This window comes from Chiloscyllium punctatum, chromosome 38 (genome assembly GCF_047496795.1).
Source record: "Chiloscyllium punctatum isolate Juve2018m chromosome 38, sChiPun1.3, whole genome shotgun sequence".
Lineage (NCBI taxonomy): Eukaryota > Metazoa > Chordata > Chondrichthyes > Orectolobiformes > Hemiscylliidae > Chiloscyllium > Chiloscyllium punctatum.
This window is the reverse complement of record NC_092776.1, coordinates 64,499,351-64,787,708: the sequence shown is the minus strand read 5'-3', so window position 1 is coordinate 64,787,708 and position 288,358 is coordinate 64,499,351. Positions and strand designations below refer to the sequence as shown.

The 288,358-nt window shown below is 41.4% G+C and overlaps 4 protein-coding genes across 23 annotated transcripts; 2 read left to right on the top strand and 2 right to left on the bottom strand.

Annotated features, from left to right (window-relative positions):
• Positions 1–94,563: 94,563 nt before the first annotated feature.
• LOC140463685 (uncharacterized) lies at positions 94,564–235,466 on the bottom strand. 17 transcript variants are annotated; one of them, XR_011954716.1, is made up of 6 exons: positions 196,965–197,376; positions 195,891–196,029; positions 190,079–190,296; positions 129,159–129,292; positions 113,290–114,962; positions 109,892–110,925 (listed from the first exon to the last, which is right to left on the bottom strand). XR_011954716.1 is itself a non-coding variant. In XM_072558037.1 (3 exons), exons 1-3 carry the CDS (start codon positions 196,988–196,990, stop codon positions 95,461–95,463), a joined length of 432 nt encoding a protein of 143 aa, XP_072414138.1. In that variant the 5' UTR covers positions 196,991–197,376; the 3' UTR covers positions 94,564–95,460. The 17 variants fall into 17 exon arrangements, 4 of the variants coding, with proteins under 4 accessions (XP_072414138.1, XP_072414139.1, XP_072414136.1 ...); XR_011954715.1 differs by lacking the exon at positions 129,159–129,292 and adding an exon at positions 128,951–129,104; XR_011954718.1 differs by lacking the exon at positions 129,159–129,292 and adding an exon at positions 128,951–129,104 and having other exon boundaries at positions 113,290–114,835.
• Positions 130,985–165,716, top strand: LOC140463684 (NACHT, LRR and PYD domains-containing protein 3-like). Its single transcript, XM_072558034.1, has 9 exons — positions 130,985–131,042; positions 140,724–141,173; positions 149,260–149,426; positions 149,703–149,874; positions 149,976–150,041; positions 151,094–152,834; positions 154,885–154,971; positions 164,381–164,542; positions 165,265–165,716. The coding sequence occupies exons 2-9, from the start codon at positions 140,741–140,743 to the stop codon at positions 165,350–165,352; spliced, it is 2,916 nt and encodes a 971-aa protein (XP_072414135.1). The 5' UTR covers positions 130,985–131,042; positions 140,724–140,740; the 3' UTR covers positions 165,353–165,716.
• A 12,082-nt stretch (positions 235,467–247,548) lies between the features above and the next one.
• Positions 247,549–253,812, bottom strand: LOC140463686 (uncharacterized). 3 transcript variants are annotated; one of them, XM_072558042.1, is made up of 3 exons: positions 253,670–253,809; positions 250,913–251,081; positions 247,549–250,834 (listed from the first exon to the last, which is right to left on the bottom strand). In XM_072558042.1, exon 3 carries the CDS (start codon positions 250,778–250,780, stop codon positions 249,827–249,829), a length of 954 nt encoding a protein of 317 aa, XP_072414143.1. In that variant the 5' UTR covers positions 250,781–250,834; positions 250,913–251,081; positions 253,670–253,809; the 3' UTR covers positions 247,549–249,826. The 3 variants fall into 3 exon arrangements, with proteins under 3 accessions (XP_072414143.1, XP_072414145.1, XP_072414144.1); XM_072558044.1 differs by having other exon boundaries at positions 247,549–251,081; positions 253,743–253,812; XM_072558043.1 differs by lacking the exon at positions 253,670–253,809 and adding an exon at positions 253,485–253,580 and having other exon boundaries at positions 247,549–251,081.
• A 5,656-nt stretch (positions 253,813–259,468) lies between these two features.
• On the top strand, positions 259,469–264,767 carry LOC140463683 (uncharacterized). Of its 2 annotated transcripts, none has more exons than XM_072558032.1 (2): positions 259,469–259,665; positions 262,936–264,767. In XM_072558032.1, the coding sequence occupies exon 2, from the start codon at positions 263,216–263,218 to the stop codon at positions 264,158–264,160; it is 945 nt and encodes a 314-aa protein (XP_072414133.1). In that variant the 5' UTR covers positions 259,469–259,665; positions 262,936–263,215; the 3' UTR covers positions 264,161–264,767. The 2 variants fall into 2 exon arrangements, with proteins under 2 accessions (XP_072414133.1, XP_072414132.1); XM_072558031.1 differs by having other exon boundaries at positions 259,469–259,738.
• Positions 264,768–288,358: the final 23,591 nt, after the last annotated feature.

Here is a 288,358-nt window from a genome sequence, read left to right as displayed (position 1 = left end):
TTTGTGACATTGAATGAATGAGTAGCTGTATTCATTGAATTGACAAATGTAGTTTGCTTCATGATCTAAACGTGTGCAATTTGTTTGATTGAATCAATATGTTAAGAGTAACTCTACTCATTGAATTATCATCTGCAGTCTGTTTCATTGAATGAACGAGTGCAGTAGGATTCACTAAATAAGTGAGTTAGGTTTGTTCGATTGAAACAAGGAATAAGGTTTGAATCATTGAATCAATTATTGTAGTTTGATTCAATGATTCTATGAATGCAGTTTGTTTCATTAAATTGATTGAATTAAATTCACTCGTTGAGTGAACGAGAGAAGGTCTGCTCAATGAATAGAAACATGCAGCGTCTTGCATGGAGTGAACGTATGCAGCTTGGTTCACAAAATAAGGGAGATAGATTTGTTTCATTGACCCAAGGAATAAGGTTTGATGCATTGAATCAATGATTTTAGTTTGATTTAATGATTCAATGAATGCAGTTTGTTTCATTGAATGAGAGCCGTTTGCTTGACACATTGACTGAATGAAATGAGCTCTTCTCATTGAATAGACAATTGCAGCCTCTTTCATTGAATGAACGCTTGCAGATTCGTTCACGAAATAAGCATGTTAAGCTTGTTTCATTGAAAGATTGAATAACGTTGGATTCACTGAATCAATCATTAAAGTTTGATTCAATGAATCAAGAATGCAGTTTGTTTCGTTAAATGAAAACGGTGAGCTTTACACATTGAATGTATGAGATTACCTCTACTCATTGAATTAAGACGGTCAATTTTGTTCATGTCGTGATAGTGCGCAGTTTGATAGAGACAGTGCGTGAAACTTGTGCCATTGAATGATCGAGAGTACTCATTGAACAGACAAGAGCAGCCTTTTTCATTAAATGAGCGTGTGCAGTTTGGTTCACTAAGTAAAGGAGATAGGTTTGTTCCATTGAAACAAGGAATAAGGATTGAATGATTGAATCATTGATTGTAGTTGAATTAAATGATTTAATTAATGCAGATTATTTCATTGCATGAAAGCGATAAGATTGACACATTGAATGCTCTACGCATTGAATGGACATCAGTTTGCTTGATGGAGTGAATGTGTGCAGTTTGATTGAGACAATGTGTGAAGCTTGTGACAGTGAATGAATGACTGGCTGTATTCATTGAATTGATCAATCCAGTTTGCTTCATGAAGTAAATATGAGCAATTTGTTTGATTGAATCAATGCTTAAAGAGTAACTCTACTCATTGAAATATCATGTGCAGTCTGTTTCATAGAATGAACGAGTGTAGTAGGATTCACTAAATAAGTGAGTTAGGTTTGTTCGATTGAAACAAGGAATAATGTTTGATTCATTGAATCAATCATTGCAGCTTGATTCATTGCTTCAATGAAAGCAGATTGTTTCATTAAATTGAATGAATTAAACTGACAAATTGAATGAATGAGGGAAAGCTCTGCTCATTGAATTAAGACGGGCAGTTTGGTTCATGTCGTGAACATGTGCAATTTGATAGAGACAATGCGTGAAAATTGTGCATTGAATGAATGTGAGTAGCTCTACTCATTGAATGTATGAGTGCAGCCTCTTTTATTGAATGAACGTATATGCAGTTTGGTTTACAAAATAAGGGAGATAGCTTTATTGCATTGAAACAAGGGATAAGGTTTGATTCATTGAATCACTGATTTTCGTTCGATTCAACGATTCAATGAATGCAGTTTGTTTCATTGAATGAAAGCGTTAAGCTTGACACATTGAATGAATGAAAGTTGCTCGACTTATTGAATAGACAAGAGCAGCCTCTTTCATTGAATGAACGCTTGCACTTTCATTCACGAAATAAGCGAGTTATGTTTGTTTCATTGAAACATTGAATAACATTTGATTGACTGAAACAATCATTAAAGTTTGATTCAATGAATCAAGAATGCAGTTTGTTTTTATTTAATTGAATGAATTAAATTGACACATTGAATTAATGAGAGAAGCTCTGCTCATTGAATTAAGACAATGCGTGAAAGTTTTGCCATTGAATGAATGAGAGTAGCTCTACTCAATGAATAGAAAAGTGCAGCCTCTTTCATTAAATGAACGTATTTGGTTCATTAAACAAGTGAGAAAGTTTTGTTCCATTGAAACAAGGAATACGGTTTGAATCATTGAATTATTGTTTGTAGATTGATTAAGTGATTCAACGAATGCAGATTGTTTCATTGAATGAAAGCGATAAGCTTGACACAATGAATGAATGAGAGTAGCTCTACTCATTGAATTGACAGTGCAGCCTTTTCATTGAAAGAACGTGTACAGTTTCATTCACTAAATCAGCGTGTTAAAGTTTGTTTCATTGAAACATTGAATAACGTTTGATGCATTGAAACGATCATTAAAGCTTGATTCAATGAATCAAGAATGCGAATTGTTTCATTGAATGAAAGCGTTATGCTTGAAACATCGAATGAATGATAGAAGCTCTACTCATTGAATGAACACCTACAAGTTTGGTTCATGGAGTGAATGTGTTCAATTTGATTGAGACATAAGTGAAGCTTTTGTGACATTGAATGCATGAGTAGCTGTATTCATTGAATTGACAAATGTAGTTTGCTTCATGAATTAAACGTTTGCAATTTGTTTGATTGAATCAATGTGTTAAGAGTAACTCTACTCATTGAATTATCATCTGCAGTCTGTTTCATTGAATGAACGAGTGCAGTAGGATTCACTAAATAAGTGAGTTAGGTTTGTTCGATTTAAACAAGGAATAAGGTTTGAATCATTGAATCAATTATTGTAGTTTGATTCAATGATTCAATTAATGCAGTTTGTTTCATTAAATTGATTGAATTAAATTCACTCATTGAGTGAACGAGAGAAGCTCTGCTCAATGAATAGAAACATGCAGCGTCTTGCATTGAGTGAACGTATGCAGCTTGGTTCACCAAATAAGGGAGATAGATTTGTTTCATTGACCCAAGGAATAAGGTTTGATGCATTGAATCAATGATTTTAGTTTGATTTAATGATTCAATGAATGCAGTTTGTTTCATTGAATGAGAGCCGTTTGCTTGACACATTGACTGAATGAAATGAGCTCTTCTCATTGAATAGACAATTGCAGCCTCTTTCATTGAATGAACGCTTGCAGATTCGTTCACGAAATAAGCATGTTCAGCTTGTTTCATTGAAAGATTGAATTACGTTGGATTCACTGAATCAATCATTAAAGTTTGATTCAATGAATCAAGAATGCAGTTTGTTTCGTTAAATGAAAACGGTGAGCTTTACACATTGAATGTATGAGATTACCTCTACTCATTGAATTTAGACGGTCAATTTGGTTCATGTCGTGATAGTACGCAGTTTGATAGAGACAGTGCGTGAAACTTGTGCCATTAAATGATCGAGAGTACTCATTGAACAGACAAGAGCAGCCTTTTTCATTAAATGAGCGTGTGCAGTTTGTTTCTTTAAGTAAAGGAGATAGGTTTGTTCCATTGAAACAAGGAATAAGGATTGAATGATTGAATCATTGATTGTAGTTGAATTAAATGATTTAATTAATGCAGATTATCTCATTGAATGAAAGCGATAAGATTGACACATTGAATGCTCTACGCATTGAATGGACATCAGTTTGCTTGATGGAGTGAATGTGTGCAGTTTGATTGAGACAATGTGTGAAGCTTGTGACAGTGAATGAATGACTGGCTGTATTCATTGAATTGACCAATCCAGTTTGCTTCATGAAGTAAATATGCGCAATTTGTTTGATTGAATCAATGCTTAAAGAGTAACTCTACTCATTGAAATATCATGTGCAGTCTGTTTCATAGAATGAACGAGTGTAGTAGGATTCACTAAATAAGTGAGTTAGGTTTGTTCGATTGAAACAAGGAATAATGTTTGATTCATTGAATCAATCATTGCAGCTTGATTCATTGCTTCAATGAAAGCAGATTGTTTCATTAAATTGAATGAATTAAACTGACAAATTGAATGAATGAGACAAAGCTCTGCTCATTGAATTAAGACGGGCAGTTTGGTTCATGTCGTGAACATGTGCAATTTGATAGAGACAATGCGTGAAAATTGTGCATTGAATGAATGAGAGTAGCTCTACTCATTGAATGTATGAGTGCAGCCTCTTTTATTGAATGAACTTATATGCAGTTTGGTTTACAAAATAAGGGAGATAGCTTTATTTCATTGAAACAAGGGATAAGGTTTGATTCATTGAATCACTGATTTTCGTTCGATTCAACGATTCAATGAATGCAGTTTGTTTCATTGAATGAAAGCGTTAAGCTTGACACATTGAATGAATGAAAGTTGCTCTACTTATTGAATAGACAAGAGCAGCCTCTTTCATTGAATGAACGCTTGCACTTTCATTCACGAAATAAGCGTGTTAAGTTTGTTTCATTGAAACATTGAATAACATTTGATTGACTGAAACAAGCATTAAAGTTTGATTCAATGAATCAAGAATGCAGTTTGTTTTTATTTAATTGAATGAATTAAATTGACACATTGAATTAATGAGAGAAGCTCTGCTCATTGAATTAAGACAATGCGTGAAAGTTTTGCCATTGAATGAATGAGAGTAGCTCTACTCAATGAATAGAAAAGTGCAGCCTCTTTCATTAAATGAACGTATTTGGTTCATTAAACAAGTGAGAAAGTTTTGTTCCATTGAAACAAGGAATAAGGTTTGAAACATTGAATTATTGATTGTAGATTGATTAAGTGATTCAACGAATGCAGATTGTTTCATTGAATGAAAGCGATAAGCTTGACACAATGAATGAATGAGAGTAGCTCTACTCATTGAATTGACAGTGCAGCCTCTTTCATTGAAAGAACGTGTACAGTTTCATTCACTAAATCAGCGTGTTAAAGTTTGTTTCATTGAAACATTGAATAACGTTTGATGCATTGAAACGATCATTAATGCTTGATTCAATGAATCAAGAATGCGAATTGTTTCATTGAATGAAAGCGTTATGCTTGAAACATTGAATGAATGATAGAAGCTCTACTCATTGAATGAACACCTACAAGTTTGGTTCATGGAGTGAATGTGCTCAATTTGATTGAGACATAAGTGAAGCTTTTGTGACATTGAATGAATGAGTAGCTGTATTCATTGAATTGACAAATGTAGTTTGCTTCATGATCTAAACGTGTGCAATTTGTTTGATTGAATCAATATGTTAAGAGTAACTCTACTCATTGAATTATCATCTGCAGTCTGTTTCATTGAATGAACGAGTGCAGTAGGATTCACTAAATAAGTGAGTTAGGTTTGTTGGATTGTTGCAAGGAATAAGGTTTGTATCATTGAATTATTGATTGTAGATTGATTAAGTGATTCAACGAATGCAGATTGTTTCATTGAATGAAAGCGATAAGCTTGACACAATGAATGAATTAGAGTAGCTCTACTCATTGAATTGACAGTGCAGCCTCTTTCATTGAAAGAACGTGTACAGTTTCATTCACTAAATCAGCGTGTTAAAGTTTGTTTCATTGAAACATTGAATGACGTTTGATGCATTGAAACAATCATTAAAGCCTGATTCAATGAATCAAGAATGCGAATTGTTTTATTGAATGAAAGCGTTATGCTTGAAACATTGAATGAATGATAGAAGCTCTACTCATTGAATGAAGACCTACAAGTTTGGTTCATGGAGTGAATGTGTTCAATTTGATTGAGACATGAGTGAAGCTTTTGTGACATTGAATGAATGAGTAGCTGTATTCATTGAATTGACAAATGTAGTTTGCTTCATGATCTAAACGTGTGCAATTTGTTTGATTGAATCAATCTGTTAAGAGTAACTCTACTCATTGAATTATCATCTGCAGTCTGTTTCATTGAATGAACGAGTGCAGTAGGATTCACTAAATAAGTGAGTTAGGTTTGTTCGATTGAAACAAGGAATAAGGTTTGAATCATTGAATCAATTATTGTAGTTTGATTCAATGATTCTATGAATGCAGTTTGTTTCATTAAATTGATTGAATTAAATTCACTCGTTGAGTGAACGACAGAAGGTCTGCTCAATGAATAGAAACATGCAGCGTCTTGCATGGAGTGAACGTATGCAGCTTGGTTCACAAAATAAGGGAGATAGATTTGTTTCATTGACCCAAGGAATAAGGTTTGATGCATTGAATCAATGATTTTAGTTTGATTTAATGATTCAATGAATGCAGTTTGTTTCATTGAATGAGAGCCGTTTGCTTGACACATTGACTGAATGAAATGAGCTCTTCTCATTGAATAGACAATTGCAGCCTCTTTCATTGAATGAACGCTTGCAGATTCGTTCACGAAATAAGCATGTTAAGCTTGTTTCATTGAAAGATTGAATAACGTTGGATTCACTGAATCAATCATTAAAGTTTGATTCAATGAATCAAGAATGCAGTTTGTTTCGTTAAATGAAAACGGTGAGCTTTACACATTGAATGGATGAGATTACCTCTACTCATTGAATTAAGACGGTCAATTTTGTTCATGTCGTGATAGTGCGCAGTTTGATAGAGACAGTGCGTGAAACTTGTGCCATTGAATGATCGAGAGTACTCATTGAACAGACAAGAGCAGCCTTTTTCATTAAATGAGCGTGTGCAGTTTGGTTCACTAAGTAAAGGAGATAGGTTTGTTCCATTGAAACAAGGAATAAGGATTGAATGATTGAATCATTGATTGTAGTTGAATTAAATGATTTAATTAATGCAGATTATTTCATTGCATGAAAGCGATAAGATTGACACATTGAATGCTCTACGCATTGAATGGACATCAGTTTGCTTGATGGAGTGAATGTGTGCAGTTTGATTGAGACAATGTGTGAAGCTTGTGACAGTGAATGAATGACTGGCTGTATTCATTGAATTGATCAATCCAGTTTGCTTCATGAAGTAAATATGAGCAATTTGTTTGATTGAATCAATGCTTAAAGAGTAACTCTACTCATTGAAATATCATGTGCAGTCTGTTTCATAGAATGAACGAGTGTAGTAGGATTCACTAAATAAGTGAGTTAGGTTTGTTCGATTGAAACAAGGAATAATGTTTGATTCATTGAATCAATCATTGCAGCTTGATTCATTGCTTCAATGAAAGCAGATTGTTTCATTAAATTGAATGAATTAAACTGACAAATTGAATGAATGAGAGAAAGCTCTGCTCATTGAATTAAGACGGGCAGTTTGGTTCATGTCGTGAACATGTGCAATTTGATAGAGACAATGCGTGAAAATTGTGCATTGAATGAATGTGAGTAGCTCTACTCATTGAATGTATGAGTGCAGCCTCTTTTATTGAATGAACGTATATGCAGTTTGGTTTACAAAATAAGGGAGATAGCTTTATTGCATTGAAACAAGGGATAAGGTTTGATTCATTGAATCACTGATTTTCGTTCGATTCAACGATTCAATGAATGCAGTTTGTTTCATTGAATGAAAGCGTTAAGCTTGACACATTGAATGAATGAAAGTTGCTCGACTTATTGAATAGACAAGAGCAGCCTCTTTCATTGAATGAACGCTTGCACTTTCATTCACGAAATAAGCGAGTTATGTTTGTTTCATTGAAACATTGAATAACATTTGATTGACTGAAACAATCATTAAAGTTTGATTCAATGAATCAAGAATGCAGTTTGTTTTTATTTAATTGAATGAATTAAATTGACACATTGAATTAATGAGAGAAGCTCTGCTCATTGAATTAAGACAATGCGTGAAAGTTTTGCCATTGAATGAATGAGAGTAGCTCTACTCAATGAATAGAAAAGTGCAGCCTCTTTCATTAAATGAACGTATTTGGTTCATTAAACAAGTGAGAAAGTTTTGTTCCATTGAAACAAGGAATACGGTTTGAATCATTGAATTATTGATTGTAGATTGATTAAGTGATTCAACGAATGCAGATTGTTTCATTGAATGAAAGCGATAAGCTTGACACAATGAATGAATGAGAGTAGCTCTACTCATTGAATTGACAGTGCGGCCTCTTTCATTGAAAGAACGTGTACAGTTTCATTCACTAAATCAGCGTGTTAAAGTTTGTTTCATTGAAACATTGAATAACGTTTGATGCATTGAAACAATCATTAAAGTTTGATTCAATGAATCAAGAATGCGAATTTTTTTATTGAATGAAAGCGTTATGCTTGAAAATCGAATGAATGATAGAAGCTCTACTCATTGAATGAACACCTACAAGTTTGGTTCATGGAGTGAATGTGTTCAATTTGATTGAGACATGAGTGAATCTTTTGTGACATTGAATGAATGAGTAGCTGTATTCATTGAATTGACAAATGTAGTTTGCTTCATGATCTAAACGTGTGCAATTTGTTTGATTGAATCAATATGTTAAGAGTAACTCTACTCATTGAATTATCATCTGCAGTCTGTTTCATTGAATGAACGAGTGCAGTAGGATTCACTAAATAAGTGAGTTAGGTTTGTTCGATTGAAACAAGGAATAAGGTTTGAATCATTGAATCAATTATTGTAGTTTGATTCAATGATTCCATTAATGCAGTTTGTTTCATTAAATTGATTGAATTAAATTCACTCAATGAGTGAACGAGAGAAGCTCTGCTCAATGAATAGAAACCTGCAGCGTCTTGCATTGAGTGAACGTATGCAGCTTGGTTCACAAAATAAGGGAGATAGATTTGTTTCATTGACCCAAGGAATAAGGTTTGATGCATTGAATCAATGATTTTAGTTTGATTTAATGATTCAATGAATGCAGTTTGTTTCATTGAATGAGAGCCGTTTGCTTGACACATTGACTGAATGAAATGAGCTCTTCTCATTGAATAGACAATTGCAGCCTCTTTCATTGAATGAACGCTTGCAGATTCGTTCACGAAATAAGCATGTTCAGCTTGTTTCATTGAAAGATTGAATAACGTTGGATTCACTGAATCAATCATTAAAGTTTGATTCAATGAATCAAGAATGCAGTTTGTTTCGTTAAATGAAAACGGTGAGCTTTACACATTGAATGTATGAGATTACCTCGACTCATTGAATTAAGACGGTCAATTTGGTTCATGTCGTGATAGTGCGCAGTTTGATAGAGACAGTGCGTGAAACTTGTGCCATTGAATGATCGAGAGTACTCATTGAACAGACAAGTGCAGCCTTTTTCATTAAATGAGCGTGTGCAGTTTGGTTCACTAAGTAAAGGAGATAGGTTTGTTCCATTGAAACAAGGAATAAGGATTGAATGATTGAATCATTGATTGTAGTTGAATTAAATGATTTAATTAATGCAGATTATTTCATTGCATGAAAGCGATAAGATTGACACATTGAATGCTCTACGCATTGAATGGACATGAGTTTGCTTGATGGAGTGAATGTGTGCAGTTTGATTGAGACAATGTGTGAAGCTTGTGACAGTGAATGAATGACTGGCTGTATTCATTGAATTGACCAATCTAGTTTGCTTCATGAAGTAAATATGCGCAATTTGTTTGATTGAATCAATGCTTAAAGAGTAACTCTACTCATTGAAATATCATGTGCAGTCTGTTTTATAGAATGAACGAGTGTAGTAGGATTCACTAAATAAGTGAGTTAGGTTTGTTCGATTGAAACAAGGAATAATGTTTGATTCATTGAATCAATCATTGCAGCTTGATTCATTGCTTCAATGAAAGCAGATTGTTTCATTAAATTGAATGAATTAAACTGACAAATTGAATGAATGAGTGAAAGCTCTGCTCATTGAATTAAGACGGGCAGTTTGGTTCATGTCGTGAACATGTGCAATTTGAGAGAGACAATGCGTGAAAATTGTGCATTGAATGAATGAGAGTAGCTCTACTCATTGAATGTATGAGTGCAGCCTCTTTTATTGAATGAACGTATATGCAGTTTGGTTTACGAAATAAGGGAGATAGCTTTATTTCATTGAAACAAGGGATAAGGTTTGATTCATTGAATCACTGATTTTCGTTCGATTCAACGATTCAATGAATGCAGTTTGTTTCATTGAATGAAAGCGTTAAGCTTGACACATTGAATGAATGAAAGTTGCTCTACTTATTGAATAGACAAGAGCAGCCTCTTTCATTGAATGAACGCTTGCACTTTCATTCACGAAATAAGCATGTTAAGTTTGTTTCATTGAAACATTGAATAACATTTGATTGACTGAAACAATCATTAAAGTTTGATTCAATGAATCAAGAATGCAGTTTGTTTTTATTTAATTGAATGAATTAAATTGACACATTGAATTAATGAGAGAAGCTCTGCTCATTGAATTAAGACAATGCGTGAAAGTTTTGCCATTGAATGAATGAGAGTAGCTCTACTCAATGAATAGAAAAGTGCAGCCTCTTGCATTAAATGAACGTATTTGGTTCATTTAAAAAGTGAGAAAGTTTTGTTCCATTGAAACAAGGAATAAGGTTTGAAACATTGAATTATTGATTGTAGATTGATTAAGTGATTCAACGAATGCAGATTGTTTCATTGAATGAAAGCGATAAGCTTGACACAATGAATGAATGAGAGTAGCTCTACTCATTGAATTGACAGTGCAGCCTCTTTCATTGAAAGAACGTGTACAGTTTCATTCACTAAATCAGCGTGTTAAAGTTTGTTTCATTGAAACATTGAATAACGTTTGATGCATTGAAACGATCATTAAAGCTTGATTCAATGAATCAAGAATGCGAATTGTTTCATTGAATGAAAGCGTTATGCTTGAAACATTGAATGAATGATAGAAGCTCTACTCATTGAATGAACACCTACAAGTTTGGTTCATGGAGTAAATGTGCTCAATTTGATTGAGACATGAGTGAAGCTTTTGTGACATTGAATGAATGAGTAGCTGTATTCATTGAATTGACAAATGTAGTTAGCTTCATGATCTAAACGTGTGCAATTTGTTTGATTGAATCAATATGTTAAGAGTAACTCTACTCATTGAATTATCATCTGCAGTCTGTTTCATTGAATGAACGAGTGCAGTAGGATTCACTAAATAAGTGAGTTAGGTTTGTTGGATTGTTGCAAGGAATAAGGTTTGTATCATTGAATTATTGATTGTAGATTGATTAAGTGATTCAACGAATGCAGATTGTTTCATTGAATGAAAGCGATAAGCTTGACACAATGAATGAATGAGAGTAGCTCTACTCATTGAATTGACAGTGCAGCCTCTTTCATTGAAAGAACGTGTACAGTTTCATTGACTAAATCAGCGTGTTAAAGTTTGTTTCATTGAAACATTGAATAACGTTTGATGCATTGAAACGATCATTAAAGCTTGATTCAATGAATCAAGAATGCGAATTGTTTCATTGAATGAAAGCGTTATGCTTGAAACATTGAATGAATGATAGAAGCTCTACTCATTGAATGAACACCTACAAGTTTGGTTCATGGAGTGAATGTGTTCAATTTGATTGAGACATGAGTGAAGCTTTTGTGACATTGAATGAATGAGTAGCTCTATTCATTGAATTGACAAATGTAGTTTGCTTCATGAATTAAACGTGTGCAATTTGTTTGATTGAATCAATGTGTTAAGAGTAACTCTACTCATTGAATTATCATCTGCAGTCTGTTTCATTGAATGAACGAGTGCAGTAGGATTCACTAAATAAGTGAGTTAGGTTTGTTCGATTGAAATAAGGAATAAGGTTTGAATCATTGAATCAATTATTGTAGTTTGATTCAATGATTCAATGAATGCAGTTTGTTTCATTAAATTGATTGAATTAAATTCACTCATTGAGTGAACGAGAGAAGCTCTGCTCAATGAATAGAAACATGCAGCGTCTTGCATTGAGTGAACGTATGCAGCTTGGTTCACAAAATAAGGGAGATAGATTTGTTTCATTGACCCAAGGAATAAGGTTTGATGCATTGAATCAATGATTTTAGTTTGATTTAATGATTCAATGAATGCAGTTTGTTTCATTGAATGAGAGCCTTATGCTTGACACATTGAGTGAATGAAATGAGCTCTTCTCATTGAATAGACCATTGCAGCCTCTTTCATTGAATGAACGCTTGCAGATTCGTTCACGAAATAAGCGTGTTAAGTTTGTTTCATTGAAAGATTGAATAACGTTGGATTCTCTGAATCAATCATTCAAGTTTGATTCAATGAATCAAGAATGCAGTTTGTTTCGTTAAATGAAAACGGTGAGCTTTACACATTGAATGTATGAGATTACCTCTACTCATTGAATTAAGACGGTCAATTTGGTTCATGTCGTGATAGTGCGCAGTTTGATAGAGACAGTGCGTTAAACTTGTGCCATTTAAAGATCGATATTACTCATTGAATACACAAGTGCAGCCTTTTTCATTAAATGAGCTTGTGCAGTTTGGTTCACTAAGTAAAGGAAATAGGTTTGTTCCATTTAAACAAGGAATAAGGATTGAATGATTGAATCATTGATTGTAGTTGAATTAAATGATTTAATTAATGCAGATTATTTCATTGAATGAAAGCGATAAGATTGACACATTGAATGCTCTACGCATTGAATGGACATCAGTTTGCTTGATGGAGTGAATGTGTGCAGTTTGATTGAGACAATGTGTGATGCTTGTGACAGTGAATGAATGACTGGCTGTATTCATTGAATTGACCAATCTAGTTTGCTTCATGAAGTAAATATGCGCAATTTGTTTGATTGAATCAATGCTTTAAGAGTAACTCTACTCATTGAAATATCATGTGCAGTCTGTTTCATAGAATGAACGAGTGTAGTAGGATTCACTAAATAAGTGAGTTAGGTTTGTTCGACTGAAACAAGGAATAATGTTTGATTCATTGAATCAATCATTGCAGCTTGATTCATTGCTTCAATGAAAGCAGATTGTTTCATTAAATTGAATGAATTAAACTGACAAATTGAATGAATGAGAGAAAGCTCTGCCCATTGAATTAAGACGGGCAGTTTGGTTCATGTCGTGAACATGTGCAATTTGATAGAGACAATGCGTGAAAATTGTGCATTGAATGAATGAGAGTAGCTCTACTCATTGAATGTATGAGTGCAGCCTCTTTTATTGAATGAACGTATATGCAGTTTGGTTGACAAAATAAGGGAGATAGCTTTATTTCATTGAAACAAGGGATAAGGTTTGATTCATTGAATCACTGATTTTCGTTCGATTCAACGATTCAATGAATGCAGTTTGTTTCATTGAATGAGAGCCTTATGCTTGACACATTGAGTGAATGAAATGAGCTCTTCTCATTGAATAGACAAGAGCAGCCTCTTTCATTGAATGAACGCTTGCACTTTCATTCACGAAATAAGCGTGTTAAGTTTGTTTCATTGAAACATTGAATAACATTTGATTGACTGAAACAATCATTAAAGTTTGATTCAATGAATCAAGAATGCAGTTTGTTTTTATTTAATTGAATGAATTAAATTGACACATTGAATTAATGAGAGAAGCTCTGCTCATTGAATTAAGACAATGCGTGAAAGTTTTGCCATTGAATGAATGAGAGTAGCTCTACTCAATGAATAGAAAAGTGCAGCCTCTTGCATTAAATGAACGTATTTGGTTCATTTTAAAAGTGAGAAAGTTTTGTTCTATTGAAACAAGGAATAAGGTTTGAAACATTGAATTATTGATTGTAGATTGATTAAGTGATTCAACGAATGCAGATTGTTTCATTGAATGAAAGCGATAAGCTTGACACAATGAATGAATGAGAGTAGCTCTACTCATTGAATTGACAGTGCAGCCTCTTTCATTGAAAGAACGTGTACAGTTTCATTCACTAAATCAGCGTGTTAAAGTTTGTTTCATTGAAACATTGAATAACGTTTGATGCATTGAAACGATCATTAAAGCTTGATTCAATGAATCAAGAATGCGAATTGTTTCATTGAATGAAAGCGTTATGCTTGAAACATTGAATGAATGATAGAAGCTCTACTCATTGAATGAACACCTACAAGTTTGGTTCATGGAGTGAATGTGCTCAATTTGATTGAGACATGAGTGAAGCTTTTGTGACATTGAATGAATGAGTAGCTGTATTCATTGAATTGACAAATGTAGTTTGCTTCATGATCTAAACGTGTGCAATTTGTTTGATTGAATCAATATGTTAAGAGTAACTCTACTCATTGAATTATCATCTGCAGTCTGTTTCATTGAATGAACGAGTGCAGTAGGATTCACTAAATAAGTGAGTTAGGTTTGTTGGATTGTTGCAAGGAATAAGGTTTGTATCATTGAATTATTGATTGTAGATTGATTAAGTGATTCAACGAATGCAGATTGTTTCATTGAATGAAAGCGATAAGCTTGACACAATGAATGAATGAGAGTAGCTCTACTCATTGAATTGACAGTGCAGCCTCTTTCATTGAAAGAACGTGTCCAGTTTCATTCACTAAATCAGCGTGTTAAAGTTTGTTTCATTGAAACATTGAATAACGTTTGATGCATTGAAACGATCATTAAAGCTTGATTCAATGAATCAAGAATGCGAATTGTTTCATTGAATGAAAGCGTTATGCTTGAAACATTGAATGAATGATAGAAGCTCTACTCATTGAATGAACACCTACAAGTTTGGTTCATGGAGTGAATGTGTTCAATTTGATTGAGACATGAGTGAAGCTTTTGTGACATTGAATGCATGAGTAGTTGTATTCATTGAATTGACAAATGTAGTTTGCTTCATGAATTAAACGTGTGCAATTTGTTTGATTGAATCAATCTGTTAAGAGTAACTCTACTCATTGAATTATCATCTGCAGTCTGTTTCATTGAATGAACGAGTGCAGTAGGATTCACTAAATAAGTGAGTTAGGTTTGTTCGATTGAAACAAGGAATAAGGTTTGAATCATTGAATCAATTATTGTAGTTTGATTCAATGATTCAATGAATGCAGTTTGTTTCATTAAATTGATTGAATTAAATTCACTCATTGAGTGAACGAGAGAAGCTCTGCTCAATGAATAGAAACATACAGCGTCTTGCATTGAGTGAACGTATGCAGCTTGGTTCACAAAATAAGTGAGATAGATTTGTTTCATTGACCCAAGGAATAAGGTTTGATGCATTGAATCAATGATTTTAGTTTGATTTAATGATTCAATGAATGCAGTTTGTTTCATTGAATGAGAGCCTTATGCTTGACACATTGAGTGAATGAAATGAGCTCTTCTCATTGAATAGACCATTGCAGCCTCTTTCATTGAATGAACGCTTGCAGATTCGTTCACGAAATAAGCGTGTTAAGTTTGTTTCATTGAAAGATTGAATAACGTTGGATTCTCTGAATCAATCATTCAAGTTTGATTCAATGAATCAAGAATGCAGTTTGTTTCGTTAAATGAAAACGGTGAGCTTTACACATTGAATGTATGAGATTACCTCTACTCATTGAATTAAGACGGTCAATTTGGTTCATGTCGTGATAGTGCGCAGTTTGATAGAGACAGTGCGTTAAACTTGTGCCATTTAAAGATCGATATTACTCATTGAATAGACAAGTGCAGCCTTTTTCATTAAATGAGCGTGTGCAGTTTGGTTCACTAAGTAAAGGAAATAGGTTTGTTCCATTTAAACAAGGAATAAGGATTGAATGATTGAATCATTGATTGTAGTTGAATTAAATGATTTAATTAATGCAGATTATTTCATTGAATGAAAGCGATAAGATTGACACATTGAATGCTCTACGCATTGAATGGACATCAGTTTGCTTGATGGAGTGAATGTGTGCAGTTTGATTGAGACAATGTGTGATGCTTGTGACAGTGAATGAATGACTGGCTGTATTCATTGAATTGACCAATCTAGTTTGCTTCATGAAGTAAATATGCGCAATTTGTTTGATTGAATCAATGCTTTAAGAGTAACTCTACTCATTGAAATATCATGTGCAGTCTGTTTCATAGAATGAACGAGTGTAGTAGGATTCACTAAATAAGTGAGTTAGGTTTGTTCGACTGAAACAAGGAATAATGTTTGATTCATTGAATCAATCATTGCAGCTTGATTCATTGCTTCAATGAAAGCAGATTGTTTCATTAAATTGAATGAATTAAACTGACAAATTGAATGAATGAGAGAAAGCTCTGCTCATTGAATTAAGACGGGCAGTTTGGTTCATGTCGTGAATATGTGCAATTTGATAGAGACAATGCGTGAAAATTGTGCATTGAATGAATGAGAGTAGCTCTACTCATTGAATGTATGAGTGCAGCCTCTTTTATTGAATGAACGTATATGCAGTTTGGTTGACAAAATAAGGGAGATAGCTTTATTTCATTGAAACAAGGGATAAGGTTTGATTCATTGAATCACTGATTTTCGTTCGATTCAACGATTCAATGAATGCAGTTTGTTTCATTGAATGAAAGCGTTAAGCTTGACACATTGAATGAATGAAAGTTGCTCTACTTATTGAATAGACAAGAGCAGCCTCTTTCATTGAATGAACGCTTGCACTTTCATTCACGAAATAAGCGTGTTAAGTTTGTTTCATTGAAACATTGAATAACATTTGATTGACTGAAACAATCATTAAAGTTTGATTCAATGAATCAAGAATGCAGTTTGTTTTTATTTAATTGAATGAATTAAATTGAAACATTGAATTAATGAGAGAAGCTCTGCTCATTGAATTAAGACAATGCGTGAAAGTTTTGCCATTGAATGAATGAGAGTAGCTCTACTCAATGAATAGAAAAGTGCAGCCTCTTTCATTAAATGAACGTATTTGGTTCATTAAAAAAGTGAGAAAGTTTTGTTCCATTGAAACAAGGAATAAGGTTTGAATCATTGAATTATTGATTGTAGATTGATTAAGTGATTCAACGAATGCAGATTGTTTCATTGAATGAAAGCGATAAGCTTGACACAATGAATGAATGAGAGTAGCTCTACTCATTGAATTGACAGTGCAGCCTCTTTCATTGAAAGAACGTGTACAGTTTCATTCACTAAATCAGCGTGTTAAAGTTTGTTTCATTGAAACATTGAATAACGTTTGATGCATTGAAACGATCATTAAAGCTTGATTCAATGAATCAAGAATGCGAATTGTTTCATTGAATGAAAGCGTTATGCTTGTAACATTGAATGAATGATAGAAGCTCTACTCATTGAATGAACACCTACAAGTTTGGTTCATGGAGTGAATCTGCTCAATTTGATTGAGACATGAGTGAAGCTTTTGTGATATTGAATGAATGAGTAGCTGTATTCATTGAATTGACAAATGTAGTTTGCTTCATGATCTAAACGTGTGCAATTTGTTTGATTGACTCAATATGTTAGGAGTAACTCTACTCATTGAATTATCATCTGCAGTCATCTGACTGCAGATTATCATCTGACATTGAATGAACGAGTGTAGTTGAATTCACTAAATAAGTGAGTTAGGTTTGTTCGATTGAAACAAGGAATAAGGTTTGAATCATTGAATTATTGATTGTAGATTGATTAAGTGATTCAACGAATGTTGATTGTTTCATTGAATGAAAGCGATAAGCTTGACACAATGAATGAATGAGAGAAAGCTCTGCTCATTGAATTAAGACGGGCAGTTTGGTTCATGTCGTGAACATGTGCAATTTGATAGAGACAATGCGTGAAAATTGTGCATTGAATGAATGAGAGTAGCTCTACTCATTGAATGTATGAGTGCAGCCTCTTTTATTGAATGAACGTATATGCAGTTTGGTTTACAAAATAAGGGAGATAGCTTTATTTCATGAAACAAGGGATAAGGTTTGATTCATTGAATCACTGATTTTCGTTCGATTCAACGATTCAATGAATGCAGTTTGTTTCATTGAATGAAAGCGTTAAGCTTGACACATTGAATGAATGAAAGTTGCTCTACTTATTGAACGCTTGCACTTTCATTCACGAAATAAGCGTGTTAAGTTTGTTTCATTGAAACATTGAATAACATTTGATTGACTGAAACAATCATTAAAGTTTGATTCAATGAATCAAGAATGCAGTTTGTTTTTATTTAATTGAATGAATTAAATTGACACATTGAATTAATGAGAGAAGCTCTGCTCATTGAATTAAGACAATGCGTGAAAGTTTTGCCATTAAATGAATGAGAGTAGCTGTACTCAATGAATAGAAAAGTGCAGCCTCTTTCATTAAATGAACGTATTTGGTTCATTTAAAAAGTGAGAAAGTTTTGTTCCATTGAAACAAGGAATAAGGTTTGAATCATTGAATTATTGATTGTAGATTGATTAAGTGATTCAACGAATGTTGATTGTTTCATTGAATGAAAGCGATAAGCTTGACACAATGAATGAATGAGAGTAGCTCTACTCATTGAATTGACAGTGCAGCCTTTTCATTGAAAGAACGTGTACAGTTTCATTCACTAAATCAGCGTGTTAAAGTTTGTTTCATTGAAACATTGAATAACGTTTGATGCATTGAAACGATCATTAAAGCTTGATTCAATCAATCAAGAATGCGAAGTGTTTCATTGAATGAAAGCGTTATGCTTGAAACATTGAATGAATGATAGAAGCTCTACTCATTGAATGAACACCTACAAGTTTGGTTCATGGAGTGAATGTGTTCAATTTGATTGAGACATGAGTGAAGCTTTTGTGACATTGAATGAATGAGTAGCTGTATTCATTGAATTGACAAATGTAGTTTGCTTCATGATCTAAACGTGTGCAATTTGTTTGATTGAATCAATATGTTAAGAGTAACTCTACTCATTGAATTATCATCTGCAGTCTGTTTCATTGAATGAACGAGTGCAGTAGGATTCACGAAATAAGTGAGTTAGGTTTGTTCGATTGAAACAAGGAATAAGGTTTGAATCATTGAATCAATTATTGTAGTTTGATTCAATGAATGCAGTTTGTTTCATGAAATTGAATGAATTAAATTCACTCATTGAATGAACGAGAGAAGCTCTGCTCAATGAATAGAAACATGCAGCGTCTTGCATTGAGTGAACGTATGCAGCTTGGTTCACAAAATAAGGGAGATAGATTTGTTTCATTGACCCAAGGAATAAGGTTTGATGCATTGAATCAATGATTTTAGTTTGATTTAATGATTCAATGAATGCAGTTTGTTTCATTGAATGAGAGCCTTATGCTTGACACATTGAGTGAATGAAATGAGCTCTTCTCATTGAATAGACAATTGCAGCCTCTTTCATTGAATGAACGAGTGTAGTAGGATTCACTAAATAAGTGAGTTAGGTTTGTTCCATTGAAACAAGGAATAATGTTTGATTCATTGAATCAATCATTGCAGCTTGATTCATTGCTTCAATGAAAGCAGATTGTTTCATTAAATTGAATGAATTAAACTGACAAATTGAATGAATGAGAGAAAGCTCTGCTCATTGAATTAAGACGGGCAGTTTGGTTCATGTCGTGAACATGTGCAATTTGATAGAGACAATGCGTGAAAATTGTGCATTGAATGAATGTGAGTAGCTCTACTCATTGAATGTATGAGTGCAGCCTCTTTTATTGAATGAACGTATATGCAGTTTGGTTTACAAAATAAGGGAGATAGCTTTATTTCATTGAAACAAGGGATAAGGTTTGATTCATTGAATCACTGATTTTCGTTCGATTCAACGATTCAATGAATGCAGTTTGTTTCATTGAATGAAAGCGTTAAGCTTGACACATTGAATGAATGAAAGTTGCTCTACTTATTGAATAGACAAGAGCAGCCTCTTTCATTGAATGAACGCTTGCACTTTCATTCACGAAATAAGCGTGTTAAGTTTGTTTCATTGAAACATTGAATAACATTTGATTGACTGAAACAATCATTAAAGTTTGATTCAATGAATCAAGAATGCAGTTTGTTTTTATTTAATTGAATGAATTAAATTGACACATTGAATTAATGAGAGAAGCTCTGCTCATTGAATTAAGACAATGCGTGAAAGTTTTGCCATTGAATGAATGAGAGTAGCTCTACTCAATGAATAGAAAAGTGCAGCCTCTTTCATTAAATGAACGTATTTGGTTCATTAAAAAGGTGAGAAAGTTTTGTTCCATTGAAACAAGGAATAATGTTTGAATCATTGAATTATTGATTGTAGATTGATTAAGTGATTCAACGAATGCAGATTGTTTCATTGAATGAAAGCGATAAGCTTGACACAATGAATGAATGAGAGTAGCTCTACTCATTGAATTGACAGTGCAGCCTTTTCATTCAAAGAACGTGTACAGTTTCATTCACTAAATCAGCGTGTTAAAGTTTGTTTCATTGAAACATTGAATAACGTTTGATGCATTGAAACGATCATTAAAGCTTGATTCAATGAATCAAGAATGCGAATTGTTTCATTGAATGAAAGCGTTATGCTTGAAACATTGAATGAATGATAGAAGCTCTACTCATTGAATGAACACCTACAAGTTTGGTTCATGGAGTGAATGTGTTCAATTTGATTGAGACATGAGACATGTCAATTTTGTGACATTGAATGCATGAGTAGCTGTATTCATTGAATTGACAAATGTAGTTTGCTTCATGAATTAAACGTGTGCAATTTGTTTGATTGAATCAATGTGTTAAGAGTAACTCTACTCATTGAATTATCATCTGCAGTCTTTTTCATTGAATGAACGAGTGCAGTAGGATTCACTAAATAAGTGAGTTAGGTTTGTTCGATTTAAACAAGGAATAAGGTTTGAATCATTGAATCAATTATTGTAGTTTGCTTCAATGATTCAATGAATGCAGTTTGTTTCATTAAATTGAATGAATTAAATTCACTCATTGAGTGAACGAGAGAAGCTCTGCTCAATGAATAGAAAGATGCAGCGTCTTGCATTGAGTGAACGTGTGCAGCTTGGTTCACAAAATAAGGGAGATAGATTTTTTTCATTGACCCAAGGAATAAGGTTTGATGCATGGAATCAATGATTTTAAATTGATTTAATGATTCAATGAATGCAGTTTGTTTCATTGAATGAGAGCCTTATGCTTGACACATTGACTGAATTGAATGAGCTCTTCTCATTGAATAGACATTTGCAGCCTCTTTCATTGAATGAACGCTTGCAGATTCGTTCACGAAATAAGCATGTTAAGCTTGTTTCATTGAAAGATTGAATAACGTTGGATTCACTGAATCAATCATTAAAGTTTGATTCAATGAATCAAGAATGCAGTTTGTTTCGTTAAATGAAAACGGTGAGCTTTACACATTGAATGTATGAGATTACCTCTACTCATTGAGTTAAGACGGTAAATTTGGTTCATGTCGTGATAGTGCGCAGTTTGATAGAGACAGTGCGTGAAACTTGTGCCATTGAATGATCGAGAGTACTCATTGAATAGACAAGTGCAGCCTTTTTCATTAAAAGAGCGTGTGCAGTTTGGTTCACTAAGTAAAGGAGATACGTTTGTTCCATTGAAACAAGGAATAAGGATTGAATGATTGAATCATTGATTGTAGTTGAATTAAATGATTTAATTAATGCAGATTATTTCCTTGAAAGAAAGCGATAAGATTGACACATTGAATGCTCTACGCATTGAATGGACATCAGTTTGCTTGATGGAGTGAATGTGTGCAGTTTGATTGAGACAATGCGTGAAGCTTGTGACAGTGAATGAATGACTGGCTGTATTCATTGAATTGACCAATCCAGTTTGCTTCATGAAGTAAATATGCGCAATTTGTTTGATTGAATCAATGCTTTAAGAGTAACTCTACTCATTGAAATATCATGTGCAGTCTGTTTCATAGAATGAACGAGTGTAGTTGAATTCACTAAATAAGTGAGTTAGGTTTGTTCGATTGTTGCAAGGAATAAGGTTTGAATCATTGAATTATTGATTGTAGATTGATTAAGTGATTCAACGAATGCAGATTGTTTCATTGAATGAAAGCGATAAGCTTGACACAATGAATGAATGAGAGTAGCTCTACTCATTGAATTGACAGTGCAGCGTATTATTTTTGAAAGAACGTGTACAGTTTCATTCACTAAATCAGCGTGTTAAAGTTTCTTTCATTGAAACATTGAATAACGTTTGATGCATTGAAACAATCATTAAAGCTTGATTCAATGAATCAAGAATGCGAATTGTTTTATTGAATGAAAGCGTTATGCTTGAAACATCGAATGAATGATAGAAGCTCTACTCATTGAATGAAGACCTACAAGTTTGGTTCATGGAGTGAATGTGTTCAATTTGATTGAGACATGAGTGAAGCTTTTGTGACATTGAATGAATGAGTAGCTGTATTCATTGAATTGACAAATATAATTTGCTTCATGATCTAAACGTGTGCAATTTGTTTGATTGAATCAATATGTTAAGAGTAACTCTACTCATTGAATAATCATCTGCAGTCTGTTTCATTGAATGAACGAGTGCAGTAGGATTCACTAAATAAGTGAGTTAGGTTTGTTCGATTGAAACAAGGAATAAGGTTTGAATCATTGAATCAATTATTGTTGTTTGATTCAATGATTCAATGAATGCAGTTTGTTTCATTAAATTGATTGAATTAAATTCACTCATTGAATGAACGAGAGAAGCTCTGCTCAATGAATAGAAACATGCAGCGTCTTGCATTGAGTGAACGTATGCAGCTTGGTTCACAAAATAAGGGAGATAGATTTGTTTCATTGACCCAAGGAATAAGGTTTGATGCATTGAATCAATGATTTTAGTTTGATTTAATGATTCAATGAATGCAGTTTGTTTCATTGAATGAGAGCCTTATGCTTGACACTTGACTGAATGAAATGAGCTCTTCTCATTGAATAGACAATTGCAGCCTCTTTCATTGAATGAACGCTTGCAGATTCGTTCTCGAAATAAGCATGTTAAGTTTGTTTCATTGAAAGATTGAATAACGTTGGATTCACTGAATCAATCATTAAAGTTTGATTCAATGAATCAAGAATGCAGTTTGTTTCGTTAAATGAAAACGGTGAGCTTTACACATTGAATGGATGAGATTACCTCTACTCATTGAATTAAGACGGTCAATTTGGTTCATGTCGTGATAGTGCGCAGTTTGATAGAGACAGTGCGTGAAACTTGTGCCATTGAATGATCGACAGTACTCATTGAATAGACAAGTGCAGCCTTTTACATTAAATTAGCGTGTGCAGTTTGGTTCACTAAGTAAAGGAGGTACGTTTGTTCCATTGAAACAAGGAATAAGGATTGAATGATTGAATCATTGATTGTAGTTGAATTAAATGATTTAATTAATGCAGATTTTTTCATTGAATGAAAGCGAGAAGATTGACACATTGAATGCTCTACGCATTGAATGGACATCAGTTTGCTTGATGGAGTGAATGTGTGCAGTTTGATTGAGACAATGTGTGAAGCTTGTGACAGTGAATGAATGACTGGCTGTATTCATTGAATTGACCAATGCAGTTTGCTTCATGAAGTAAATGTGCGCAATTTGTTTGATTGAATCAATGCTTTAAGAGTAACTCTACTCATTGAAATATCATGTGCAGTCTGTTTCATAGAATGAACGAGTGTAGTTGAATTCACTAAATAAGTGAGTTAGGTTTGTTGGATTGTTGCAAGGAATAAGGTTTGTATCATTGAATTATTGATTGTAGATTGATTAAGTGATTCAACGAATGCAGATTGTTTCATTGAATGAAAGCGATAAGCTTGACACAATGAATGAATGAGAGTAGCTCTACTCATTGAATTGACAGTGCAGCCTCTTTCATTGAAAGAACGTGTACAGTTTCATTCACTAAATCAGCGTGTTAAAGTTTCTTTCATTGAAACATTGAATAACGTTTGATGCATTGAAACGATCATTAAAGCTTGATTCAATGAATCAAGAATGCGAATTGTTTTATTGAATGAAAGCGTTATGCTTGAAACATCGAATGAATGATAGAAGCTCTACTCATTGAATGAAGACCTACAAGTTTGGTTCATGGAGTGAATGTGTTCAATTTGATTGAGACATGAGTGAAGCTTTTGTGACATTGAATGAATGACTAGCTGTATTCATTGAATTGACAAATGTAGTTTTCTTCATGATCTAAACGTGTGCAATTTGTTTGATTGAATCAATATGTTAAGAGTAACTCTACTCATTGAATTATCATCTGCAGTCTGTTTCATTGAATGAAAGAGTGCAGTAGGATTCACAAAATAAGTGAGTTAGGTTTGTTCGATTGAAACAAGGAATAAGGTTTGAATCATTGAATCAATTATTGTAGTTTGATTCATTGCTTCAATGAAAGCAGATTGTTTCATTAAATTGAATGAATTAAACTGACAAATTGAATGAATGTGAGAAAGCTCTGCTCATTGAATTAAGACGGGCAGTTTGGTTCATGTCGTGAACATGTGCAATTTGATAGAGACAATGCGTGAAAATTGTGCATTGAATGAATGAGAGTAGCTCTACTCATTGAATGTATGAGTGCAGCCTCTTTTATTGAATGAACGTATATGCAGTTTGGTTTACAAAATAAGGGAGATAGCTTTATTTCATTGAAACAAGGGATAAGGTTTGATTCATTGAATCACTGATTTCCGTTCGATTCAACGATTCAATGAATGCAGTTTGTTTCATTGAATGAAAGCGTTAAGCTTGACACATTGAATGAATGAAAGTTGCTCTACTTATTGAATAGACAAGAGCAGCCTCTTTCATTGAATGAACGCTTGCACTTTCATTCACGAAATAAGCGTGTTAAGTTTGTTTCATTGAAACATTGAATAACATTTGATTGACTGAAACAATCATTAAAGTTTGATTCAATGAATCAAGATTGCAGTTTGTTTTTATTTAATTGAATGAATTAAATTGACACATTGAATTAATGAGAGAAGCTCTGCTCATTGAATTAAGACAATGCGTGAAAGATTTGCCATTGAATGAATGAGAGTAGCTGTACTCAATGAATAGAAAAGTGCAGCCTCTTTCATTAAATGAACGTATTTGGTTCATTAAAAAAGTGAGGAAGTTTTGTTCCATTGAAACAAGGAATAAGGTTTGAATCATTGAATTATTGATTGTAGATTGATTAAGTGATTCAACGAATGCAGATTGTTTCATTGAATGAAAGCGATAAGCTTGACACAATGAATGAATGAGAGTAGCTCTACTCATTGAATTGACAGTGCAGCCCCTTTCATTGAAAGAACGTGTACAGTTTCATTCACTAAATCAGCGTGTTAAAGTTTGTTTCATTGAAACATTGAATAACGTTTGATGCATTGAAACGATCATTAAAGCTTGATTCAATGAATCAAGAATGCGAATTGTTTTATTGAATGAAAGCGTTATGCTTGAAACATTGAATGAATGATAGAAGCTCGACTCATTGAATGAATACCTACAATTTTGGTTCATGGAGTGAATGTGTTCAATTTGATTGAGATATGAGTGTAGCTTTTGTGACATTGAATGCATGAGTAGCTGTATTCATTGAATTGACAAATGTAGTTTGCTTCATGAATTAAACGTGTGCAATTTGTTTGATTGAATCAATGTGTTAAGAGTAACTCTACTCATTGAATTATCATCTGCAGTCTGTAGGATTCACTAAATAAGTGAGTTAGGTTTGTTCGATTGAAACAAGGAATAAGGTTTGAATCATTGAATCAATTATTGTAGTTTGATTCAATGATTCAATGAATGCAGTTTGTTTCATTAAATTGAATGAATTAAATTCACTCATTGAATGAACGAGGGAAGCTCTGCTCAATGAATAGAAACATGCAGCGTCTTGCATTGAGTGAACGTATGCAGCTTGGTTCACAAAATAAGGGAGATAGATTTGCTTCATTGACCCAAGGAATAAGGTTTGATGCATTGAATCAATGATTTTAGTTTGATTTAATGATTCAATGAATGCAGTTTGTTTCATTGAATGAAAGCCTTATGCTTGACAAATTGACTGAATGAAATTAGCTCTTCTCATTGAATAGACAATTGCAGCCTCTTTCATTGAATGAACGCTTGCAGATTCGTTCACGAAATAAGCGTGTTAAGATTGTTTCATTGAAAGATTGAATAACGTTGGATTCACTGAATCAATCATTAAAGTTTGATTCAATGAATCAAGAATGCAGTTTGTTTCGTTAAATGAAAACAGTGAGCTATACACATTGAATGTATGAGATTACCTCTACTCATTGAATTAAGACGGTCAATTTGGTTCATGTCGTGATAGTGCGCAGTTTGATAGAGACAGTGCGTGAAACTTGTGCCATTGAATGATCGAGAGTACTCATTGAATAGACAAGTGCAGCCTTTTTCATTAAATGAGCGTGTGCAGTTTGGTTCACTAAGTAAAGGAGATAGGTTTGTTCCATTGAAACAAGAGATTAAGGATTGAATGATTGAATCATTGATTGTAGTTGAATTAAATGATTTAATTAATGCAGATTATTTCATTGCATGAAAGCGATAAGATTGACACATTGAATGCTCTACGCATTGAATGGACATGAGTTTGCTTGATGGAGTGAATGTGTGCAGTTTGATTGAGACAATGTGTGAAGCTTGTGACAGTGAATGAATGACTGGCTGTATTCATTGAATTGACCAATCTAGTTTGCTTCATGAAGTAAATATGCGCAATTTGTTTGATTGAATCAATGCTTTAAGAGTAACTCTACTCATTGAAATATCATGTGCAGTCTGTTTCATAGAATGAACGAGTGTAGTTGAATTCACTAAATAAGTGAGTTAGGTTTGTTGGATTGTTGCAAGGAATAAGGTTTGAATCATTGAATTATTGATTGTAGATTGATTAAGTGATTCAACGAATGCAGATTAGATTACTTACAGTGTGGAAACAGGCCCTCCGGCCCAACAAGTCCACACCGCCCCGCCGAAGCGTAACCCACCCATATCCCTACATCTACATCTAGATCTACCCCTTACCTAACACTACGGGCAATTTAGCATGGCCAATTCACCTGACCTGCACATCTTTGGACTGTGGGAGGAAACCGGAGCACCCGGAGGAAACCCACGCAGACACGGGGAGAACGTGCAAACTCCACACAGTCAGTCGCCTGAGGCGGCTTTCATTGAATGAAAGCGATAAGCTTGACACAATGAATGAATGAGAGTAGCTCTACTCATTGAATTGACAGTGCAGCCTCTTTCATTGAAAGAACGTTTACAGTTTCATTCACTAAATCAGCGTGTTAAAGTTTCTTTCATTGAAACATTGAATAACGTTTGATGCATTGAAACGATCATTAAAGCTGGATTCAATGAATCAAGAATGCGAATTGTTTCATTGAATGAAAGCGTTATGCTTGAAACATTGAATGAATGATAGAAGCTCTACTCATTGAATGAACACCTACAAGTTTGGTTCATGGAGTGAATGTGTTCAATTTGATTGAGACATGAGACATGTCAATTTTGTGACATTGAATGCATGAGTAGCTGTATTCATTGAATTGACAAATGTAGTGTGCTTCATGAATTAAACGTGTGCAATTTGTTTGATTGAATCAATGTGTTAAGTTTAACTCTCCTCATTGAATTATCATCTGCAGTCTGTTTCATTGAATGAACGAGTGCAGTAGGATTCACCAAATAAGTGAGTTAGGTTTGTTCGATTGAAACAAGGAATAAGGTTTGAATCATTGAATCAATTATTGTAGTTTGATTCAATGATTCAATGAATGCAGTTTGTTTCATTAAATTGATTGAATTAAATTCACTCATTGAGTGAACGAGTGAAGCTCTGCTCAATGAATAGAAACATGCAGCGTCTTGCATTGAGTGAACGTATGCAGCTTGGTTCACAAAATAAGGGAGATAGATTTGTTTCATTGACGCAAGGAATAAGGTTTGATGCATTGAATCAATGATTTTAGTTTGATTTAATGATTCAATGAATGCAGTTTGTTTCATTGAATGAGAGCCTTATGCTTGACACATTGAGTGAATGAAATGAGCTCTTCTCATTGAATAGACAATTGCAGCCTCTTTCATTGAATGAACGCTTGCAGATTCGTTCACGAAATAAGCATGTTAAGCCTGTTTCATTGAAAGATTGAATAACGTTGGATTCACTGAATCAATCATTAAAGTTTGATTCAATGAATCAAGAATGCAGTTTGTTTCGTTAAATGAAAACGGTGAGCTTTACACATTGAATGGATGAGAATACCTCTACTCATTGAATTAAGACGGTCAATTTGGTTCATGTCGTGATAGTGCGCAGTTTGATAGAGACAGTGCGTGAAACTTGTGCCATTGAATGATCGAGAGTACTCATTGAACAGACAAGTGCAGCCTTTTTAATTAAATAAGCGTGTGCAGTTTGGTTCACTAAGTAAAGGAGATAGGTTTGTTCCATTGAAACAAGGAATAAGGATTGAATGATTGAATCATTGATTGTAGTTGAATTAAATGATTTAATTAATGCAGATTATTTCATTGCATGAAAGCGATAAGATTGACACATTTGAATGCTCTACGCATTGAATGGACATCAGTTTGCTTGATGGAGTGAATGTGTGCAGTTTGATTGAGACAATGTGTGAAGCTTGTGACAGTGAATGAATGACTGGCTGTATTCATTGAATTGACCAATCCAGTTTGCTTCATGAAAATAATATGCGCAATTTGTTTGATTGAATCAATGCTTAAAGAGTAACTCTACTCATTGAAATATCATGTGCAGTCTGTTTCATAGAATGAACGAGTGTAGTAGGATTCACTAAATAAGTGAGTCAGGTTTGTTCGATTGAAACAAGGAATAATGTTTGATTCATTGAATCAATCATTGCAGCTTGATTCATTGCTTCAATGAAAGCAGATTGTTTCATTAAATTGAATGAATTAAACTGACAAATTGAATGAATGAGAGAAAGCTCTGCTCATTGAATTAAGACGGGCAGTTTGGTTCATGTTGTGAACATGTGCAATTTGATAGAGACAATGCGTGAAAATTGTGCATTGAATGAATGTGAGTAGCTCTAATTATTGAATAGACAAGAGCAGCCTCTTTCATTGAATGAACGCTTGCACTTTCATTCACGAAATAAGCGTGTTAAGATTGTTTCATTGAAACATTGAATAACATTTGATTGACTGAAACAATCATTAAAGTTTGATTCAATGAATCAAGAATGCAGTTTGTTTTCATTTAATTGAATGAATTAAATTGACACATTGAATTAATGAGAGAAGCTCTGCTCATTGAATTAAGACAATGCGTGAAAGTTTTGCCATTGAATGAATGAGAGTAGCTCTACTCAATGAATAGAAAAGTGCAGCCACTTTCATTAAATGAACGTATTTGGTTCATTTAAAAAGTGAGAAAGTTTTGTTCCATTGAAACAAGGAATAAGGTTTGAATCATTGAATTATTGATTGTAGATTGATTAAGTGATTCAACGAATGCAGATTGTTTCATTGAATGAAAGCGATAAGCTTGACACAATGAATGAATGAGAGTAGCTCTACTCATTGAATTGACAGTGCAGCCTCTTTCATTGAAAGAACGTGTACAGTTTCATTGACTAAATCAGCGTGTTAAAGTTTGTTTCATTGAAACATTGAATAACGTTTGATGCATTGAAACGATCATTAAAGCTTGATTCAATGAATCAAGAATGCGAATTGTTTCATTGAATGAAAGCGTTATTTTTGAAACATTGAATGAATGATAGAAGCTCTACTCATCGAATGAACACCTACAAGTTTGGTTCATGGAGTGAATGTGTTCAATTTGATTGAGACATGAGTGAAGCTTTTGTGACATTGAATGCATGAGTAGCTGTATTCATTGAATTGACAAATGTAGTTTGCTTCATGAATTAAACGTGTGCAATTTGTTTGATGGAATCAATGTGTTAAGAGTAACTCTACTCATTGAATTATCATCTGCAGTCTGTTTCATTGAATGAACGAGTGCAGTCGGATTCACTAAATAAGTGAGTTAGGTTTGTTCGATTGAAACAAGGAATAAGGTTTGAATCATTGAATCAATTATTGTTGTTTGATTCAATGATTCAATGAATGCAGTTTGATTCATTAAATTGATTGAATTAAATTCACTCATTGAATGAACGAGAGAAGCTCTGCTCAATGAATAGAAACATGCTGCGTCTTGCATTGAGTGAACGTATGCAGCTTGGTTCACAAAATAAGGGAGATAGATTTGTTTCATTGAATAAGGTTTGATGCATTGAATCAATGATTTTAGTTTGATTTAATGATTCAATGAATGCAGTTTGTTTCATTGAATGAGAGCCTTATGCTTGACACATTGACTGAATTGAATGAGCTCTTCTCATTGAATAGACAATTGCAGCCTCTTTCATTGAATGAACGCTTGCAGATTCGTTCACGAAATAAGCGTGTTAAGTTTGTTTCATTGAAAGATTGAATAACGTTGGATTCACTGAATCAATCATTAAAGTTTGATTCAATGAATCAAGAATGCAGTTTGTTTCGTTAAATGAAAACGGTGAGCTTTACACATTGAATGTATGAGATTACCTCTACTCATTGAATTAAGACGGTCAATTTGGTTCATGTCGTGATAGTGCGCAGTTTGACAGTGCGTGAAACTTGTGCCATTGAATGATCGAGAGTACTCATTGAATAGACAAGTGCAGACTTTTTCATTAAATGAGCGTGTGCAGTTTGGTTCACTAAGTAAAGGAGATACGTTTGTTCCATTGAAACAAGGAATAAGGATTGAATGATTGAATCATTGATTGTAGTTGAATTAAATGATTTAATTAATGCAGATTATTTCGTTGAATGAAAGCGATAAGATTGACACATTTGAATGCTCTACGCATTGAATGGACATCAGTTTGCTTGATGGAGTTAATGTGTGCAGTTTGATTAGGACAAATTGTGAAGCTTGTGACAGTGAATGAATGACTGGCTGTATTCATTGAATTGACCAATGCAGTTTGCTTCATGAAGTAAATATGCGCAATTTGTTTGATTGAATCAATGCTTTAAGAGTAACTCTACTCATTGAAATATCATGTGCAGTCTGTTTCATAGAATGAACGAGTGTAGTTGAATTCACTAAATAAGTGAGTGAGGTTTGTTGGATTGTTGCAAGGAATAAGGTTTGAATCATTGAATTATTGATTGTAGATTGATTAAGTGATTCAACGAATGCAGATTGTTTCATTGAATGAAAGCGATAAGCTTGACACAATGAATGAATGAGAGTAGCTCTACTCATTGAATTGACAGTGCAGCCTCTTTCATTGAAAGAACGTGTCCAGTTTCATTCACTAAATCAGCGTGTTAAAGTTTGTTTCATTGAAACATTGAATAACGTTTGATGCATTGAAACAATCATTAAAGCTTGATTCAAAGAATCAAGAATGCGAATTGTTTCATTGAATGAAAGCGTTATGCTTGAAACATTGAATGATTGATTGAAGCTCTACTCATTGAATGAACACCTACAAGTTTGGTTCATGGAGTGAATGTGTTCAATTTGCTTGAGACATGAGTGAAGCTTTGTGACATTGAATGCATGAGTAGCTGTATTCATTGAATTGACAAATGTAGTTTGCTTCATGATCTAAACGTGTGCAATTTGTTTGATTGAATCAATGTGTTAAGAGTAACTCTACTCATTGAATTATCATCTGCGGTCTGTTTCATTGAATGAACGAGTGCAGTAGGATTCACTAAATAAGTGAGTTAGGTTTGTTCGATTGAATCAAGGAATAAGGTTTGAATCATTGAATCAATTATTGTAGTTTGATTCAATGATTCAATGAATGCAGTTTGTTTCATTAAATTGAATGAATTAAATTCACTCATTGAATGAACGAGGGAAGCTCTGCTCAATGAATAGAAACATGCAGCGTCTTGCATTGAGTGAACGTATGCAGCTTGGTTCACAAAATAAGGGAGATAGATTTGCTTCATTGACCCAAGGAATAAGGTTTGATGCATTGAATCAATGATTTTAGTTTGATTTAATGATTCAATGAATGCAGTTTGTTTCATTGAATGAAAGCCTTATGCTTGACAAATTGACTGAATGAAATTAGCTCTTCTCATTGAATAGACAATTGCAGCCTCTTTCATTGAATGAACGCTTGCAGATTCGTTCACGAAATAAGCGTGTTAAGTTTGTTTCATTGAAAGATTGAATAACGTTGGATTCACTGAATCAATCATTAAAGTTTGATTCAATGAATCAAGAATGCAGTTTGTTTCGTTAAATGAAAACAGTGAGCTATACACATTGAATGTATGAGATTACCTCTACTCATTGAATTAAGACGGTCAATTTGGTTCATGTCGTGATAGTGCGCAGTTTGATAGAGACAGTGCGTGAAACTTGTGCCATTGAATGATCGAGAGTACTCATTGAATAGACAAGTGCAGCCTTTTTCATTAAATGAGCGTGTGCTAAGTAAAGGTTCACTAAGTAAAGGAGATAGGTTTGTTCCATTGAAACAAGAGATTAAGGATTGAATGATTGAATCATTGATTGTAGTTGAATTAAATGATTTAATTAATGCAGATTATTTCATTGCATGAAAGCGATAAGATTGACACATTGAATGCTCTACGCATTGAATGGACATGAGTTTGCTTGATGGAGTGAATGTGTGCAGTTTGATTGAGACAATGTGTGAAGCTTGTGACAGTGAATGAATGACTGGCTGTATTCATTGAATTGACCAATCTAGTTTGCTTCATGAAGTAAATATGCGCAATTTGTTTGATTGAATCAATGCTTTAAGAGTAACTCTACTCATTGAAATATCATGTGCAGTCTGTTTCATAGAATGAACGAGTGTAGTTGAATTCACTAAATAAGTGAGTTAGGTTTGTTGGATTGTTGCAAGGAATAAGGTTTGAATCATTGAATTATTGATTGTAGATTGATTAAGTGATTCAACGAATGCAGATTAGATTACTTACAGTGTGGAAACAGGCCCTCCGGCCCAACAAGTCCACACCGCCCCGCCGAAGCGTAACCCACCCATATCCCTACATCTACATCTAGATCTACCCCTTACCTAACACTACGGGCAATTTAGCATGGCCAATTCACCTGACCTGCACATCTTTGGACTGTGGGAGGAAACCGGAGCACCCGGAGGAAACCCACGCAGACACGGGGAGAACGTGCAAACTCCACACAGTCAGTCGCCTGAGGCGGCTTTCATTGAATGAAAGCGATAAGCTTGACACAATGAATGAATGAGAGTAGCTCTACTCATTGAATTGACAGTGCAGCCTCTTTCATTGAAAGAACGTTTACAGTTTCATTCACTAAATCAGCGTGTTAAAGTTTCTTTCATTGAAACATTGAATAACGTTTGATGCATTGAAACGATCATTAAAGCTGGATTCAATGAATCAAGAATGCGAATTGTTTTATTGAATGAAAGCGTTATGCTTGAAACATCGAATGAATGATAGAAGCTCTACTCATTGAATCAAGACCGACAAGTTTGGTTCATGGAGTGAATGTGTTCAATTTGATTGAGACATGAGACATGTCAATTTTGTGACATTGAATGAATGAGTAGCTGTATTCATTGAATTGACAAATGTAGTTTTCTTCATGATCTAAACGTGTGCAATTTGTTTGATTGAATCAATATGTTAAGAGTAACTCTACTCATTGAATTATCATCTGCAGTCTGTTTCATTGAATGAACGAGTGCAGTAGGATTCACTAAATAAGTGAGTTAGGTTTGTTCGATTGAAACAAGGAATAAGGTTTGAATCATTGAATCAATTATTGTAGGTTGATTCAATGATTCAATGAATGCAGTTTGTTTCATTAAATTGAATGAATTAAATTCACTCATTGAATGAACGAGAGAAGCTCTGCTCAATGAATAGAAACATGCAGCGTCTTGCATTGAGTGAACGTATGCAGCTTGGTTCACAAAATAAGGGAGATAGATTTGTTTCATTGACCCAAAGAATAAGGTTTAATGCATTGAATCAATGATTTTAGTTTGATTTAATGATTCAATGAATGCAGTTTGTTTCATTGAATGAAAGCTTTATGCTTGACACATTGAGTGAATGAAATTAGATCTTCTCATTGAATAGACAATTGCAGCCTCTTTCATTGAATGAACGCTTGCAGATTCGTTCACGAAATAAGCGTGTTAAGTTTGTTTCATTGAAAGATTGAATAACGTTGGATTCACTGAATCAATCATTAAAGTTTGATTCAATGAATCAAGAATGCAGTTTGTTTCGTTAAATGAAAACGGTGAGCTTTACACATTGAATGTATGAGATTACCTCTACTCATTGAATTAAGACGGTCAATTTGGTTCATGTCGTGATAGTGCGCAGTTTGATAGAGACAGTGCGTGAAACTTGTGCCATTGAATGATCGAGAGTACTCATTGAATAGACAAGTGCAGCCTTTTTCATTAAATGAGCGTGTGCAGTTTGGTTCACTAAGTAAAGGAGATAGGTTTGTTCCATTGAAACAAGGAATAAGGATTGAATGATTGAATCATTGATTGTAGTTGAATTAAATGATTCAATTAATGCAGATTATTTCATTGAATGAAAGCAATAAGATTGACACATTGAATGCTCTACGCATTGAATGGACATCAGTTTGCTTGATGGATTGAATGTGTGCAGTTTGATTGAGACAATGTGTGAAGCTTGTGACAGTGAATGAATGACTGGCTGTATTCATTGAATTGACCAATCCAGTTTGCTTCATGAAGTAAATATGCGCAATTTGTTTGATTGAATCAATGCTTTAAGAGTAACTCTACTCATTGAAATATCATGTGCAGTCTGTTTCATAGAATGAACGAGTTTAGTAGGATTCACTAAATAAGTGAGTTAGGTTTGTTCGATTGAAACAAGGAATAAGGTTTGAATCATTGAATTATTGATTGTAGATTGATTAAGTGATTCAACGAATGCAGATTGTTTCATTGAATGAAAGCGATAAGCTTGACACAATGAATGAATGAGAGTAGCTCTACTTGTTGAATTGACAGTGCAGCCTCTTTCATTGAAAGAACGTGTACAGTTTCATTCACTAAATCAGCGTGTTAAAGTTTGTTTCATTGAAACATTGAATAACGTTTGATGCATTGAAACAATCATTAAAGCTTGATTCAATGAATCAAGAATGCGAATTGTTTTATTGAATGAAAGCGTTATGCTTGAAACATCGAATGAATGATAGAAGCTCTACTCATTGAATGAAGACCTACAAGTTTGGTTCATGGAGTGAATGTGTTCAATTTGATTGAGACATGAGTGAAGCTTTTGTGACATTGAATGCATGAGTAGCTGTATTCATTGAATTGACAAATGTAATTTGCTTCATGATCTAAATGTGTGCAATTTGTTTGATTGAATCAATGCGTTAAGAGTAACTCTACTCATTGAATTATCATCTGCAGTCTGTTTCATTGAATGAACGAGTGCAGTAGGATTCACTAAATAAGTGAGTTAGGTTTTTTCGATTGAAACAAGGAATAAGGTTTGAATCATTGAATCAATTATTGTAGTTTGATTCAATGATTCAATTAATGCAGTTTGTTTCATTAAATTGAATGAATTAAATTCACTCATTGAATGAACGAGAGAAGCTCTGCTCAATGAATAGAAACATGCAGCGTCTTGCATTGAGTGAACGTATGCAGCTTGGTTCACAAAATAAGGGAGATAGATTTGTTTCATTGACCCAAGGAATAAGGTTTGATGCATTGAATCAATGATTTTAGTTTGATTTAATGATTTAATGAATGCAGTTTGTTTCATTGAATGAAAGCCTTATGCTTGACACATTGAGTGAATGCAATTAGCTCTTCTCATTGAATAGACAATTGCAGCCTCTTTCATTGAATGAACGCTTGCAGATTCGTTCACGAAATAAGCGTGTTAAGTTTGTTTCATTGAAAGATTGAATAACGTTGGATTCACTGAATCAATCATTAAAGTTTGATTCAATGAATCAAGAATGCAGTTTGTTTCGTTAAATGAAAACGGTGAGCTTTACACATTGAATGTATGAGATTACCTCTACTCATTGAATTAAGACGGTCAATTTGGTTCATGTCGTGATAGTACGCAGTTTGATAGAGACAGTGCGTGAAACTTGTGCCATTGAATGATCGAGAGTACTCATTGAATAGACAAGTGCAGCCTTTTTCATTAAATGAGCGTGTGCAGTTTGGTTCACTAAGTAAAGGAGATAGGTTTGTTCCAATGAAACAAGGAATAAGGATTGAATGATTGAATCATTGATTGTAGTTGAATTAAATGATTCAATTAATGCAGATTATTTCATTGAATGAAAGCGATAAGATTGACACATTTGAATGCTCTACGCATTGAATGGACATCAGTTTGCTTGATGGATTGAATGTGTGCAGTTTGATTGAGACAATGTGTGAAGCTTGTGACAGTGAATGAATGACTGGCTGTATTCATTGAATTGACCAATGCAGTTTGCTTCATGAAGTAAATATGCGCAATTTGTTTGATTGAATCAATGCTTTAAGAGTAACTCTACTCATTGAAATATCATGTGCAGTCTGTTTCATAGAATGAACGAGTGTAGTTGAATTCACTAAATAAGTGAGTTAGGTTTGTTCGATTGTTGCAAGGAATAAGGTTTGAATCATTGAATTATTGATTGTAGATTGATTAAGTGATTCAACGAATGCAGATTGTTTCATTGAATGAAAGCGATAAGCTTGACACAATGAATGAATGAGAGTAGCTCTACTCATTGAATTGACAGTGCAGCCTCTTTCATTGAAAGAACGTGTACAGTTTCATTCACTAAATCAGCGTGTTAAAGTTTCTTTCATTGAAACATTGAATAACGTTTGATGCATTGAAACGATCATTAAAGCTTGATTCAATGAATCAAGAATGCGAATTGTTTTATTGAATGAAAGCGTTATGCTTGAAACATCGAATGAATGATAGAAGCTCTACTCATTGAATGAAGACCTACAAGTTTGGTTCATGGAGTGAATGTGTTCAATTTGATTGAGACATGAGTGAAGCTTTTGTGACATTGAATGAATGAGTAGCTGTATTCATTGAATTGACAAATGTAATTTGCTTCATGATCTAAACGTGTGCAATTTGTTTGATTGAATCAATGCGTTAAGAGTAACTCTACTCATTGAATTATCATCTGCAGTCTGTTTCATTGAATGAACGAGTGCAGTAGGATTCACTAAATAAGTGAGTTAGGTTTGTTCGATTGAAACAAGGAATAAGGTTTGAATCATTGAATCAATTATTGTAATTTGATTCAATGATTCAATGAATGCAGTTTGTTTCATTAAATTGAATGAATTAAATTCACTCATTGAATGAACGAGAGAAGCTCTGCTCAATGAATAGAAACATGCAGCGTCTTGCATTGAGTGAACGTATGCAGCTTGGTTCACAAAATAAGGGAGATAGATTTGTTTCATTGACCCAAGGAATAAGGTTTGATGCATTGAATCAATGATTTTAGTTTGATTTAATGATTCAATGAATGCAGTTTGTTTCATTGAATGAAAGCCTTATGCTTGACACATTGAGTGAATGCAATTAGCTCTTCTCATTGAATAGACAATTGCAGCCTCTTTCATTGAATGAACGCTTGCAGATTCGTTCACGAAATAAGCGTGTTAAGTTTGTTTCATTGAAAGATTGAATAACGTTGGATTCACTGAATCAATCATTAAAGTTTGATTCAATGAATCAAGAATGCAGTTTGTTTCGTTAAATGAAAACGGTGAGCTTTACACATTGAATGTATGAGATTACCTCTACTCATTGAATTAAGATGGTCAATTTGGTTCATGTCGTGATAGTGCGCAGTTTGATAGAGACAGTGCGTGAAACTTGTGCCATTGAATGATCGAGAGTACTCATTGAATAGACAAGTGCAGCCTTTTTCGTTAAATGAGCGTGTGCAGTTTGGTTCACTAAGTAAAGGAGATAGGTTTGTTCCATTGAAACAAGAGATTAAGGATTGAATGATTGAATCATTGATTGTAGTTGAATTAAATGATTCAATTAATGCAGATTATTTCATTGAATGAAAGCGATAAGATTGACACATTGAATGCTCTACGCATTGAATGGACATCAGTTTGCTTGATGGAGTGAATGTGTGCAGTTTGATTGAGACAATGTGTGAAGCTTGTGACAGTAAATGAATGACTGGCTGTATTCATTGAATTGACCAATGCAGTTTGCTTCATGAAGTAAATATGCGCAATTTGTTTGATTGAATCAATGCTTTAAGAGTAACTCTACTCATTGAAATATCATGTGCAGTCTGTTTCATAGAATGAACGAGTGTAGTTGAATTCACTGAATAAGTGAGTTAGGTTTGTTGGATTGAAACAAGGAATACGGTTTGAATCATTGAATTATTGATTGTAGATTGATTAAGTGATTCAACGAATGCAGATTGTTTCATTGAATGAAAGCGATAAGCTTGACGCAATGAATGAATGAGAGTAGCACGACTCATTGAATTGACAGTGCAGCCTCTTTCATTGAAAGAACGTGTACAGTTTCATTCACTAAATCAGCGTGTTAAAGTTTGTTTCATTGAAACATTGAATAACGTTTGATGCATTGAAACAATCATTAAAGCTTGATTCAATGAATCAAGAATGCGAATTGTTTCATTGAATGAAAGCGTTAAGCTTGTCCCATTGAATGAATGAGAGTAGCTCTACTTATTGAATAGACTAGAGCAGCCTCTTTCATTGACTGAACACGTGCAGTTTCATTCACGATTTCAGCGTGTTAAGTTTGTTTCATTGAAACATTGAATAACGTTTGATTCACTGAATCAATCATTAAACTTTGATTCATTGAATCAAGACTGCAGTTTGTTTCCATCAATGAAAACGGTGAGCTTGACAAAATGAATGTATGAGAGAAGCTCTTCTCATTGAATTAAGACGGGCAGTTTTGTTCACGTAGTGAACGTGTGCAGTTTGATAGAGACAATGCATGGAACTTGCGCCGTTGAATGATCGAGAGTACTCATTGAATAGACAAGTCCAGCCTTTTTCATTAAATGAACGTATGCAGTTTCGTTCACTAAATAAGGGAGATAGGTTTGATCCATTAAAACACGGACTAATATTTGAATATTGAATCATTGATTGTAGTTGGATTAAATGATTCAATGAATGCAGATTATTTCATTGAATGAAAGCGATAAGATTGACACATTGAATGCTCTACGCATTGAATGGACATCAGTTTGGTTGATGGGAGTGAAGGTGTTCAGTTTGATTGAGACAATGTGTGAAGCTTGTGACAGTGAATGAATGACTGGCTGTATTCATTGAATTGACCAATGCAGTTTGCTTCATGAAGTAAATATGCGCAATTTGTTTGATTGAATCAATGCGTTAACAGTAACTCTACTCATTGAAATATCATGTGCAGTCTGTTTCATAGAATGAACGAGTGTAGTAGGATTCACTAAATAAGTGAGTTAGGTTTGTTCGATTGAAACAAGGAATAATGTTTTATTCTTTGAATCAATCATTGCAGCTTGATTCATTGCTTCAATGAATGCTGATTGTTCCATTAAATTGAATGAATTAAACTGACAAATTGAATGAATGAGAGAAAGCTCTGCTCATTGAATTAAGACGGGCAGTTTGGTTCATGTCGTGAACATGTGCAATTTGATAGAGACAATGCGTGAAAATTGTGCATTGAATGAACGAAAGTAGCTCTACTCATTGAATGTATGAGTGCAGCCTCTTTTATTGAATGAACGTATATGCAGTTTGGTTTACAAAATAAGGGAGATAGCTTTATTTCATTGAAACAAGGGATAAGGTTTGATTCATTGAATCACTGATTTTCGTTCGATTCAACGATTCAATGAATGAAGTTTGTTTCATTGAATGAAAGCGTTAAGCTTGACACATTGAATGAATGAAAGTTACTCTACTAATTGAATAGACAAGAGCAGCCTCTTTCATTAAATGAACGTATTTGGTTCATTAAACAAGTGAGAAAGTTTTGTCCCATTGAAACAAGGAATACGGTTTGAATCATTGAATTATTGATTGTAGATTGATTAAGTGATTCAACGAATGCAGATTGTTTCATTGAATGAAAGCGATAAGCTTGACACAATGAATGAATGAGAGTAGCACGACTCATTGAATTGACAGTGCAGCCTCTTTCATTGAAAGAACGTGTACAGTTTCATTCACTAAATCAGCGTGTTAAAGTTTGTTTCATTGAAACATTGAATAACGTTTGATGCATTGAAACAATCATTAAAGCTTGATTCAATGAATCAAGAATGCGAATTGTTTCATTGAATGAAAGCGTTAAGCTTGACCCATTGAATGAATGAGAGTAGCTCTACTTATTGAATAGACTAGAGCAGCCTCTTTCATTGACTGAACACGTGCAGTTTCATTCACGATTTAAGCGTGTTAAGTTTGTTTCATTGAAACATTGAATAACGTTTGATTCACTGAATCAATCATTAAAGTTTGATTCATTGAATCAAGACTGCAGTTTGTTTCCATCAATGAAAACGGTGAGCTTGATAAAATGAATGTATGAGAGAAGCTCTTCTCATTGAATTAAGACGGGCAGTTTTGTTCACGTAGTGAACGTGTGCAGTTTGATAGAGACAATGCATGGAACTTGCGCCGTTGAATGATCGAGAGTACTCATTGAATAGACAAGTCCAGCCTTTTTCATTAAATGAACGTATGCAGTTTCGTTCACTAAATAAGGGAGATAGGTTTGATCCATTAAAACACGGACTAATATTTGAATATTGAATCATTGATTGTAGTTGGATTAAATGATTCAATGAATGCAGATTATTTCATTGAATGAAAGTGATAAGATTGACACATTGAATGCTCTACGCATTGAATGGACATCAGTTTGGTTGATGGGAGTGAATGTGTTCAGTTTGATTGAGACAATGTGTGAAGCTTGTGACAGTGAATGAATGACTGGCTGTATTCATTGAATTGACCAATGCAGTTTGCTTCATGAAGTAAATATGCGCAATTTGTTTGATTGAATCAATGCGTTAACAGTAACTCTACTCATTGAAATATCATGTGCAGTCTGTTTCATAGAATGAACGAGTGTAGTAGGATTCACTAAATAAGTGAGTTAGGTTTGTTCGATTGAAACAAGGAATAATGTTTGATTCATTGAATCAATCATTGCAGCTTGATTCATTGCTTCAATGAATGCTGATTATTCCATTAAATTGAATGAATTAAACTGACAAATTGAATGAATGAGAGAAAGCTCTGCTCATTGAATTAAGACGGGCAGTTTGGTTCATGTCGTGAACATGTGCAATTTGATAGAGACAATGCGTGAAAATTGTGCATTGAATGAACGAAAGTAGCTCTACTCATTGAATGTATGAGTGCAGCCTCTTTTATTGAATGAACGTATATGCAGTTTGGTTTACAAAATAAGGGAGATAGCTTTATTTCATTGAAACAAGGGATAAGGTTTGATTCATTGAATCACTGATTTTCGTTCGATTCAACGATTCAATGAATGAAGTTTGTTTCATTGAATGAAAGCGTTAAGCTTGACACATTGAATGAATGAAAGTTACTCTACTTATTGAATAGACAAGAGCAGCCTCTTTCATTGAATGAACGCTTGCACTTTCATTCACGAAATAAGCGTGTTAAGTTTGTTTCATTGAAACATTGAATAACGTTTGATTGACTGAACCCATCATTAAAGTTTGATTCCATGAATCAAGAATGCAGTTTGTTTTCATTTAATTGAATGAATTAAATTGACACATTGAATTAATGAGAGAAGCTCTGCTCATTGAATTAAGACAATGCGTGAAAGTTTTGCCATTGAATGAATGAGAGTAGCTCTACTCAATGAATAGAAAAGTGCAGCCTCTTTCATTAAATGAACGTATTTGGTTCATTAAACAAGTGAGAAAGTATTGTTCCATTGAAACAAGGAATAAGGTTTGAATCATTGAATTATTGATTGTAGATTGATTAAGTGATTCAACGAATGCAGATTGTTTCATTGAATGAAAGCGATAAGCTTGACACAATGAATGAATGAGAGTAGCTCTACTCATTGAATTGACAGTGCAGCCTCTTTCATTGAAAGAACGTGTACAGTTTCATTCACTAAATCAGCGTGTTAAAGTTTCTTTCATTGAGACATTGAATAACGTTTGATGCATTGAAACAATCATTAAAGCTTGATTCAATGAATCAAGAATGCGAATTGTTTCATTGAATGAAAGCGTTATGCTTGAAACATTGAATGAATGATAGAAGCTCTACTCATTGAATGAACACCTACAAGTTTGGTTCATGGAGTGAATGTGTTCAATTTGATTGAGACATGAGTGAAGCTTTTGTGACATTGAATGAATGAGTAGCTGTATTCATTGAATTGACAAATGTAGTTTGCTTCATGAACTAAACGTGTGCAATTTGTTTGATTGAATCAATGCGTTAAGAGTAACACTACTCATTGAATTATCATCTGCAGTCTGTTTCATTGAATGAACGAGTGCAGTAGGATTCACTAAATAAGTGAGTTAGGTTTGTTCGATTGAAACAAGGAATAAGGTTTGAATCATTGAATCAATTATTGTAATTTGATTCAATGATTCAATGAATGCAGTTTATTTCATTAAATTGAATGAATTAAATTCATTCATTGAATGAACGAGAGAAGCTCTGCTCAATGAATAGAATTATGCAGCGTCTTGCATTGAATGAACGTATGCAGCTTGGTTCACAAAATAAGGGAGATGGATTTGTTTCATTGACCCAAGGAATAAGGTTTGATGCATTGAATCAATGATTTTAGTTTGATTTAATGATTCAATGAATGCAGTTTGTTTCATTGAATGAAAGCCTTATGATTGACACATTGAGTGAATGAAATTAGCTCTTCTCATTGAATAGACAATTGCAGCCTCTTTCATTGAATGAACGCTTGCAGATTCGTTCACGAAATAACCGTGTTAAGTTTGTTTCATTGAAACATTGAATAACGTTTGATTCACTGAATCAATCATTCAAGTTTGATTCATTGAATCAAGAATGCAGTTTGTTTCCATCAATGAAAACGGTGAGGTTGACACAATGAATGTATGAGAGAAGCTCTTCTCATTGAATTAAGACGGGCAGTTTTTTTCACGTAGTGAACGTGTGCAGTTTGATAGAGACAACGTGTGCAGTTTGATAGAGACAATGCATGGAACTTGCGCCATTGAATGATCGAGAGTACTCATTGAATAGACAAGTCCAGCCTTTTTCATTAAATGAACGTATGCAGTTTCGTTCACTAAATCCATTAAAACAAGGACTAATATTTGAATATTGAATCATTGATTGTAGTTGGATTAAATGATTCAATGAATGCAGATTATTTCATTGAATGAAAGCGATAAGATTGACACATTGAATGCTCTACGCATTGAATGGACATCAGTTTGGTTGATGGGAGTGAATGTGTGCAGTTTGATTGAGACAATGTGTGAAGCTTGTGACAGTGAATGAATGACTGGCTGTATTCATTGAATTGACAAATGCAGTTTGCTTCATGAAGTAAATATGCGCAATTTGTTTGATTGAATCAATGCGTTAACAGTAACTCTACTCATTTAAATATCATGTGCAGTCTGTTTCATAGAATGAACGAGTGTAGTAGGATTCACTAAATAAGTGAGTTAGGTTTGTTCGATTGAAACAAGGAATAATGTTTGATTCATTGAATCAATCATTGCAGCTTGATTCATTGCTTCAATGAATGCAGATTGTTTCATTAAATTGAATGAATTAAACTGACAAATTGAATGAATGAGAGAAAGCCCTGCTTATTGAATTAAGACGGGCAGTTTGGTTCATGTCGTGAACATGTGCAATTTGATAGAGACAATGCGTGAAAATTGTGGATTGAATGAATGAGAGTGGCTCTACTCATTGAATGTATGAGTGCAGCCTCTTTTATTGAATGAACGTATATGCAGTTTGGTTTACAAAATAAGGGAGATAGCTTTATTTCATTGAAACAAGGGATAAGGTTTGATTCATTGATTCACTGATTTTCGTTCGATTCAACGATTCAATGAATGCAGTTTGTTGCATTGAATGAAAGCGTTAAGCTTGACACATTGAATGAATGAAAGTTGCTCTACTTATTGAATAGACAAGAGCAGCCTCTTTCATTGAATGAACGCTTGCACTTTCATTCACGAAATAAGCGTGTTAAGTTTGTTTCATTGAAACATTGAATAACGTTTGATTGACTGAAACAATCATTAAAGTTTGATTCCATGAATCAAGAATGCAGTTTGTTTTTATTTAATTGAATGAATTAAATTGACACATTGAATTAATGAGAGAAGCTCTGCTCATTGAATTAAGACAATGCGTGAAAGCTTTGCCATTGAATGAATGAGAGTAGCTCTACTCAATGAATAGAAAAGTGCAGCCTCTTTCATTAAATGAACGTATTTGGTTCATTAAACAAGTGAGAAAGTTTTGTTCCATTGAAACAAGGAATAAGGTTTGAATCATTGAATGTAGATTGATTAAGTGATTGAACGAATTCAGATTGTTTCATTGAATGAAAGCGATAAGCTTGACACAATGAATGAATGAGAGTAGCTCTACTCATTGAATCGACAGTGCAGCCTCTTTCATTGAAAGAACGTGTACAGTTTCATTCACTAAATCAGCGTGTTAAAGTTTGTTTCATTGAAACATTGAATAACGTTTGATGCATTGAAACAATCATTAAAGCTTGATTCAATGAATCAAGAATGCGAATTGTTTCATTGAATGAAAGCGTTAAGCTTGACCCATTGAATGAATGACAGTAGCTCTACTTATTGAATAGACTAGAGCAGCCTCTTTCATTGACTGAACATGTGCAGTTTCATTCACGATTTAAGCGTGTTAAGTTTGTTTCATTGAAACATTGCATAACGTTGGATTCACTGAATCAATCATTAAAGTTTGATTCAATGAATCAAGAATGCAGTTTGTTTCGTTGAATGAAAACGGTGAGCGTTACACATTGAATGTATGAGATGACCTCTACTCATTGTATTAAGACGGTCAGTTTGGTTCATGTCGTGATAGTGTGCAGCTGATAGAGACAGTGCGTGAAACTTGTGCCATTGAATGAATGAGAGTACTCATTGAATAGACAAGTGCAGCCTTTTTCATTAAATGAGCGTGTGCAGTTTGGTTCACTAAATAAAGGAGATAGGTTTGTTCCATTGAAACAAGGAATAAGGATTGAATGATTGAATCATTGATTGTAGTTGAATTAAATGATTCAATGAATGCAGATTATTTCATTGAATGAAAGCGACAACATTGACACATTGAATGCTCTACGCATTGAATGGACATCAGTTTGGTTGATGGAGTGAATGTGTGCAGTTTGATTGAGACAATGTGTGAAGCTTGTGACAGTGAATGAATGACTGGCTGTATTCATTGAATTGACAAATGCAGTTTGCTTCATGAAGTAAATATGCGCAATTTGTTTGATTGAATCAATGCTTCAAGAGTAACTCTACTCATTGAAATATCATGTGCAGTCTGTTTCATAGAATGAACGAGTGTAGTAGGATTCACTAAATAAGTGAGTTAGGTTTGTTCGATTGAAACAAGGAATAATGTTTGATTCATTGAATCAATCATTGCAGCTTGATTCATTGCTTCAATGAATGCAGATTGTTTCATTAAATTGAATGAATTAAACTGACAAATTGAATGAATGAGAGAAAGCTCTGCTCATTGAATTAAGACAGGCAGTTTGGTTCATGTCGTGAACATGTGCAATTTGATAGAGACAATGCGTGAAAATTGTGCATTGAATGAATGAGAGTAGCTCTACTCATTGAATGTATGAGTGCAGCCTCTTTTATTGAATGAACGTATATGCAGTTTGGTTTACAAAATAAGGGAGATAGCTTTATTTCATTGAAACAAGGGATAAGGTTTGATTCATTGAATCACTGATTTTCGTTCGATTCAACGATTCAATGAATGAAGTTTGTTTCATTGAATGAAAGCGTTAAGCTTGACACATTGAATGAATGAAAGTTGCTCTACTTATTGAATAGACAAGAGCAGCCTCTTTCATTGAATGAACGCTTGCACTTTCATTCACGAAATAAGCGTGTTAAGTTTGTTTCATTGAAACATTGAATAACGTTTGATTGACTGAAACAATCATTAAAGTTTGATTCCATGAATCAAGAATGCAGTTTGTTTTTATTTAATTGAATGAATTAAATTGACACATTGAATTAATGAGAGAAGCTCTGCTCATTGAATTAAGACAATGCGTGAAAATTTTGCCATTGAATGAATGAGTGTATCTCTACTCATGAATAGAAAAGTGCAGCCTCTTTCATTAAATGAACGTATGCCGTTTGGTTCACAAAATAAGGGAGATTGGTTTGTTCGATTGAAACAAGTTATAAGGTTTAATTCATTGAATAAATCATTGTAGTATGATTCAATGATTCAATGAATGCAGTTTGTATTAATTAAATTGAGTGTATTAAATTGACACATTGAATTCATGAGAGAAGCTCTACTCATTGAATAGACAAGTGCAGCCTCTTTAATAAAATGAAAGTATTTGGTTCATTAAACAAGTGAGAAAGTTTTGTTCCATTGAAACAAAGAATAAGGGTTGAACCATTGAATTATTGATTATAGATTGATTAAGTGATTCAACGAATGCAGATTGTTTCATTGAATGAAAGCGATAAGCTTGACACAATGAATGAATGAGAGTAGCTCTACTCATTGAATTAACAGTGCACCTCTTTCATTGAAAGAACGTGTACAGTTTCATTCACTAAATCAGCGTGTTGAAGTTTGTTTCATTGAAACATTGAATAACATTTGATGCATTGAAACAATCATTAAAGCTTGATTCAATGAATCAAGAATGCGAATTGTTTCATTGAATGAAAGCGTTATGCTTGAAACATTGAATGAATGATAGAAGCTCTACTCATTGAATGAACACCTGCAAGTTTGGTTCATGGAGTGAATGTGTTCAATTTGATTGAGACATGAGTGAAGCTTTTGTGACATTGAATGAATGAGTAGCTGTATTCATTGAATTGACAAATGTTGTTTGCTTCATGAACTAAACGTGTGCAGTTTGTTTGATTGAATCAATGTGTTAAAAGTAACTCTACTCATTGAATTATGTGCAGTCTGTTTCATTGAATGAACGAGTGCAGTAGGATTCACTAAATAAGTGAGTTAGGTTTGTTCGATTGAAACAAGGAATAAGGTTTGAATCATTGAATCAATTATAGTAGTTTGATTCAATGATTCAATGAATGCAGTTCGTTTCATTAAATTGACTGAATTAAATTCACTCATTGAATGAATGAGAGAAGCTCTGCTCAATGAATAGAATTATGCAGCGTCTTGCATTGAATGAACGTATGCAGCTTGGTTCACAAAATAAGTGAGATAGATTTGTTTCATTGACCCAAGAAATAAGGTTTGATGCATTGAATCGATGATTTTAGTTTGATTTAATGATTCAATGAATGCAGTTTGTTTCATTGAACGAAAGCCTTATGCTTGACGCATTGAGTGAATGAAATTAGCTCTTCTCATTGAATAGACAATTGCAGCCTCTTTCATTGAATGAACGCTTGCAGATTCGTTCACGAAATAAGCGTGTTAAGTTTGTTTCATTGAAACATTGAATAACGTTTGATTCACTGAATCAATCATTAAAGTTTGATTCATTGAATCAAGAATGCAGTTTGTTTCGTTCAATGAAAACGGTGAGCTTGACACAATGAATGTTTGAGAGAAGCTCTTCTCATTGAATTAAGACGGGAAGTTTTGTTCACGTAGTGAACGTGTGCAGTTTGATAGAGAGAATGCATGGAACTTGCGCCATTGAATGAACGAGAGTACTCATTGAATAGACAAGTGCAGCCTTTTTCATTAAATGAACGTATGCAGTTTGGTTCACCTAATAAGGGAGATAGGTTTGATCCATTAAAACAAGGAATAATGTTTGAATATTGAATCATTGATTGTAGTTTGATTAAATGATTGAATGAATGCTGATTGTTTCATTGAATTGAAGCGATATCCTTGACACATTGACGGGATGTGAGTCGCTCAACTCATTGAATTGACAGTGTAGCCTCTTTCATTGAAAGAACGTGTACAGTTTCTTTCACTGAATCAGCGTGTTAAGTTTGTTTCATTGAAACATTGAATAACGTTTGATTCATTGACACAATCATTAAAGCTTGATTCAATGAATCAAGAATGCGATTTGTTTCATTGAGTGAAAGCGTCCAGCTTGACACATTGAATGAATGAGAGTAGCTCTACTTATTGAATAGACTAGAGCAGCCTCTTTCATTGACTGAACACATGCAGTTTCATTCACGATTTTAGCGTGTTAAGTTTGTTTCATTGAAACATTGAATAACGTTGGATTCACTGGATCAATCATTAAAGTTTGATTCAATGAATCAAGAATGCAGTTTGTTTCGTTAAATGAAAACGGTGAGCTTTACACATTGAATGTATGAGATTACCTCTACTCATTGTATTAAGACGGTCAGTTTGGTTCATGTCGTGATCATGTGCAGTTTGATGGAGACAGTGTGTGAAACTTGTGCCATTGAATGAATGAGAGTACTCATTGAATAGACAAGTGCAGCCTTTTTCGTTAAATGAGCGTGTGCAGTTTGGTTCACTAAATAAAGTAGATAGGTTTTTTCCATTGAAACAATGAATAAGGTTTGAATGATTGAATAATCGATTGTAGTTTGATTAAATTATTCAATGAATGCAGATTGTTTCATTGAATGAAAGTGATAAGATTGACACATTGAATGAGAGATGCTCTACTCATTGAATGGACATCAGTTTGGTTGATGGAGTAAATGTGTGCAGTTTGATTGAGACAATGTGTGAAGCTTGTGACAGTGAATGAATGACTGGCTGTATTCATTGAATTGACAAATGCAGATTGCTTCATGAAGTAAATATGCGCAATTTGTTTGATTGAATCAATGCTTTAAGAGTAACTCTACTCATTGAAATATCATGTGCAGTCTGTTTCATAGAATGAACGAGTGTAGTAGGATTCACTAAATAAGTGAGTTAGGTTTGTTCGATTGAAACAAGGAATAATGTTTGATTCATTGAATCAATCATTGCAGCTTGATTCATTGCTTCAATGAATGCAGATTGTTTCATTAAATTGAATGAATTAAATTGACAAATTGAATGAATGAGAGAAAGCTCTGCTCATTGAATTGTGACGGGCAGTTTGTTTCTTGCCGTGAATGTGTGCAATTTGATAGAGACAATGCGTGAAAATTGTGCATTGAATGAATGAGAGTAGCTCTACTCATTGAATGTATGAGTGCAGCCTCTTTTATTGAATGAACGTATATGCAGTTTGGTTTACAAAATAAGGGAGATAGCTTTATTTCATTGAAACAAGGGATAAGGTTTGATTCATTGAATCACTGATTTTTGTTCGATTCAACGATTCAATGAATGCAGTTTGTTTCATTGAATGAAAGCGTTAAGCTTGACACATTGAATGAATGAAAGTTGCTCTACTTATTGAATAGACAAGAGCAGCCTCTTTTATTGAATGAACGCTTGCAGTTTCATTCACGAAATAAGCGTGTTAAGTTTGTTTCATTGAAACATTGAATAACGTTTGATTGACTGAAACAATCATTAAGTTTGATTCAATGAATCAAGAATGCAGTTTGTTTTTATTTAATTGAATGAATTATATTGACACATTGAATTAATGAGAGAAGCTCTGCTCATTGAATTAAGACAATGCGTGAAAGTTTTGCCATTGAATGAATGAGAGTAGCTCTACTCAATGAATAGAAAAGTGCAGCCTCTTTCATTAAATGAATGTATGCCGTTTGGTTCACAAAATAAGGGAGATTGGTTTGTTCGATTGAAACAAGGTATATGGTTTAATTCATTGAATAAATCCTTGTAGTATGATTCAATGATTCAATGAATGCAGTTTGTATTAATTAAATTGAGTGAATTAAATTGACACATTGAATTAATGAGAGAAGCTCTGCTAATTGAATTAAGACTATGCGTGAACATTTTGCCATTGAATGAATGAGAGACGCTCTACTCATTGAATAGACAAGTGCAGCTCTTTCTTTAAATGAACGTATGCTGTTTGGTTCATTAAACAAGTGAGAAAGTTTTGTTCCATTGAAAAAACGAATAAGGTTTGAATTATTGAATTATTGATTTCAGATTGATTAAGTGATTCAATGAATGCCGATTGTTTCATTGATTGAAAGCGATAAGCTTGACGCAATGAATGAATGAGAGTAACTCTACTCATTGAATTGGCAGTGCAGCCTCTTTCATTGAAAGAACGTGTACAATTTCATTCAATAAATCAGCGTGTTAAGTTTGTTTCATTGAAACATTGAATAACGTTTCATTGACTGAAACAATCATTAAAGTTCGATTCAATGAATCAAGAATGCAGTTTGCTTTTATTTAATTCAATGAATTAAATTGACACATTGAATTAATGAGAGAAGCTCTGCTCATTGAATTAAGACAATGCATGAAAGCTTTGCCTTTGAATGAATGAGAGTAGCTCTACTCAATGAATAGAAAAGTGCAGCCTCTGTCATTAAATGAACATATGCAGTTTGGTTCACAAAATATGGGAGATAGCTTTGTTTGATTGAAACAAGGTAAAAGGTTTAATTCATTGAATACATCATTGTAATATGATTCAATGAATGCAGTTTGTATTAATTAAATTGAATGAATTAAATTGACACATTGAATTAATGAGAGAAGCTCTGCTCATTGAATTAAGACAATGTGTGAAGGTTTTGCCATTGAATGAATGAGAGTAGTTCTACTCATTGAATAGACAAGTGCAGCCTTTTTCATTCAATGAACGTATGCAGTTTGTTTCACTAAATAAGGGAGATTGGTTTGCTCCATTGAAACAAGGAATAAGGTTTGAATCATTGAATCATTGAGTGTAGTTCGATTAAATGATTCAATGAACGCAGATTGTTTCATTAAATTGAATGAATTAAATTGACACATTGAATGAATGAGTGAAGCTCTGCTCATTGAATTAAACCAATGCATGAAACTTTTCCCATTGAATGAATGAGAGTAGCTCTACTCATTGAATAGACAAGTTCAGTCTACATCATTGAATGAACGTATGCAGTTTGGTTCACTAAATAAGGGAGATAGGTTTGTTCCATTGAAGCAAGGAATAAGGTTTGATTCATTGAATCAATGATTGTAGTTTGATTCAATGATACAATGAATATCGATTTTTTCATTGAATGAAAACGTTAAGCTTGACACATTGACTGAACGAGAGTCTCTATCCTCATTGATTTGACAAGTACATCCTCTTTCATTCAATGAACGTGTGCAGTTTCATTCACTAAATTAGCGTGTTAAGTTTGTTTCATTGAAACATTGAATAACGTTTGATTCACTCATTCAACCATTAAAGTTTGATTCAATGAATCAAAAATGCAGTTTGTTTCATTGAATGAAAGCATTAACCTCGACATATTGAATGAATGAGAGAAGCTCTACTCATTCAATTAATACGTGCAGTTTGGTTCATGAACTAAATGTGTGCAATTTGTTTGATTGAATCAATTCGTTAAGAGTACCTCTACTCATGGAATTATTATGTGCAGTCTGTTTCATTGAATGAACGATTGTAGTAGGATACACTAAGTAAGTGAGTTAGGTTTGTTCAATTGAAAGAAGGAATAAGGTTTGCTTCATTGTATCAATGATCGTAGTATGTTTCAATGACCAATGAATGCAGTTTGTTTTATTAAATTAAAATGGTGAGCTTGACACATTGAATGAATGAAAGAAGCTCTTCTCATTGAATTAAGACGGGCAGTTTGGTTCATGTAGTAAACCTGCGCAGTTTGATAGAGACATTGCGGGAAGCTCGTGCCATTGAATGAATGAGAGTAGCTCTACTCATCGAATTGACAAGTGAACACTCGTTCATTGAATGAACGAATGCAAATTGGTTCACTAAATAATGGGGATAGGGTTGTTCCATTGAAACAAGGAATAAGGGTTGATTCATTGAATCAATAATTGTAGTTTGATTCAATGATTTAATGAATGCAGTTTTTATTATTGAATGAAAGTGTTAAGCTTGACACATTGAATGAATGAGAGAAGCTCTCCTCATTGAATTAACACGTGCAGTTTGATTCATGGACTGAACGTGTGCAATTTGATTCTGACAATGTGTGAAGCTTGTGACATTGAATAAATGAGTAGCTGTATTCATTGAATTGACAAATGCAATTTGCTTCATGAAGCAAATGTGTAGATTCACTAAATAAGTGAGTTAGGTTTGTTCGATTGAAACAAGGAAATAGGTTTGCTTCTTTGCTTCATTGAATCAATGATTGTCGTTTGAATCAATGATTCAATGAATGCATTTCGCTTCATTGAATTGAATCAATTAAATTGACACTTTGAATCAATGAGAGAAGCTCTGTTCATTGAATTAAGATGGGCAGTTTGGTACTTGTCGTGAACATGTGCAGTTTGATAGAGACAATGCGTGAAATTGTGCCACTGAATGAATGAGAGTAAATCAACTCATTGAATAGACAAGTGCAGCCTCCATCATTGAATGAACATGTGCAGTTTGGTTCACTAAATAAGGGAGAAAGGTTTGTTTCAATGAAACAAGGAATAAGGCGTGATTTATAGCATCATCGATTGTAGTTTGAGTAAATGTTTCAATGAATGCAGATTGTTTCATTGAATGACGGGCAGTTTGGTACTTGTTGTGAACATGTGCAATTTGATAGAGACAATGCGTGAAATATGTGCCGTTGAATGAATGAGAGTAGCTCAACTCATTGAATAGACAAGTGCAGCCTCCATCATTGAATTAACGTATGCAGTTTGGTTCGCAAAATAAGAGAGATAGGTTTGTTTCATTGAAACAAGGAATAAGGTTTGATTCATTGAATGAATTATTTTAGTTGAATTCAATTATTCAATGAATTCAGTTTGTTTCATTAAATGAAAATGGTGAGCTTGACACATTGATTCAATGAGAGATGGTCTACTCATTGAATTAAGCCGGGCAGTTTGGTTCTTGGAGTAAACGTGTGCAGTTTGATAGAGACAATGCGTGATACTTGTGCCATTGAAAGAAAGAGAGTAACTGTATTCATTGAATTGACAAATGTAGTTTGCTTCATGAACTCAATGTGTGCAATTTGTTTGATTGAATCAATGCGTTACGAGTGCCTCTACTCTTTGAAATATAGTGTGCAGTCGTTTCATTGAATGAACGAGTGTAGTAGATTCTCTAAATGAGTGAGTTAGGTTTGTTCGATTGAAACAAGGAGAAAAGATTTGCTTCATTGAATCAATGATTGTAGTTTAATTCAATGATTTAAGGAATGCAGTTTGTTTCATTAAATGGAACGAATTTAATTGTCACATTGAATGAATGATACAAGCTCTACTCTTTGAATCAAGACGGGCAAGTTGGTTCATGGAGTGAACGTGTGCGGTTTGATGGAGTCAATGCGTGAAACTTGTGCCATTGAATGAATGAGAGTAGCTCTACTCATTGAATTGACAAGTGCAGCCTCTTTCATTGAATGAACGTATGCAGTTTGGTTCACTAAATAAGGGAGATAGGTTTGTTTCATTGAAACAAGGAAAAAGGTTTGACACTTTGAATCAATGATTTTAGTTTAATTCAATGATTCACTGAATGCAGTGTGTTTCATTGAATGAAAGCGTTATGCGTGACACAATGACTGAATGAGAGTCACTCTACTCATTGAATTGACAAGTGCAGCCGCTTGCACTCAATGAAGGTGTGCAGTTTCATTCACTAAATCAGCGTGTTAAGTTTTTTTCATTGAAACATTGAATAACATTTGATTCAGTGAATCAATCATTAAAGATTGAAACAACGAATCAATGATTGTAGTTTGGGTCAATGATTCAATAAAAGAAGTTTGTTTAATGAAATGAAAACGTTGAGCTTGACACATTGAATGAATGAGAGTAGCTCTACTCATTGAATAGACAAGTGCAGCCTCGATCATTGAATGAACATATGCAGTTTGGTTCACAAAATAAGGGAGATAGGTTTGTTACACTGACACAAGGAAAAAGGTTTGATTCATTGAATCAATGCTTTTAGTTTGATTCAATGATTCAATGATTCAATGAATGCAGTTTGATTCATTGAATAAAAGTGTTAAACTTGACACATTGAATGAATGAGAGTAGCTCTCCTCATTGAATGGACAAGTCCAGCCTCTTTCATTGAAAGAACGCTTGCAGTTTCATTCACGAAATAAGCGTGTTAAGTTTGTTTCATTGAAACATTGAATACCGTTTGATTCACTGATTCAATCATTAAAGTTTGATTCAATGAATCAAGAATGCAGTTTGTTTCATAAAATGAAAACGGTGAGCTTGACACATTGAATGATTGAGAGAAGCTCTTCTCATTGAATGACGACGGGCAGTTTGGTTCATGGAGTAAACGTGTGCAGTTTGAAAGAGACAATGCGTGAAACTTGTGCCATTGAATGAATGAGAGTAGCTCTACTCTTTGAATAAGACAAGTGCAGCCTCTTTCATTGAATGAGCGTATGCAGTTTGGCTCACAAAATAAGGGAGATAGGTTTGTTACACTGACACAAGGAATAAGGTTTGATTCATTGAATCAATGATTGTAGTTTGATTCAATGATACAATGAATATCGATTTTTTCATTGAATGAAAACGTTAAGCTTGACACATTGACTGAACGAGAGTCTCTATCCTCATTGATTTGTCAAGTACATCCTCTTTCATTCAATGAACGTGTGCAGTTTCATTCACTAAATTAGCGTGTTAAGTTTGTTTCATTGAAACATTGAATAACGTTTGATTCACTCATTCAACATTAAAGTTTGATTCAATGAATCAAAAATGCAGTTTGTTTCATTGAATGAAAGCGTTAACCTCGACATATTGAATGAATGAGAGAAGCTCTACTCATTCAATTAATACGTGCAGTTTGGTTCATGAACTAAATGTGTGCAATTTGTTTGATTGAATCAATTCGTTAAGAGTACCTCTACTCATGGAATTATTATGTGCAGTCTGTTTCATTGAATGAACGAGTGTAGTAGGATACACTAAGTAAGTGAGTTAGGTTTGTTCGATTGAAAGAAGGAATAAGGTTTGCTTCATTGTATCAATGATCGTAGTATGTTTCAATGACCAATGAATGCAGTTTGTTTCATTAAATTAAAACGGTGAGCTTGACACATTGAATGAATGAAAGAAGCTCTTCTCATTGAATTAAGACGGGCAGTTTGGTTCATGTAGTAAACCTGCGCAGTTTGATAGAGACATTGCGGGAAGCTTGTGCCATTGAATGAATGAGAATAGCTCTACTCATCGAATTGACAAGTGAACACTCGTTGATTGAATGAACGAATGCAAATTGGTTCACTAAATAATGGGGATAGGGTTGCTCCATTGAAAGAAGGAATAAGGATTGATTCATTGAATCAATGATTGTAGTTTGATTCAATGATTTAATGAATGCAGTTTGTATTATTGAATGAAAGCGTTATGCTTGACACATTGACTGAATGAGAGTCGCTCTCATCATTGAATTGACAAGTGCAGCCTCTTTCATTAAATGAACGTGTGCAGTTTCATTCACTAAATCAGCGTGTTATGTTTGTTTCATTGAAACATTGAATAAGTTTTGATTCACTGAAACAATCATTAAAGTTTGATTCAATGAATCAAGAATGCAGTTTGTTTCATTGAATGGAAGTGTTACGGTTGACACATTGAATGAATGAAAGGAGCTCTACTTGTTGAATTCAGACGGGCAGTTTGATTCATGAAGAGTACGTGTGCAGTTTGATAGAGACAATGCGTGAAACTTCCACTATTGAATGATTGAGAGTAGCTCTACTCATTGAATTGACAAGTGCAGCTTCCAACCGTATTGGATTACTTAGTAAGGGAGATAGGTTTGTTCGATTGTAACAAGGAATAAGGTTTGATTCAATGATGCAATGAATGATGTTTGTTTCATTGAATGAAACCATTAAGCTTGTCACATTGACTGGAAGAGGGTCGTTCACTCATTGAATTGACAACTGCAGCTTTTTTCATTGAAGGAACGTGTGTAGTTTCATTCACTAAATAAGCGTGTTAAGTTTGTTACATTGAAACATTGAACACCGTTTGATTCACTGATTCAATCATGAAAGTTGCATTCAATCAATCAAAAATGCAGTTTGGTTCATTGAAAGAAAGCGTTAACCATGACATATTGAATGAATGATAGAAGCTCTACTCGTTGAATGAACACCTGCAGTTTGGTTCATGGAGTGAATGTGTGCAGTTTGATTGAGACATGAGTGAAGCTTGTGACATTGAATGAATGAGTAGCTGTATTCATTGAATTGACAAATGTAGTTTGCTTCATGTACTAAATGTGAGTAATTTGTTTGATTGAATCAATGCGTTAAGAGTACCTCTACTCATTGAATTATCATGTGCAGTCTGTTTCCTTGAATGAACGAGTGTAGTAGGATTCACTAAATAAGTGAGTTAGGTTTGTTCGATTGAAACAAGGTTTGCTTCATTGAATCAATGATTCTAGTTTAATTCAATGATTCAATGAATGCAGTTTGTTTCATTAAATGAAAACGGTGAGTTTGACACGTTGAATGAATGAGAGAAGCTCTACTCGTTGAATTATGACGGGCAGTTTGGTTCATGTAGTGAACGTGTGCAGTTTGATAGAGAGAATGCGTGAAACTTGTGCCATTGAATGAATGAGAGTACTCATTGAATGGACAAATGCAGCCTTTTTCATTAAGTGAATGTATGGAGTTTGATTTAATAAAGACGGGAGATAGGTTTTTTTCATTCAAAGGAGGAATATATTTGAATCATTGAATCAATGATTTTAGTTTGATTCAATGATTCAATGAATGGAGTTTATTTCATTGAATAAAAGCGTTCTGCTTGACACATTGAATTGGATGAACGTGTTCAGTTTCATTCAAGAAATCAGCGTGTTAGGTTTATTTCATTGAAATATTGAATAACGTTTGATTCACTGAAACCATCATTAAACTTGATTCAATTAATCAAGAATGCGATTTGTTTCATTGAATGAAAGCACAAAGTTTGACACATTGAACGAATGATAAAAGCTCTACTCATTGAATGAACACCTGCAGTTTGGTTCATGGAGTGAATGTGTGCAGTTTGATTGAACCATGAGTGAAGCTTGTGACATTGAATGAATGAGTAGCTGTATTCATTGAATTGACAAATGCAGTTTGCTTCATGAACTAAATGTGTGCAATTTGTTTGATTGAATCAATGCGTTAAGAGTACCTGTACTCATTGAATTATCATGCGCAGTCTGTTTCATTGAATGAACGAGTGTAGTAGGATTCACTAAATAAGTGAGTTAGGTTTGTTCGATTGAAAGAGGGTTTGCTTCATTGAATCAATGATTGTAGTTTGTTTCAATGATTCAATGAATGCAGTTTGTTTCATTCAATGAAAACGGTGAGCTTGACACATTGAACAGAGCTTCTATCATCCATTCATCGAATTGACAAGTGCAGCCTCTTTCATTAAATGATAGATGGTCTACTCATTGAATTAAGCCGGGCAGTTTGGTTCATGGAGTAAACGTGTGCAGTTTGATAGAGACAATGCGTGATACTTGTGCCATTGAAAGAAAGAGAGTATTCATTGAATTCACAAATGCAGTTTGCTTCATGAACTCAATGTGTGCAATTTGTTTGATTGAATCAATGCGTTAAGAGTGCCTCTACTCTTTGAAATATTATTTGCAGTCCGTTTCATTGAATGAACGAGTGTAGTAGATTCTCTAAATGAGTGAGTTAGGTTTGTTCGATTGAAACAAGGAGTAAAGATTTGCGTCATTGAATCAATGATTGTAGTTTGATTCAATGATTCAATGAATGCAGTTTGTTTCATTAAATGGAACGAATTTAATTGTCACATTGAATGAATGATACAAGCTCTACTCATTGAATTAACACGTGCAGTTTGGTTCATGGAGTGAACGTGTGCAGTTTGATGGAGTCAATGCGTGAAACTTGTGCCATTGAATGAATGAGAGTAGCTCTACTCATTGAATTGACAAGTGCAGCCTCTTTCATTGAATGAACGTATGCAGTTTGGTTCACTAAATAAGGGAGATACGTTTGTTTCATTGAAACAAAGAATACGGTTTGATACTTTGAATGAATAATTTTAGTTTAATTCAATGATTCACTGAATGCAGTGTGTTTCATTGAATGAAAGCGTTATGCGTGACACATTGAATTGACAAGTGCAGCCGCTTGGACTCAATGAACGTGTGCAGTTTCATTCACTAAATCAGCGTGTTAAGTTTTTTTCATTGAAACATTGAATAACATTTGATTCAGTGAATCAATCATTAAAGATTGAATCAACGAATCAATGATTGTAGTTTGAGTCAACGATTCAACAAAAGCAGCTTGTTTCATTAAATGAAAACGTTGAGCTTGACACATTGAATGAATGAGAGAAGCTCTACTCATTGAATTAAGATGGGCAGTTCGGTTCATGTAGTAAACGTGTGCAGTTTGATAGAGACAATGCGTGAAAATTGTGCCATTGAATGAATGAGAGTAGCTCTACTCATTGAATAGACAAGTGCAGCCTCGATCATTGAATGAACGTATGCAGTTTGGTTCACAAAATGATTGAGATAGGTTTGTTTCATTGAAACAAGGAAAAAGGTTTGATTCATTGAATCAATGCTTTTAGTTTGATTCAATGATTCAATGAATGCAGTTTGATTCATTGAATGAAAGTGTTAAACTTGACACATTGAATGAATGAGAGTAGCTCTCCTCATTGAATGGACAAGTCCAGCCTCTTTCATTGAAAGAACGCTTGCAGTTTCATTCACGAAATAAGTGTGGTAAGTTTGTTTCATTGAAACATTGAATACCGTTTGATTCACTGATTCAATCATTAAAGTTTGATTCAATGAATCAAGAATGCAGTTTGTTTCATAAAATGAAAACGGTGAGCTTGACACATTGAATGATTGAGAGAAGCTCTTCTCATTGAATGACGACGGGCAGTTTGGTTCATAGAGTAAACGTGTGCAGTTTGAAAGAGACAATGCGTGAAACTTGTGCCATTGAATGAATGAGAGTAGCTCTACTCTTTGAATAAGACAAGTGCAGCCTCTTTCATTGAATGAGCGTATGCAGTTTGGCTCACAAAATAAGGGAGATAGGTTTGTTACACTGACACAAGGAAAAAGGTTTGATTCATTGAATCAATGATTTTAGTTTGATTCAATGATTCAATGAATGCAGTTTGTTTCATTGAATGAAAGCGTTAAACTTGATACATTGAATGAATGAGAGTAGCTCTACTCATTGAATAGACACATGTAGCCTCTTTCATTGAAAGAACGCTTGCAATTTCATTCACGAAATAAGCGTGTTAAGTTTGTTTCATTGAAACATTGAATACCGTTTGATTCACTGATTCAATCATTAAAGTTTGATTCAATGTATCAAGAATGCAGTTTTTTTCATTCAATGAAAGCTCGAGACATTGAATAAATAAGAGAAGCTCTACTCATTGAATTGACACATGCAGCCTGTTTCATTGAATAAATGTGAGCAGTTTGTTTCATAGAATCAATGTGTTAAACTCGTTGCATTGTAGGAAGAAGAGAACCAATACTCATTTGAAGCAATACGTGCAGATTCTTTCATTGAATGAATGATCAAAGCTTGACACATTGAATGAATGGCAGAACCTGTACTCATTTACATAACACATGCATTGCGTTTCATTGAATGGACGATTGCAGTTTGATTCACTAAATAAATGAGTGATGTTTGTGTCATTGAATCAACGTTTGTCTCTTTGAGTGAATGATTGAAGATCGATTCAATGATTTAATGAAAGCAGCTTGTTTCACTGAGTATTGATTCAATGAATCAAACCTTATTCCTTGTTTCAATCGAACAAACCTAACTCACTTATTTAGTGAATCCTACTACACTCGTTCATTCAATGAAACAGACTGCACATGATAATTCAATGAGTAGAGGTACTCAACGCATTGATTCAATCAAACAAATTGCACAGATTGAGTTCATGAAGCAAACTGCATTTGTGAATTAAATGAATACATCTACTCATTCATTCAATGTCACAAACTTCACATATTGTCTAAATCAAACTGCACACATTCACTCCATCAACAAAACTGCAGGTGTTAATTCAATGAGTAGAGCTTCTCTCATTCATTCAATGTGTCAAGCTTAACGCTTTCATTCAATGAAACAAACTGCATTCATTGAATCATTGAATCAAACTACAATTATTGATTCAATGAATCAACCCTTATTCCTTGTTTCAATGGAACAAACCTATGTGGCTTATTTAGTAAACCAAACTGCATACGTTCATTTAATGAAAGAGGCTGCACTTCTCTATTCAATGAGTAGAGCTATTCTCATTCATTCCATGGCACAAGTTTCACGCATTGTCTCGATCAAACTGCACACATTCACTCCATCAACAAAACTGCAGGTGTTAATTCAATGAGTAGAGCTTCTCTCATTCATTCAATGTGTCAAGCTTAACGCTTTCATTCAATGAAACAAACTGCATTCATTGAATCATTGAATCAAACTACAATTATTGATTCAATGAATCAACCCTTATTCCTTGTTTCAATGGAACAAACCTATGTGGCTTATTTAGTAAACCAAACTGCATACGTTCATTTAATGAAAGAGGCTGCACTTCTCTATTCAATGAGTAGAGCTACTCTCATTCATTCCATGGCACAAGTTTCACACATTGTCTCGATCAAACTGCACACATTCACTACATGAACCAAACTGCCCGTTTTAATTCAATGAGGAGAGCTTCTCGCATTCATTCAATGGGTCAATTTAATTCATTCAATAAAATGAAACAAACTGCATTTATTGAATCATTGAATCCAACTATAATCATTGATTCAATGACGCAAATCTTTACTCCTTGTTTCAATCGAACAAACCTAACTCACTTATTTAGTGAATCCCACTACACTCGTTCATTCAAGGAAACAGACTGCACATGATAATTCAATGAGTAAAGGTACTCTTAACGCATTCATTCAAGCAAACAAATTGTACACATTGAGTTCATGAACCAAACTGCATTTGTCAATTCAATGAATACATCTACTCTCATTTATTCAATGGCACAAGTATCTCTATCAAAGTGCACACGTTTACTCCATGAAACAAACTGCCCGTCTTAATTCAAAGAGTAGAGCTTCTCTCATTCAATCAATGTGTCAAGCTCACTGTTTTCATTTGATGAAACAAACTGCATTCATTGAATCATTGAATCAAACTACAATCATTGATTCAATGAAGCAAACCTTATTCCTTGTTTCAGTCAAATAAACGTAACTCACTTCTTTAGAGAATCCTACTACACTCGCTCATTCAATGAAAGAGGCTGCACTTGTCAATTCAATGAGTAGAGCTTCTCTCATTGAATGAATCAAACTGCAATCATTGTTTCAATGCAGCAAACCTTATTCCTAACAAACCTAACTCACTTATTTAGTGAATCCTCCTACACTCATTCATTCAGTGAAACAGACTGTGCATGATAATTCAATGAGTTGAGGTACTCTTAACGCATTGATTCATTCAAACAAATTGCACACATTTAGTTCATGAAGCAAACTTCATTTGTCAATTCAATGAATACAGCTACTCATTCATTCAATGGCACAAGTTTCACGCATTGTCTCTATCAATCTGCACACGTTTACTCCATGAACGTATTAATTCAATGAGTAGAGCTTCTCTCGTGCATTCAATGTGTCAAGCTCGCCGTTTTCATTTAATGAAACAAACTGTAGTCATTGAATCATTGAATCAAACTACAATCGTTGATTCAATGAAGCAAACCTTATTCCTTGTTTCAATCGAACAAACCTAACTCACTCCCTTAGTGAATCCAACAACAGTGATCATTCAATGAAAGAGGCTGCACTTGTCAATTCAATGAGTAGAGCCTCTCTCATTCATTCAATGTGTCAAGATCACCGTTTTCTTTTCATTAGACAAACTGCATTCATTGAATCAAACTACACTCATTGATACATTGAATCAAACCATATTCCTAACAAACCTCAATCACTTATTTACTGAATCCTATGACACTCGTCCATTCAATGAAACGGACTGCACATGATACTTCAATGAGTAGAGGTAGTCTTAATGCATTGATTCAATCAAACACATTGCACACATTTAGTTCATGAAGCAAACTCCATTTGTCAATTCAATGAGTAGAGCTACTCTCATTCGTTCAATGGCACAATTTTCACACATTTTCTCAATCAAACTGCACACATTCACTCCATGAACCAAACTGCACGTGTTAATTCAATGAGTAGAGCTTCTCTCATTCATTCAATGTGTCAAGCTCAACGTTTTCATTTAATGAAACAAACTGCTTTTGTTGAATCATTGACTTAAACTACAATCATTGATTCGTTGATTCAATCTTTAATGATTGATTCACTGAATCAAATGTTATTCAATGTTTCAATGAAAAAAACTTAACACGCTGATTTAGTGAATGAAACTGTACACGTTCATTGAGTGCATGCAGCTGCACTTGTCAATTCAATGAGTAGAGCGACTCTCATTCAGTCAATGTGTCACGCATAACGCTTTCATTCAATGAAACACACTGCATTCAGTGAATCATTGAATTAAACTAAAATTATTCATTCAAAGTATCAAACCGTATTCTTTGTTTCAATGAAACAAACCTATCTCCCTTATTTAGTGAACCAAACTGCATACGTTCATTCAATGAAAGAGGCTGCACTTGTCAATTCAATGAGTAGAGCTACTCTCATTCATTCAATGGCACAATTTTCACACATTTTCTCAATCAAACTGCACACATTCACTCCATGAACCAAACTGCACGTGTTAATTCAATGAGTAGAGCTTGTATCATTCATTCAATGTGACAATTAAATTCGTTCCATTTAATGAAACAAACTGCATTCATTGAATCATTGAATCAAACTACAATCATTGATTCAATGACGCAAATCTTTACTCCTTGTTTCAATCGAACAAACCTAACTCACTCATTTAGAGAATCTACTACACTCGTTCATTCAATGAAACGGACTGCACATTATATTTCAATGAATAGAGGCACTCTTAACGCATTGATTCAATCAAACAAATTGCACACATTGAGTTCATGAAGCAAACTACATTTGTGAATTCAATGAATATTCTCTTTCTTTCAATGGCACAAGTATCACGCATTGTCTCTATCAAACTGCACACGTTTACTCCATGAACCAAACTGCCCGGCTTAATTCAATGAGTAGACCATCTATCATTTAATGAAAGAGGCTGCACTTGTCAATTCGATGAACAGAGCTTCTATCATTCATTCAATGTGTCATGGTTAAAGCTTTCATTCAATGAAACAAACTGCATTTTTGATTGATTGAATGCAACTTTAATGATTGAATCAGTGAATCAAACGGTGTTCAATGTTTCAATGTAACAAACTTAACACACTTATTTAGTGAATGAAACTACACACGTTCCTTCAATGAAAAAAGCTGCAGTTGTCAATTCAATGAGTGAACGACTCTCTTCCAGTCAATGTGACAAGCTTAATGGTTTCATTCAATGAAACAAACATCATTCATTGCATCATTGAATCAAACCTTATTCCTTGTTACAATCGAACAAACATATCTCCCTTACTGAGTAATCCAATACGGTTGGAAGCTGCACTTGTCAATTCAATGAGTAGAGCTACTCTCAATCATTCAATGGTGGAAGTTTCACGCATTGTCTCTATCAAACTGCACACGTACTCTTCATGAATCAAACAGCCCGTCTGAATTCAACAAGTAGAGCTCCTTTCATTCATTCAATGTGTTAAGCTCACCGTTATAATTTAATGAAACAAACTGCATTCATTGGTCATTGAAACATACTACGATCATTGATACAATGAAGCAAAGCTTATTCCTTCTTTCAATCGAACAAACCTAACTCACTTACTTAGTGTATCCTACTACACTCGTTCATTCAATGAAACAGACTGCACATAATAATTCCATGAGTAGAGGTACTCTTAACGAACTGATTCAATCAAACAAATTGCACACATTTAGTTCATGAACCAAACTGCACGTGTTAATTGAATGAGTAGAGCGTCTCTCATTCATTCAATATGTTGAGGTTAACGCTTTCATTCAATGAAACAAACTGCATTTTGATTCATTGAATCAAACTTTAATGGTTGAATGAGTGAATCAAACGTTATTCAATGTTTCAATGAAACAAACTTAACACGCTAATTTAGTGAATGAAACTGCACACGTTCATTGAATGAAAGAGGATGTACTTGTCAAATCAATGAGGATAGAGACTCTCGTTCAGTCAATGTGTCAAGCTTAACGTTTTCATTCAATGAAAAAATCGATATTCATTGTATCATTGAATCAAACTACAATCATTGATTCAATGAATCAAACCTTATTCCTTGTTTCAATGGAACAAACGTATCTCCCTTATTTAGTGAACCAAACTGCATACGTTTATTCAATGAAGGAGACTGCACTTGTCTATTCAATAAGTAGAGCTACTCTCATTCATTCAAAGTTTCACGCATTGTCTTAATTCAATGAGCAGAGCTTCTCTCATTCATTCAATTTAATGAAACAATCTGCGTTCATTGAATCATTTAATCGAACTACAATCAATGATTCAATGATTCGAACCTTATTCCTTGTTTCAATGGAACAAACCAATCTCCCTTATTTAGTGAAACAAAACGTTCATTTAATGAAAAAGGCTGCACTTGTCTATTCAATTAGTACTCTCATTCATTCAATGGCACACGTTTCACGCATTGTCTCTATCAAACTGCACACGTTTGCTCCATGAACCAAACTGCCCGTCGTCATTCAATGATTAGAGCTTCTCTCAATCATTCAATGAGTCAAGCTCACCGTTTTCAAACTTTATTCATTGATTGAAGGAAACAAACTTAACGCATATATTTAGTGAATCAAACTGCACTCATTCATTCGGTGAAACACACTGCACATATTAGTTCAATGAGAAGAGTTTGTGTCATTCGTTCAATGCAACGAGTTTAATGCATTGATACAATGAAACAAATTGCACACATTCATTCAATGAAACATACTGCATGTGTTAATTCAATGAGTGGAGTTTTACGCATTTATTCGATCAAAAAAACTGCATTCATTCAATCTTTGAATCAAACTTCAATCATTGATTCAATGAATCAAATGTAATTCATTGATTCATTCAATTAAACTTTACTAATTCATTGAAAGAAAGAGACTGCATGTGCTAATCCAACCAGTTCAGCTTCTTTCAATCATTTAATATCGGGATTTCAGTGCATTGATTCAATTAATTAAACTGCAAACATTCATTCAAAGAAAGAGACTGCACATGTTACTTCAATGAGTTACTTCTTTCAATAATTCAACATCTCGAGCTGAACGCTTTTATTCAGTGAAACAAGCTACTTTCATTAAATCATTGAATCGAACTTCAATCATTCACTCAAAGAAACAAACGTTGATTCAATGACACACACATCTCTCATTTATATAGTGAACCAAACTGCAATTACTCATTCAATCAAACGAACACTCATGAGTTCAATGAGTTCAGCTTCTGCCATTCATTCAATGTGTTAAGCTTAGCTCATTCATTCAATGAAAGAACCTTCATGTATTCCTTCAAATGCATATAGTTTCCCTTTTCCATGCAATGCAACGAGTTTAACACTTGATTCAATGAACCAAATTGCACACATTCATTCAATGAAACAGACTGCATGTGTTAATTCAATAAATAATAGAAGCTCTACTCATTGAATTAATGAGTCTCGAGCTTTACGCTTTCATTAAATGAAACAAGATGCTTTAATTCAATCATTGAATTGAACTTCAGTCATCGATTCAATGAATCAAACGCTATTCATTGATTGAAGGAAACAAACTTAACACATTTATTTAGTGAATCAAACGACACTCATTCATTCAATGAAACACACTGCACATGTTAATTCAATGAGTAGAGCTTGTGTCATTCAGTCAATGCAACGAGTTTAACGCATTGATTCAATGAATCAAATTACACACATTCATTCAATGAAACACACTGCATGTGTTTATTCAATGTCAAGAGCTTTACGCCTTCATTCAATGAAACAAACTGCATTCATTCAATCTTTGAATCAAACTTCATTCATTGATTCAAAGAATCAAATGTCATTCATTGATTCAATGAATCAAACTTAACTAATTCATTGAATGAAACAGATGCACATGCTACTTTCAGTACAGCTTCTTTCATTTATTCAATGTCACGCCTTTAACGCATTGATTCAATCAATCAAACTGCACATATTCATTGAAAGAAAGAGACTGCACATGTCAATTCAATGAGTAGAGCTTCTCTCATTTATTCAATGTCTCGAGTTTAACGCTTTCATTCAGTGAAACAAACTGCATTCATTCAATCTTTGAATCGAACTTCCAGCATTGATTCAACGAATCAAACGTCTTTCATTGATTCAATGAATCAAACTTAACTCATTTATTCAGTGAATCAAGCTGCTTTCATTAAATCATTGAATCGAACTTCAATCATTCACTCAAATAAACAACCGTTGATTCAATCACACAGCATCACTCATTTATGTAGTGAGCCAAACTGCAATCACTCAGTCAATGAAACGCAATGCATGAGTTCAATGAGTACAGCTTCTGCCAGTACAATGTGTCAAGCTTAGCTCATTCATTCAATGAAAGAATCTGCACGCATTCCTTCAAATGCATATAGTTTCTCTTTCTCGTGCAATGCAACGAGTTTAACATATTGATACAACGATACAAATTGCACACATTCATTCAATGAAACGGACTGCATGTGTTAATTCAATGAGTAGTGTGTCTGTCTTTTATTCAATGTCTCGAGCTTTCATTCAATGAAACATGATGCTTTCACAATATCATTGATTTAAACTGCAATCATCGATTCAATGAATCAAACTCTATTCATTGATTGAAGGAAACAATTTAACGCATATATGTAGTGATTCCAACTGCACTTATTCATTCAATGAAATACACTGCACATATTAATTCAATGAGTAGAGCTTGTGTCATTCGTTCAATGCAACGAGTTTAACGCATTGATACAATGAAACAGACTGCATGTGTTAATTCAATGAGTAGAGCTTCTATTATTTATTGAATGTCTCGAGCTTTACGCTTTCATTCAATGAAACAAGATGCTTTCATTCAATCATTGAATTGAACTTCAGTCATCGATTCAATGAATCAAACGGTATTCATTGATTGAAGGAAACAAACTTACCTCATTTATTTAGTGAATCAAATGGCACTCATTCATTCGATGAAACACACTGCACATGTTAATTCAATAAGTAGAGGTTGTGTCATTCGTTCAATGCAACGGGTTTAACGCATTGATTCAATGAAAAAAATGGCACACATTCATTCAATGAAACACACTGCATGCGTTTATTCAATGTCAAGAGCTTTAAGCCTTCATTCAATGAAACAAACTGCATTCACTCAATCTTTGAATCAAACTTCATTCATTGATTCAAAGAATCAAAAGTCACTCATTGATTCAAAGAATCAAACTTAACTAATTCATTCAATGAAACAGACTGCATGTGCTAATCCAATCAGTACAGCTTCTTTCATTCATTCAATGTCACGACTTTAACGCATTGATTCAATCAATTAAACTGCACACATTCATTGAAAGAAAGAGACTGCACGTGTCAATTTAATGAGTAGAGCTTCTCTGATTTATTCAATGACACGAGCTGAATGCTTTTACTCAGTGAAACAAGCTGCTTTCATTAAATCATTGAATCGAACTTCAATCATTCACTCAAAGAAACAAACGTTGTTTCAATGACACAAACATCAATCATTTATTTAGTGAATGAAACTGCAATCGTTCATTCAATGAAATGCAATGAGTAAGGGTACAGCTGCTGCCATTCATTCAATGTGTCAAGCTTTGATCATTCATTCAATGAAAGAATCTGCACGTATTCTTTCAAATAGGTTCTCTTTTTCCTACAATGCAACGAGTTTAACACATTGATTCTATGAAACATATTGCTCACATTTATTCAATGAAACAGACTGCATGTGTTAATTCAATGAGTAGAGCTTCTATTGTTTATTCAATGTCTCGAGCTTTCATTGAATGAAACAAGATGCTTTCCTTCAATCATTGATTTAAACTCCACTCATCGAATCAATGAATCAAGCTCTATTCATTGATTGAAGGAAACAAACTTAACGCATTTAGTGAATCAAACTGCTCTCATTCATTTGATGAAACACACTGCACTTGTTAATTCAATGAGTAGAGCTTCTCTCATTTATTCAATGTCTCGAGTTTACCGCTTTCATTCAGTGAAACAAACTGCATTCATTCAATCTTTGAATCGAACTTCTAACATGGATGCAACGAATCAAATGTAATTCAATAAATCAGACTTAACTCATTTATTCAGTGAAACAACCTGCACTCATTCATTGAATGGAACACACTGCACGTGCTAATCAATGCATTGATTCAAGTAATTAAACTGCAAACATTCATTGAAAGAAAGAGACAGCATGTGTCAATTCAATGAGTAGAGCTTCTCTCAATTATTCAATATCTCGAGCTTAACACTTTTATTCAGTGAAACAAGTTGCTTTCATTAAATCATTGAATCGAACTTCAATCATTCACTGAAAGAAACAAACGTTGATTCAATGACACAAACATCACTCATTTATATAGTGAACCAAACTTCAATCACTCATTCAATGAAACGCAATGCATTGTTAAGTAAATGTGTCTGCCAATGTGTCAAGATTCTGCCAACGTGTCAAGATTAGCTCATTCATTCAAAGAAAGAACCTTCACGTGTTCCTACAAATGCATATAGTTTCTTTTTTTCGTGCAATGCAACGTGTTTAACACATTGATTCAACGAAACAAGTTGCATACATTCATTCAATGAAACAGACTACATGTGTTAATTCAATGAGTAGAGCTTCTATTATTTACTCAATGTCTCGAGCTTTTAGCTTTCATTCAATGAAACAAGATGCTTTCATTCAATCATTGAATTGAACTTCAGTCATCGATTGAAAACAAAGTAAAACCTCATACTACTAAGGATAACTTGGCAAGTTGCATCCAAAATTGTCTTAGTGGCAGAACACACAAGGTAGGGATAGGAGGCTGATTGTGTGACTAGAGACGTGTTACTGGATTAGTGGTGCTGGAAGAGCACAGCAGTTCAGGCAGCATCCAACAAGCAGCGAAATCGACGTGTCGGGCAAAACCCCTTCATCAGGAATAAAGGCAGTGAGCCTGAAGCGTGGAGAGATAAGCTAGAGGAGGGTGGGGGTGGGGAGAAAGTAGCATAGAGTACAATGGGTGAGTCGGGGAGGAGATGAAGGTGATAAGCAAATGTGGCTGTGGTACCGAGTTTGTTTCACAACATGGTTGAAGAGCTTCAGAGCAGAGGAAATGACCTGGGAGTTGCAGTGGGAGAGGGACTCCCTGAGATTCTTGTAGAGAGAGGAGGAAAACTTTGATTTCGCTGCTCGTTGGATGCTGCCTGAACTGCTGTGCTCTTCAAGCACCACTAATCCCATATTTGGTTTTCAGCACCTGCAGTCTTGTTTTTACCTTGTTGATTTTAACCCTACTGCGAATCCTCTTGCAAGGATGTCTGCCTTGAAGAAGTTTTCCTCCTCTCTCTACAAGAATTCCAGGGAGTCCCTCTCCCACTGCAACTCCCAGGTCATTTCCTCTGCTCTGAAGCTCTTCAACCATGTTGTGAAACAAACTCGGTACCACAGCCACATTTGCTTATCACCTTCATCTCCTCCCCGACTCACCCATTGTACTCTATGCTACTTTCCCCCCAACCCCACCCTCCTCTAGCTTATCTCTCCACGCTTCAGGCTCACTGCCTTTATTCCTGATGAAGGGCTTTTGCCCGAAACGTCGATTTCGCTGCTCGTTGGATGTTGCCTGAACTGCTGTGCTCTTCCAGCACCACTAATCCAGTATTTGGTTTTCAGCATCTGCAGTCATTGTTTTTACCTTGTTGTTTTTAACCCTACTGCGAATAATCTTGCAAGGATGCCTGCCTTGAAGAAGTTTTCCTCCTCTCTCTACAAGAATCTCAAGGAGTCCCTCTCCCACTGCAACTCCCAGGTCATTTCCTCTGCTCTGAAGCTCTTCAACCATGTTGTGAAACAAACTCGGTACCACAGCCACATTTGCTTATCACCTTCATCTCCTCCCCCACTCACCCATTGTACTCTATGCTACTTTCTCCCCACCCCCACCCTCCTCTAGCTTATCTCTCCACGCTTCAGGCTCACTGCCTTTATTCCTGATGAAGGGGTTTTGTCCGAAACGTCGATTTCGCTGCTCGTTGGATGCTGCCTGAACTGCTGTGCTCTTCCAGCACCACTAATCCAGTATTTGGTTTTCAGCATCTGCAATCATTGTTTTTACCTTGTTGATTTTAACCCTACTGCGAATCCTCTTGCAAGGATGCCTGCCTTGAAGAAGTTTTCCTCCTCTCTCTACAAGAATCTCAGGGAGTCCCTCTCCCACTGCAACTCCCAGGTCATTTCCTCTGCTCTGAAGCTCTTCAACCATGTTGTGAAACAAACTCGGTACCACAGCCACATTTGCTTATCACCTTCATCGCCTCCCCCACTCACCCATTGTACTCTATGCTACTTTCTCCCCACCCCCACCCTCCTCTAGCTTATCTCTCCACGCTTCAGGCTCACTGCCTTTATTCCTGATGAAGGGCTTTTGCCCGAAACGATGATTTCGCTGCTCGTTGGATTCTGCCTGAACTGCTGTGCACTTCCAGCATCTGCAGTCGTTGTTTTTACCCTGACTAGAGACATGTGCCTAGTGGTGTACCACAGGAATCAGTATTTTGTGCCTTACTATTTATGGTAATCATAAATTATGTGGATGCGAATGTGGAGGAGGGCAGCAAGGAGAGTATGGTAAGTCAGTTTATGTTTGAACAATGACAGGGCAGGTGGTTGGCAGTGATGTTGCAGGAAGTGAAAGATGGAATAGTCAGATGGGCAGATCAATACCAGGTGGAATTTAGCCCTGACATATATGAGGTGATGATGCATTTTAAAGAAGGAATTAGACAGGAGAGTGCTTAATGAATGTTTGCACTCTAGGAAGGTCAGAGGCTGCTTCTCCACAGATCACTGAAGGTGACTGAAGATGGCAATTGTCTCTTTAAGAAGGCAAAAGGGCCTTTATTCATCGACATATACATTATAAGGGTTATATAGTATTTTAGTTCGGCCAAAATGGATTAGAGTGTGTAGTTGTGGGTGCCACATTACAAGAAGGATGTGATTGCACTGAAGGGGATGCAGAGGAAATTTACCAGGCTGTTCCCTGGGACAGAATATATCTGCTATGAAGAGAAGCTGAATAAGCTTGGGTTGTTTACTTTGGAGCACAGAATAATGAGTGGGTACGTATTTCACGCATATATAAAATTATGAGTGGCATAGACAAGGTAAATAGCCGTTCTTTTTCGTCAAAGGGCTGAGAACAAAGGGGCACATATTTAAAGTGAAGTGTTTGAGATTTAGCGAGGATTTGAAGACGTTTTTCACCCAGAGTGTGTTCGAGTTTGCAATTAGCCCCTGAGAGGGTACTTGTTATGGGTGATTCAAAACCGTTAAAATGTTGTTGGATAAGCACTTAAAGTGTCACAACATTGACGGCCATAGGCCTCATGTTGGAAAGTAGGACTGATGTAGATTGTACCATATTTCTGACAGTACAGATTCTATGCTTCTCTGATTGCATAATCAATCATTGAGCAGCTTAAGAAAGGAATTGATGGGTTTCTGAAGAATATTTTAACAAGGTTTTGGAGAGTGAACTGCAAAAGCTTCTAAAAGTATACCAATAGGAAAGACAAAAGAAAACAGTCTGAAACCAGAGAATGGAGCACAGGGAAATTACAGAATTATGAAACAACTACTTCAGTTGTATCTTCACAGAGGAAAGCAAAACAAAAGAAAAAAATCATCTCAACAATAAAAAAAATTAAGTCTGGTGAGAAAAAGGGAATAGAATGAAATTAGTAAACAGATTTGGAGAAATTATTGGGAGTGAAAGTGATAGGCATAGTTAAAACCAAAATAGATTTATGAAATGGCAATCATATTTGTGATATCGACTGGGAGATACAGTATGGAGAACCAATTGATGCAATGCATTTTGGGTTTTGATAAAGTCCCACACCTACTGCGCAAAATCAAGTCGAATGGGATTGAAGCTAATATTTGAATGGTTTTTGAATGGTAGAGCTGATGGAAAGTAGTTCGTAGGAAGGAAGCAGTACTTTTATTTTGGAGTGGCAGGCATGTCACAGGGATTGTGCTTGGGCCCCAGCTACTCACAGTGCATATCAAACATTTGTTAGAGGGAATCAAATGCAATATTTCCAAGTCTGCTCACAGCACTAAATGATGTTGGATTGTGAGTGGGTGAGGGGTATGTAAAAAATCTCCAAGAAGATTGAGACATATGGTGTGAATGAGCTTACACATGACAGATGAAGATCAGTATGGATAGATACGATGTTGTACATTTTGGTGGGTAAAAAAAAGGCAGCCTCCCATTCAAAAAAAGGATTAGTTGAAAAATGTTAATCTATAAAGTGATTCATGCTCCTTTTCTTGTTTCCCTCTGTGCAGATCTCCAAGTTCTGAAGCCAGAAGTCAATGCTAGGAATGGCATTGGCTCACTGACCAGTGTACAAAGACCCAACCAAGTGGGTCACTGTAACATGGAAAAGGATCTAGATCTCCCTGCACTCCAGTCAACAGGAACAGAAAGTGGTTAGGAAGATAAATAATGGTGTTGACTTTCATCTCAAGGTGTTTTGTGTACAGGAGTAAGGGTGTCTTATTGCAGCTGTACAGGACCTTGTTGAGATCTCATTTCGAACATTGTGCAGTATTGTATGAAGGTTTGGTCTCCTTACCTAACAAAGGACAAACCTGACATTGAGGATGTACATCGATTGATGATCAGACTGATCTCTAGGATAACAGGCTTTTTGTGGGAGCCATGCTTGCATCAATTGGGCCTGTATGCCATGAGGTTCAGGAAAATGAGTAGAGATCTCTGACAGGGTGAGACAGATTGGAAGCAGAGGTGATTACTCCCTGGCTAAAATGTCTGAAACACTGGATCACTGTATTAGGTACAGGCAGGCTTATCTGCATTGAGCTCAGAATAAATGCCTGCATTCAGAGTCAGGACAACTTGGGGGTATTTTCTCTACTGCATAAGTCGATCCCCTGTGGCCATTCCCCTCAAAATTAAGTATACTGTTTTGGGTACTCTTGGGGTGGACGACTTACCAGGGGAAAGCAGTGGGGCACAGAGCTCTGGCACATAGTCTGTCCCTGTTGTACAGAAGGGAAGGGGAAAGAGGAGCAGAGCAGTAGACATTGGGGACTCCATAGTTAGGGGACAGATAGGATGTTCTGTGGCGACGGGAGAGACGCACAGTTGGTGTGTTGCCTCCCAGGTGCCAGGGTTCGTGATGTCTCTGATTGTGTTTTGGGGATCTTTAAGGGGGAGGGGACCCTCTCGTGGTCCACGACATAGAGGAAGAAAGATGGGGATTTAAGGCAGAAATTCAGGGAGCTATGATGGAAGCTTAGAGCTAGGGCGAGCAGAGTTGTCTCTGATTTGTTGCCCGTGCCACGTGCAAGTGAGGCGAGGAAGAGGAAGAGAGAGGAGTTGAACACGTGGCTACAGGGATGTGCAGGAGGGAGGGTTTAGGATTCTTGGATAATTGGGTCTATTTCTGGGGTAGGTGGGACCTCTACAAGCAGGATTGTCTTCATTTGAACCAGAGGGGTACCAATATCCTGGGGGAGAAATTCGCTAAGGCTATTGGGATGGATTTAAACTAATCCAGCAGGGGGATGAGAACCAAAATTGTAGTTCGAGTATAGAAAAGGTTGACAGTAGGGAGTCAAAAATCAAGTTTCAGGGATGCTAGATGGCATCAGCAAGCAAGAAGGTGGTTTACTTCAACACCAGGAGCATCCAAAATAAGGTGGGTGAACTTGCAGCATGGATTGGTACCTGGGACGTCAATGTCGTGACCATTTCGGAGACATGGATAGAGCAGGGACAGGAATGGTTGTTGCATGTTCTAGGATTTAGATGTTCCAGTAAGAACAGAGAAGTTGATAAAAGAGAGGGAGGTGTAGCATTGTTAGACAAGGACAGTTATAGTTGCAGAAAGGATGTTTGGGGACTCGTCAACTGAGGCTGATGTTAGAAAAAGGACAGGAAAGATCACTCTGTTGGGAGTTTGCTATAGGTTTCTGAATAGTTCCAGAGATGTAGAGGAAAGGATAGCAAAGATGATTCTTGATAGGAGTGAGAGAGACAGGGTAGTTGTCATGGGGGACTTCAACTTTCCAAATATTGACTGGGAACACTATAGTACGAGTGTGCAGGAGGGCTTCCTGGCCAAGAAGGGGTGAAGCCATATTAGATTTGGTACTGGGTAATGAGGCCAGACAAGTGGAAGTAGGTGAGCACTTTGGTGATAGTGATCACAATTATGTTATGCTTACTTTAGTGACAGAAAGGGATAGGTGTATACCACTGGGCAAGAGTTACAGCTTGTTCTCCCTCAGGCAGGGAGAAAGCACGGGAGTCGTGGATTATGAAGGAAGTGGACTCTCTGGTCAGGGGGAAGTGACGACGACCAGAGAGGCAGCTGGGAAGGAAAGCAGTGAGTATAAATACTCACCCTTCGACGCTAACGGTCATTTTGAGTGCGAGCAGCAGCTAAGGTAGGACTGTTTGTTTTAAAAGTACTTACCGGAAGCGGGCAGCGGTGTTTTTTTTCACTCTCTCTTCACAGAAAGAGCGGGAGCAGCAGGGGGAAGTGACGACGACCAGAGAGGCAGCCGAGACCCGGAAGCAGGTAGAGCGTAAGCTTACCTGGGTAGGTTTGTTTCCCCTTTAAAAGCGCGCAGCTGGAGTTGGATGAACTTCGGATCATTCGGGAGGCAGAGGGGGTCATAGATCGGAGCTATAGGGAAGTAGTAACTCCAAAGATGGCAGATAGATGGGTGACAGTGAGGGGGACTGGGAGGAAGCAGCCAGTGCAGGGACCCCCTGCGGCCGTTCCCCTCAAGAACAAGTATACCGTTTTGGATACTTGTGGGGGGGACGACTTACCAGGGGTAAGTGACGGGGCTCAGGCCTCTGGCACGAAGCCTGTCCCCGCTACTCAGAAGGGAAGGGTGGAGAAGAGCAGAGCAATAATAATTGGGGACTCGATAGTTCGGGGCACAGATAGGCGGTTTTGTGGGAACGAGAGAGACTCACGTTTGGTATGTTGCCTCCCAGGTGCAAGGGTACGTGATGTCTCTGATCGTGTTTTCCGGGTCCTTAAGGGGGAGGGGGAGCAGCCTGAAGTCGTGGTCCATATTGGCACCAATGACATAGGTAGGAGGAGTGCTGAGGATGTTAGACAGGCTTTTAGGGAGCTAGGTTGGAAGCTCAGAGTTAGAACGAACAGAGTTGTTGTCTCTGGTTTGTTACCCATGCCACGTGATAGAGAGTTGAGGAATAGGGAGAGAGAACAGTTAAATGCGTGGCTACAAGGATGGTGCAGGAGGGAGGGATTTCGGTACTTGGATAACTGGGGTTCTTTCTGGGGAAGGTGGGACCTCTATAAACAGGATGGTCTGCACCTGAACCTGAGGGGCACCAGTATCCTTGGGGGGAGGTTTGCTAGTGCTCTTGGGGGGGGTTTAAACTAACTCTGCAGGGGCATGGGAACCCAGACTGTAGCTTTAGGGTGCAGGACCTGGAGTGTAGGGAGGTTAGGAATATGGCATCAATCTTAAAGGAGGGTGCCTGTAAACAGAAGAGTGGCTTGAAGTGTGTATACTTTAATGCCAGAAGTATACGAAATAAGGTAGGTGAACTTGCAGCGTGGGTTGGTACCTGGGACTTCAATGTTGTGGCTATTATGGAGACATGGCTAGATCAGGGACAGGATTGGCTGTTGCAGGTTCCAGGGTTTAAATGTTTTAGTAGGGTTAGAGGTGGGGGTAAAAGAGGGGGGGGGGGTGTGGCTTTGCTTGTCAAAGATAGTATTACAGCGGTGGAAAGGAAGATGGACGAAGATTTGCCATCTGAGGTAGTTTGGGTTGAGGTTAGGAATAGGAGAGGTGAGGTCACCCTGTTAGGAGTCTTTTACAGGCCTCCTAATAGTCCTAGAATCGTTGAAGAAAGGATTGCGAAGATGATTCAGGAGAAGAGTGACAGTAATAGGGTGGTTATTATGGGGAACTTTAACTTTCCTGATATTGATTGGGAAAGCTATAGCTCAAGTTCGTTAGATGGGTCAGTGTTTGTCCAATGTGTGCAGGAAAGTTTCCTGACACAATATGTAGATAAGCCAACAAGAGGTGAGGCCATACTGGATTTGGTTCTGGGTAACGAACCAGGTCAGGTATTAGAACTAGAGGTAGGTGAGCACTTTGGGGACAGTGACCACAATTCGGTGATTTTTACTCTAGTGATGGAGAGGGATAAGTGTGTACTACAGGGCAAGAGTTATAGCTGGGGGCAGGGAAATTATGATGCGGTGAGGCATGACTTAGGATGTGTGGATTGGAAAAGTAGATTCCAAGGCAAGAGCGTAATTGATATGTGGAACTTGTTCAAGGAGCAACTATTGAGTGTCCTTGATAAGTACGTACCTATCAGGCAGGGAGGAAAGGGTCGTGTGAGGGAGCCGTGGTTTAATAAGGAGTTGGAATCCCTTGTTAAATGGAAGAGGGCGGCCTTTGTAAAGATGAGGCGTGAAGGTTCAATAGGGGCGATTGAGAGTTATAAGTTGGCCCGGAAGGACCTGAAGAGAGAGCTAAGAGCAGCAAGGAGGGGACATGAAAGGTCCTTAGTTGGTAGGATTAGGGAAAACCCTAAGGCTTTCTATAGGTATGTTAGGAATAAAAGAATGACTAGGGTAGGAATAGGTCCAATCAAGGATAGTAATGGGAAGTTGTGTGTGGAGGCTGAAGAGATTGGGGAGGCACTGAATGAATACTTTTCGTCAGTATTCACTCAGGAACAGGACATTGTTGTCGATATGAATACTGAGGCATGAATAAGTAGAATGGATGGCTTTGAGATATGTAGAGAAGAGATGTTGGAAATTCTGCAAGGGTGAAAATAGATAAGTCCCCTGGGCCAGATGGCATTTATCCTAGGATTCTCTGGGAAGCTAGGGAGGAGATTGCAGAGCCATTGGCCTTGATTTTTGTGTCCTCTTTGTCTACAGGAGTAGTGCCGGAGGACTGGAGGCTAGCAAACGTGGTTCCCTTGTTCAAGAAGGGGAGTAGGGATAATCCTAGTAACTATAGGCCAGTGAGTCTCACTTCTGTTGTGGGCAAAGTCTTAGAGAGAATTGTAAGGGATAGGATTTATGCACATCTGGATAAGAATAATGTGATCAAGGATAGTCAGCATGGTTTTGTGAAGGGCAGGTCGTGCCTCACAAACCTTATTGAATTCTTTGAGAAGGTGACTGAGGAGGTAGATGAGGGGAAAGTGGTAGATGTGGTATATATGGATTTTAGTAAGGTGTTTGATAAGGTCCCCCATGTTAGGCTACTGCAGAAAATACAGAGATATGGCATTGAGGGTGAGTTGGAGGTTTGGATTAGGAATTGGCTGGCTGGAAGAAGACAGAGGGTAGTAGTTGATGGCAAAGGTTCATCTTGGAGTGCCGTCACTAGCGGTGTTCCGCAAGGATCTGTTTTGGGACCATTGCTGTTTGTCATTTTTATAAATGACCTGGAGGAAGGGTTAGAAGGTTGGGTGAGCAAGTTTGCGGATGATACGAAAGTCGGAGGAGTTGTAGACAGTGAGGAAGGATGTGCCAGGTTACAGCGGGATATAGAGAAGCTGCAGAGCTGGGCAGAAAGGTGGCAAATGGAGTTCAATGTAGCTAAGTGTGAGGTGATTCACTTTGGTAAGAGTAACAAAAAGATGGGGTACTGGGCTAATGGTCGGATACTTGGTAGTGTGGAAGAGCAGAGGGATCTTGGTGTCCACGTACACAGATCTCTGAAAGTTGCCACCCAGGTAAATAGTGCAGTGAAGAAGGCATATGGTGTACTGGCTTTTATTGGTAGAGGAATTGAGTTCCGGAGTCCTGAGGTCATGCTGCAGTTGTATAAGACTCTGGTGCAGCCGCATCTGGAATATTGTGTGCAGTTTTGGTCGCCATACTATAGGAAGGATGTGGAGGCACTGGAACGGGTGCAGAGGAAGTTTACCAGGATGTTGCCTGGTGTGGTAGGAAGATCCTATGAGGAAAGGCTGAGGCACTTGGGGTTGTTTTCATTGGAGAAAAGAAGGTTTAGGGGTGACTTGATAGAGGTGTACAAGATGATTAGGGGGTTAGATAGGGTTGACAGTGAGAACCTTTTTCCACGTATGGAGTCAGCTATTACAAGGGGGCATAGCTTTAAATTAAGGGGGGGTAGATATAGGACTGATGTTAGGGGTAGGTTCTTCACTCAGCGAGTCGTAAGTTCATGGAATGCCCTGCCAGTAGCAGTGGTGGACTCTCCCTCTTTATGGGTATTTAAGCGGGCATTGGATGTAGGTTAGGTGGGCTTTGATCGGCGCAACATTGAGGGCCGAAGGGCCTGTACTGCGCTGTATTCTTCTATGTTCTATGTTCTAAGAAGGCTTATGTTAGGATGAGATGTGAAGGCTCAGTTAAGGTGCTTGAGGTTACAAGGTAGCCAGGAAGACCTAAAAAGAGAGCTCAGAAGAGCCAGGAGGAGGCATGAGAAGTTGTTGGCGGATTGGATCAGGGTCAATCCTAAGTCTTTCTATGCGTATTTTAGGAATAAAAGAATGACGAGAGTAAGATTAGGACCAATCAAGGATAGTAGTGTGAAGTTGTGTGTGGAGTCCGAGGAGATAGGGGAGCACTAAATGAATATTTTTTGACAATATTCACTGTAGAAAACGACAATGTTGTCGAAGAGAATACTGAGATACAGGCTACTAGACTAGGTGGGATTGAGGTTCACAAGGAAGAGGAATACAGAATCATGCAGAGTATGAAAACAGATAAATCCCCTGGGCTGGATAGGAAGTTTCCTTTCGGGAAGCCAGGGAGGAGATCGCTGAGTCTTTGGCATTGACCTTTGAATCGTCATTGTCTGCAAGAATACTGCCAGAAGACTGGAGGATAGAAAATGTGGTTCCCCTGTTCAAGAAGGGGAGTAGAGGTAATTATAGACCAGTGAGCCTTACTTCAGTTGTTGGTAAACGGTTATAAGAGATAGAATTTATAATCATCTAGAAAAGAATAATTTGATTAGGGAAAGTCAGCACGGTATTGTGAAGGGTAGGTCATGCCTCACAAACCTTATTGAGTTCTTTGAGAAGGTGACCAAACAGGTAGATCAGAGCAAACCGGTTGATGTGTATATGGGTTTCAGCAAGGCATTCAATAAGATTCCCCATAGTAGGCTATTGAACAAAATGGGAGGAATGGGATTGTGGGAGATATAGCAGTTTAGATCAGTAATTGGCTTGCTAAAAAAAGACAGAGGTTGGTGGTTGATGGGAAATGTTCATCCTGGAGTCCAGTTACTAGTGGTGCACTGCAAGGGTCAGTGTTGGGTCCACTGTTGTTCGTCATTTTTATAAACGACCTGGATGAGGGCGTAGAAGGGTGAGTTAGTAAATTTGCAGACGACACTAAGGTTGGTGGAGTTGTGGACAGTGATGAAGGATGTTGTAGGTTACAGAGAGTCATAGATAAGCTGCAGAGCTGGGCTGAAAGGTGGCAAATTAAGTTTATTGCAGACAAGTGTGAGGTGATTCACTTTGGTTGGAGTAACTGGAATGCAAAGTACTGGGCTAATGGTAATATTCTTGGTAGTGTAGATGAGCAGAGAGATCTCGGTGTCCATGTACAAAGATCCTTGAAAGTTGCCACCCAGATTGACAGGGTTGTTAAGAAGGCATACAGTGTTTTACCTTTTATTAATAGAGGGATCGAGTTCTGGAACCATGAGGTTATGCTGCAGCTGTACAAAACTCTGGTGCGGCCGCACTTGGAGTATTGTGTACAGTCTGGTCACCACATTATAAGAAGGATGTGGAAGTTTTGGAAAGAGTGCAGAGGAGATTTAATAGGATATTGCCTGGTATGGAGGGAAGGTCTTATGAGGAACGGCTAAGGGACTTGGGGCTGTTTTCATTAGAGAGAAGAAGGTGACTTAATAGAGACATATGAGATAATCAGAGGGTTAGGTAGGGTGGACAGGGAGAGCCTTTTTCCATGTATGGTGACGGCGAGCACAAGGGGCATAGCTTTAAATTGAGGGGTGATAGATATGGGATAGATGTCAGAGGTAGTTTCTTTACTCAGAGAGTATTAAGGGTGTGGAATGTTTTGCCTGCAACGGTAGTAGATTCGCCAACTTTAAGTACATTTAAATCGTCATTGGACAAGCACATAGACATACTTGGTACAGTGTAGGTTAGATGGGCTTCAGATTGGTATGACAGGTCGGCACATCATCGAGGGCCGAAGGCCCTGCACTGTGCTGTAACATTCTATGTATCTACGTAATCCAGTGACATTTCCACAACAGCACCTTCTCCACATGGAGACCTGCTGGAAACCATAATGAGTAGGATATTTATATGCTGCTTGATAGCTCTGTCAAAGAGAATTTCCACCAGTTTCATTTTTGTGATGAGACTGAGGATGTGGCAATTGGTCACGTAATTATTCTCCTCTTGGGGGACTGGGCATAGTTGAGCAACTTTCTATATTGCAAGGAAGATGTCAGAGTTGGAGCTGGAATGAAACAGCTTTCCCAGGAACATGGCTTGTTTTGTAGCATAAATCTTCAGCACTATTGCAGGAATGGAGTCAGGGCCCATTGCCCATACTGTGTTCAGCTATTCTTTGCCGTCAGATTGAATTGGCTGAAGACTGGCGTTTGTGATTGTGTTAAAGGTTTAGATGGAAAGGAATTTCTTAAGTGTGTACAAGACAATATTTCTGATTCAGTATGTGGATGTACCTACTAGAGAACGTGCAAAACTTGACCTACTCTTGGGAAATAAGGCAGGGCAGGTGACTGAGGTGTCAGTGGGGGAGCACTTTGGGGCCAGTGACCATAATTCTATTCGTTTTAAAATAGTGATGGAAAAGGATAGACCAGATCTAAAAGTTGAAGTTCTAAATTGGAGGAAGGCCAATTTTAACGGTATTAGGCAAGAACTTTCAAAAGCTGATTGGAGGCAGATGTTCGCAGCTAAAGGGATGGCTGGAAAATGGGAAGCATCAGAAATGAGTAACAAGAATGCAGAGAAAGTATATTCCTGTCAGGGTGAAAGGGAAGGCTGGATGACTAAAGAAATTGAGGGTTTGGTTATGAAAAAGATGGAAGCATATGGTATAGACAGGATAGATCGAGTAAATCCTTAGTAGAGTATAAAGAAAGTAGGAGTATACTTAAGAGGGAAATCAGGAGGGCAAAATGGGGACATGAGATAGCTTTGGCAAATAGAATTAAGGAGAATCCAAATGGGTTTTACAAATATATTAAGGACAAAAGGGTAACTAGGGAGAGAATAGGACCCCTCAAGGCGGCCTTTGTGTGGAGCCACAGAAAATGGGGGAGATACTAAATGAATATTTTGCATCAGTATTTACTGTGGCAAAGGATATGCAAGATATAGACTGTAGGGAAATAGATGGTGACATCTTGCAAAATGTTCAGATTACGGAGGAGGAAGTGCTGGATGTCTTGAAACGGTTAAAGATGGATAAATCCCCAGGACCTGATCAGGTGTACCCGAGAACTCTGTGGGAAGCTAGAGAAGTGATTGCTGGGCCTCTTGCTGAGATATTTGTATCATCAATAGTCACAGGTGAGGTGCTGGAAGATTGGAGGTTGGCAAACGTGGTGCCACTGTTTAAAGACAAGGCAGGGAACTATAGACCAGTGAGCCTGGTGGTGGGCAAGTTGTTGGAGGGAATCCTGAGGGACAGGATGTACATGTATTTGGAAAGTCAAGGACTGATTCGGGATAGTCAACTTGTTTGTGTTTTTTGATGAAGTAACAAAGAAGATTGATGAGGGCAGAGCAGTTGACGTGATCTATGTGGACTATAGTAAGGCGTTCGACAAGGTTCCCCATGGGAGACTGATTAGCAAGGTTATTTCTCATGGAATACAGGGAGAACTAGCCATTTGGATACAGAGCTGGCTCAAAGGTAGAAGGTGGTGGTGGAGGGTTGCTTTTCAGACTGGAGGCCTGGACTGGAGTGCCACAAGGATCGGTGCTAGGCCCTCTACTTTTTGTCATTTACATAAATGATTTGTATGCGAGCATAAGAGGTACAGTTAGTAAGTTTACAGATGACACCAAAATTGGAGGTGTAGTGGACAGCGAAGAGGGTTACCTCAAATTACAACAGGATCTTGACCAGATGGGCCAATGGGCTGAGAAGTGGCAGATGGAGTTTAATTCAGATAAATGCGAGGTGCTGCATTTTGGGAAAGCAGATCTTAGCAGGACTTATACACTTAATCGTAAGTTCTTGGGGAGTGTTGCTGAACAAAGAGACCTTGGAGTGCAGGTTCATAGCTCCTTGAAAGTGGAGTCGCAGATAGATAGAATAGTGAAGAAGGGGTTTGGTATGCTTTCCTTTATTGGTCAGAGTGTTGAGTACAGGAGTTGGGAGGTCATGTTGCAGCTGTACAGGACACTGGTTAGGCCACTGTTCGAATATTGCATGCAATTCTGGTCTCCTTCCTATCGGAAAGGTGTTGTGAAACTTGAAAGGGTTCAGAAAAGATTTACAAGGATGTTGCTAGGGTTGGAGGATCTGAGCTACAGGGAGAGGCTGAACAGGCTGGGTCTGTTTTCCCTGGAGCATCGGAGGCTGAGGGGTGACCTTATAGATGTTTACAAAATTATGAGGGGCATGAATAGGATAAATAGGCAAAGCCTATTCTGGAATGGGGGAGTCCAGAACTAGAGTGCATAGGTTTAGGGTGAGAGGAGAAAGATATAAAGACCTAAGGGGCAACTTTTTCACGCAGAAGGTGGTATGTGTATAGAATGAGCTGCCAGAGGATGTGGTGGAGGCTGGTACAATTGCAACATTTAAGAGGCATTTGGATTGGTATATGAATAGGAAGGGTTTGGAGGGATATGGGCCAAATGCTGGCAGGTGGGACTAGATTGGGTTGGGATATCTGGTCGGCATGGACAGGTTGGACCGAAGGGTCTGTTTCCATGCTGTATATCGTGATGACTCTGTATGTTCATTGCAAAGAGGTGGAACTTCGATTCAACACTGTCGACTGAGAATGGTGCAGATATTATATCTTTTACCCTGATTTGTAAGGCTGTTCCATTATCTAGGATGAGAATATTTGTGAATTTCTCTCCTCTGGTGAGTCATTCACTAGTTCATCACCATTTATGACAGGATGTTGTTATGAAGATTTGGGTGTACTGTACATTTAAGAGAGCAAAAGCTATCGGTGACACAATGTAATATCTGCTTCAGTTACTTGGATATCTGTTTGCCTGGAAATAACAAAAAAAAAGCGAATTTTTTCAATCAGTTTAAATTACTCCCTGAAAGTATCAAATTCTAATCAAGTTTGAATTGAGTATATTGTCTGCAGAGGAGAAAGTGAGGACTGCAGATGCTGGAGATCAGAGATGAAAATGTGTTGCTGGAAAAGCGCAGCAGGTCAGGCAGCATCCAAGGAACAGGAGAATCGATGTTTCGGGCATCAGCCCTTCTTCAGGAATGAGGAAAGTGTGTCCAGCAGGCTAAGATAAAAGGTAGGGAGGAGGGACTTGGGGGAGGGGCGTTGGAAATGCGATAGGTGGAGGGAGGTCAAGGTGAGGGTGATAGGCCGGAGTGGGGTGGGTGCAGAGAGGTCAGGAAGAAGATTGCAGGTTAGGAAGGCGGTGCTGAGTTCAAGGGATTTGACTGAGACAAGGTGGTGGGAGGGGAAATGAGGAAACTGGAGAGATCTTGAGTTCATCCCTTGTGGTTGGAGGGTTCCCAGGCAGAAGATAAGGCACTCTTCCTCCAACCGTCGTGTTGCCATGGTCTGGCGATGGAGGAGTCCAAGGACCTGCATGTCCTTGGTGGAGTGGGAGGGGAAGTTGAAGTGTTGGGCTACGGGGTGGTTGGGTTAGTTGGTCCGGGTGTCCCAGAGGTGTTCTCTGAAACGTTCTGCAAGTAGGCGGCCTGTCTCCCCAATATAGAGGAGGCCACATCGGGTGCAGCGGATGCAATAGATGATGTGTGTGGAGGTGCAGGTGAATTTGTGGCGGATATGGAAGTGTCCCTTAGGGCCTTGGAGGGAGGTAAGGGGGGAGGTGTGGGCGCAAGTTTTGCATTTCTTGCGGTTGCAGGGAAAGGTGCCGGGAGTGGAGGTTGGGTTGGTGGGGGGTGTGGACCTGATGAGGGAGTCACAGAGGGAGTGGTCTTTTCGAAACACTGATAGGGGAGGGGAGCGAAATATGTCCCCCTGGGTTGCCGCCGCCGCAGCCATTTCTGCCCCCAGTGACATCACTAACCTGCACGATGACAGCGCCGCATGTGTCTCTGCCCCCACGCCGATCTGCGTCACCACGCTTAACTCCACCCCCACGCCGATCTCTCTCACCATGCCTAACCCCGCCCCCACGCCGATCTCCGTCACCACGTCTAACCCCGCCCCCACGTCGATCGCGTCACGTCTAACCCCGCCCCCACACTGTTCTTTGTCACCACGCCCAACTCCGCCCCCCACGCCGATCTCCGTCCCCGCCCCCACGCCAACCCTGCCCCCACTCCCAGCTCCAGCCCCATACCAGGTCCTAGCTCCCAGCCCTGCCGTGTTTTCACCATCCCTCCAGAACTACCCCTCTCTGAGGATGAAAGATCAGTCCTCAGCAGAGGCCTCACCTTCATTCCCCTACGCTCTCGGATTAACGAGTTCAACATATGGCGTGACATTGAACAATTCTTCTGCCGCTTTTGCCTCCCTGCCTACTTCTCCAACCAAGATTCTCGCCCACCCTCTGACGACCCTTTCTCCCGCCTCCAACGCACCCCATCCACCTGTGCTGGCCTCTTACCCGCCCTCAATCTCTTCATAGCCAACTGTCACCGCGACATTAACCACCTCAACTTCTCCATCCCTCTCACCCACTCCAACCTCTCACTCTCAGAACGTGCAACCCTCCACTCCCTCCGTTCCAACCCCAACCTCACCACCAAACCAGCAGACAAGGGAGGTGCAGTAGTAGTTTGGCGCACCGACCTTTACACCACTGAGGCTAAACGCCAGCTCGCAGACACCTCCTCCTACTGCCCCCTTGACCATGACCCCACCTCCCACCACCAAACCATCATCTCCCAGACCATCCAGAACCTCATCACCTCAGGGGATCTCCCGTCCGCCGCCTCCAACCTCACAGTCCCACAACCCCACACCGCCTGTTTCAACCCCCTGCCCAAAATCCATAAACCTGACTACCCCGGCCAACCCATTGTCTCAGCCTGCTCCTGCCCCACCGATCTCATCTCTGCATACCTCAACACGGTCCTGTCCCCCTTAGTCCAAGAACTCCCCACCTACATTCGGGACACCACCCACGCCCTCCACCTCCTCCATGATTTTTGCTTCCCCGGTCCCCAACGCCTTATCTTCACCACGGACATCCAGTCCCTGTACACCTCCATCCCCCATCATGAAGGACTTAAAGCCCTCCGCTTCTTCCTTTCCCGCCGTACCAACCAGTACCCTTCCACCGACACCCTCCTTCGACTGACTGAACTGGTTCTCATCCTGAACAACTTCTCTTTCCAATCCTCCCACTTCCTCCAAACCAAAGAGTAGCAATGGGCACCTGTATGGGCCCCAGCTATGCCTGCCTCTTCGTAGGATATATGGAACAGTCCATCTTCCGCAGCTACACTGGCGCCACCCCCCACCTTTTCCTCTGCTACATCGATGATTGTATCGGCGCTGCCTCGTGCTCCCATGAGGAGGTTGAACAGTTCATCCACTTTACCAATACTTTCCACCCCGACCTCAAATTCACCTGGACCGTCTCAGACTCCTCCCTCCCCTTCCTAGACCTTTCCATTTCTATCCTCGGGCGACCGAATCGACACGGACATTTACTATAAACCGACCGACTCCCACAGCTACATAGACTACATCTCCTCCTACCCTGCCACCTGTAAAAACGCCATCCCATATTCCCAATTCCTTTGTCTCCGCCGCATCTGCTCCCAGGAGGACCAGTTCCAAAACTGTACCACCCAGATGGCCTCCTTCTTCAAGGACCGCAATTTCCCCCCAGACGTAGTCGACGATGCCACCGCATCTCTTCCACTTCCCGCTCCTCCGCCCTTGAGCCCCGCCCCTCCAACCGCCACCACGATAGAACCCTACTGGTAGAACCTACCACCCCACCAACCTCCATGTCCAACGTATCATCCGCCGTCATTTCTGCCACCTCCAAACGGACACCACCACCAGGGACATATTTCCGTCCCCTCCCCTATCAGCATTTCGAAAAGACTACTCCCTCTGTGACTCCCTTGTCAGGTCCACACCCCCCACCAACCCAACCTCCACTCCTGGCACCTTCCCCTGCAACCGCAAGAAATGCAAAACTTGCCCCCACACCTCCCCCCTTACTTCCCTCCAAGGCCCCAAGGGACACTTCCATATCCACCACAAATTCACCTGCACCTCCACACACATCATCTATTGCATCCGCTGCACCTGATGTGGCCTCCTCTATATTGGGGAGACAGGCCGCCTACTTGCAGAACGTTTCAGAGAACACCTCTGGGACACCCGGACCAACCAACCCAACCACCCCGTAGCCCAACACTTCAACTCCCCCTCCCACTTCACCAAGGACATGCAGGTCCTTGGACTCCTCCATCGCCAGACCATGGTTGGAGGAAGAGCGCCTCATCTTCTGCCTGGGAACCCTCCAACCACAAGGGATGAACTTAGATTTCTCCACTTTCCTCATTTCCCCTCCCACCACCTTGTCTCAGTGAAATCCCTCGAACTCAGCACCGCCTTCCTAACCTGCAATCTTCTTCCTGATCTCTCCACACCCACCTCACTCCGGCCTATCACCCTCACCTTGACCTCCCTCCACCTATCGCATTCCCAATGCCCCTCCCCCAAGTCCCTCCTCCCTACCTTTTATCTTAGCCTTCTGGACGCACTTTCCTCATTCCTGAAGAAGGGCTGATGCCCGAAACGTCGATTCTCCTGTTCCTTAGATGCTGCCTGACCTGCTGCGCTTTTCCAGCAACACATTTTCAGCTATTATTACTGCAGAACCAAAAAAGTTGTGTATCTAATTTCCTGATATATAACATGGCTAAAATTTGTATTGCAGATTTGACTTTGATATTTGACTCCCATCAATGTTTCATTCTTCTTGCTGTTTCTAAGCTCCACCTTCTCAAATTCAGTGATATCTGAGTGACTCGGGTTCTGGGGAGATTAATGGGGGATTCAGGTGAGATGTTTGGTGAGGCCTATCTTGACAGTAAGATCATCTCACCACAACTTATCTATTCTTCACAAGTATTGTAACACTATCATTTGATCTCCCATTATACTGGTGGAGTGTAGACAGTGTATGAACTTTCAACAACGCTATGCATTCTTGTAAAAGCTGACACGGCTTTTACCTGGATCAAAACCTTAAAGTAATCTGGAAAACAGCTGCTGCCACTGTGTAGGATTTTAGTGAGATCACATCTGGAGTAGTGTGTACAAATTTAGTCCCCTCACTGAAAAAGGATTTTGTTGTATTGAAAGATGGCACCCTAAACTGATCCTTGCAATGAAGGTGTTAATCTATAATGAAAGAAGGATCTGTTTTATCCAATACCCATTGGAGTTTACGTGTGAGGGAGCAGAGGGAACACAGTGACCCTTATCCTGGCAGAGCAGGGAAGGTTATTGAAGTTTGTTCTGTATTGCTGGACATTTCTTCCGACTGCAGATACTGCACTGAGCTGGGTGGTGAGCTCAGACCATGCTCGGAGGGTCTGGTGGCGTGGCCTCCTCTGGGAAGTGAATGGTACCCCTCTATCCACCTGGACCTCTGTTCCCCTGTTGAAAGATTGTGGTGAAATTGCCCCTTACCTGCCCTGTTCAGGGTAAACTGTGCAAGGCAGCTCCAAGCTGAGAAAGCTCAACTGCCCATTGGTCTTTTAAAGATCACAGAATATTCTGACAATGACCTGTCCCACCAGCCATGATGAATTGGAGATCGGGTTGGCATTGACGGGGGAATTCATGGGATGGGTTAGGCGAATGAGGCGATTTGATATGACAGCACCATAAAACCAGCTCAATCTCGTGGAGAGAGACCGTCCATTAAACCCATTGAAAATGTCACCGTGCCAGATTATTTTGATTCCACCCAATGATTTGAAAACTCTGTTGACCCTCTCCCAGTTAGAAAGCTTCAGAATAAATGCTCATCCAAAACTTGGCACAGTCTAAACTTACACCTAAATGCTATTCACCCATCATTCCTGGAAATACTGGCTCATACTTTCGAAATTCCTTCATTTCACACTCTGAAACCTGTGAACACATCCTTCCTTGACATTGTCTCTCAACCTCCCTCATTTGTTTATAACCCAATCCCCTCGTATGTGTTGGTATTTAAGCTGATTCCCTGTCATTGCTCTCTGGCAATGGTTTTTAACCCACAGCACAATGCAAATACAATAGACAATAGGTGCAGGAGTAGTCCATTCTTCCCTTCGAGCCTGCACCACCATTCATTATGATCATGGCTGATCAGCCTTAATCAGTATCCTGTTCCTGCCTTATCTCCATAACCCTTGATTGCACTATCGTTGAGAGCTCTATCAAACTCTTTCTTAAACGAATCCAGAGACTTGGGCCTCCACTGCTTTCTGGGGTAGAGCATTCCACACACCCACCACTCTCTGGGTGAAGAAGTTTCTCCTCCTCTCTGTCCTAAATAGTCTACCCTGTATTTTTAAGCTGTGTCCTCTGGTTCGGGACTCAGCGGAAACATGCTTCCTGCCTCCAGAGTGTCCAATCCTTTAATAATCTTATACGTCCCAATCTCAGTATTCTAAACGCAAGGGTATACAAGCCCAGTCACTCCAATCTTTCAACATAAGATAGTCCCGCCATTCCAGGAATTGACCTCGTGAACCTACGCTGCATTGCCTCAATAGCCAGAATGTCTTTCCACAAATTTGGAGACCAGAACTGCACACAATATTCCAGGTGCGGTCTCACCAGGGCCCTGTACAGCTGCAGAAGAACCTCTTTGCTTCTATACTCAATCCCTCTTGTTATGAAGGCCAGCATGCTATCAGATTTCTTCACTACCTGCTGTACCTGCATGCTTGCCTTCATTGACTGGTGAAAGTGAGGACTGCAGATGCTGGAGATCAGAGCTGAAAATGTGTTGCTGGAAAAGTGCAGCAGGTCAGGCAGCATCAAAGGAGCAGGAGAATTGACATTTCGGGCCTTTCCTGAAAAAGTGCTCATGCCCAAAACGTCGATTCTCCTACTCCTGACCTGCTGCGCTTTTCCAGCAACACATTTTCAGCTCTTCATTGACTGGTGTACAAGATCATCCAGATCTCTTTGTACTGCCCTTTAACCTAACTTGACACCATTTAGGTAGTAATCTTCCTTCCTGTTCTTGCCACCAAAGTGGATAACCATACATTTATCCACATTAAACTGCATCTGCCATGCATCTGTCCACTGACCTAAACTGTCCAGGTCATCCTGTAAACTCCTAACATCCTCCTTACATTTCACCCTGCCACCCAGCTTTGTATCATCAGCAAATTTGCTAATGTTACTATTAATACCATCTTCTATATCATTGTAAAAAGCTGCAGTCCCAGCTCTGATCCCTGCAATACCCCACTGGTCACCGCCTGCCATTCCGAAAGGGAGCCATTTATCACTACTCTTCGTTTCTTGTCAGCCAATCAATTTTCAATCCAGGTCAGTACTTTGCACCCTAATTTTGCTCACTAACCTCCTATGTGGGACTTTATCAAAAGCTCTCTGTAAGTCCAGGTATACTACATCCACTGGATCTCCCTTGTCCATCTTCAGAGTTACATCCTCAAAAAATTCCCGAAAGTTAGTCAAGCATGATTTCCCCTTCATAAATCCATGATGACTCTGACCTATCCTGTTACTGCTATCCAGATGTGTTGCAATTTCATCCTTTATAATTCACTCCAGCATCTTTCCCACCACTGAGGTCAGACTAACTGGTCTATAATTTCCTGCTTTCTCTCTCGCTCCTTTCTCAAAAAGTGATACAACATTTGCCACCCTCCAAACTGCAGGAACTGATCCTGAATCTATTGAACTCTGGAAAATAATCACCAACGCATCCACGATTTCTCGAGCCACCTCCTTCAGTACCCTGGGATGTAGACCATCAGGAGACGGGGACTTATCAGCCTTCAGACCTAACAGTCTCTCCAAAACCGATTCCTGGCAAATATAAATTCCCTTCAGTTCAGGTCCTTTAGCCACTGTTACCTCTGGGAGATTACTTGTGTCTTCTCCACATTCAACAACCAAATAAATGAACAAATCAACAGCACACCCATGGCTCACCCATCTCTTGACTCATAGCAGAAGTGGTAATGCAAAGATTAGAACAAACAGTCTTACTTCAAATTCAACCCAAACTCTGGGTCAGATATGTGGATGACACCTTTGTAATCATTAAAAACACAGAAATAGAGAACACACACCGGATCATCAATGCCACACTCACAGGAATCCGATTCACTAGAGAGGAAGAAAAGGACAACCAACTCCCATTCCTAGACGTGATGGTACAGAGAACACCTAACGGAGAATTCACCACAAAGGCATACAGGAAAGTCACACACACAGACCAAGTCCTGAACTATGAAAGCAACCACCCTAACACACACAAACGAAGAACACCTATACAATGTATTCGCCAAAATTTGCGCAATTTCATCAACAGATGCCTAAGGGAAAGACAACAGAACGAGGACATGCCGCAACCCAAAGGACTAGCCACATTACCATACATCAGGAGCATTTCCGAACTGACAGCCAGACTACTGCGACCACTAGGACTCATAACAGCACACAAACCAACAGCCACTCTCAGACAACAATTCACCAGAACGAAGGACCCAATACCCAGCATGAGCAAATCCAGTGTAGTGTACAACATCCCATGCAAGGACTGCACAAAACACTACATAGGACAAACAGGAAGACAGCTAACGATCCGCATCCATGAACACCAACTAGCCACAAAACGACACGACCAGCTATCCTTAGTAGCCACACACGCAGATAACAAGCAACATGAATTCGACTGGGACAACACTACTATCATAGGACAAGCCAAACAGAGAACAGCCAGGGAATTCCTAGAGGCATGGCACTCATCCACAGATTCAATCAATAAGCACATCGACTTGAACCCAATATACCGACCACTGCAACGGACAGCTGGAACTGACAACCGGAAGCGGCAGATTCAAACCACTACAAATGCCGGAGGAAAGATCACAGAAGCACTTCAGAGGAGGCTCCCAAGCACTGAGAACGTCACCTAGACAGGGGACGAAACATCTGCAACACAAATTCCCAGCTCAGCAAACAGAACCACAACAATGAGCACCCGAGCTACAAATCTTCTCACAAACTTTGAAGGTTTTTAACTTCTCTTTCCCCTTCATGTGTTTCATTGTTTACCCTGTGATAAGCAATCTTTATTATCTTCACCGCGATATACTTCTTCCTTACCACGTGGAGATTTCTCTTTTCCCAATTTTCTGTCCTTCATGGACTGAAATTGACTCTGAAAGCCAAACTTTGATTTATGAACCAATTCATAACCATTAGCCAATTCAGCTGCTGCTCTTGCCATTTTAACTCTGGCTCTTCACGAGTTGTCACTACCCCAGAAAGTGAAGTTCTGAACTCCTCCAACCTTACTGTCTATCTGAAAGCATCATACGTTTGATCTATTTTTAATGCTCTGAAGTACCTCGAAAAATTGCTTGTTTGATTCTTTTAAACTCAACGCATGTTTGACCAGGATCCCTCCTGAGAATGCTGAAACATTGTCAGTAGATTTCTGGCATAAGCACTTAAGATGGCTTTCTTCACCTCCTCATATTTCCTAGATGCCTCCTCTGATGGTAATGCAACTATCTCATGAGCCCTACCTTCCAGCTTTGCTTGGATAATCAAAATTCACTTCAGTTGTTCATTCACTTTCTCAAATGAGATGAAAAAGGCATCCACATTCTTCTCTTCAAATTTATGCAATGCTTGGATATATTTAAACAGATCTTCACGAGGCTTTTGGCTACCATGGGTTTGCTCATCCTCACGACCCTCCTCACTAACCCTACCTACTACCTTCACCATCATCCTTTTAAGCTGATTTTCCAGTCTAAATGACAACTTCTGAAGTTTAAACTCTCTCTCTTTCTCCCTTTTCTCTGCTTGGGCGTTCCTCTCTTCTTTTTGTTCTGCCAAAGCAATTCCTTCCTTTTCCTTTTTCTCTGTTTGGGCAATCCATTCTTTTTCACTGGCCTCTGCTTTTAACTGTGATTCAAACTGTTTCAGTTCCATTTCATGCTCAAGCTGTTTCATCTGCATTGAATTCTAGCAATGTCCAAAGATTATGATTGCATTTCCAGCAAATTTAAATACAGAGCCATAGCTACAGTTACCTTTCATTTCCTCACAGATGAAGGCAATCTTAATGCCAGCTTGTTTGCCGAGTCCAACAGCTTTGTTTTGCTCACCTTTGGTAAAGCCCCCAGTCATTTCTTCCGTCCCTAGAAAAACCTTAGTGACTGAAAGAGCCATCACCACATCATGCACTGTTTAAATCAATCAAATTCAACACCCTGAATGAAAGACACGAACATGTACCATTTGCCACTTTGAGTCCAAAAACCCTGAACCCAAATTAGAATTATGGAATCAAACCCAACAAGAGCTCCCAGTCTGTTAAGGACAAGGCCAGGTGCCCTCAAAATATTTTAAGAAGGCAGCTAGACTATAACTTTTTTTCCTTTAACTGCAGATGTGAGGTGGATATTCCAGGTGCGATACAGCTCATCAAACCACTCGGCTTTAAGCAAAACAGAATTTTTTAAACACTACAATTGCAACACAAACAAAGGAAAATGGAACTTAGAATAACTTAACTATTGGAAAACTCAACAGACCTGATAGAGCAAATTATCGAAGGAACTGCTCCAATGCAGTAAGCATCCCAAAAACACTGCTTGGTAAAAAGATAAATTGAAACATATTCTTACAGGGAGGAGCGAACAACATCCAACAAGATTTCTGGATAAAAACTCAGTCAAGAATCATTTACTGAAGCTTGCAATGTTCCTGGGATTCTAGCATCTTCTGACTGCCACAGCTAAGTGAAACTAGAGAAACCTGAACTGGAAGAATTGGCCACTCCCACATCTTTATTAAACTAGGCTCTTCCTAGAGCTCTTGGTAGTTCTGCCTATGCAGCCTCTTTTAAAAAAACCGCAGGGAAAATATAACCTTGTTAAACTGACAGTATTGTCACAAGTGTGTCCCACTATGCAACCTGTGCCCTATAGACTTGGGTTAGCAAAAGTCCATCAGTGTCTGATTTACAATTCATATTGGCCTACCATGAAATGCTGCTTGAGGAAGACAGCTCCAAGCTGCTGCAAATTTATCTGACGAAATGTTTCCAAGTTTAAAATTTAGGACTCAGAGATTGCTGGGCCTCTCACTGAAATATTTATCTCATTGATAGCCAAAGTGAGTTACCAGAAGATTTAGGATTGGCTTATGTGGTGGCATTATTTAAGAAAGGTGGTAAGGAAAAGCCAAGGAATTATGGGCCGGAGTGCCTGACATTAGTGGTGAGTAAGTTGTTGAAAGTTAAAAATCACACAACACCAGGTTATAGTCCAACAGGTTTAATTGGAAGCACACTAGTTTTTGGAGCGCTGCTCCTTCGTCAGGTGGTTGTGGAGGACACAATTGTAAGGCACAGAATTTATAGCAAAAGTTTAGTGTGATGTAACTGAAATTATACATTGAAAATTACCTTGATTGTCTGTTGAGTCTTTCACCTATTCGAATACCATGATAGTTTCACTTCTTTCATGTGTAAATGACAAAACCTTTTTTTAAAAGTTGCATTCTCAGGTTGACTGTAACAATGGTGTTAGCTAGACAATATGTTGAAGGTGTTAGCCCCCTGTGTTCTCTGCCCATGCCATGATGTTTAGATTGATTCGAAACTAAAATGTGAGATAACAGAGTTTTACATGAATTCATGCAGTTTTTGAGCAAAGTACAATGTAACTTTGCAAGTACAAATTCACCCCACATGTGTATATGTGTGCATGTGGGTTGTTATGTGTGTGTGTTTGTGTGTGTCTGCCTGTCTGTCTGGGTTGAGGGGTTGTGAGTGTGGGAGAGAGTGTGTGTCTGGGGTTGGAGGTTGTGAGCATCTGTTAAAGAAAGTGTATATGTGTGTGCGTGATTGTAGAGTGGTCTAAGTCTTTGAGAGGATGCCTGTCCAAGTGTGGGAGTGTGTGTGTCTGTAAGGGGGTGTGTGAGTGTCTGTGTGCGTGTCTGTGTATATGTGTGTATAGGAGTGCCTATGTGTGTATGTGTGTGTGTATATCGTGCAATGGCGGTCACCTGTAATGTGACATGAACCCAAGGTTGAGGCCCTCCCTATGGGTATGGAACTTAGCTATCAGCCTCAGCTCGGCCACCTTTCGCTGCTGCCTGTCCCGAAGTCCACCTTGGAGGATGGTCGAATGTCCTGGACCACTGAAGTGTTCCCCAATTGGGAGGGAACCCTCCTGTCTGTTGATTGTTGTGCGGTGCCCATTCATCTGTTGCCGTAGCCTTTGCTTGGTTTCCCCAATGTACCATGCCTCAGGGCATCCTCACCTGCAACGTATAAGATAGACAATGTTGGCTGAGTCACATGAGTACCTGCCACGTACACGGTGGGAGGTGTCCCCACGTGTAATGGTGGTATCTATGTCCACACGCTGACAAGTCTTGCAGCACCTACCGTGACGGGGTTGTATAGAGTTGTCCTGAAAGCCAGGAAGCTTGCTACAAACAATGATCTGTTTGAGGTTTGGCCGTTGTTTAAAGGCAAGCAGTGAAGGTGGGGAGAAGGTCTTGGCGAGGTGCTCATCCTCATTGATAATGTGTTGCAGGTCACGAAGAACAGGCCGTAGTTTTTCAGCTCCTGGGAAGTACTGAACAATGAAGGATACCCTGTTGGTTGCAGCACATGCCTGTCTCCTGAGAAGGTCATTATGGTTCCTTGCTGTGGCACTTTGGAACTGGCAGTTGAGGAGTTGAGCATCGTACCCCGTTCTTATGAGGGCATCCCTGAGTACTTCCAGGCTGTTGGAGGGGATTCAGACAGACCGGAATTACATACATTTTGAAAGGCACAGGCTGATTAGGGATAGTAAGCATGGTGATGTGCATGGCAAATTGTGTCTCATTAACATGATCAACTGTTTTGAAGAAGTGACAAAGATTATTGATGATAGAACAATGTACGCTGTCAATGTGGATTTCAGCAAAACATTGAACAAGGTTCCACATGGTAGACTGGTTAGTAAGTGAGAACACATGGGATCCAGGGCTGCCGATAAATTGGATATAAAGTTGTCTTGAGGCCAGGAGTAAGAGGGTGGTGGTAGAAGATTGCTTTTCAGACTGGAGGTGAGTGGCCAGTGGTGTGCTGCAAGGATTGGTGCTGGGTCCACAGTTTTTCATCATTTATATGAATGATTTGAATATAAATGTATGAAGTAAGTTTGCAGATGACACTAAAATTAGTGGTACAGTGGACAGTGAAGAAGATTATCTCACAGTTCAACAGGAGCTTGACCAGATGGACAAGGGGTGAGGAGTGGCACATGGAGTTGAATTTAGATAAATGTGAGGGGTTGCATTTTGATAAGGCTAATCAAGGCAAGACTTATCCAGTTAGTGGTAGGGCTTCGGGGACGACTGCAGAACAAAGGGACCTGTGGATGCAGATGCATAGTTCCTTGAAAATGGAGTTGCAATTGGACAAAGTGGAGAACAAAGCATTTGGTATGCTTGTCTTCACTATGTATTGAAGTTGGGACCCAATGCTGTGGCTGTACAAGACATTGGTTATGCCAGTTTTAGAATACAGCATTCAATTTTGGTGTCTTTGCTGTTGGAAAGATGGTGTTACACCTGAATGGGTTCAGAAAAGATTTATAAGGTTGTTACCAGGGTTAGAGGGTTTGAGTTACAGGGGGAGATTGAATAAGATTGGACTATTTTCCGTGGTGCATTGGAGGCTGAGGGGTGACCTTACAGAGGTTTATAAAATCATGAGGGCAATACATACGGTAAATCGCCAAGGTCTTTCTGTCAGGGTAGGGGCATCCAAGAGAAGAAGGCATTGCTTTAGAGAGCGATCACAAGATCTAAAATTAATCTAAAGGGCAGCTTTTCCATGTGAAGGGTGGTGCCTGTTTGGAACCACCTACCAGAGGAAGAGGTGGACACGGTACAATTACACCATTTGAAAGGCATCTGGATGGGTATATTCATAGGAGGGGTTTAGAGGGGTATGGGACAAATGCCGACAGGTGTGACTAGATCAGTTTAGGATATCTGGTTGTCAGGGACAAGTTGGACTGAAAGGTCTGTTTCTGCACTTCATAGCTGTATGACTCAATCTAGTGATCTTTGTCTGCATGACAACTACATCCCTCCTCAAGAAAAGGGACTACAATTATACATATTATTTCAAGTGTAGTGTGATGAATGCCTTGTGCAGTTACATCAACACTTCCCTAATTTTATACGATATTCCTTTAGCAATAAGTGCCAAATTTGCATTTGCCCTCCTTAGAAACTATTGTATTTGTGTCTGGGTTTTCTGTGATTAACACACAAGGACACTCAGACCCTTCTGCTGCAAAGCACTCTGGAGTTGCTCCCCATTTACAGTCAATAATAAGATGCCTTTCTATTCCTTTGACAAAAATCGACAGTATCACACTTAGTGACCTTAAACTTCACCTGCCAAATTTTTGCTCATTCATCTAAACAATCTGTATTAATCTGTAACATTTTTATTTCTTTGTCGCAACTTCTCTCCCCAACTTATTTTTATGTCTTGTGCAAATTTAGCTATTGTCCTCTTTGAGACAAACACGACACTGTAGTTCTTTCTATCTCAATGACTGTGTCACTGATGTAATTTTTAAATAGGTTGGGCCTAAAGACCAAACACTGTGGCACCCCACTAGTTACGAGAAAAATACCCATTTATCGCAAGCTCTCTGTTGTTTTGTTAATCCTCTATCCAAGCTAATAAATTATCCCCTAAACCTGATTGAGGTATACAACATAATGAGTAGAATAGATGAGTCAATAGCCAGAGACATTTCCCCAGGGCAGGATTGACGGGTACGAGGAGTCATAGCTTGAAGATATTAGGAGGAAGGTATAAAGGAGATGTCAAGAGTTGGTTCTTTACGCAGAGAGTTGTGAATGCATGGAATGCATTTCCAGCTGTGGTGATGGAAGCAGAGTTATTAGGGACATTTAAGCGACTACTGGACATGCACATGGATAGCAGTGAGTTGATGGGTATGTAGATTAACTTATTTTATATTAGGATTAAACTTCGGCACAACATCATGGGGCTAAGGGCTTGTTCTGTGCTGTACTTTTCTATGTTCTATGTTCTAAACCATGTGATCTTACTTTGTGTTAACCTTTTGCGTGTATAGATGTTTCAAATTTCGTTTCGACTTTGAGTTAATAACTGTGTCTGAAGTTAATTATTAACTTGTAGGTATTATTGTAGTGATTTCTTTCAAAGCAGTGTTTGAACCCTAACTGTGGACTGAATGGAGGTGAGTGCATCAACCGATGAGTGTTTTGTTGATCTTCGATTGCTTTGTGATCCAGCCAGAAGAAAACAACAGTGGGGCTTCAAGGTTTGGTGGAGACTTCCAAAACTCCTATTATTAAACTCAAGTGAAATGCCCAAACTTAGAGAGGGAAATTTCAGGTTTTAGCTTTGAGGTTTAAGCAGTCCTCTGCGATATTTGGAAAAAGATGGCTCTGCAGAACAATGTCCTAAAGAAGGAAGGAGATATCAAAAACTTGGTTACGTTAAAATGAGCTGTTCATGGTTGTCTCAGATCAGAAATCTTATGATTATCCCCGAAGTAGTTATTCAAAACTGAGTATATTTAAGGTCAGGTATTTGCGGTGAGTTAACAAAGTCAATGAGCTTGACATCACAGAATACTTTGTGGACATGCCATTTACATAGTTGATGAAAGGGAAATCTAATAAGGAACACTTCGAGAACATAGATGTAGTCCTAAGGCATTTTTCCTAATGGATTCCCAAGGGAAAATAGTATGTTCCAGTCCCAAGTGACCAACTTGGGCTGCAGGGTCAACAACATCAGTTACACCTATTGGAAGATAAAGTGAGAGTGATCAAAGGTTTCGCAGCGCTCACATCTGTCCGAAGATTAGGTCATGTCGAGGTCTCGTAAATTATTATACATCTATCCTGACACCATAGCATCAACTCCTAAACAAGGGTCAGCCCGAGAAATGATTTCATACACAGGCCCTATCTTTCAATGAAGTAAAGAAACAACTATCGTCCTCTAATGTGTTGGCGCACTATGATCCTCAGAAAGATCTGGTATTGACATATGATGCTTCCCTGTACAGCAGGGAAGTGATTAGTTCATAGGTGGCCCACTGGAGAGGAACGCCCAACAAATTCCACACTTTAGGGAATCTAATATGAATCTAATAATAAATCCCTATTTGTTCTGCTTAAACAGAACAAGGCATTGTCGCTCATAGCTTCCAGTCTCATTCAGTGGTGGGCTCTAATATTAATTGCTTATAATTACAAATTAGAACACTGATCCAAAATGCTGAATAGTGGATGCAGAAGCATTGAGCCACCTTCCAGACATACCACCAGTGGTAGCCCCACTGGAAGAGTTGATCATGACGCTCAATTTTCTGGACACATTAACAGTTGCAGCCAACAATATTGAACTTTGGACACAGAATGATCCAGTCCTTTCTAAATTGAAACAATTGGTTTAATGAGGGAAAACAAAGGCAGTTCGAGTGATACCACAACAATGTTGTCTGTGTAACAATACAAACTGTACAATTGGCTGACCATAGCCTGTATCACTCTATAATTGGATCAATGAAAATGACCGAAGATTGCTGAAAATGTATGGCAATAAGCAAGTGGCAATTCATGTACCACCACCAGATATGTACAATTCACCTTGGGAACTGTTAAGATTGCAACTGGAGTAAATTCAGTACTAGTCACTGTACTCATAGAAAGTTGAAAATACGTTGGAAGAAGCTCAGAGTAGGGTTAATGGACTAATACCTGGAAAGAGTCGATTAAGAAAGGCTACGCAGGTGAGGCCTAAATCCTTTAGAGTTTAGAAGAAAAGGTGAGACTAAATTGAAACGTCAAGCATCTTGAAGGGACCTGACCAGGTGGATTTTGAAAGCATGTTCCCTCTATTGGGAGAATCTAGAATAGGGGATCATTATTGAAAAATAAGGCTGAGCTACTTAAAATGATTATGAAACATTTCCTTTCTCTCAGAGAATTTAGTGGTTTTGGAATTTACTTCCACAAAAGGCAATGGATGTAGAATCTTTAAATATCTTCAAGGCAGAGGCGGATATACATTTTTGATTACCAAGATAATGAAAGATTATTGAGATATATAGGCACTTGAAATCAGATCAGCCATGATCTTGTTGAGTGGCAGAGCAGGCTTGAAGGGCCAAGTGGCGTACTCCTGTTCCTCAGTCATATGTTCAAATAAACTGGTGAACAAAGCAACTCGTGTCTTCTCTGATTATTGCGGGTGAGGAGGATGGTTATGTTCCCACATCACCCACCTAGTGGAAATGGTTCCTCACTATCTCCGGGACCAACTGCAATTAACATCTTAAATTTTAATGAGATCATGCATCAATTCTCTACCTTCCAGGGAATACAACATTCCTGCTGAGATGATGCATTTTGTTAAAAGAGTAGAGAACATATAAAGCAGAAACTGGCATTTCAAGTGAAAAAAGATCATAGTTGATCCATTTAGGCTTCATTCCACATTAAATTTGAATTCAGAATTTAAAAAAAAATTGATGTTGGCATCACTGGCTGGCACTAGTTGCCTTTGTGAAAATGATGGTGAGCTGCCTTCTTGAACCATTGCAGTCTATGGTCTGTCAGTAGGCCGACAATGTAGTTTGGGAGGGAACTCAGGATTTTGACCCAACAACAGTGAAGGAACAGTGATATATTTCCAAGTCAGTACCATCGATGACTTGGAGGGAATTCGTGCACAAGAAAGAGTCACAGAGATTTATACAATCATGACAGGCATAGATCAGGGAAATAGACAAGGTCTTTTCCCTGGGGTGGAGGAGTCCAGAACTAGAGGGCATGGTTTAAGGTGAGAGGGGAAAGATTTAAAAGACATCAAAGAAGCAACATTTTCACGCAGAGGGTGCAGTGCATACGGATTGAGCTGCCATAAGAAGGGTTAGGGGCTGGCACAATTACAACATTTAGAAGGTATATGGATGGGGATATGAATAGGAAGGGTTTAAATGGATACGGGCCAAGTGCTGGCAAATTTGATTAGATTAATTTTGGATATCTGGTCAGCATGGAAGAGTTGGACTGAAAGGACTGTTTCACGCTGTATATCTCTATGACTCGACCTATAGCACAAAAAAGGCCCTGCTGACTGTCTGATCTTGGGGGGATGTGACTACAGTGTTTTTAAGGTTGTTGGTCTCCGACCCGTGCCTGCGTAGTCACCTTTGTGATCGTTATTTTATCGATTACAAAGTAAGGTCAAACCTCCTCATGGCTCCCCCCGGTAACGGCCTGTATGAGGAAGCTTTTGACAGGGAAGCAATTTTAGGTTGTTTAGAGGTTGTTTTAGTCTGGTTTTATCAGTGGTTTTACCATCGATTTTATCTTTGATTTTACCTTGGTTTTACCAGTACTATACGCCACTGGCAATTTTATTGTTTCTCTCCATTGTTTGAGCATTATTTGGACCAGGCCGGCGAATACGACCTCAGCAAAGATACGAGACCTTTCGGTCTAATTTAAACCAAATTTATCTTCCACGTACTCTGTTATTATACCTTTTAGAGTAGATTTGAGCATTCTTCCATTACTAATGTCATGCAAATTCCCTATTTTCTCTTTGTCTCCCTTCTTAAATACTGGAGTTATGTTAGCTACCCTCCAATCTATGGATACTCTTCTAGAATCTATTGAATTTTGGCAGATAGTCACTTGCGCATCTGCTACGTACAGGGACACTTCCTGGTGTATGAAGGTTATCAGGCTTTGGGGATTCATCTGCTATTATTCCCATTTTTTTCACAAATATCATTTTCAAACTATTACTAATTTCTTTCAATTCCACCTTCCCATTATTAGACCCTGTGATTTCCCCTAATTTTGAGGATATTATTTGTATTCTCCTTGAATACAAATAGGGATGAACACATATGTAATTGGTCTGCCATTACTTTGTATCTGATTATAAATTGCCCTGTTTCTCAATGTAGGAGATGCCATGTTCATCTTTACTAATCTTTCACTACCAAACTTGAATTAAGAGTTTAATGATGACCTTGAAACCTTTGCTGATCATCAGGAGAAAAACCACCGGGTTTACTAATGTCCCGTAGCCAACCGTCATCCTTACCTGGTCCGGCCTACATGTGACTCCAGCCCCACAGCAATGCAGTTGACTTTTGACAGCTCTCTGGGCAATCAGGGAGAGACAATAAATTCTGGCTTAGCCAGTGATGCACACATCCTGTCAATGAATTTTTTAAAACTTTAGGTTTGTATGGTTCCCTGCAAGCTTACCCTTTTACTCTATTTTCCCCTCTTCAACAATTCCTTTTCGGCCTTTGCTGAAATCTAAACTTTCCCAGTCCTCAGGTCTGATGTTTTATTTGGCCAATTTGTACATTCTTTCCTGAAATTTAACACTCCATCATTTTCGTTTTTTTATACCATGCTTTGACCACATTTCTCGTATTGTTTATATGTCAGGCTGGGATGAATAAATTTTGTAGCTTGTTCATGTAGTCTTTAAATGTTTGCCACTACCTATCTCTCATCATCCATTCAAATACTGATCCACATGTTATCATAACTACATCATGCCATTATAATTTCCTCATTTAATTACTCGGCCCTAATGTCAAATAACAACTTCAGTCTCCATCTTAATAAAGAATTCTATCTATTGTGGTCACTCTTCTCTGAGGGCCAATGCAAAGATTGTAAACAGTTCTTTTGTCATTACCCATGACCCAGTTGCTTCCTCTTGTCTAGATTTGGAAAAAAAATTGATTTCACTTCCAGTTTCCTTCCTGCTCTCACCTTCACCTGGTCCATCCCTGACTCCTCCCTTCCTTGCCATCAGTTTGCATTTCTAGGTATAGGCTGGCCACTAATATCCACTTTAAATGCTCTGACTCCCATAGTAACCTGGACTACATCCCCTCACACTGCACTTTCCTGTAAAGACTCTATTCCTTTCTCCCAGTTCCTTCCTCTCCATTATATCTGTTCAGATGATGTCAACTTCGAAAAGGGAGTCTCTGAAATATCCATCCTCTTCCTCAACCGAGGATTCCCTAGCAGTATTGTTGTTACAGGCCAGGTCTGACCTATCCAATATACTTCAGCACTACTCACTCTCTTCCCTCAGCAATACAGTCTCTCTCCTAACATCCCCCAACATTCACATCCAGAGGATCATTAGCCTTCATTTCTGCTACCTCTACCAGTCAGACATTCCCCTCCCCTCCCTTGACCACTTTCCATAGGGACCATTCCCTCCAGGACACCCTGGTTTACTCTGGCTTCATCCCAACCTAACCCACAGCCGCATAGCACCTTCTCCTGTAACCGCCAAAGGTGTAACACCTGTCCATTTACCTCCTTCGTCCTCATGTATTCGTAGTGAAATATCACTTTATCTGCACTTCACACAATTGTCTACTGCATTCGCCACTGATAATGTGGTCTCCTCTACATAGGGAAAATGAAGCATAGACTGGGTGACTGCTTTGCAGAACACTTATGTTCTGTCTGCAAAAAGAGATACTGAGCTTCCAGCTGCCTGCCAATTTAACATACCGCTCTGTTCACTGGCCAACAGTTCCTCAGGTTTGCTGCAGCGCTCCAACGAAGCTTAGCGCAAGCTGGAAGAACAGCACCTCATTTTTTACTTGGGGTTCCTGTAGCCCTCCGGATTCAATATGGAGTTCAATAATTTTCTCCTATGTCCTTACCCCCAACACCCACATACCAGGCCTTGTTATTGTGTAGTCTGCTATTACATACAATCCATTGTTAGCCACGAATAGTCCCAATTAATAACTATTCATTCTCCCATCCAGATCATCATCCACTCCTTTGTCTGTCCAAACGTTTGTTTCTCTCTTTGAGCTCTATCCCCATCAAGCATTTGCTCTTTACCTCCTTGGCCATCCCTACCTTCTGCATATAAACCAACATTTTCCTAGCTACTATCAGTTCTAAGGAAGGGTCACTCAACCTGAAACGTTAACTCAAATTTCTCAGACATGCTGAGCTTTTAACAGTGACTTCTGTTTTGGCTTCTTCAATGTATTTATTCATAAAACTATTTGTCGTCTATCATACTGTGAGAGATTAGATTCAAGTCACCCATAATTACAGCCACAACTTTAGTTCTTGCACCTTTAAATTCCACTCGCTTCCTTTTTCTTTCTGCTTGTCCAATCTATCCTCCATAGACAACGTGCTGATGCCAGGTATTGATCTCTTAAAACTTTCTAGGGACCACCTCCTAAAAATTTACAGAAGACCAAAACATGGTCTCACCAATTCCCCTGTACAAATGAAGCAAAACACCCTTACATTTATGTTCAATTACTGTCAAAGAAGATGTATTCTATTAGCTTTCTTGATTACAATAAAATTTTGATCAGTTGGGTCAATGGGCTAAGGAGCGGTAGATGCAGTTCGATTTTGAATCGCAGCTACATAGAGTGGACCTGAGGAACCTGAGATCAAGTTAAGGTTGACTCATGTCATTCAGATGCAATTACTGGAAAAGAAAGATGCTTCAAGTGGCCCATTGATATGGTGACATTTTGACTCAGACCCTCTGGCCTGGTTGACACCATGCAACGAACGACCTCTTTTTGTGCTGCAAGTTCCCAATGTTCATGGTATAATTATTTACATATGCCTAAATTAGTGGGGTTTTTTAATAAAGCGTTGGCTTTAGGCAATTCAACAGGCAGCATGAAGTGGCCTCAAACTTAAAGCGTTTCACAGGATTGCACGTTATACAATACTGAAAAGTATTTTGGTTTCAACAGGCCAAGCTGTATCTTCCATCATATCTTTAGCTACGTACACCCCACCCTCACAAACATATTCATTTTGTTTACTGAAACTACCCGCTGACAGTAAAATTTGCTCTGCCAGTTTTTTTTTCAAAAATACATTGAATTGGATTTAAAGGCTCATTTTCTTGTTGATCCCATTACAATGCTGGCTTCAAGATTCTATCTTTCACAATTTTATTCGTGGACCGAGTCTATTATTACCTCCCACAGAAATAAGGACATTTACGGTAATACGTCGCCATTCAGAATCTTTGGGTCACTGTAACAAGAAATTCTATCAGTTCATCTTCCATGATGAGAAATTCCCTGCCTGTGATCAAAGTTGAGTTTTGTATTTGTATACTTTCCAAATGCGATGGACTGGAGAGAATGCAAATGATCTCTCAAGTCCACTTTATGCAATAAATAAATTACAATATTATGACCATAAGTAATTATTCCATCACATTAATATTAAATTTGATATATCTCAAAGCCAATAGAGGTGTTACATTATTTATCTATTCATGCTAAGAAGTATCAGTCCCTCTGAGACAGGCAAGAAGTGGTAAGATAAAGGAACCTTGGATGACGAGAGCGGTGGAGCTTCTCGTCAAAAGGAAGAAGGTAGCTTACATAAGGTGGAGGAAGTTAGGGTCAAGCTCAGCTCTAGAGGATTACAGGCTGGCGAGGAAGGAGCTCAAAAATGGTCTGAGGAGAGCCAGGAGGGGGCACGAGAAAGGCTTGGCAGAACGGATTAGGGAGAACACAAAGGCATTTTACACTTATGTGAGGAATAAGAGAATGGTCAAAGAAAGAGTAGAGCCGATCAGGGATAGCATAGGGAACTAGTGTGTGGAGTCTGAGGAGGTAGGGGAAACCCTAAATGAGTTTTTTGCTTCTGTCTTTATGAAAGAAATGAACTTTGTAGTGGATGAAACCTTTGAAGAGCAGGTGTGCATGCTGGAATGGATAGAGATAGAGGAAGCTGATGTGTTGAAAATTTTGTCAAACATTAAGATTGACAAGTCGCCAGGCCCGGACCAGATTTGTCCTCAGCTGCTTTGGGAAACGAGAAATGTAATTGCTTCGCCACTTGTGAAGATCTTTGCATCCTCGCTCTCCACTGGAGTCGCCCCTGAGGACTGGAGACGGGCAAATGTAATTCCTCTCTTCAAGAAAGGAAATAGGGAAATCCCTGGCAATTACAGACCAGTAAGTCTCACTCTGTCGTCTGCAAGGTGTTAGAAAGGATTCTGAGGGATAGGATTTATGACCATCTGGAAGAGCATGGCTTGATTAAATGCAGTCAACACGGCTTTGTGAGGGGCAGGTCATGCCTCACAAACCTTATCGAGTTCTTTGAGGATGTGACTAGAAAGGTTGATGAGGGTCGAGCTGTGGATGGGGTGTATATGGACTTCAGCAAGGCATTTGATAAGGTTCCCCATGGTAGGCTCATTCAGAAGGTCAGGAGGAATGGGATACAGGGGAACCTCTGTCTGGATACAGAATTGGCTGGCCAACAGAAGACAGTGAGTGGTAGTAGAAGGAAAATATTCTGCCTGGAAGTCTGTGGCGAGTGGTGTTCCACAGGACTCTGTCCTTGGGCCTCTATTTTAATAATTTTTATTAATGACTTGGATGAGGGGATTGAAGTTTGCAGATGACACAAAGGTTGGAGGTGTCATTGACAGTATAGAGCGCTGTTGTAGGCTGCAGCGGGACATTGACAGGATGCAGAGATGGGCTGAGAGGTGGCAGATGGAGTTCAACCTGGATAAATGTGAGGTGATGCATTTTGGCAGGTCGAATTTGAAAGCTGAGTACAGGATTAAGGATAGGATTCTTGGCAGTGTGGAGGAACAGAGGGATCTTGGTGTGAAGGTACATCGATCCCTTAAAATGGCCACCCAAGTAGACAGGGTTGTTAAGAAAGCATATGGTGTTTTGGCTTTCATTAACAGGGGTACTGAGTTTAAGAGTCGTGAGATCTTGTTGCAGCTCTATAAAATTTTGGTTAGACCGCACTTCGAATACTGCTTCCAGTTCTAGTCGCCCTTTTATAAGAAAGATGTGGATGCTTTGGAGAGGGTTCAGAGGAGGTTTACCAGGATGCTGCCTGAACTGGAGGGCTTATCTTATGAAGAGAGGTTGACTGAGCTCGGACTCTTTTCCTTGGAGAAAAGGAGGAGGAGAGGGGACCTAATTGAGGTATACAAGATCATGAGAGGCATAGATAGAGAAGCATAAATAGCCAGAGACTATTTCCCAGGGCAGAAATGACTAACATGAGGGGTCATAGTTTTAAGCTGGTTGAAGGAAAGTTTAGGGGGGATGTCAGAGGCGGGTTCTTTACACAGAGAGTTGAGAGAGCATGGAATGCATTGCTAGCAGCAGTTGTGGAAGCAAGGTCACTGGGGACATTTAAGAGACTACTGGACATGCATATGGTCACAGAAATTTGAGGGTGCATACATGAGGATCAGTGGTCGGCACAACAACGTGGGCTGAAGGGCCTGTTCTGTGCTGTACTGTTCTATGTTCTATGTTCAGTCCTTTGAGTAATTGGTTAATTCTATTTTCCTTTGCTTGGCTGCTGCATTTACTATTTTCCAGATAATAGACAAAAGTATTTATTCTCTCTGGAAGAAGTAAAACCTTACATTTTCTACAGGTGAAATGGATTTCACTATTGTACTGTAAATTTTCATTTTATTTATTAAGTTCCAGAATTTTCTGCAGTAGCTCTCAATTTTTCATCTTAGAACACAGAATATAGAAGATTACAATGCAGGAAAGGCCCTTCGGCCCTCGATGTTGCACTGACCTATGGAACTAATCTGAAGCCCATCTATCATACACTATTCCATTTTCATCCATATGACAATCCAATCACCATTTAAATGCCCTTAAAGTTGGCGAGTCTACCACTGTTGCAGGCAATGCGTTCCACGTCGTTATTACTCTCTGAGTAAAGAAACTTCCTCTAACGTCCGTGCTATATCTATCACCCCTCAATTTAAGGCTATGTCCCTTCGTGCTAGCTATCACCATACTAGGAAAAAGACCTCACTGTCCAGCCTACCTAACCCTCTTGAGTGTTATATTTCTCAATTAAGTCACCTGTCAACCTTTTTCTCTCTAACGAAAACAGCCCCAAGTCCTTCAGCCTTTCCTCATAAGACCTTCCCTCCATACCAGGAACATCCTAATAAATCACCTCTGAACCCCTTCCAAAGCTTCCACTTCCTTCCTATAATGCGGTGACCAGAACTGTATGCAGTACTCCAGGTGCGGCTGCACCAGACGTTGTAGAGTTGCAGCATGACATCATGGCTCCGAAATGCAATCCCTCTACCAATAAAAGCTAACACACCATATGCCTTCTTAACAACCCTGTCAACATGGGTGGCTACTTTTAGGGATCTATGTACATGGACACCAAGATCTCTCTGTTCATCTACACTACCCAGAATCTTACCATTAGCCCAGTACTCTTTTTTCCTGTTGCTCCTTCCAAAGTGAATCACCTCTCACTTTTCTGCATTAAACTCCATTTGCCACTTCTCAGCCCAGCTCTGCAGCTTATCTATGTCCCTCTGTAACCTGTAATTTTCTTCAGCACTATCCACAACTCCACCGACCTTAGTCTCATTCACAAATTTACCAATCCATCCTTCTATGCCCTCATCCAAGTCATTTATAAAAATGACAAATAGCAGTGGCCCCAAAACAGATCCTATGGTACGTGACTAGTAACTGAATCCCAGGATGAATATTTCCCATCAACTACCACCATCTGTCTTCTTTCAGGTAGCCAATATCTGATCCAAACCACCAAATCATCTTTAATGCCATGCAATAGCCTACTGTGGGGAACCTGGCAAACTCCTTACTGAAATCCATATACACCACATCAACTGATTTACCCTCATCCACTTGTTTGGTCACCATCTCAAAACACTCAATAAGGTATGTGATGCATAACCTACCCTTCCCCAAACAATGTTGACCATCCCTAATTCTCTCTCTAGATGATTATAAATCCTATCTTTTATAACATTTTCCAACACTTTACTCAGAACTGAAGTAAGGCTCACTGGTCTATAATTACCAGGTTTGGCTCTACTCCCCTTCCTGTACAAGGGGACAATATTTGCTATCCTCCAGTCTTTTGGCACTATTCCTGTAGACAATGACAACATAAAGATCAATGCCAAAGGCTCTGCAATCTCTTCCTTGGCTTCCTTAGGATAAATGCCATCCAGCCCAGGGAATTTATCGATTTTCACACTTTCCAGAATTGCTAACACCTTCTCCTTGTGAACCTCAATCCCATCAAGTCTAGTAGCCTGTATCTCTAATTCTACTTGACAACATTGCCTTTTTTCAGTGGGAATACGGATGAAATTAGCGTTTCCCCATCTCCTCAGACTCCACGCATAACTTCCCACAACTATCCTTGATTGGCCCTAGTGTTTCTTTAGTCATTCTTTTATTCCTGATATACCTATAGAAAGCTTTAGGGTTTTCCTTGATCCTACCTGCCAAGTCCCCTTGACTCCCCTCCTGACTCTTCTCCCTGCCTTATTACTTCTAATCTGATCTGATACATTTTACAACTTAGACATTTTAGATCAAAGAACAGATATTAATGTTTTGAACTTTGGCCATATAATGAACCTTGCCTGACACCCCTTTCTTGAATTCTGCTGCACCAAATATCTGTTTTGTTAGAAGAAATTATCTGACAGATTCTTCAAGGTCTGATCAAAATGATTACAAGTAGATGCATGCATTGCAATACATGACTAGTTTATTAGGTTAAAGTACTTAATCCACATCTGAATTCATAATTGTTACTTCATATTACACACACACACACACAATAATAAGGTTGGAGAATCACATTAAACAACTGAGATTAAAAAAAAGTGTCTCACACTGCCTTTCTATCCCATGCAGACTTTGACAAAGGTGCCAGCCGGAGATGTGATTCCATGGAACCAGTCGTATGAAAGCAAACTGATCCTATGGTCCAATGAGCCGGGGACCTACCTGATGCCTTACCCTTCTGCATCTGAGGCGATAGTATGAACCCTCCTTTTGTAATAATATCTATGCTTTTGCTGACCTCGTAAGTAGGTTGAACATCTGGCCAAGTTGGCCCCTGTGGACTGCACAAGCGGATGGTTTCCACTGCCTCTCAAAGTCAGCCAGTTTTCCCAGTCAATCCTGGCTGTTCTTGCATCAGGTCTGTTTTTCATGCACTTCTCCACTTTCTTTCAATTGCTTATTGTCATGACCAAATAACAATTATATGCTAATAGGATGCCATAAAAGGGAGAGTACAGCTGAAGCTTTAGGTGACCACACTTAAATATGTCCAACTCATGATGCAGATTAAGTGTTCCTAAATTATCCGTTCCATGAATCAATTGATCATTGCTGCAAATCATGACAGTCTCTTGCTATAGGAAGCCATGATGCACTGTTGCCAAATAGGAACTAATCTGCTGATGTTTAGGAGGAAACAATCACAATTTTCGAAAGATCACATGCAAAGGAAACCTGCCTAATTGATTGATGATGCGATACACAGTTATCGCTTCCTATTCTTTGATTATGTATCATTGCACTTTTTATGCAAAGTTCATCAAAGAACATCGTTCACCCAGTGGGCAATTGAAATAGTCTTGTATTTGGTTATAATTCTGATGACTCCACTTTCGGCATCCCATCTCATGGCAGAAGTGCTGAGTTAATGGCAAATCTTGTGTCACTCAAGGCAGGATGAAATACAAGTACCACAGCGGTCACCACATTGTCTGTAGGCGAGAACAAAAGTAAATTCAGTTATATTCTCACTCTTATGATATCCAATTGTTGCTTGTTCTTTTGTAATTTTGTAATGGCCTGTAACATCGCAAATATAACCAACTTGCTGTTATTGAATCAAATGTAGTTGCTTGCATAAAGCACTGATCTTCTGGTTTGAAGACATCAAAGGGTGGTGTGTAGAGTTAGATTTAACAATGATATTTTCAAACTAGACCATTAAGAACTAATGGTTAAGTGTGAACTGAACATCATAGCTAACATAAAGATTAGATTACATTACAGTGTGGAAACAGGCCCTTCAGCCCAACAAGTCCACACCGACCCACCGAAGCGCAACCCACCCATACCCTTACATTTACCCCTTACCTAACACTACAGGCAATTTAGCATGGCCAATTCACCTGACCTGCACATCTTTGGACTGTGGGAGGAAACCAGAGCAAACCCACGCAGACACGGGGAGAACGTGCAAACTCCACACAGTCAGTCGCCTGAGGCGGGGATTGAACCCGGGTCTCAGGCGCTGTGCGGCAGCAGTGCTAACCACTGTGCCACCGTGCCACCCCTAAAGTTTAGATGTATATAAGTTAACAGGCGTTTTCTGCCTCTTATCAATAAGATGCACTGTATTAGTGGTGGTCACACACGTGTTGTCAGCACCAATTTCATGGATGATTATATTATTAAATGGTAACTTCCTTCAAAACTATGTACCCATGTGGAACTGTAATGTATGTCCTTCAAAGGTAGGGGTATGGAGGAAACACACTGGGCCTTCTGGCCATTGCTCATACCTATTTTAGAATCATAGAGATGTACAGCATGGAAACAGACCCTCCATGCCGACCAGATATCCCAACCCCATCTAGTCCCACCTGCAAGCACCTGGCCCATATCCTTCCAAACCCTTCCTATTCACATACCCATCCAGATGCCTTTTAAATGTTGCAACTGTACTGGCTTCCACCACTTCCTCTGGCAGACCACTCCATACACATACCACCCTCTGAGTGAAAAAGTTGCCCCTTCGGTCTCTTTTATATCTTTCGCCTCTCACCGTAAACCTGTGCTCTCTAGTTCTGGACTCCCCGACCCCAGGGAAAAGACTTTGTCTATTTATCCTATACATGCCCCTCATGATTTTATAAACCTCTGTAAGGTCACTCATAAGCCTCCGATGCTCCAGGGAAAACAGCCCCAGCCTATTCAAAATAAAAGCAAATTACTGCGGATGCTGGAATCTGAAACCAAAAGAGAAAATGCTGGAAAATCTCAGTAGGTCTGGCAGCATATGGAAGGAGAGAAAAGAGCTGATGTTTTGAGTCTAACTGACCCTTTGCATGTCAGATTTTCCAGCATTTTCTCTTTTGGTTCCAGCCTATTCAACCTCTCCCTAAAGCTCAAATTCTCCACCATGGCAACATCGCTGTAAGTCTTTTCTGAACCCTTTCAAGTTTCACAACATCTTTCCAATAGGAAGGATACCAGAATTGCTAGCAATATTCCAACAGTGGCCTAACCAATGTCCTGTACAGCTGCAACATGTCCTCCCAACTCCTGTACTCAATACTCTGACCAATATAGGAAAGCATACCAAACACCTTCTTTGTTATCCTATCTACCTGCGACTCCACTTTCAAGGAGCTATGAACCTGCACTCCAAGGTCTCTTTGTTTAGCAACACTCCTTAAGACCTTACCATTAAGTATATAAGTCCTGTTCAGATATGCCTCCCCAAAGCGCAGCACCTCACATTTATCTAAATTAAACTCTGCCTGCCACTTCTCAGCCCATTGGCACATCTGATCAAGATCCCACTGTAATCTGAGGTAACCTTCTTCGCTGTCCACTACACCTCCAATTTTGGTGTCATCACCAAACTTACTAACTATACCTCCTATGTTCACATCCATTTTCTTGATGAATCTGTTTGTTGTCATTCAACCTTTTGCCTTGGATGGTGGATGGTGTCCAAACAGATGGTGTACGGTGATAAACTGGCATCATATTTGTTGCTTGGTAATACTCAAACTCTAAAAGGTATCATTTACCTGCTAGTGGCAACACAATTCGTCTTTAACAATTCAGGTTTAAGCATTAAATTAATATGGGTGAGGTGAAACAATTGTTTCCAAGACACAGGTGTCTGGACAGTACCAAAATGATTATTTCATGCCATTGTGTCAAACAATATAGTTCCTGCAGATTACAATGTATTCGATTAGCTTTGCTACTAAGATTTTTCTGGGTGTGATATATGTCCCAGATGGATCAATAAGCAAACTTCCAAATGATGTGAGGCAAAAAGCAATTTACTAAATCTCTACCAGCTAATGGTTTATTGCACTTACTTGAGAGTTTAACAGCTTCCTTCATTAGTTGTCCAGCTTTCGACATCTTATTTTGTGGGATTGGAAGTAGGATGATTTGAACAGTCATCCATTCTGGTGGAATAAGAAATGCTGAGAGTGCTGAGAAGTGGATGAACTGAGACAAGGAGGGGGGTGATGGTCCCCAACAGAAAAGAAAATAGTTGTAACTGATTACATGAGTATCTGTCAGAATCTCACCTAGCAGCCAGATATGCATAACCTAGGTTCAGTTACGACAATCAGAAAAGAAACTGCACGGTGAGGGTTGAAGGTGGAGAGCTACAATGAAGCTATGTCCAAAGGATTGTCACCTCCAGGAATTGAATCCTCTTATTAACCCATCTCCAACCACAAGACAAGTATAACCCCGATCCTGGTCCTCACTTTTGATTTGTTTGAATTATTACAGTCAAAAGCTTTGTCTTGCAAACAGTACAGGCAGATCACAGCAAACAAGGACATCCAGATCAGAGGGTACTGAGACAGAGCAAAGCATACAGGCTGCAAGTGCACAAGGGTTGTGCAAAGCAAGATCAACATTTGCAAGATCAATACTATGTGAAGTTACAGAGTCCACCAAAAGTCTAATGATGGCAAAAACCTTTTCATGAGCCTGTTGGTTCTGGATATTCAAGTTTCTGGATATTCTACCTGACGGCAGCCTTTGTGCAGCAATGAGATGTAAAAACAGAAGCCATGGATGGAAGGTTAACTTCTGTGATGGTTTCAGTTGAGCACACCACAACTCCCTCTGTAGTTTCTGTCGGTTGGCAGATCAGTTGCTGTACCAGACCGTTATGCACCAAGATAGCATGCTTGGTGCATCAGTCAAAGTTGGTGAGGGTTCTCATGGACATGTGAAATTGCCTGAGCCACCTGAGGAAGAAGAGGCATTGTTGTGCCTTCTTAACCATTGCATCTGCGTGGGAACTGCAGGACAGGTTGTTGGTTATTGTCACTCCTAGGAACATGACACTCACTATCTTTCCACCCAGCTCAGTTGATGAAGACAGGGGCGTGTTAATTTCCTTTCTTCCTGAAGTCAATGATCAGTTCTTTAGTTTTGCCGATATTGAGAAGGAGGTTGTTCCCATTGCATGAGAAAACAAAGATCTCTATCTCCTTTGAGTATTCTGACTCATCTTTGTTTGATATCCGTTTTACCACAGTGGTATTTGTTCGAAATTTGGGGATATAGCCCTGGGTGCACAGTACAGTAGGGGGCTGAGTATGCATCCTTGGATGGGAATGGGAGTGAGAGTCCAGTGTTGGGTGTTATTGTGGAGGAGGTGCAGTTACCTGTCTTTACTGATTTCGGTGAGTGGGTCAGGAAGCTGATGGTTCAGTTGCAGAGGACGGAACTGAAGCCGCAGTCACAGAATGTTGCGATCAGTCTGGTTGGGATAGTGGTGTTGAAGGCAGAGCTGCAGTCAATGAGTAGGAGTCTGCTGTAAGTGTCCTTGTTATCCAGCTGTTCCAAGGATGAATGTAGCGCCAAGGAAATAGCGTCCACTGTAAACCTATTCTGTTGGGAGGCAAATTGCATGGAATCAAGGGAGAGTTGATGTGGGCCATGACCAGCCTCTCAAAGCACTTCACGATTTTGGAGATCAGAGCTACTGAGCGATAGTCATTAAGGCACATTGCATGCACTGTGGGTAAAAACAAGAAATCAGAGATTAGATTAGAGTAGTGCTGGAAAAACACAGTCAGACAGCATCCGAGGAGCAGAAAAATTGATGTTTTGGGCAAAAGCCCTTCCTGATGAAGGTCTTTGCCCGAGATGTCGATTTTCCTGCTCCTTGGTATGATGGTGGTCTTCTTGACTTTGGCTTGGAGCAGGGATAGGTTGAATTTGTCAATGAATACCCGTGCCAGCTGGTCCGCACAAGATCTGTGTGTCTGGCCAGTGACACTGCCCGTACTCATCGCTTTCCTTGGGTTAACTCCCAGGAAGACCAATCTGATATCTGCAGCGGTGACCGAAGGGACAGGTGTGTCCTGAGCTGTCAGGGCAGGTGTTACTGCACCACTGTCTTCTGCTCAAAGTGATCATTAAAAGCATTGAGCACATCTTGCTCTGCTTCATTTTGTATCTCTCTATGTTGTTTAGACCTTGACACAGGTGATGGCTAACTGTATAGTTGGTTTAAGCATCTAATTTGATTCGGTACCTCCTCCCTGATGGCTTTGCAGAGTCATAACTGGATTGCCAATATCTGTCTAGGTCTTCTACATCGTCCAAACAACTGCATTCATGTTCAAAAGATCACCCTCTGGTGTATCTCATGCCTTAATTTACAATGACAAAAAGCACCTTGTCTTTCCATCTGCTGTCTGCCCCTTGCAACACATTGGTACATGGAAATCAAAATCTGATTCAATTTCACAACTCATCACATCTGGTAACCTCACATCACTCTGCCAGTTCCCAGTTTCCTTACTGTGCAGTCTTGGAAGATGGAAGGGTCACTTTTTATCAATAGTCCAAATATTTTTGGACAAGCGAATTGACACGTCAGCTTATTGATAATGAAGCTTCATGATAAAATTTCACCTTATCAACATTTAAAGTGGGCAGTTCCTTTCTTTTAAACTTGAGTGTCCCTTCTAGATTTCTAATATGAACACAGTGATCTACTGTGCAAAATGTTATACTTCAAGAAAATTACCTGTTGTTCTACTAATCATAAGTTATAATGTTCACAGCCATCTCAACAGCTAGACAATATTTTCCCAGAAGTAAGGAAACCAATTGTGCAGGCAATACACTTGTCAGTGGGTTACTTTTGCTATTTAAAATTATTTCAGGGCTTTCTCTTGTAAATGACCATATAATTGCAATAATATCTGGCACTTCACATACCTTTGCCATTAATAGCTGAATGAGCATGCTAACCTGTTTGCTGACCTTTAAGAAAGACCAACACCTCAGCATTTTGCTTTCTCTCTGTATTGACATAAGCTATTGTTTTTCTACTTTTGCCAGCAATAGAGACTGTGTTCAATTTTCCACCATATTATAGACAACATTTTTTGTCCTATCTGTTCAGACTATCTAAATCACATCATTGTAATTTTGGATTCAGCTGAAAATTTGATTCAAGACCCACCTAGCTATTAACCAGAGCGGCGAGGAGAGAAGGAGTGGTGAAGCGAGGGCTGCTCCCAGGAGGGTGAGGGGAAGGGTGAGTTTTCCCACATTAAAAGGTGCAAGGGAGGGGCAAAGGACTTCTGGGAAGTCATATATTTGTGCGATTGTGTTACCCGAAACACTACACGGGTAGTGTCTCCGACCCATCCTCCTCCGCTAACCAAAAAAAAAGTTCTGAGTGCAGATTGGTAAGGTAATGAGTTTATTTTTTATTTATTTTTTCAATAGTCACTTTGGGAATTTAGAATAGTGGGAATGGAGGTTAGGGCAGTTGAATGTTCCTTCTGCAGAATGACTACATCTGCAGGAAGTGCACCCAACTCCAGCTCCTCGAAAACCGCGTTAGGGAACTGGAGCTGGATGAACTTCGGGTCATTCAGGAGGCAGAGGGAGTTATTGAGAGGAGTTACAGGGAGGTAGTCACTCATCAGGTACAAGACAAAGGCAGATGGGTTATAGTCAAGGGACAGAAAGGGAACCGGCAGGCAGTGCAGGGATCCCCTGTGGCCACTCCCCTCAACAATAAGTATGCCGTTTTAGATACTGTTGGGGTGGATGACTTACAAGGGGAAAGCAGTGGGGCACAGGGCTCTGGCACAGAGTCTGTCCCTGCTGCTCAGAAGGGAAGGGGGAAGAGGAGCAGAGCAGTAGTCATTGGAGACTCCATAGTTAGGGGGACAGATAGGAGGTTCTGTAGGGACGAGAGAGAGACTCATGGATGGTGTGTTGCCTCCCAGGTGTCGTGATGTCTCTGATCGTGTTTTTGGGATCTTTAAGGGGGAGGGGGACCAGCCCCAAGTCGTGGTCCACATAGGCATCAACAACATAGGCAGGAAGAGAGATGGAGATTTAAGGCAGAAATTCAGGGACCTAAGATGGAAGCTTAGAGCTAGGAAGAACAGAGTTGTTGTCTCTGGTTTGTTGCCCGTGCCATGTGCTAGTGAGGCAAGGAATAGGGAGAGAGAGGAGTTGAACACGTGGCTACAGGCATGGTGTAGGAGGGATGGTTTAGGATTCTTGGATAATTGGGGCTATTTCTGGGGTAGGTGGGACCTCTATAAGCAGGATTGTCTTCATATGAAGCAGAGGGGTACCAATATCCTGTGTGTGGGAGGGGGGGTGGTGGGAGGAATTCGCTAAGGCTATTGGGGTGGGTTTACACTAATCCAGCAGGGGATGGGAACCAAAATTGTAGTTCGAGTATAGAAAAGGTTGAGAATAGGGAGGTCCGAAATCAAGTTTCAGGGACGCTAGATGGCACCGGCAAACAAAAAGTTGGTTTGAAGTGTGTCTACTTCAACGCCAGGAGCATCCGGAATAAGGTGGATGAACTTGCAGCATGGGTTGGTACCTGGGACTTTAATGTTGTGGCCATTTTGGAGACGCGGATAGAGCAGGGACAGGAATGGTTGTTGCAGGTTCCAGGATATAGATGTTTCAGTAAGAACACAGAAGATGGTAAAAGAAGGGGAGGATGTGGCATTGTTGGTCAAGGACAGTATTACAGTTGCAGAAAGGATGTTTGGGGACTCGTCAACGGAGGTAGTATGGGCTGAGGTTAGAAACAGGAAAGGAGAGGTCACCCTGTTGGGAGTTTACAATAGGCCTCCGAATAGTTCCAGAGATGTAGAGGAAAGGATAGCAAAGATGATTCTCGATAGGAGTGAGAAAGGCAGGGTAGTTGTCATGAGGGACTTCAACTTTCCAAACATTGACTGGGAACACTATAGTACAAGTATATGGGTCAGTTTTTGTCCAGTGTGTGCAGGAGGGCTTCCTACGTAGACAGGCCGGCAAGGGGAGAAGCCACATTACATTTGGTACTGGGTAATGAGCCCGGCCAGGTGTTAGAGTTGGAAGTAGGTGAGCACTTTGGTGATAGCGATCACAATCCTGTTATGTTTACTTTAGTGATAGAAAGGGATAGGTGTATACCACTGGGCAGGAGTTACAGCTGGGGGAAAGGCAATTACGATGCTATTAGGCAAAATTTAGGAAGCATAGGATGGGGAAGGAAACTGCAGGTGATGGGCACATTAGAAATGTGGAGCTTATTCAAGGAAAAGTTTCTGTGTGTCCTAGATAACTATGTACCTGTCAGGCAGGGAGGAAGCTGTAGAGCGCAGGAGCCATGGTTTACGAAGGAAGTGGAATCTCTGGTCAAAAGGAAGAAGGATGAGATGTGAAGGTTCAGTTCGGGCGTTTGAGGGTTACAAGGTAGCCAAGAAAGACCTAAAGACAGAGCTCAGAAGAGCCAGGAGGAGACATGAGAAGTTGTTGGCGGATAGGATCAGGGTAAACCCTAAGGCTTTCTATAGGTATTTAAGGAATAAAAGAATGATGAGAGGAAAATTAGGGCCAATCAAGGATAGTAGCGGGAAGTTGTGTGTGGAGTCAGAGGAAATAGGTGAAGCACTTAATTAATATTTTTCGACAGTATTCACTCTAGAAAATGACAATGTTGTCGAAGAGAATACTGAGATACAGGCTACTAGACTAGGTGTGATTGAGGTTTACAAGGAAGAGGTATTAGAAATCCTGCAGAATGTGAAAATACATATTGTCTCCTGGGCCGGAGGGGATTTATCCTAGGATCCTCCGGGAAGCCAGGGAGGAGATTGCCGAGCCTTTGGCATTGATCTTTAAATCGTCATTGTCTACAGGAATAGTGCCAGAAGACTGGGGGATAGCAAATGTGCTTCCCCTGTTCAAGGAGGGGAGTGGAGACAGCCCAGGTAATTATAGACCAGTGAGCCTTACTTCAGTTGTTGGTAAAGTGTTGGAAAAGGTGATAAGAGATGGGATTTGTAATCATCTAGAAAATAATAATTTGATTGGGGATAGTCAGCATGGATTTGTGAAGGGTAGGTCGTGCTTAAAAACCTTATTGAGTTCTTTGAGAAGGTGACCAAACAGGTAGATCAGAGTAAACCGTTGATGTGGTGTATATGGATTTCAGCAAGGCGTTTGATAAGGTTCCCCACAGTAGGCTATTGTACAAAATGCAGAAGAATGGGATTGTGGGAGATATAGCAGTTTGGATCAGCAATTGGCTTGCTGAAAGAAGACAGAGGATGGTGGTTGATGGGAAATATTCATCCTGGAGTACAGTTACCAGTGGTGTACTGCAAGGGTCCGTGTTGGGTCCACTGCTGTTCATCATTTTTATAAATGACCTGGATGAGGGCGTAGAAGGGTGGGTTAGTAAATTTGCAGACGACACTAAGATCGGTGGAGTTGTGAATAGTGATGAAGGATGTTGTAGGTTACAGAGAGACATAGATAAACTGCAGAGCTGGTCTGAGAGGTGGCAAATGGAGTTTAATGCAGACAAGTGTGAGGTGATTCACTTTGATGGGAGTAACTGGAATGCAAAGTAGTGGGCTGATGTAAGATTCTTGGTAGTGTAGATGAGCAGAGAGGTCTTGGTGTCCAGGTACACAGATCCTTTAAAGTTACCACCCAGATTGATGGGGTTGTTAAGAAGGCATACAGCGTTTTAGCTTTTATTCATAGAGGGATCGGGTTCCGGAACCATGAGGTTATGCTACAGCTGTACAAAACTCTGGTGCAGCCGCACTTGGAGTATTGCATACAGTTCTGGTCACCGCATTATAAGAAGGATTATGGAAGCTTTGGAAAGGGTGCAGAGGAGATTTACTAAGATGTTGCCTGGTATGGAGGGAAGGTCTTATGAGGAAAGGCTGAGGGACTTGAGGCTGTTTTCATTAGAGAGAAGAAAGTTGAGAGGTGACTTAATAGAGACATATAAGATAATCAGAGGGTTAGATAGGGTGGACAGGGAGAGCCTTTTTCCAAGTATGGTGACGGCGAGCACGAGGGGGCATGGCTTTAAATTGAGGGGTGATAAATATAGGACAGATGTCAGAGGTAGTTTCTTTACTCAGAGAGTATTAAGGGTATGGAATGCTTTGTCTGCAACAGTAGTAGATTCGCCAACTTTAAGTACATTTTTGTCGTCAATGGACAAGCATATGGACGTACATGGAATAGTGCAGGTTAGATGGGCTTCAGATTGGTATGACAGGTCGGCGCAACAGCGAGGGCCGAAGGGCCTGTACTGCGCTGTAATGTTCTATGTTCTATGTCAGCATTTTCAAATATGAAGATTTGTCCTGCTACCGATGTCTTTAAAACACTGTAATCACATAAAGCCCCTGTATTCAATTCTGCAGCACAATACTATTTTTTGTTCATCAAGTTTAAAATAGCCCTTCTGTATCCTTCCCCTCACCCCTAATCATTCACAAATGTCATTGTATTATCTCCAGCACTACGAAATCTGTTCATGACTGGTGACACGTGATTGAAGTTATTACGTTTCCCACCTTCTTACCTTAATGAGTCAAAGTCCACTTGCTACTTTTATATTTTCTTTCTTCTCTTGCAAATCAATTTCTTAATATCTGTTGCATAGAGTCATGCAGTAATACAGCATGGAAAGAGGCCCTAAACTCCAAACTGGTCCATGGTGCCCATTCAGCTAGTTACAATTGCCCGCATTTAGTTTCACATCCTTCCAGAATCTTCTGGTACATTTGGATAGCAACCATGTTGCTATCCAAATGTTTCTATTTTTAAATGTTGATATTGTACCTGCCTCAACTACTTTCTCTGGCAATCCATTCTGCATACGCACCATTCTCTGCATGAAGAAGTTGCCCCTCAGGTTGTTCTTAAATCTTTTCCCTCTCACCTTAAATATATGCTGACCAATTTTCAATTCCCCTTCCCAGGGGGAAAAAAGACGATATGCATTCATCCTATTTAAACCTCTCATGATTTTACACCTCACTAAGGTCGTACCTCATTCTCCTACCTTCCATGAAATAAAGTCCTATCCTGGCCAACCACTTCCTATAAATCAGGCCTACTAGTCCTGAAACAACCTCGTAAATCTTCCTTACATTCTTTGCAATTTAACTATGTCTTTCTTTGAACAGAGTGAGCAAAATTGTATCCAATACACCAATTGCAGCCTCACCAATGACTCATACAACTGTAACATAACGTCCCAACTCCAAGACTCAATGTCTCGACTGATGAAGGCTAGCATGCTGAATGCCTCCTTCACTGCCCTGTATACCTGTGATGCTGCTTTCAACGAACTATGTACTTGTACTCCTAGGTCCCTCTGTTCTACAACACTCCTCAAGACCTTACCATTTACTGTATAAGTCTAACCTTGGTTTGACTTTACAAAGTGTAACACCTCACACTTATCTACATTGAATTGCATTTGTTAATCCTCAGCCTACTTTCCAATCTGATCAAGATTCCTATGTAATTTTTGATAACCTTCCTCGCTGTAAATGTCACTGCCTAATTTCATGTCACCTGCAAACTCTCTAATCATGCCCTGTATATTCACAGCCAGATCATTTATGCAAATAACAAATGTCCCAGCACTGACCTCTATGGCACACCACTAGTTACTGGCCTCCAGGCCAAGAAACATCCTTCAACCAACGCCCTCTGCTTCCTACCATCGAGCCAATTTTGAATCCAATTAGCTAGCTCTCCCTGGATTCCAAGCTACCTAACCTTCATGACTAGCCTGCCATGCGGAATCTTATCAAAGGTCTTATTAAAGTTCTTACAGACAACATCCACTGCCCTATTCACATCTATACTCCATGTTACCTCTTCAAAAAACTCTAAAAGATTTGTCAGACATGAGTTTCTGTACACAAATCCATGCTGAGTATCCATAATCAGACCTTAACTGTCCAAATGTTGATTAATCCAGTCTCTCTACAGTATCCTCTACAATAATTTGCCTACCACTGATGTCAGGTTCACTGGCCTGTAGTTCCCCAGCTTATTTTTGTTATCTTTCTTAAACAATGGAATAACATTATGCACCCTCCAAGTTTTGGGAAACTTCACCAGTGTCGAGAGATGAAGCAAAAATCTCTGCAAAAGCCTCTGTAATTTGTTCCCAAGCCTTCCACAATGTCCGAGGATGGACTTAATCAGACCGAGGGGATTTATCCACCTTAATGCACGTTAAAGCTACAAACACCTCCTCTCTGGTAATAAGCATGCAGTCCAAAATATCACCACATGATCCCCTTATTTCCTTAGCATTCATGATTCTCTCTTCAGTGAACACTGAGGAGAAATATTCAGTAAAAATCTGCCTCATTTCCTGTGGCTCTACACAGAGACGACCATGCTGATCTTTAAGGGAACCTATTCTCTCCATTATGGTCTTGTAATATGAATGCATCCGCACAAATCATTTTCGATGTTCAATAGCACTTTTACCTGTCTTTCGTGCCTCCACCAAACTCAGCAGTGATTTTGCAAAACTTATTTCAATAGATTGGCATTGGCAAACTCCTGATGTATTTCAGAATAGATAGTCTTCATATATACACAGAGTCATAGAGATATACAGCATGGAAACAGACCATTCGGCCCAACCCGTCCATGCCGACCAGATATCCCAACCCAATCTAGTCCCACCTGCCAGCACCAAGCCCATATCCCTCCAAACCCTTCCAATTCATATACCCATCCAAAAGCCTTTTAAATGTTGCAATTGTACCAGCTTCCACCATTTCCTCTCGCAGCTCATTCCATACATTAAGACGAAAATTGGGCCCTTGAAGACAGAAAGAGGGGAATTTATTACGGGGAACAAAGAAATGGCAGAAGAATTGAATTGGTACTTCAGATCTGTGTTCACTGGGGAAGACACAAGCAATCTCCCTACGTAACAGTGGCTGAAGGACCTGAACTTAAGGGAGTTTATATTTGCCAGGACATGGTGTTGGAGAGACTGTTAGGTCTGAAGGTTGATAAGTCCCTGGGGCCTGATGGTCTACATCCCAGGGTACTGAAGGAGGTGGCTCGAGAAATCAGGGACGCGTTAGTGATTATTTTCCAGAGTTAGATAGATTCAGGATCAGTTCCTGTGGATTACAGGATGGCTAATATTGTACCACTTTTTAAGAAAGGTGGGAGAGAGAAAGCAGGAAATTATAGACCAGTTAGTCTAACTTCAGTGGTGGGAAAGATGCTGGAGTCTATTATAAAGGATGAAATTACAACACATCTGGATAGTAGTAACAGGATAGGTCAGAGTCAGCATGGATTTATGAAGGGGAAATCATGCTTGACTAATCTTCTGGAATTTTTTGAGGATGTAACTCTGAAGATGGACAAGGGAGTTCCAGTAGATGTAGTATACCTGGACTTTGAGAGAGCTTTTGATAAAGTCCCACATAGGAGGTAAGTGAGCAGAATTAGGGCGCATGGTATTGGGGGCAAAGTACTAACTTGGATTGAAAGTTGGTTGGCTGACAAGAAACAAAGAGTAGTGAGAAACAGCTCCATTTCGGAATGGCAGGCAGTGACCAGTGGGGTACCGCAGGGATCAGTGCTGGGACCGCAGCTTTATATAATATATATTAATGATATAGAAGATGGTATTAGTAAAACATTAGCAAATTTGCTGATGATACTAAACTGGGTGGCAGGGTGAAATGTGAGGAAGATGTTAGGAGATTACAGGGTGACCTGGACAGGTTAGGTGAGTGGTCAGATGCATGGCAGATGCAGTTTAATGTGGATAAATGTATGGTTATCCACTTTGGTGGCAAGAACAGGAAGGTTACTACTTAAATGGAATCAATTTAGGTAAAGGGGCAGTACAAAGAGATCTGGGTGTTCTTGTACACCAGTCAATGAAGGTAAGCATGCAGGTACAGCAGGTAGTGAAGAAGGCTAATAGCATGCTGGCCTTCATAACAAGAGGGATTGAGTATAGAAGCAAAGAGGTCTTCTGCAGCTGTATAGGGCCCTGGTGAGACCACACCTGGAGTATTGTGTGCAGTTCTGGTCTCCAAATTTGAGGAAAGACATTCTGGCGATTGAGTGAGTGCAGCATAGGTTCACGAGGTCAATTCCTGGAATGGCAGGATTACCTTACACTGAAAGACTGGAGTGACTGGGCTTGTATACCCTTGAGTTTAGAAGACTGAGAGGGGATCTGATTGAGACATATAAGATTATTAAAGGATTGGACACTCTGGAGGCAGGAAACATGTTTTTGCTGATGGGTGCGTGCCAAACCAGAGGACACAGCTTAAAAATACAGGGTAGACCATTTAGGACAGAGATGAGGAGAAACTTCTTCACCCAGAGAGTGGTGGCTGTGTGGAATGCTCTGCCCCAGAGGGCAGTGGAGGCCCAGTCTCTGGATTCATTTAAGAAAGAGTTGGATAGAGCTCTCAAGGATAGTGGAATCAAGGGTTATGGAGATAAGGCAGGAACAGAATACTGATTAAGGATGATTAACCATGATCATATTGAATGGTGGTGCAGGCTTGAAGGGCAGAATGGCCTACTCCTGCATCTATTGTCTATACCTTCTGTGTTCATATCCAAATCATTTATATCAATGTTAAAAAACAGTGAACCCAGCACCGATCTTTTGGCACACCACTGGTCACTATTCTCTGGGATAGAGAGCTCCAAACAGAAAACACGCTCTGAGTGATGTGGTATTCATGACTTAAATGCATTATAGTTTCATACGGATTCAATCCCCTATTTCTGGAACCACCACAGAAAATTTGAATGAAAACAAAAATAACCACAGGAATAGTGACAATGCAAGTATCAGCAATTATGTTATGGGTTTTGGACTAAGGCCACACAAAAGAAATTAAATCCAGAGATTAAAATAGATTAGATTCCCTACAGGGTGGAAACAGGCCATTTGGCCCAACAAGTCCACACCGACCCTCTCAAGAGTAACCTACCCAGGTCCATTTCTGTCTGACTAATGCACCTAACACTATGGGCAATTTAGTATGGCCAATTTACCTGACCTGCTCATCTTTGGAGTGTGGGAGGAAACCCACACAGACACAAGGAGAATGTGCAAACTCTACACGGACAGTTGTCCAAGGCTGGAATTGAACCCAGGTCACTGGCACTGCAACCACTGAGCCAGCGTGCCACACCTTAAACTTAAGAAATCCCTTCATGCACAAATAATGCTGGAGCATTTGAGTTTATTTCTGTATTTGACTATTTTTGTTTGATTCATTGTTTTCCTTTAAATCTGAGATGGAAAGAGTCTTGTTAAACAAGGACATAAAGATATGTGACAATAATAGGAAATGGAGTTTGTGGAGATCAGTGTCAATCAACACCGGCATCTGCGAAATACTGAACAGAATCCATGGCCTAAAATGTCTCAATAGCAACAAGGCTCAAGGAACAGAACCTCATCTTTTTGGGGTATGGCACAGCCTCCGGACTCAATGTTTAATTTACACTGCTTTAAATCAGCATTTCAGTCTCTACCATCTTTTGCTCATTTTTTTCATTTTTTGACTTTTTTAAAATTATCGCTCTTGGCATAGTTGGGGGCAGTTATATAACAATTCACAAACACATGTGTGAATGTCACATGCTTTGTTTTGTGAGCATTACAGCTCTCTCTGCATTTTGCACTATGGCAACTTCTGCCTCCTGTACTCCACCCTTCCAAAACTGCACTTTTCATGGAATGATAGAAACCTTAGAATGTAGAAACAGGCCATGGGGCCCAACAAGTCCACACTGACCCTCCGAAGAATATCCCACCCAGACCCGTTTCCATACCTTATTACTCTATGATTTCCCCTGCCAAAGGCACCTCACCTACACATCCCTGAACACTATGGACAATTCAGCATCGTCAATTCACCGAACCTGCACATCTTTGGGCTCTAGGAGAAAACCAGAGCACCCAGAGCAAACCTACCAAGACACAGGGAGAATGTGCAAACTCATCACAGACACTCGCCCAAGGCTGGAATCAAACTTGGGTCCCTGCTGTTGTGAGGCAGCAGTGCTAACCACTGAGCCACCTTGCTGCCATTTTATACAATGTCTTTTCTCACTCTTTTGCTTTTAAACATACTGCATTGCCAAATTCCTTCAGTTGTGATGAAAATCCATCAGCTTGTACAGTTCTGTCACTTTATCTGCAGTTATTCTGTCTGACCCCCGAATATATCTACAGTTTCTGCATTTTTAAAGAGAATAGGTTCGAGTAAGCCAATAGTGTCAACAAAAATACATTTACAAAAAAAACTTGCTTTACCCTCCCTATTAAAGTAGAATAAACTTGCCGTACAGATTGAACTTCGCCAAATTCACAAACATCCCTGCAAATTCACACTCAGCAACGACAGCGCTTACCATTTTCGAGATTTATTGGACAACTTTACTTGCAAGCTGCCTTACACAGCAGCTTGCAAGTGGAAGCTTATGCAGTGAAGATATAGGAACACTACCATCTGCAAATTACACATTAAACCATTCACTACACCAACTGGAAAGAAATACATTTTCCATGAATGTATGTGTATGAAAATGCTGGAGATCTGTCCCAAACATCACTGTAAGTTTACCTATACCAAACTGACTGTAGCAGTTCAGAATTAGAATCCCTACATTGTAGAAACAGGCCCTTCGGTCCAACATGTCCACACCAATCCTCCAAAGAGTAACCCACCTAGACCCATCTCCCCACATTTACCCCTGACTAATGCACCTAACTTACACATCCATGAACACTATGGGCAATTCACCTTAGCTACACATCTTTGGATTGTGGGAGGAAACCAGAGCACCCAGAGGAAACCCACACAGATATGGGGAGAATGTGCAAACTCCACACAGAGTTGCCCGAGACTGGAATCGAGCCCAGATTCCTGTTGCTGTGAGGCAGCAGGGCTAACTACTGAGCCACCGTGCCACCCTGTGTTCAAGTAGCCATCTCACCATCACTTTTACAAAACAACTTTTTATGCAAAGTAAATGCTGACTCAGTTGGCAACACCCCTTACAATGTCATTCTCAGTGAATAGAACAGACTGAGGCAAAGGCAATGCCCAGGGAGGGATGCTAACCTTGGACTTTTAGATTTAAAACCTGATGTTTTGCCACATAAACTACCAGGGTCCCTGCACACCATTTTATCACCATCACTGATTGTAACGGCCAAGGTATGGAAATTGAAAAGGTAAGATTCCATCTGAACACAAGGAGCTGACAAGTTTAGAAAGCTTTATCAAGATGGGAGATTTTAACCAGTACCTAAAGAGGAGGGGCAGCTGGAGAATTGCAGAAGTTTTTGGAGAGATTCCTGAATTTGAAGCCAGATCAACTGAAGGCATGCATAGCATTACTGCAATGATGGAAATGGAAATTAGACAAGAGAATGGAAGAGGAGAAATCTGCAAGATTCCTTGAATGGAAGCGGTTACAGGAATAGGAAGGTTGAGGTCATGATAGATTTGAAACGAGGGATGAGGACTTAAAATTGACATATTGCTGGGTCAGGAACCGGTGAACACGAGTAAAATGGTTCAGCTTGGTGATCTGGTCATGGGTCAGGTGAAGTTTCAGCAGCAGAAGTTTGGATGAGTATTCACTTAATTCAATTACTTCTCAACAGAACTGACAACCTTCCAGAAGGATGATGGATCAATTTCAGTTGATGTGCAAAATGATGAATGATAGGATCCTGGAAAACACTGAATTTCAGAAGGCCATTGGTATGCCTGCCCACCAGTTCTTGAAGGGGGAGGGTACATGGATGATATGGTTAAGGTTGCTTATGGGAGATATCAACCAACCCATGGAGCTTAACAGCAGGGAAGCTATGCCGGAAATATATATAATGTTGATTAGACCACATTGTATGCAGTTCTAGAATCTACATTTTCAGAGGCATGTGATTTGACTGGTGAAAATGCAGAGGAGATATACTAGGGGGCTTCCTCAGCTGGAGATTTTCAGATACGAAGGAGGTTTAGGTTGACTGGAATTGTTCTTCCTTGAAACACATGAGACTTGGCTGGTGGGGGAGCAACGCGACTGAGATGCATAACATTATAAGGAGACTGCCGAGGCTATCTAGAAATAAATGTTTCCCCTTGATAGAGCAAGAAGTGATTGGGGCCATAAATTTAAGGTCGGGAGTTTAAGTGAGGGAAGTGAGACCTTTTTTGTTTCACTCAGCCGATGTTGGAATTCTGGAACTCACTGATTGGACGTGTGTAGATACAGAAACATTCTTCTTCTTTAACCAGCATTTTTTTGTACAATTTCGAAACCAAGACATAAAAAGCTGTAAACCAAGTGCTGTAATAAGCATAAGTATACTTAGGTGCTTGATTTTGATAAGCGCAATCTCGATGGCCAGGCTATCCCTTTTTTCTTTCTTATGTAAACACCAATTAGGACATTATTGCTTAAATTAAACACTCACACCACTCAACATTGTCAAATTTTGGCAGATAGATGGACTGATTTCAAAGAACACAGCAATAATTCACCAAGTTCCTTGTACAGATTCTTCCATTCCTCGATCTTGAAAGACGATGGAGCATGCCTAGTATGTAGTCATTTTTCTCTCCCAATAGATTTACATCGTATCTCAGATCACTGTACCTTTTTTTTGCTGCTGGGACAAAATTGAGGAGATCCCTTCCTCGTAACACAGATGGAGGGCTCTGAAAGGCGACATAGTTCGACAAAGGTGGTTCACTGCCAATCTCAGAAGGGTGGGTGGTAATGTTGGTCAAGCTATCAATGCTGAAATACCCTGACAGAATAAAATGATGAATAACAGTTATTGATGGCAAAGATATAAAATCACCTGTGCTCTGTGTCCTGTAAATTGGATCTGAAACTAGTCTAAGAATGTTCAGCATGTAGAACTCCATGTTGAATTCCATGAGGCCAGGTGAGCTCTAACCCATTTCGTCTTGTTGGAGAGCCATCTTCAAAAGACTATCGGTATAAAATGATGAATAACAAAATAGGTGAGGGCCATGGAAAAGTCTGTACATACTTTTGTAGCATCATAGAATGCATTCACAGAATAAATGGTGGAAATAGTGGCCACTGCAACTATTAACAGTGCAGATGGATTAATATTTTTTAAATTAAAATGTCGCTGAACAGTAGAAATATAATGGTTCCGTGGCTTTGTTTTGAAGTCTCCTTGAAAACATATTACAGTGATAATGTTCATCCCCTTCTTGTCTCCTACTTCAATATCCTTTCTTTAAAAAAAATGACTACATATTGAAATGATGAAATTGCATCAGTCCAGTGCAACCTGAAATCTCAAAATTACTTATTGAGAGTTGCTTTACAGCATGTGCTGTTTGCTGAACATTGTGGGCGGCACAGTGGCCAGCACTGCTGCCTCACAGCACCAGGGTCCTCGGTTCGATTCCAGCCTTGGGTGGAGTTTGCACATTCTCCCCGGGTCTGCGCAGGTTCCCTCCAAGTGCTCCGGTTTCATCCCACAGTCACAAATATGTGCAGGCCAGGTGAATTGGCCATGCTAAATTGCCCATAGTGCTAGGTGCATCAGTCAGTGGGAAATGGGTCTGGGTGGGTTACTCTTCAGAGGGTTGTTGGGGACGGGTTGGGCCAAAGGGCCTGTTTCCACACTGTAGGAAATCTAATCTAATATAAAGGAAAATAATCTGGCAGGTGACAAATGTTACTGAATATGAGGAATTCAAAAAATTGTCTCAAGTTTACGATTACATAAGTGCATAATCTAAACACCTTAAGAATAAAGATGTGTTATTGGATTCAAATAACAGTGCTGTGTGGTATGAAGCAATTGAAATGCAGGGGGTGTGGTGCCGCATAGGCAAGGGTCTGTGTAGTTCGACTAAAAAAGCACAGATGATATGAAAATCCATAAAAATAAGGCAAGCATTGCATGGTAATTTATGTGAGTTGCTTTCATTTAGCCTATTTCAGCCTATATTACTGACAGTACAAACTGGGTGAGCTGAAGGGCAACAGAAGAAAGACATCAAACAAAATAAAAGCAAATGTTTGAAGTCTGCAACTAAATGTATTTCTGCCAGGTTCGAAGAGAGGAAAGCAAGGTTCTTTAAATAGTGGTCAGCCCTTTTCCTAAGCACGACCTTTCTTGAAATATTTTGTCCTAAATTTATCCCAACAATCGTGGCTTCCTCACTGAAGTCTTATGCAATGTTCTGTTTGTCAAGGATTACATTTTTACAAACATCAGCAAAACTGTTCCCGTTTCGCAATATTTCAAATGAAACTTTCGCACTTGAAGTTAATTGACACAAATCCATGTTCAAGGCAAAGTATTTCTACTACAATTCTTGACTGTGCACAAAATGTTCTTCGCTTTCTTTGGTGTCATACATAAAGAACTCATTCCAAATCTCAATTTCTGTGACTACATGACTGAAACAGATAACGCAGACTTTTCTTGATGTTCAATTGATCTTAAACAATGATTGGCCTGTACGACTAAAGTGAACTTTGCTCAACATTTTGAAGGACATGCCTTGATTTAATCAAACACATTTCTTGAACCGTTGTTTAGCAACCAAAATTGAACTTTGTTCAGTCTATATGCCCAGCCCATACATTCCTTTTGATTGTACGTAATATCAAATCATTTTCACTGTTCTGAAAGAACAACATAGAAAGGCAAACTTCACGATTTGAACTACAACTAATTCAGGTGCTGTGGAAGGTAAGGAAGACATCAGTTGATTCAGTAGACAGCATTAATGAAACAAAACCATGGAGCGGACTGTACAGGGAATGGGGTGTTCACTCTCCTTTTTCTTCTTCTGTGTTAGATCAAGACAGGAGGTTAAATTGTAATCTGGACCGGATTGTTCACTGGTTTGGTGAAGGCCTTGCATTATTGCGGTTATTGAGCATAGAACAGGGCCAATATGTTTGCAGTACCCTCCTCCTCAAGCTGGAAATGGTACTGACATTTCAGCAGAGTAGATGACAAGAAGGGAGTTAGTTGCAATCAGTCAGCATGCCTTTAAATCATGTCCAATTCACTCAAGTTGTTCCACATCAGAAGGTCAACAACCTCAAAAGGAAAACAACAATTTTTCTTTAGAAAACCACGGTCAAATATTCTTTTGCTATTAGACAATGAGGAGTCAGATTAGTCATTTCCTAAACCCATCCTCACTCTGCCTGTCATTGCACCCCTATTGGAGATATCAGAGTTACCAAGGAAACGCTCGCCTCTCGATTCACTGCTCACTAGAAGGATAGGTGGTGGCACTGTCTAGTGATGATAGTCCTGCATCACCGAAACTACAGATAAATTCTGAACTCATCTAGTTGGTTTGAAATGCATTCTGCTGAATAGACACCTGTAGTACCTAGAACATAGAACATTACTGCACAGTACAGGCCCTTCAGCCCTCAATGTTATGCCGATCTATGAAATCAATCTGAAGCCCATCTAACCTACAGCATTCTATTTTCATCCATATGTTTTTTTAGGTTAGATTACTTTAGATTAGATTACTTACAGTGTGGAAACAGGCCCTTCAGCCCAACAAGTCCACACCGCCCCGCCGAAGCGCAACCTACCCATACCCCTAAATCTACATCTACCCCTTACCTCACACTACGGGCAATTTAGCATGGCCAATTCACCTAACCTGCACATCTTTGGACTGGTGGGAGGAAACCGGAGCACCCGGAGGAAACCCACGCAGACACGGGGAGAATGTGCAAACTCCAAACAGAGAGTCACCTGAGGCAGGAATTGAACCCGGGTCTCTGGCGCTGTGAGGCAGCAGTGCTAACCACTGTGCCACCGTGCCGCCCAAAGGACCATTTAAATGCCCTTAAAGTTGCACATCTACCACTGTTGCAGGCAGTGCGTTCTATGCTCCTACTACTCTCTGAGTAAAGAAACTACGTCTGACATCTATCTTATATCTATCACCCCTCAATTTAAAGTTCTGTCCCCTTGTGCAAGCTATTGCCATCTGAGGAAAAAGGCTCTCACTGTCTACCCCATCAAACCCTCTGATTACCTTATATGTCTCAATTAGATCACCTCTCAACCTTCTCATGAACGAAAACAGTCTCAAGTTCCTCAGCCTTTTCTCGTAAGACCTACCCTTTATTCCAGGCAACATCCGAGTAAATTTCCTCTGAACCCTTTCCAAAATCCATATTCTTTCTGTAATGCAGTGACTAGAACTGTGTGCAATACTCCCAAGTGTGGCTGCACCAGAGTTTTGTACAGCTGCAGCATGATCTCATGGCTCCGAAACTCAATCCCTCTACTAATGAAAGCTAACACACCGTATGCCTTCTTAACAGTCCTACCAACCTGGGTGGCAACTTTCAGGGATCAATGTACATGGACACTGAGGTCTCTCTGCTCATTAACACTACCAAGAATCTTACCATTAACCCAGTACTCTGCATTCCGGTAACTCCTTCCAAGGTGAATCACCTCACATTTGTCCACATTAAACTCCATTTGCCACCTCTCAGGCCAGCTCTGCAGCTTATCAATGTCCCTCTGTAGCCTGCAACATCTGTCGGCACTATTCACAACTCTACCGACGTTAGTGTCATCCGCAAATTTACTAACCCATCCTTCTACGCCATCATCCAGTTCATTTTTAAAAATGACAATAAGCAATGGCCCCAAAATGGATCCTTGTGGTACCCCACAAGCAACTGAACTCCAAGGTGAACATTTCCCATCAACACCACTCTCTGTCTTCTTTCAGCTAGCCAATTTCTGATCCAAGCCACTAAATCCCTCTCAATGCCACGTCTCTGTTATTTGTGCAATAGGGAACCTAACCAAACGCCTTACTGAAGTCCATATACTCCACATCAATCACTTTATCCTCATTCACCTGTTTGTTCACCATCTCCAAGAGCTCAATAAGGCTTGTGAGGCACAAAACCATGTTGACTATCCCTAATCATCCTTTCTAGATGATCATAAATCCTATCTCTTATAACCTTTTCCAACACTTTATCCACAACCAAAGTAAGGCTCACTGGTCCAAAAGTTGGCTTGAACATGGGGACATTTTTCTATCCTCCAGTCTTCTGGCATTATTCCTATAGACAGTGACAACATAAAGATCGAAGGCAAAGGCTCTGCAACCGCCTCCTTGGCTTCCCAGAAAATCCTAGGATAAATCCCATCCAGTCCAGGGGACTTATCTATTTTCACATTTTCCAGAATTGCTAACACCTCCTCCTTGTGAACCTCAATCTTATCAAGTGTCTCAGTATTCTACTCGATAACATTATTTTTCGTCAGTATTCGCACTGGAAAAAAACATTCATTTAGCGCTTTCTCATCTCCTCTGACTCCACGTACAACTTCCCACTACTATCCTTGATTGGCACTAATCTTACCCTAGTCATTCTTTTATTCCTGACATACCTACAGAAAGCCTTAGAGTTTTCCTTGATCCTATCCTCCAACAACTTCTCATGTCCCCTTCTGGCTCTTCTTAGCTCTCTCTTTAGGTCTTTCCCAGCTAACTTGTAACTTTCAAGCCCTCTAACTGAGCCTTCATGTCTAGTCCTAGCACAAGCCTTTTTCCTTCTCTTGACAAGAGATTCAACTTCTTTAGTAAACCATGGCTCCCTCATTCAACAACTCCTTCCCTGCCTGACAGGTGTGTATTTATCAAGGACACACAGTAACTGTTCCTTGAATAAGCTCCACATTTTAATTTTGCGCATCCCCTGCAGTTTCCTTCCCCATCCTATGCATCCTAAATCTTGACAAATCACATCATAATTGCCTTTCCCCCAGCTATAACTCTTGCCATCTGGTATATACCTATCCCTTTCTCACTAAAGTAAACATAACTGAATTGTCGTCACTATCACCAAAGTGCTCACCTACCTCCAAATCTAACACCTGACCCAGTACCAAATCCAATGTGGCCTTGCCCCTTGTTGGCATGTCTACATACTGTGTCAGGAAACCCTCCGGCACACATTAGACAAAAATTGACCCATCTAAAGTGCTTGAACTATAGTATTCCCACTCAATATTAGGGAAGTTAAAGACTCTCCTAACAATTACCTTATCACTCTCGCTCCTATTGAGAATCATCTTTGCTATTCTTTCCTTTACATCTCTGGAACTGTTGGGAGGCCTATAGAAAACTTCCAACAGGGTGACTTCCCCTTTTCCTGTTTCTAACCTCAGCCCATACCACCTCAGTAGACAAGTCCTTAAATGTCCTTTCTGCCACTGTAATATTATACTTTACCATTTTTGCTGTTCTTAAGGAAACACCGAAATCCTAGAACCTACAACAACCATTCTTATCCCTCCTCTACACGTCTCCGAAATGACATAACATCAAAATCCCAGAAATGAACCTATCCTGCAAGTTCACCAACCTTATTCCGGATGCTCCTGGCATTGAAGTAGATTTACTTCAAACCAACTTCTTGCTTGCCAGTGCACTCTTGCGACCTTGAACCTTATTTCTCACCTCACTAGTCATAGAGTCATAGAGATGTACAGCACAGAAACAGACCCTTCCATCCAACCCATCCATGCCGACCAGAAATCCCAACCCAATCTAGTCTCACCTGCCAGCACCCGGCCCATATCCCTCCAAACCCTTCCTATTCATTTACCCATCCAAATGCCTTTTAAATGTTACAACTGTACTAGCCTCCACCACTTCCTCTGGCAGCTTATTCCATACACATATCACCCTTTGCGTGAAAAAGTTGCCCCTTAGGTCTCTTTGAAATCTTTCCCCTCTCACTCTAAGTCTATGTCCTCTAGTTCTGAATTCCCCCACCCCAGGGAAAAGACTTTGTCTATTCATCCTAACTTTCTTATTCTGGAACTACAATTTCAGTTCCCATCCCCCTGCTGAATTCATTTAAAACTTCCTGAAGAGCATGAGCAAATATCCCTCTCAGGATATTTGTACCCCTCTGCTTCAGGTGAAGACATCCTGTTTGTAGAGGTCCCACCTTCCCCAGAAATAGCCCCAATTACTGAGAACCCAAATCCTCCCTCCTGCACCATCCCTGCAGCCACATGTTCAACCCCTTTTCTCTTCCTATTCCTTGCCTCGCTGGCACATGGCACAGGCAACAAACCAGAGATAACAATTCTATTTGTTCTAGTTCTAAGCAGCCTAGCTCCCTGAATTTCTGCCTTAAATCCCCATCTATCTTCCTACCTATGTTGTTGGTGCATAAGTGAACCATGGCCTGGGGCTGGTCCCACTCTCCCTTAAGGATCCCGAAAACACGATCAGAGACATCATGAACCCTGGACCTGGGAGGCAACACACCAACCATGAGTCTCCCTCGTTCCCACAGAACGTCCTACCTGTCCCCTACCTGTGGAGTCCCCAATGACTAATGCAAACTTGTCATTCTCTAAAAATTAAATTTTGAATATAATGGATTCATAATAAGAATTACAGAAGGAAATATGCATCCGCAAGTCAAGTTCCACGGAAGAAAAATGCTTGATTACTTAATTTGATATTTAATCATTCGATGTCCTTTTAAACTTCAAATAGTTTTAAATGCTGTTGGGATCCTCTGAAATCTACATGTCACAATCAGAGCAGGCTAAACCTTCTTCTGGTTCATCAATCACTTTCCCTTAATCATCAGGTTAGATGTGAGGGTGCTCACTGACAATTGCAAAATGTTCAACAACATTCGTGAGTCCTCACACACTGACACAGACTTTGTATGCAGTCAGATGTAAGTTGAAGTGTGGGATCATAAATGGCAACTAAAATTCGCAGTACAGAAGTGTCAAAAAATGGCCATTTGCAAGACAGCGAACTTGTTGTTGGTTCCCCTCAACAAGTATACCATTTTGGATACTGTTGGGGGAATGATTTATCAAGGGTAAGCAATGGGGCACAGATCTCTGGCACAGAGTCTGTCCCTGTTGCTCAGAAGGGAAGGAGGTAAAGGAGCAGAGCTTTAGTCACTGGGGATTCCATAGTAAGGGGCACAGATAGGAGGTTTTGTAGGAGCAAGAGAGACACACAATTGGTGTGTTGCCTCCCAGATATTTGTTGTGATATCTCTGATCGTGTTTTGGGATCCTTAATGGGGAGCCCCAAGTCATGGTCCATATAAGCACCAACTACATAAGTAGGAAGAAAGGTGGGGATCGAAGGCAAAAATTAAGTGGGCGTGGATGGAAACTTAGAGCTAGAACAAACAGAGTTGTTATTTCTGGTTTGTTAGGCAAAAGTGAGGACTGCAGATGCTGGAGATTAGAGTTAAGATTAGAGTGGTGCTGGAAATGCGCAGAAGGCCAGGCAGCATCCGAGGAGCAGGAAAATTGACGTTTCGGGCAGGAACCCTTCATCAGGAGGGTGTAGGTGAAGAACAGGGAGAGAGTGGAGCTGATTATGTGGCTGCAGGGATGGTGCAGGAGGGAGGGTTTTGGATTCTTGGATAATTGGAGCTCTTTCTGGGAAGGTGGGATCTCTAAAAACAGGATGGCCTTCATGTAAACCACAGGAGTACCGATATCCTAAGGGAGGTGGGGTGGGGTGGTTGCTAATGCTCTTCGGGGGAGTTTAAACTAATGCAGCAAGGGGATGGGAACATGAATTGTAGTTCCAGTATTCAGGAGGTTAAGGTAATGAGGTCAGGGACCGGTTTACAAGGTCGCAAAAGGGCACCAGAAATCAGGATGTTGTTTTGAAATGTGTATATTCCAATGCCAGGAGCATTTGGAATAAGGTGGGTGAACTTGCAGCATGGGTTGGTACCTCGGATTTCGACTGTGGCCATTTCAGAGACATGGCTAGAGAAAGGACAGGAATGGTTGTTGCAGATTCAGGGATGTAGATGTTTCAACAAGAACAAATAAGTTGGTAATGGGGGTTGTTAGTGGTGGTGGTTGTAACATTGTTAATCAAGGGTAGTATTACAGCAGTTGAGATAGCATCTGAGGACTCATGCACTGAAGTAGTTTGCACTGAGGTGAGAAACAGGAGAGAAGGTCACCCTGTTGGGAGTTTTCGATAGGCCTCCAAATCATTCCAGGGATGTAGAGGAAAGGATAGCAAAGATGATTCTCGATAGGAGCGAGAGTAACAGGGTAGTTGCTATGGGAGACTTTAACTTGCCCATTATTGACTGGGCATACTATAGTTCAAGTAGTTTAGATGGGTCAGTTTTTGTTCCATGTGTACAGGACGGTTTTCCGACAGTATGTAGACAGGCCAAGAAGGGGTGATGCTATATTGGATTTGAGACTGGACATTGAACCCGGCCAGGTGTTGGATTTGGAGGTAGGTGAGCACTTTGGCGATAGTGACCACAATTCGGCTTAATTTACAATAGCAAAGCGTAGGGATAGGTATATACCGCAGGGCAAGATGTATAACTGGGGGAAAAGGCAATGAGATTACATTAGATTACTTAGTGTGGTAACAGACCCTTCGGCCCAACAAGTCCACACCAACCCTCTGAAGAGCAACCCACCCAGACCCATTCCCTTACATTTACCCCTTCACCTAACACTACAGGAAATTTAGCATGGCCAATTCACCTAACCTGCAAATCTTTGGACTGTGGGAGGAAACCGGAGGTAACCCACGGAGACACAGGGAGAACGTGCAAACTCCACACAGACAGTTGCCCAAGGCAGGAATTGAACCCGGATCCCTGCTGCTGAGAGGCAGCAGTGCTAACCACTGTGCCACCGTGCATGATACATCAAGATTTAGGATGCATAGGATGGGGAAGGAAACTGCAGGGGATGGACACACTTGAAATATGGAACTTATTCAAGGATCAGCTTGTTTGTTCGTGATAAGTATGTATCCATCAGGCAGGGAGATAGTTGTTGAGTCTGGGAGCTATGGTTTATTAAAGAAGTTGAAGCTCTTTGACAAGAGGAAGAAGAAGACGTTATGTGAGGATGACGTGTGAAGGCTCAGTTAAGGGGCTTGTAAGTTATAAGTTAGCCAGAAAAGATCTAAAGAGAGGGCTAAGAAGTGCCTGGAGGGTACATGAGAAGTTGTTGCTAAATAGGATCAAGGAAAACCCCAAGGCCTTCTACAGATATATCAGGAATAAACGAATGACTAGAGTAAGATTAGGGCCAATCAAAGATAGTAGTGGAAAGTTGTGTGTGGAATCTGAGGACATAAGCAAAGCACTTAATGAATACTTTTCGTCAGTATTCACATTGGAAAAGTGCTGAAGGATGTTGTAAGCTACAGATGCACATAGATAAGATGCAGAGCTGGGCTGAGAAGTGGCAAATGCAGTTTAATGCGGAAAAGTGTAAGGTAGTTCACTGCGGAAAAAATAACAGGAGTGCAGAGTACTGGGCTAATGGTAAAATTCTTGGCAGTGTAGAAGAAGAGAGATCTCGGTGACCAGGTGAATAAACCCCTGAAAGTTGCCACCCAGATGATAAGGTTGTTAAGAAGGCATATGGTGTGTTGGCTTTTATTGGTAGGGGGTTTGGGTTTCAGAGCCACAAGGTCATACGTCTGCTGTACAAGACACTGGTAAGGCCATACCTGCAGTATTGCTTACAGTTCTGATTGCCGCATTACAGCAAGGATGTGGAAGCTTTGGAAAGGTTTCAGAGGAGATTTACGAGGATGTTGCCTGATATGGAAAGAAGGTCTTACAAGGAAAGGCTGAGGGAACTGAGAGTGTTTTCGTTTGACAGAAGAAGGTTGAGACGTGACTTAATTGAGATGTATAAGATAAACAGAGAGTCAGATAGGGTGGACAGTGAGAGCCTTTTTCCTCAGAAGGTGAAGTCTAACATGAGGGACCATAGCTTTAAATTGAGGGGTGACAGATTTAGGATAGATATCAGGGGTAGTTTCTTTACTCAGAGAGTAGTAGGGGCGTGAAAAAACCTGCCTGCAACAGTAGTAGACTCACTGACATTAAGGGCATTGGACATATATATGGATAATAATGGAATGGTGTAGGTTAGATGGGCATCAGATTAATTTTACTGGTCGGTGCAACATTGAGGGCCAAAGGGCTTGTACTGCAATGTAATCTTACATCTCTCTATAAATTTTCAATGCATTATTATCAACGAATCCCTTACTACTTAAAGGTTTGTGGGGTGTTACAATTAAACCAACACTGAACCGAACAGGTGACATAAATATTGTAGTTGAATCCTCATCGGTTGACTCCAAAGTCTTTGACACCATCTACAAAGTCCAAATCAAGAGTCATGGGATCATACAGCTTAGATTTTTGTTCCAACATGAAAGTGAATGATGCTCTTCTCTTAGACTTATGAGTACAGCTCCAAATTACAAGGACGTTGGACACAATCCGGAGAAATCAACCCATATAATTCATTCAAGATCAGAGTGGTGCTGGAAATGCACAGCAGGTCAGGCAGCATCCGAGGAGCAGGAAAATCACTGTTTCGGGCAAGAGCCCTTCATCAGGAATGAATTCATTTTCCTGCTCCTTGGATGCTGCCTGACCTGCTGTGCATTTTCAGCACCACTCTAATCTTGACTCTAATCTCCAGCATTTGCAGTCCTTACTTTCACCATATTTTGGGGCGGCAGGGTGGCACAGTGGTTAGCACTGCTGCCTCACAGCGCCAGAGACCCGGCTTCAATTCCCGCCTCGGGCGACTGACTGTGTGGAGTTTGCACGTTCTCCCCATGTCTGCGTGGGTTTCCTCCGGGTGCTCCGGTTTCCTCCCACAGTCCAAAGATGTGCGGGTCAGGTGAATTGGCCATGCTAAATTGCCCGTAGTGTTAGGTAAGGGGTAAATGTAGGGGTATGGGTGGGTTGCGCTTCGGCGGGTCGGTGTGGACTTGTTGGGCCGAAGGGCCTGTTTCCACACTGTAAGTAATCTAATCTAATAATTCATTCCCAAGCGACAACCTTAAATATTCACTATCTTCAGCGCTGATGCACTGTAAAAGCAGGGTCTCTCACTCTCAAGATGCATTGACAAAACGTCCAATAGTTTTTTTTCGATCTTTTGAAAAGGAGATTTTACCACTGAGAACTTAAGGATCACTGATGCAAGTTTCCTCAAATAGCCATAAGTTCCCATTCAATTAAAATACTTCGCTGACGTGTCACTGTTCCTCTACTCAGTAACATTTATGGAACTCCTTTCCTATAGTACTCCAGTATAACTGTGCCACATGGTCCACAGCTGTTGTAATGATGTCTCAGCTTCTTATGGCCAATTTAGGATGGGCAATAAATTCTGGCCTGAGTAGAAAAGACATATATCATTGAAGAATGACTCTAAAATTATAGAATTATGATTTTTCTTTGAAATGGCAAGGATGTTAATACTCGAACAAATGTACAGAATACTTGAAGGCAGCTGCCTAAACTATTGGAATAACATGTGTGTTCATTTAATCAGAGAAAGTTTCTTGGAAGATGGGAAATTCAAGGAGTAAAGCCTTTGACTTGCATAGTGCAGAGGTTACTACAAATACAAGTCCTCGAATACTTAGATGCAGTCGCAGTAACAGTTTAGATATGACCAAGAAGAATGCGAGTGATTGGAGTGCACAGACAACAAATTCATCTAGCCAAGGAAGGACCAACATAAATGAATATTCTCAACAAAGTGGCAAAACCTCAGAAAGACAGCCAAATGGTGAACAAAATGATAAGACACAAAGGGCATTTGAAACCAGTCACGCAGCAAAATATACCTCACATTCATCAGATGGATCCATGAGAAATGTGCTGGATGATGGAAATCAAAACGATCCAGAGCACATGAAACAGCCCACAGGACAAGAGGAGATGAGCAGTTGTCAGTGTGAAAGGATGGAAACAATCAACATTCTTAACAGTTTACATGGTAAGAAGATTTATTTTTACATGCAATTCATTACATATATAATTGTCAGAAAGTCCAGTATCCACTTCCTCTTGCAGTATTCACATTTCCATTTGAGAGGCAAATAGACCACTTCAAGAGAGCATGTTTTGTTTTAGCTCTGAGAAAATCTCCACTATTATACCCACCTATAATACTTTTTGAGTTAAGGAAATCCAATGTCCTTAGCTAAGTGTATGTTCTACATGACCTAAGACACGCAATCTTGTGCTGAATTCCCTGCTATGATTTCTCGTGGTCGATGACTTATGTTATGACTTGACATTCTGCTGAGTGACTTCTAAATCTGCTTGTGAACTGTATATACCTACAGGAGATCGACTGAAGAATATATTCACTCCACAAAGAAAAGAAATATTTTGGAGTGTGAAATGTTAGTAATTGCATCATACCCTGGAGGAATGCGGGATTTTTATGTTATCTGTTTGTGCGGGGACTCATATTTCAAAAATAGATGACAGTTTGCATTATTGTTACTCAGCAATTTAATGTATTAATGTATTAATTATTGCTTATTCAATTGGTACTTTACTGAACAATCAAAATCTAGTCTACCATTTTTTATTTCCCTCTGACTAATACACCTAATACTATGGACAACTTAGCAGGCCAATTCACCTGACCTACACATCTTTGGACCACGGGAGGAAACCGGAATACCCGGAGAAAACCCACGCAGACACAGGGGGAATGTGCAAACTCCACACAGACAGTCACCAGAAGCTGGAATGAAACCTGGGACCTTGGTGCTGTGAGACTGCAGTGCTAACCACATAGCCACTGTGCCACCCTTTTATCGGCCTTGTGTTTCATGTCAACAATACAGTGTATGTTTTGCTCAGAATTGATTGTTGGGAATCTTTGATTGTTCCCAACAGTTGCTAGGGAGACAGCCCCACTTCCAGCTCGAGTCTCCATTAGTCAACTGAAAACTGTGTCCGCTTCACTGAAAGTGCCAGATAAGATTGTAGGTGCAGCCTAATCCACGTGATAACACTTAAAGCTGCACTCCAACCATGCACCAATAAAACTGTTCACAGTCACAGAATAAGAATGGCCACTTCATGGGTGGACTGATTGTGGTGGTTCCACGCGAAATGGAGTTGAATCAGAATTAACTGATTCAAAGAAAGCATTAGTGGAGCTGGCCTGAATGTTACCCAATTCACAAGGAATATTAATTTGTCTTCTGGCATGACTGGCGTCATTTAGCTAAGCTTGCTGTTTGCTTTGTGAACAGTCAGATGCCAACAGTGCGGGTTCAATTCCCATTACTAACTAAGGTTACAAACAAAACTCTCCTTCTCAACATCTATCCGTTTTGGAGATATTGCGACCCTCTGCTTAAATCACTTCCTGACAATTCTCCCTAATGTGGTCTAGTGGAACTAAGCTGAAAATTTGTTGCTGCAAAAGCGCAGCAGGTCAGGCAGCATCAAGGAGCAACAGAATTGACGTTTCGGGCATGAGCCCTTCTTCAGGAATGAGGAAAGTGTGCCCAGCAGGCTAAGATAAAAGGTAGGGAGGAGGGACTTGGGGTAAGGGTGGAAGGATGTTAAGGTGAGGGTGATAGGCCGGAGTGGGGGTGGGGGCGGAGAGGTCAGGAAGAAGTTTGCAGGTTAGGAAGGTGGTGCTGAGTTCGAGGGTTGGGACTGAGACAAGGTGGGGGTAGGGGAAATGAGGAAACTGGAGAGATCTGAGTTCATCCCTTGTGGTTGGAGGGTTCCTAGGCGGAAGATGAGGCGCTCTTCCTCCAGCTGTCGTGTTGCTATGGTCTGGCGATGGAGGAGTCCAAGGACCTGCATGTCCTTGGTGGAGTGGGAGGGGGAGTTGAAGTGTTGAGCCACGGGGTGGTTGGGTTGGTTGGTTGGTTGGGTTGGTTGGTCCGGGTGTCCTAGAGGTGGTCTCTGAAACATTCCGCAAGTAGGCGGCCTGTCTCCCCAATATAGAGGAGGCCACATCGGGTGCAGTAAATGATTAGATTTAGATTTTTTTTGGATTACATTGCAGCGTGGAAACAGGCCCTTCGGCCCAACAAGTCCACACTGACCCGCCGAAGCGCAACCCACCCATACCCCTACATTTACCCCTTACCTAACACTACAGGCAATTTAGCATGGCCAATTCACCTGACCTGCATATCTTTGGACTGTGGTAGGAAACCGGAGCACACGGGGAGAACGTGCAAACTCCACACAGTCAGTTGCCTGAGGTGGGAATTGAACCCGGGTCTCTGGCGCTGTGAGGCAGCAGTGCTAACCACTGTGCCACCCATTATGTGTGTGGAGGTGCAGGTGAATTTGTGGCGGATATGAAAGGATCCTTTGGGGCCTTGGAGGGGGAGGTGTGGGCGCAAGTTTTGCATTTCTTGCGGTTACAGGGGAGTGGAGGTTGGGTTGGTGGGGGGTGTGGACCTGACGAGGCAGTCACGGAGGGAGTGGTCTTTCTGAAGCACTGATTGGGGGGGGGGGGGGGGGGGGGGAGGGAGAGGGAAATATATCCCTGGTGGTGGGGTCCGTTTGGAGATGGCAGAACTAACGACAGATGATATGATGTATATGGAGGTTGGTGGGGTGGTAGGTGAGGACAAGTGGGGTTAACATAGAACATAGAAAAATACAGTGCAGTACAGGCCCTTTGGCCCTCGATGTTGCGCCGACCGAAGCCTACCTAACCTACACTAGCCCAATAACCTCCATATGCTTGTCCAATGCCTGCTTAAATGACCATAAAGAGGGAGAGTCCACCACTGCTACTGGCAGGGCATTCCATGAACTCACAACCCGCTGAGTAAAAAATCTACCCCTAACATCTGTCCTATACCTACCACCCCTTAATTTAAAGCTGTGTACCCTAGTAACAGCTGACTCCATACACAGAAAAAGGTTCTCACTGTCAACCCTATCTAAACCCCTAATCATCTTGTACACCTCTATCAAATCTCCCCTAAACCTTCTTTTCTCCAATGAGAACAGCCCCAAGTGCCTCAGCCTTTCCTCATACGACCTTCCTACCATGACAGGCAACATCCTGGTAAACCTCCTCTGCACTCGTTCCAATGCCTCCACATCCTTTCTATAGTATGGCGACCAAAACTACTGCACACAATACTCCAGATGAGGCCGCACCAGAGTCTTATACAACTGCAACATGACCTCAGGACTCCGGAACTCAATTCCTCTACCAATAAAGCCCAGTACACCATATGCCTTCTTCACAGCACTATTTACCTGGGTGGCAACTTTCAAAGATCTGTGTACATGGACACCAAGATCCCTCTGCTCATCCACACTACCAAGTAGTCTACCATTAGCCCAGTAATCCATCTTCTTGTTACTCCTACCAAAGTGAATGACTTCACACTTAGCTACATTGAATTCCATTTGCCACCTTACTGCCCAGCTCTGCAACTTATCTATGTCGCGCTGTAACCTGCCACATCCTTCTTCGCTGTCCACAACTCCACCAACTTTCGTGTCATCCGCAAACTTGCTCACCCAGCCTTCAAGCCCCTCCTCCAGGTCATTTATAAAAATGACAAACAGCAATGGTCCCAAAACAGATCCTTGTGGAACACCGCTCCAAGATGAACCTATACCATCAACTACTACCCTCTGTCTCCTTCCAGCCAGCCAATTCCTAATCCAAACTTCTAATGCACCCTCAATGCCATACCTCCGTAGTTTTTGCATTAGCCTGCCATGGGGTACCTTAACGAACGCATTGCTAAAATCCATATACACCACATCTACTGCTTTACCCTCGTCCACTTCCTTGGTCACCTTCTCAAATAATTCAATAAGGTTTGTGAGGCACGACCTGCCCTTCACAAAACCATGCTGACTATCCTTGATCACATTATTCCTATCCAGATGTTCATAAATCCTATCCCTTACAATTCTCTCTAAGACTTTGCCCACAATAGAAGTGAGACTCACTGGCCGATAGTTACTCAGGCTATCCCTGCTCCCCTTCTTGAACAAGGGGACCACATTCGCTATCCTCCAGTCTTCTGGCACTATTCCCGTAGACAACGACGACATAAAAATCAAGGCCAATGGCTCCGCTATCTCCTCCCTAGCTTCCCAGAGGATCCTAGGATAAATGCCATCAGGCCCAGGGGACTTATCTATTTTCATCCTTTCCAGTATTCCCCAGACCTCTTCCCTACGTACCTCAAGGCCATCCATTCTAATCACTTGTGACTCAATATTCACATCAGCAACAGTGTCCTGTTCCTGAGTGAATACTGACGAAAAGTATTGATTTAGTGTCTCACCAATCTCCTCTGCCTCCACACACAACTTCCCACTACTATCCTTGACTGGACCGATACCTACCCTAGCCATCCTTTTATTCCTGACATACCTATAGAAAGCCTTTGGGTTTTCCCTAATCCTACCAACTAAGGACTTTTCATGTCCCCTTCTCGCTGCTCTTAGCTCTCTCTTTAGATCCTTCCTGGCTACCTTATAACTCTCAATCGCCCCAACTGAACATTCACGCCTCATCTTTACATAGGCCGCCCTCTTCCCTTTCACAAGGGATTCCAATTCCTTATTAAACCACGGCTCCCTCACAAGACCCTTTACTCCCTGCCTGACTGGTACATACTTATCAAGGACACCCATTAGCTGTTCCTTGAACAATCTCCACATATCATTTGTGTTCTTCCCTTGAAGCCTATTTTTCCAATCCACGCATCCTAAGTCATGCCTCACCGCATCATAATTTCCCTGCCCCCAGCTATAACTGTTGCCCTGCAGTGCACACTTATCCCTCTCCATCACTAGAGTAAAAGTCACCGAGTTGTGGTCACTACCCCCGAAGTGCTCACCTACCTCCAAGTCTAACACCTGGCCTGGTTCATTACCTAGAACCAAATCCAGTATAGCCTCACCTCTTGTTGGCCTGTCTACATATTGTGTCAGGAAACCCTCCTGCACACATTGGACAAACACCGACACATCTAACGAACTCGAGCTATAGCTTTCCCAGTCAATATCTGGGAAGTTAAAGTCCCCCATAACAACCACCCTGCTACTTTCACTCTTCTCCTGAATCATCCTCGCAATACTTTCCTCTACTTCTCTCGGACTATTAGGAGGCCTGTAGAAAGCTCCTAACAGAGTGACCTCACCTTTCCTATTTCTAACCTCCGCCCACACTACCTCAGATAGCAAGTCTTCCTCCATCACCCTTTCTACTGCTGTAATACTATGCTTGACAAGCAATGCCACACCTCCCCCTCTTTTACCCCCATCTCTGACCCTACTAAAACATTTAAACCCTGGAACCTGCAACAGCCATTCCTGTCCCTATTCTACCCACGTCTCTGTAATGGCCACAACATCGAAGTCCCAGGTACCAACCCATGCTGCAAGCTCACCTACCTTATTTCTTATACTTCTGGCATTGAAGTATACACACTTCAAGCCACCTTCCTGTTTACAGGCACCCTCCTTCGAGATCGATGCCATATTCCTAACCTCCCTACACTCAAGGTCCTGTTCCCTAAAGCTACAGTCCAGGTTCCCCTGCCCCTGCAGAGTTAGTTTAAACTCTCCCAAAGAGCACTAGCAAACCTCCCCCCAAGGATACTGGTGCCCCTCAGGTTCAGGTGTAGACCATCCTGTTTATAGAGGTCCCACCTTACCCAGAAAGAACCCCAATTGTCCAGAATCCGGAATCCCTCCCTCCTGCACCATCCCTGTAGCCACGCATTTAACTCTTCTCTCTCCCTATTCCTCGACTCTCTATCACGTGGCACTGGTAACAAACCAGAGACAACGACTCTTTTCGTTCTAGCTCTGAGCTTCCAACCTAGCTCCCTGAAAGCCTGTCTAACATCCTCACCCCTCTTCCTACCTATGTCGTTGGTGCCAACGTGGACCACGATCTGGGGCTGCTCCCCCTCCCCCTTGAGGACCCGGAAAATACGATCAGAGACATCACGTACCCTTGCACCTGGGAGGCAACATACCAATCGTGAGTCTCTTTCGCCCCCACAAAACCGCCTATCTGTGCCCCTCACTATTGAGTCCCCAATAACTATCGCTCTACCTTTCACCACCCAACCCTTCTGAGCAACGGGGACAGGCTCCGTGCCAGAGGCCCGAATTTCGTTGCTTACCCCTGGTAAGTCATCCCCCCACAAGTATCCAAAATGGTATACTTGTTTTTGAGGGGAATGACTGCAGGGGGTCCCTGCACTGGCTGCTTCCTCCCACTCCCCCTCACTGTCACCCATCTCTCTATAACTTTCGGAGTAACTACTTCCCTAAAGCTCTGATCTATGACCACCTCTGCCTCCCAAATGATCCGCAGTTCATCCAACTCCAGCTCCAGTTCCCTAACACTGTCTTGGAGGAGCTGGAGATGGGTGCACTTCTTGCAAGGGTAATCAGGAGGGACACTAATGGCTTCCCTCACCTCATACATGTTGCAAGAGGAACAGTGCACTGCCTTCGCTGCCATCCCTCTAAAAGAGAAACTTTAAAAAGTAGATCTAAAGAAACAAACAAGCAAGGGTTCTGTCCTGGTGGCGATTGGAGGGGCGGGGCTCAAGGGCGGAGGAGCGGGAAGTGGAGGAGATGCGGTGGAGAGCATCGTCAATCATGTCTGGAGGGAAATTGCGGTCTTTGAAGAAGGAGGCCATCTGGGTTATACGGTATTGGAATATGTTCCCAATTCCTTCGTCTCCGCCGCATCTGCTCCCAGGAGGACCAGTTCCAATACCGTAAAACCCAGATGGCCTCCTTCTTGAAAGACTGCAATTTCCCCCCAGACGTGATCGACGATGCTCTCCATTGCATCTCCTCTACTTCCTGCTCCTCCATCCTCGTGCCCCGCCCCTCCAATCGTCACCAGGACAGAACCCCACTGGTCCTCACCTACCACCCCAGCAACCTCCATATAATTCGTATCATCCGTTGTCATTTCCGCCACCTCCAAACAGACCCCACCACCAGGGATATATTTCCCTCCCCTTCCCTATCAGCGCTCCAGAAAGACCACTCCCTCCGTGACTCCCTTGTCAGGTCCACACCCCCCACCAACCCAACCTCCACTCTCGGCACCTTCCTCTGCAACCGCAAGAAATGCAAAACTTGCGCCCACACCTCCCCCTTTACTTCCCTCCAAGGCCCCAAGGGATCCTTCCATATCTGCCACAAATTCACCTGCACCTCCACACACATCATTTACTGCATCCGTTGCACCCGATGTGGCTTCCTCTATATTTGGGAGACAGGCCGCCTACTTGCGGAACGCTTCAGAGAACACCTCTGGGACACCCGGACCAACCAACCCAACCACCCCGTGGCTCAACACTTCAACTCCCCCTCCCACTCCACCAAGGACATGCAGGTCCTTGGACTCCTCCATCGCCAGACCATAGCAACACGACGGCTGGAGGAAGAGTGCCTCATCTTCCGCCTAGGAACCCTCCAACCACAAGGGATGAACTCAGATCTCTCCAGTTTCCTCATTTCCCCTCCCCCCACCTTGCCTCAGTCCCAACCCTCGAACTCAGCACCACCTTCCTCACCTGCAAACTTCTTCCTGACCTCTCCGCCCCCCACCCCCACGCCAGCCTATCACCCTCACCTTCACCTCCTTCCACCTATCGCATTTCCAACGCCCCTCCCCCAAGTCCCTCCTCCCTACCTTTTATCTTAGCCTGCTGGGCACACTTTCCTCATTTCTGAAGAAGGGCTCATGCCTGAAACGTCGATTCTCCTGCTCCTTGGATGCTGCCTGACCTGCTGCACTTTTCCAACAACACATTTTCAGCTCTGATCTCCAGCATCTGCAGTCCTCACTTTCTCCTCTAGTAGAACTAAGACAACACAAGAACAACTGAGGAAAGAATTCCAACGAAACATTATATTGGAATGGCAACTCTGTTGCTCGAGATATTACCAGAACTTTTGAGCTCCTAAAGCTGTTCATATTTCTGAGGATCTAAGCATACGTTTTAATGTTTTCAGAATCCAATCATTTTAAACATCTCTTGCCATTCTCCTCCCTTATTTTATGTCTTTAGATATTAGTCCCTTAAAAAGAGAAATATTGACAAGTTACAGTGACCGTCAATTGTGCACCATTACGAAGTTCTACCGCCAGCGTTTGGAAGAAGCAATTGAGGAATTTGTGGAAATTGTCAGTGCAGGATTGCAACGTGAAAATATGTTCACTGACATGGAGCATCAGGTAGGCTGATCATTTTATTAAGAGAGCTCAGGTTCAAAATTCCTTTAGGATGGTTGAAAGTGCAGTTATGATTCTCCAATTAGACAACATGAACGTGCGTCTCACCTATAGTCTAGTCAAAACCGTTGTACATAATGCAGAAATGCAAACTTAAATAACTGATGCAGGATTATCTGAAAAGCAATTTAAAAATACTGATCAAAGGTGCAGAATGCTTACTTATTCACACAAGAGAAAAGGAAGTGATAAACAGCTTTTATGTCGGTTTGCTCGCAGAGTATTAGGGAGCTTACACAGAAAGGAAACAGAGCAGAAGCTTCCAGACAGCTTTTCACCATTGTCATGGAGCATGGTGCTGAGACTGGGAGAACTCTGTGGACTATTTTTGTGAAATTCGGGGACGTCAAACTCAAACTGAAGAACATACTGAATGAAATCTACGAGAAAGGTCACGTTCAATAAGTGTTTTCATGTATTGCTCAATACTGCGTAATATTTCTATTTTCCCAGATTTTGATTAAAAATTAATAATGAGAAAAATCATTACAGGTACGAATTTACCAAGGGAGACAACGCTCCAAACCATGGAATCAAAGCTATCCAGTTATCTAAAAGGTAAGCATGGCATTCCTGAAAATACTTGGAAAATAGATTTTTAAAAATGAGAACAAATAATGGAAGGAGCTGGTTTCATTCTTTTTTTCCAAATAACTTGAATTAAATAAATTGAGAGAGGAAAACACAATCTGAACTTTGGTTTGGGCAATTGAAATGGTAATCCCAGAAATAACGTCAAGTTGCGCAACCATCAGCATGAATGCAAAATTCATAACTGTGTTCATGGCTCTTTTTTGAGGAGTTGAGTGATTTTTTTTTAAAAAATAGATCCAAATTCCATGTTTGTCATCAGTTTCATTATGCTGCTCAGTCTACCTACATTCTTGGTGATGTTGCAAACCTGTGAAAAAATAGACCATAGAAAAAGAAAATCTTAGAAGGCTTACTATCTAGATGTAACAACAGCAGATAATCTATTAATAATAAAAATAAACACATTTTCAGAAAGTCAGAAAGTATGCATTCAGAAGAGAGCCATTACATCTCCACAACCCTCCAAGAATAAGCAAGGAATCTAAAACTGAGTTTGTTCTTTCAAAGTACAATTTCCATCCTTAAAAAGCCTAAAGCCACTTGCAGAGAACTCATTTGTTTCGGCCAATATTTTTCTTCTTCTAATGAGGTGGAAAGACTCTTTTCCAGCTATAAGTGAAAGATATACTGACTTAACAGTTTCCCAAGTGGCCTATGCTGCAAGTTTATCCCTTGGCATCTGAGTGTGTCTGAAAGAAATTATGCTCAGAAGATCAGAAAATGATTGTATTTTAATATCTCATCGAAATGATGGTACATGCTGCAAAGAAATGCTCCTTGTGTATTGATTTGTAATGCTTTTTTAGATGATTTGGTCACATTTCCAGCCTGAATGTCGAACATCCGAACTCTCACATCTGTTATGCTCAACATGTAACACATATTTAACTGCAACACAGCAGTTAATAATAAACTGTGATAAATAATCAACTGTGAAGTCATTATAATCAATGGTTCTCAATGTTACTACTTTATTGCGATATTAACTAGACTTTTTTTCAACATTGCTATGAAAGACATTCAGGAGATTCATCGAGAGTATCTTCGTTCACAAAATGAGAAACTGCTGGTTAGCAACATTCAAAGAAATGTGCTCAAGACATTCTCTCTATCTGACCGCTACACTGAGTTGATAGTCATTGCTAATGTCCGTGAGCGGAGACTTCTGGAGCATGAGTTGTGGGCCAGAGGCAGAGACCATGAGGACTGGCAGAAGAAATTGGTTCGGGAGGAACTGGAGAAAATCCGCATTCATCAGCTGCTCAGAGGTTGTTTTGGGAAGAGTAGTCTCGGTGGCACCACAGTGGTAAGCGGAGTAGCGGGCATTGGAAAAACCACAATGGTACAGAAAATCATCCATGATTGGGCAATTGGACAAATGTATGCCCAATTCAGCTTTGTCTTTCACTTTAAGTTCCGAGACTTGAATGATATCAGTGGCAGAACGAGCCTGAAAGCATTGCTGTTGTCTTCTTATTCTCATTTTGAAGGACTGATCCAGCATCTGTGGGAACATCCAGAGAACCTACTATTCATCTTTGATGGTTTGGATGAGTTCAAATTCAACATTGATTTCAGTGACTGGAAGAAAAGGAGCAAAGGAGAACAAGACTGCATCGATCCAGAATCTCACTGTGATCTCGTCGACATTGTTCGATGTCTGGTACAAGGGAAGCTTTTAATGAACTGCTCGGTATTGGTGACAAGCCGTCCACATGCACTTGATTCATTGGAAAGGGCTGACATTAACCTATGGGCTGAAATTTTGGGTTTCTTCGCCGAGGAGAGAAGAGAATATTTCAGGAAATTCTATGGAAATGTGACTCTTGCTGAAGACGTGTTCCAGAAGATCCAACAGAACGACATCCTGTACACTATGTGCTACAATCCTGCCTATTGCTGGATCCTCTGCTCTTCATTGGTTCCCAGCTTTTCAAATCTTGAATTCGAAAATCATCTCCCAACAACCATAACCCAGCTCTTCACAAATCATATTTACAACATTTTAAACAACCACACCCGGGAAGTGAACAACGCCCGTGATGTGTTACTAAAAACTGGGAAGATGGCTTTTGAGGGAGTCTCAAGGAATGAGATTGTATTCAATCAGAATCATTTTCATCAATACAAACTCAAACCTTCAAAGTTCATCTCTGGTTTCATGATGGAAATTCTGGAAAAAGACTACTCCACAACAAGTGCTGTATACACTTTCATCCACCTCACCATTCAAGAATATCTGGCTGCACTCTCACCCTATTTGGAAAGAGCTCCTCAAAATGTGCACAAGCTGCTGGAGGAAGCTGAGCACCAGGGTGATGGGCGGTTTGACATTTTTCTCCGTTTCCTCGTAGGCCTTTCCACGCCGAGCACAACCCAACAACTGGCACATTTCTTGGGTGATTTCCAACAAGAAGTCCCTTGCCAAGTAAAGGTTTGGTTGACACGAACAGTGAAAACCCAGTTCACAAACACGAGGACCAAAAAGGACAGAAGAAAACTCATGAACATTTTCCACTATGTGTTTGAGTCGCAGGATAAACTAATGCGGTTCACAGGAGAATGCAGGCTAAAAATTAACTTGGGCTGCATCGAAGAATCAGAGGCATTACGGCTAACCCCAGTGGACTGTTTTGTGCTCGCCACTGTTTTGGATCTCTGTGACTTCATAGAGGAACTTGATCTTAATTATTGTTACATTCAAGCTGAAGGGCTTCAGCGGCTCTCTCGCATTCTACACAAGTGTAAAGTACTCAGGTATGGTTGCAGAGTGCTCAAACTGGACTGACATTTCACGTGTCAGTCAATGCAAAACAAGCATGCACGCATTTCCTCATGACGTAAAAGCACTCTGTATACAAATTTAAAAATCACACAACACCAGGTTGTAGTCCAACAGATATACTGTATTTGGAAGTACTAGCTTTCAGAGCACTGCTCCTTCATCAGGTGATTGTGGAGTATAAGATTGTAAGACACAGAATTTATAGCAAAACGATTACAGTGTGATGTAACTGAAATTACATAACGAAAAAGACCTGGATTGTTTGTTTCGTCTCACACATTCTAGAATGACCATGTTGGTTTCAGTTCTTTCATATATAAATGGCAAAACTTTTAAAAAAGTTACATTCTCAAGTGAACTTTAACAATTGGTGTCATGTCGATCCAGATAATGCATTGAAGATGTGAGCTGCCCTATACGAGATTGTCTGTGCCACAATGGTCAGACTGATTCTAATCTAAAAAACAGATTTACAGAATCTTAGATGGATTCATGCAGTTTTTGAGCAAAGTAAAATGTAATTCTGCAAGTACAGATTCACCCCACAAACTTATATGTGTATGTGTGCATGTGGGTGAGAGAGTGTCTCTCACAGACACTCATGAGCACCATCCCCCTCCCCCGTCACACACACCCACAAGCACACAAACACATTTGTTGGGTGAATTTGTACTTGCAGAATTACAGTTTTCTTCTGTCCTTTTTGGTCCTTGTGTTTGTTTCCAAATAAATCTGTTGGACTATAACCTGGTGTTGTGCAATTTTTAACTTTGCACACCCCAGTCCAATTCCGGCATCTCCAAATTATTCTATATACAGACTATTTTTGAAGTAAACATAAAGCAAATTTTTCAGTGCTGGATTTTTTTGCTATCTCTGGCCAATTATACCTCATCCTGTCCAGATTCGTAAATGTCTGCTTGAACAATGAGTAATTAATTAACATTTTTATCTTTTGATTTGTTTCAATGTTTTGAATTATTCTGATCCATTTTTTGACTCTCAAGCACAAAGTACAGATATAATTCAGTTTGAAAAAATTATCACACTTTTGATACATTGTCATCATGTGGCTTGTGGCTGAAATTTTATACCAGCCATAGAAAGTTCCTAGTAACAGGAACGCAGATATGCTTTGCTTGCTTCCGCCACATTCATGAATATGGTATTTAAAGAATTCTTCAGAAGTTCATAAAAACAGTCTCTAGGACAAATTATCACCATTTCTGCCTCCTGTGTAACCTGGAATTTCATAAGGCCAAGATATGTCAGTGACAAATTCCTGAATTCCTTCATAAGTTACTGAACGACGCTTCTGTTAGGACATTCCTTAAAATGCTTCCCTCAAAACCCCACAGCAATCAGGCCATTACTCCATTGTCCTCATATGTGTTTATGTATGATTAGAGTAGAATAGATTACTTACAGTGTGGAAACAGGCCCTTCAGCCCAACAAGTCCACACCGACCCGCAACCCACCCAGACCCATTCTCCTACATTTACCCATTCACCTAACACTACGGGCAATTTAGCATGGCCTAACCTGCACATTTTTGGACTGTGGAAGGAAACCGGAGCACCCGGAGGAAACCCACACAGACACGGGGAGAATGTGCAAACTCCACACAGAGAGTCACCTGAGGCGGGAATTGAACCCAGGTCTCTGGCACTGTGAGGCAGCAGTGCTAACCACTGTGTCACCGTGCCACCCACGTATCTTTGGCAAATTTTGCCACAGAACATATTTTTGCAGAGCATGAGAAAGTCTCCCAATCCAATCATGTTCCCAATTTTTTAGAGTGAAGGATAAAACTTGTTGAGAGTATAATCGTATTTCCACAGTTCCATAATGCAAATGTAGTCTGCTGAAGATCATCATTTTCTTCAAACTATCAGCAGACGTTACATTAGAATGCTACAATCTGCATTGTTTTGATATTAATCCATTTTCTTGATATTTTCATACATCAATGTTATCACAGTAGTGAATACTTTTTCTTTCAATTTATTTTTCACGTTTAGACTGCTTTCCAACAATCTTACAGACGCAGGCATGAAAGAACTTGCTGGCTGTATCAGAAGACCAGATTGCAAAATCCAAATTCTGGAGTGAGTATGAAGTATGAGTATTGGGTACCCCCATGTATATTAACTTACAAAATAGAGGGATGCCCGGCTGAACAAACAGCATTATTTCCAGATTTTGCATTCAGAATATTAACTACCATTGGTAAAACTTACCAACTGTCTTCTAAAGTGAGCACAAAAAAGATCTGACTACAAATCATGGTTTCTAACTTAAATGAAAGCCGAAAGAACTGAAGGTGCTGTAAACCAGAAACAAAACCAGAAATTGCTGGAAATGCTCCGCATGTCTGGCAGCATCGGAGAGTAATCAGAGTGAACCTTTCAGGTTGAGTAACCCTTCTTCAGGACAGTTATGAAGAAACGTTACTCCATTTGAAAAAGTGTCTCCGATTTCTCTCCACAGATGCTACTGGATTTGCTGAGCTTTTCCAACAATTTCTACTTTTGTTCAGGGTTCCTAACATCTAGCCAAATGTGATAAATTGCCACTATATTACATTTAATCTGCAAAAAAAAACAGAAGTAAGCTTATTTGAGAAAAGACATTCTGGCTATTGAGGGAGTGCAGCGTAGGTTCACGAGGTCAATTCCTGGAATGGCGGGATTACCTTATACTGAAAGACTGGAGCTTGTATACCTTTGAGTTTAGAAGACTGAGAGGGGATATGATTGAGACATATAAGATTATTAAAGGATTGGACACTCTGGAGGTAGGAAACATGTTTCCGCTGATGGGTGAGTGCCAAACCAGAGGACACAGCTTAAAAATACGGGGTAGACCATTTAGGACAGAGATGAGGAGAAACTTCTTTACCCAGAGAGTGGTGGCTGTGTGGAATGCGCTGCCCCAGAGGGCAGTGGAGGCCCAGTCTCTGGATTCATTTAAGAAAGAGTTGGATAGAGCTCTCAAGGATTGTGGAATCAAGGGTTATGGAGATAAGGCAGGAACAGGATACTGATTAAGGATGATCAGCCATGATCAAATTGAATGGTGATGCAGGCTCGAAGGGCAGAATGGCCTACTCCTGCACCTATTGTCTATTATTATCTATTAAGCTTTGGTCTAAAAGCGGATGAACAAAAAAAAACTTTCTTTGATCATATCAATATTCCACAAATTCAGAGCACCACCTCCCAAAAATCCATGGTCCCTTCAACATATTCTTCAACACCAACAAGTGGCACATCACTTCTGATAACAGAAGAAATCAAGGTGTTTCCTCAGATACTACAGAAGGCTAGAGCTATCTTAATGGACGCTGGTTTGAAATACTACGCAATGTTAACAGCGAGGGTTCAATGCTCACACGGAAGTCAACATGAAAGGCCCACATTCTCAACCTCTTCCCTTGCTTGAGGTTTGGAAACAGATTAAACCACTCCCGGCTTCCTCCTCATCAACAGTTTCTATAAAAGTTAAAATAAACTAGAAAGGATCGAAGTTAGTTACAAACAGGTGTTATCAATTCTAGAAGGAGTGAAAGCAGACAAGTCCCCTGGGCCAGATGGGATTTATCCGAGGATTCTCAGGAAAGCTGGGGAGGAGATAGCAGACCCTTTGATATTTGAGTCGTCATTGTCTACAGATTTAGTACCAGAGGACTGGAGGATTGCAAATGTTGTGCCCTTGTTCAAGAAGGGCAGTAGAGAACACCCAGGTAATCATAGAACAGTGAGCCTTATTTCTGTTATAGGAAAGGTTTTGGAAATGATTATAAGAGATAAGATTTATAATCATCTAGCAAGTAACAATTTGATTGCAGATAGTCAACATGGTTTTGTCAAGGGCAGGTCATGTCTCACAAACCTCATTGAGCTTTTTGAGAAAGTGACCAAGCATGTGGATGAAGGTACATAGAACATAGAAAAATACAGCACAGAACAGGCCCTTAGGCCCATGATGTTGTGCCGAGACTTAATCCTAATGTAAAATATACTAACTTAACCTACACATCCCTCAACTCAATGCTATCCATTGCATGTCCTGCAGTCGCTTAAATTTTCCCAATGACTTCGCTTCCACCACCTCAACTGGCAATGCATTCCATGCATTCACAACTTTCTGCGTAAAGAACCTACCTCTGATGTCTCCTTTATACCTTCCTCCTAATATATTCAAACTATGACTTCGCGTACCAGTCAATTCAGCCCTGGGGAAAAGTCTCTGGCTATTGACTTTATCTATTCCTCATATCAATTTGTACACCTCGGTCAGGTCTCCTCTCTTCCTCCTTCTTTTCAGAGAGAAAAGTTTGAACTTATTCAACCTTTCTTCATATGGCAAGCCATCCGTTCCAGGCAGCATCCTGGTAAACCTTCTTTGCACCCTCTCCAAAGCCTTTGTATATTTCCTATTGTAGGGCGACCAGAACTGAACACAATATTCCAAGTGTGGTCTCACTACGGACTTGTAGAGCTGCAGCAAAACCTCGTGGCTCTTAAACTCGATACCCCTGTTAATGAAAGCCAAAACACTATATGCTTTCTTAACAACCCAATCCACTTGGGTGGCAACTTTGAGGGAGCTATGCACTTGCACACTCAGATCCCTCTGTTCCTCCACTCTGACAAGAATCTTGTATTTAATCCTATATTCAGCATTCGATTTCAACCTTCCAAAATGCATCAATTCGCATGTATCCAGGTTGAACTCCATCTGCCATTTCTCAGCCCAGCTCTGCATCCTGTCTATGTCGCCTGCAGCCTGCAGTAACCCCTATACTATCGATGACACCTCCAACCTTTGTGTCATCTGCAAATTTACAAACCCACCCCTCAACCTCCTCATCCAAGTCATTTATAAAACTACAAAGAGCAGAGGCCCAAGAACACAGCCCTGCGGGACCCCATTCAACACTGTCCTCCAGGCAGAATATTTTCCATCTACAATCACTCTCTGCCTTCTGTCAGCCAGCCAATTCTGAATCCAGATAGCCAAATCTCCCTGTATCCCATACTTCCTGACTTTATGAATGAGCCTACCATGGGGAACCATATCAAATGCCTTGCTGAAATCCATATACACCACATCCACGGCTCTACAGTCATCGACCTTTCTTAACACCTCCTCAAGGAACTCAATAACATTTGTGAGGCATGACCTGCCCCTCACAGAGCAATGCTGACTGCCTTTAATCACACAATGCTTTGCCAACTTTGCTGACCACAGATGTAAGACTGACTGGTCTGTAATTGCCATGGATTTCCCTATTACCCTTCTTGAAAAGTGGAACAACAGTCGCCTCCTTCCAATCCTCCGGTACGACTCCATGCACAAGTTCCCTCTGCTTTTCCCTGATCAGCTCTATCTTCTCCCTTAGCATTCTCTTATTCCTCACGTATGAGTAAAACGCCTTTGGGCTCTCCCTAATCAGATTCTGGAATAGTGGTCAGTTAGTCTTACTTCGGTGGTAGGCAAAGTAATGGACAGGGTACTGAGGGATAGGATTATGAGTATCTGGAAAGACACTGCTTGATTAGGGACAGCCAGCACGGATTTGTGAGGGGTAGGTCTTGCCTTATAAGTCTTATTGAATTCTTTGAGGAGGCGACCAAGCATGTGGAGGAGGGTAGAGCAGTGGATGTAGTGTACATGGATTTTAGTAAGGCATTTGATAAGGTTCCCCATGGTAGGCTTATGCGGAAAGTCAGGAGGCATGGGATAGAGGGAAATTTGGCCAATTGGATAGAAAACTGGCCAACCGTTCGAAGTCAGAGAGTGGTAGTAGATGGTAAATATTCAGCCTGGAGTCCAGTTACAAGTGGAGATCCGCAGGGATCAGTTCTGGGTCCTCTGCTGTTTGTAATTTTTATTAATGACTTGGATGAGGGAGTCGAAGGGTGGGTCAGTAAATTTGCAGATGATACGAAGATAGGTGGAGTTGTGGACAGTGAGGAGGGCTGTTGTCGTTTGCAAAGGGACTTAGATATGATGCAGAGCTGGGCTGAGGAGTGGCAGATGGAGTTCAACCCTGCCAAGTGTGAGGTTGTCCATTTTGGAAGAACAAATAAGAATGCAGAATACAGGGTTAATGGTAGGGTTCTTAGTCAGGTGGAGGAACAGAGGGATCTTGGGGTCTATGTACATAGACCTTTGAAAGTTGCCACTCAGGTGGGTAAAGTTTGTAAGAAGGCCTATGGTGTATTATCGTTCATTAGCAGAGGGATTGAATTCAAGAGTCGTGAAGTGATGTTGCAGCTGTACAGGACTTTGGTTAGGCTACATTTGGAGTACTCTGTGCAGTTCTGGTCGCCTCACGTTAGGAAAGATGTGGAAGCTTTGGAGAGGGTGCAGAGAAGATTTACCAGGATGTTGCCTGGAATGGAGAATAGGTCGTACGAGGATAGGTTGAGAGTTCTCGGCCTTTTCTCGTTGGAACGGCGAAGGATGAGGGGTGACGTGATAGAGGTTTATAAGATGATCAGAGGAATAGATAGAGTAGACAGTCAGAAACTTTTTCCCCGGGTGCAACAGAGTGTTACAAGGGGACATAAATTTAAGGTGAAGGGTGGAAGGTATAGGGGAGATGTCAGGGGTGGGTTCTTTACCCAGAGAGTGGTGGGGGCATGGAATGCGCTGCCCGTGGGAGTGGTAGAGTCAGAATCATTGGCGACCTTTAAGCTGCATTTGGATAGGTACATGGATGGGTGCTTAATCTAGGATAGACGTTCAGCACAACATCGTGGGCCGAAGGGCCTGTTCTATGTTCTATCAGGAATACAGACAGTGAGTCTGAAGCGTGGAGAGATAAGCTAGAGGAGAGTGGGGGTGGAGAGAAAGTAGCATAGAGTACAATGGGTGAGTGGGGGAGGGGATGAAGGTCAGGGAGGAGAGGGTGGAGTGGATAGGTGGAAATGGAGATAGGCAGGTAGGACAAGTCTGGACAAGTCAAGGAGACAGTGCTGAGCTGGAAGTTTGGAACTGGGGTGAGGTGGGGGAAGGGGAAATGAGGAAATTGTTGAAGTCCACATTGATGCCCTGGGGTTGAAGTGTTCCGAGGCGGAAGATGAGGCGTTCTTCCTCCAGGTGTCTGGTGGTGAGGGAGCGGCGGTGAAGGAGGCACAGGACCTCTATGTCCTCGGCAGAGTGGGAGGGAGAGTTAAAATGGGGCGGTGTGGTTGATTGGTCCGGGTGTCCCAGAGATGTTCCCGAAAGCGCTCTGCTAGGAGGCGCCCAGTCTCCCCAATGTAGAGAAGACCGCATTGGGAGCAATGGATACAATAAATGATATTAGTGGATGTGCAAGTAAAACTTTGATGGATGTGGAAGGCTCCTTTAGGGCATTGGATAGAGGTGAGGGAGGAGGTGTGGCAGGTTTTACTGTTCCTACAGTGGCAGGGGAAAGTGCCAGGATGGGAGGGTGGGTTGTAGGGGGGTGCGTGGACCTGACCAGGTAGTCATGGAGGGAACGGTCTTTGCAAAAGGTGGAAAGGGGTGGGGAGGGAAATATATTCCTGGTGGTGAGGTCTTTTTGGAGGTGGTGGAAATGTCGGCGGATGATTTGGTTTGTGCAAAGGTTGGTAGGCTGGAAGGTGAGCACCAGGGGCATTCTGTCCTTGTTACGGGTGGAGGGGTGGGATCTGAGGGCGGAGGTGTGGGATGTGGACGAGATGCATTGGAGGGCATCTTTAACCACGTGGGAAGGGAAATTGCGGTCTCTAAAGAAGGAGGCCATCTGGTGTGTTCTGTGGTGGAACTGGTCCTCCTGGGAGCAGATACGACGGAGGCGGAGGAATTGGGAATATGGGATGGCATTTTTGCAAGAGGTAGGGTGGGAAGAGGTGTAATCCAGGTAGCTGTGGGAGTCAGTGGGTTTGTCAAAAATGTCAGTGTCAAGTCGGTCGTCATTAATGGAGATGGAGAGATCCAGGAAGGGGAGGGAGGTGTCAGAGATGATCCAGGTAAATTTAAGGTCAGGGTGGAATGTGTTGGTGAAGTTGATGAATTGCTCAACCTCCTCGTGGGAGCACGAGGTGGCGCCAATGCACTCATCAATGTAGCGGAGGAAGAGGTGGGGAGTGGTGCTGGTGTAATTACGGAAGATCAACTGCTCTACGTAGCCAACAAAGAGACAGGCATAGCTGGGGCCCATACGTGTGCCCATGGCTACCCCTTTGGTCTGGAGGAAGTGGGAGGATTCAAAGGAGAAATTGTTAAGGGTGAGGACCAGTTCGGCCAAACGAATGAGAGTGTCGGTGGAAGGGTACTGTTGGGGACGTCTGGAAAGGAAAAAATGGAGGGCTTGGAGGCCCTGGTCATGGCAGATGGAGGTGTAGAGGGATTGGATATCCATGGTGAAGGTGAGCCGTTGGGGGCCGGGGAAACGGAAGTCTTGGAGGACATGGACGGCGTGGGTGGTGTCCCGAACATATGTGGGGAGTTCCTGGACTAGGGGGGATAGGACAGTGTCTAGGTAGGTCACTGAGCATGTGGCATCAGCGATGATGTGAGGGGTGGAAGTGATGTCACATGTGATGCATAAGGAATTGTGAGGGGTGAAAGTGGTTGTGGGAGTGGCCATCATTGGGGCGGAAGTGACATCATCAATCAGTGTGGGGGTGGTAGCTGTACCAGCCGCTTGCCTAATAGCATCTGAGTAAATTCCGAGGCCAGGGGAATCTTCTGGAATGTTGGAGGAGCGCTGGTTAGGGAGGTGTGTAGATAAAAGTTTGTTATACTTACAGTTTTTGATGTTTGAGATGGTATTGAAATACTATTTGTTGAGAGTATGAATTCTCCTGAGGATGTAGTACAGAGTGGGTCCTTTGCAATTCTGAGAGAGTGTGGTCCTCAGCTGAGGCAGTGCTGACTGTAGTGAGGTTAGGTGCCGGCGCATTGCTGCAAGCGTGAAGTGGAGGATCTTGAAAGAAGTGTTGGTTGATGGAAAATATTCAGCCCGGAGTCCGATTACTAGTGGTGTGCCACAAGGATCTGTATTGGGACCACTGATGTTTGTCAGTTTTATAAATGACTTCGATGCAGGCATAGGTGGATGGATTAGTAAATTTGTTTGTAATTTTTATTAATGACTTAGATGAGGGAGTCGAAGGGTGGGTCAGTAAATTTGCAGATGATACAAAGATAGGTGGAGTTGTGGACAGTGAGGAGGGCTGTTGTCGGCTGCAGAGGGACTTAGATATGATGCAGAGCTGGGCTGAGGAGTGGCAGATGGAGTTCAACCCTGCCAAGTGTGAGGTTGTCCATTTTGGAAGAACAAATAAGAATGCGGAATACAGGGTTAATGGTAGGGTTCTTGGTCAGGTGGAGGAACAGAGGGATCTTGGGGTCTATGTACATAGATCTTTGAAGGTTGCCACTCAGGTGGATAGAGTTTGTAAGAAGGCCTATGGAGTATTATCGTTCATTAGCAGAGGAATTGAATTCAGGAGTCGTGAGGTGATGTTGCAGCTGTACAGGACTTTGGTTAGGCCACATTTGGAGTACTGTGTGCAGTTCTGGTCACCTCACTTGAGGAAAGATGTGGAAGCTTTGGAGAGGGTGCAGAGAAGATTTACCAGGATGTTGCCTGGAATGGAGAGTAGGTCGTACGAGGATAGGTTGAGAGTTCTCGGCCTTTTCTCGTTGGAACGGCGAAGGATGAGGGGTGACTTGATAGAGGAATAGATAGAGTAGACAGTCAGAAACTTTTTCCCCGGGTACAACAGAGTGTTACAAGGGGACATAAATTTAAGGTGAAGGGTGGAAGGTATAGGGGAGATGTCAGGGGTGGGTTCTTTACCCAGAGAGTGGTGGGGGCATGGAATGCGCTGCCCGAGGGAGTGGTAGAGTCAGATTCATTGGCGACCTTTAAGCGGCATTTGGATAGGTACATGGATGGGTGCTTAATCTAGGATAGAAGTTCAGCACAACATCGTGGGCTGAAGGGCCTGTTCTGTGCTGTATTGTTCTATGTTCTATGTTCTATGTAGATGACACTAAAGTCGGTGGACAGTTTGGAAGAATGCTACATGTTGCAGGGGGACTTGGATAAACTGCAGAATTGAGCTGAGAGGTGGCAAATGGAGTTCAATGCAGCTAAATGTGAGGTGATGCACTTGGGAAGAATAACAGGAAGGCAGAGTACTGGATCAATAGACAGATTCTTGGTAGTGTGGATGTGCAGAGGGATCTTGGAGTCCATGTACATAGACCCTTGAAAGTTGCCACCCAGGTTGACAGTGCAGTTAAGAAGGCATACGGTGCGTTAGGTTTCATTCATTGAAGGATTGAGTTCCACAGCCACATTTCGGGAAGGATGTGGAAACATTGGAAAAGGTGCAGAGGATATTTACCAGGATGTTGCCTGGTCTGGAGGGAAGGTCTTATGAGGAAAGGCTGAGGGACTTGGGTCTGTTCTCATTGAAAAGAAGAAGGCTAAGAGGGGATTTGATAGAGACATACAAGATGATCAGAGGGTTAGAAAGGGTAGACAGTGAAAGACTTTTTTCTAGAATGATGACGTCAGCTAGTACGAGGGGGCATACCTACAAATTGAGGGGTAATAGATTTAAGACAGATGTCAGAGGCAGGTTCTTTACTCAGAGTGGTAAGGGTGTGGAATGCCCTACCTGTCAATGTAGTCAACTCAGCCACATTAGGGAGACTTAAACAATCTTTGGATAAGCACATGGATGATGATGAGATAGTGTAGGGGGACAAGCTGAGAATAGTCCATAGGTCGGTGCAACATCGAGGGCCGAAGGGCGTGCTCTGTGCTGTATTATTCTATGTTCTATAGGCTTTTCAGGAGTATTACTGACAGTTAGATTAGATTAGATTCCCTACAGTATGAAAACAGGCCATTTGACCCAACAGGTCCACATTGACCCTCCGAAGAGTAATCTACCCAGACACATTTCCCTACATTTACATCTTATTAATGCATCTAACACTATGGGCAATTTAGCATGGCCAATTCACCTGACCTGCACATCTTTTTTGGATTGTTGGAGGAAACCAAAGCACCGGGAGGAAACCCACGCAGACTTGGGGAGAATGTGCAAACTCCACAGACCGTTGCCCAAGGCTGGAGTTGAACCTGGGTCCCTTGTGCTGTGAGGCAGCAGCACTAGCCAGAGTTCTGAGGTGTAATTATGGAGAACTCAGATGCATAGGACAATGCAATGGCCTCTTATGGATTTCAGCCAACACTTTCACAGTTACATATTTTCAATGTTGACATTGTAGCTCTTCGATTTCTAAAACATCACTTGGGAATTCATTGACTGTGTCGAGTGAAGTGATTGTTAGCTGAAGAAGTTACTTTCTTGATCATTAGTACTGAGCATTAACACTATGGGATAGGTGCATGATTTTGTGCCAGAAATTTTAATGAGTCAATTCAGTTAATAGAGCTCACATTCTCATTTATTGGAACAATGTGTCTTTTAATTACATACTTTTTAACCAAAGTATGTACACTCTTTTTAGGTTGAACATAAATGGACTGACAGACGATTGTGCCGAGGTACTAGCCACAGCTTTCAGTACCAACTTGTCGATAATAGAATTGGATCTACAACGGAACCGGTTCCGATCTGCTGCACCCTTCAGTCAACTGATCAAATGCTGTACTACATTGCAAAAAATCTCGTGAGTATTAATGAGCATCCAAGGACTGGTGCTCTCTAAATGATAGATGTCAATATATCCACCTTCACCAGTATGAAACTCTAGCTGGGCAAAGTGGTCAGAAGCTCACACACAATCACTGAGACGAAGCATTGAGTTGAGTGTAACAGACAACCAATTTACTAGATAGTGTTTTGAATAAGATTCATGGTAAACCCAGCGTTCACTGTCTTAACACTTTACAGGAATGAGGGACATTACTTCATGAAACAGCTTCAGAATGGGCACAGGTAAACTGGGAGATGTGACCTCCTGCTGACAGACATGACCTGTATTAAACATGCATTACAATAACCTTACATAATATCGAGTGCAAGTACAAAGTAATCTGTCGTGGATTCGGTGACTTTATAAACACATTCAGAACACAATCAAATGAATTTGATTCATTGGTTAACTTTACCAAATCGCATTGGGAAAATGTTTCAATGCTTTCAATAATTAAATGGGCAAAGTAAGATCCAGACTTAATTCCCAATCACAATATAACCTTCAGCAATATGCATAAAAAGGTGAATAATTCAGATTCCTATTTCAGAGGTGAACAAGTAGAAGCCTGAGGATCCAGTTCTATTGTACTGATTATCATAGGGATAACTCATTGAGGGGAAAGTACATACATGTGAGGGTCTGAAATGCTTTCCAATCATTTATATTGCGTTTCTTTTTAAACATTGCTCAAGGTTGACTTGGAATCAATTCAGCGGAGCAGCAAAAAGTCAGCTGAGATCACTGCACGAATCCAGAACAGGGCTGGTGGTGTCTGTCTGACTCAAGATTGCCACCTTGCTGCAACTTGACTTAACTTACATTGACAATATGTGCTTTGAAAAGAAAACAGACAAAGCAGCCTTGCAACTCTACTCAGCTTTTAGCTGATTAATATTGGAATTTAGCTACGATTTCAAACAACAGCTTTGGTCTCTGGATGCTGATATGAAGTTGCTGATGTGACATTATTGATGATTCTTTAGATCCTTTCACCCACAATATCGATTACACTTCTGGAGGCATCAGGTCTGTAGTTTATTGTTACAATCAGCACTAACTACTGTAAACAAAGCTTTCCTCCAATCAACCCCTTCACAGCAGGCCATTCTTTCAGCAGGCAATCTTAATTGTCTATTTTTCATGAGGCAGTAGTTTATCAAACAGTTGTTCCAACCAGGAAACAGCTTACTTATGTTACTTCGACTATCCTTCAGAGGGATGGTCAATTAGCACATTACTTTTAATTCGTTTATAACAGTCTTTTCATCTCAGGATGCAGTTTTTTCCAGTAAGTATTATTGCTGATTGTTCCAGAATTGAAACAGTTATTGAAATTTTTAAAATTTACAGTATCACCATTAATGGAATTGTTGTCAGATTGCATTGAAGCCTTTCACATAATACACGGGTGACATTGTCTGGTTAGATCAAGTTCTTTGGAAGAACAGATTAAGACCTTAAAGAGACAGGAAAGGGGCACCTGTCGTCATCTCAAGGTCTTTGTCCTTTGATAGGAGATTTTGTCAGGACGATATGGGGCTTTTCACAGAATGGACTGGGCCTTTTGACAGCCTGGATCGGGTCTTTGGCAGGTCAGACAGTGGCCTCTGACAGACTGAATAGAGGCCAGTGCCACTGGAGAGGGGCTTTGACAAGCCACATAATGGGCTTGGACAGATCGGATAAGGTCTTTTGTTGCTGGATTGAGGTCTTTGACAGACTAGAAAAGAGGCTTTGACAAAGTAGGTAGGATTTTTTTGTTCCAGGAGAGGGCCATTTACAAAGTGGGTAAAGGCCTTTTGTGCAGTCTTCAGAGGCCTTTGCCAGGTTAGATCAGGCATCTGACAGACTCGATCAGGATCTCTGCATCCCAGAGTTCAGACCACAGCAGTATTGGCTGCTCACAATGTTGTCTCCTCATTTGAGAAACAAAGTGTAAATTGTGTGACTGCTTTGCAAAACACCTTTGTTCAGTCCACAAAATGGACCCTAAACTTCCAGTTGCTTGCCACTTTAACACACCACATTGTTCACTGGCCAAAATCTCTGTTTCAGACTTGATGCAGTGCTCCCCTGAAGCTCAGCGAAAGCTGGAAGAATAACACCTCATTATTTGCTGGGAAATCGATTGACTTCTGTACTAAATATCAAGCTCAGCAATATCAATGCATGAGGCACTTCTCCCATGTCCTTACTCCAATGCCATATGCTAGGCCTTGTTATCACATGGTCAGAATACATTACCCATTCTTTGACACTAATAGGCCTCATTAGCAGCTACTCATTCTCTTGGCTGACAGTTATAGACTCCTGTGTCTATCCAACTGCTATTCTGGTTCTTAGTGCTATATCTCCCCTTATTGCTTACTCCTTCCCCCACCACCTCCGCCCCCCCCCAACCCCCACCCAATGTCCTGCAAAAAAAAGCATTTCATTCACATCTACTGTCACTCCTGAAAAAGGCTCACTGGACCAGAAGTAGTAACTCTGCTTTCTCTCCATATATGCTGGCATACCAGTTGAGATTTTCCAGCAATTAGTATTTCTGTTCCTGAGTTTCAGCATCTGCAGTTCTTTTCTTTTTTAAATTAAATAAATGTTTGTTTAATTAACATTTGAGTCAGTTCCATGCCTCTTATTGAAGATGTGCAAATAATTTTAGTCACTGAAGAAAGGTCGGAAGACATTTGACAGCCTGTAAGTTGTATTTACCATTGCCCCAGTGTTAGCCACACCTAATTATGGAAATACATTCAAGTTGCTTATCGATGCAAGTGATATGGGTACTCTTACAAGAAAATTTCAATAAGATAGAAAGACCTAGCAGTAATTTAATTGCACACTTGTTGTCTTGAGTTTGATAAAGGAAGATGGAGGCATTAGTTGGCAGGAAAGGAGAAATGGAACTATAATAGTCACTGCTTGCATGCTGAGAGTCAATGTATTACAGAAGAACCGCAATTATCCGAAAATCGGATTATCTGAAGGAGATCTTGAGGTCCCGACACAAACACTACACCAAAGAAGTGTGTCTAACACTGATCGCATCTTTTGTTTACAGTGATTAAAAATGCTGCTGTGAACAGCCCTGGACTGATGGGAGCACAGGCACGGTTTCTAAATGACTGACCTCCCACCTTCTATATCTCGCTCTCTTCCCACACTTTCCCTGGAGTTCTACACTAAATCTGCCTTCCCCAGATAATCTCTCCAACATTATCCTGTACAGGGCAAAGCTGGAACTGGATGGTGTTGGTGGGTGAGTGAGGGGGGGAGGATAATGTTGGACAAGGGTTGGGGGCGGGAGGAGGCGCAGAGGCTTGCACACACTGTGATGCTGTCTTGTATCCTCAACAGGGAGCAGACTTTACACAAAACTCCGAGCCCCATAGGAAAGGCATTGAATCGATTAACCGAATAATCAATTAGCCGAACGAAAATGTGCCCGCCCATCTTGTTTGTATAATTGAGTCCTCTGCATATTAAAGTATACTATCAGCATAAGTCTAGAGATTTTTAATAAGAAGCCATCATTATGGACTGGGTCAGACCCCTCAAAACATTTCAAGAAGGTAGACCAGACCCTAACTTTGCTAGTTGTTTTAAGCAAGTGTACAGTGGATATTCCAGGTCAAACCAGATCAGCTGGTCAAAACAGAGTTTATTTACAAGATTACTGAATGAAACACAAACAACACAAACATAACACTGAATAACTGCCTCTCCAAAAGCCAAACAGATCATCCTGACTTAATGATGCTGTTCCAAATACTTGCAATAATCCTGACAAACACCCCTTGGCACAAAATGTAAAATTAAACACAAGTTCTTACAGGATAGAAATCAGAGAGGGAGCAGCAGCCTGGACCTATTTCTTTGGGTCCAGCAGCCTTTTTCACACTACTGCTAAAAACCAAACCAAACCAAACCAGAGAAAAGCTGAACTGGGAGAAAAGGCCACACCCCTGTCATTGTACAAGTGTCTTTTTTAAAACTTGAAAGCCTCTGCCTGAGGCAGTATCTGTTAGCTATTATCAAATTGGCCCTAAAACTCTATACCCCAAATATTTCAGCCTCTGTGTCATTTACAACCTCTCTGAGAAAAAAGACAAGAACTTACATAACCTTGTTAAAGGAGCACCTTAATCACATCATCTTGTATATTGATGACTCAATGTGATGATACTATGGGATTAAGGAATGTATTTTGTGCTTTTTTTGTTTAAAGAACAGTTTTAAATCAACGGTGCAATGTCTATTTGAATCCAATAAAGTAAACAACTTGTGAGGCCTTAGAGTTTCCTTTTTTTTAAATTAGAAGAATAGAAACAGCCCGAATGAGTGGGGTCAGGCTCCCACAGAACCAAAACTTTTAGCTGTAGCTTTTCAGTAGGGACTACTGACGTCTTGAAGCTGGATATTGAAGCTTTTTGTTTGCTCACTTGTTACAGGTAATGATTGAGTGTTCTCTTGCTGCTGCTAGAATTCTATGTGAGACAGTCTGTTTTATCTACGTTTGCTTTTACCAAGGATGTGCTTATTGGTTGTTACTACATTGCAACAGTTAAATAGTAGTAGTTAATACATCTTTTGCGTTGTTAAGCATTTAGATAGAGTTACAGTAAAGCTTACAGTAAAGTAATTACTTATTTTATGTTGTATGTATTTAAACTCTAGTGTAAAAATTAGGATCTAATAAAAAAAAGTTATGGCCTAAATTATATTCTGAATATATCTTGACGGGGGTTGGTTGGGTCCAGAGCACTATCCTGTGCAGTCACATGGGAACCCATCATGCTGAAAAGAACAAGATAACTCTCCCTACACATAGAATGAACTGACCAGTCACTGGATCATTTGAATTGGTGGGTTTTAGAAAGAAAAAACTGAGTAGATCCTTTTGCATAGATTCACCACATGAACAGCAAATCTCCAGGGTGAACGTGCTGCTAAGTTCGGCATTGGGATGGACGGATGAATCACTTTTCACAATTAGCTGGTGATGGCTTCCATATATTTCTAGCTCAGACACACAACTAAAGCTGTCTCCACAGTCTTAGAATAATATAGTCATACAGAATGGAAACAGACCTGAGATTTACAGAATACATACAATACCGAAAGAGGCTGTTTCGTGCGTTGTTTGTGCATTAGTAAAATTTCACAATATGATTAATAACACAAACTTAAACCACAGATTTTTACATTGTCAATCTGATACACCTCCAGCTGAGCTAGTTCAACACAAGTTCAAAAATAGAACCATGAGCTCTGCATTACAAACACACCCTCCATCAATCATTCTTGTTCATTCACAGAATGACAGTCAAGTTCATCAGAAATAACATGCCCTTCACAAATCCATGCTGACAGTCATGGATTAACCATGGTCCCTCTCAATGACCATTTATATTCCCTCTCAGTTTTCCGTATCACTTCCCCATCATGGTCAATGCAATAATAGTTGGTTCCACTCGTATTGTTTCTAACTCTGTTGTCAGCGCACAGCTCAAAACACAAGTTAAATTTTCATGAACAAGGAGGCTTGCTAACACTAATCTTTAGACAACATTTTATAGCAAATTATTATACCATCCTGCAGCTTGTGTCAAGGACAGAGAAAAGCTGCAAAGATTATTGCTGTATGTAACAGTAAAGAATGCTTATGTCATTTTACTTAAAGATCTAGAAGTTGATGGAAATACAAATCTGCATCAAAAAGTAGCACGATATTAGGAAATAAGCCTATGGGAGAGCCTTATTTGTTACATTCTACTTAAAGTTTTGAAAAGGGTCAAGAATAATTAGGTCCACTGGTGATTGTGGGGAAGACAGCCTGAAAAACATTCAAAAGGTGTCTCTTGTCTCAAATTGTTGGCCCTCTCTTACACAGGTGGTAGCAGACTCTGCAAATTGGAAAAAAAAATGCATATAACCTGATGTTGTCCATTATATCTCAATTATATGGAAACAGGGAAGACAAGGGAAGCTGAGAACTCAAAATTCTGTCACGTGCATGTGGTTCAAAATGCACACAGTTGCAAGATTAATTGAAATGTAGCACAACAGAACAGTATGGGAATTAAACCATGGCCTTCACATTATTAGTGCCATGCTGTAATCATGAATCAATTTCATCAGCGGTCAGCTACAAAAAGTCATGATGTCACAAGTAAACATATTGTCAATAATCATTTGCTTCTCAATCCAAACTTTCAACAAAATGCAAAAACAATAAAGTGCAAAAAATCCCCACTTGCTCGGCAATTTTATATTTTCTTTCCTATTAAGGAGCTCATTTCAAATGCTGCAGAGCTTGGGTTTTGTGAAGCTCACTGATAATTTGCCTTGTTCTTCATATTCTTCTGAGTTACTTGCCATGAAGGTCATGTGACATGGAGTGGAATTGGATCTTGCTACAGGATTCTTATGGCTCCTCGAACAGAAAGTTTACCTGACACCAGCAAACACCTCACAAATCAGTTGTACTTTTTGAGATAAAAGCTTCTTACTTACGCAATTTTTTTTGACCGTTATTTGCACAGGACAGAGAGAAGCTATTAAGATTATTGCTGCAGACCACATATTAAGAATATTTCTGCCTTCTGACTGAAACAAACAGCAGTTGATGGAAATGTTGCATCAAGGAATCCTGGCAACTCTTGGAGGCAGGCCACATTCAATGTAAAATCTTGAAGGGGTTCATCACAATTAATTCCACTGATGGTTGGGGAGAGAGTTGGGAAAATTGGCTGAACAAATTCTGAAGAAGGGTCTCTGCATTGCATTGTTACAAAGCATGGATTTTCACTTTAAAACAGAAAGTGGTTCCTGAATTTTAAAGTCAACTTAAAGTGCAGGTTCAACTGCCCGAATGGAAAGGCTGGGAGACAAGCAATTCCCAAATAGATACATGTCGCAAATGGCTTTCGGAGTTTTCGTTCTTGTTTTAAAAGCAATTCGAATTAACCAATTAGTTAAAGTATGCCCATGATATGAAAACCCAATCGAGTTTGAATTTATTGTTTTGACAACATCAGACCAACGGAAGGTTGAGGATATAAAAGCACAGGCATTTTGAAAATTCGTCAGAGAGCAACTTCCGCTGATCAGCTGAGCAACTGCCATAAAGCAGAAGTGCTAACTGCCCATCTTGTTCTCAAAAAAAATTAGAAAACACTCTCTATCAAAGTTACCCGTTCATGTAAAACATACTCGCAGTAAAAAGAAAGAACACTACCCGGGAAATCAGCAGACTGAATATTGAATACCACAGAGAAGACAAAGCCTGTGTGTTCTTGAGATAAAGTTAATGTAGTGTTTAATAAGTGTGTTTTTGGATAGCATGTTTTATACAAAGTTGTGGATAGATATTAAGTAGTTAAGAACAAGGCGGATTGGATTTGTTAGCAGTTATTGTTTAGTGTTCACTATTAGTATTACAAAAATAATTCGTTATTTTTTTCTTTAAATAGAGGTACTTAAGGTTTTCTGTCACTCATTTACATTTCAACAGACTACTAGGTGAGACAAGCTTTTCTGGGCATTTGGCTTTAATTTGCAAGGGGGTTAGACCTCCACACCGTAACAGCATGTTATGTCATATTACTCAAATGCCTGGAAGTAGACGGAAATTTTTCCATTGACATCAAAGAGGAGAATGATATTGCTACATGCGTTGTTAACTCTGGGGAAGGATTATTTGTCACTTTTAACACAGATGTTTGAGAGGGGACCAGGGAAATTAGTTCCACTCACTGTCATAGGAAAGGTGGTGAGAGACTTTCAACATGGTGGCGCAATGATCAGCTCTGTTGCCTCATAGCACCAGGGACCCAGGTTCAATTCTAACATCCTGTGACTGTGTGGAATTCAGCTGCTGAAAATGTGTCGCTGGAAAAGCGTAGCAGGTCAGGCAGCATCCAAGGAGCAGGAGAATTGACGTTTCGGGCATGAGCCCTTCAGGACTCACACATTCTCCCCGTGTCTGTGTAGATTTCCTCTGGGTGCTCCCATTTCCTGCCACAATCTAAAGATGTGCAGGTTAGATGAATTGGCCATGGTAAATTGCCCATAGTGTTCAGGGATGTATAGGTTAGCTGCATTAATTCGGGTAAATATAGGGGGAGTGGGTAACTCTTCGGAGGGTTGGTGTGGATCTGTTGGGCCAAAGGTCTTGTTTCCACAGACTAGGGATTCTATGAAAATATTTTTGTTTTAAAGTTTCACTTGAATTGTGAAAGTGTTGCATTGTGCAGACGAGCCTTCCATTTGGAGGCTGTACACTTGGATGTTGTGTGGAAATATAGCAGCACAGCTCAGTTACTGAATGAATCAGATCAAGCTACATGACTCCGATAGCAAACTTTGTGGCATGAAATACGATTTACCGTGATGGATCTCAATTGCATGCAAAAGGTGAAGGGACAAACAAACAAACGCACCTACCTCCAGCGAGAACATATATCATTGAATTCATAACTGCAAACTCGGCCAATACGGATATTGAAACCATGACCGTGGTGCTAAATGACCAACACGCTGTAACCAGCTGAACTAACCAACCAACACGCACAGCAGCTCCTTGAATAACCTGTCTTCTCTCATAACAATCAAAGCACAGCAGCTAATGATTTTCTGTTTTTAACATTGTTCATGCAATTAACAGAAGTAAGTCGCTCAGTTTCATCATTCTTCAACAAAAACTAGTTAATATCATAATCGCACATACTCGAGATAACCATTTGACCTGCAATCCAGATTCTAAACAAAGTCTGAAAGCATGCTATTTCAAGCAAAAGGACACCACCTCAGCTTTGTCCTGTGAAGCTACTGAGCACGTTATGCTCCTTGAAGCTCACAGACATTTTGACTCTGCAGAGGTACTGCTATGAAACTCATTCCAAGTGGATTAGAATTGGAATTTGTCAGTGGGATTCTTTCGGCTCCTAAGTGAGAAAATTTCTCTGTCATCAGCTGCAGCTCAGAACTCAATTGTTTGTTTTGTGAAACGTCTCATTGTACTTAAGCAACCTTTGTTTCACTGCACTTATTAGCAGGTTATCATGGTGCTCAAAGACAGATGCGAGGAGTAATTACAAATGTTGTTGTCTGCAAAAGTCATAAGGCTGAATCATGGAGGAGGAAGGGGGGTGTAGATTAAGCCAGATATGCTCGTACAATTATAAGCATCTGCTTCCCGCTTCTGCAAAAACAAAAAAAACACACAATCAAGAGGTCATAAGGCTCAGTGTGGATTGAAAATGGGAGGAAATGTTGCTTTAGCAAGCAAGGAAGCAGATGGCAGTGAAGGAGGATATATGCTAACAATAGACCACAGCGGGATGTGGAACGGCCAAGCAAAACGTGTACTCTATCACGCACAAGGCCGGATAAGGCAAAAGATAAACAAGAGTAATGGGTGCCGGGTTTAGAGTAGTGGGAAATGTAAACAGAGGAGGAGCAATGGGAGGAGAAAAGAGAAATTAATTGTAGAAAAGTTGCATACTCGTTAAACCCGGTGTGCCGACCTTGTAGACACCACTCTTGCAAGAGTATAATAAACCATACTGCTGCTTCAGATCTTGTCTTGGACTGAAATTATTGAAGTAAGAGTGGGTTCTATTTCCCACACAGATGAGCTGCAAAGATTATTGCTTCAGACAACATGTTATACAGCATTCTGAGATGACCAGCCTTTGAAGGAAACGCTCCTGCTGACATCATAGCGCAGAATGATTTTGGTGCATGCATTGTTAACTCGGAGAGAGGGTTATTTGTTACCTTACAGCACAAGTTTGGCCATTCAGCCCATCGAGTCTGTACTACCAATCAATCACGGCTGATATGTTTCTCAACTCCATTCCCCTACATTTTCCCTGTAACCCTTGAGCCCCTTGATACTCAAGAACTTATACACCTCAGTCTTAAATATACTGAATGACCTGGCCTCAACGTCCTTCTGTGGCAATGACTTTTATAGATTCACCACTCTCTGGCTGAAGAAGTTTCTCCTTATGTCCCTTCTAAAAGGTCTTCCCTTTACTATAAGGTGATGCTCTCAGCTCCTTTTCTCTCCTACCGATGGAAACATGTTCCCAACATCATTCAATGTTCTATAAGTTTCAACTAGAAACCCCTCATCCTTCTTAACTCCAGTGTCCTCAAACATTCCTCATATGTTCAGCTTTTCATTCCTGGGATCATACTTGTGAACCATTCGCGTGAACCTCCTCTGAGCACAATCCAAGGCCAGTACATCCTTCCTGAGATATGGGGCCCAAAACTGTGCACAATACTCCAAATGTGGTCTGACCAAAGCCTTTACAGAGCATCAGAGGTACACCTCTGCTTTTATATTCAAGTCCTCCCAAAACATGCCATCACAGCATTTGCCTTCCAAATTACTAAATCAATCTGCAAGTTTACCTTGAGAGAATCCTGGACTAGAACTCCTAAGCCTCTTTGCACTTCAGACTTGTGAATTTTCTAACCATTTAGAAAATAGTCTATGCCTATATTCTTTCTATCAAAGTGCATGACCTCATACCTTCCCATTTTGTATACGCTTGAATTTGAATGGAATAGAATCGACCTGAAGGCTATCCCCAGGACAATCGAAAACATTCCAGTCTACCACCAATAATGTTTGACTCTCTCTACGTCTATCTTAAGAATAATTACTGATCCCGCCTCTACTAGCCTCTGAAGCAGAGTGCTCTGAAGGTGCACAAGCCCTTAATCTGTCTGAAATCACCTGTTTCTTCCCTATCTGACCCTTTACCAACAGCCCTAAAATCCAATACCTTTACACTTCGAATCTAAAGAAGCGTCAGATGTGTTTTTCTCCAACAATAGGGGTAGGGGTATGGGTGGGTTGCGCTTCGGCGGGTCGGTGTGGACTTGTTGGGCTGAAGGGCCTGTTTCCACACTGTAAGTAATCTAATCTAATGTAAGTAATCTAATACACCTGCAGGCACCATTATTTCTGTGAGTGACTGCAATGAATGGTACTTTTATGTCAAACATTATTAGTGGTAGACTGGAATGTGTAATTCAAAAGACAAACAAATCAGCCACACCCTTATTAAATGGGGTGAATCAAGGGGCTGAATGGAGAAAGTGAGGACTGCAGATGCTGGAGATCAGAGTCAAGAGTGTGGTGCTGGAAAAACACAGCATCCGAGGAGGAGGAGAATCACATTTTGAATGAAGGGCTTTTCCCCAAAATGTCCATTATCCTGCTCCTCAGATGCTGCCTGACCTGCTGTGCTTTTCCAGCACCACATATTTGACACACCCTGTTGGCTTTATGCATTAATGCACAGATCAATGTAGACCTTTGATTTACTTGAATTCCTGGCCTGTTTGTGGGACAGCTGTCCTCTTAACAACTGACTCAGGTAAAACCTTAAAGAATACGAGGTCCACGGGATTTGATATTAGAGCGACAAAGTCACTCCTTATCGAGGTCCCATCTAGAGTGCCAAATTGTTGCGCCTGCCGCACAGTGTATTTCTAATTCTTGTATCTGACGCAGAAACTGCAGGTCGACACTTAGTAATAAGAAACAATCATATTTATTTATTTAACACAATTCATATAATAAGATAAACTAACAACTTACACTATAAATCTAATCAACTTTCTTGTGCTTTAACTTAACTCTGAATGATTATATACCACCACACCAGATCTTGGCCTTCATCTACATGGCAATGATCATCTGATCATCTTCTCCTGGTGGTCCCAAGTGTGTTTTCTCTTCACCGTAACTGGTCTTGAGTTACTGTTCCTGCACGTGGTGTTGTGGTGATTATTGTACTTAGAAGTCTTCATGTCCTTTTTGGGAGGGTCTTCCATCAGACAATCGGACCCAACCAGGCGTTGACATGTCAATGGCAGGGTGGGCCTTGGGCATCCATTCCTGGAGATGTTGTGGCATGTAGGCCAGATAGCCCTCCAAGTAAGGATGTGAAGACTCCCTGTGTTTGGTCAACAACTCGATGTTTTCGATTGTCCTGGGGATAGCCTTCAGGTCGATTCTATTCCATTCAAATTCAAGCGTATATTGTATTGTCTGCAGCTGCTGAGTATCGGAGCAGTAAAATCAACATTTCAGAAAAAAGCCCGTCATCAGGATACAGGGTGTGTGGTGCGTGGGTGTGTGTGTGTATCCCCTAAGGAATAGGGAAGGTCAAACATCAAAAGTTACGAGAGACCTGGTGGGATTAGTACTTGATCATAGCGAAAGCCATACCCCCATACCCCTGAGTTAATTGAGAATGGCAGAGAAAGGCGCCAGAGTATAAGACTGTTCCATAGGGGAAAAGAAGCTAAGGTAATACATTAGAAAGAGAAAGTGGCCCATATGGGCAAAAGTTTTCTGTAATAATGAAAAGGGTTCAGGATTCCTCGGACAAAAATATTGGGAGGATTTCAGGAAAATTCAAGGGAAGCAGACTTCCAAACTTGAAAAGGTCACAGCAATGAAATGCTACAATAGTTGGGACACAGCAGAAATTGAAAATGGTCCGTAAAGAATTAGAGGACACAAAGAAAGAAAGAACGGAATTGCAACTGAAAAACGCAACTCAGGACCAAAGAAATCAAGCAAATCTACTACACATGGAGCAATTTCAACCCCAGTGTGAGAAAACATACAAAAGAGGCTGCTGAGAATGAAGTGAGTCAGTTAAGAAGTAAATGTGCAGACTTACAAGCAGCAGTAAGGGTAATGCATCAGGCAGATAGGGAGAAAAAACAGGCAGCCACAGACCACACAAAATGGCTACAGGAGATTGAGAAATTAAAAGCTCAACTCTCAATCTGCAATGGAATAATGTGTGCAAATGGGGAAGTTAAAGAGGAATGAGAAGGACAGGAGATACAGTGGGATAAGGTCAGGGAAGACACGCAGCAGTACGCCATGTGCACGGAGGATTGGGGTCACCCTTCCCAGAGAAGTCAACTCCTCAGTGTCCCTGGAGATGCCCCTTGTCGCAATGAACCCAATTACCACTGAAAGACAGATTGGGGATGCCAATGCCAATAACTCAGCTAACTGGGCTAGGACATTAGTTTCCCAGGATAGCAGGAAGACATATGAGAACGTCAATTCCATAGAGCCAAGCTACAATAAGATATAAGTTCTGAGGAGAGTATCCCAGGTGTGGGACAAAGAAGCCCATGAATAGAACAAAAGTAAAACTGAGAAAGAAGGGAAAATGCTTCTTTTCTGAACCTTCAAACAGGGTCCAGTGTGAAGAAATGAAGGAAGTGAAGGGAACTCAGTAACGGAATCCAGTTTCACCTAACACAGCCATGGGGTGAGGATACAATGGGGAACCAGGAGGATACAATATTGCCAAGCACCCTAAAACAGATGAGTCTCTGTTGGGTGCCTATTTAAACGGATGCACTCACTCATTAATACAGATGAAGAAACAGCTCCTGACAGCCACTCAGGGTGAGGTGTCACTGTTTCTAATGGTCCAAACTCATATGCACTTTCACACATCTTGGTAGCCCCAGTAGGGCCAACTCTTACTCTTGTACACGCTGATGGGATTAACCAGGTTACAATTCTTCACTTTTCATAGTGTCATTCATTGATATAATCCCCATATCAGATTCTGCCCATGGTCACAACCACAGTCTCAAATACGTCTTCACATTTCATTCATTGCTCACAATGACTGTATCATTTCAGTCTTTTCTAACTACTCCATGGTCAGGCTATTTACAACTACAAAGCCCTACCACTAGAAACAGAGGTTGAAACCCACCAGACTTCTAAACCCGAATTAGAACATAGAACATAGACCATAGAACAATACAGCACAGAACAGGCCCTTCAGCCCACGATGTTGTGCCGAACTTCTAACCTAGATTAAGCACCCATCCATGTACCTATCCAAATGCCGCTTAAAGGTCGCCAATGATTCTGAATGATTAACATTCCAGAATTAAATTTAAAAATTGGGGATGATTAGGGTATATACATTACGCATGTTTTAAATTATTCAGACATTGGACAAGGATAACAACAGAAACAACCGTGATCTCTCCCAAGACAACTATGACCACAAGGAACATAATAAAGATCTACTTAATTGGAATAATCATCATCACCAAAAACAACACACAAGACAAACCAAACAGACCACGATATATGTATCGAGTGTACATATGGTTTGGCCCACCAGCCGAAGGCAAATGTGAGGATTGTGTATTATGGGTACACCCTAATAAAACTGTAACGTTCAGATGCAACAACCAGCAGTCAATGTATAGTGTAATAATGCTGCTCCTTTAACAATGTTATGTTGTCCTTGATTTTTTCCAAAGGGGTTGTAAAAAGGCAAAAGTTCAGTTTTGTCGGCAAGTAAGCCACTTTGATTATGGCTAACAGATACTGCCTAAGGTGACAATTAGGGAAAGACTTTCAGCTTTTCATTTTTAGAAAACATTTGTACAATGAAAAGGCAGTGGCTAGTTCTGCTACTTCAGGAATTTTTTCAGTTTGGTTTAGTTTTCAGCTGGGGGCCTGGAGAAACAACTGCTGAGAAGAGAGGTTCCATGCTAATTCTCTCTCTTGTAAGAACCTGTATTTGAATTTACCTTTTTTGCCAAAGGTTGGTGGGAATGCTGCAGGAAACTGAAACAGCATCATCAAGTTGTAATACTGTCAGTTGGGTTTTCAGATAGGTTATGTTATTCTATATTCTGTTTTCTTTTGCTTGCGTTTCATCTGGTAGTCTGTAAAAAAATTCTGTTTTGTCTAAACCTGAGTGGTTTGACTAGCTGCATCACTCCTGGAATATCCACCTTACACTGAATTAAAATGACTAAAAAACCAAGGGCCTGAGCTACCTTCTTGAAATGTTTTGAGGGGTCTGGCTTGGTCCATAAAATACTGGGGTCTCTTTGTGGAATTGATTCTATAATTCCAATTTGGTATTAGGACTGTTGGGCTCATAGGCAGTGAGTGCTAGGTGTTAGTGTCTTTCCAGGCATTGAATTACGTTGGTTTACGTTGTCCATAAGAAAAGTAGAAATAATTACAACAATAGCTCAGCGTTTAAATTTGCTGGAAATGCCAACAGAATCTTTGGAGATGAATAAGGTTCTATTGAAAATTAAGCAGTTGGAGGCAAAAGACAAGCAATTGCAATTAAAAGCAGCAAAGAGAGGAAAAGAGAAAGTTTGAACTTCAGAAATTGGCACTTAGACATGAAAGTCAGCTTAAAAGGATGGAGATGAATGCTGAAGGTAAGCTAAGTGAGGAACAGAGCGAGGATGAGCAAACCCATGATAGCCAAAGGGTGAGAAATTGTTTAAGTGTTTTCAAGCATGGCCTAAATTTCATAAGAAGAATGTGGAAGCCTTTCTCATCTCATTCGAAAAGGTGGCTAAACAAATGTAGTGGCAAGTGACCAATTGTTGATTCCAACAAAACTTGTAGGGAGAGCTAGTGATGTATTTGCATCACTATCAGAGGAGGTATCTGGGGCAGGTGAAGAAAGCCATCATAAGGGCATATGAACTTGTGCCAGAAGCCTACAGACAATGTTTCAGGAATCTAAGGAGGGAACCTGGTCAAACTTACATTAAGTTTGAAAGGATCAAACAAAGTAATTTTGATAGGTGAATAAGGGCATTGAAAATAGAGCAAACCTATGACGCACTTAGAATTATTTTGGAGTTCAAAAATTCACTTTCTGAACCAGTGAGAACTCATATGGAAGAGCAGAGAGTGAAAATGACAAGATTAGCAGCTAAAATGGCTGATGATTATGAGTTACTACATAAATCAAAGTCTGGCTTCCAAAATTAATTTCAGTCCACAAGGGAAAAAAAAAGAGAATTCCTTACATGGAAAGGGAAACGTTGATCTTGGTGAAGATCATAAAGATAACTTACCACAAGGTAAAAATGAAACCCATGAAAGGGACAAAGAAGTTAAAAAGCTCCGGTATTTTCACTACAATAAAGTAGGCCACATGAAATCACAGTGTTGGTGGGTTAGGAAAAGCACTTGGAAGCCAGATGTAGGAAAACAGTATACGCCAGTGAATTTTGTTGGAATGATAATGGAAAGCACAGCGGAGGCTAGAAAGCTGCACCAGAATGTACAAGCTAGTTGAAGGTTGGTTAAGATCTTCTTAAACCATATATCTGTAATGGTAAACTTTACTCGCATAGGCCAGGAGAAGTAAACTGGCTACAGTATTAAGAGACATAGGATCCTCTCAATCTCTGATGTTGAAAAAAGAAGAGATATACAGGCTATTGCCAGAAAAGGTGCTAGTAATGCGACTTCACATAAGAAGTGTTCAATTATGTGAAGTGAGGTTAGAGTGTCTAGCGAAGAGTGGAGACGTCATGGTAGGAGTACTGGAAACTCTCAGCTCCAGGAATAAAATTTGTCCTTTCTGATGAAATAGCTTATTCATCGATAGGAGTACTGCCTACTGTTGTTGGATAGCCAGTGAAAACTGAACTATTGCAAGACACATATCCTGGAATCTATCCTGACTGTGTGGTCATGAGTTCATAAAGCCACCAGTTGAAACAGGAGTGATCAAACAGTATTTAGATTAGATTACTTACAGTGTGGAAACAGGCCCTTCGGCCCAATAGGTCCACACCAACCCGCCGAAGCACAACCCCTTCGCCTAACACTACGGGTAATTTAGCTTGGCCAATTCACCTAACCTGCACATTTTTGGACTGTGGGAGGAAACCGGAGCACCCGAAGGAAACCCACGCAGACACGGGGAGAACGTGCAAACTCCACACAGTGGGTCACCTGAGGCGGGAATTGAACCTGGGTTGCTGGCGCTGTGAGGCAGCAGTGCTAACCACTGTGCCACCCACTACAGTTAAGTTAACGTGAATTATAAGAGAGCCAGTTTGATCAGATGGTGGAGACAAACCAGGGGCTGATAGATGACACAGCAGATATAGAGTCCTAAAGATGTACAGCATGGAAACAAACCCTTCGGTCCAACCCGTCCATGCCGACCAGACATCTGAACCCATTATAGTCCTATCTGCCAGCACCCGGCCCATATCCCTCAAATCCCTTCTTATTCATATATCCATCTAAATGCCTCTTAGATGTTGCAATTGCGCCAGCCTCCATCACTTCCTCTGGCAGCTCATTCCATACACATACCACCCTCCGTGTAAAAACGTTGCCCATAGGTCTCTTTTTATCTTTCCCCTCCATCCTAAACCTGTGCACTCTAGTTCCGGACTCCCCGGCCCCAGGGAAAAGACTTTGACTATTTGCCCTAACCATGCCACTCATAATTTTGTAAAACTCTAAAAGGTCACCCCTCAGCCTCCAACGCTCCAGGGAAAACAGCCCCAGCCTGTTCAGCCTCTCCCTATAGCTCAAATCCTCCAATCTTGGCAACATCCTTGTAAATCTTTTCTGAACCCTTTCAAGTTTCATAATATCTTTACATTAGGAAGGAGACCAGAATTGATCGCAATATTCCAACAGTGGCCTAACCAATGTCCTGTACAGCCGCAACACGACCTCCCAACTCATGTACTCAATACTCTGACCAAAAAAAGGAAAGCATACCAAACACCTTCTTCACTATCCTATCTACCTGCGACTCCACTTTCAAGGAGCTATGAACCTGCACTCCAAGGTCTCTTTGTTCAGCAACACTCCCTAGGATATTACCATTAAGTGTATAAGTCCTGCTAAGATTTGCTTTCCAAAAAATGCAGCACCTCGCATTTATCCGAATTAAACTTCATCTGCCATTTCTCAGCCATTGGCCCATCCTTTTGTAATCTGTGGTAACCCTCTTCGCTGTCCACTACACCTCCAATTTTGGTGTCATCTGCAAATTTACTAACTGTACCTCTTATGCACGCATCCAAATCATTTACGTAAACGACAAAAGGTAGAGGACCCAGCACCGATCCTTATGGCACTCCACTGGTTACCGGCCTCCAGTCTGAAAAGCAACCCTCCACCACCACCCTCGGTCAGCCAGTTCTGTATCCAAATGGCTAGTTCTCCCTGTATTCCGTGAGGTCGAACCTTGCTAATCCGTCTCCCATGGGGAACATTGTCGAACGCCTTACTGAAGTCCATATAGATTACATCTGCAGCTCTGCCCTCATTAATCCTTTTTGTTACTTCCTCAACAAACTCAATCAAGTTTGTGAGACATGATTTCCCATGCACAAAGCCATGTTGACTGTCCCTAATCAGTCCTTGCCTTTCCAAATGCATGTACATCTGTCCCTCAGTATTCCCTCCAACAACTTGCCACCACTGACATCAGGCTCACTGGTCTATAGTTCCTTGGCTTGTCCTTACCACCCTTCTTAAACAGTGGCACCACGTTAGGCAACCTTCAGTCTTCCGGCACCTCACCTGTGACTATCGGTGATACAAATATCTCAGCAAGAGGCTCAGCAATCACTTCTCTAGGTTCCCACAGAGTTCTAGGGTACACCTGATCAGGTGCTGGGGATTTATCCACCTTTACCCGTTTGAAGACATTCAGCAATTCCTCCTCTGTAATCTGGACATTTTGCAAGATGTCACCATCTATTTCTCTACAGTCTATATCTTCCATATCCTTTTCCACAGTAAATACTGATGCAAAATACTCATTTAGTATTTCCCCCATTTTCTGAGGCTCCACACAAAGGCCGCCTTGCTGATCTTTGAGGGGCCCTATCCTCTCCCTAGTTACCCTTTTGTCCTTTATGTATTTGTAAAAATTCTCTGGATTCTCCTTAATTCTATTTGCCAAAGCTATCTCATGTCCTCTTTTTGAACTCCTGATTTCCCTCTTAAGTATACTCCTACTTCCTTTCTACTCTAAGGATTCACCCGATCTATCCTGTCTATACCTTACATATGCTTCCTTCTTTTTCTTAACCAAACCCTCAATTTCTTTAGTCATCCAGCATTCCCTATACCTACCAGCGAAACATCGATTCTCCTTCTCCTTTGATGCTGCCTGACCTGCTGTGCTTTTCCAGCAACACATTTTTAAGCCTTTCCTTTCACCCTAACAGGAATATACTTTCTCTGAATTCTCGTTATCTCATCTATAGAGTCAGAGATGTACAGCATGGAAACAGACCCTTCGGTCCAACCTGTCCACGCCGACCAGATATCCCAACCCAATCTAGTTCCACCTGCAAGGCATTTCTGAAGGCTTCCCATTTTCCAGCCATCCCTTTTCCTGCAAACATCTGCCCCCAATCAGCTTTCGAAAGTTCTTGCCTAATACCATCAAAATTGGCCTTTCTCCAGTTTAGAACTTTAACTTTTAGATCTGGTCTATCCTTTTCCATCATAATTTTAAAACTAATAGAATTATGATCACTGGCCCCAAAGTGCTCCCCCACTGACACCTCAGTCACTTGCCCTGCCTTATTTCCCAAGAGTAGGTCAAGTTTTGCACCTTCTCTAGTAGGTACATCCACATACTGAATCAGAAAATTGTCTTGTACACACTTAAATTCCTCTCCATCTAAACCTTTAACAGTATGGCAGTCCCAGTCTATGTTTGGAAAGTTAAAATCCCCTACCATGACCATACTATTATTCTTACAGATAGCTGAGATCTCCTTACAGGTTTGTTTCTCAATTTCCCTCTGACTATTAGGGGTCTAGAATACAATCCCAATAAGGTTATCATCCCTTTCTTATAACTTCCCTGGATGTAATTCCAGGGATATCCTCCCTCGGCAGAGTTGTAATGCTATCCCTTAGTAAAAATACCACTCCCCTTCCTCTCTTGCCTCCCTTCTTATCCTTCTTGTAGCATTTGTATCCAAAACATTAAGCTGCCAGTCCTGCCCATCCCTGAGCCATGTTTCTGTAACTGTTATGATATCCCAGTCCCATTTTCCTAACCATGCCCTGAATTCATCTGCCTTCCCCATTAGGCCCCTTGCATTCAAAAAAGTGGTTTAATTTATTAGTCCTAACTTGACCCTGCCTGCCCTGACTGTTTGATTCACTTCAGTTCGCAACTATACCAGTCTCAGATTGATCTCTTTCCTCACTATCTCCCTAGGTCCCACCCCCCACATTCCTCGTTTAAATCCTCCTGAGCAGCTCTAGCAAAATTCCCTGCCAGTTTATTAGTCCCCTTCCAATTTAGGTGCAATCCATCCTTCTTGTACAGGTCACCTCTACCAACTTTAATTCAGATAAGTTAACTGAGTTACAGCAGCAAACTGAAAATTTAAAGCAGTTGTATCCAAAGGCACACACAGAAAATGAATCTGAATTGTACGCCTGAAAGTTATTTTCTTAAAAATGATGTCTCAATGAGGAAATGGAGACCATCACATATTCAGGCAGAGGAGAAATGGGCAGAAGCTCGTCAAATCATATTGCCAGTAGGTTATGGAAAGGCACTCACCTATCTCTAAGAGTGAGGAAAACTCAAGCTAAAATCCAAAAACATTTTTACTGGCCTGGACTGCACAAGGATGTAGCTAAATTTTGCCGGACGTGTCATACGTGTCAGCTAATTGGAAAACTACAGGCAGGAATAAAACCCACACCTTTAAAACATATTCCTGCATTTGAGGAAACTTTTACAAGTTAATTGATTGCGTAGGTCACATAACTCAAAAAGTGGGAATCAGTATTTGTTAACAATAATGGATGTGTCCAGATCATTCCAAATCATTTATGTAATAATAAATGATTCGGAATAAAACAATTCAAATCTACTGCATACCAACCAGAATTGCAGGGAATGCTACAAAGATGGCATTAGACATTAAAGACCATGTTGAGGGCTAATAGTCAAGACTATCCAGATGACTGTGATAAGGCTGTGCAATCGGAGTCCATTGAATTACTTTTTGGGCATAAAGTGACGGGACAGTTAAAATTGATTAAGGAGAAATTGCAAAGTCAGAATTCAGAGATGACATATTTTGACTATGTGTCAATTTTTCAGGAATGATTAAATAGAGTTGGGAAGTTGGCTAGACAACATTAAAAAGTATCACAGCAAACAATCAAACAGGAAGCAGACAAGAAATCAAAAATTCGCAATTTTGTTGTCAAGTATAAGTGTTATTTATTTAGTATTACTTCCAGTGACAGGTGAAACCTTTAAAAGAGAGGTTTAGTCGACCTTATCAAGTCAAAAAGAAACTAAGTGAGCTGAACTTTTGAAAAGACTCCAAACAGAAAGAAATTTTAGAGTGCACCATGTGAATATGCTCAAAAGGTATTTTCACAGGGAAGAAAAGCCAAAGGAGACTGTGTTATTGGTTACAACACAGAGGGAAGAGCCAATTTTGGAGGATTCTGAATTGGACATTCCTCAAATTAAATTGGACAATGAGGAAAATGCCAAAAATTGGGATAAATCGAGTTACGTTGCACAGAAAAATGGAAATGACCTGCAGGAATTATTGCTGTCATATGGATAGATACATGGAAATAAGCTGGGTAGTATTAACCTAAATGTACATGATGTAGATATAGGAGAGGCTGATCCGATTAAGAAAAATCCTTATAGGCATAACCCTCTAATTTTGGCACAGGTTCAAAAGGAGTTTGAATGCATGCTCCAAGATGACATAATCAAAGTTAGTTACAGTGATCGGAGCTCACCCATAGTAATGGTGTCAATTCCAGATTATGGCAATGCAGTTACAAAGACTGATGCATATACAATTCTGTGTTTGGAAGACTGCGTTGCGAATGTGGGACAAGCAACTTACATTTCCAAGTTAGACTTGCTCAAAGTACACTGGCAGAAAGAGCAAATTTCAGCTTTTGTAATACGAATGGACTGTATCAGTCTAAAGTCATGCTATTTGCCTTGAAAAATATGCCATCCACCTTTCAAAGACTAACCAATAAGATCATTACCAGATTACCCAACTGTGTCATATATATAGAAAACCTGGTGATTTTTAGCCACTTTAGCCAAAAGGAGCTTTTGCAACATTTATCAGATTTGTTTGATCAACTTCAGAAGGCAGGCTTGGTAATAAATCTGGCTAAAAGGGAATTTGCCAGAGCCCAAGATACCTTCCTCGGCCATGTTATTGGACTTAGGCAAATGGCACCACAGGATAAAAAAAAAAGGTAACTGGGAGTTTCCCGTACCATCGACAAAAAGAGCAGTATGGGATTGAGTGGGTTTTATCGAAAATTCACACCAAATTTTAGTAGTATGGCTGCTCAACCCACTGAATTGGTAAAGAAAGAAGTCTCAGTGGACAGTAGACTGTCAGAAAGCATTTGATAGCATGAAAGCTGTTTTAACTACTGCCTCAGTATTAGCCATACCTAATTACACAAAGCCATTCAAGGTGGCTATCGATGTAAGTGATGTGGCTATCGGTGCTATGCTCTTGCAAGAAGACGACAAAAAGATAGAAAGACCTATCGGGTATTTCTCCAGGAAATGGAACATTCATCAGCAAAAATATTTGATGGTTAAGAAGACTTTGAATTTGGTGTTGGCATTTCAACATTTCAATGTTTGTGTTATTACAAACGTATCTGAGACAACCATGTACACTGATGACAACCTACTGACGTTTGAAGAGAAATTTAAGGACAAAAATGCCAAACTGTTCAGATGGAGCTTGCAGCCATTCAATTTGAAAATTGTGCATGTGTGTGGATGAGAAAATGTAATAGCCGACGCATTGTCAACACTTGAGTGAGAAACGGAGGTGTTGGGCGACTGGAGTACAACAGACTGAAATGGAATGTGATTGACTATAAACATGCAGACATGCACAATGTAATGTGTATGTGCATTGTACAGTACTAACAACTTAAGATTACGGAGTTTTAATATGAAGTAACCTTCGGATATCATTTTTTTAAGGGGGCAGGTACGACAAAGCTGCTCCTCTAACAAGATTCTTGGCTCTTTTTTCCCCAGAGAGGTTTTAAAAGATACAGACTCCGAAAAGTCTAAGTTGAAGGGTTTTAGGGCCAGTTTGATTATAGCTAACAGATATTGCCTCAGGAGAAGGGCTTTCAAGTTTAAAATCAAACACCTGTCCAATGAATGGGGAGTAGCCAGTTCTCCCAGCTCAGGTCTTCTCTGGTCTGGTTTGTGTTGAAAGGCTACAGGACACCAAAAAAAGCAGGTCCAGGCTGATCCTCCTCTCTCTCTGACTTCTCTCCCCTAAGACTCTGGGTTTGATTTTAGCTTTTGTGCCAAGGGGTGATTATGGGGATTGGTGCAAGTATGTGGGTTTGGGCTATCTTTTGAAATGTTTTGAGGATTCTGGCCTGGTCTTGAAACCTAATTCTTTGAAATTTGTGTCACACGTGGATTAAGGCAGCTTTTCTATGTTTACTTTCGTTGCTCAGACCATTGGCCCAACTCCTGTACACGGAGGCTATACAGGACATTAGTGAGGCCAGTTCTGGTCGTCCTTTATAGGAAGGTTATTAATAAACTGCAGCAGGTTCTGAAGAGATTTACCAGGATGTTGATGGGAATGGAGATCTTCAGCTATAAAGGAGAGCTGGAACTTCTTTCACAGCAGTATAGGATGTTGAGGTTGACCCTATAGAGGTTTATAAAACCCTGAAGGGTATCGATAAGGTAAATGGCAGGTATCCTTTCCCTCGGGTGGGGATTTCAAGATAAGAGGGCAAATATTTAATAGAATGAATTAGCTTTATTGTCACATGTACTCACGTGAGTATCATGACAAATTTAAAGTTAAAAATCACACAACACCAGGTTATAGTCCAACAGGTTTAATTGGAAGCACATTAGCTTTCGGAGCGACGCCCCTTCATCAGGTGATAGTCACCTGATGAAGGAGCATCGCTCCGAAAGCTAGCGTGCTTTCAATTAAACCTGTTGGACTATAACCTGGTGTTGTGTGATTTTTAACTTTGTACACCCCAGTCCAACACCGGCATCTCCAAATCATGACAAGTTTTAAGTCACCACTTGCAGCACCATCTTAGGTACATTCCTAGGTCCAACAACACCCAGGGTCCTGCCATTAATTCACCCCTTGAGGGGTGTAGATGAGATGAATAGGTGTCTTTTGCCTAGGCTGGGGGATTTCAAGACTGGGCTGCATCTTTTTAAGGTGAGAGGAGAAAGATTTTAAAAAGACATGAGAGGGACAACATTTTCTTACATAGAAAGTGATGTGAGTGTGTGGAATGAACTTCCAGCGGAAATGGTCAATGTGGGTACAGTGACAACGTTTAAATGATATTTGGATCTGTACATGAATAAGAAATATTTGGAAAGATATGGGCCAAGTGGGAGTATTTAGTTTCAGAACATGGTCAGTATGGACTGGTTGGACCGAAGGGTCTGTTTCTATGCTGTCTGACTCTATGATGCGATATAATTGAAACTTACAGAATACTGAGAGAGCTGGAAAGCTCAACATTGAGATGATGTTACAACTAGAAGGAGAGACTATAACCCAAAAGCACATCCTCAGAGCGAAGGGACAATCCTTTAAAATTGATCTGAGATGGGATTCGTTCAGCCAAAGGGTGGTGATTCTGTGGAATGCATTGCTGAAGAAGAGCTTATGCCCGAAACGTTGATTCTCCTGCTCCTTTGATGCTGCCTGACCTGCTGAGCTTTTCCAGCAACACATTTTAAAGCTCTGATCTCCAGCATCTGCAGTCCTCACTTTCCCCCTGTAGAGAGCTGTAGAGGCCAAGTCATTGAGTGTATGTATGACAGAGATAGCTAAGATTCTGATGGGTAAGGGAATCTAGGGTTATGGGAGAAGGTAGAAGGCAGGAGAATGGGGTTGAGAAACATCATTCATAATCAAATGGTGGAGTAGATTCAATGGGCTGAGTAACCTAATTCTGCTCCTACTTCTTGTGATCTTAAGGTTATTGTGGGTGACATAAATCTGCACATAGATTGAACAAAGCAAACCAGTAACAATGTCACAGAGGAGACATTGCTGGAGTGTGTATGAGATTCTCTGAATCGATACATTGAGGACCTAAATAGAGGATAGGCCATCCTCGACTACACACTGTGTAATGGCTGAGAATGTGTTAGCTGGGAATGCATGGACGGCTGGTGTGTGATGCTGAGTGAGACCAAGAATACATGCTCAATCCCTGTATTGGCTGAGGTCACCAATGAAGTCCCACATTCTGAAATTTTCCCCTTTCCTGAGGTGATCTCAGGTTAAAGAATCATTGGTCCTCTCTCTCTCTCTCTCTCTCTCTCTCGAATGAGAGAACTGTCTGATGATATTCTAGAACTATGGCAATTTTAATTTCAAAATGTTAACTGAGTAATGAGAAGGGAATAATTGGAAATCTAGCTGGGTGAACCCCCTTGTGGGAGAGCGAGGAACTCAGTGATAGAATTCTTTATCAAAATGGAGAGTGACACAATTGATTCTGAGACTAAAGGCCAAAACCTAAGAACAGGTAGTTCTGGAATAACATGCATTTCAGCAGTGTCATTTGAATTAAGAAAGGGTATTTCAGAGAAAGCTTACCTCTATTGGCAATACTGCGATTCCAGCGCGGATCAGTTCTGCTTCATGCTGCGCATGCGCCTGAATTTCGGCGCCATTCCACGATGTTTTCCCTTTCTGCGCACGTGCCAATGCCAGTCTTTGTGCCATTCTGCACGTTCCAACGTCCGTCCCAGACTTTATGCCATTCTACACATGCGCTGATGTCTGTGCCAAAGTCGCTGCTTCCAGGATGTTGCCTGGAATGGAGAGTAGGTCATACGAGGATAGGTTGAGAGTTCTCGGCCTTTTCTCGTTGGAACGGCGAAGGATGAGGGGTGACTTGATAGAGGTTTATAAGATGATCAGAGGAATAGATAGAGTAGACAGTCAGAAACTTTTTCCCCGGGTACAACAGAGTGTTACAAGGGGACATAAATTTAAGGTGAAGGGTGGAAGGTATAGGGGAGATGTCAGGGGTGGGTTCTTCACCCAGAGAGTGGTGGGGGCATGGAATGCGCTGCCCGTGGGAGTGGTAGAGTCAGATTCATTGGCGACCTTTAAGCGGCATTTGGATAGGTACATGGATGGGTGCTTAATCTAGGATAGAAGTTCGGCACAACATCGTGGGCCGAAGGGCCTGTTCTGTGCTGTATTGTTCTATGTTCTATGTTCTATGTTCTATGTCTGCTGCTGACACAGCAACTTTCTGCGAGCGGTACATTGAACATAGAAAAGTACAGCACAGAACCAGGCCCTTTGGCCCACAATGTTGTGCCGAGGTTTAATCCTAATGTAAAATATAATAACGTAACCTACGCACCCCTCAACTCACTGCTATCCATTGCATGTCCAGCAGTCACTTAAATGTCCCTAATGATTCTGCTTCCACCACCACAGCTGGCAACGCATGCCATGCATTCACAACTCTCTGCGTAAAGAACCTACCTCTGACGTCTCCTTTATACCTTCCTCTTAACATCTTCAAACTATGACTCCTCATACCAGTCAATCCTGCCCCGGGGAAAAGTTTCTGGCTATTGACTCTATCTATTCCACTCATAATCTGGTATACCTCGATCAGGTCTCCTCTCTTTCTCTTTCTCTCCAGAGAGAAAAGTACAAGCTTATTCAACCTTTCTTCATAAGGCAAGCCCTCTAGTCCAGGCAACATCCTGGTAAGCCTTCTTTGCACCCTCTCCAAAACTTCTGTATCTCTCCTACAGTAGGGTGACCAGAATTGAACACAATATTCCAAGTGTGGTCTCACCAGGGACTTGTAGAGCTGTAGCAAAACCTTGCAGCTCTTAAACTCGATCCCCCTGTTAATGAAAGCCAAAACACCATATGCTTTCTTAACAACCCTATCCACTTGGGTGGCAACTTTGAGCGATCTTTGTAATTGCACACCCAGATCCCTCTGTTCAGCCACACTGCCAAGAATCATGTCTGTAATCCTATATTCAGCATTTGAGTTTGACTATGGAAAATAAAGAACATGAATGCAAGGGAAGGGTTAAAGCATGAAGACCACTGGGAATCTGTGTTCTGTGGAGGCAGGATGGGATAACCATAGTGGAACATTCTTACACCAATTAGCAAAGTAAGGTTAAGGCTGAAAGGTCACTATGGCAAGATGAGATAACACAAGTAATAAAGCAAGTTTCTCTGTTATGACAGGTTATTATGACAAGTTTGGGACCGTAAATATTTGGGACATGACATTAAAATATCTAATTAATAGTAGAGTCAGTTTGAGACAGGAAACTATTGTACTAGATGGAATAGCTAAATATCTATCATGATAGGTTAGTCTTCAATGAAGGATAACAAATATCTAATCATGACATTAGGAAAATATCAAATAGGGTCTGCAATGGAAGATCACTGTAGTAAAGTTAGCAATAAACTGTGACATTAGAATAACATTAAGTAGAATGTACAACTAAAGAGATAATGGGAATTAACATCACTGGTTTATTGTGTAGCTAGAGTGAGGTACTTTGACTAATATAGTTGGACATGCTGATAAGTGAACAGAAACATGATTAAAAAAATATAAAAATCCACGACCCTGAGGTTCGTGGGCATTCGAGAATCAGCATTCTCAGTGTCAGTTTTTGTTTGCAAATAAAAGACCTACTTCTTGAAGAACTCTCTGCGTCTCCTGATGGTTCTCGATATTTTCTCCACAACACAACCTTCCAAAGTGCATCACTCCGCATTTATCCAGGTTGAATCCATCTGCCTTTTCTCAGCCCAGCTCTACATCCTGTCTATGTCACGCTGCAGCCTGCAGTAGCCCTCGAAACTTTTAATGGCACCTCCAACCTTTGTGTCATCTGCAAATTTACTAACCCACGCCTCAACCTCCTCTTCCCAGCAATTTGTCAAAACTACAAAGAGCAGAGGCCCAAGCACAGAGCCCTGCGGGGCCCCCCTCAACACTGACCTCCAGGCAGAATACTTTCCATCTACAACCACTCTCTGCCTTCTGCCAGCCAGCCAATTCTAAATCCAGATAGTCCGATCTTCCTGTATCCCATACTTCCTGACTTTATGAATGAGCCTACCATGGGGAACCTTACCAAATACCTTGCTGAAGTCTATATATACATCCACTGCTCAACCTTTGTCGACCTGTCTTGTCACCTCCTCAAAGAACTTTACAGTACTATACAGTACTATACAGACAGCAGCTTTCTTACATTTTTTAAATGTACTGTGTTAAATTAACTTTTGTTTCATTAATAAGTTATGATTTCAACCCTCATTCAGGCTGTACTATAGAAGAACCAGCTGTAGAGGAAATTATGATGGCATGAGACACAGGTAGGCTAGAGTAACCCAGGGAACATAACTTAAAAGGGATAACAAACACCTAAAGAGCACTTGGCGAAACTGTAACTGTTGTTCATTCCTGTCTGGCACAAAATAAAATGGGAAAGGTGCCCCTGCCATGTCTAACAAGGGACTTTGGAGATAGCACTGGATCCATGGAAGACGTGTGCAAATTGACTAAAAAAAAAGCAGCAGACCTGAAGACTGGGAGCAGTTCAGATATCAGAACAAGACTGAAGGATTGATTAACAGAGGGAAAATGAAGTTTTAGAGTATGCTTGTGGGGAACATACAAACTAATTGTGAAAGCTCCTAAAGGTATAATGAAGACAAAAAGTTAATGAAAACAAATGTCTTACAATCAGAAATAGGAGAAGATTCTACAGATTCTTGAATAGTTCATATGGGTTGGAGGGAAGCTAATGTAACCTCAATATTTAAAAAAGGAGGTAGAGAGAAAATGTGGAATTACAGACTGGTTGGCGAAACACTGAAAACCATGGCAGAATTGGACAGAGTCAGTCAGCATGAATTTACAAAAGGGAAATGAGAGCTGGTGTCCACATACACAAGTCATTGAAAGTAAGCATGCAGGTGAAGTAGGATGTGAAGGCAGCAAATGGTATGTTGGCCTACATAATGAGAAGATTTGAGTGCAGGACCAGGGCTGTGTTACTGGGTCTTAGTGAACGACACCTGGAATATTGTGTGCATGTTTGGAATCCTTATCTGAGAGGGGGTTTGGCTATGGAGGCTGTACCATAAAAGGTTTACCAGATTGATTCCTGGGATAGCAGGACTGTCATAGGAGGACAGAATAGATTGGTTAGGATGAAGCTTAAAAGACTGAGGGAAGATCTCTCAAAAACCAATAAAATTTTACAGGACTAACAAGGAAAATGCAAGAACCAGCGAATGACCAGCAAATCTAGAAACGAAGGATCAGAGTTAAAGAATATAAAGAATATAGGGTAGGCTGTTTAGAACTGGGTGAGGAAAAATTTCTTTACTCAAAGATTGATGAGCCTATGGAATTCACTGCCACAGAAAGCACTGTATGTTTCCAAAAAGGTAGATATTGTTCTGAGGGCCAAAGGGATCAAAGAGCAGGGTTGAAAATAGGAACATGTAACTGAGTAGGATGATCAGTCACAATCTTGCTAAATTGTGGAGCAGTATTGAATATTGAATATGGTACTTAATATTGAATATTCCTTGTCCTATTTTCTATATTTCTATTCTGTTAAAGCTGAGATATGAAACCCGAACCCGACATAGATATCAGCACTACCTTATCACCACTCTTTACCGAACAGCAATCTGGGAGTAGCTTCACGACAAGGATTGCAGTAGTTCAAGAAGGTCAATGAGGTGCAGTGTGATTTTGGAAGCTTCTGGACTTGCTGCTATGTCTTGTTTTCTATCCAGTTTACAAATTGTTGAATGTTCTGAGAAAAGCAACATGGTATGGGGGAAATAAGAAATTTTTTTGGAAGTTTGCTGATACTGGGGTGTAAGGAAAAGAATTGTACACGTTGTTCTTTCTGCAAAAATCACAAGACTCAGTGTGGGCTATTAGGGGAGGTGGGTGTCGGTTAAGTAAGATATGTCTTACAAACAGTTACAAGCATCTATTTCCCGGTTCTGCAAAGACAAACAAAAAGGACCACCATCAAGAGGTCATAAAGCTTGGTGTGAATAAAGAATAAAAGGAAATATTGCTTTGGAAAGCACGGAAACAGATAGCAGTGAAGAAGGATAAATTACAATAAGACCACAGAGGGAGGTAGTCAAACGGCCTTGTGAGGCCAGAGATAAACATTTTGTCACGGACAAGGCCGGATGAGTTAGGAGATAAACAGCTGGGTTTAGATTACAAACAGATGTAAACAGGGGAGGAGCAATAGGAGGAGGGAAGAGAAACGAATTACATAAATATTGTGTACTTGTTAAACTCGGTGTGTGTGTGTGCCTGCTTTGTGGACAGCGGACACCACACCCCTCTTGCAAGAACATAATAAACGATACTACTGATTCAGATCTAGTCTCGGACTGAAATCATTGAACTGAGTGAACTTTGTTTCTCACATGGGATAAGGGAGAGTTGGGATGGGGATGGGAATGGGGGGATAAGGGTGGGGAAGTCAGCAGTGAAAGAAACAATGGGCCAGGTTTTGTGGTTGTGTGGGGGGTAGGGGGAGGCAAAGAACGGCCCCAATTCTCACCCTACTCTGTTCTCTCCTTCCACTCCGTTCTTGCAGCCTCTGTCACATTGGTAGCCAGCTCAATGACAAAGATGTGCATGTGGACAGTTTTCCAATAATCTTAGTCACAAGCACACACAAGCATCTTCCAACAGCATATTGCACATACTCCTCAGCGAACACAGCAATAATTTAACCCAACAGGCTTTCTTTTCATCACCATTCACACCAAAGACAGAAAACAAGTAGTCAAGGGATCAATTCTAAAAGCAAAAACAAAACTGACCAGACACCTAAACAGTTTCCATGATGCATTGTTTCACAGGTACATAAGACTGTCAAGCCTTAATACTCTAACATTAACAGCCAAACTCCTTTTCTCAGAAAGCCCCAGTTCAAACAACTCCAGACCTTCCTTCTGTTTGGTCATATCCTCTCCCAGACTTGCTAGCACCAGTTCCTGGATACCAACCTCATTGAAGGCCAAAAGAGTCCACTGACTTTTTGATCATAACCAACCTGCAAACATGATTCCTAAATAATCAACTATGGTTCTAATGCAGTGCACAGAGAAAAGACCTTTAACCATACACATAGATTTAGTGAACGTGACACTATGTACTGGAGTTTAGAACAATGAGAGGTTATCTCATTGAAGCAAATGAGATTCTGAAGGGGCTTGACAGGGTAAATGCTCACATTGAAGAGTCTAGGACCAGAAAACATATCTCAGAATAAACAGCGACTAGAAGAAAGTGTAGACTTCAGATGCTAGAAAGTCGTGGTCAAAAAGTGAGACACTGGCATACCTGAAACATGCTCGAAACATCAACTCTCCAGCTCCTCAGACACACTTTTTGACTCAGAATAAGCAGTGCCAATTTAAAGCTGAGATGAGGAATTTCTTCTCAGAAGGTTGAGATCTTTGAAACTTCTTCCTACGGTGACCTGAGGGGGCATAATCATTGTGTATATTTAAGGGTGAGATAGATTCTTGACGTGTTGGGGAATCAAGGATTACAGGACAAACCCTGGAACATGGCCAGAAAAAATGTCAGATCAGCCACAATTCTATTGAATGGTAGAATTGGCTTGAGGGGCAAAATGAGGGCGATACAGTGGCACAGTGGTTAGCACTGCTGCCTCACAGCACCAGAGACCCGGGTTCAATTCCCGCCTCAGGCGATTGACTGTGTGGAGTTTGCACATTCTCCCAGTGTCTGCGTGGGTTTCCTCCAGGTGCTCCATTTTCATCCCACAATCCAAAGATGTGCAGGTCAGGTGAATTGGCCATGCTAAATTGCCCGTAGTGTCAGGTGTATCTGGACAATGACGGATACAGTTCCCCCACCTGAGCTTCGCACCCACTGGCGCAGCCTCACCGGGGACAGAGTATTCCCCTGCTCTATATGCAGGAAGGATTCAGTCAGACATCATGTATAACTTTACAAGGGGTTACAGGAGTTGGATTCTGGTGGGATTGCTGCTTTTTATCACATCCAGCTTCAACTCTCCTTCAGATTGCACTTTTCCCGCAGTAAGCCCTTCCATCAGAGGTAAACAAACAAACCAGCAGAGCCCCAGATGAAGACATTGGGGTTATATTGAGGACGGAGAAGATGGGGTGGGTGGGGGGCGGAGAGGGAGTTCGGGAACCACGGGAGGGGCAACACACGGCGCCACTGTGATGGTTCTACCCCAGCCTATGAACTAAAATCGCGGCTGTTGACCGCGATCTGTTTCTGGGAAGAACCATGAGGGTCCCTTCGGTTCAAACGGCGGCTCCGGAAAACACATGTTTTGGGTTTGAGACCTAAACTGAGCAGTCATAAATCCTTCTTTCTGGAATATTGCGACAAACCCTGGTTTTAAGTTTTACTCACCGCCTGTGTACGAGATATATGAACATTTCTTTCCGGCCATCACGCGTGGTATTGAGATAATGTTTTTCCAGCTCGCGATCCCAAGGAATGCTCCAACACACTGACGCCAGATTAATGACGGATCCACCAAAGGAAAACAAAGGGCGGGGTTGGAGGACTAAGCCGGTCCTCCAACCAATCAGACAGAACGCAGGCAGGTCGGTCCTACAACAACCAGAGAGAAGGGGGTGCGCTGGTCCTTAACCAATCAGAATATGAGAAGGATTGGACCTCCACCATTCAGAGGCAACGGGAGGGCTGGTCTGCCAACCAATCTGAGGGAATGGGGCGGGCTGGTCCTCCAATCAATCAAAGGGAATGGGACGAAATGGTTGTCAACCAGTCAGTGCATCTCGAAATTTGCTAAATTGTGTTCCCCATGTTACTACAACAGCTTAGGTTCTATATATAACCCCGCTGCCATTTGCTTCACATTGATGTTTCTAAGCTCAACTCCAGCCTTGGGCAACTCTGTCTGGAGTTTGTATGTTCTGCCTCATCGCCAGAACTTTCCAACAAGCACCAAGACATGACTTGGCTGCCGGTGAGAAGGGCTCTGCCTGTGAGATCCATTATGCACACTCTCAGCCATACTGCACGCCGCCCTCAAAGCGGCTGGGGGGGGGGGGGAACGAGATTGTCACACACCTCCTTCTGGAATGTGCCTATGCAGAAGAAGTCTGGAGAGGAATGCAGTGGTGTTTGTCAAGGTTCGTCCCGAGTAGCGCCGTGACACAGGGACTCCGTGCTGTATGGTCTGTTCCCTGGGACGCACACCGAGACGCACATCAACTGTGTCTGGAGGATCATCAACTCGGTGAAGGACGCTCTCTGGGTGGTCCGAAACCTGTTGATCTTCCAGCTGAAGGAGTTGACCCCAACTGAGTGTTGCAGACTGGCACATTCTAAGGTCGAGGCCTACATGTTGAGGGACGCGCTGAAGCTTGGGGCAGCTGCTGCCAAGGCGCAGTGGGGAAAGACCACTGTGTAACATCTGCCTGCCTAAGAAGAATAGGGGGCCCACACAGTCATTTGGGTTCTGCTGACACCTCAGCTAAGTATATGGACATATGATTGATAAATGATAAATTCTGATCTCTGTATGTAAATGTATACGTATGTATGGCATGACCAACTGTACAGACCATCAAATTATTTAATGAATAAAGTATATTTTTGAAATAAGAAAAATGTTCTCCTGTGTCAGCGTGGGTCCCCTCTGGGTGCTCCGATTTCCTCCCACAATCCAAAGGTGTGCAGTTAAGTCAATTGCCCATGCTAAATTGCTCATATTGCATTCGTCAGGGGAAATGTAAAGTTATAAGGTAGGGTGGATGAGCCAGTGTGGATTTGTTGGGCCAAATAGCCTGTTTCCACACAGTAGAGATTCTATGATGCCTCCAGGACTGAGGAAAGAGGGACTATGGAACTTTCTGGGGAGGAGTGCAGATTTACCACATTGATTATGAGTACAGGCTGCAGATATCAGTCCTTGATTCGTTATGGCACAGAAAGAAGGATGTTGGCCGATGTGAGTAATTGATTCTCTTAGTTTCCAACCATAAATTCAGAGGACTCGGTACTACCATCAATTCTGGAAGAAAAAACTTTATTTCCCGTGTCTTTTGCCTCTCTTGTAAATGGTTGGGTCGAATACCTAAACTTTTAGAATTTACATAAATCAATGAAATAGGGGAATAAAGACAAGGTAGCCAAAGATTGAAAGATATGTTGCACAGAGGACATAACAAGGTTGCAGACAGGAGTGGATAGGTTTAATGAATGGGTAAATTATCTTGTAGATGAAGTAATATGTGGGAAAATGTGAAGTCATTTACTTAGGCTGGAAGAATAAATCAGAGCAGAATTTACTTAAATGGAGAATAACTGCAGAATTCCAAGATGTAGGGGATTTAAAGCATTACTTACAGAGTTACGATGCAGATACACCATGTATTCAAGAAAGCTATCGTTTTATGACAGAAATTGAACATAAATGTAAGGACGTTCTGCTCCATTTGTGCAGGGTATTGATGAGATCACATCTCTTATACTGTGGAATTTTCATCATCTTTCAAGATGGTTCAGCAGAGGTTTATTGGATTGACACTTATGTGATTGTGTGCATGGATGCAGGCTCTGGTGAAGTAGAATTAGAATCCCTACAGTGTGGAAACAAGTCTACACCAACCCTCCATAGAGTAACCCACCAAGACCCATTCCTCAATGTTTACCCTTGACAAATAACCCACACTATAGGCAATTTAGCATAGCTAATTCACACATACTGCACATGTTTTGATTGTGCGAAGAAACCAGAGCACCTAGAGGAAACCCATGCAGACACAGGGAGAACATGCAAACTCCACACAGGCAGTCACCTAAGGTTGGAATCAAACCCAGGTCCCTTGTGCTGTGAAGCAACAGTGCTAACCATTGAGTCACTGCTGTATGGATTGAGCTTAGATACATCAAAGTGAAGGGAATGGCAGCAGGATTCTATATAGAAACCAAGCTGTAGTAGTAATTTGGGAAAGACACTTGAACAAATTTAGAGATGCACATAATAAGGATACACCATAATTATGGGTGACTTTAACCTGCATATAAATTGAAAAATCAAGTGGGTAGCAACACTACACGGGAGGATTTCATGGAGTGTATATGGAATTGTTTTGTGAATCAATATGTTGAGGAAGCAATTGGGTATTGGGTAATGAGAAAGGAATAATTGACAATCATGTTGAGAATGGGCTCTTAGGGAAGAGTGACCATGAATTCTTCATTAAGATGGAGAGTGATGTCATTCCTTCTGAGATTAGGGTTCTGTCCTTAAATAAAGAAAATTGCAGTGGTATGAGGCATGAATTAGCTGTGATAAATTGTTCATGACTATTTAAAGGACGATGGGAGATAGCTAATGACAAACATGAAAACAGTGCATGAGCAAGCTACAAAACTTATTTATCCCAGTCAGACATAAAAACAATACAGGAAGCATGATCAACCAATGACAAATAAGGGTAATTTATGGATAGTATTAAATCTAAGGATGAGGCATCCAAATTGGCAAAATAAACCAACACCTGACAATTTGGAATAGTTTAGATTTCAGCAAAAGGATTGATGGAGAGAGGGAAAATAGAGTATGAGAGTAAGCTTATAGGAACAACATAAACCAATGATGTTGTGGTTCTGTTTGCCAAGCTGGGAATTTGTGTTGCAGATGTTTTGTCCCCTGTCTAGGTGACATCCTCAGTGCTTGGGAGCCTCCTGTGAAGCGCTTCTGTGATGTTTCCTCCTAAGGATAGCTGGTCGTGTCGTTTCGTGGCTAGTTAGTGTTCATGGATGCGGATCATTAGCTGACTTCCTGTTTGTCCTATGTAATGTTTTGTGCAGTTTGTGCATGGGATTTTGTACACTACATTGGTTTTGCTCATGCTGGGTATCGGGTCCTTCGTTCTGGTGAGTTGTTGTCTGAGAGTGGCTGTTGGTTTGTGTGCTGTTATGAGTCCTAGTGGTCGCAGTAGTCTGGCTGTCAGTTCGAAAATGCTCTTGATGTATGGTAGTGTGGCTAGTCCTTTGGGTTGCGGCATGTCCTCATTCCGTTGTCTTTCCCTTAGGCATCTGTTGATGAAATTGCGCAGGTATCCGTTTTTGGCGAATACATTGTATAGGTGTTCTTCTTCCTCTTTTTCCAGTTCTGGTGTGCTGCAGTATGTTGTGGCCCTTTTGAACAGTGTCTTGATGCAACTTCTTTTGTGTGTGTTGGGGTGGTTGCTTTCATAGTTCAGGACTTGGTCTGTGTGTGTGGCTTTCCTGTATACCTTTGTGGTGAATTCTCCGTTAGGTGTTCTCTGTACCATCACGTCTAGGAATGGGAGTTGGTTGTCCTTTTCTTCCTCTCTAGTGAATCGGATTCCTGTGAGTGTGGCGTTGATGATCTGGTGTGTGTTCTCTATTTCTGTGTTTTTAATGATTACAAAGGTGTCATCCACATAGCTGACCCAGAGTTTGGGTTGAATTTGCGGTAAGACTGTTTGTTCTAATCTTTGCATTACCGCTTCTGCTATGAGTCCAGAGATGGGTGAGCCCATGGGTGTGCCATTGATTTGTTCATATATTTGGTTGTTGAATGTAAAGTGTGTTGTGAGGCACAGGTCCAGTAGTTTGAATGTGCCATCTTTGTTGATATGTTCACCGTCCTGTTGTCTGTTCTGTATGTCCAGCAGGTTGGCTATTGTTTCTCTGGCTAGGCTTTTGTCGACAGAGGTGAACATTACATTCGTTACATCGAATGAGACCGTAGTTTCTTCCTTGTCTATGTGTATATTTCTGATGATGTCCAAGAATTCCTGTGTTGACTGTATAGAGTGTATGGATCCGCTGATCAGGTGTTTCAGTTTCTGTAGTTCTTTAGCTAGTTTGTATGATGGTGTCCCTGGTAGTGATACTATGGGTCTGAGTGGGATGTCTGGTTTGTGCACTTTAGGTAGTCCATAGAATCTGGGGGTGTTGTTGCTTTCAGGTTTCATTCTTTGTAGGTCAAACCTGGTTATCTGTCCGGTTTTTTGTAGGTTCCTCAGTGTGTTGTCTATCCTATTGAGCTGTGAGGTGGGGTCAAACTCCCTCTTTTGCCAGGTGTTGGTATCTGCAAGTAGTTGTTGCGCTTTTTGGATGTAGTCTGCTTTGTCTAGGATGACCGTTATTCTGCCTTTGTCTGCTGGTAGTATGATTATGTTCTTATCGTTTCTTAGTGACTTTAGTGCTTCCCTCTCCTTGGTGTTGAGGTTATATGTTTGTCTTTTCCTTGTTATCAGAGGTACGATACTTTGTCTCACTGTTTGTTGTGTATCTTCTGTCAGTCCATTGTTCCTGAGTGTGCATTCTATGCTGCTAGGAAGTCTGCTGTCTTGGTGTCCCTGTGGTTATAGTTGAGTCCCTTGGCCAGTATTGTTCTTTCCATGTCTGTGAGCTGTCTGTGGGAGAGGTTTCTAACCCAGGTGTGTGTTGTGGTGTCCTCTATGTTGTGTGTTAGTTTGGCCATTTTTTCTTTTAGTGCCGTTTTTTTTTGCAGTGTGTGATCCTGTTCTGTCCTATGGTGACGGCCTGTTCTATGGTCCGGGTCCATTCCTGATTGGTGGTTTTTGAAATTAATGATTTTTGGCATGCAATTTCTTGTCTGTATTTGTGAAGTCTGTTGTGAGCATCTGTAATCATTACCTGGATCATCCTGAATCCGTTCTGTCTGGCTGTGTCCCTGGCTTGTGGGTTGTTGACTGGTGGCCTGTATCTGACACATGGTGGAAGGATTCAATTCTTTCGGCATTCGTGCAGGAACCGGAGTTGTGTGTATGTGGCGCTTAGGCGGTTGGCACAGGATTCCCATTTCCTGGCTTGTCTTAGCGTCTCTCACCCGTAGGTGTTCAAAGTTTGTGAGAAGATTTGTAGCTCGGGTGCTCGTTGTTGTGGTTCTTTTCGCCGAGCTGGGAATTTGTGTTGCCTACGTAGGACAAACAGGAAGACAGCTAACGATCCGCATCCATGAACACCAACTAGCCACGAAACGACACGACCAGCTATCCTTAGTAGCCACACACGCAGATGACAAGCAACATGAGTTCGACTGGGACAACACTACTATTATAGGACAAGCCAAACAAAGAACAGCCAGGGAATTCCTAGAGGCATGGAACTCATCCACAGATTCAATCAACAAGCACATCGACCTGGACCCAATATACCGAACACTGCAACAGACAGCTGGAACTGACAACCGGAAGCGGCAGAGACAAACCACTATAAATGCAGGAGGAAACATCACAGAAGCGCTTCACAGGAGGCTGCCAAGCACTAAGGATGTCACCTAGACAGGGGACGAAACGTCTGCAAAACAAATTCCCAGCTCGGCGAACACAACCATAACAACGAGCACCCGAGCTATAAATCTTCTCACAAACTTTGAACAAACCAATGATTTTTGAAAATTAATTCCCAGGATGTGGGTGTTGCTGGCTAGGCCAGAATTTATTGCTCATCTGTGACTGGCCAGAGAACTGTTAAGAGTGAACTGCTTTGCTATGAGCTGCAGACACATGTAGACCAGACCAGGTAAGCACAGCAGTTTCCTTCCCTAAAGATGAAAACATGAAAGAACAGATGAGTTTTCCTCATGACCAACAATGGTTTCATGGTCATCGTTGGATTCTTAATACCAGACTGATAGCAAAAGCATCAAAAGGTCTGTGAGGACAAAAAGGTGAGTAATGATGAATGTTTGGTCATAAACAGACAGTTTACCACAGAGGAGAAAAGAAGCCCAGGAGGATGAAAAGGAGGTGAAAGGCCTCAGTTCTTTCCACTGTGGTAAGGTGGAACAGGTAAAGTCACAGAGCTGGTCATTGAAGAAAGACAATGTGGTAAAAGATGTGATAAATGAGGCTAAGCCTCTTACTGAAAGCTGTAAAGGAAACCTGAAGAAAAGTCAAGGAGTTGCAGGAGAGTGCACAGCCTAGGCAGGGGCTGGGTATTGACTTTGTGCCTGATCTTTATAAACACTTCAGCTCTGTGGAGTTTACTGAGGAAGAACAAGGGGAGAAGGGAAAGAAGTTATAATTTTGTGAGATACGGGATCTAAGCAGTCTTTAATAGTAAGAGGTGACCGTATTTGCACTCTTTCTGACATGTTACCTAAGACAGTGGTAATTTAGAACATAGAACAATACAGCACAGAACAGGCCCTTCAGCCCACGATGTTGTGCTGAACATTTGTCCTAGCTTAAGCACCTATCCATGTACCTATCCAATTGCCGCTTAAAGGTCGCCAATGATTCTGACTCTGCCACTCCCACAGGTAGCGCATTCCATGCCCCCACCACTCTCTGGGTAAAGAACCTACCCCTGACAGCCCCCTATACCCTCCACCCTTCACCTTAAATTTATGTCCCCTTGTAACACTCTGTTGTACCCGGAGAAAAAGTCTCTGACTGTCTACTCTATCTATTCCTCTGATCATCTTATAAACCTCTATCAAGTCACCCCTCATCCTTCGCCGTTCCAATGAGAAATGGCCTAGCACTCTCAATCTATCCTCATACGACCTATTCTCCATTCCAGGCAACATCCTGGTAAATCTCCTCTGCACCCTCTCCAAAGCTTCCACATCTTTCCAAAGTGAGGCAACCAGAACTGCACACAGTACTCCAAATGTGGCCTTACCAAGGTCCTACACAGCTGCAACATCACCTCACGACTCTTGAATTCAATCCCTCCACTAATGAACGCTAATACACTATAGGCCTTCTTACAAGCTCTATCCATCTGAGTGGCAACTTTCAAAGAGCTATGAACATAGACCCCAAGATCCCTCTGCTCCTCCACCTTACTAAGAACCCTACCGTTAACCCTGTATTCCGCATTCTTATTTGTCCTTCCAAAATGGACAACCTCACATTTGACAGGGTTGAACTCCATCTGCCACTCCTCAGCCCAGCCCTGCATCATGTCCCTTTGCAGCTGACAACAGCCCTCCTCACTATCCACAACTCCACCAATCTTCGTACCATCTGCAAATTTACTGACCCACCCTTCGACTCCCTCTGCCAAGTCATTAATAAAAATTACAAACAGCAGAGGACTCAGAACTGATCCCTGCGGAACTCTACTTGTAACTGGACTCCAGGCTGAATATTTACCATCTACCACCACTCTCTGACTTCGACCGGTTAGCCAGTTCTCTATCCAACTGGCCAAATTTCCCACTATCCCATGCCTCCTGACTTTCCGCATAAGCCTACCATGGGGAACCTTTCAAATGCCTTACTAAAATCCATGTAAACTACATCCACTGCTGTACCCTCATCCACATGCTTGGTCACCTCGTCAAAGAATTCAGTAAGACTTGTAAGGCAAGACCTACCCTTCACAAATCCATGCTGGCTGTCCCTAATCAAGCAGTGTCTTTCCAGATACTCATAAATCCTATCCCTCAGTACCCTTTCCATTAATTTGCCTACTACCGAAGTAAGACTAACTGGCCTGTAATTCCCGGAGTTATCCCTATTCCCTTTTTTGAACAGGGGTACAACATTCACCACTCTCCAGTCCCCTGGTACTACTCCCGTTGACGGTGAAGACGAAACGATCATTGTCAACGGTTCTGCCATTTCCTCTCTTGCTTCCCACATAATCCTAGGATATATCCTGTCAGGCCCGGGGGACTTGTCTATCCTCAAGTTTTTCAAAATGCCCAACACAATTTCCTTCCTAACAAGTATCTCCTCTAGCTTACCAGTCTGTTTCATAATCTCCTCTTCAACAATACGGTCCCTCTCATTTGTAAATACTGAAGAAAAGTACTCATTCAAGACCTCTCCTATCTCTTCCGACTCAATACACAGTCTCCCACTACTGTCCTTGATCGGACCTACCCTTGTTCTCGTCATTCTCATGTTTCTCACATACGCATAAAAGGCCTTGGTTAAAAAAAATCTACCTTAGCTTTCAAAACATTTATTGAAGTAGCATCAACTACTTCACGGGGCAAGGAATTCCATAAATTAATGACCCTCTTGGTTAAGAAGTTACTTCACAATTCAATCCTAAATGTGGTCCCTCTAATCTTAAGGTTCCTTTCGTCCTATCTTCAGCTTCCAGTGAGAGCATCCTCTCTACGTCAATTTGTGGAACAAATTGACATAAATTTAGCATTTCCCTGTGTAAGATTAGATTGGAGAGCCAAATCAAGACTGGGGAAGTAACAGTGGGAGTGTTTGACAGAGTATCAGTTCCAGGGATACAGTTTGTTCTTGGGAACAATTTAGCAGGATCCAAAGTGGGAGTGACACCCCTTGTTGTGGAGAAGCTAAAGGAAGACCAGGGAACTGAGGAGTTTTAAGAAATACCCTGGAAGTTTTCCAGACTGTGTAGTAACAAGATCCCATTGTCATAAATCACAGCAAGAAGTAAAAACAAAAGAGAAAGACGAAAGTGGTGAGCTTCAGTTAGCTGACACCCTGTTTGATGTAATGGTGCAGGAAGAACCTGAACAGGTAGCGGGTCAGGCAGAAAAACACTACAATAAATGCTGTATATATTGATGTGTACTTAGAAAAAGAATCGGAAAGTATTCCCAAGGGTTATTATCTTAAAGACAGAATCCTAAGACCAAAATGGAGATCACAGCAAGTTATTGCAGAGGACAAATGTGAAGAAGTACACCAGATTGTGTTGGCGGTAGCATACGCACAGGAAGTAGCTGTAGGAGGACACCAAGATGTGAGGACGACTCAGGCGAAGGTACGTCCTATTGGCTTGCACTGCACAAGAGTGTGGTTAAATTTTGCACACATATCGTATGTGTCAAATGCTAGATAAGCCACAGGCAGTAATAAAACCAGCATCATTGTTGCCAATTCCGAAATCCAAGAACATTTGACACAGGTTATCATTGGTTGTGTAGATCCCCTCCCTAAAACTAAAAGTGGAAACCAGTACTTGCTAACCATAATGGAGGTGTCCACCAGATTTCCGGAGGCAATTCCATGGCAGAATATTAAGGCAAAAAGAATGGTGGAGGAGTTAGTAACTGTCATCACGCGGTATGGGCTACCCAGAGAGATTCAATCACCCCTAGGGTATAATTTTGCTGCTAGGCTGTTTAAAAAAGTAGCTTAGGCATACAGCACTTTAAATTAAGTGCTTTTCATCATCCTGAATCCGAGGAAGCTTTGGAAAGGTGGCATCAGACCCTGAAGATCATGTTAAGTGCATACTGGCAGGATTACATGAATGACTGGGATAAAGGTATCCCATTCGTATTGTCTGCCATTACAGATGCCCAAATGAATCTACTCAGTTTACTCCCTTTGAGTTGATATTTGGGCACGGAGTGAGAAGGCTTTTGAAATGAATTAAAGAAAAATTGTCAGGACCGAAGTCAGAGATCTCAAGCTTGGATTATGTACCAGAGATGAGGGAGAGATTAAAACAAATAGGTGAGTTAGCTCAACAGCACTGAAGAGGGTACAGCATAAAATGAAGCAGATGGCAGATAAAAACTCTAAAATTCAGACGTTTTCCCATGGGGTGATGGATTGTTATTCTTACCAGTGGTAGGAGATCCTTTAAAAGCCAGGTTTAGTGGTCTCTATCCCAATTGAGAAAAAATTAAGTCAGGTAAACTATCTGGTAAAGATGCCGATCAGAACAGCTGTATTGGGTATCTCATATGAATATATTGAAACCTTCCTATAATAAAGAGGGGGAACTGGAGAAACAGGTGTTAGTTTCTGCCCCGCAGACTAAGTAATCAAATCCAGATGTTGTGGAGTTTGATGTGCCTCAAAATATGTTAAACGACGATGAAGTCCTTGAGGAGTGCTGACAAACTTCTCTCTCTTCATGGAGTTGTGGTTTCTTCGTACAATAAACTCTGTCATTGAATCCCGATTCTGACTCCAAGACTGGTGATTTTCCCCACAACAGCTGTAACAAAATTGGACTCATACACAATACTGTATCAAGAAAGTTGGACAAGCCACTTACACCACAAAGTTGGACTTATTGGCAAGTACCTTTATCGGAGAAAGGGAATGAAGTTCCTGCATTTGTGATCTAAAATGAGCTATATCAATTCAAAGTGATGCCTTTTGGAATGAAGAATGCACCAAAAACTCATGAACAGAGTTGTGGCCAGACTAACAAATTGTGTAGTTTAACTGGACGATGTAATGATCTTTAGCAAGTCATGAAAAGATCACATGGCGTAGTTGGTAGAGCTCTGTGAATGATTACAAGAAGCAAAACTGGTAATAAACTTAAAGGAAACAGAAGACCCTACGAAATGCCAAAACGAACGTCATCGAGGAATTTCATGACCAACTTCAAGAACATAAAGAAGTAGGAGCAGGAGTAGGCCATTGGGCCCTTCAAGCCTGCTCCATCATTCAGAAAGATAACGGCTGATCCTGTCATGGACTCAAATCCACTTATCTGTGCTCTCAGCATATCCCTTAAATCCTTTATTGTTAAAAAAAAATCTACCTTAGCTTTAAAAATATTGAAGTAGCATCAACTACTTCACGGGGCAAGGAATTCCATAAATTAATGACCCTCTTGGTTAAGAAGTTACTTCACAATTCAATCCTAAATGTGGTCCCTCTAATCTTAAGGTCCCTTTCGTCCTATCTTCAGCTTCCAGTGAGATCATCCTCTCTACGTCTATCTTTTCAGTCCCCTTCATGATTTTATATGTTTCTATAAGATCCCCTCATTCTTCTGAATTCCAATGAATATATCCCAATCAATTCTCCATCTCTCCTCATAAGCCAACCTCCTCAACTCCAGAATCAACCGAGTGAACCTCCTGTGCACCCCCTTCAGTGCCAGTACATCCTTTCTCATGTAAGGAGACCAAAAGAAGAAAGAGGTGCTTCGATTTTTGGGACCAAGTGGATTTTACCAGAGGTTTGTCCCAAACTTCAGCAACGTGGTGGCACCGCTAACAGGTTTACTAAAGAAGAATACAAAATTTCAGTGGATAGAACAATGTTAGGAGGCATTTGACAATTTAACAGCAGTATTAACCATCCCACCAGTTTTAGCTAAACCAAATTTTTTGAAACATGTCAATGTTGCAATTGATACTAGCAATATTGGAGTTGGAGCTGTACTGCTAGAGGAAGATGACGATGGAATTGAATTGGCTACTTTTCAAAGGAACCCAACACCCACCAAAGAAAATGCTCTAGCACTGAAAAAGAATTACTGACTTTGGTACTAACCTTATAACATTTTAATGTTTATGTGACAAACAATGTGTTGGAGACAGAGTTAAAAATCACACAACACCAGGTTATAGTCCAACAGGTTTAATTGGAAGCACATTAGCTTTTGGAGCGACGCTCCTTCATCACCTGATGATGATCAGGTGATGAAGGAGCGTCGCTCCAAAAGCCAATGTGCTTCCAATTAAACCTGTTGGGCTATAACCTGGTGTTGTGTGATTTTTAATTTTGTACACCCCAGTCCAACACTGGCATCTCCAAATCATGTGTTGAAGACAGTTGTGTACACTGACTACAATCCTCTTGCATTCTTGGAAAGATTTAAAGACAAAAATATGAGACTATTTCATTGGAGTCTTATGTTCAAGACTTTAAATTTACAAAATGTACTTGTTGCAGGTAGTGAAAATATGAAAGGTAAAGTATAGATAAGATGGGACCGATTCCAATGTTTTATATATGTTTGCAGAAATTAGTATGAAAATATAATTTAGATTAATGGCCTATGCATTTCATTGTAATGGCATTAAGAATGTTATATCAATGTTTGCAGAAATTAGTATGAAAGTACAATTTAGATTAACTTCGTATCTATTTCAGTGTAACGAGATTAAGAATTAGAAAAAAAATGAAGTAATCTTTTCATTATGCTGGTTCATTTTTCCCTTAAGTGGGGAGGTTTGTACTATACCTTTAAGAGAGAGGGAATGCTGCTCTGAACTGAGAGATTACAAACGGGTGACTGTCTGTGTGGAGTTTACACATTCGCCCAGTGTCTGCGTGGGTTTCCTCCGGGTGCTCCCACAGTCCAAAGATGTGCAGGGCAGGTGAATTGGCCATGCTAAATTGCCCATAGTGTTAGGTGCATTAGTCAGAGAGGAAATGGGTCTGGGTGGGTTGCTCTTTGGAAGGTCGGTGTGGACTGGTTGGGCTAAAGGGCCTGTTTCTACACTGTAGGGAATCTAATCTAAACACCTGTGTATATGAGGTAAAAACAATGACTGCAGATGCTGAAAACCAAATACTGGATTAGTGGTGCTGGAAGAGCACAGCAGTTCAGGCAGCATCCAACGAGCAGCGAAATCAACGTTTCGGGCAAAAGCCCTTCATCAGGAATAAAGGCAGTGAGCCTGAAGCATGGAGAGATAAGCTAGAGGAGGGTGGGGGTGGGGAGAGAGTAGCATAGAGTACAATGGGTGAGTGGGGGAGGAGATGAAGGTGATAGGTGAAGGAGGAGAGGGTGGAGTGAATAGGTGGAAAAGAAGATAGGCAGGTCGGACAAGTCAAGGAGACAGTAACTGAGCTGCAAGTTTGAAACTAGGATGAGGTGGGGGAAGGGGAAATGAGGAAGCTGTTGAAGTCCACATTGATGCCCTGGGGTTGAAGTGTTCCGAGGCGGAAGATGAGGCGTTTTTCCTCCAGGCGTCGGGTGGTGAGGGAGCGGCGGTGAAGGAGGCCCAGGACCTCCATGTCCTCGGCAGAGTGGGAGGGGGAGTTGAAATGTTGGGCCACGGGGCGGTTTGGTTGATTGGTGCGGGTGTCTCGGAGATGTTCCCTAAAGTGCTCTGCTAGGAGGCGGCAAGTCTCCCCAATGTAGAGGAGACCACATCGGGAGCAACGGATACAATAAATGATATTGGCGGATATGCAGGTGAAACTTTGATGGATGTGGAAGGCTCCTTTAGGGCCTTGGATAGAGGTGAGGGAGGAGGTGTGGGCACAGGTTTTACAGTTCCTGCGGTGGCAGGGGAAAGTGCCAGAATGGGAGGGTGGGTTGTAGGGGGGTGTGGACCTGACCAGGTAGTCACGGAGGGAACGGTCTTTGCGGAAGGCGGAAAGGGGTGGGGAGGGAAATATATCCCTGGTGGTGGGGTCTTTTTGGAGGTGGCGGAAATGTCGGTGGATGATTTGGTTGATGCGAAGGTTTGTAGGGTGGAAGGTGAGCACCAGGGACGTTCTGTCCTTGTTACGGTTGGATGGGTCTGAGGGCGGAGGTGCGGGATGTGGACGAGATGCGTTGGAGGGCATCTTTAACCACGTGGGAAGGGAAATTGCGGTCTCTAAAGAAGGAGGCCATCTGGTGTGTCCTATGGTGGAACTTGTCCTCCTGGGAGCAGATACGGCGGAGGCGGAGAAATGATGACTAGAGGGCAGTTTCAGATTGTACTGGAGAATTGAAAAATGTAATATTTGTCTGTGAAATGGATATCTGAGTTTTAGTTGCAGTTTCGATAACAATTCAAATTTAACCAATCAGTTTAAATTATGCCCTAGGATATTAAAACCCAATCGAGTTTGAATTTATTGTTTTTGCTAAAATTGAACTGATGATCCAGTGTTCGGGATATAAAAATGCAAGCATTGTTAAAATTGGCAACAGAGCAACGACCATCGAGAGAGACTCAAGAAATCAGGAAACACTCTATCAAATGTACCTTTTCATATGAAACATATTCGTAGTAAAAACAAAGACGACGACCCAGGGAGATCTTCAGTCGGAAGAATACAGACACCAAAAATGACCGTAGCTGTGTAGTTTTAAACCTAAGTTAATGTAATTTTAGTAAGTGTCTTATTGGAACAGCATACTGTTATAGAGTTGGAAGCAGATAATAAGCCATAAAGAGAAAGGAGAGTTAGAGTTGTGAATAGGTGTTGTTTAATGTTCATTTTTAAGAGTTAAAAAAATAAATTGAGTTATTTTCTTTAAATAGTGTTATTTGCGAGTTATCTGTCACTCATGTTTTAACAGACTATGAGGCAAGGTGAGCTTTTCTGTGTTTGGTTTAATTAACTGATGAGTTCACCGCTGTGTCATAACACCTCAGTGGGACAAACCTATCCAGCACTCGCAGCAAGTACTCCCGAAGCAACCTCCACATTTCTGTCATGCATTTCCCTGAGAATATCTGTTCCCAGTTTATGCTCGGCAGTTCCTGCCTAATAGACAATAGACAATGGGTGCAGGAGTAGGCCATTCTGCCCTTTGAGCCTGCACCACCATTCAATATGATCATGGCTGATCATCCTTAATCAGTATCCTGTTCCTGCCTTATCTCGATATCCCTTGACTCCACTATCCTTGAGAACTCTATGCAACTCTTTCTTAAATGAATCCAGACTGGGCCTCCACTGTCCTCTGGGGCAGAGCATTCCACACAGCCACCACTCTCTGGGTGAAGACGTTTCTCCTCATCTCTGTCCTAAATGGTCTACCCCGTATTTTTAAGCTGTGTCCTCTGGTTCGGCACTCACCCATCAGCGGAAAGATGTTTCCTGCCTCCAGCGTGTCCAATCCTTTAATAATCTTATATGTCTCAATCAGATCCCCTCTGAGGGTATACAAGCCCAGTCGCTCTAGTCTTTCAGCGTAAGGTAGTCCCGCCATGCCAGGAATTGACCTCGTGAACCTACGCTGCACTCCCTCAATAGCCAGAATGTCTTTCCTCAAATGTGGAGACCAGAACTGCATACAATACTCCAGGTGTGGTCTCACCAGGGCCCTGTAAAGCTGCAGAAGAACCTCTTTGCTTCTATACTCAATCCCTCTTGTTATGAAGGCCAGCCTTCTTCACTACCTGCTGTACTTGCATGCTTACCTTCATTGACTGGTGTACAAGAACACCCAGATCTCTTTGTACTGCCCCATTACCTAAATTGATTCATAGAACATAGAGAACATAGAACAATACAGCACAGAACAGGCCCTTCGGCCGACGATGTTGTGCTGAACATTTGTCCTAGCTTAAGCACCCATCCATGTACCTATCCAATTGCCGCTTAAAGGTCGCCAATGATTCTGACTCTGCCACTCCCACAGGCAGCGCATTCCATGCCCCCACCACTCTCTGGGTAAAGAACCCACCCCAGACTTCTCCCCTAACCTTCCACCCTTCATCTTAAATTTATGTCCCCTTGTAACACTCTGTTGTACCCGGGGAAAAGGTTTCTGACTGTCTACTCTATCTATTCCTCTGATCATCTTATAAACCTCCATCAGGTCACCGCTCATCCTTCACCATTCCAATGAGAAAAGGCCTAGCACTCTCAACCAATCCTCATACGACCTATTCTCCATTCCAGGCAACATCCTGGTAAATCTTCTCTGCATCCGCTCCAAAGCTTCCACATCTTTCCTAAAGTGAGGCGACCGAAACTGCACACAGTACTCCAAATGTGGCCTAACCAAAGTCCTGTACAGCTGCAACATCACTTCACGACTCTTGAATTCAATCCCTCTGCTAATGAACTCTAATACTCCATAGGCCCTCTTACAAGCTCTATCCACCTGAGTGGCAACTTTCAAAGATCTATGAACATAGACCCCAAGATCCCTCTGCTCCTCCATCTTACTAAGAACCCTACCGTTAACCCTGTATTCCGCATTCTTATTTGCCTTTCCAAAATGGACAACCTCACACTTGACAGGATTGAACTTCATCTGCCTCTCCTCAGCCCAGCCCTGCATCATGTCCCTTTGGAGCCGACAACAGCCCTCCTCACTGTCCACAACTCCACCAATCTTCGTACCATCTGCAAATTTACTGACCCACCCTTCGACTCCCTCTGCCAAGTCATTAATAAAAATTACAAACAGCAGAGGACCCAGAACTGATCCCTGCGGAACTCCACTTGTAACTGGGCTCCAGGCTGAATATTTACCATCTACCACCACTCTCTGACTTCAACCAGTTAGCCAATTTTCTATCCAATTGGCCGAATTTCCCTCTATCCCATGCCTCCTGACTTTCCGCATAAGCCTACCATGGGGAACCTTATCAAATGCCTGACTAAAATCCATGTACACTACATCCACTGCTCTACCCTCATCCACATGCTTGGTCACCTCCTCAAAGCATTCAATAAGACTTGTAAGGCAAGACCTTCACAAATCCGTGCTGGCTGTCCCTAATCAAGCAGTGTCTTTCCAGATACTCATAAATCCTATCCCTCAGTACCCTTTCCATTACTTTGCCGACCACCGAAGTAAGACTAACTGGCCTGTAATTCCCAGGGTTATCCCGATTCTCTTTTTTGAACAAGGGCACAACATTCGCCACTCTCCAGTCCCTGGTACCACCACCGTTGACAGTGAAGATGAAAAGATCATTGCCAACGGTTCTGCAATTTCCTCTCTTGCTTCCCACATAATCCTCGGATATGTCCCGTCAGGCCCGGGGGACTTGTCTATCCTCAAGTTGTTCAAAATGTCCAACACATCTTCCTTCCTAACAAGTATCTCTTCGAGCTTAACCAGTCCATTTCACACTCTCCTCTTCAACAATACGTTCCCTCTCGTTTGTAAATACTGAAAAGTACTCATTCAAGACCTCTCCTATCTCCTCCGACTCCATACACAGTCTCCCACTACTGTCAGACCTACCCTTGTTCTCATCATTCTCATGTTTCTCACATACACATCAAATGCCTTGGGGTTATCCTTGATCCTATCCGTCAAAGATTTTTCATGCCCTCTCTTAGCTCTCCTAATCCCTTTCTTCAGCTCCCTTCTGGCTATCCTGTATCCCTCCAATGCTCTGTCTGAACCTTGTTTCCTCAACCTTATGTAAGCCTCCTTCTTCCTCTTTACACGACATTCAACCTCCCTCGTAAACCGAGGTTCCCTCACACGACCATCTCTTTCCTGCCTGACAGGTACATACATATCAAGGACACGTCGTATTTGTTCCTTGAAAAAGTTCCACATTTCCACGACATCCTTCCCTGACAGCCTATGCTCCCAACTTATGCTCCTCAGATCCGGTCTTACAGCATCGTAGTTACCCTTCCCCCAATTGTAAAACCTACCCTGTTGCATGCACCTATATCTCTCCATAACCAAGGTGAAAGTCACAGAATTGTGGTCACCATCACCAAAATGTTCACCCACTAACAAGCCCATCACTTGTCCCGGTTCGTTACCAAGTACCAAATCCAATATGTCCTCCCCTCTGGTCGGACAATCTACATACTGCGTTAGAAAAGCTTCCTGGACACACTGCACAAACACCACCCCATCCAATCTACTTGATCTAAGGAGCTTCCAATCAATATTTGGGAAGTTGAAATCACCCATGACTACTACCATGTGGCTTCTGCACCTTTCCAAAATCTGTTTCCCAATCTGTTTCTCCACATCTCTGCCGCTATTTGGGGGGCCTATAGTAAAGACCCAACAAGGAGACTGCTCCTTTCCTATTTCTGACTTCAGCCCATACTACCTCCAAAGGGAGATCCCTCTCGAACTGCCTTTCTGCAGCCATTATACCATTTCTAATTAGCAACGCCACCCCCTCCCTAATCTTACTGAAACATCTGTAACCAGGAACCTCCAACAACCATTCCTGTCCCGTTTCCGTGATGGCCACAACATCGTAGTCCCAGGTACCGATCCACATCTTAAGGGCACCCACCTTATTTCTGATACTCCTTGCGTTAAAGTATACACACTTGATCCCATCTCTGTGTCCGCAAGTATTCCGTGTCAGTGCTACCTTCTCCACAGCCTCCCTACATTCTTGGACATCCTGACAAACAGCTAACCTCCTTGCTGGACTACAAGTCCGGATCCCATCCCCCTGCCAAATTAGTTGAAATCCCCCCGAAGAGTGCGAGCAAACCTACCTCCCAGGATATTGGTGCCCTTCTGATTCAGGTGCAACCCGTCCTGCTTGTACAGGTCCCACCTTCCCCAGAATGCAGTCCAATTGTCCAAATACCTGAAGTCCTCCCTCCTCCACCATCCTTGCAGCGACATGTTCAACTGCACTCTCTCCCTAGTCCTTGCCTGTCATGTGGCACCAGCAACAACCCAGAGACGACGACTCTGTCTGTCCTAGCTTTTAGCTTCTAGCCTAACTCTCTTAGCTCCTGAATGACCTCCCCACCCCTTTTCCTACCTATGTCGTTGGTGCCAATGTGCATCATGACTTCTGGCTGCACACCCTCCCCCTTAAGGATTCTGAAGACATGGTCCGAGACGTCTCAGACCCTGGCACCCGGGAGGCAACAAACCATCCGAGAGTCTCACCCATGTTCACAGAACCGCCTGTCCGTCCTTCTAACTATAGAGTCTCCTATAACTAGTGCTCTCCTCCTCTCCCCCTTTCCCTTCTGAGCCTCAGAGCCGGACCTCAAGCCAGAGACCCGGCCACTGCAGCTTTGTCCTGCTAGGCCTTCCCCCCTAACAGTATCCAAAGCGGTATACTTATTGTTGAGGGAAAAGACTACAGGGGATCCCTGCACTGCCTGCTTTCTCCCTTCCCACCTCTAATTGTTACCCAGCTACCTCTGTTCTCTGGCATAACTGTGTCCCTGTAGCATCTAGCTATCACCCTCTCAGCCTCTCGAATAATCCTCAGTTCATCCAACTCCAGCTCCAGTTCCCTAACGCATTCTGTGAGGAGCAGGAGCTGACTGCATTTCCTGTAGATGAAGTCGGCAGAAGCATTGGTGGTCACCCCTACCTCAAACATCCTGCAGGAGGAACATTCCACTGCCTGCACTGCCATTACTCTACACTTAGTCTCCAAAACAAGAAGACTGAGTAGCTTACTTGTGGACTTTAAAGTTAAGTTAGAGGAGGAGGATGGGAGGGAGGCCCTACTTTGTAGGGCCTGGGGTCTAGAACACACCCACTCAAACATCAATCACTTACCTTCCCGACCAGCTCTGCGCTCCAACTTCACTTCCACCCAGCTCGCGCCGCTCTCTGCTGTGAAAAGACCGTTGGCGTCGAGGTAAGTTCTTAAATATCAATCACTTACCTTCCCGACCAGCTCTGCGCTCCAACTTCACTTCCACCCAGCTCGCGCCGCTCTCTGCTGTGAAAAGACCGTTGGCATCAAGGTAAGTTCTTAAATATCTATCACTTACCATTCCATTTAGGTAGTAATCTGCCTTCCTGTTCTTGCCACCAAAGTGGATAACCATACATTTATCCACATTAAACTGCATCTGCCATGCATCTGACCACTCACCCTGTCCAGGTCACCCTGTAATCTCCTAACATCCTCCTCACATTTCACCCTGCCACCCAGCTTAGTATCATCAGCAAATTTGCTAATGTTATTACTAATACCATCTTCTATATCATTAATATATATTGTAAAAAGCTGCGGTCCCAGCACCGACCCCTGCGGTACCCCACTGGTCACTGCCTGCCATTCCGAAATGGAACCGTTTATCACTACTCTTTGTTTCCTGTCAGCCAACCAACTTTCAATCTAAGTTTCTACTTTGCCCCCAATACCATGTGCCCTAATTTTGCTCACTAACCTCCTATATGGGACTTTATCAAAAGCTCTCTGAAAGTCCAGGTACACGACATCTACTGGATCTCCCTCGTGCATCTTCAGAGTTACATCCTCAAAAAATTCCAGAAGATTAGTCAAGCATGATTTCCCCTTCATAAATCCATGCTGACTCTGACCCACCTTTTACTACTATCCAGATGTGTCGTAATTTCATCCTTTATCAGCATCTTTCCCACTACTGAAGTCAGACTAACTGGTCTATAATTTCCTGCTTTCTCTTTCCCACCTTTCTTAAAAAGTGGTGCAACATTAGCCACCCTCCAATCCACAGGAACTGATCCTGAATCTATCGAACTCTGGAAAATAATCACCAACGCGTCCACGATTTCTCGAGCCACCTCCTTCATTACCCTGGATGTAGACCATCAGGCCCCGGGGACTTATCAACCTTCAGCCCTAACAATCTCTCCAACACCAATTCCTGGCAAATATAAATTCCTTTAAGTTCAGGTCCTTCAGCCACTGTTACCTCAGGGAGATTGCTTGTGTCTTCCCCAGTGAACACAGATCTGAAGTACCAATACAATACTTCTGTCATTTCTTTGTTCCCCATAATTAATTCCCCTGTTTCTGACTTCAAGGGCCCAATTTTCATCATAACCATTTTTTTGCCTTTCACATACCTAAAAAAGCTTTTACTATCCTCCTTTATATTTTTGGCCAGTTTACCTTCATACCTCATTTTTCTCTGCGTATTTCCTTCTTAGTAATCCTCTGTTGTTCCCAGTCCTCTGTTTTCCCACTTGTCTTTGCTATGTTATATTTTTTCTCTTTTAACTTTATATGTTTCTTAACTTCCCTTGTCAGCCATGGCCACCCATGCTTCCTTCTAGGATCTTTCTTCCTTTTTGGAATGAACTGATCCTGCATCTTCTGCATTATACACAGAAATATCTGCCATTGTTCCTCCACTGTTATCCCTGCTAAGGTATTGCACCATTGAACTTTTGCCAGCTCCTCCCTCATAGCTGCATAGTTCCCTTTATTCAACTGAAATATTGTCACTACTGATTGTACCCTCTCCCTCTCAAATTGCAGATTGAAGCTTATTGTATTATGGTCACTACTTCCCAATGGCTCCTTCACTTTGAGGTCCCTGATCAATTCTGGTTCATTGCACAATACCAGATCCAGAATTGCCTTCTCCCTGGTAGACTCCAGCACCAGCTGTTCTAAGAATCTATCCCGGAGGCACTCCACAAAGTCTCTTTCTTGAGGTCCAATACCATTCTGATTCTCCCAGTCTACCTGCATGTTGAAATCCCCCATAACAACATCTTTGCGACAGGCCAATTTCAGCTCCTGATTCAACTTACATCCGACATCCAGACTACTGTTTGGGGGCCTGGAGATAACTCCCAAGACGGTCTTTTTACCCTTAGAATTTCTCAGCTCTATCCATACTGACTCTACATCCCCTGATTCTAGGTTATCCCGCGCAAGGGACTGAATATCATCCCTTACAAACATGGCCACCCCACCCCCTCTGCCTGTCAGTCTGTCCTTACGATAGCACATGTAGCCTTGAATATTCATTGCCCAGGCCCTGTCCACTTGAAGCCACGTCTCAGTTATCCCCACAATGTTGTATCTGCCAATTTCCAAAAGAGCCTTAAGATCATCCATCTTATTTCTAATGCTTCGTGCATTCATATATAGTAGTTTTAATTTGTTACTGCCCTCACCCTTCCCATCAACTCCTATTTCACTCAACCTTACAGCATGATCCCTTTTTGAGTTTTCTGCTTCATTGATACAGTTGTCTTTCTTGATTTCCCTTGTTCTAACTTTCCCTTCAATTTCCTTCTTAAACATCCAGTTTGTAATTTCTCCTCCCCCAATTAAATACACTCCCATACCATTTTTACCCATTCACTCCATTTGACTGAATACCTTAGAGCTTTTTTACATCCTCCTCACCACTCACATTCTAACACTGTTTGGTGCCATCAGCAGACTTGGAAATATTGCACTTGATTCCCTCAACCAAATGTTTGATATGCATTGGGAATAGCTGAGGTCCAAGCACAGATCTCTGTGATACCCCACATGCCTTCCACACCAGACAGTGCTCCTTTATTCCAATGTTGCTGGCTCAAGATGGCAGTGGTGTAGGCCTTTTTTATTCTCTAACTTTTGTCCCCTCCTTTTTTTTTAACTGATTGACCTTGGACACTATAGGCGGCGTCGAAACCCCAATAAGCATTCTTAGGTGGTCTCAAGCAGGGCTCAGGGAGCAGACCTTGTGCGGGGCCCAGGGAATAGACCTCAAGCCGGTCCCAGGCCAGAGGAGAATGTTTTTCCAGAGCAAGCACAGCATTTGGAATTGGCGAATGCTACAGCAGCAGAGGGGACATCAGTGAGATAGGCCCAGTGGCAAAATATGCTGTCTGAGAATCAGTGAACTCTTTGTTGGGTCGGTCCAACAAAGGTGGCAGCAAAGTGATGATGGAAGGGCATCACAGCGACATCAATGAGGTTGACCTAGAAGTGAGAGATGTGAATCTAATGTTGGTGCAGGAGACAATGAGGTGATCATAGAGGAGTATCAGCCTAGTGGTGAAGCGGTTGTGGAATGATGGCAGCCCAGGCATCTTTAATGGCAATAAGTTGGCTCAGGACCAATGGTCACTCTTCAAGCTGAAGCTTTCTTAAATTGTTCACCATTTTATAGTGACAAATAAAGTGTTTCACTGTATTTTACTGCATTTCTACTGTAAAATAGACCTGACAATAAAACCAGCACCACAAAATTCTACTCACTGTTTTCTGCCACCTGTCCTACTCTAAAACCATGTCCATATATTAGCCCCAATCCCATAAGATTTGATTTTGCACTTGGAACTTCATAAACATCTTTCTGAAAACCCAAATACATTGCATCCATTGTTCTCCATAATTCATCTAGTCATTGGTTTCTCAAATATGATTCCTAATTCACAAATATATGTTGATTTCATCTATTCCTTTCTTTCAATTCCAATAATTGCACCAAAACCATTATTTACTAATTTCTTTCTATTCCCTTTTTCTCACCAGATTTAAAGTTCCTCATATTGCTGGAAAGATTTTTTTTGTTGTTCTTGTTTATTTCTGCAAAGACAGAATTGAAACAGTTGCTTCACGGTTGTGCAACCTCTGTGGTTTTAGTCTGTAAGAAAGTTGCACTTGTTTGCTCTAACCTTTCCCATTGGCATACTTGTAGAATTTATGACTGCTCACTGTTGTAGCCCTTGTTAATGCACTCTTCAGAAACCCATCAATTCCTTATGTTGCTCATCTTCCATATCTGTATAATCACAGAAGCATAGACTCTGGTGCCATTAGAAATATAGCATGATCTACAAGAAATCAAGCATTTTCCCAGACTGTGTGGGTAACCAGATCCCACTATCACAAATCACAGCATGAAGCGAGAAATAAAGAGAAAGATGAAGGAGCTGAGTTTCAGTTAGTAGATACCCTGTTTGACGTAATAGTGCAGGAAAAACCTGAACAGGCAGAGGGTCAGGCAGAAGTGCTTAGTCCTGAAAGAATAAGAGATTTGCAACAGCAATTCAAGACGATAAAACATATATATGTGGATGTGTACTTCAAAAAGGAAGCAGAGAATATTCCACAGGGTTATTATCTGAAAGATAGAACCCTAAGATGGAAATGGAGACCAAGCAGTTTTGTGCAGAGGAGAAATGGGTCGATGTGAACCAGATTGTGTTGCCAGTAGCATACAGACAGGAAGTGTTACGGGTAGCACATGAACTACCTGTGGGAGGTCACCTAGGGGTACGAAAGGCTCAGGCTAAGGTACAAAAACATTTTTTATTGGCCTGGAATGTACAACAATGTGGTTAACTTGTACTATATGTGTCATACGTGCCAAATGCTAGGTAAGCCACAGGCAGTAATAAAACCAGCACCTTTGGTGCCAATTCCTACAGTTGAAGAACCTTTCATGCCAGTTATAATTGATTGTGTAGGTCCCCTCCCTAAAACTAAAAGTGGGAACCAGTACTTGTTGACTATAATGGATACGCCTACCAGATTTCCGGAGGCAATTCCACTACGGAATATCGAGGCAAAAAAAGTGGTAGAGGAGTTAGTAGCTTTCTTCTCACGGTATAGGCTACCCAGAGAGATTTGGTTGGACCAAGGGCCAAATTTTACTGCTAGGCTGTTTAAGGAGATTGTGAATAGCTTAGGTATACAGCATTTTAATTCCACTGCGCATCAAACTGAATCCCACGAAGCTTTAGAAGGGTGGCATTAGACCTTGAAGACCATGTTGAGAGCATACTGTCAGGATTAGCCAAATGATTGGGATAAAGGTATCTCATTTGTATTGTTTGCCATTAGAGATGCTCCAAATGAATCTACTCAGTTCACTCTCTTCGAATTAATATTCAGGCATTAAGTGAGAGTTCCTTTGAAATCAATTGAAGAAAAATTGACAGGACCAAAGTCGGAGATCTCACACTTAGATTATGTATCGGAGGTGAAGGAGAAATTAAATAAAGTAGTGAGTTAGCGAAACAGCACCTAAAGAGGGCACAGTGTAGAATGAAGGAGGCAGCAGATAAAAGCTCTGAGACTGGATGTTTTCCTGAGGGGATAACGTGTTAGTACTGTTACCAGTGTAGCAGATCCCTTCAAAACCAGTTTTAGTGGTTCCTATTAAACTAAGAAAAAGTCGAGCCTAGTGAATTATTTAAAGATGCCAGATCGAAAAAAGGTATCAAGTATGTCATGTGAACCCGTTGAAACTGTATTTATACTGGAGAGAAAGAACTGGAGAAACAGGTGTTAGCTACTACCCCGCAGAGTGAGGAATCAAATCCAGATGATATGGATTTTGAGGTGCCTCAAAATAGATTTAAAAATGAAAAAGTCCTTGAGGAGTAGGATAGGTTAGTAAACTATTTATTTCAGGAGCACTGAAAACAGTTGAAAGATTTGTTCCTGCAGAATAAGGACATATGTAAGAATCAGTTGGGGAGGATTAATGCTACTGTACATGAAGTAGACATAGGGAATACTGCTCCGATAAAAGAACACCTCAATCAGCTCAATCCTTTCAAAGCCAAACAGGTCCAGAAGGAGGTGGAGGCCAGGTTTGACGAGGACATCATCAAACCAAGCCAGAGCGAGTGGAGTTCATCGATGTCTTAGTTCGCAGACAGGATGGGACTCAACACTTCTGCATGACTTTTCAGAAGGTGAACACTGTTACAAATTCGGACTCATATTCAATTCCTCAATTGGAGGACTGTATCGAGAAAGTCGGAAAAGCCAGTTACATCACCAAGTTGGACTTAATGTGTGGTTACTGGCTGGTACTGTTATCAGAGATGGCAAAAGAAATTTCTGTGTTTGTAACCCCAAATGGGCTATATCAGTTTAAAGTGATGCCCTTTGGAATGAAGAACGCACCCGCCACATTCCAAAGACTCATGAATAGAGTTATGGCTGGGTTAATAACTGCGCAGTCTATTTGGACAATGTAGTGGTCTTTAGTAAGTCCTGGAAAGATCACATGGCATAGTTGGCAGATTTCTTGAAATAACTACAAGAAGCAAAACTGGTGATAAACTTGTATAAAACTGAATGCGTGAAAGCAGAAGTGGCGTCCTTGGGACATAACGTTGATCGTGGAAAGTTGACCCTACAGAACGCAAAGACGAAGGCCATCAAGGAACTTCTATAACCAAACTTGAAGAAAGAGGTGCTTCAACTCTTAGAACTCAGCGGATTCTATCAGAAGTTTGTTCCAAACTTTAGCAGTGTAGTCGCACTGTTAACCGATTTGCAGAAGAAGAACACACAGTTTCGGTGGAGAGAACCATGCCAGGAGGCATTCGACCATTTGAAAGCCACGTTAAAAACCAAACAAGTTTTAGCTACACCAAACTCTTTAAAACCTTTTAAAGTTGCTATCGATGCTGGTGACATTGGAGTTAGAGCTGTATTCCTCCAGGAAAATGAGGATGGAATTAAACTGCCAATTGGTTACATTTCAAAAAAGATTAATATCCACCAAAGGAAATACTCCAGGATCGAAAAAGAACTATTGAGTTTCGTCTTGGACTTTCAACATTTTAATGTACATGTCACAAACAATGTGTCGGAGATGGTTGTGTACATGGATCACAATCCTCTTACATTATTAGAACACTTTAAAAGCAAGCATATGAGACTATTTCATTGGAGTCTTATGTTACGGACTTTTAATTTAAAAATCGTACATGTTGCAGATCATAAGACTGTAATTGCAGAGGAGTTATTGTGGTTTAACTGATAAAGTTTAGATGAGATTTGTATTTATTTAATGTTATATATGTATAGGTGTATGGGAAGAAGTTAAGGTGAACTTATATTCAAGTTATCTTTATGTTAAGGTAATGTGTTTAAAAAAGAAGAAAAATGTGAAGCCACATTTTCATTATGATGGTCCATTTTTTTTCTTAAGGGGGGGAGGTACTACAAAGATGTGGGTGTACAGTAACTTTAAGAGAATTAAAAGCTAGAAGAATTACCTGACAGCACGAAGTATTCTAAATAAGGTAGCAATGTAACATTTGGTCAAAAGCTAAAGTACCTGGCTTGCCTGGAAATCACAAAACAGATTTGAAATAGGCCAATCAGTTTAAATTATTACCGAAAAATACCAAACTCTAATCAAGTTTGAATTTAGTATATGGACAATCTTAAAAGCCAATGATATAATCCAATGCTTTGGGTGTATAAGACTGGGGAGAATTGAACAGTTGGGAGGAGCATTGCCAAGCCAATGGCATCTGCAGACTGCCTGGAGAATAGCTCTCTTAAAGATACCTTTATCGATTTGTGGCCAGTGAAGCATAATCCCTAAGAAGAAGAAAAGATGATCCAAATAGAAGATTCAACTGCTGGTTGGTTTTGAAAACTTGAATTTTTGGTAAATTTTAATCGGGGGTTTTATTGGACTCGTACAGTAGAAGGTAAAAGATAGGTTAGAAGAAGGAGTTGTAAATAGTTGTTAGTTAATTATATTTTAAGAAATAAAATGGCTAATCTTTATTTTAAAAAGTTCTTGGCCTCTCGAATTTTCAGATTACTGAATGGGATAAATCTTTTTCAAGAATCCAGAGAAAGTATATTCCTGTCAGGGTGAAAGGGAAGGCTGGTAGGTATAGGGAATGCTGGATGACTAAAGAAATTGAGGGTTTGGTAAAGAAAAAGAAGGAAGCATATGTCAGGTACAGTCAGGATAGATCGAGTGAATCCTTAGAAGATTATAAAGAAAGTAGGAGCATACTTAACAGGGAAATCAGGAGGGCAAAACGGGGACATGAGATAGCTTTGGCAAATAGAATTAAGGAGAATCCAAAGGTCACAGAGACCACCACCTGTAGGCAGTCATGCTGGTAGGATTCCAAGTCAGAGGAAGTAGGAAAGAGGGTAGTGGGATTCACTGGAGGGGCACGGCAAAATGATAGTTTTGGCTTGGACAACAGCATGACCACATGCCCAATCCTGCAGGCTTGGGTGCCAGCATGGGTGCCAGTGGCAGCGATGGTGCAGAGGCAGGTTGGCAGGTTATGGACCATCCGTAGTAATTGAGATAAGTAATAGGCCACTGGGCGGTTCGGACTGCTATGATTTTGGATCAGGGGTTCACTGGTGAAACCATCTCATTCATTAGCACAGAGGATGAAAGACTTACAGTAATCAGGTAAGCCCAAGATTGAGCCCTGTGTCAGAGTTTCTCAAACGCTCACAGCCGCTCGGGGGTTCAATCAATAGAACAAGGTTGACTCTTGAGGGTAACTTGATGCAAAATCATATCCATTCATTCAGGCACCCACTGACAGCAATAGTTCACCACATTGAGAAAAGGCAGCATCTCCTGTTGTGTAGAGGGTTGTCAAGCATCGAGAATGTCAGCAACATGATCAGGACCCAGGTGATGGGTACTGTTCACCAGGATGCATCCTAAATATTCTACTCAGGTCTGACATCCCCATTGTAGCTTGGCAGCAGAAACGTGATACGCACAGGAGGCTGAGTAGATCAACAAGGTCACAGAGCCCCGATGACAGTCAATGTGGGACTCCGAGATGACGAGCAGGTTGTCAGCATATTGCAACACAGTGCTACCACAAGGCAGAGAGAGCTGAGACAGATCCCTTCGCACCTTAACAGCGTACACTGCAGGGCTTTTCACACTGACCTGAGAAAGACCAGTCCAGGTGAATTATTGTTTCCCATTGGTGAAAGCAAAGAGATCCTGGCTATCCTCATCCAGGGGAATGGAGAAAACTGCTAAGCAGAGGTCTATTACAATGGAACATGCCACATCAGAGGGTAGTGAAGAAAAGATGACTTTGATATCAGGGATGATTAGGGGCCATGGGAATAACAATCTGATTTACGGCACACAAATAAACGGTCACTTATTGTTCCTGTCCGGTTTAGGAATAGGTAAAATGGGACTATTACAGGGACTTGGAGTATGATGCAACATCCCCTGAGAGAGCAGAATATCAATTACAGGCTGAAGGTCTATTTCAGCACCAGGGGACAGTTATATTGACGGACGCAAGAGAGGACCACACCAGGAAGGACAGTAACACAGAGCAGAAAGCACCAACCCCACATGACTTTTAATGGAGTGACAACAGAGAAGAGGGGATGGACACTAGGAGCAATGGTGGCACGAGGGTGGCAGATACCGGAGAAAAATCACCAGTCAGTGAGTAGGTGGAAGCCAGACGCAACCAGCCTCATCAGAAAATACAGTGATATGAAAGTTCCCGCAATGGATCTCCCTTCGAGATTCACCGCAGGGCAAGCATCGGATCACAAGACCAATTTCCTCAGGCTGATACGGGACTTAACAGAGACAGTGACATGGGACCCATTGCGAACAAAGGTGATTTGTACAGTATCAAGCTGGATGGAAGCACCTCGGCCCACGGGACTGAAATAAACTCACCTACTGAACTGCAGTGAACCTGACTGACCTAAACAAGGTGCCATGAGGCTCGCATATGAATCAGGGACTGGACGGTGGATAAAAAGGGCTGTGCAATGGGTGGTTTCGGGACAGCAAGATGTAAGGAGTAGGTGATGGGGATAACTTAAAAAGGGATCGGTGCTTCCTTCCAGATCTGCTATCAAGGGGGCACAGGAGAGGTTCAACAGGGTTATTCTGTAGCTGCCAGCTGTACAATACAGCCTGTGTCATAGGGTCAGAGCACTGCATCAGCATACTCAACCCTGCGCCACAGAGTGATCAGGGAGCACCAAGAACAAGCCCTGATCAGAACAGTGGATCATAGTACTGAGTTTTCGTGACTATCAGAAGTTCTGGGAGGGGGTTTACTGACAAAATGGTCACACGGGTCAACTAAAGCCTTAACACGCTTCCCCTCTTATCAATTTCCATCATTGGAAAGTCCATCAAGTCAATTTCCATCAAGTCACAAGCAGGAAAAATATCAGCACCTTTGTTGCCAATTCTTGCATTCGAAGAACTTTTCACGTGGGTTATGATTGATTGTGTAGGTCCCCTCCCTAATACTAAAAGTGGGAATCAGTACTTGTTAACCATTCTTCAGGAAGGCGTACGCCCGAAACGTCGATTCTCCTGTTCCTTGGATGCTGCCTGACCTGCTGCGCTTTCCCAGCAACACATTTTCAGCTCTGATCTCCAGCATCTGTAGTCCTCACTTTCTCCTCCAACCATAATGGATGTATCTACCAGATGACCACAGGCAATTCCATTACGGAGTTAGAACATAGAACATTACAGCACAGTACAGGACCCTCGACCCTCGATCTTGCACTGACCTGTGAAACCAATCTGAAGCCCATCTAACCTATACTTCTCCATTCTTGTCCATATGCCTATTCAATGACCATTTAAATGCCCTGAAAGTTGGCGAATCTACTACTGTTGTAGGCAGTGCATTCCATGTTCCTATTACTCACTGAGTAAAGAAACTACCTCTGACATCTGTACTATATCCATCACCCCTCAATTTAAAGCTATGTTCCCTTGTGCTAGCCATCGCCATCCAAGGAAAAAGGCTCTCACCGTCCAACCTATCTAACCCTGTGCTTATGTTATATGTCTCAATGAAGTCACCTCTCAACCTTCTTCTCTCTAATGAAAACAGCCTCAAGTAGTTCAGCCTTTCGTCTTAAGACCATCCCTCCATACCAGGCAACATCCTAGTAAATCTCCTCCGAACACTTTCCAAAGCTTCCACATCCTTCCTATAATGTAATGACCAGGACTATACGCAATTCTGTCCACAAATGTGGCTGCACCAGAGTTTTGTACAGCTGCACCATGATCTCATGGTTCTGAAACTCAATCTCTCTACCAATAAAAGCTAACATGCCATACGTCTTCTTAACCAGCCTATCAACCTGGGTGGCAACTTTCAAGGATCTATGTACCTGGATACTGAGATCTCTCTGTTCATCTGCATTACCAAGAATCTTACCATTAGCCCAGGACTCTGCATGCCCGTTACTCCTTTCAAAGTGAATCACCTTACACTTTTCCACATTAAACTCCATTCGCTAGCTCTCAGTCCAGCTCCGCAGTTTATCTATGTCCCTCTGTAACCCACAGCATTCTTCATCACTATCCACAACTCTACTACCCTTGGTGTCATCACAAATTTACTTACCCATCTTTCTATCCCCTCATTCAGGTCATTTATAAAAATGACAAACAACATGACCCAAAACATGATCCTTGCGGTTTACCACTAGTAACTGAACTCTAAGATGAATAGTACCTATCAACCACCACCCTCTGTATTCGTTCAGCTAGCCAATTTCAGAACCAAACTGCTAAATCACTCTCAATCCCATGCCTCCATATTTTGTGCAATAGCCTACCATGGGGAATCTTATCAAATGCTTTACTGAAATCCATATACACCACATCGACCACTTTACTCTCATCCACCTAATGGTAACCAAACAGGTGTATAGAACTGGAAAGAACTCAATAAGATTTGTGAGGCACAATCTACCCTTTACAAATCTGTGTTGACTATCCCTAATCAACTTATTTCTCTCAAGAAGATTATAAATCCTATCTCTTATAACCCTTTCTATTAGTTTACCCACAACCAAAGTAAGGCTCACTGATCTGTAATTTCCACGCTTGTCTCTACTACCTTTCTTGAACAAGGGAACAACATTTGCTATTCTCCAGTTTTTTGGCAGCATTCCTGTAGACCATGATGACATGAAGATCAAAGTCAAAGGCTCAGCAATCTCCTTCCTAGCTTCCCAGAGAATCCTACAATAAATCTCATCTGGCTAGAGGACTTGTGTTTTTACACTTTCCAGAATTGCTAACACTTCCTTCTTGTGAACCTCAATCCCATCTCGTCTAGTAGCCTGTATTTCAGTATTCTCCTCGACCACACTGTCTTTTTCCTCATGTGAATACTGTTGAAAGGTATTCATTTAGTGCTTTCCTATCTCCTCTGACTCCGTGCATAACTTCCCACTACTATCCTTGATTGGCACTAATCTTACTCTAGTCAAATTAGATAGGAGGAGAGTGAGAACCTTTTTCTTCGGATGGTGATGGCCAGCATAAGGGGTCATAGATATAGGACATATGTCAGAGGTAGGTTCTTTCCTGAGACTAGTAAGGATAGTCCTGCCTGCAACTAGTCCTGCCTGCAACAGTCGTACACTCACCACCTTTAAGGGCATTAAAATGGTTCTTGGATTTATATGTGGATGATAATGGAATAATGTGGGTTAGATGGGATTCAGTTTGGATTCACAGGTCGGTGCAACATTGAGAGCCAAAGGGTCCGTGCTGCACTGCAATGTTCTTTGTTCATAGGAATTCTGATCTGCTGAAACAACACCCTAACAGACTTAATCCATTCAAAGCCACACAGGTCCAGTGGATGTGATGCTCAATGAAGATGTCATTGAACTGAGTCAGAGCAAGTGGAGTTCGCCAATCGTGTTAGTTCCCAAACCTGATGGGACTCAATGATTTTGTATGGACTATTGGAAGGTCAATGCCAGAACAAAATCGGACTGATACTCAATATCGAGATTGGAAGACTGTTTCGAGAAAGTTGGACAAGCCATTTACATCACAAAATTGGACTTACTGTATGGTTATTAGCAGGTACCTCCATCAGAGAAAGCGAAAGAAGTTTCTACATTTCTAACTCCAAATGGACTACATCAATTCAAAATAGTGCTGTTTGGAATGAAGAATGCACCAGCCACATTCCCAGGACTCAAGAGCAGAGTTGTGGCTGGATTAACAAATTGCAGTCTGTTTGAATGATGTAGTGATCTTTAGCGAGTCATGGAAAGATGGTACAATTGGCAGAGCTCTTTGAAGAATTACAAGAAGCAAAACTGGTAATAAACTTAAAGAAAACCGAATTTGCGAAGGCACAGGTGTCATTCTTGGGATATAACATCGGTCATACAAAGTTGACCCCAAGGAAAATTAAGACAAAGGCCATAGATCAATTTCTACGACCAAACTCAAAGATTGAGATGCTTCGATTTTTGGGACAAAACGGATTCTACTGGAAGTTTGTTCCAAACGTCACAGCATGGTGGCACCACAAACAGAGTTACTAAAGACGAACTCAAAACCCCACCCCCCAGCTCATCTCCTCCACTCCCGTATCTCCATTTTGAACCTCACCCCTCCAAACGCAACAAGGACAAAAGCCCTCTGGTCCTCATCTTCCACCCCACCAACCTCCAGATAGATTGCATCATTCTCCACCATTTCCACCATCTACAAACTGACCCCACCATCAGTGATATATTTCTGTCTCCACCCGTATCTGTGTGCCACAGAGATCATTCACTCTGTGACTCTCTTGTTAGGTCCACGGCTCCCACCAACTCATCTTCCACTCCCAATACCTTCTCTTGCCACATCAAGTACAAAACCTGTGCCCATATGTCCCCTCTCACCTCCATCCAAGGCCCCAAAGAATCCTTCCACATCCACCAGTGATTTACCTGTACTTCCACATACGCCATCTAATGTGATTAAGAGATGTACATTTAACATGATTTGGATAACACACATCTAATGTGTGTGTTGCTCTCAATGTGTTCTCCTCTACATTTGGGAAGACAGGACACCAACGGGTGGAATGTTTCAAAGAACATCTCTGGGCCACATGCACTAAACAATCCATGTATTTACACACTGTGGCCGAACACTTTAACTCCACCTCCCACTCATGCAAGACCTGGAGCTCTTCAACCACCAAACTCTAGCCACTCGACGCCTGGAGGAATAACGCATCATCTTCTGCCTTGGGACCCTCCAACCGCACAAGATTAATGCAGAGCTCACCAGTTTCTTCATTTCCAATACTCCTCTCCCCACTTTATTCCAAAGCTAACCTTCCAATTTGGCACTGCCCTCTTGAACTGTCCCACCCGTCCATCTTCCTTCCCACCCATCCGCTCCATTCTTCTTTCCAACCTATCACCATCAATCCCTACCTCCATTTACCTATTTCATTCCCAGCTACCTGCCCCCTAGCCCCATCCCCTCCCATTTAACTCTTGGCTCCCTTGGGTCACCACCTCATTCCTGATGAAGACCTTATGCTCAAGATGCTGACTCTCCTGCTCCACGAATGCTGTCTAACCTGCTGTGCTTTTCCAGCACCACACTTTTCGACTCTGATCTCCAGCATCTGCAGTCCTCACTTTCTCCACATTTCAGAAATTAACCAATAAGGTCATTACCGAATTACCCAACTTTTTAATGTTAGAAGAAAAAGATTGAAAAAAGTCGTGAGAGGCAACATTTTTTACACTGAGGGTGGTTTGTGTGTCAAATGATCTTCCAGAGGAAGTGAGGGTTACTGGTAGAGCTACAACATTTAAAACACATTTGGGTAAATACATGGATTAGAAATGTTTGGCACGTTATGGGGCATGTGGGACTAGTTTAGTTTCAGAACATAGTCGGCATGGACTGGTTGGACAGCGGGGTCTGTTTCCATGCTGACTGACTCTATGTGATTGAAACTTATAAAATACTGGGAGACTTGGATAGAAGGACATGGAGAAAATATTTTAACAGCAGGAGAGACTAGAACCTGAGGGCACAGCCTCAGAGTGAGGTGATAACACTTTTGAATAAGTGAGGCTGTGTAAAGCCCTGAGTAGAAGAATGAGGAACTCAGTGACAGAAGTCTTCATTAAGATGGGCAGTGACAGAGTTAATTCTGAGATGAGGGGCTGAAATCTAAGTAGATGAAATTACGATAGTATGAGGTGCGAGCAGGCTGCAACAAACATTTGAAGATTCCTTGGAGGAACTGCAACTGTTGTTCATTCCTATCTGGCACAAAATAAAACAGGAAAGGCGGCCCTTACATGCCTAACAAGGGATATTAGGGATAGTACTGGATCCAAGGAAGGAACACACAAATTGGCTAAACAAAAGAGCAGCAGACCTGAAGACTGGGACCAGTTACAATTTTAGCACAAGATAACTAAAGGAATGGTTAAGAGGGAATAAAAGGAGCATGCATGTAGGCTTGCAGGGAACATACAAACTAATCATAAGAGCTCCAAAAGGTAAATGAAGAGAAAAGAAATCAATGAAAACAAATCCCTTACAATCAGAAAGAGGCCAAGTTGTAAATGTGGAATAAAGAGATGGAACATCAATTAACTACATATTTTGGTTCTGTCATCACAAAGGTTAACACAAATAATATCCCCGAAATGCTGGGAAACACAAGAGGGAGGAACTGAAGGAAATCAGTACTTACAGGGAAATGGTGTTGGGGAAATTGATGGGAATACAAGCCAACAAATACCAGCACCTGGTACTTAACAAAGTTATAGTCGGCGCATTCTGAAACTTGGGACATTGAAACCTAAATAGAACAAATTGATCATCATTTTTCAAGATTCTACAGACTCTGGAACAATTCCTATGGATTGCAGGGTAGCTAATGTAACCCCACTATTTAGGAAAAAAGGTAGAGAGAAAACATGAATTATAAATAGGTTAGCTAAATACTGGAAAACAGTGACAGGATTGGACAGAGTCAGTCAGTATGGATTGAGGTAAGGGAGATCATGCTGGCCAAATCTGTTGGAATGTTTCAAGAATTCAAGGTCTAGAGTTGATGAGGAAGCAGTGGATGTGGTTTACTGGGGCTTTGAGAACACATTTGAAAGGTCCCACAGAGGAGATTCGCATGTAAAATGAAAGCATAAGGGATCGTAACTGCTCCCAGTCTTCAGGTCTGCTACTTTTTTTTAGCATATTGATGTGAATGCAGAACTGACCGGCAGACAGGAAACAAAATGCAGAAATAAAGAGATCATTTTTGAATGGCAGCCAGTACCCAGTGAGGTATTGCAGGGATTAGAGCTTGGACCTCAGCTATTCACAAAATCAATTGATGATTTAGATACGGAAACTTAAATATCACATCTCCAAACTTGTGGATGACATGAAGCTGGGTGGGTCAGTAAACCGTGAGGAGGATGCGGAGATGCTTCACTGTAATGTGGAGAAGTTGAATGACTCGGCAAAGATGCAGGGCAGATGAAAGATAACATGGATAAATGGGGGGTCATCCGGTTGAATTGCCAAAACAGAAAGACAAATTATTATCTGAATTGCAACAGTTTTGGAAAGGGGGTAGCTGCAATGAGGAGAAAGTGAGGATTGCAGATGCTGGAGATCAGGAAGAAGGACTTATGACCGAAACGTCGATTCTCTTACTCCTCGGATGCTGCCTGACCTGCTGCGCTTTTCCAGCAACACATTTTTCAACTCGGTAGCTGCAATGAGACCTGTTTGTCCTTGAACTGAAGTCACTGAAAGTAGGCATGCAGATGCAGCAGATGATGAAAAAGGCAAATAGTATGTGGGCCTTCATAGTGAGAGGATTTAACTAAGGATGTCTTGCAGAAATTGTACAGGGTCTTGCTGAAACCACACCTGGAATATTGTGTGCAGTTTGGGTATTCTTATCTGACAAAGGATGCTCTACAACAAAGGTGTATCAAACTGATTCCTGGAACAGCAAGACTGATGTGTGAGGAAAGAATGGTTAAGAAGAATGAGGGAGGATCTCACAGAAACCAACACAATTTTAACAGGGCTAACAAGGTAAATGCAGGAAGGATGCTCTCAATGACGAGCAAGTCCAGACTCAAAGGATCATAGTTTAAAGACATGGGTTGGGGAATACTGTTTAGAACTGAGTTGAGGAAAGATTTCATTTCTCTGAGACTGGTAAGCTTGTAGAATTCACTGCCACAGAAAGCAGTTAAGGCCAAAACATGTTTCCAAGAAGATGATCAATATAGTTCTGAGGGTTAAAGGGGTCAAAGGGCAGGGTTGAACGTGGGAACAGACTGCTGAGTCGGATGATCAGCCATGATCATACTGAATAGTGGAGATGGATCCTGTTCCCACTTTCTATGTTTCTATTAAGTTAAAGGTGAGATATAAAAACAAAATGGTTGTAACTGACACATATCAGCACTACATTATCACCACTGGATGAAAATCCTGTAACTCCTGACTGAACAGCAATCTGGAAGCAGCTTTACAACCGGACTGCAGCAGATTAAGTAGGTCAAGGAGGTGCAGAGTGACTTTGGAAGCTTTTAGACTGGTTGTTCAGTCGCTCATTTCCTGTCCAGTTCTCAAAATGTTGAATGTTCTGAGAAAAGGAACATGGCAGATAGGAAATAAGAAAACAGCTTTGGAAGTTTGTTGAGACTGAGTGAAGGGAGGGATGGAGTGGTATTGGTGGAAAGGGAAAGAGTGAGAGAAACAATGGGCCAGATTTTGTGATGGGGTGGCTGGCAAAGAACATCCCCAATTGCCACCACATGCGGTTCTCTACGTCCAGTCCTTGCACTATTCTGTCAGCATGTTTGAAATCGGTAAATAGCTCGGTAACAAAGATGTGCACATGGACAGTTTTCCATCAACCTCAGTCACTAGCTATTCCCAACAGCATACTGCACATAATCTTCAGTGAACACAGCATGACTTAACCTAATAATATTTGTTGTCAGCTCAATTCACACCAAAGACAGATAAACAAAAAGTCAAAGGATACATTACAAAAGCAAAAACAAAACTGGCCATATTATTGAAGCAGTTTCCATGATGCATTGATTCGTATGTACACAGGATTGTCAAGATAGAGGTTTATAAACCTGAAAAAGGTTTATAAGATCATGAGGGGCATGGATGGGAGAAATAGACAAAGTTTTTTCCCTGGGGTGGGTGAGTCCAGAACTAGAGAGCATAAGTTTAGGATGAAATATAAAAGAGACTTAAGGGGCAACGTTTTCATGCAGAGGGTGGTAGTGTATGGAATGATCTGCCAGAAGGAGTGGAGGCTAGTACTATTGCAATATTTAAAAGGTATTTGGATGGGTATATGAGTAGGAAGGGTTTGGAGGGAGGTGGTCCAGATGCTGGCAGGTGGGACTAGATTGGGTTGATATATCTGGTCGGCATGGACGAGTTGGACCAATGGTCTGTTTCCATGCTGTTCACTGTTGAAAGAATATGCATGTTCTGTCCATTGGATTGGATTTATCTGATTATCCAGCCAGGATAGACAGAACTCCCGATAATATGACAATACTGTGGAAATATCAGGACAATGACAGATACAGTTCCCCACCTGAGCTTGCTATCCAATGGTGCAGTCTCACCGGGGACAGAGTATGCCCCTGCTCCAAATGCAGGAAGGATTCAGTCACACGTATAACTTTACAGGGGGTTACAGGAGTTGGATTCTGGTGAGATTGCTGCTTTTAATCACATCCAGCTTCAACTCCCGGAGTAACCAAACAAACCAGCAGAGCGCCAGACGGAGACATTGGGAATAGATTAGGGACGGAGGAGAAGAGGGAGCTCGGGAACAAGGGGGTGGAGCAAAACACCCCACCCCAACTCTGTCGAAAAGTGTGGCACTGGTCCTGATGAAAGGCTTATGCCCGAAACATCCACTCTCCTGCTCCTTTGCTGCCTGACCTGCTGTCCTTTTCCAGCGCCACACTTTTCAGCTCAAACTCCGCCACCCGCGCTATGACATCACCGCGCCTGCGCACTCCCCCTCCGCTGAAGCAAGATGGCGGCATTTGACCGGGGCTTGTTTCTGGTAAAAAGACTGAGGTTTGTGTGCATTATATCACGACACTGCAAAACTGATGTTTGGGGATAGAGGCCTCAACTGAGTAATTATTAATCCTTCTTGCCGGAATATTGCGCCAAACACTGGCCTACGCTTTATCTTTACTTACTGCTTGTGCCTGTGATAGACCAACATTCTTTTCCGTCACTCGCGCTGCGCATGCTCAAACCCCCAATTCGCTGTCGAATTGCAAATAAACCACCGAGATCTCCTCAATAGGTTCCAGTCTTAAGCAGCTGAATGGCCCAACATTGTCTCCATCGCCCACTCCCTGGACGGGTAAAGCTTTGCTTTTATGGGATATAGGTAAAGTAGCGTTACTTCTGCAATCATAATTACTTATGCAAGGTAAATGAACTCACACCAGTGTATAATTGTTTCAACCAAGAGCTGCGTCAACAAGAATGAAAACTATGTGAAGGAAATACATAATTGTTTTTGTATTAGCTAAAATGTGCATACAAGAATTAAATGTGCCTGCAAACAATGGTAGATATTACAGACAAATAGATAAGGTGCTGTGAGAAGAGGGGGTTAAGCTAGATATGCCTGTACAAACATTAGTTATAAGCATCTATTTCCCGCTTCTGCAAAAACAAGAACAAACCACAAGAAGTCATGAGGTCATAAGATCATAACAAGTAAGGGAAACAGATGGTAGTGAAGGAGGATATATCTAACAATGGACCACAGCAGGATGTGGTCAAACGGCCTTGTGAGGCCAGAAATAAGCATTATGTCACAGACAAGGCTGGATAAGACAAGAGATGAACAAGAGTATTGGGTGCCGGTCTTCGAGAATGGGAGATGTAAACAGGGGAGGAACACTGGGAGGAGAGAAAAGGAACGAATTACATAAATATTGTGTACTAGTTGAACTCAGTGTGTGTGTGTGTGACTGCCTTTGTACACAGTAGACAACACACCCCTCTTGCAAGAGCGAAATAAATGACACTACTGAGTCAGATCTTGTCTTGGACTGAAATTCTTGAAGTGAGTGAGCTTCGTTTCTCATACTTTCAAACAGAGTAAAGTTCCCTCTGTGTTGGCAGAATCAAAAATGTGAAGGCCAGATATAACCTGAAGAGAGATAAATAATTAAACTCACTGTCAACTCTCCCCATCTAACTCCACCACTAACTATCCGATCACTGAGACATGTACCGGGAGTGAGTAACACCATGGAATCTAATTGAGGGGATCAGGGATAGTTTTTATGTAGAATGACAGATACCATGGAGTGAGGTAGAGACTGGAATCTGAGGGGTTCGGGGTGCTTTGTATGTGGAAAACCAGAAACAGTGTACGGGAGTAGTTACAGACTGGAACGTGATTGTGGTTTACGTATCAGGAGTGAGTTCCAGACTGGAATCTAATCAAGGCGTTCAGAATTGTATATGTGCAGATCACCTACATGGTGGGGATTCTCAGATAGGAAACTTATTAAGGGGTTCGGGGTAGTTTATATTCAGAATAACAGATGCATGGAAGTGAGTTACAGAATAACAGCCATGAGGGTGAATCTAATCAAGTTGTTCAGTGTGGTTTATATATAGAATAACAGATACATGGGAATGTGTTACAGATTGGAATATTATCGAGGCGTTTGGGATGATTTCACATAGAATAATTAGATACCCACATGATGATGATGTTGCTGCTTTAACTATGTCACCCTCATACTTTTTCTGGAGGTCGTAAATATCCAGGCTCCGAAATGTCTGTCCCAGAAATATGTACCAGGAGTGAGTTACAGCATTGGTCTACTTGGAGAAGCTTTTAAGTTTAAAAAAAACACTTGTACAATGAAATGGAAATGGCTAGTTCTGCCAGTTCAGCATTCCTCTGGTTTGGTTTGGTTTTAGCAGTCTGTCTGTTCAGGCAAAGCAGTCAGTCAGATTTGAGGCTGCTGATCATAGAATCATCATAGAATCTCTACATTGTGGAAATAGGCCCTACGACCTAACACGTCCACACCGACCCTTGGAACAATAACTACCCAGACCCATCCCCTTACCCTATTACTCTACATTTACCCCTGACTAATGCACGTAAGAATAGTCACCGAAACAGCCTTAGGGAAGATGATGTTCCATGCTGAATCTCTCTTGTAAGACCCTGTGTTTAAGTTTTCCTTTTTTTGCCAAGGGGTGTTTATGGGGATTGTTGCAAGTAGTTGGAACAGCATCGTTAAGTTGGGATAATATGTTGGTTTTTCAGATAAGTTGTTATTCTGTACTCTTGTTTGCATTTCATTTGGTAATCTTGCAAACGATTAGAAGGGCCAATGGGCTCAGGAGTGGCAAATGGAGTTTAATTTAGATAAATGTGAGGTGCTGCATTTTGGGAAAGCAAAGCAGCATCACTCCTGGAATATCCACGTAACACCTGCTCAAAACAGCAAAGTTAGGGCTGGGCTACTTTCGTGAAATATTTTGAGGGGTCTGGCCTGGCCCATAACACTCAGGGGTAAGTTACAAAATGAATCTAATTGAGGGGTTCAGGATGGTTTATGTAGAGAGTCACAGATGCATGGAAGTAAGTTACAGATTGGAACCTTATCAAGGGTTTTGGTGTGATTTACATTCTCAATTAACAAATACCTGGATGTCAGGAGAGATTATACAAATGAGCCATGATATCTCTAGAATTTAGAAGGCTAAGAAGTGGTCTGATTGCAGTCTCTAAGTTATTAACAGGACAAGACAGGGTTGATACAGATAAACTACTTCCATTGTTGTAGGTTAGAGAATGAGGGAGCAGAGTCTGAGAATTCGGGCCAGAGCATTCAGGAGAGATATTAGGAAGCACTTCAACATGCAAAAGGTGTTTGGATGTTTGGAATTCTCTTCCACAAATGGCAGTGGATGCTGGACCCAGTTGTTAAGTTTAAACCTGAGATAGATAATTTTTTGGTATGAAAAGGTAGCAAGGGATATGGGCCAAAGGAAGGTATGTGAGATAAGGCCTCAGATCGGTTGTGATCCCATTGAAGGACTGAATAGGCTTGATGGGCTGGATGCTGGAATAGTGGTGCTGGAAGAGCACAGCAGTTCAGGCAGCATCCAACGAGCAGCGGGCAAAAACCCTTGATGGCCTACTCCTATTCCTGTGTTCTAAAGTAAAGATCTCCCTACACTGTCCCCATCAAATACTCCCAGGACAGGTAGTAATGGACAGGTTCAACATTCTCAACAAGCAGTGGGACAAGACCACAAATTCAACACAACTGCTTTACTTGATTCTCTCTAACCTGTTTCTCTATTAGATTTCTGGTCCTTAATATCTACACGTATCATCCTAATACCATGTCCTTCTCTCAAAACCAACATCTGATTCCAGGTCTGATTAGTTCTGGGAGCTTTAATGTTTGAAAATTCTAATATTATTTTGTCATTCCCTGCCCCTTAGTAACTCTTTGTGTTACACCAGAGCCCTTTATTATTGGGTCAAGAATGTAAGTTATTAAACATTAGAACATACAATATTACAACACAGTACAGGCCCTTCGGCCCCTGATGTGTCGACCTGTGGAACCAATCTGAAGTCCATCTAACTATTCTGTTCTCATCCATATGCCACTGATATCTGTGCTATATCTATCACCCCTCAACTTAAAGCTATGTCCCTTCATGCTAAGCATCGCCATCCAAGGAAAAGGTCTCTATCACCCGATCTAACCCTCTGATTATCTTCCATGTCTCAGTGCTACAGCGGGCGCACAGAGAGGGGAGCCGGAAGGTAAGAAGAGACCAGTTTAAATTAATGTTTTTCTTTTCGCAGTCTGTGTTTATTTTTCAACTAGGAGCGGGAACCCGGAAGTAGTCAACAGAAGCTTCTGGGAAGGTAAGAAGTTTGAGTGGAGAAGGAACCCGAGACACTACACGTGTAGCGTCTCCCACCCTCTCTCCTCCTCTAATCTAAAACCAAAAGGACTCAGTCGGCTGAACAGGTAAGCTACTTAGTGTTCTTGTTTTGGAGATGAAGTGTAGAGTTATGACAGCGGAGGCAGTGGAATGTTCCTTCTGCAGAATGTTCAAGATAGGGGTGACCACCGATGCTCCTGCTGACTTCACCTGCAGGAAGTGCAGCCAGCTCCAGCTCCAGCTCCTCACAGACCGCGTTAGGGAACTGGAGCTGGAGTTGGATGAACTGAGGATCATTCGAGAGGCTGAGAGGGTGATAGATAGAAGCTACAGGGACATAGTTACACCAGAGAACAGAGGTAGCTGGGTAACAGTTAGAGGTGGGAAGGGGAGGAAGCAGGCAGTGCAGGGATCCCCTGTGGTTGTTCCCCTCAACAATAAGTATACCGCTTTGGATACTTTTGGGGGGGACGGCCTAGCAGGGGTAAGCTGCAGTGACCGGGTCTCTGGCACGAGGTCCGGCTCTGAGGCCCAGAAGGGAAAGGGGGAAGAGGAGGAGAGCGCTAGTTATAGGAGACTCTATAGTTAGAGGGATGGACAGGCGGTTCTGTGAACATGGGTGAGACTCTCGGATGGTTTGTTGCCTCCCGGGTTCCAGGGTCCGAAACGTCTCGGACCATGTCTTCAGAATCCTTAAGGGGGAGGGTATGCAGCACATTGGCACCAATGACATAGGTAGGAAATGGGGTGGGGATGTATTCAGGAGCTCAGGGAATTAGGCTGGAAGCTAAAAGCTAGGATGGACAGAGTCATCATCTCTGGGATGTTGCCGGTGCCACGTGACGGTGAGGCAAGGACTAGGGAGAGAGTGTAGTTGAACACGTGACTGCAAGGATGGTGTCGGAGGGAGGTCTTCAGACAATTGGACTGCATTCTGGGGAAGGTGGGACCAGTACAAGCAGGACAAGTTGCACCTGAACCAGAAGGGCACAAATATCCTGGGAGGTAGGTTTGCTAGCATTCTTCGGAGGGGTTTAGACTAATTTGGCAAGGGGATGGGATCCGGACTTGTAGTCCAGCAAGTAGGTTAGCTGTTTATCAGGATGTCCAAGAATGTAGGGAGGCTGTGGAGAAGGTAGCACTGACAGGGAATACTTGCGGACACAGAGATGGGCTCAAGTGTGTATACTTCAACGCAAAGATTATCAGAAATAAGGTGGGTGGACTTAAGGCGTGAATCGACACTTGGGACTATGATGTTGTGGCCATCACGGAAACGTGGATTGAAGAGGGACAGGAGTGGTTGTTGGAGGTTCCTGGTTACAGATGTTTCAGTAAGATTAGGGAGGGGGTGGCGTTGCTAATTAGAAATGGTATAATGGCTGCAGAAAGGCAGTTCGAGGGGGATCTCCCTTTGGAGGTAGTGTGGGCTGAAGTCAGAAATAGGAAAGGAGCAGTCACCTTGTTGGGTCTTTACTATAGGCACCCCAATAGCGGCAGAGATGTGGAGAAACAGATTTTGGAAAGGTGCAGTAGCCACAGGGTAGTAGTCATGGGTGATTTCAACTTCCCAAATATTGATTAGAAGCTCCTTAGATCAAGTAAATTGGACGGGGCGGTGTTTGCGCAGTGTGTCCAGGAAGCTTTTCTAACTCAGTATGTAGATTGTCCGACCAGAGGGGAGGCCATATTGGATTTGGTACTTGGTAACGAACCGGAACAAGTGATGGGCTTGTTAGTGGGTGAGCATTTTGGTGATGGTGACCACAATTCTGTGACTTTCACCTTGGTTATGGAGAGAGATAGGTGCGTGCAACAGGGCAGGTTTTACAACTGGGGGAAGGGTAAATACGATGCTGTAAGACGGGATCTGAGGCGCATAAGCTCTCAGGTAAGGATGTTGTTGAAATGTGGAACTTTTTCAAAGAACAGATACGACGTGTCCTTGATATGTTTGTACCTGTCAGGCAGGAAAGAGACGGTCGTGTGAGGGAATCTTGGTTGACGAGGGAGGTTGAATGTCTTGTAAGGAGGAAGGAGGAGGCTTACATAAGATTGAGGAAACAAGGTTCAGACAGAGTGTTGGAGGGATACAGGATAGCCAAGAGGGAGCTGAAGGGATTAGGAGAGCTAAGAGAGGGCATGAAAAATTTTTGGTGGGTAGGATCAAGGATAACCCCAAGGCATTTTATGCGTATGTGAGAAACATGAGAATGATGAGAACAAGGGTAGATCCAATCAAGGACAGTAGTGGGAGACTGTGTATTGAGTTGGAAGAGATAGGAGAGGTCTTGAATGAGTATTTTTCTTCAATATTTACAAACGAGAGGGACCGTATTGTTGAAGAGGAGAGTATGAAACGGACTGGTAAGCTAGAGGATGTACTTGTTAGGAAGGAAGGTGTGTTGGGCATGTTGAAAAACTTGAGGATAGACAAGTCCCCTATATATCCTGGGATTATGTGGGAAGCAAGAGAGGAAATGGCAGAACCGTTGGCAATGATCTTTTTGTCTTCACTGTCAATGGGGGTGGTGCCAGGGGACTGGAGAGTGGCGAATGTTGTGCCCCTGTTCAAAAAAGGGAACAGGGATAACTTTGGGAATTACAGGCCAGTTAGTCTTACTTCGGTGGTAGGCAAAGTAATGGAAAGGGTACTGAGGGATAGAATTTATGAGTATCTGGAAAGACACTGCTTGATTAGGGACAGCTAGCACGGATTTTTGAGAGGTAGGTCTTGCCTTACAAGTCTTATTGAATTCTTTGAGGTGACCAAGCATGTGGATGAGAGTAGAGCAGTGGATGTAATGTACATGGATTTTAGTAAGGCATTTGATAAAGTTCCCCATAGTAGGCTTATGCAGAAAGTCAGGAGGCATGGGATAGTGGGAAGTTTGGCCAGTTGGATAGAGAACTGGCTAACTGGTCGAAGTCAGAGAGTAGTGGTAGATGGTAAATATTCAGCCTGGAGCCCAGTTACAAGTGGAGTTCCACAGGGATCAGTTCTGGGTCCTCTGCTGTTTGTAATTTTTATTAAGGACTTGGAAGAGGGAGTCGAAGAGTGGGTCAGTAAATTTGCAGACGATACGAAGATTGGTGGAGTTGTGGATAGTGAGGAGGGCTGTTTGTCGGCTGCAAAGGGACTTACATATGATGCAGAGCTGGGCTGAGGAGTGGCAGATGGAGTTCAACCCTGCCAAGTGTGAGGTTGTCCATTTTGGAAGGACAAATAAGAATGCGGAATACAGGGTTAACGGTAGGGTTCTTAGTAAGGTGGAGGAGTAGAGGGATCTTGGGGTCTATGTTCATAGATCTTTGAAAGTTGCAACTCAGGTGGATAGAGCTTGTAAGAAGGCCTATAGTGTATTAGCGTTCATTAGCAGAGGGATTGAATTCAAGAGTCGTGAGGTGATGTTGTAGCTGTATAGGACCTTGGCAAGGCCACATTTGGAGTACTGTGTGCAGTTCTGGTTGCCTCATTTTAGGAAAGATGTGGAAGCTTTGGAGAGGATGCAGAGGAGTTTTACCAGGATGTTGCCTGGAATGGAGAATAGGTCGTATGAGGATAGGTTGAGAGTGCTAGGCCTTTTCTCATTGGAACGGCGAAGGATGAGGGGTGACTTGATAGTGGTTTAAGATGATTGGGGGAATAGATAGAGTAGACAGTCAGAGACGTTTTCTCCAGGTACAACAGAGTGTTACAAGGGGACATAAATTTAAGGTGAAGGGTGGAAGGTACAGGGGGGATGTCAGGGGTAGGTTCTTTACCCAGAGAGTGGTAGCGGCATGGAATGGCAGAGTCAGGATCATTGGTGACCTTTATGCGGCAATTGGATAGATACATGGATAGGTGCTTAAGCTCGGACAAATGTTCAGCACAACATCGTGGGCTGAAGGGCCTGTTCTGTGCTGTATTGTTCTATGTTCTAAGTAACCTCTCAACCTTCTTCTAATGAAAACTGCCACAAGACCCTCAGCCTTTCCTTGGAAGGCCTACCCTCCATACCAGACAATAGCCTCATAAATCTCTTCTGAACCGTTTCCAAAGCTTCCACATCCTTCCGCTAATGCAGTGACCAGAACCGTATGCAATATTCCAAATGTGGCTGCAATAGAGTTTTATATGGCTGCAGTATGATCTCAAGGTTCCAAAACTCAATCCCTCTACCACTAAAAACTAACACACTATATGCTGCCTTAACAATTCTATCAACCTGTGTGGCAACTTTCCAGGATGCGTGTATCTGGACACCGAGACCTCTCTCTTCATCTGTACCACCAAGAATCTTACCATTAGCCCAGTATTCTGCATTCCTGTTCCTGCTTCCAAAGTGAATCACTTCACAGTTTTCCACATTAAACTCAGTTTGCCACCCCTCAGCCCAGCAGCTTATCCATGTCCCTCTGTCACCGACAACATCCTTCGTCACTATCTACAACTCTATCGGCCTTAATGTCATCCAAAAGTTGTCTAACCCACCCTTCTATGCCTTCATAGAGGTGATTTCCAAAAATGACAAGTAACAGTGGACCCAAACAGATCCTTGCAGTATCCCACGATTACCTGAACTCCATGATGAATATTTCCCATCAACCACCATCCTGCCTTCTTTCAGGAAGCAAATCACTGATCCAAATTGCTAAATCACCCTCAATCCCATGCCTCCATATTTTGTACAATAGCCTACCGTGGGGAACCTTATCAAACCCCTTACTGAATTCCAAACACACCACATCAACTGCTTTACCCTCATCCACCTGTTCAGTCACCTTCTCAAAGAACTCTAAGGTTTGTAAGGTACGACCTACCCTTCAGAAAACCGTATTGACTATCCCTAATCAACTTATTAATCTCACAATGATTATAAATCCCATCTGATAACCCTTTCCAAAACTTTACCCACAACTGAAGTAAGGTTCACAGGTCTATAATTTCTACGGTTGTCTCTACTCCGCTTCTTGAACATGGGAACAACATTTGCTATCCTCCGGTCTTCTGGCACTATTCCTGCAGACATGACGACATAAAGATCAAAGCCAAAGGCTTGGCAATCTCCTCCCTGGCTTCCCAGAGAGTCCTCAGCTAAATCCCATCTGGCCCAAGGGATTTCTCAAGTTTTACATTTTTCAGAATTGCTAACATCTCCTCCTTATGCACCTCAATCCCAACTAGTCTTGTAGGCTGTATCTCAGAATTCTCCTCATCTACATTGTCTTTTTCTAGTGTGAACACTGACAAAAAGTATTCATTTAGCACTGTCCCATCTCCTGACTCCACGCACAACTTCCCATTCCTATGCTTGATTGGCCCCAATCTTACTTTTATTCCTGATGTAGCTAGAGAAGGCCTTCAGGTTTTCCTTGATCCTATCCGCCAAAGACTTCTCATGTCCCCTCCTGGCTCTTCTTTGCTCTCTCTTTAGGTCATTATTGTCCAGATCCTTGTACTGAAATCACAGAAATCTAATGTGATGGTGTCACCAAATATTAGGAAGACAACTAACAGATTGACAGTTATTACCAAGGGTTGGGACTTGGGTAGCGAGGAGGTCTTGCCGTGTTTGTACAGGGGACATATACATCATGAACCAACTTAAAAAAGGCTAATGGACGTATGTGGAAATTTACAGATATTCCAGGAGAGCAGAAAGAAACAGACAGACAGACACTGATCACGGGACAGAGAGCGACGGAAGGATATTTTAATTTCCAACAGGCATCAGTTCAGGCCAGTCTTCAATTTTTAAAAAAATTAAACATGGTCTTACTGAAAATAGTTCGGAAGATAAATCATGAATGGGATGCAAGGGATGTTCAAATTAAGTGATGTAGAGATGGTGTGGTACAAAGTAGAGTGTGTCATGTTTGTAAGGAAGAATCCATAAATAGCCTTTAATTTAAATGGAGATATGTTGCTGGACTCTCAAGTATTAAGGGATGTGTGTGTTCTGTGATATTAATGGCATCACGTTGAGTTAGAATGTAGGGGTAAGTGATGAGGAAGGCAAAGTCATTTATTTTTCATTTGTTCATAGGAAGACAGCGTCACTGGCTCGGCCAGCATTTGTCACCCATTCCTATCAGCCCGAGCAAAGTGGCACTGAGCTGCCTTGTTGAACCGATGGATTCTACAAAACTAATTTTTTTTGGGGTGAAACAGAATGTAACAAATTTAACTGCGGCTGTTTCTTCTCCTGCTCTCATTCAACCATTCAGTTTGAGGTGTTTTTCTATACAGTCACAGGTACATGGGAGCGAGTTATAGATTGGAATTTATATATAGAATACCAGATACGTGGGCGTGAGTGACAGACTGGAATCTAATCAAAGGGTTTAGGGTGAATTAAAAATTGGAGGGTGCAAGCAAAAAGGTTGGGGGATGTGATTGAATGGGAAAAACATTGGAAGGGTAGGAAATGGGGGAGTAGTAACACTAAACTTAAGGTGAATGTAAGTTGGGACAGAGCACAAAATATGGGGCAGAAACAATATTTTGGAAGGTCAAAAATTGTTTGGGGAGAAAATGCAAAATATGAGGGGAGGTGCAAAATTTGGGACACAGAATTTGAGGGTTTGCAAAATATTTAGGGGGCACAAAATTGAGGACAGGCTGCAACTTTTGTAGAGGCACATAATTTGGGTGGGCATATTTCGTGAAGGGCCTGATAAATCTGGGGTGCAGAACTACATATGGTGATCATCAAATCAGAGGAGGGTTCTGGAATTATGGAGGGTTGCATCATTTGGTGAGGAAGCTGCCAGTAGGGGAGTACAATATCGTGAGAGTGAAAATTTGGCAGTGGCCCAGAACTTTGGATGTGCAATTTTTGGGGTCTTAGCAAAATTGAGATTGTTGTATAATTGGTCTACAAGATAGAATAATACTGGGGGGGGAATGGGTGTAAAACTGGAGGGTCGACAAGATTGGGGGAACAAAACTGTGGGTATACTTGGGGGTTTCAGATTAGGGTAGGGCACAAAGTCTGAGGAGCACAATATTTGCAGAGGGGCAACGTTTGGGAGATGTACAGCCTCATGTTTTGTACTATGTACAATATGGTGTCCATTTTCAGGAGTGCAGAGCATGGAAGGTACAATATTTGCAGAGTTGCAAAATTGAAGGGGGCACAATATTTGTTATTACATAATTTGGGGAGGCACACAAATTGTGGGGGGTGAAGGGTGAGAGAAGACCAAGGTTCGAGGATATGCAAAAATCTGAGTACAAACTTTGAGAGTGGGTGCAATATTGTGGGACTACATAATTTGGTGGGGACACAAAACTAGCGGGTCGACTGAATCATTTGAGTGTATATAATTTGTGGAGGTGCTGCATAACGTGGCAAGGGTCTGCAGCGAGATTGGGGTGGAAAAGACAAGGAAATTAACAAAGGGAATAGAAAGAGGGGAACAAAGACAGGAATAAAAACTAGGGTTTAAAGAAAAACGTGTGGGAAGAAAGAGAAAAAGGCAAGAAAACATGGCAGGAGAACGAAACAAAAGAAAGAGGCATGGGGTGAAAAATAAAGTGGGAAAGAATATCGATAAAGGTAGAAATAAGTGGTAAGAGTTAGAAATACAAAAGAACGAACGAGACAGTGGAAGAGAGAGGGAATACAAGAGACAGAGAAACAGGCAGACACTAAGAAAGGGACAGTATCGGTATGGAGGCATGTACAGAGATGAAGAGAAACAAATTGAGAAAGGTATAGAGAGAGGGAGATGGAGAGGGGGGTGTAGAGAGAGAGAGAGAACAAGAAAACGCAAAACAAATCAGAGAAACAAACAGGAGTTAAGCAAAGACATGGAGAAACTGAGGTAGGGAAGCTCACCATTCCGTTGGGTCCCACCTCCCACACTCCCTATCTCCCATAGATAGGGGAGACACCCTGCTCCTGGGGTTTGCTTCAGGGAAGGGGTGAGGTAGAGGTTAATGGGTCAAAACTAGCATTGAGAATATAACAGTAGAGATAGACACACTTTCAAAGATGCACAGAGACAGACAGAAACCCTCTGATACTCACCTCCTCCTGTGTACACATTGCAAAGGGAACCATGGCTGCCAGGACCTACTTTAAGTACCTTCAGGTCTGTCACTCAAAGACTCCTCTCTACCCACATCCCACCTCATCCAGTCAGCACCCAGCTTCCTCTCTCTGGACTGCATCTGTCCCAGATATGGACCACACCAACAGGTAGGTTTGAGGGGTTCAAAGGGAGAGGGAGGAGATGAGAGAAAACAGTATTTCGATAGTTTAGTCCAGACTGCTTCTGTCTGTCCCGCTCTTTATCTTGCACATTGGCCCCAAAGTTAAATTCCACACAGAGACAAAGCTGCAGTTTCAAACCGACAACAGCTTTCTGCTATTAATGAACACATTTATTTCACAAGTGAATACATGATTTTCACACAGATCAACACAATGTATCAGTGGATTGAAATGAACAAGTTTACTTCTAATTAGCTTTGACAATTTCAAAAATGAATCAATCCATTTTACAAATGAATAGCGATTACACAGATCTATTGTACAAATTAGCACTAGTTTAAACTTGAACTTGAATTTATGAAACACATCAACCCAAACAATATACTGAGGGATAGTATGTTTCTATGTATCTCCAGATGGATGTTTTTGAGTGCCTGTGTTTGTCTCTATTTCTCTGTGTATGATTCTGTCTCAGTGTGTTGGTGTGACCTGTCTATGTATCTCTCTGTCAGTGTGTATGCATGCCTATAAATCTGTTTTTTTGCCTCAGTATGTGTGTGCCCAGTTCTGTTGCAATGGCACATACTTTGAATGAATGAGTTAAATGCTGGATGTCTTGAAACGGTTAAAGGTGAATAAATCCCCCCAGGACCTGATCAGGTGTACCCGAGAACTCTGTGGGAAGCTAGAGAAGTGATTGCTGGGCCTCTTGCTGAGATATTTGTATCATCGATAGTCACAGGTGAGGTGCTGGAAGACTGGAGGTTGGCAAACGTGGTGCCACTGTTTAAAGACAAGCCAGGGAACTATAGACCAGTGAGCCTGACCTCGGTGGTGGGCAAGTTGTTGGAGGGAATCCTGAGGGACAGGATGTACATGTATTTGGAAAGGCAAGGACTGATTCGGGATAGTCAACATGGCTTTGTGCGTGGGAAATCATGTCTCACAAACTTGATTGAGTTTTTTGATGAAGTAACAAAGAAGATTGATGAGGGCAGAGCAGTAGATGTGATCTATATGGACTATAGTAAGGCATTCGACAAGATTCCCCATGGGAGACTGATTAGCAAGGTTAGATCTCATGTAAAACAGGGAGAACTAGCCATTTGGATACAGAGCTGGCTCAAAGGTAGAAGACAGAGGATGGTATTGGAGGATTGTTTTTCAGATTGGAGGCCTGTGACCAGTGGAGTGCCACAAGGATCAGTGCTGGGCCCTCTGCTTTTTGTCATTTATATAAATGATTTGTATGTGAGCATAAGAGGTACAGTTAGTAAGTTTGCAGATGACACCAAAATTGGGAGGTGTAGTGGACAGCAAAGAGGGTTACCTCAGATTACAACAGGATCTGCATCAGATGGGCTGAGAAGTGGCAGATGGAGTTTAATTCAGATAAATGCGAGGTGCTGCATTTTGGGAAATGCAAATAAGTTGTTGGGAAATAAGTTGTTGTGGTTCTGTTCGCCGAGCTGGGAATTTGTGTTGCAAACATTTCGTCCCCTGTCTAGGTGACATCCTCAGTGCTTGGGAGCCTCCTGTGAAGCTTACTATTAAGTGTATAAATCCTGCTAAGGTCCGAGACAGTGTTGCTGAACAAAGAAACCTTGGAGTGCAGGTTCATAGCTCCTTGAAAGTGGAGTCGCAGGTAGATGGGATAGTGAAGGCGGCGTTTGGTATGCTTTTACTGGTCAGGGTATTGAGTACAGGAATTGGGAGGTCATGTTGCAGCTGTACAGGACATTGGTTAGGCCACTGTTGGAATATTGCATGCAATTCTGGTCTCCTTCCTATTGGAAAGACGTTGTGAATATTGAAAAGGTTCAGAAAAGATTTACAAGGATGTTGCCAGGGTTGGAGGATCTGAGCTACAGAGAAAGGCTGAACAGGCTGGGGCTGTTTTCCCTAGAGCGTCAGAGGCTGAGGGGTGACCTTATAGAGGTTTACAAAATTATGAGGGGCATATATAGGATAAATAGACAAAGTCTTTTCCCTGGGGTCGTGGAGTCCAGAACTAGAGGGCATAGGTTTAGGGTGAGAGGGGAAAGATAAAGAAGAAGCCTAAGGGGCAACTTTTTCACACAGGGGGTGGTACGTATATGGAATGAGCTGCCAGAGGATGTGGTGGAGGCTAGTACAATTGCAACATTTTAAGAGGCATTTGGATGGGTATAGGAATAGGAAGGGTTTGGAGGGATATGGGCCGCGTGCTGGCAGGTGGTACTAGATTGGGTTGTAATATCTGGTCAGCATGGACGGGTTGGACAGAAGGGTCTGTTTTCATGCTGTACATCTCTATGACTCTGTGTGATTAATCAAAGTCACAATGTCTTTCTCTCTCTCTCTGTACTTCTCCAGATCACATCATAAGCTGTATGTATTTCCATGTGCCACTGCATCTGCTTCCTTGTCCTTCAGGGGATGGATCAATCCTCCATCACATTGATCCAGCTCCCTGGAGGACTGAGTGATGAATCGAAGTTTCATTAACAACAATATCAGCAACAGATATCTGCCCTGCAATCACGTGTGAACTCGTTGGTGTCTCAGAGGGTGGGCTGACTGTGTAAATGCTTTCCCAGAAAGCAGTGGGTAACAACTTCTCACCAATGTGTATTCGCTGGTGTCTCAGAAGGCTTTTTGAACGGAGAAATTGTTTCCCACACATGGAGCAAGGGAATGGCTTCTCCCCAGTATGAATGTGTTCATGTGTCAGCGCTTCACGTTTGCATTTAAAGCTCTTCTCACAATGTGTACACTTGAAAGGTTTCTCATCAGTATGAACCAGTTGGTGTGCCCGGAGGTTTGATAAGAGAGAGAATGCTTTACCGCACTCAGAGCAGGGGAATGGCCTCTCCCCAGTGTGGAGTCGTTGGTGTGTCAGCAGGTAGGATGAATCACTGAATCCCTTTCCGCACTCAGAGCAGAAGAATGGCCTCTCCCCAGTGTGAACCCGCTGGTGTCTCAGCAGGTGGGCTGACTGACTGAATCCCTTCCCACACTCACAGCAAATGAATGGCCTCTCCCCAGTATGAACTCGCTGGTGTCTGCACAGGCTGGATGAATCACTGAATCCCTTCCCACATTCAGAGCAGGGGAATGGTCTCTCCCCAGTGTGAACTCGCTGATGTGTCAGGAGGTTGGATGAGTCACTGAATCCTTTCCCACACTCTGGGCAGATGAACGGCCTCATCCCAGTGTGAGTACGTTCATGTTTCAGAAGGTCAAAAGCCCGTGTAAATCCCTTCCCACACTTAGAGCAGGTGTACGGCCTCTCCCCAGTGTGACTGTGTCGATGAGTTTCCAGCCGGGATGGGTAGTTGAATCCCTTCCCACAGTCCACACATTTCCATGGTTTCTCCTTGGTGCAGGTGCTGTCATGTCTCTCCATATTGGATGATCAGCTGACTCCTTGCCCATACACAGGACACAGTATTTCTCCCCACTGAAAATGGTGTGATGTTAGTCAGGCTGTGTGACTTGTGTACAGGTCTTAAACTAGTCAGTTCACTGGAACACTTACTTGGGTTTTGTTGAGGTGCATTTCCAATCACGCTGATGTTGGAAATTTTTTCCTGCAGATATATGTTGGAAGTTCAATGATTTTCAAGTTCTGATGAATTGAGTCACTCTCAGACCTTGATGAGATGTTTGTTTGGAATTCTTGCTGATAAATGTGCTTTTGAGACTCTCTGTAAAACAAAGTTAAATTAGGAAATGGTGAGTATGAAAAAGAGAACCGTTTAACACACTAAAGGAGATTGTGAAATCGAGCTCATTGAATCCAGTAATTTCTGTGAAAGACACTCAGAAATAGTGACCATGAAAAGTTACTGGATTGTCATAAATACTCAACTAGTTTCTCAATATGCTTCAGGGAAGGGGACCCACTGGCTGTGCTGGGCCTTTACAAGACTTAGTGTTCACTGGGCAGGGAGTGAGAGAGAGCAGTAGGATGAATAATGGCACGGTTTCCTCCATCTATATCTTAGGAATAACACTGACAGATCCTACTTTCAAGAAGATTAAGTCAGCCTGTGTGGGGAACCATCACCTATAAACTCCCTTGCCAGGCACACTGTCTTGCATATACATGTCACTGTTCTTTTATATCTGCTGTCTGACAATTCTGTAAATGCTCACTGAACAGCACTATGGGAGAACTGTCACCTTTAGCATTCCTCATGTCCTAGGAATAAAATTAGATGAGGACTCTTCGAGAAATACCTTCATTGAAAACAAATTCCTGAACTTTGAACAGATATCTTCAGTTTAGCAACCGACCCTGGGAATACTTCCTGTGACATCCTCCCATTGGAAGGTTTTGCAGCCAAAACTTGTCCGACACAGGAGGCTAGGGACCCACTTCCACATTCAACCGCCACCCCCTGGATGTCAAGCAACTGTAAGTTATCCATCTGTGGTTTGAGACTGGGTTCTGGGAGCAGTCACTATAACTGACAAGAATGTGCAATAGTGGAAAGTCTACAAGGAAGTGAAAGTACTGCAACCCTCAGTAGGTCAGACAGTATCGTTGGAAAGAGAAAGACAGAAATAAAAAGGTGGGAGAGTGCAATTTCCAGTTCACTGACCTTAGACTTTCAATAGCGAATTGTTCCAAAGCCTATCCTTCTCAGTCCAGGAAAGACAAATGTTTCTTGTAACATTTTCGAATTTGCTTTGTGTACATCCTTTCACTTCAATCACTCCCCCATTCCAGCAAAAGGAATTTCCTGGGCTTGGTACAAACTAAGCTCCAGGACTTTTTAAACAAAGGGTCAGTTGGACTCGAAATGTCAGCTGTTACAGATGTCATCCTTACAGATGCTGCCAGACCTGCTGATATTTTCCAGCATTTTCTCTTTTGGTTCCAGGACTTTCTAATCTGAGTGTGGACAACCTTGACTGGTTACCAATACCCCCTCTGTCTAAAACAATATTTTTTACACCTCATGGATAATACCTATTTTAACAACTTATCTCTTGGAACTTGCCTCCCCTAACAGGCCCACACTGGAAATTGTTTAGTTGGATTTGCAGTGAAAACCAAGAGTTAGAGGTCATGAATTCAGAGCAAGAGGGGAAAGGTTTAGGGGAGATATACGTGGAAAGTACTTCATACAGAGGGTGGTGGGTCTCTGGAATGCATTGCCGGTGGAAGTGGTGAGGCAGAAATGAGAGTGTCATTTAAGATGTACCCAGACAGATACATGAATGGATATGGAGCAAAGAAAATAGGCAACAGGTTTAAATAGAGGATCTGGATCAGCACAAGCTTGGAGAGCCAAAGCACTTGTTCCTGTGCTGTTATGTTCTTTTCACCATCTCCACCCCAAACAGATGCAATTACAAAAGATACACACATACAAGACCAGGGACTGTCCACTTCATCCAGTCTCCATATACTTATCCTCCTGCAATTGTACAGCAGGTTCTGGGATCAATCCTTGAAACAAAAGCAAAGTGGAAGTCTGCAACAAGAGAAAAACACCTTATTGAGATGTATAAGATCATAAAGCCATTTAGATAGGGTGAATATACATAATCTTTTTCCCAGGGATGGGGAATTGAAAACGCAGGCACAGGTTTAAGGTGAGCGGGGAAAGATTTAGGAAGGACCTGATGGGCAACTTCTTCAAGCAAATAGTGGTGCATATATGGAATAGGCTGCCAGGTAAAGTGGTTGAGGTAGGTACAATAGCAACATTAAAAATTTGTATACATACATGGATGGGAATAGAGGGATATGGAGCAAATGCTGCCAATTGGAATGAGCTGGGTGGGCACCAAGGTCAGGTTGAACTGGTTTCTATGCTGTATTAGATTAGATTCCCTACAGTGTGGAAACAGGCCATTTGGTGCAACAAGTTCACATTGACCCTCCAAAAACCCACCCACCCAGACTTCTTACCCTCTAACTAACGTGCTTAACACTGTGGACAATCTATCATTAAAGCAAGTTGACAAAGCTTTGACAAAGGGTCAGTTGGACTCGAAACATCAGCTCTTTTCTCTCTTTACAGATGCTGCCAGACCTGCTGAGATTTTCCAGCATTTTCTCTTTTGGACAATTTATCATGGCCAACCCAACTGACCTGCACATTGTGAAAGGAAACCAGAGCATCCAGAAGAAATCCACGGGGAGAATGTGCAAAGTTCACACAGTCAGTCACTCGAGGCTGGAATCCAACCTGTGTCCCTGGCGCAGTGAGGCTGCAGTACAAACCACTGAGCCACCGTGCCGCCTACTCTATGGCTTTAATATGCTGGAAATGCTCACCAACTCAGACGGTAACGGCGGAAAGAAAGTGAATATTTCAGTTCAGGTATATTCACTCGGTAGTTTCCCACACCTTTACTGCAGAAAGCTCTGTCCCGAGGTTCTGCTCAACGCTGACACTCACGACCGAGGTCACATTCGGCTTCCAAAGCGCAACGCGCATGCTCCATGGAAAATATCCGCTTCCGTGGTGAGGCCTTCTAGCGCCTGCGCAGTAAAGCACCGGTGATGGAATTCGGTGCCATTCATTCCAATTTGGCCTTCTTAGCCATTGCTCCCATTCAGCAGCAAATGTCCTCACTCGCAATGAAGGTTGGGCGGTGGTCAAACGCTTATTTCAAAGAGTAAGAAATAGTGAAGGACACGGCAATGAGGGAGCTTCGGCATTTTACAGCTGAGTTGCTACGTTATCAGGAGCCTTTATGTGTCAGCAAGCGTAGGATCATCGGTTAAACGAACTTGGTATGAGGGTCTCTTTTCCAGAGTGGAGTAGAGTCAGGTGTTGTTCCTGACATGTAATGACAGGATCGTATTGGAAGCTTATCTTGGAGGCAAATCATTCACCAAGCTTTTAAAAGCTTGATTTAGCCTCTCTCACACACACACACACCCTCTCTCCCCCTGTCTTTCCTCCTGCGGGGGCCAGGGTCACATGCACACTCAGACCATGAAGTCGGATTTAATTAGATTAGATTGCTTACAGTGTGGAAACAGGCCCCTCGGCCCAACAAGTTCACACCGACCCTCTGAAGAGCAACCCACCCCGACCTTTACCCCTTCACCGAACACGACAGGCAATTTAGCATAGCCAATTCACCTAACCTGCACATTTTTGGGACTGTGGGAAGAAACATCTTCACTGAAACAAATTATTCAACCATAGAATCCCTACATCCACCCCTTGACATTCAACAGTATTATCATCTGTTCGAATAGATGGAAGACTCAACAGACAATCAAGGTATTTTTCAATGCATAATTTCAGTTACATCACACTGTAATTTTTTGCTATAAATTCTGTGCCTTACAGTTGTATCCTCCACAGCCACCTGATGAAGGAGCAATGCACGGAAAGCGAGAGTGCTTCCAATTAAACCTGTTGGACTATAATCTGGCGTTGTGTGATTTTTAACTTTGTACACCCCAGTCCAATACCAGCATCTCCAAGTAGTGGCTACAAGTGCTGGTCAGAAATCAGGGAGATTATGGCGAGAAACTCAACTCCTGACACCCCAAAGTCTACCCACCATCTATAAGGTAAAAGTCAAGAGTGTGGTTGAATACTCCCCACTTGCCTGGATGGGTGCAGCTCCAACAACACTCAAGAAGCTTGATACCATACAGGACAAAGCAACTCACTTGATTGGCACATCTGCAAACACTCAATCCCTCCGGCGGAGGTGGAGAAATTGGGAATACGGGATGGCATTTTTGCAAGAGATAGGGTGGGAAGAGGTGTAATCCAGGTAGCTGTGGGAATCGGTGGGTTTCTAAAAAATGTCAGTGTCAAGTTGGTCGTCACTAATGGAGATGGAGAGGTCCAGGAAGGGGAGCACCTCGAGACTGTCCTATCCCCCCTAGTCCAGAAACTCCCCACATACATTCGAGACACCACCCACGCCCTCCATCTCCTCCAAGACTTCCGTTTCCCCGGCCCCCAACGCCTCATCTTCACCATGGATATCCAATCCCTCTACACCTCCATCCGCCATGACCAGGGCCTCCAAGCCCTCCGTTTTTTGTTCTCCAGACGTCCCCAACAGTACCCTTCCACTGACACTCTCATTCGTTTGGCCGAACTGGTCCTCACCCTTAACAATTTCTCCTTTGAATCCTCCCACTTCCTCCAGACCAAAGGCGTAGCCATGGGCACACGTATGGGCCCCAGCTATGCCTGTCTCTTTGTTGGCTATGTAGAACAGTTGATCTTCCGTAATTACACCAGCACCACTCCCCACCTCTTCCTCCGCTACACTGATGACTGCATTGGCGCCACCTCGTGCTCCCGCGAGGAGGTTGAGCAATTCATCAACTTCACCAACACATTCCACCCTGACCTTAAATTTACCTGGACCATCTCTGACACCTCGCTCCCCTTCCTGGACCTCTCCATCTCCATTAGTGACGACCGACTTGACACTGACATTTTTGACAAACCCACTGACTCCCACAGCTACCTGGATTACACCTCTTCCCACCCTATCTCTTGCAAAAATGCCATCCCGTATTCCCAATTTCTCCGTCTCCACCGTATCTGCTCCCAGGAGGACCAGTTCCACCATAGAACACACCAGATGGCCTCCTTCTTTAGAGACCGCAATTTCCCTTCCTACGTGGTTAAAGATGCCCTCCAACGCATCTCGTCCACATCCCGTACCTCCGCCCTCAGACCCCACCCCTCCAACTGTAACAAGGACAGAACGCCCCTGGTGCTCACCTTCCACCCTACAAACCTTCGCATAAACCAAATCATCCGCCGACATTTCCGCCACCTCCAAAAAGACCCCACAACCAGGGATATATTTCCCTCCCCACCCCTTTCCGCCTTCCGCAAAGACCGTTCCCTCCGTGACTACCTAGTCAGATCCACACCCCCCTATGACTCACCCTCCCATCCTGGCACTTTCCCCTGCCACCGCAGGAATTGCAAAACCTGCGCCCACACCTCCTCCCTCACCTCTATCCAAGGCCCTAAAGGAGCCTTCGACATCCATCAAAGTTTTACCTGCACATCCACTAATATCATTTATTGAATCCGTTGCTCCCGATGCGGTCTCCTCTACATTGGGGAGACTGAGCGCCTCCTAGCAGAGTGCTTTAGGGAACATCTCAGAGACACCCGCACCAATCAACCAAACCGCCCCGTGGCCCAACATTTCAACTCCCCCTCCCACTCTGCCGAGGACATGGAGGTCCTGGGCCTCCTTCACCGCCGCTCCCTCACCACCAGACGCCAGGAGGAAGGACGCCTCATCTTCCGCCTCGGAACACTTCAACCCCAGGGCATCAATGTGGACTTCAACAGCTTCCTCATTTCCGCTTCCCCCACCTCATCCTAGTTTCAAACTTCCAGCTCAGCACTGTCTCCTTGACTTGTCCGACCTGCCTATCTCCTTTTCCACCTATCCACTCCACCCTCTCCTCCTTGACCTATCACCTTCATCTCCTCCCCCACTCACCCATTGTACTCTGTGCTACTCTCCCCCCACCCCCACCCTCCTCTAGCTTATCTCTCCACGCTTAAGGCTCACTGCCTTTATTCCTGATGAAGGGCTTTTGCCCGAAACGTCGATTTCGCTGCTCGTTGGATGCTGCCTGAACTGCTGTGCTCTTCCAGCACCACTAATCCAGTATTTGCTTTCCAGCATCTGCAGTCATTGTTTTTACCTAATGGAATAGTGTAGATAGGCTTTTGATTGGTTTCACAGGTTGACACAACATTGAGGGCCGAAGGACCTGTGCTGCACTCTCACGTTCTGTCTTCTGTGACAAACAGAACACAATAACGATTGGTCAGTGCCACATATGATTAACTGAAAAATCCATTCACTGCAGTGACTTGTCAATTTGTCAGTGTCTCAGGAAAGTGGATTTGAATTCCCTGTCCACACACACAGAAAGGTGATGGGCTCTTATCAGTATGAGTACCCTGGTGTCCAGTGAGCTTATCTTATTGCTGTCCCACAGTGGGAGCACCTGTTTAGTCTCTGATAAGTGTGAACATGCTCATGTGACTTTAGGACCTCTACAACATTTTCCATAGTGTGAGTTCACCAGTGTCTCAGCAGAAGAGTTGAATGAGTAAGTCCTTTACCATACTGGGAAGAGGCGAATGGTGTCACCTATGTGAATGTACAGATGAATTTCCAGTTTGTATTGGTAGTTTAATTCTTTCCCACAGTCCCCACATTTCTACGTGTACTCCCTATTGTGACAGCACTGGTGTTTGGACAGGCCAGATGATTGCCTGAACCCTCACTCCAACACAGCACGTGTATACTTTCTTTCCACTCTGAATGTGCTGTAACTTTTCATGTTCACAATTGACGACAGTGTCCAGGTTCTGTGAAATTGGGTTCCTCTTTTCAATTCTGATGAGATTAGCTTAGATTTCTTACAGAACGGAAACAGGCCCTTCGACCCTCCGAAGAGCAACCCACCCAGACCTATTCCCCTACATTTACCCCTGACTGATGCACCTAATATTACGGGCAATTTAGCATGGCCAATTCACCTGACCCGCACATCTTTGGATTGTGGGAGGAAACCGGAGCACCTGGAGGAAACCCACACAGACACGGGGAGAATGTGCAAACTCCTCATAGACAGTCACCCAAGGCTGGAATTGAACCTGGTGCTGTGAGGCAGCAGTGCTAATCACTGAGCCACCGTGCCATCCCGATGTGTGATTAAAGTTCCTGCCTGCAAGTTATTCAGATCCAGTATCTTATGTAACTGATCTAAAAAAGGGAGTGAGAAGTCATAAATCACAAAGGCAGGTTGTGAAATTGACATAAATTACTTTGATCATTTGTGGGGTCAAAACTAGGAATTAGTGAGCATAATTATTGACTAATTATCACTGGTTCTTTGGGTGACATGGTGACTCAGTGATTAGTATTGTGGCCTCAGTGACAGGGAGCCACCCTCAGTCTATGCAGGGTTTGCATGTTCTTCCGTGGTTTCCTGTTCACGTTGGATGTTCTAGTTTTCTCTCAGTCCAAAGATGTGCAAATTAGATGGATTGGCCATTCTAAATTACCCATCAGACTCCTGAAATTTGCCTTGTAGATGGTGGATAGACTTTGGGGTGTCAGGAAGTGAGTTATTCACCGCAGTCTCCCTGGTTTCTGACCTGCTCTTGTCGCCACTATGTTTATGTGTTAAGTCGAGTTGAGTTTCTGGTCAATGGTAACCCCAAGTATGTTGACAGTGGGGGATTCAGAGCTTAAAAATGTGTTGCTGGAAAAGCGCAGCAGGTCAGGCAGCATCAAAGGAACAGAAGAATCAACGTTTCGGGCATAAGCCCTTCTTCAGGAATGGCTTATGCCCGAAATATCGATTCTCCTGCTCCTTGGATGCTGCCTGACCTGCTGCACTTTTCCAGCAACACATTTTTAAGCTCTGATCTCCAGCATCTGCAGTCCTCACTTTCTCCTAGTGGGGGATTTAGTGATGGCAAAAGTGAGGACTGCGGGTGCTGGAGATTTGAGTCGTGAGTGTGGTGCTGGAAAAGCCCAGCAGGTCAGGCAGCATCCCAGAAGTAAAAGAATTGACGTTTCGGGCAAAAGTCCTTCATCTGATGGTAATACCGTTGAATGTCAAGGGGCGGATACAGGGATTCGGTTGTTGGTTCTATGGTTGAATGATGTATTTCAATGAAGAAATCCCACTTCATTGTCTAGACGTGCATGCGACCCTTGCCCCTGCATGAGGAAAGACAGAGGGAGAGGATGTTTGTGTATGTGTGAGAGAGAGAGACTAAATCAGGCTCTTGAAAGCTTGGTGAATGATTTGCCTCCAAGATAAGCTTCCAATACGATCCTGTCATTACATGTCAGGAACAACACCTGACTCTACTCCACTCTGGAAAAGAGACCCTCATACCAAGTTCGTTTAACCGATGATCCTACGCTTGCTGACACATAAAGGCTCCTGATAACGTAGCAACTCAGCTGTAAAATGCCGAAGCTCCCTCATTGTCGTGTCCTTCACTATTTCTTACTCTTTGAAATAAGCGTTTGACCACCGCCCGATCTTCATTGCGAGTGAGGACATTTGCTGCTGAATGGGAGCAATGGCTAAGAAGGCCAAATTGGAATGAATGGCACCGAATTCCATCACCGGTGCTTTACTGCGCAGGCGCTAGAAGGCCTCACCACGGAAGCGGATATTTTCCATGGAGCATGCGCGTTGCGCTTTGGAAGCCGAATGTGACCTCGGTCGTGAGTGTCAGCGTTGAGCAGAACCTCGGGACAGAGCTTTCTGCAGTAAAGGTGTGGGAAACTACCGAGTGAATATACCTGAACTGAAATATTCACTTTCTTTCCGCCGTTACCGTCTGAGTTGGTGAGCATTTCCAGCATATTAAAGCCATAGAGTAGGCGGCACGGTGGCTCAGTGGTTTGTACTGCAGCCTCACTGCGCCAGGGACACAGGTTGGATTCCAGCCTCGAGTGACTGACTGTGTGAACTTTGCACATTCTCCCCCGGTCTCTGTGGGGTTTCTCTGGGTGTTCCGGTTTCCTCCCACATTGTGCAAGTCAGGTGGATTGCCCATGCTAAATTTTCCACAGTGTTAGGTGCATGAGTCAGAGGAAAAAAGGTCTGGATGGGTGGGTTACTTTTGATTACATTAAATTCCCTAAAGTGTGGAAACAAGCCCTTCAGCCCAACAACTCCATGCACACCCTCTGAAGAATAACACACCCCAGAGGGTCAGTGTGAACTTGTGCCAAATGGCCTGTTTCCACACTGTAGCGATTCTTAACTAATACAGCAAGGTCTATGCTGACCAGGGTACCTACCCAGCTAGTTCTAGTTGGCAGTATTTGGTCCATATTCCTCTATTCCCATCCATGTCCATATCCAATTTGTTTTTAATGTTGCTATTGTACCTACCTCAACCACTTTCTCTGACAGCCTATTCCATCAATGCACCACTCTCTGCTTGAAGAAGTTGCCCCTCAGGTCCTTCCTAAATCTCTCCTGTCTCACCTGAAACCTGTGCCCTTGTTTTCAGTTCCCCATCCCTGGGAAAAAGACAATGTGTATTCACCCAATCAATGTAACTCATGATCTTTACACCTCTTGTTGCAGACCTCTTTGCTTTTGTTTCAGGGAATGATCCCAGAAACTGCTGTAGAAATGCAGGAGGACAGGTATGTGGAGGTTGGATGAGGTGGACAGTCCCTGGTCTTGTATGTGTGTTTTTTATTTGGGGTGGAGATGGAGAAAAGAACAAAGAACATTCCAGCATAGGAACAGGTGCATTGGCCCGCAAAGCCTGTGCTGATCCAGATCTTCTATTTAAACCTGCTGCCTATTTTCTAAGGATCTGTATCCCTTTGCTCCATACCCATTATTGTATCTGTCTAGATACATATTAAATAGAGTCATAGGGATGTACAGCATGGAAACAGATCCTTCGGTCCAACCCGTCCATGCCAATCAGATATCGCAACCCAATCTAGTTCCATCTGCTGGCACACGGCCCATATCCCTCCAAACCCTTCCTATTCATTTACCCATCCAAATGCCTTTTAAATGTTGCAATTGTACCAGTTTCCACTTCTTCTGGCAGCTCATTCCATACACGTACCACCCTCTACGTGGAAAAGTTGCTCCTTAGGTCCCTTTTATATCTTTCCCCTCTCACCCTAAACCTATGTCCTCTAGTTCTGGACTCCCCCACCCTAGGGAAAAGGCTTTGTCTATTTGTCCTATCCATAATTTTGTAAACCTTTATCAGGTTACCCCTCAGCCTCTGACGCTCCAGGGAAAACAGCCCCAACCTGTTCAGCCTCTCCCCACAGCTAAAATCCTCCAACCCTGGCAACATTCTTGTAAATTTTTTCTGAACCCTTTCAAGTTTCACGACATCTTTCCGATAGGAAGGAGACCAGAATTGTATACAATATCCCAGCAGTGGCCTAACCAATGTCCAGTACAGCCGCAACATGACATCCCAACTCCTGTACTCAATACTCTGACCAATTAAAGAAAGCATACCAAACGCCGCCTCCACTATCCTATCTACCTGCGACTCCACTTTCAAGGAGCTATGAACCTGCACTCCAAGGTTTCTTTGTTCAGCAACATTGTCTAGGTCCTGGGGATTTATCCACCTTTACACGTTTCAAGACATCCAGCCCTTCCTCCTCTGTAATATGGACATTTTGCAATACTCATTTAGTATTTTGCATCACTACTCTGTCATTTCTGCTTCACCACCTCCATTGGCAATGCATTCCAGGCACCCACCACCCTCTGTATGAAGTACTTTCCACACATAACTTACCTGAACCTTTCCCCCCTCGCATTGAATTCGTGACCCCTAGCTCTTGGTTTTCACTGCATATTCAACTAAACAATTTCCAGTGTGGGACAGTTAGGGGAGGCAAGTTCCAAGAGGTATCGAGTTGTTAAGCAGGCATTATACATGTGATGTAAAAAACATACTGTTTTAGACAGAGGGGGAATTGGTACCCAGTCAAGGTTGACCACACTCAGATTAGAAAAGCCCTGGAGCTCAGTTTGTACCAAGCCCAGGGAATTCCTGTTACTGGAATGGGGAGTGGATAGAGTGAAAGGATCTACATAAAGCAAATTCAAAGAAACAGAAACACTTGTCTTTAGAGTGAAAGGATCTACATAAAGCAAATTCAAAGAAACAGAAACACTTGTCTTTCCTGGACTGAGAATGATAGGCTTTGGAACAGCTGGTTATTGAAAATCTAGGGTCAGTGAACTGGAAATTGCACTCTCCCACCTTTTATTTCTGTCTTTCTGTTTCCAGAGTTGTAGTGACTGCTCCCAGAATCCAGTCTCAAACCACAGGCGGATCATTTTAAGAGTTGCTTTACATCCTGGTGGCGGTTGAATGTGGAAATGGGTCCCTAGCGTCCTGTGTGGGCCACTTTTTGGTTGCAATAACTTCCAATGGGAGGATGTCACAGGAAGTATTCCCAGGGTTGGTTGCTAAACTGAAGATACCTGCTCAAAGTTCAGGAATTTGTTTTCAGAGGAGGTATTTCTCAAAGAGTGTCCTCATCTAATTTATTTTATTCCTAGGACATGAGGAATGCTAAAGATGACAGTGTTAACTCCTGTGACAGTTCTCCCATAGTGCTGTTCAGTGAGGATTTACAGAATTGTCAGACAGCAGATATAAAGTGACATGTATCTACAAGACAGTGTGTGCCTGGCAAGGGAGTTTATAGGTGATGGTTCCCCACACAGGCTGTCTTAATCTTCTTGAAAGTAGGATCTGTCGGTGTTATTCCTGAGATGTAGATGGAGGAAACCGCGCCCTTATTCATCCTACTGCTCTCACTCTCTACCTGCCCAGTGGATGCTAAGTCTTGTAAAGGCCCAGCACAGGCAGTGGGTATTTATGACAATCCAGTAACTTTTCATGGTCACTATTTGAGTGTCTTTCACAGAAATTACTGGATTCAATGAGCTCGATTTCACAATCTCCTTTAGTGTGTTAAACAGTTCTCTTTTTCACACTCACCATTTCTTAATTTAACTTTGTTTTACAGAGAGTCTCAAAAGCACATTTATCAGCAAGAATTCCAAACAAACATTTCATCAAGGTCTGAGAGTGACTCAATTCATCAGGACTTGAAAATCATTGAACTTCCAACATCAGAGTGACTGGAAATGCATCAGAACACATTCACCCAAGTAAGTGTTCCAGTGAACTGACTGTGTACAGGTCTTCAACTCGTCACACAGCCTATCTAACATTACACCATTTTCAGTGGGGAGAAACTGTATCTGTGTCCTGTGTTTGGGCGAGGAGTCAGCTGATCATCCAATATGGAGAGACATGACAGCACCTGCACCAAGGAGAAACCATGGAAATGTGTGGATTGTGGGAAGGGATTCAACTACCCATCCCGGCTGGAAACTCATCGACACAGTCACACTGGGGAGAGGCCGTACACCTGCTCTAAGTGTGGGAAGGGATTTACACGGGCTTTTGACCTTCTGAAACATGAACGTACTCACACTGGGATGAGGCCGTTCATCTGCCCAGAGTGTGGGAAAGGATTCAGTGACTCATCCAACCTCCTGACACATCAGCGAGTTCACACTGGGGAGAGACCATTCCCCTGCTCTGAATGTGGGAAGGGATTCAGTGATTCATCCAGCCTGTGCAGACACCAGCGAGTTCATACTGGGGAGAAGCCGTTCATCTGCTGTGAGTGTGGGAAGGGATTCAGTCAGTCAGCCCACCTGCTGAGACACCAGCGGGTTCACACTGGGGAGAGGCCATTCTTCTGCTCAGAGTGCGGGAAGGGATTCAGTGATTCATCCTACCTGCTGACACACCAGCGTTTCCACACTGGGGAGAGGCCATTCCCCTGCTCCGAGTGTGGCAAGGCATTCTCTCTCTTATCAAACCTCCGGGCACACCAACTGGTTCATACTGATGAGAGACCTTTCAAGTGTACACATTGTGAGAAGAGCTTTAAATGCAAACGTGAAGCGCTGACACATGAACACATTCATACTGGGGAGAAGCCATTCCCTTGCTCCATGTGTGGGAAACAATTTCTCTGTTCAAAAAGCCTTCTGAGACATCAGCGAATACACATTGGTGAGAAGTTGTTACCCACTGCCTCGTGGGAAAGCATTTACACAGTCAGCCCACCCTCTGAGACACCAGCGAGTTCACAAGTGATTGCAGGGCAGATATCTGTTGCTGATGATGTTGTTAACAAACCTTCGATTGATCCAGCTCCCTGGAGGACTGAGTGATCCATGTGATGGAGGATTGATCCATCCCCTGAAGGACAAGTAGATGCAGTGGCACATGGAAATACGTGCTGCTTATGATGTGATCGTGTAACTTTAAACACCAGAAGTACAGACAGAGAGAGAAAGAAAGAAAGAGATGTTGTAAGTTTTAATTCATCGCAATTAATTCATTCATTCAAAGTGTGTGCCATGCAGACAGAATTGGGGGCACACACACAGTGATATACGAGGCACAAAACCAGATTTATGGGCACGCATACACATTGACAGAGAGATACATTGACAGGTCACACGAACACACCGAGACAGCAACACAGACATTGACAGAGAAATAGCAACAAAAACATCCACCTGGAGATACATTGAAACACACTATCCCTCAGTATTGTTAGGGTTGATGTGTTTAATAAACTCAAGTTCATTTGTACAATAACTAGTGTTAATTTGTATAATACATCTGTGGTAATCGCTATTCGTTTGTAAAATGGATTGATTCATTTTTGAAATTGTCAGAAACTAATTAGAAGTAAACTTGCTGACTTGTTCATTTCAAAGCACTTATACATTGTGTTGATCTGTGTGAAAATCATGTGAAATAAATGTGTTCATTAATAGCAGAAGGTTGTTGTCTAACTGAATTTGTGTTGTGTCTGCTGCTGGTTTGAAACTGCAGCTTTGTCTCTGTGTGGATTTTAACTCTGGGGCCAGTGTGTAATATGAGGAGAGGGACAGACAGAAGCAGTCTGGACTAAACTATCGAAATACTGTTTTCTCTCATCTCCTCCCTCTCCCTTGGAACACCTCAAACCTACCTGTTGGTGTGGCCCATATCTGGGACAGATGCAGTCCAGAGAGAGGAAGCTGGGTGCTGACTGGATGAGGTGGGATGTGGGTAGAGAGGAGTCTTTGAGTGACAGACCTGAAGGTACTTAAAGTAGGTCCTGGCAGCCATGGTTCCCTTTGCAATGTGTACACAGGAGGTGGTGAGTATCAGGGTTTCTGTCTGTTTCTGTGCATCTTTGTAAGTATGTGTATGTGTTTCTGTATTGTTAGAATCTCAATACTAGTTTTGACCCATTTACCTCTACCCTCACCCCTCCCCTGAAGCAAACCCCAGGAGCAGGTTGTCTACCCTATGGGAGATAGGGAGTTAGGACTCAACGGAATGGTGAGCATTCCACCTCGGTTTCTCCACATTTTTCCTTAACTCCTGTTTGTTTTTCTGATTTTTTTTTTCTTTGGCCTTTTCTTGTTTTCTCTCTCTCTCTCTCTCTCTCTCTCTCTCTCTCTCTCTCTCTCTTTTGTATTTCTAACTTTTGCCTCATCTCTGCCTTTGTCCATTTTCTTTCCCATTATTTATTTTACACCTTGTCTTTTTCTTTTGTTTCATTCTCTAGCGAAATTTTCTGCTTTTTCCCATACTATTTTTCTTTTTAACTCTAAATTATTCCTGTCACTTTGTTCTCCTTTTTCTTCCCCTTTTTAATTCCCTTGTCTCTCTGCAGACCCCTGCCAAGTTATTCAGCGCCTCCACAAATTATACACCCTCAAATGATGCAGTCTTCCCCCCAAGTCTTGTGTCCCCACCAAATTATGTAGTTCCACATTATTGCACCCACTCTGAAAGTTTGTACCCCCAGATTTTTGCACATCCCCCAGACTTGGTTGTCTCTCAGCTTCCAATCCCAAAGTTTGTGTGCCTCCCGAAATTATTAATGTTGTGCCCCCTTCAATTTTGCAACCCGACAAATATTGTACCTTCCTGCTTTGCAGTACCAAAAATGGACACAGTATTATATACACTCTGCAAAGTGTGGGGCTGTCCATCTCCCAAATACTGGGCTTCCTCAGACTTAGTGCCCCTCCCTAATCTGATTCTGTCAGTTTTGTGCCCCCAATCTTGTCTACCCCCTCCAGTTTTACACCCATCTCCCTGACATTGTTCCATCTTGCAGCCCAATTGTACAATCACAATTTTTGTTGAGACTACAAAAAAGTTTGCACCCTTCCCCAAATTTTGCAAATCCCAAGTTTTGGGCCTTTGCCAAATTTTGCAACTTCACAACATTGCACTCCACTACTGGCAACTTTCCCACCAAATGATACAACTGTCCATAACTCCAGAACCCTCCTGTGATTTTTTTATGGCCCCAGGTGCGGTCCCGCACCCTAGGTTTACCAGGCCCTCATGAAATATGCCCACCTCTACGAAAGTTGCAGTCCATTCTCAATTTTGTGCCCCTATCGTTTGCAGGTCCCCAAAATATTTTGCAAACCCTCGAAATCCTCTATTTTGTGACCTCAAAATTTTGCACCTCCCCAAATGTGGCCCCTTCAGATTTTGTGTTTTTCCCAATGATTTTTGACCTTCCCAAATATCGTCTTTGCCCTATATTTTGTGTCTGTTCTCAATTTACATTCACCTTAAGCTTAGTGCCACCATCCCCTCCTTTGCACACCTTCCTTTTTTATTCCCATACAATCACACGTTTTCACCTCCGTTTTACTTAGACCATCCAATTTTTAATTCACCCTGAACCCTTTGCTTAGATTCCAGTCTGTCACTCACTCCCATGTATGTGGTATTCCTCAGTAACATTCGAATCCATAACTCGCTCCCATGTATCTGTGACTAGCTAGAAAAAAAAACTTCTCTAATCCCTTGATTAGGTTCTAGTCTATAACTCATCCGTGATTCTATTATTCTATAGATTTTAACAATCTACAATTCCTCAATTAGTATTTAGATTGTAACCCACTCCCTGCTATGCTGTGTTCCATGTAAAACCCCTGACCCCCTCGATTAGATTCCAGTTTGTAACTCCTACCCCATTGTGTTATGCTATTTATAAACACTGAGACAAAAACAATCAGATTCCAATCTCTAACTCATAGAGACTGAATGGTTGAATGTTAAACTGAAAGCAGGAGAAGAGACAGCTGCCGTTAAATTTGTTACGTTCTGTTTCTCTAAAAAGAAAATTAGTTTATGGAGTACAACAGTTCAATAAGGCAGCTCAGTGCCACCTTTGCTCGGTTTGATAGGAATGGGTGATAAGTGCTGGCCTAGCCATTGATACTGTCTTCCCATAAACAAATGAAAAATATAATGCCTTTGCCTTCCTCATCACTTGCCCCTATAGTCTAACTGGATATGATGTGATGTGATTAATATCGCAGAACACCCACATCCCTCAATGCATGAGAGTCCAACAACATATTTCCATTTAAATTAAAGGCTATTTATTGGTTTTTCCTGACAAACATGACGCTCTCCACTTTTTATACCACGTCAGACAATGTTTTACCCACTTACTGACCATATCTGCATCACTCAAATTGAATACCCCTTACATTCCATTCATGATTTATCTTCCAAATTGTTTTCAGTAAGACCATGTTTAATTTTTTAAAATTGAAGACTGGCCTGAACTGATACCTGTTGGAAATCCAAATATCCTTGTAGCTCTCTGTCCCTTGATCACTGTCTCCTGGACTATCTGCAATTTGCCTTATACATCCATTAGCCTTTTTTGAGTTGGTTCATGATGAATATGACCTGTCCAAGCATAGCAAGACCTCCTTACTACCCAAGTTTCATCACCTGGTAAGAACTGGTGATCCATCAGTTGTCCTCTGAATCTTTGGTGACACCATCACATTCGATTTCTGTGATTTGTGTGCAGGATCTTGACAATAATATTTAATGTGTTGCATTCTACAGCCAAGGAGTACTTGACCCAATAATACAGGGCCCTGGTGACACAAATAGTAACTAAGTAACTAAGATAAAATATTAGGATTTTCAAACATTAAAGCTCCATGAAATAACTCCTGTACATCAGATCTGGAATCTCATGCTGTTTTTGGGAGAAGCATATGGTACATGGTATTAGGACGATACATGTGGATATTAAGGAGCAGGAATCTAATAAAGAAACAGAACAGTACGGAGAGAATCAAATGAAGAACTTGTGTTGAATTTGTGAAGTGGACGGATTTCTTGTTGAACCGTTCCATCACAGTTGAGTGTTCAGGAATGTGAGAGAGTGTGTGTGTGTGTGTGTGTGTGCGCACGCGTGCAAATATTGCAATGTTTTACCTGTCCTGGGAGGGTTTGATGGGGGTCATATGTAGCGAGCTTTACTCTGTATCTAATCTCATTTTGTACCTGTCCTGGGAGTGTTTGATGGGGGAAGAGTTGGGGATCTTTACTTTAGAACATAGGAACAGGAGTAGGCTATTCAGCCCATCAAGCCTATTGAGATCTCGAATGGGATCATGACTAACCTGAGTTCTAACCTCTCATACCTTCCTTTGGCCCGTATCCCTTGCTACATTTTCATACCAAAGAATTATCTATCTCAGATTTAAACTGAACAACTGATCCAGCATCCACTGTTGTTTGTGGAAGAGAATTCCAAACATATAGCACCTTTTAAGTGATGAAGTGCTTCCTAATATCTCTCCTGAATGCCCTGCCCCTAATTCTCAAAGTCTACTCCCTTGTTCTTGAATCTACGACCAATGGAAATAGTTTATCTTTATCAAACTTGTCTTGTCCTGTTAATAACTTAAAGACTTCAATCAGATCATCCCTTAACCTTCTAAATTCTAGAGATAACATGGTTCATTTGTATAATCTCTCCTGACAATGTAACCTCTGACATCCAGGAATCTGTTAACCGAAATCCTTGATACGTTTCCAATCTGTGACTCTGTACATAAACCACCCTGAACCCCTCAATTCGATTCAGTTTATAATTCACTCCTTGGGTGTTATGGGCCAGGCCAGACCCCCTCAAAACATTTCAAGAAAGAAGCCCGGATCCTAACTTTGCTAGTTGTTTTGAGCAGGTATTTAGTGGATATTCCAGGAGTGATGTTGCTGGCCTAAAAACTTTGTGTTAAATAAAACAATTTATTTGCAAGAATACTGAATGAAATGCAAACAAAAGAGTGCAGCATATAGAATAATAACTTATCCGAAAACTCAACAGATTATCTCCCAATTTAGTGATGCTGTTGCAACCACTTGCATCAATCCCCATTAACACCCCTTGGTAAAAAAGAAAAATTCAAACACAGGTTTTACAAGAGAGATGTCACAGAGAGAGAGATGCAGCTTGGAACACCTTTTTCCTTGGGGCTGTGTTTTTGACCATTCTTAGATGTATTAGGTCTTAGATGTAGAGTGATATGGTAAGGGGATGGTTCTGGATGGGTTACTGTACCAAGGGTTGGTATGGACTTGTTAGGTCAAAGGGCCAGTTTCCATACTGTAGGGATTTTATGATGATTCTATGACCATCAGCCTCAAATCTGACTAACTGCTTTGTCTGAACAGGCAGACTGCTAAAACCAAACCAAACCAGAGGAATGCTGAACTGGCCACTTGCTTTCTTTATACAAGTTCTTTTTTAACTTAAAAGCTTCTCCAAGTAGATCACTGCTGTAACTCACTCCTGGTACATGGCTTGGAGGCAGATATTTCAAGCCTGTGTATTTACAATCTCCAGAAAACCAAATGAGGGTGACATACCCGAGCTAAAGCAGCAGCATCATCATCACATGGTATCTAATTATTCTGTGTGTAAATCATCCCAAATGCTTCAATAAGGTTCCAATCTGTAATAAGCTCCCATGGTTCTGTTATTCTGTATCTCGCCACCTCAAACACCTTGATTAGATTCTAGCCTGTAGCTTACTCCTGAGTATATGTTATTCTTATATACAGCATCAAACACCTTGATTAGATTTCAACCTCCAACTCACTAACATCATTTTGTTTATCTCTATACAAACCATTTCAAACGCCTTGGTTAGATTTCAAATCTGTAACTCACTTCCATGCATCTGTTATTCTGAATATAAACCACCCTGAACTCTTTGATATGTTTCCAATCTGTAGAACAGTACCATGTAGATATGACTCTGTGACATAAACCATTCTAAATGCCTTGATTCGATTCCAGTCTGTAACTCATTCCTGAGTATCTATAACTTGATATGTAAACCACGCCGAACCCTTCGGTCACATTTCAGTCCTTAACGCACACCTGTGTATCTGGTATTCCATATACAAAGCACACCGAACCCCTCGGATTCCAGTCTCTACCTCACTCCATGGTATCTGTTATTCTACATAAAAACTACCCCTGATATCCTCAATTGGATTCCATGCTGTATTTCACTACTGGTACATGTCTCAATGTAGTTGGTGTGGTGTTAGATGGGAAGAGTTGACAGTGAGGATAACTATTTTTCTCTTCTCAGTTTACAACTGCCCTTCACATTTTTGATTGTGCTATCACCGAGGGAACTTTATTCTGTATCAAACGCAATGATTTACCCATCTGGGGATTGGTTGATGGGGACAGTGTTGGAAATCTTTACTTTGGGACAGAGGATCATGAGTAGGTCATTCAGCTCCTTAAGACTGGAATCTAATTGAGAAGATTTAGGTGGTTTATTTGCCAAACGACAGTGAGTTGGGATTTTGAGCATGTGCAGCGAGAGTGATAGTTGGAAAAGAAGTTAGTTTATCACAGGCGCAAACAGTAAGTAAAGGAAAAGCGTAGGCCAGTGTTTGGCACGATATTCCGGCAAGAAGAATTAATGATTACTCAATTGAGGCCTCCATCATCAAACATTGGTTTTCCAGTGCAATGATGTATTCCACAGAGAACCTCAGGCTCCTTCTCAGAAACAGGACCCCGGTCAAATGCTGCCATCTTGGTTCAGTGGGATGGGGTGTGCACAGGTGCGATGGTGTCATAGTGAGTGAGCAGTGAGGAGAAAGTAAGGACTGCAGATGCTGGAGAATCTGAGTCAAAAGGCGTCGCACTGGAAAAGCACAACAAGTCAGGCAGCATCCAAGGAGCAGGAGAGTCGACCTTTTGGCCATTAGCCCTTCCCTAGAACATCTTGACACCAAGAACAGCTACATAAGAATCCTACTCATTGCCTACAGTTCAGCCTTCAACACTATTATCCCCTCAAGACTGATTACTAAACTTAGGAGCTCAGACTAAGCCCCACTCTCTGAAACTGGATCATCAGTTTCCTAACCCACAGGCCACAATCAGTGAAGACTGGGGACAATATTTTATCCTCACTCACACTCAACATGGGAGACCCCACTCCCCCCACTGACTGCATATTCAGCCCCCTGCTGTACTCGCTGTATACCCATGACTGTGTCACCAAATACCAGACTAACATCATAGTCAGTCAAATCTCAGATGGCGATAAAACAGACTACAGACAGGAGGTGGAAGATGTGGAAAAATGGTGCACTGAGAACAACCTAGCTCTTAATGCTGACAAAACCAAGGAACTCATTATTGACTTTCAGCGGGATGTTACTCATGCCCTCCAACACATTAACAGTGCAGAGGTGGAACAAGTGGAGAGCATCAAGGCCCTGGTCATCAACAACAAGCTTTCTTGGACTCTTCATGTGGACGCACTGGTTACAATGGCCCAGCAACGTCTCTTCTTGCTCAGGCAACTGAGGAAATTTGACATGATGGTGAATACCCTTGCCAACTTTTATAGGTGTGCCATTGAGAGCACTTGGTCTGGATGCAACTGTGCCATTCAAGTTCGGAGACAGTTACAAAGAGTGGTGAACTTTGCCTGGACATTCACAAAGGCCAACCTCCCATCTATAGAATCCATCTACCAGGCCCGCTGTCAAGGAAAGGCACCAGCAATCTGAAAGATCCATCCCACCCTGGCAATGTTTTTCTACAACCTCTACCATCGGCGAGAAGGTACAGAAGCCTGAATACTCACACCAGCCGGTTTCAAAACAGTTTCTACCCTACTGTTGTTAGAATACTGAATGGACCCACAAACTCTTCACATCTGCCTGTACCTGTGGTTTTGTTTTGCCGCTGTGTACCTATTATTTACTTATCTATGCTATTTAACTATGTGATCTGCCTCTATTGCTCACAAGACTAAGCTTTTCACTGTGCCTCGGTACATGTCACAATACATTCAATTGAATTCAATTCATCAGGACTTGCTGTGTCTTTCCAGCGTTGCACTATTCGACAGAGTGGGTGGTGTTGTGTGTTGCCCCTCCCCCCAGTTCCCAAGGTCCCTCTTCTCCTCCTCCGTTCCCAATCTGATCCCAATGTCTCCATCTGGGTCTCTGCTTGTTTGTTTGATACCTCCCAGTGGGAGGGTTAATGCGGGAGGAGTGCAATATGAAGGGAAGTTGGAGCTGGATGTGATAAAAAGCAGCAATCCCAGTAGAATCCAACTCCTGTAACCCCCTGTAAACTTACAGGTGTCTCAGCAGCCTGATGTCTGACTGAATCCTTCCTGCACATGGAGCAGGTGAGACTGCACAATCGGGTAGGGAACTGTATCCATATTTGTCCTGATTCGGAGATACCGGTGTTGGACTGGGATGTACAAAGTTAAAAATCACACAACACCAGATTATAGTCCAACACGTTTAATTGGAAGCACACTAGCTTTAGGAGCGATGCTCCTTCATCAGGTGATTGTGGAGGGCTCGATCGTAACACAGAATTTATAACAAAAATTTGCAGTGTGATGTAACTGAAGTTATACATTGAAAAACTGATTGTCTGTTAAGCCTTTCATCTGTTAGAATACAGTGATAGTTTCACTTCTTTCATGTGTAAATCACAAAACTTTTTTTAAAAGTTGCATTCTCAGGTTAGCTGTTAACAATGGTGATAGCTAGACAATATGTTGAAAGTGTTAGCCCCCTGTGTTCTCTGTTTATGACCTGCTGTTTAGTTTGATTCCAATCTAAAAAGTAAGGTAACAGAGTTTTACATAAATTCATGCAGTTCTTGAGCTCAGAGTTCTACATGAATGTATGCAGTTTTTGAGCAAAATGCAATGTAACTCTGCAAGTACAAATTCACCACACAAAATATATGTGTGCATGTGGGTCTTTGTCTGTCTGTGTGTGTTTGTGTCTGCCTGGGGGGGGGGAGGGGAGTTGTGAGTGTGAGAACATGTGTGTGTGTGTGTGTGGTGAGTACAGAGTGTCTTAAATCTGTGAGGGGGTGCATGTGTGGGAGCATGTGTGTCTATAAGGGTGTGTGTGGCTGTCTGTGTGCGTGTCTGTGTGTACCTGTGTCCATGTGACACAGCTAATCCGAGAATGCAACTTTTTAAAAAAAGGGTTTTGTGATTTACACATGAAAGAAGTGAAACTATCACTGTATTCTAACAGATGAAAGGCTTAACAGACAATCAATTCTTCAATGTATAATTTCAGTCACATCTCACTGCAAATTTTTGCTATAAATTCTGTGTTACGATCGAGCCCTCCACAATCACCTGATGAAGGAGCGTCGCTCCGAAAGCTAGTGTGCTTCCAATTAAACCTGTTGGACTATAAACTGGTGTTGTGTGATTTTTAACTTTAAATTTGTCCTGATATTTCCACAGGATTGCCATAGTGTAGGGAGCTCTGTCTCTCCTGGCTCGGTAATCAGATAAATTCTAACCCAATGGACAGAACACGCATATAGTTTCTCACAACTGTGAACAGTGTGATCTTTTGTTCTAGTCTAAGTTAAAGCTCCCTGGACAGTGTTAGAACCTCTTTAATTTAAACAAAATATATTTTTGATTTGCATCTGAGAGCTGAACAGCGGCTTGTGTTAAAAATAATAAAGCTGTTATTTTATTTTTGAGGCCAGGCCTGGAAGTTAATTGCATGTTGGGTCTGGATCTTGTTCAGTCTGATGACACATGACTGTGCAGCGATGGACAGGTCGAATCACATCATTACATTCACTGATGATACGATTGTAATGGGTCTCATTAGCATGAACAACGAATCAACATACAAAAAGGAGGTGCAGCAGCTGATGAACAGATGCAGAGCCAACAACCTGTCTCTGAATGTGGACAAGACAAAAGAGATGTTTGTTGACTTCAGGAGGTCATGGAGCAACCACTCTTAGCTGGACATTGATGGCTCCCTCGTGGAGATCATGAAAAGCACCAAATTTCTTGGCATACACCTGGTGGACAATCTCACCCTGGTCCCTCAATAGCAGCTCCATAGCCAAGAAAGCCCAGCAGTGTGTTTACTTTCTGCGCAACCTGAGGAAAGCCCACTTCCCACCGTGCTCACCCCCCACCCCATCCTCACCACATTCGACAGAGGGTTTATTGAGAGTACATCACTGCCTAGTTCGGGAATTGCACTGTCTCGGATCGTAAGACCCTACAACTGAGAGTGAGAACAGCTGAGAAGATCATTGGGGTCACTCTTCACTCCATTACTGACATTTATACCACACTGCATCTGAAAGGCTGACAGCATTGTGGAAGACCCCACACTCCCCTCTCTCAACCACTTCTTCCTCCTGCCATCTGGCAGAAAACACCGGAGCATTTGATCTCTCACAGCCAGACTGTGCAACAGTTTCTTCCCCAAGTTATCAGGCTCTTTAACACTGTATGATCGGACTCTTTCCAAATGAAATTCTTTGCATGACTTTGAATCAATGCTCGAGAAAGGTTTTTTTTTAATCATTCTTCTATTACACTGTAACTTGCGCGTTTTGCACTTCTTATGCACTTTATGCCATGTATGAGTGTCTAGTTTGTGCTGTCCATGTAGTACCCTCAGTCCTGGAGGAAGGCTGTCTCTTTTTTTTTAATTTGAATCAGTTGTATTTAGGAGAAACGGCAATTAAAAAGTACTACTACTACAACGACTACTGTTCTCAAAAACTTCTCGTCAGTATGTGGGAAATGGTGACAGCACACCTGGGAGAACACCTGATCAAACACAAGGAAGGGTGGGAGTTTTTTGAACTGACGTTTTCTGAGAAAAGGAGTTTGGCTGTTAATGTTACAATATGAAGGTTTTGACAATCCTATGTAGATATGAAACAATGCATCATGGAAACTGTTGCAGTAATATGGTCAGTTTTGTTTTTTTGCTTTTATAATTTATCCCTTGATTGTTTGTTTATCTGTCGTTGGTGTGAATGGAGCTGAAAACAAATGTTATTGGTTTAGTCATGCTGTGTTCACTGAGGTGTATGTGTTGGGAGATGCTAATGACTGAGATCGATGGAAACTGTCTACATGCACACCTTTGGCACTGAGCTAGCTGCTAATTTCAAAGAGACTGACAGAACGGAGCAGGGACTGGAGGGAGCAAATGGTGCGGGTTGGCAATTGGACATATTCTTTGCCCACCCCCACCACAAAACCTGGCCAATTGTTTCTCTCACCCTTCCCTTCCCTACCCATGCCACCACCCTGACCCCCATCCCAAACCTCCCATCCCCCCAGTTTCAGCAAACTTCCAAAGATATTTTCTTTTTTCCTACCTGCCATGTTGCTTTTCTTGGAACATTCCACATTTTGAGAACTGGACAGAAAATGAGAGACAGACCAGCCAGTCCAGTGGTGATAAGTTAGTGCTGATAGGACTGCAAATGCTGAAGATCAGAGTCAAGAATGTGGTGCTGGAAAAGTACAGCAGATCAGGCAGCATCCGAGGAGGAGGAGAATCACTGTTTCAGGCAAAAGCCCTCAGGAATGAGGCTTGTGGGCTGGGGGGCTGAGAGATAAATGAGAGGGGAGTGGGCTTGGGGGGAAGGAGCTGAGAATGCAATAGGTAGATGAAGTTGTGGGAGAAGGTGATAGGTCAGAGAGGAAGGTAGAGCAGATAGATGGGAAAGATGATGGACAGGTCAAGAGGGCTGTGCCACGTTGGAAGCTTGGGATTGGGATAATGTTGGGGGAGGGAAAATTGAGGAAACGGGTGAAATCCACATTGATCCCATGTGGTTGCAGGGTCCCAAGGCAGAATATGAGGCCTTCTTCCTCCAGGCATTGGGTGATAAGTATTTGGTAATGGAGGAGGCACAGGACCTGCATGCCCTTGGCAGAATGGGAGGGGGAGTTGAAGTGTTCAGCCAAAGGGCAGTGGAGTTGGTTGGTGCCGGTGTCTCAGAGATGTTCTTTGAATCAATCTGCAAGTTGGTCTCCTGTTTCCCCGATGTAGAGGAGACCACATTGGATGCAATGGTTCATCTGCTTCTCCTACTTTTGAGGCTATGCTCTTTTGTCCTGGTTTCACTTGCCAGTGGAAACGTCATGGTGGCTTAGTGGTTAGCACTGTTGCCTCACAGCACCATGAACCTGGGTTCAATTCCTGTCCCAGGCAACTGTCTGTGTAGAGTTTGCACATTCTCCCCATGTCTGCATGGGTTTCCTCCGGGTGCTCTAGTTTCCTCCCACAGTCCAAAGATGTGCAGGTCAGGTGAATTGGCCATGCTAAATTGCCCATAGTATTAGGTGCATTAGTCAGGGGTAAATGTAGGGGAATCAGTCTGGTGGGTTGCTCTTCAGAGGGTCAGTGTGGACATGTTGGGCCGCAAGGCCTGTTTCAACACTGGAGGGAATCTAATCTAATCTAATCCTCTCTACATCTATGTTCCCTATTCCCTTCATAATTTTATATGAAGGAATGTTTCTGGAAGATCCCCCCCATTCTTGTAAATTCTAATAAATGTAATCCCAGTCTACTTAGTCCCTTCTCTTCAGTCAATCCCCTCAAATCTGAAATCAACCTAATGAGTTTCCTCTGCAACCCCTCTAGTGTCAGCACATCCTTTCTCAAATAAGGAGACCAAAACTGTACATCGTACTCTAGGTGTGACCTCACCAGCAACTGCAACATAACCTTCTTGCTTTTAAACTCTATCCTTTTAGCAGTGAAAAACAAAATTCCATTTTCCTTCCTTCCTAAATACCTGTTGTACCTGCAGACCAATCCTCTATGATTCATGCACAAGGCCGCCCAGGTCCCTCTGCATGGCAGCATGCTGCAACTTTTTACCATTCAAGTAACAGTCCTTTTTTACATCAGCCCTATCAAAATGGATGACTTCACAAGTATTAGCATTGTATCCCAGACCTTTTCCCACTTACTTACAGTATTTATATGCCTCTGCAAAGTTTCACAGTCCCCTGAATGCTTTGCTCTGCCCCTCATCTTAGTGTTAGCTGCAAACTTTGACACATTATACATGGTCCCCAACTCCAAATCATCCATGTAAATTGTGAATAATTGCAATCCCAACATTGATTCCTGAGGCACACCACTAGTTACTGATTGCCAACCAGAATAGCACTCATTTATCTCCAGTCTTTGCTTCCTGTTCATCAACCAATCCTCTATCCATGCTAATACTTTACCCATAATGCCATGCATCTTTATCTTACGCAGCAACCTCTTGTGCGGCATCTTGTTGAAGGCCTTTTGGAAATCTAGGTACACCACATCTACTGGGTCCGCATTATCCACCATGCTCATAATGTTTTCATAGAATTCCAAAAGATGAGTTCAGCATGAGCTGCCCTTCACGAACTCATGCTGCATCTGCCCAACAGGACAATTACTATTTAGTGCCTTGCTATTTCTTCCATGATAATAGATTCAAGCATCTTCCCCACTACAGAAGTTAAGCTAACTGGTCTATAATTCCCCATCTTTTGTCTACCTCTCTTTTTAAGCAGGGGAGTCACATTTGCTGTTTTCCAATCTGCTGGAACTGCCCCAGCGTCCAAGGAATATTAGAAAATTACCACAAGTACACTTGTTGTTTCTCCCACCATCTTTTTTAGTACCCTGGGATGCATTCTATCAGGGCCAAGAGACTTGTCTATCCTAAGATCCATTAGCTTGCCCAACACTACCTCTTCGATAATACTGATTGTTTCCAGGTCCTCACCTACATTCAATGACTGGCATGTTATTTGTATCCTCCACTGTGAAGACTGACACAAAATATTTATTCACATAAATCCTGTCCCTCAGGATTCCCTCCAACAGGTTGCCCAATACCGATGTCAGGCTCACCGGTCTACAGTTTCCTGGTTTTTCCGTATCACCTTTCTTAAATAGTGGCAAAATGTTGGCAAACCTCCAGTCTCCTGGCACGTCACCAGTGACTATGGATTTAATAAATATCTCAGCAAAGAACCTAGCAATCACTTCCCTAGCTTCCAACAGAGTCCTTGGGTATCCCCTTAAGGAATTATAAGACCTCCAGCATCACCTTCCCCCATAATATGGGCATTTTTCAAAATGTCACCATTTATTTCCCCACATTATATATCTTCCATGTCCTCTTCCATAATAAACACTGATGCAAAATACTCCAGTATCTCCCCCATCTACTGTGTTCCACATACAGGCTGCCTTGCTGGTCCTTGAGAGGCCTTACCCTCTTCTCCCTAGTTATCCTTTTGTCCTTAATGTATTTCTAGAATCCAATTGAATTCTCCTTAACCCCATTAGCAAAAGCTTTCTCATGTCCCCTTTTTGCACTCCTGATTTCCCTCTTAAGCATACTCCTACTGCCTTTGTACTCTTCTAAGGATTCACTCAATCTCTGCTGTCGAGACATGACCTATGCTTCCTTTTTTTTTGTTAACCAAGATCTCAATTTCTCTAATCATCCAGTTTTCCCGAAATCTAACAACCTAACAGGAACGTACTGTCTCTGGACTCTCACTTTTGAAGGCTTCCCCTTTTCCAGCTTTCCCTTTACCTGTAAATATTTGCCTTCAATCAACTTTCGAAAGTTTTTGCCTAATTCTGTTAAAATTGGCCTTCCTCCAATTTAGAACTTTAACTTTTAGATCCAGTTTATCTTTATCACTATTTTAAAAATAGAATTATGGTCTTTGGCCCCAAAGTGCTCCTCCACTAATAACTCAGTCATTTGTTTGCCTTATTTCCCAAGAATATGTCAAGTTTTGCACCTTCTCTAGTAGGTACATCCACATATTGAATCAGAAAATTTTCTTGTACACACTTGACAAATTCCTCTCCACCTAAATCCTTAACACTATGGCAGTCCTAGTCTCTGTTTGGAAAGTTAAAATCCCCTATCATAACCTGCATATTATTCTTACAGATAACTGATATCTCCTTACAAACATGTTTCTCCATTTCCTGCTGGCTATTGGGATATCCATAGTACCATCCCAATAAGGGATTTCTCAGTTCCATGCAAATAACATCCCTGAATGTATTCCCAGGAATATCCACCCTGACTACAGCAGTAATGCAAACCCTTATCAAAAATAACACTCCACCTCCTCTCTTGCCACCTTCTTCTAGCATTTGTATCCTTGAACATTAAGCTGCCAGTCCTGTCTGTCCCTGTGTCTGTCCATGTCTCTGTGATTGCTATGATATCCCATTCCCATTTCCTAACCATGCCCGAGTTCATCTGACTTCCCTGTTTGACCTGTTGCATTGAAACAAATGCAGTTTAATTTAACCAGTCTTACCTCATTGTCTGCTTAGTTCCTGCCTTCCCTGACTGTTTGAATCACTCCTTTTCCCAAACGTAACATTCTTAGATTGATCTCTTTCCTCACTATTTCCCTGGGTCTCACTGCCCCACCTTACTAGTTTAAATTCTCCCAAGCAGCTCTTGCAAATCTCCCTGCCAGTATATTAGCCCCCCTCCAATTCAAGTGCAATCCGTCCTTCTTGTACAGATCACTTCGACTTCATTGAAGATTCGAATGATCCAAAAATGTGATCCCTTCTCCCCTGCACCATCTCCTCAGCCATGCATTCATCTGCTCCATCCTCCTATTCCTATCCTCACTAGCTGATAGTACTGGGAGTAATCCAGATTTTATGACCCTGAAGGACATCCTTTTCAAATTCCTGCCTAACTTTCTTCCTGGTAAATCTTCTCTGAAACCTTTCCAGCTTAATAGTGCCTATCCTATAACAGGACAAAGAGCCTTCATCAATGTTCTGTCCAGCGTCAATGTGAGGTCACAACTCCTGTTCACAAAGGTCTGAGCAATGAAAGTAAGCAGACTAAAAGCCTTCTTAACCACCCTGTTTATATGTGATGCAGACTACGAGGAATTAGTTAATGGAACCCCAGCATGTCTCTATTCTACTGCTGCACCCAAGGCCCTATTTTTAAATGTACCAGTCCTGCCTCCCTTGTTTGTTTTTACCAAAATGCAATACTTCATACTTATCAAAATTAAACTCCATCTGCCACTTCTTCCCCCATAAACCTAACTGATCAAGATAGAGTCATAGAGATGTACAGCAGAGAAACAGACCCTTTGGTCCAACCCGTACATGCCAACCAGATATCCCAACCCAATCTAGTCCCACATGCCAGCACCCGGCCCATATCCCTCCAAACCCTTCCTCTTCATATATCCATCCAAATGTCTTTTAAATGTTGCAATTGTACCAGCCTCCACCACTCACTTCCTCTGACACCTCATTCCATACATGTACCACCCTCCATGTGAAAAAGTTGCCCCTCAGGTCTCTTCTTTATCCCTCTTTTCCCTCTCACCCTAAACTTATGCCCTCTAGTTCTGGACTTCCCTCCCCAGGGGATAAAAACTTTGTCTATTTATCCTATTTATCCTATCCTTTCCACTCATAATTTTGTAAACCTCTACAAGGTCACCCCTCAGCCTCCGTCGCTCCAGGGAAAACAACCCCAATCTGTTCAGTTTCTTCCTATACCTCAGATCATCCAACCTTAGCAACTATCTTGTAAATCTTTTCTGAACCCTTTAGTTACCTCTCTCACTAATATGGACTGACAATTCTATTCAATAAGAGGTCTGAGGGTCCCTAGTACCAGTTTGTCCAATATCACCAACCATATAACAAAAGACCCCAAAGACAATACCCACCTCCCTTAGATGGGGTGCAGAGGCTGGTTCAGTCAAGGGATAATGACATTTGCCATTAGTAAGGTCGGAATGGTCATTGAGCTAGAGATTGTCGGCTGCAGTTGGCTGCTTCCCCCTACAACTGCAGAAATTCAGCTCACTGTGCCTGCCACAATTGACACTCATGGACCCCTTCCAACTTACACAATAAGGGTGCCGTGAGGCTTTATCAGTACAGGCTGCCTCGATCTAGCTCTCCCCTTGAAGACCCAATGATAGAAATTGGTATTCAGGGGAAGTATGTTATGGTTTTAGTCGACTCCTGTGTGATTATTTCACCAGTAGATCCACCGCCTCCGCCCAAACCTCCCCCCCCTCCCCAAGGAACTTCCAATAGTCATGAAAAATCAGTGCTTTGATCCACTGTTCTGATCAGGGCTTGTTCTTGGTGCTCCCTGATCACTCTGTGGCGCAGGGCTGAGTATGCTGATGCAGTGCTCTGACCCTATGACACAGGCTGTATTGTACAGCTGGCAGCTACAGAATAACCCTGTTGAACCTGTCCTGCACCCCTTGATAGCAGATCTGGAAGGAAGCACCGATCCCTTTTTAAGTTATCCCCATCACCTACTCCTTACATCTTACTCTCCCGAAACCACCCATTGCACAGCCCTTTTTATCCACCGTCCAGTCCCTGATTTATATGCAAGCCTCATGGCACCTTGTTTAGATCAGTCAGGTTCACTGCAGTTCAGTAGGTGAGTTTATTTCAGTCCCGTGGGCTGAGATGCTTCCGTCCAGCTTGATACTGTACAATTATCTTTGTTCGCAATGGGTCCAATGTCACTGCCGCTGTTAAGTCCCTGCATCAGCCTAAGGAAATTGGTCCTGGGATCCAATGCTTGCCCTGCGGTGAATCTCTAAGGGAGATCCATTGCGGGAACTTTTGGATTACTGATTATGTTTAGCTTCCATCCGCCCTCTGACTGGTAATTTTTCTCCGGTATCAGCCAGCTTCGCTCCATGACTGCATGCCACTACTACTCCTAGTTTCCAGTCCATAAAAATCATGTGAAGTTGGTGCTTTCTGCTCCATGTTATTGTCCGTCCTGGTGTGGCCTTTTGTTACATAGAGCAGAGCATCAATACTGGTAGCTGGGCTTACCTGATAACTGATAACTGTAAGAGGATTTACTGAAAATCCTCTGTGTTAATGAATGAGAGAGTTTCGCCAGTGGAGTCCTCATCCAAAATATGGCAGTCTGAACCACCCAGCGGCCTATTACTCCTCTCAGTTACCTCCAGTGGCCCGTAACCTGCCAGCTGCCTCTGTGCCATCGCTGCACTGCTACCATGCTGGTACCCCATGTCTGCAGGACTGAGCATGTGGTCATGCTGTTGTCCAAGCCGAATCTAGAATTCTGCTGGGCCCCTCCAGTGAATCCTGCTACCCTCCTCCCTATTCCTCTGACTTGGAATCCTACCACCATCACTGCCTACTTGATTTTTCCTTGCCCCTTGACAATCCTGACCTTGTCCTGTTCATTGATGACTCGTCCATGTGTCCCTCCGATGATCATTCCCTTGCCAGTTAAGCAGCCGTTACTCCCTTCAAAACGCTAATGACATGCACACTCCCGCCAAAGGTTTCTGAATTCTTTGCCCTTCCCCGAGCTTGCCATGGGATAATCTGTGAACATTAGCACTGATTCGTGTTATGCCTCTGGGGTGGTCAATGACTTTGGTACATGCTGGAAAAATCATTGGTTTATTATCTCATCCAGTAAACCTATTTAATATGCGACTCTTACCAACAACCTATTGTGGGCAGTGCTTTATCCTGCATGAGTCGTGGTTGTCAAATGATGAACTCTAACCATTTCAAAGGACGACTTGTCTTGTGGCAATACTGCCACAGAAACTGCCGCCCGTGAGGCCACTCGGATGCACATGGTCATGGTCCCCTCCTTCATTAAGAAAGAAGTCCCCTCCACCGTCGACCTTACAGCAGCTCTCCAGGCGCAGGATCCTCCTTCATTGAGATACAAGTCCCCTCCATCATCGACCTTACAGCTGCTGTCCTGGTGTAGGACCCTCCTTCATTAAGATACAAGTTTCCTGCACCATCAGGTAGTGGAGATGAGTGTTGTGAGCCCAACCTCCTGCCCAATGAGACCGTGGAGATTCCATTTGTGCCAGCTCAACTCAAAAGGGAGATGGCATCAGGGCAATGTGTTGTACCAGGTAGAAATTGAACTGACAATCGGTTTAAAGTGACAATTGCCCTTCACTGAACATTGCTCCTTAGTCAGTTGGTGGATCACAGTGGTTTCAGAATCTCCACACACTTCGGCCCAGTCCTGTCCCACTCATGCCAGGGTCCTCACCACATGGCGGGGAGAGTGAGGTGAGGGAATGGATATCTGGCACTCCATCACCCAGCTTGGCTCTTGCTGTCCTGTTCCAGGCCATTTCTGCTAGAATGAGAGAAAGGGAGGGAGGAAGGGTGGGAGTGAATGGGCCTGCTGTTATTGCTTGTGTAGGTGAGGGTGGGGGAATGGTGAGGTGTCTGGAGTCAGTCAGTTGACAGTACTGAATCCATGCAGTGTTATTATTGTGAGGGGTATAGATTAGCTGAGAGAGGGAAAGAGAGAGGGAAGGAGTTACATGCACTCATGGGAGTGGTGGAACATGAGTTTTATTAAGCAGCAGGTGCAGTAAGAGATAAACAGTGACAGTGAGGGAGCAGAGAGAATATTGTGACACTTAACCTAGCAGAGTGGGGCATGCTATTGATGCTTGTTCCGTATTGCTGAACATTTCTTCAGACCACAGATCTGGGTAGGTGGTGAGTTCCAAACATGCTGGATGGGTCTGGTGGTGATTGCCTCCTCTGGAAAGAGGATGTCCTCTGAGCAAGATGGCTCACTGGTTAGAATTGCTGCCTTGCAGTACCAGGGACCCAGATTCAATTCCAGTCTCGGGAGACTGTCTGTGTGGAGTTTGCACATTCTCCCGGTGTCTGCATGGATTTCCTCTGGGTGCTCCGGTTTCCTTCCACAATCCAAAGATGTTCTGGTTAGGTGAATTGGCTATACTAATTATCCATAATTTTCAGGAATGTGTGGGTTAGGTGCAATAGTCAGCTAACTGTAAAGTAATAGAGTAAGGGACTTGGTCTAGAAGGGTTACTCTTCAGAGGGTCAGTGTGAACTTGTTGGTCCATATGGCCTGTTTCCACACTGTAGGGATTCTATGAAATTCTATGAGAGTGATCCTATTCTGTCCTAGCCTATCTATCAGGTCCTCCATGCCCCTGTCATCAAATCATGGTGCAATTGCCCCTTATCTGACGTGCTCGGGGTAAACTGTGCAGGGCAGATCCAAACTGAGAAGGCTCAATCACGTTCTTATTGGCCTTTTAAAGATGGCACCAGCGCCAGGGATCATGGAATATTCAGGGGTCTCTGGGCGATGGCGAGCACCACCAGCCATCATTGGTGGGAGAATAAGGATGGCATTGAATGAGAGGGACTCCATGGGTCGGACTGGGTTGTTAATGCGGTAAGTTTGATAGGATAGCACCAGAAAACTAGCCTGGCCTCGATGTCATACTAAATGAAAATGACATTGAGAAAAATTATTATTAGATTCAGCCCAATGAGTCGAATACTCTGCAGACTCCACTCTCAGTTACAAAGCTGCAGAACAAATACTCATCCAAAACTCTCCATCATCTGAGTTCAGACCAATATCCCGTTCACCCTTCATTCCTGGAAATACTGGCCCATGTTGCAAGATGCTATTGCAATGTCTTCATTTCAGCATTCTGAAACCTGTAAACCCATCTTCCCGTGACGCTGTCTCTCAGTCTCCCCCGATCTGTCTATGTCCGAAACCTCTCCTGTTGTTTGATTATCCCAAAATCTTGCAATAATTTTCATACCCACAGTATCCCTTGCTATGGCACAATGGTGATATAGAGCTGTAGTGAATCGGAGCTGCACATCCTGTCACTTCTAGCATGGGCTGGAATGCTGGGCAGGGATCTAACACAGTGTTACCAAGCAATGTATTGGTGTGGGCTACACAGCTCGACATGCTAGGAGCATTACTGCTCCAGGTTTACAGAGCAATTCAGTGGTGTTCACTGCACATCACCCAAGGTTGTCAGATATCTAGTTTGGGTTAAATATGAATGGTCTGCGCAGCTGCCTGTGCTGGACTGAAAGCTAGTCCAGTTTATAGATCAATGCACTGGTGTGGTCTGCACAGCTTCTCGTGCTGGATAGATATTTAGTTCAGTTTATAGATTATATACTGCTGTGTTTTGCACAGCTCTCTGTGTCAAACAGATATCTCATCTGGTTTATAGATCAATGCACTGCTGTGGTCTGCACAACTCCCAGTGCTAGACAGATATTTATTTCGGTTTATAGATCATGCACTGCTGTGTTCTGCACAGATCCTTGTGTCAGACAGATATCTCATCAGTTTTATAGGTCAATGCACTGCTGTGGTCTGCACAGCTCCCTATGTCAGACAGATTTCTAGTCTGATTTATAGATCAATGCACTGCTGTGGTCTGCAGATGTTCCACAGATCATGGATTGTATTGAGCAGTACAGTACCCTGGTCTACACAGTGCTCCATGCTGAACAGATATCTCATTTGGGTTTATGGTGTTGCCTATCCTGCACTTTCTTTAACCTATCTTTGAAGGCCTCCCACATATCAAGTGTGGACATCCCTTCAAATAGCTGTGTTCAATCCATATTTCGCAGCTCCTGCTTAATTTTGATATAATTGGCCTTGGCCCAGTTTAGTACTCTTCCCTTAGGACCACTCTATCTTTGTCTACGAGTATTCTAAAACTTATAGAATTGTGGTCACTGTTCCCAAAGAAATCCACCACCGCAACTTCTACCACCTGGCCTGGCTCATTCCCCAACACCAGGCCCAAAATGGCCCCTTCCCTCATCGGACTATTGACATACTACTCAAGAAAACTCTCCTGGATGCTTCTTACAAATTCTGCCCTTAAATTTCTGACTTCTCCAGCTAGTCCTATCCCAGTGTCTTCCCCCATATTTCTTCAACTTGTTTCTATTAAGTAATTGTTCAGTTTTAACATGAATTACTATGCTGTATCTTTCCCTGGTATTTGGTGTTACTCACCCTGGAGAATTAGGTACCACCATTAAGAAATTCAGAAACAATTTAAATAGCATAACTTTCTATCATTTCCTGGTGTCCTCCATGCTCCTCCATGTGGGACGGGGGTTTCAACAGCTTTGAGACATGTATTTGAAACTTGTTCTGTGCCTGTTCACTGAACGCCGATGTTATTCACTCTCTGCAGATCATATATTCAGTAACATGAAGAATCTCCACAACTGCTCATGATTCAGATCAGGCTTCTAACTTGGAGTTGAGTGGCATTTTACTTCATTCTGGTTTTGGAATGTTAGTGGATGTTTTCCTGGACATTGTGTTGTGGACGTTCAGGAAGACCAGAGGCTTTGGTGACCCACTCTGGATGCGTCACGGTTACTATAGTTACAGCATCTGGGTCTGCAACATGGAGTAGAGGCTGCAGAGAAGAGAATCTCTGTAAAATGGAATAAGGATTCACAATCAGGTCAGCCATGATCCTATTGAATTGTCGGACAGGATAACCCATTAGCACAACTCAACCATATATTTCTCCCAGTCTATCAGGCTGTGTGTGTGTGTGTGGGGATGGGGGCGGGGGGGGGGGGGGGGAGGAGGAGGAGGGGGGGTGCGGGAGGAGGGGTGGTTGCGATGTTAGTGAGTTGCCTCTTTCATTTCCTGGATAGCACGATCCTGGGGGCTCACTAGATGCAGATTTTCCTGTGTCCCAGTCTCGAGCAGTTGAATGACTGCCTGCTGTTCCTGTGTGCCAGGTTTGTGAAAATAGTTTAGATGAGAATCCCTAAAGTGTGGAAACAATCCCTTTGGCCCAACAAGTCCACACCAACCCTCTGAAGAGCAACCCACCAAGACTCATTTCCCAACATTTACCCCTGACTAATGCACCTAACACGGTCAATTCACCTAACCTGCACAATTTTTTTGACTGTGGACGGAAACCAGAACACCCTGAGGAAACCATCTCAGACATGGGGAGAAAGTGTAAACTTCACACAAACTTCACACTCAAAGCTGGAATTGAACCCGGGTCCCTGGTGTTTGAGGCAGCAGTGCCACCACTGAGCCACCATGCTGTCCCCAAATATCCTCCTCCTGTTCCTGGGTAACAGCTTGAATAGATAGGTGGTCTCCTGCTGCACCTGTAGAATGGAATTGAGGGACTGAATGGACTCTTCATATTCTTTATAGTTTCTATCGACTGAAAGCCTTTCTCCTGTTCTGTAAAACATCGACAAAATCTGAGTGATGTATTTATGTTCTTTTTCTCAGTTAATGAGCAAACAAGCTGACTGGCTGTATTTTTGGATGACAGACTTGAGAGGGTGGAAGGTGTCTTCCTGTTCCTCTGTAACAGGCTCAAGAGGATGAATGGCCTCCTCCTGTCCCTCTGGAACAGTCTCAAGAGGCCGAATGGCCTCATCCTGTTCCTCAGTAGCAGGCTCGAGTGGCTGAATGGCCTTCTCCTGTTCCTCAGTAGTAAGCTTGAGACATTACAGCAACTCATGGATTATGAGCAACCATTAAACTGTGTCTGATGTAGATCCCTCCCTTCTCATTTACAGAATCACAAACAACACAGTGGACACCAGGTGTCCTCTCAGTGACACTTCGTACAGTTACAGTAACACTTCTCTATGTTTTGAATGATTCTCTTTTTAAAATGTGGCAATATTCCAGCTTTCCACCTTTTTGAGTGGTAATAGGCTAGAATGGGCTGAGTGGTCTGCATCTATTCCTCTGGAACAGGCAGCTCGGACTTTTTTCATTGGAAAAAAGAAGGAAGAGAGGGGACCTAATTGAGGTGTACAAGATAATAAGAGGCATAGATAGAGTTGATAGCCAGAGACTTTTTCCCAGGGCAGAAATTGTTAACACGAGGGTTCATAGTTTTAAGCTGTTTGGTGGAAAGTATAGAGAGGATGTCAGAGGCGGGCTCTTTATGCAGAGAGCTGTGAAAGCATGGAATGCGTTGCCAGCAGCAGTTGTGGAAGCGAGATCATTGGGAATATTTAAGAGACTGCTGGACATGCATATGGTCACAGAAATTTGAGGGTTCGTACATTAGGTTTACCTTATATGAGGATTAATGGTCAGCACAACATCGTGGGCTGAAGGGCCTGTTCTGTGCTGTACTGTTCTGTGTTCTAAATGAAGTCAGAATTGCTTCCTCCTGTTCCTGAGCAGCAGTCTCAATGCTCTGAATGATGTCTCAAGGTTATGAAAGGATTTGATAACAGGGCAATGTTAGACAAAATCAAATAACAATAAATACTGTTACCCAGGTTTATGGCCTCTCAAAGTTTCCGCACC

What these genes read in the sequence shown, in the direction of transcription:
- LOC140463685 (XM_072558035.1), bottom strand. Translation starts at nt 201,538, where the DNA reads ATGAAACCTGAAAGCAACAACACCCCCAGATTCTATGGACTACCTAAA.
- LOC140463686 (XM_072558044.1), bottom strand. Translation starts at nt 250,780, where the DNA reads ATGGAGAGACATGACAGCACCTGCACCAAGGAGAAACCATGGAAATGT.
- LOC140463684 (XM_072558034.1), top strand. Translation starts at nt 140,741, where the DNA reads ATGGGAAATTCAAGGAGTAAAGCCTTTGACTTGCATAGTGCAGAGGTT. An exon ending in CATTCTTAACAGTTTACATG is followed by an intron (nt 141,174 to 149,259) that starts GTAAGAAGATTT and finishes TTATGTCTTTAG; the next exon opens with ATATTAGTCCCTTAAAAAGA. An exon ending in GAATGAAATCTACGAGAAAG is followed by an intron (nt 149,875 to 149,975) that starts GTCACGTTCAAT and finishes AAATCATTACAG; the next exon opens with GTACGAATTTACCAAGGGAG.
- LOC140463683 (XM_072558032.1), top strand. Translation starts at nt 263,216, where the DNA reads ATGGAGAGACATGACAGCACCTGCACCAAGGAGAAACCATGGAAATGT.